This window comes from Armigeres subalbatus, chromosome 1 (assembly GCF_024139115.2).
Source record: "Armigeres subalbatus isolate Guangzhou_Male chromosome 1, GZ_Asu_2, whole genome shotgun sequence".
Classification (NCBI taxonomy): Eukaryota; Metazoa; Arthropoda; class Insecta; order Diptera; family Culicidae; genus Armigeres; species Armigeres subalbatus.
Genome location: NC_085139.1, coordinates 122477392 through 122765749, shown reverse-complemented (window position 1 = coordinate 122765749; position 288358 = coordinate 122477392). Strand labels below are relative to the sequence as shown.

Genomic DNA, 288358 nt, shown 5'->3' with positions numbered 1-288358 from the left:
TGGATGGTCAATATGCCCAGTAATCATATTCCAGCCACCTTTAGTCGAAAAATGTTTTAGGTGCTTCGAATTTGGTCACAAGTCATGGGAGTGCAAGGGGCCGTACCAAAGTAACCTGTGTCGTCGGTTGTGGAGAAGAGGGACATTTTGCGCAGGCCTGCGATAAAGCACCAAGGTGCCTTATCTGCGCTAGTAGGAAGCAAGCCCGTAACAATGTTATGGGTGGAACTACTTATCCCTTCGGTGGTGGCAATAAGAAATCGCCGTGCAGGTAGCACAGCTGAATCTGAACCATTGTGCTACTGCCCAGCAGCTGCTGTGGCAGTCGGTCTCTGAGTCAGAGACCGACGTCGCTATTCTTGCAGATCCGTACCGTGTCCCTGCCAATAACGGAAACTGGGTCGCGGACGACTCCAAGATGGCGGCGATCTGCACAACGGGCCGGTTTCCGGTCCAAGAGGTCGTACACACACCTACCGAAGGTGTTGCCATAGCTAAGATCAACGGGGTGTTCTATTGTAGCTGCTATGCCCCACCACGGTGGCCAATAGAGCAATTCACCCAAATGGTCGACAGGCTATCGTCCGACCTTGTAGGCCGGAAACCGGTTGTCATCGCGGGTGACTTCAATGCTTGGGCAGTGGAGTGGGGTAGCCGCTGTACCAACCAGAGAGGTCAGGCTTTGCTAGAGGCTCTAGCAAAGCTGGAGGTAGGATTGGTCAATGACGGCTCAGCCAGCACATTCCGCAGTAATGGGGTCGAGTCGTTCATTGACGTTACGTTCTGTAGCCCCAGCCTAGCCGGGGGACTGAACTGGAGGGTCGACGAAGGCTACACCCACAGCGACCACCTAGCCATCCGCTACGTGATCAGCTGTGGTGTGCAGCAGTCGAGGTTGAGAAATCCCCGTCAGGTCCGTGGGTGGAAGGCCCAAAGCTTCGACAGCGAAGTATTCACCGCGGCGCTGGGACTGGAGGGTACACCGACAGTCTTACAGGGGACGCACTGACAGCTGTCCTGTCACGTGCATGCGATGCCAGTATGCAGAGGAGGGCACCACCGAGGAACGGTAGACCTCCAGCATACTGGTGGAGTGCAGCAATCGCAGACCTTCGGTCAACCTGCCTTAGGGCTAGGCGAAGGATGCAGAGAGCTCGCTCTGAGCAGTTGAGGGATGAACGCCGCTTGACGTTCAAAGCTGCGAAGTTGGCCCTTAACAAGGCCATCAGTAGCAGTAAGAGGAAGTGTTTTGACAACCTATGCCTGAACGCCAATGCTAATCCCTGGGGCGATGCCTGCAGGATAGTAATGGCGAAGACCAGAGGGCTGGCGCCTCCCGAACGGTCGCCGGAAAGGTTGAATCGCATTATCGAGGTTCTCTTCCCGTCCCATGCCACAAGCCCTTGGCCACAACCAGCACCGCAGAACGCGAGTGCTGAAGTGGCTGAAGTGGCAGCGGTGACGAACGAAGAGTTGCTTGCGGTGGCCCGAACCCTTGACACGAACAAAGCTCCGGGGCCCGACGGAGTTCCAAACCTCGCTCTGAAGGCAGCGATCATGGCTAACCCGGACATGTTCAGGACAGCCATGCAGAGATGCCTTGACGACGAGCGCAGTTTCCCCGATAGGTGGAAGAGACAGAAGCTGGTGCTGTTGCCGAAGCCCGGGAAACCATCAGGTGATCCATCGGCGTACAGACCAATCTGCCTACTGGACACCACGGGGAAGTTGCTTGAGAGGATCATCCTCAACAGGCTGCCCCGTACACCGAAGGTACGAACGGCCTGTCAAGCCATCAGTTTGGGTTTCGTAAGAGCAGGTCCACGGTGGATGCTATCAACTCGATTGTAAAAACTGCGGAAGTAGCGATACAACGCAAGTGGAGGGTAACTCGATTCTGTGCGATAGTGACGCTCGACGTCAAGAACGCATTCAACAGCGCAAGCTGGGATGCCATCGCGCTCTCGTTACTCCGGTTGGGCATTCCGGTGGGCCTGTACAACATTTTGGAAAGCTATTTCCAGAATCGCGTACTCTTATACGAGACCGATGAAGGGGAGGGTAGTGCTTCTATCACCGCAGGAGTCCCTCAGGGATCTATCCTGGGCCCGGTGCTATGGAACACTATGTACGATAGTGTTTTAAGACTGAAGTTCCCCCAGGTGTTAAGATCGTTGGCTTCGCCGACGACATAACGCTGGAGGTTTACGGAGAGTCGATTGAGGAAGTGGAACTTACGGCGGCCCACGCGATCGCTGTAGTGGAGGAATGGATGAGCTCAAGGCAGCTGGGGCTAGCTCATCACAAAACAGAGTTGGTTGTTGTTAACAACCGTAAGTCAGTACAGGAGGCGGTGGTTCGCGTGGGAGACTGTGAGATCATTTCAAGCGGGAGGTGAAGCTCCTCGGGGTGCTGATCGACGATAGACTGAACTTCGGCAGTCACGTAGATTACGCCTGCAGGAGAGCTTCGACAGCTATTGCGGCATTATCCAGGATGATGTCCAATAGCTCGGGAGTGCCGCTCCAGCAGACGCAGGTTATTAGCTGGGGTTGCAGTATCTATCCTCAGATACGGCGGTCCAGCTTGGGCCTCGGCGCTTAGCGTCGAACGTAACCTGCAGAAGCTGGAGAGTGTACACAGGCTAGCGTGTCTCAGAGTGATAAGTGCCTACCGCACGGTATCACGGGATGCCGCTTGTGTGATTGCGTGTATGTTACCCATCGGACTAGTCATACGGGAAGACGAGGAGAGTTTCGACATGCGCGGAACCAGAGGAGCCCGTAAAGCCATTAGAGTCACTTCGACTATCAAGTGGCAACGGGACTGGGATAACTCTTCTAAGGGTAGGTGGACCCATCGGCTGATACCTGACGTATCAAGATGGGTTAATAGGAGGCATGGGGAAGTTCACTTCCATCTGACACAGTTCCTGTCAGGCCATGGCTGCTTTAGGTGGTACCTACATAGGTTTGGGCATGCGGACTCTCCCGTCTGCCCGGACTGCCAGGGTCGACGAAACTGCCGAGCACGTACTATTCGTATGTCCTCGTTTCGTCGATGTTAGAAGCGGAATGCTAGAGGTGTGCGGAGGGACACTACTCCGGATAATCTTATCCAGAGGATGTGTCAAGAGGTTGATAAGTGGTACGCGGTCTCGGCCGCTACCACTCAGATTGCCAGCATCTTGCAGCGCAATTGGCGCGCCGAGCAGCAGTCGGATAGCGCCGACTAGTGGGTAGCTAGTCTCGAGGGTGAGGTACCAGCGGGTAGTTGGTTAAGTAGTAGCGGAACTAGTGGGTAGCTAGTTATGAGGTAGAGGAACTAGTGGGTAGCTAGTTGTGATTTGAAGCTAGTGGGTAGCTAGTATGTGGGCGTGCGTAGTAGCACGGACCCCTCCCAGAAGTAATGCCTAAAAAGCTGTTCCGGGGAGACTCAGGGTCTGTGAACAGGGTGGTTTTAGCGGGTCGGCAATAGCTAAACCCCGTTCGCCGGTAGCCCACCGGTGTCTGGATGCAGATTCCCACCCTACTGGAAAAAAAAAAAAAAAAAAAGAGGCACTCCCAACGGAAGAGCAGCTAGACGCAGCTTCTCTTGAAGATGGCTGGAGAGATATTCGATCCGCCATTGGAAGCACTGCAACCGCAAAACGACTGGTATGACGGCGAATGTGAGCAGTTAGTTGAGAAGAAGAATGCAGCATGGGCGAGATTGCTGCAACACCGCACGGGGGCGGACGAGGCACGATACAAATGGGCGCGGATCAGACAAAACTCGATTTTTCGGAGAAAAAGCGCCAGCAGGAAGATCGAGACCGTGAAGAGACGGAAGAACTGTACCGCGCTAATAACGCACGAAAGTTCTACGAGAAGTTAAACCGTTCACGTAAGGGCCACTCACCATAGTCCGATATGTGTACGGACATAAACGGGAACCTTCTTACGAACGAGCGTGAGGTGATCCGAAGCTGGCGGCAGAACTACGAAGAGCACCTGAATGGCGATGTGGCAGACAACGGTGCCGGTATGGTAACAAACCCAGCAGCACGCGCAATCACATTGCTGAACGCCGCCTACAAGGTACTCTCCCAAATTTTATGCCACTGACTAACATCAATTGCAAGAGAGTTCGTGGGGCAGTACCAGGCGGGATTTATGGGTGAACGCTCCACCACAGGTCATGCCGTACGTCAGGTATTGCAGAAATGCCGCGAAAACAACTTGCCCACAAATCATTTATTTATCGACTTCAAAGCAGCGTATGATACAATCGGGACCAGCTATGGCAACTAATGCACGAAAACGGATTTCCGGACAAACTGATACGGTTGATCAAGGCGACAATGGATCGGGTGATGTGCGTAGTTCGAGTTTCAGGGGCATTCTCGACTCCCTTCGAAACTCGCAGAGGGTTACGGCAAGGTGATGGTCTTTCGTGTCTGCTATTCAACATCGCTTTGGAGGGAGTAATACGAAGGGCAGGGATGGACACGAGTGGTATGATTTTCACGACGTCCTTTCAGTTATTTGGTTTCGCCGACGACATTGATATTATGGAACGTAACTTTGAGAGGATGGAGGAAGCCTACATCAGACTTAAAAGCGAAGCTAAACGGATTGGACTAGTCATCAATACGTCGAAGACGAAGTACATGATACGAAGAGGCTTAGAGGACAACGTAAGCCACCCACCACGAGTTGGTATTGGTGGTGACGAAATTGTGGTGGTTGAAAAATTCGTGTACTTGGGCTCACTGGTGACCTCCGATAACGATACCAGCAGAGAAATTCGGAGACGCATCATGGCAGGAAATCGAACGTACTTTGGACTCCGCAAAACGCCTCGATCGAATAGAGTTCGCCGCCATACCAAACTGACTATCTACAAAACGCTTATTAGACCGGTAGTCCTCTACGCACGCGCACTGAGAGTTTTCGAAAGGAAAGTGCTGCGTGCCATTTATGGTGGGGTACATATGGCGGACGGTACGTAGAGGAGGCTAATGAACCACGAGTTGCATGAGCTGTTGGTAGAACCATCCATCGTTCACACAGCGAAAATCGGAAGACTGCGGTGGGCCGGGCACGTAGCCAAAATGTCGGACAGTAATCCGGTGAAAATGGATCTCGACAACGATCCGACAGGAACAAGAAGGCGAAGTGCTCAGCGGGAAAGCTGGATCGATCAGGTGAAGGACGACTTGCGGACCATCCGTAGACTTTGTGGTTGGCGACGTGTAGCCATGGACCGAGCCGAATGGAGAATACTTATATACCGCACAGGCAAAAATCTTTGGTGAGTGCATCAATGTTCAGAGCATTGCTTATCGCCTCCTCGATGGAATGTAGTTGCTGGTCAATGATCTCCAGCGTCTCGGGGTGCGCCTCATAGTTGATGTTTTCATCAACGCACTGTTGGAACCGATTCCAGGTGGTAAGGTGGCAGTTGCGTCGGGTGCCAAATGGGTTCTTGGTACACCACCGGCTGGGTACAGTTGTTGTCCATGTTGATGAGGTAGATGTCGAGGATTGTTTGAGCCCCAGATCGGCTCAGCCGGCTGGGAGCATCCGGACTCAATATGGTGTCTTGTTGAAGGATGGTGGCTATTTGATTCAACCTGATAATGTACCGTCCACGCTGCCGGATTAGCTTAATGATATCTTATCTCAGAGCCACAGCGAAACCATCACGTAAGCTTGCTTGTCTGGGTGTAAACAGTTACATCAGGCTTGAGGTGTATCTCGGTTATGGTTATAAGGGCTATGTCTTTTCGTTAAAGAAGTCTCTCAGTACAATGCATTGCTTCTGTTCTTGATTGAACAAGCGTTCCAATTAAAGATAAAATCCTTCAGGAACCTTCAGGGCCCACATTTAGAAAGAAATTTCATTGTTCGAAATGGAAATTACAGCAGGTACGAAAGACCATCACCTTGCCGTAACCCTCTACGCGTTTAAAAGTGACTCGAGAATGCCTCTGAAACTACGCACATAATCCGATCCTTCGTCGCCTTGATCAACCGCAACATATTAACCGAAAATCCGTATTCGTCCATCAGCTGCCATAGCTGGTTTCGATCGATTGTATAATATGTGGCTTTGATGTTGATGAATGAATGATGTGCTGGCACGTTGTATTCGCGGCGTTTTTGTAATATTTGGCGTCAGTGGCGCCGGGAATGGGTGGGACAGGTAGGACATGTCCTACGCATAAATTTTCCTGGATGGGACAGTCAAAGTATTATCCTACCCATGATTCTGGTAAGAACACATGAAGTCATTGGATGGCAAGAATTTGTGTGTGTGTACAGAAGATGATTTTAAAGTTAATCCGAGTCCAAACAATATGATTACATAGATGTTTCTGGGATCCTAAATCAATAGACTACTGATTGTTTGATTGGACTTCAGGCACCTTAAAATCCTTAAAGCGCTCAAAGATGTCTATGTTTTACAGAGAAGTTGTTGAAATCTGCAAATGCAAATGCACGATTGAGTGGATTATTCAAAGCCCACAGAAAAAACCTTCTTCAAACCTTCAAAAAGGTCTATTGAAACCTAAGGAACCAGAAACATACCGAAGACCGCTCTTAAAGGGTTCTGAGCTCTGAAAACAGAGATTCTTCGAGACGAGCTAGCCTCGGGCTGAAAGTCTCGGTAATGAAGAATAAAAAAAAAGATTCTTTGACAATCATGCGAATTTTGGTAGTTTGATTTGGATCGCTAAACCCTGGAGGTAATATGAAATCCTAGCAGTTAGAAATAATTGATTGAAACCACTGATTTTTTTTTATATTTATGTAACCGGTGAATTCTTCTGGAAGCTTGTAAATATATTCGATAATCGATAATGGAAAAGCAATATTTCTCCTAAAAGCCGAGGAAATTTTATCAAATTATATAAATATTCAGGCCGCAAGAACTTTTCAAGTTCTGATTATTTTTAGAATTGATTATATTGCAAGCTTAACTTTTCCATTTTGAAATGGATTTCATATCATCATGGTACAGTTTTGCTTTCAGCGGCAGTATAGGTAAAATTTGGATCGATTTCTCAACACCAGAACTGTTGCCCAAATCGGAGCAGGAGATCATGGGTTCGATCCCAGGCTCGGCCTTCCTATTCGGTATCCCTTAGTTCTTTCTGTGTTTCACGTTCTACCAAAACGATTCCTACTGTTATTTCACACTAACAGTTCCATAACTTCTCGTGGCACCGATGGAAGGGCGTAGAGTTATCTGCTCCTTTCTTAAGTATCGGTGTCCCAACTAACCATTCTTTTCCTTCCAGCATTCACAAAAACGGGGCCAGGACAGATCTCGACTGTCACTTGGCACTCTTGCTTCCAGTGATCAGTCCAAAATTATTATTTGTGTTAACGGATGTAAGTGACACAATAGTCTTGTACGGCCTGCGAATCGCTTAATGCTACTGTTAATACCGGAACTGTTTCTCAAATTGGCATTTCCTATTCGTCCTACCCTCGACTCGGAACGTGGATGCGCCTCTGTTTGGCGTACGGCGAACACTTGGTCCAGTACTTGTAGTTTCCATGATGGTAATATGGAAGCGAAAACAGAGGCATTTCCATTTTTAAGAGACCAAATGCAAATGTTGTCCAATTGGAAGTATTAATAATAACATTATTGAAGCAGATACAGCTTGTTTACAATACTTTATAGCACTGTCATGAAATAAAAGCCCGTACAAATTTTGCGAAATGCTTTTCATTGTTTATGTTTTCTATGAGATCGGGAGAGAGTTAAATGTAAATATCGCTTTACTTCCCCCAATGAGAATCTCAGTACTGGATGGGACTCACGACACCTTTCATCCACTCCTGCAGCAGAACCTACTTCTCCCAAACCTTGGTAATACTGCAGCACTTGAGCCAATGCTTCATCACCTTATTTGAACAGCTCTCCTGATAGTTGGCCAACCCCAGGGGCTCGTGAAATAATAGCTGAATGACATGTACATACGCATACACACGGACAGACAGATATTTGCTAAGTTCGTCGAGCTGAGTCGATTTATATGTCTCTCTGAGCAGTCTAGAAAAATATCGTTTTTGAAGTGAAATTATAGCCTTTTTTTTCAATTTTGTTGTAAGAAAAAGTCAAAAAGACTTTGTTATTAAAGAGTCCACAACACGCAAGATGGTCAAGCTCGATTTTAGATTTTTTTTTGTTCATCCAAGATAGAATTCTTTTTAACAATCCTTAACAAGAATTAACTGTTGCATTACTTGCAAGGAATATAACCGGCTCTTTTTATGACATGATCAAACGTGTAAATGATGAAGCACGACGATTGAGCACAATAACTTATTTAAGAAACTTTGAATCCCAAAAAAGAATTTAAACAAAGAAAACTCACAGCTATATTAACAATCAAATGAACAGGAAACGAAAAATTGATAAAAAATAAACTATTAAAACAAATTGAACAAGAAATTTTCACGGAATTTCGTTCTGCTTTAAAATTGAGCTACATGTGATTCGTTCACGTGGTAGCATACAATATTGATCCATTATTCAAGTACCCTTCACGCTGGCCGTTGGCCAAATGAAACAAACAGATCGCCAAAACCGAAAACCCCATGTAGACGAAACAAACAGATCCAAAGTCAGAGAGCTTAAAATGAGTGCAAAACCGATTTTAAGAAAAGCATCCTCGTTTAAATTTTGTTACCCAATGTGTGTTTGAATCAGATAAACAAGGCGCGCACAGATAGATGGTTGGTTGCTTCTTCTACCAGGCAAACAAAGGTCGTTATTTCTGAGGCGTTAAGCAGAACAAAAATCCGTCGGCAGTCGTTACCCTTGAGAGTACGTTTCACAAATCCGTCAACAGAGCCTTGGCGGTTGTTGATTACTCGAACTAGTAGTAAAGATCCTGTGAGCGGTAACACTGCTGAGCCGTACCATTTTAAGGCTTATTTTGTTACCCCGTTGAATTTAATCAATGATCTATGGTTTGGCTTCTCGTATGGGACAAGTGGATACAAGGTACGCAATAAATTTACATAAAGTTACATATGTGTCTTCTCCGCTATCTCGACTCTTTGGTTTTTGCCATTATTCGATTTTGCCAATCTTAATTTTGTCCACCTTGAGTGTGGATTCTGACAGACTAAAATAAAAAAAAACTGTCTAGGCCTATTGCGTCAGATTTGGGCATTTAAATATATTCACGAAAATTTGGAAAAATGCCTATCAATTATGGGAATGGGAACATGGAAGAGTCTAAGTGGTTTAAGGTGAATATATAACAAAGTTACAAGTTGTTTATCTTGGCAGCGTTTGTTTTTATTCGGTTTTGGTTTTTGGTTTTTAAGTGGATGTCTGGAAAACATTACACGTGGGTAGTGGTCCTTGAACATTGAACAATCATTGAGTAGTTTTCAAGATTTGGGCATTTAATTATGTGTGCGAGTGACGAGTTTTATATTCACCATGGCGTTAATTATATTTATTCACCTTAACAAATAAAATCAGCACAGTTGGCAACAAAACAACAAAATCATGGAAGTCATATGCGGGAATAAAGCTTAGCTTAGGAGCCCAGGCAGTAACAGCCAGGCCTCTATTTTCCAGACATCGGCGAATGCAAATCTTGGTTGGAATTTTTCAGCTGAAATAACGGCTGGATAGACATTTGATTATGACAGCTCCTTTGAGGGTCTTTGCTTCTTTGATCACATGTTTTTTGTGGCAGCAACGATATGTCTTTTTGTCTTCTGCTACTGATTTGCCAGCACCGCATTCCCGAGAAAATTCTTCCTGCACCATGTATTAAAACTTCTGAACTTCTAGAATATCTGTTTACAACGAAAGATGCATGAATAGCTGTCTTATTTGTCTTCTTTGCCTTCTTTGTCTTCTTTGTCTTCTTTGTCTTCTTTGTCTTCTTTGTCTTCTTTGTCTTCTTTGTCTTCTTTGTCTTCTTTGTCTTCTTTGTCTTCTTTGTCTTCTTTGTCTTCTTTGTCTTCTTTGTCTTCTTTGTCTTCTTTGTCTTCTTTGTCTTCTTTGTCTTCTTTGTCTTCTTTGTCTTCTTTGTCTTCTTTGTCTTCTTTGTCTTCTTTGTCTTCTTTGTCTTCTTTGTCTTCTTTGTCTTCTTTGTCTTCTTTGTCTTCTTTGTCTTCTTTGTCTTCTTTGTCTTCTTTGTCTTCTTTGTCTTCTTTGTCTTCTTTGTCTTCTTTGTCTTCTTTGTCTTCTTTGCCTTCTTTGTCTTCTTTGTCTTCTTTGTCTTCTTTGTCTTCTTTGTCTTCTTTGTCTTCTTTGTCTTCTTTGTCTTCTTTGTCTTCTTTGTCTTCTTTGTCTTCTTTGTCTTCTTTATCTTCTTTGTCTTCTTTGTCTTCTTTGTCTTCTTTGTCTTCTTTGTCTTCTTTGTCTTCTTTGTCTTCTTTGTCTTCTTTGTCTTCTTTGTCTTCTTTGTCTTCTTTGTCTTCTTTGTCTTCTTTGTCTTCTTTGTCTTCTTTGTCTTCTTTGTCTTCTTTGTCTTCTTTGTCTTCTTTGTCTTCTTTGTCTTCTTTGTCTTCTTTGTCTTCTTTGTCTTCTTTGTCTTCTTTGTCTTCTTTGTCTTCTTTGTCTTCTTTGTCTTCTTTGTCTTCTTTGTCTTTTCTTTTTTGATGATCCTAGATCCCTTTTTTCTAAACAAGTTTCATATCTTATGTTCATAAAACTTTTAAATTACCTTAACATATTGTAAGAAATTACGACGAAGGGCCGTTTGGTCATTCGGCCGAAAGCCATTTTGCAGAAAACTGTTGAACAAATCATTAGGCAGGAAATTAGTCTGCCGAATTGGACACTACCTACTGCCGACGTGATTATGAATATTTTTCACATTTTCCTGACTATTTAAGCAGTGTTGGTGTAAACCAAATTAATGCAACGGAGATTTTGGCAGCTCTACAGAATTTAGATGTCTCAAAAGGATCCGGACCAGATGGAATTCCACCTATGTTTTTGAAAAAGTTGGCAAGCGAATTTACGACACCTTTATTTTGGTTATTCAAGTTATCTTTAGAAACCAGTAGCTTTCCAAAAGAATGGAAGAAGTCTTTTCTAATACCAATTTTTAAATCAGGGAAAAAATCTGATATTAGAAATTATCGTGGAGTGGCCATTATTTCATGTATTCCTAAACTTTTTGAATCAATCATCAATAGAAGGATGTTCAACCAAATAAAACATATAATAACAGATGCACAACACGGGTTCTTTAAAGGACGTTCGACTACAACCAATCTTTTAGAATTTGTAAATTACTCATTGAATGCTATGGACAAAGGTAGTCATGTTGAGGCGCTTTACACAGACTTTAGCAAAGCATTTGATAGACTCGATATTCCTATGATGATTTTCAAGCTTGAGAAATTGGGAATTGAGATGAGACTCCTTAAATGGATTAAATCGTATTTAACTGACCGCCAACAAATAGTACGATTTGAAGGACAACATTCGCTTCCGGTCAATGTAACATCTGGGGTTCCCCAAGGCTGGCATTTATGACCTATTCTAATCATATTGTTTGTAAACGATATATCACTCATTCTTAAGCATCTTAAAATCCTTATTTATGCGGACGATATGAAACTATTTATGGAAATCAAAATACTGTTGACAATGACATCTACTTGAACGAAATACGCATATTTGATAACTGGTGTAACAAAAGCTTACTACAACTTAATGTCAAGAAATGTAATTTGATCACTTTCAGTAGAAAACGGAGCACACCATCGATAACTGTAACTCTAGGAAATCAACCAGTACAAAAATGTGAAAGGGTTAGAGATTTGGGTGTAATCTTAGATGCTAAGCTAACCTTTACTGACCACTACAACACTATTATCCATAGAGCAACAAATATGCTCAGTTTTATTAAAAGATTTAGTTATAACTTTCAAGATCCTTATACAATTAAAACTTTGTACGTTGCGTATGTCAGATCAATTATAGAATATTGTAGCATTGTATGGTCTCCGTATATGAAATCACATGATGATCGAATAGAATCAATTCAAAAGCAATTCCTTTTATATGCCTTACGCAAATTAGGTGGACAACATTCCCACTTCCGTCGTACGAGGCGCGATGTATGCTTATAGATATCCAATCATTAAAAAGCGTCGTGAATTTGCCATGATCTCATTTGTGAATGATATTGTTTCGCACCGCATTGATTCCACCAAACTATTGTCTTGTTTAAATTTTTACACTCCTACTCGGCAATTGAGAAATCGAAACTTGTTTGCCACCTGTCATCATCGAACAAATTATGCAAAATTTAGTCCAATGAATCAAATGATGTCTGTTTACAATCAGTATTGTGAAGCAATTGATTTAGCCATGCCTCGTATGAGCCTAAGAAAATATTTTAGGAACATTAGTTACAATAGAACATAGTTATAAGTTTTTTAATGTAGTCTACATTATGTTTGACGAAATAAATAAATGTAATTTTCCCAACTGATCATTTGACCAAATGTGTCGTTTTGCTGAACAAGTCATTTGGCCGAAACAAACATATAGCCGAACAGATCATATGGCCATTAATGTAAATTGACCGAACGAACCAAACGAACGTAAAATGGTCGAAAATGTCGTTTGGCCGAGTGAAAGTAAATGTGACAAGTACGTAAGACATAAGTAGTACAGCTTAGAGATCCACGAATTGTCATCACATTGAATAAAATATTACAGACAATATTTCTCATATTGTGAAAAAGATTAGTTTCGATGAGCACGACAATACGAGTGAAGAACTTTGAAAGCATTTACTAAAAATGCATCATTGTTGATATCTTTCTTTTTATCATCCCGAATTATTACAAAGCTTTGTCTACTTGGATGGAGCGAAGTTTGTGTTCCTTGCCAGATTTTTTAACTCAGATGTTTGCAATATTGTGTTATTGGTAAACATTTTCATTCGTTCCTGATAATAAACTGGATTCCACATTATCCGAGAAAAACAACTTTGAAATGATGCAACGCAAATGGTCGGGACGTTTTGGAATGGGTCCCGGACATTTGGCTGCTAATTAAATCATTTCTGATCTCACTTTACCAGTTCGTTTGTTGTTGCGAACAGCTCAAAAATGTTAAAATCAAATAACTGGTTAGCGAATATCAAATGCACTGGTTCTAACGAAACTTGTGCTGCATGCAAAGCGCGGAATTATTTGATTATTTCTTCGTTCTCATTTTCGTTCTAATGTGCATCACATGCTGTTTTTTTGTATAAACGAAGATAAATTATTATCAATTCAGCGGTTATTAAAAAAAAGTTGATATATTTTTATGGCGCTGTTTTCCAACTCTCACTTAAGTTAAATAGTAAAATGTGCAGCTACAAAGTAAAGATAGATCACACAAGGTTATAGGTTTTTGACCCAGGGAACTTTCAAATGGGAATTTGCCTGAACTTCCATGGGCATTGAGTATTTGGTATACAAATGCATAAATGGAATTTGGCTTGAAAATAGTGAACAAGTGCTTACTTCGTAAGTTGCAATGTGACAGAAGAAATAACCCCTTTGTGGGCATGCATTTTTATGGTTTTCGAAACCATCTAAGTCTGACATATATTGGTTCCTTCCTTTCGTTGAAAATTCCACAACCGGATTCCATACTGCCCATTTTCGGTTTTCGTGTGTGACAAATAACCGGTTTCCCTTCCGTTATTGACCTTTACCTATACTAACTAGTTGCGATTTAGATTTAATCCGGAATTCACATTTGCCATGAATTCCATAAGTGAAGTTGATGGATAAATGAAAACTGAGAACAATAGTTGATGTAACAAAAAAATATCAATTTATTCCGTAGAAATAAATAAACCAACTTGTATTGAATTGGGCGAAACCGTGGTATATGAGCCAAATATTACAATGATCCTACGATCACTTATCGTGCTATCCTGAGATAATTACATTAGTCATGAACAAGTAGGGCCAATACGTGGCCGTTATGTTAGTACAATTATAAACGAGGTTCTATGAAATTTGAATTCATATTTCCAAAGATCAACAACGACGGATTTCATCATAGCAAAACTCTGACAATCATGTAATATTCGAAATGATATAACGGAGATCACTGCAGATTGCCGAGTCATCCCATTTGAATGTGACGTGAAATTTTCCGTCGAAAATTTTGTGATACCCTATAAAATCAGATTCACGATAGTCGGATACTATGCCATTTTGTCATTTTTACAGTCATCAAACTTGTTTTTCATCATGATACATGCGGTTCCACACGTGCTGGGTGCGACGAAAAAGGTTTCACCGGGTAAAGAGCCATACCTGTTAACGTTTACGGGGGAGGATAGGGTTAAAAGATATTTCACATTTCATCAACGGAATCCATCGTATTGCAAAAATCACACAAATTAACTTAGGCTCTATTAGTAATCCACTTCTTCTTCTTCAATGGCTCTACATTCCAACCGGAACTTGGCCTGCTTTTGAACATAGTATTCTATTAACATTTCCTCAGTTATTAATTGGAAGTTTTTCTATACCCGCCATTGCACGAGTATGTATCTTGTGTGGCAAGTACAATGGATACTAGGGTGGCTCAAAAAACACTTTTTCAAATTTTTTGATGGGCCGCCCTCCTATTCGGTTCTATTGGAGGCCCTGATGCTCTGGACAAAATTTCAGCCAAATCGGTCAACGTTTGGGCGGTGCTAAACTCGTTGGAAGTTTATATGGAAAAATGTATGCAGAAACATCCAAAAACAGTGATTTGCAGTTGGACGGCACAATTTACGATCAAGAACCATGATACTTATTCAGTTCTTGTAAAATTAAATACAGAATGTTATGCTGAAAACCGCGAGCCAGAGCATCAGGGCATCAAATAGAACCGAATAACAGGGCGGCCCATCAAAAAAAAATTGAAAAAAGTTTTTCCCATACTAATTTGAGCCACCCTAATGGATACGCTATGCCCAGGGTGTCGAGAAAGTTTCCAACCCGAAAATGTCCTAGACCGGACTGAGAATCGAACTCGCCATCTCCGTATTGACAATCGCAGACTTCTATCGACTGTCCTTCAATGCAGACATACTTGTTTTCCCTGAAGAAAAGCCGTATGGTTATTCTACAAACTATATATGATGAATGGGAACTTTATTTGATTGGGTTTATTTAATTTCTTATATTTGGTTTATGGTCAGGTATTGACTATAATTAGCCCTTAGTGCAACGACTATAAAATTTTGATAATTCTAGTTTCCTGCTAATGTGGAAGTTCAGCAGGATTATTCCATGGTAGCCGTCTTAGTGTATATTTGATAAATTTTCATTGAACTGCCTTTATTCTAGGATTCCAATTCACCATATAGTGTCTCCAGACTACAGATGCATATTCGAGTATGGTAGAGGAAATGCATAAAATGCGCCGGTTGGTTAAAATGCGTCGTCGCCATCCCGTTTTCTCGGTTTATAACCCATTTTTTTTTTCTAAAATCGTGGCTGGAACCAATAACAATGTGAAAAAACTAAGACAATTTAAAATAAAATTTAACAATGCCATCCCGTTTACGTCCTCAATGCTTTTTATTAAGATACATAAAATATTTTCTCCTTTTTACTATCGGTCTATGACATTGACTACCTTCCCAAGCAGCACAACTTGTTTCACTACTGAACATTTCACTGTGTTGCATCTATTTGGAAAGAAACAATCTTTGCGTATGTGCCATAAAATATAACTCTCTTGCAATCTAAAAAGCGCAAGAGGTGGAGCCTACGGAAACATCCTTCGACTGCAGTGAAATTGCAATAATGTTGAAAAACACTAAAGCGGAAAAAAAAATAAAAATATAAAACTGGATCCGATTTATGGATCTTGTGATTGATAATCCTTCACTCTACCACAGCACCATTCAACATTTCGAAAGGACTGTTTGTTGACTCACCATAAAAACCATACGATTATAAAGTTTTGTACTCGGGTTTTCTGTTACTTGATTGCACCATCACAGGAAAAAAAACTGTGAGTTGTCAAAACGTTGAACGATGCTAAATTAAACATGAAGACACACTCAACTTATCTGCAATTCAATTTAAACAAACAAATAAATTTTGAAAGACGCATTGAAGTTACATGGTAAAAAATATGCAACTTGATGATTTTGTTTCGTGTTTGCAACATAAAGTGCAGTATTCTTTGGTTGTTTGTTTCCAAATGTCAAACACGTACTGCATTGCAATATTAATGAAACATTGATCATAACTCGAACCTTTTTGACATCTTGATGCAACTTTTTCGTTATTTGATGTTTTTCCAATGCCTTTAATGAAAATGAATAGAAACAAGGTGCTTTTTGGAAGATGTTGCCTGTACTATTTGGGTTGATGGAAATGACTGACACTAATCTTGTGCAGAAGAGCATGATAATTTTAGTGAAAATATTTCGATTATCATTTTTGGTTGACGCATATTGCCCAGCATCGTTCATTTTGAACGGAAAAACACAATCGTTTTCTTGCAATATCGATGATTTTTAAAGAAAATTTTCAAACTATATAATAACTGATATGTTAGACTATTAGGTGTCAGCCCATTTGATCGAATATCGTTTGGCCGAACAGGTCGATTGGCCGAATGCCGTTTGGCTGAATATTAACTAATTGACCTCAATGAAGAGTGAGAAATGAGAAGTGAGTAAAGAGAAGTAGGAAAAGAGAATTGAGAAGTGAAAAGTGGAAAAAGAAAAGTGAACTGAAAACTGAGAACTGAGTATAGAGAGCTTCTACCTTCTTTTTCCGCTCCTCTTCATTATTCTTTCTCTTTTTTTCTTTCACCCTTCTTCCTTCGTCGCTATTCGTTCTTCTTTCTCTCTTCTTATATCTTCCTTTTTCTTTTTTTTCCTTCTTCTTCCTCCTCCCTTCGCAATTTTTCCTATTTCCTTCTTCTTTTTTCCTTCTGCCTTCTTCCTTTTTCCTTTTTCATTTTTTCTTCTTCCTTCTGCCCTCTTCCTTCTTTCATCTTTCTTCTTCTTTCCTTTCTCTTCGTGCTTTCTTCTTTTTTCCTTTTTCATTCTTCCTTCTTTTTTTCCTTTTTCCTTCCCAAGCAGCACAATCGAAGCAAATTTGGTTGCCGCAACTTGATTGTGACTGAATCTGGTCACATAGTAGTTGCAGTAATATATGTGAAACATGTGTGTTGCTCGGGTTCTTCCTTCTTCCTCTTTCCTTCTTTGTTTTTCCTTCTTCCTTTTTCATGCTTCCTTCTTTCCTTTTGCTTATTCCTTCTTATTTCTTCCTTCTTCCTTCTACCATTTTCATTCTTTCTTCTTAATTCTTTCTTTCTTCTTTCTTCCTTCTTCCTTTTATTTCTATTTTCCTCCATCTTTCTTTCTTTATCCTTCTTCCATTTTCTCTTCTTCCTTTTTCTTTCTTCTTCCTTGAATCTTTCTTCTATCTTCTTCCTCCCTCTTTCTCCTTTGTTTATTCTTCATTCAGAGATGAGCTTGCTTCGTAATGCCAAAAAAACAACCTTTTAGGGGCCTCAACAAACTGTCGGGCCGGGACCCCTTCCTACTGAATTCCGCCCAGAGTGCTGAGCACGTTGCCTTCCAGCTGCGGCCGGGAAATGGAACATGTGATTTAATTGATGTGAGTGTGAGGATCCTGGCTTTATGGCAGTCGTCCGGTAATTCAAAGTCGTATAAATAACTCGTAATAAACTTCCAAGGTCCTGTTGCTTATTGTGGAAACGTTACTCCATAAGCTTTATAGATCTCAAAGTTTATACCCACAGCTTTTGAAAAGGTCTTAGGTTCATACGCGATATTTTTAAAAGGTGTCCGGCCATTTGGCCGAATGTCTTTTGGCTGGATGCCGTTTGGCCGAACGTCATCTGGCCGAATGCCGTTTGACCGAATGGTTAAATAAATTGACCTCAGCTTACGACTTAGGAAAAGAAAAGTGAGAAGTAAAAAGTGGAAAGAACAAAGTGAACTGAGACCTAAGAATAGAGAATTTTTTCCTTCGTCCCTCTTTATCCTTCTTTCTCGTTTATTCTTTCATCCTTCGTGCCTCTTCGTTCTTCTTTTTCTCTGCTTCTTTCCTCCTTCTTACTTCTCCTTTATTTTTTCATCCTCCTTTATCCTCCTCCCTTCTTCATTTTTCCTTCTTTTTTTCTTTTTCTTTTTCTTTTCTCTTGTACCTTCTTCCTTCTTCTTTCTTCCTTCCTTATTTCTTCTTCCTCCTGCCATCTTCCTTCTTTCTTCTTTCTTCCTTCTTCATTCTTCCTAGTTTACATTTGTCTTCTTCTTCCCTCTTCCTTCTTTCTTTATTCTTCATTCATATGATCTTGCTTCGTAATGCTCCTTACTTTTTTCTGGCTTCTCCCTTCTTTCCTCTTTCTTATTACCACTATCTTGTTTCTTCTTCCCTTTTCCTTTTTCCATTTTCCTTCTTTCTTCTTTGTTTATTCTTCATTCAGAGATGATCTTGCTTCGTAATGCTTCTTCTTTCTTCCTTTTCCGTTATTCCTGTTTTCTTTCGTCCTTCTTTTTGCCTTTCGCTTATACTAAGTATACGTAAAGGCTATAGGATCACTCTAAAACCGAACTTTTAATAGATGGTTCGGAGACCCATAGTGTTATATACCAATCGACTTAGCTCGACGAATTTAGGTGATGTCTGTATGTGTGTGTGTGTGTGTGTGTGTGTGTGTGTGTGTGTGTGTGTGTGTGTGTGTGTGTGTACAAAAAAATGTGAGACAAACTTTTTTGTACTTAGCCTCATCCGATTTGCTTGCAACAGGTTGCATCTGACGCGGAATCCTTCCTAATTTTTCGCTATTGAAAATTGGCCCAAAAGGCCATTGCGTTCCGGAGATATTAAAAAACATTGATTTTTACCCCACTTTTCCCAAGAAAAATTTCAAAATCGAAAAAAAAAATTGTTTTCAAAGGCTGCTGCAATGCATTTAAATAAACGCAAATGAATGTGATTTGATGGTAATAGGTGAATCTATCACCCAAAAGTGCAATTTTGACCTCTCTTACGTGCTTTTCTTGTTACCATTATGTATTTTCTTGTTTTATAATTTACGAGAAAGGCACCATCACCGCTAGGTGGATTATTATGGGTTTTTCTTCTTTCTTCCTTCTATATTCTTCCTTCTTCCTTCTTTCCTCTTTCGTATGTCTCTTTCTTATTTATCCTTCCTTCTTTCTTATTTCTTCTTCCTACTTTCCTTTTCCTTATTCTTTCTGCTTCCTTCTACATACTTTCTTCCTTCTTACTTCTTCCTTCTTCCTTTTTTTCTCGTCCTTCTTCTTTTTTCCTTCTTCTTATCCCTTCTTCTTACTTGATTCTTTCGTTGTTTCTTCTTTATTCAGAAATGTTCTTGCTTCGTAAAGCTAGCTACTCGCTATCTCACTTATCACTTCTCATCTATCACATCTTACTTCTTACCGATAACTTAACACTACCCATTTCTCATTTGTCACTTTTTACTTCATGCTTCCCACTACAAACACTTCTTCTCACTACTCACCTCACACACATAATAAGGAAACGTGTTTCAACAATTCCGCCAAACGACATTCAGCCAAATTACCCTAAATCGGCTATTGATAATTTACTTACTCACTTACTCATACCTCCACTGGTGCAAAAGGCTGACTTAAAAGATTTCTATCCTGAGCGATGTCCTCCTATAGCTTTAACCTGTTGCCAGGTTAAATTTCGGTCGACTTCTTTCATTTCTTTTCTAAGGCTTCACTGACATGAGCCTCTGGGTCTGCCTCTCTTGCGATGTCCCGCTGGGTTCCAGTCTAATGCTTGTTCACTTTACAGATTTCGTTTCCGCTCCCATGTAAGGTGTGGCCGACCTAGCCCCACTTCCGATTCCGAATTTCTGTTGCTACGGGCCCCTGGTGACAACGACGATGGAGCTCATTGTTTGAGATCCAGTTGTTAGACCACCATGCACGAATTATGCACCGATTCAGTTTTGTTGATGATGATAAATAAACCTGTCGAAAAGGAGAGCTCGGTCAGGTCGTTGACCTCACTCTGCATATCAGAGCGCCGATGAGCAAGAAGTGCAACGTTATCAGCCAATTCGAAGTCGTTTAGATGCTTCATGGTTATATTTTGCCATAGCAGTCCACGGTTTAGTTCATGGTCAACTGCACCTACCAGAATCTCTTCGACAGCTATGAGGTACAGTAGTGGTGATATAAGGCTTGATCGCGACAAAATCTAGACACATAACTTTGAGAATAAAAATAAACTGCTGTTGGTTTATTTCGGTACGTTTCTCACTTCAAATGGCTTCATTGCTTATCGATGCTTCGATGTATGCACGAAACTTGGTGACATTTGAATTTTCTAAGAAATAATACGTGCCAAAAGATCTGGAATCCTCAGTAGAATTTGTTTAGAGCTCTTATCCTTCTGGTGGCTCATAAAATCCGTTTTTGTTCCACTCTCTGGCGTTTCAAATATTGTCAAACAAGCATCGACAAATTTTAAAACGCTTTGAGCAGTGTTCACATGAAAACAAAATGTTTTTAGTCAGTTTCTGGATCGAGAGACCAAAATTTCAATTGCGACTGCACACAACTCTTTCCGAACCTGCAATTGCTTTGACCCCATTATTCACTATGTACTTGTAACACTTATAAAAAATATATTTTCAGAAAGTGCAGACATACATTCATCAATCTACGAAATATTTCATTCATTGATGAGCTATTTCAAAAGTTATACGTGTTTAAATGTGTCCACGTGTTGTCGCGTACAAACCTTAATACATCCTTGCCTCAATTTAACGACTACCCGGATGGAGTAAGACAGGGGTCAGATACCTACCACCCTTGTTTATTTTTTTTATTTTTGGGGTTTCGTCGCCAGGAGATCCTGAGTCCGTCTTCTCAGAAAATTTTCGTGCGTTATTAGGGGAGGAGGTTCGGTTGTGGGCACCGTTCGGTTATGGGCACCCCTATGTATCTTTTGACAGATAAGAGATGCTCTCATTCTGACAACCGTCATTTGTTTGCTATAATAGCATGATGTTTTGTGCTCAATATCAAACCGGATGGGCATCTCTACTTTGAACTAGAAACAAATAAATTTTTCGTACAAGAAAAACAACACGAAAGTTTTTTTTTGCCTTTTTCAAAGTGTCATAAATTAAAGGATTTAATTCAAAAAGTGAGTTCTAATGCGTATTTACACAGTAAATTTAATCTATTTTGAGGCCCAATGTCGATTGCCATCAAAATTTTAGCGCGAATTTGTTTTTCTTCTCGTTCCAAAAAGGCTGCGAAATTCGGTTGTGGGCACCTTTATTGGTTCGGTTATGGGCACCCTCATTTTATTGATAAATCATCCAATATCGTTTTACTTGTCCCTTAACTTATTTTTAATAACGTTTTAAGGCAGTTTTTATAATAAGTTTGACATAATTGTTCGAAATAATGAGTTTATTTAATATTTTTGTTCTTTTGGCATGTCTAGTCATTATACACACACTTTTTGGAACAAAGCGTTGACCGATTTGCTTGCAACAAGTTGCATTCGACGTTTCCTATTGAAAATTGGTCAGATCGGACTATGGGATCAAAATTTATGGCCAAAATATTATTTTTTGAAATGAACGAGAAAGGCACTATTGCCGCTAGGGTGATTAATCAGGATTTTTTTTGACTGTGAGGCATACCAATAAAACGTAAATCAATGAAAAATTAAAACCCATTTACCTAAAGTGCTATTTTGGACCTTTCTTATGTGATTTTTTTCAATATCCTCCTTAATGCACCGAGGGAGGCATCATCACTGCTAGGTGAATTGATTTGAGTTTTTTTTAGCGTCTCCTGGCTTTTAGAATGAATAAACTATTCCTTGTCTTTAAATCTGGGTGGTTTTTATTCATGCTTCTTTATTCTTCTTTATTCTTTCGAACCACGAAATGAAAATGTCCAAAAATGTCAAATTTTCTAAATTGTCAATATTTTTTTTCTAAATCGATGAAATCATATTAATTTCTTTGCTAGTAGTAAGGTTATAAGTTTAGCTTTCGATTGCTATGCAAATGTCGACATAAGATCAACCAGGGCCAAAGTTATGGATCAAACACAAAAGGGTGCCCACAACCGAACCTCCTCCCCTACTATTGCTCCGTCTCTTCACGGTTTCTATCTTGTATCGGCCTCTTTCGCCTTCATGTGGTGTTGCAGTAAGGGCTGACGTTCGTGATGTCGGAGAAGAATTTACCGTCGATTTGGTTGCCCGTTTTTTGATTGGGTGATTTCCATGTGACCTTGTCGCTTCAATACGGTATGCAGACTATCCGGTCCGATGATCAGTCTATACATTGGCTGCCACCCAATCACGTGTTGGCAAATCTTGCCCAGCACTATGAAGCCGGTTCCCAGCTCATTGGTGATGCACAGCTTTGGCAAAATATAGCCGGTTTTCCGCACTTTCTGTCCTGTCCAGAAAATTTCCTGCAGCGCTACGACGTCGAAGTTGCGGGAATGTAATTCATGGCAGTTCCATGTTCCAAGTTTAAAATCATGATCCTTTGTTCGTCGCCAAAGTCCTTGCCGCTTGTGTCGAGTCGTATTATCTTCTATGTCGCTCGTAAAGACGGCTTATTGGGCCTGCGCAAAGCTCCTGTCTCGTCGGAGGGCCATCGTGGCAGGTCTGTTAAGTGTCTTACCTAACATCAGGACTTGGACTTGTGCACTTTGAGCGGCACACGGCACATGGTGGAGCCTGCTTGCGGATACATTCAGCTTTTCATATAAGTTTAACAGAGCCCAATGTCAAACCCTACCATCATAGGCAGGCACCACAATTCGCGATTGTCCTGGGGAGGGATCGCCAAGCCACTACCAGGCTCAGTTAACCAGGTAGAGCAATTAAACTCACCTTCCGGACATTTTGGAGAACCTAGAATATCTGCGTTGGATTTATTTGAATGGCGAGGTATTCTATACGGCTCAAGGGACTTATATGGATCAGCTGGGTTGCTATTGAATTGATTCCAGGCATAATTGACCATGTAGACCAATTACAAACTGGTATTTTTATCAATTTTGAAAATTCGCAGTTTCATCGCAAAATATTTGGAAACACAAAGGTCCCCGCGAGCAGTTTAGAGAAATGAATAGAAAGGTTACATTTTTTTAATTCTGCTTGACCCTCACTTCCCCTATCAAAAGATGATGACTCCTGAGAGTAAACAACTGTATTAAATTCATCGCCAATTATTATACTGGCGAAATGAATTCTACAGAATTATTATCATAGAACTATCAAACAAACAATTGAATATGTTAAAAAATATATTGTAACCTGCATCCTGACAAAACCCACTTGAGTGTTGCATAATAAATTCCATCTAATTTGAATTGATTAGCCAAACGTAAAATTCGAATACGCCCTAATACTTGTTTCACAGTTTGTTGCCGGGTGTGCACAGTTCGTCCACCGATGACAAGCGTGTTGTCCTCCCCGGTCGCGTGAATTAGATTTGTGATTTTCTAATAACGAAGTCGAAGATAGCCTTCGTTTTGAATGTTTGTCCGAGATGGTCTCCGAACTTTGTTTACCTGGTCCCGCCAGGAAATTATGTTTAGTCATGTAAAAACAAGAAAATATCAAATTTATGGAATAATTTCCTCGCATATTGGTGTTTACCTAACCATTTATTAAACACCGTTTATACATCCAGATTAAATGCGCGAGCAAGGCTGCTCGACCCATCGAGCAGGGTTGCTCGATGGCCCAAGGCTGCTCGATCCATCGAGCAAGATTGCTCGAAAGCCCAAGCAAGCGAAATTGCTGATAGGGCATCTTGATATACAAAATGTGCCGCTGAATGAAAAACAAATCCACCCGCCGCCGCTTCCATCATCCAGGTGCCTACGAATTATCACAAACACCTGCATGAAACAATGACTCGTTTTCATATTCAAATATATCGTTTTCATATTTATTTCGGAAAATACACTATCCGACAATATTAGTGGGAAATATGAGGAAAATTAGCAAATATTCAAACACTTTTTTCTCAAAACCCCTGGCCTAGCCAAACATAAGACACCCGTAGGCACCATCATTGGGGTGTCTTTTGCTGCCTCTGTGAATTCCAGGAGGCTGTTTTTCCAAAAATTTAACTTTTTAATAGTTCGAGCAAAGACGATTTCAGTGGAAATCATGAGGAAAAATAGCAAAAATTCAAACACTTTTTTCTCAAAACCCCTGGCCTAGCTAAACATATGACACCCGTAGGCACCATCAATGGGGTGTCCTTTGCTGCCTCTGTGAATTCCAGGAGGGTGTTTTTCCAAAAATTGAACTTTTTAATAGTTCGAGCAAAGACGATTTCAGTGGAAAATATGAGGGAAAATAGCAAATATTCAAACACTTTTTTCTCAAAACCCCTGGCCTAGCCAAACATATGACACCCGTAGGCACCATCAATGGGGTGTCCTTTGCTGCCTCTGTGAATTCCAGGAGGGTGATTTTCCAAAAATTGAACTTTTTAATAGTTCGAGCAAAGACGATTTCAGTGGAAAATATGAGGGAAAATAGCAAATTTCCAAACACTTTTTTCTCAAAACCCCTGGCCTAGCCAAACATATGACACCCGTAGGCACCATCATTGGGGTGTCCTTTGCTGCCTCTGTGAATTCCAGGAGGGTGTTTTTTTAAAATTTGAACTTTTCAATAGTTCGAGCACTGACGATTTCAGTGGAAATCATGAGGAAAAATAGCATATATGTAAACACTTTTTTCTCAAAACCCCTGGCCTAGCCAAACATATGACACCCGTAGGCACCATCATTGGGGTGTCCTTTGCTGCCTCTGTGAATTCCAGGAGGGTGTTTTTCCAAAAATTTAACTTTTCAATAGTTCGAGCACTGACGATTTCAGTGGAAATCATGAGGAAAAATAACAAAAATTCAAACACTTTTTTCTCAAAACCCCTGGCCTAGCCAAACATATGACACCCGTAGGCACCATCATTGGGGTGTCCTTTGCTGCCTCTGTGAATTCCAGAAGGGTGCTTTTCCAAAAATTGAACTTTTCAATAGTTCGAGCAAAGACGATTTCAGTGGAAATCATGAGGAAAAATAGCATATATGTAAACACTTTTTTCTCAAAACCCCTGGCCTAGCCAAACATATGACACCCGTAGGCACCATCATTGGGGTGTCCTTTGCTGCCTCTGTGAATTCCAGAAGGGTGTTTTTCCAAAAATTGAACTTTTCAATAGTTCGAGCAAAGACGATTTCAGTGGAAAATATGAGGGAAAATAGCAAATATTCAAACACTTTTTTCTCAAAACCCTGGCCTAGCCAAACATATGACACACGTAGGCACCATCATTGGGGTGTCCTTTGCTGCCTCTGTGAATTCCAGGATTATGTTTTTCCAAAATTGAACTTTTCAATAGTTCGAGCAAAGACGATTTCAGTGGAAAATATGAGGGAAAATAGCAAATATTCAAACACTTTTTTCTCAAAACCCCTGGCCTAGCCAAACATATGACACCCGTAGGCACCATCATTGGGGTGTCCTTTGCTGCCTCTGTGAATTCCAGAAGGGTGCTTTTCCAAAAATTGAACTTTTCAATAGTTCGAGCAAAGACGATTTCAGTGGAAATCATGAGGAAAAATAGCATATATGTAAACACTTTTTTCTCAAAACCCCTGGCCTAGCCAAACATATGACACCCGTAGGCACCATCATTGCGGTGTCCTTTGCTGCCTCTGTGAATTCCAGGAGGGTGTTTTTCCAAAAATTGAACTTTTTAATAGTTCGAGCACTGACGATTTCAGTGGAAAATATGAGGGAAAATAGCAAATATTCAAACACTTTTTTCTCAAAACCCCTGGCCTAGCCAAACATATGACACCCGTAGGCACCATCATTGGGGTGTCCTTTGCTGCCTCTGTGAATTCCAGGAGGGTGTTTTTTTAAAAATTGAACTTTTTAATAGTTCGAGCACTGACGATTTCAGTGGAAATCATGAGGAAAAATAGCAAATATTCAAACACTTTTTTCTCAAAACCCGTGGCCTAGCCAAACATATTACACCCGTAGGCACCATCATTGGGGTGTCCTTTGCTACCTGTGTGAATTCCAGGAGGGTGTTTTTCCAAAAATTGAACTTTTTAATAGTTCGAGCACTGACGATTTCAGTGTAAATCATGAGGAAAAATAGCAAATATTCAAACACTTTTTTCTCAAAACCCCTGGCCTAGCCAAACATATGACACCCGTAGGCACCATCATTGGGGTGTCCTTTGCTGCCTCTGTGAATTCCAGGAGGGTGTTTTTCCAAAAATTGAACTTTTTAATAGTTCGAGCAAAGACGATTTCAGTGGAAAATATGAGGAAAATTAGCAAATATTCAAACACTTTTTACTCAAAACCCCTGGCCTAGCCAAACATATGACACCCGTAGGCACCATCATTGGGGTGTCCTTTGCTGCCTCTGTGAATTCCAGGAGGGTGTTTTTCCAAAAATTGAACTTTTTAATAGTTCGAGCAAAGACGATTTCAGTGGAAAATATGAGGGAAATTAGCAAATATTCAAACACTTTTTTCTCAAAACCCCTGGCCTAGCCAAACATATGACACCCGTAGGCACCATCATTGGAGTGTCCTTTGCTGCCTCTGTGAATTCTAGGAGGGTGTTTTTCCAAAAATTGAACTTTTCAATAGTTCGAGCAAAGACGATTTCAGTGGAAAATATGAGGGAAAATAGCAAATTTCCAAACACTTTTTTCTCAAAACCCCTGGCCTAGCCAAACATATGACACCCGTAGGCACCATCATTGGGGTGTCCTTTGCTGCCTCTGTGAATTCCAGGAGGGTGTTTTTTTAAAATTTGAACTTTTCAATAGTTCGAGCACTGACGATTTCAGTGGAAATCATGAGGAAAAATAGCATATATGTAAACACTTTTTTCTCAAAACCCCTGGCCTAGCCAAACATATGACACCCGTAGGCACCATCATTGGGGTGTCCTTTGCTGCCTCTGTGAATTCCAGGAGGGTGTTTTTCCAAAAATTTAACTTTTCAATAGTTCGAGCACTGACGATTTCAGTGGAAATCATGAGGAAAAATAGCAAAAATTCAAACACTTTTTTCTCAAAACCCCTGGCCTAGCCAAACATATGACACCCGTAGGCACCATCATTGGGGTGTCCTTTGCTGCCTCTGTGAATTCCAGAAGGGTGTTTTTCCAAAAATTGAACTTTTCAATAGTTCGAGCAAAGACGATTTCAGTGGAAATCATGAGGAAAAATAGCATATATGTAAACACTTTTTTCTCAAAACCCCTGGCCTAGCCAAACATATGACACCCGTAGGCACCATCATTGGGGTGTCCTTTGCTGCCTCTGTGAATTCCAGAAGGGTGTTTTTCCAAAAATTGAACTTTTCAATAGTTCGAGCAAAGACGATTTCAGTGGAAAATATGAGGGAAAATAGCAAATATTCAAACACTTTTTTCTCAAAACCCCTGGCCTAGCCAAACATATGACACACGTAGGCACCATCATTGGGGTGTCCTTTGCTGCCTCTGTGAATTCCAGGATTATGTTTTTCCAAAAATTGAACTTTTCAATAGTTCGAGCAAAGACGATTTCAGTGGAAAATATGAGGGAAAATAGCAAATATTCAAACACTTTTTTCTCAAAACCCCTGGCCTAGCCAAACATATGACACCCGTAGGCACCATCATTGGGGTGTCCTTTGCTGCCTCTGTGAATTCCAGAAGGGTGCTTTTCCAAAAATTGAACTTTTCAATAGTTCGAGCAAAGACGATTTCAGTGGAAATCATGAGGAAAAATAGCATATATGTAAACACTTTTTTCTCAAAACCCCTGGCCTAGCCAAACATATGACACCCGTAGGCACCATCATTGGGGTGTCCTTTGCTGCCTCTGTGAATTCCAGGAGGGTGTTTTTCCAAAAATTGAACTTTTTAATAGTTCGAGCACTGACGATTTCAGTGGAAAATATGAGGGAAAATAGCAAATATTCAAACACTTTTTTCTCAAAACCCCTGGCCTAGCCAAACATATGACACCCGTAGGCACCATCATTGGGGTGTCCTTTGCTGCCTCTGTGAATTCCAGGAGGGTGTTTTTTTAAAAATTGAACTTTTCAATAGTTCGAGCACTGACGATTTCAGTGGAAATCATGAGGAAAAATAGCAAATATTCAAACACTTTTTTCTCAAAACCCCTGGCCTAGCCAAACATATTACACCCGTAGGCACCATCATTGGGGTGTCCTTTGCTTCCTCTGTGAATTCCAGGAGGGTGTTTTTCCAAAAATTGAACTTTTTAATAGTTCGAGCACTGACGATTTCAGTGTAAATCATGAGGAAAAATAGCAAATATTCAAACACTTTTTTCTCAAAACCCCTGGCCTAGCCAAACATATGACACCCGTAGGCACCATCATTGGGGTGTCCTTTGCTACCTCTGTGAATTCCAGGAGGGTGTTTTTCCAAAAATTGAACTTTTTAATAGTTCGAGCAAAGACGATTTCAGTGGAAAATATGAGGGAAAATAGCAAATATTCAAACACTTTTTTCTCAAAACCCCTGGCCTAGCCAAACATATGACACCCGTAGGCACCATCATTGGGGTGTCCTTTGCTGCCTCTGTGAATTCCAGGAGGGTGTTTTTCCAAAAATTGAACTTTTTAATAGTTCGAGCAAAGACGATTTCAGTGGAAAATATGAGGGAAATTAGCAAATATTCAAACACTTTTTTCTCAAAACCCCTGGCCTAGCCAAACATATGACACCCGTAGGCACCATCATTGGAGTGTCCTTTGCTGCCTCTGTGAATTCTAGGAGGGTGTTTTTCCAAAAATTGAACTTTTCAATAGTTCGAGCAAAGACGATTTCAGTGGAAAATATGAGGGAAAATAGCAAATATTCAAACACTTTTTTCTCAAAACCCCTGGCCTAGCCAAACATATGACACCCGTAGGCACCATCATTGGGGTGTCCTTTGCTGCCTCTGTGAATTCCAGGAGGGTGTTTTTCCAAAAATTGAACTTTTTAATAGTTCGAGCACTGACGATTTCAGTGGAAATCATGAGGAAAAATAGCAAAAATTCAAACACTTTTTTCTCAAAACCCCTGGCCTAGCCAAACATATGACACCCGTAGGCGCCATCATTGGGGTGTCCTTTGCTGCCTCTGTGAATTTCAGAAGGGTGTTTTTCCAAAAATTGAACTTTTCAATAGTTCGAGCAAAGACGATTTCAGTGGAAAATATGAGGGAAAATAGCAAAAATTCAAACACTTTTTTCTCAAAACCCCTGGCCTAGCCAAACATATGACACCCGTAGGCACCATCATTGGGGTGTCCTTTGCTGCCTCTGTGAATTCCAGAAGGGTGTTTTTCCAAAAATTGAACTTTTCAATAGTTCGAGCAAAGACGATTTCAGTGGAAAATATGAGGAAAATTAGCATATATGTAAACACTTTTTTCTCAAAACCCCTGGCCTAGCCAAACATATGACACCCGTAGGCACCATCATTGGGGTGTCCTTTGCTGCCTCTGTGAATTCCAGGAGGGTGTTTTTCCAAAAATTGAACTTTTCAATAGTTCGAGCAAAGACGATTTCGATGGAAAATATGAGGAAAATTAGCATATATGTAAACACTTTTTTCTCAAAACCCCTGGCCTAGCCAAACATATGACACCCGTAGGCACCATCATTGGGGTGTCCTTTGCTGCCTCTGTGAATTCCAGGAGGGTGTTTTTCCAAAAATTGAACTTTTCAATAGTTCGAGCAAAGACGATTTCGATGGAAAATATGAGGAAAATTAGCATATATGTAAATACTTTTTTCTCAAAAAATATGTTGGCCTAGCCAAACATATGACACCCGTAGGCACCATCATTGGGTGTCCTTTGCTGCCTCTGTGAATTCCAGGAGGGTGTTTTTCCAAAAATTGAACTTTTCAATAGTTCGAGCAAAGACGATTTCGATGGAAAATATGAGGAAAATTAGCATATATGTAAACACTTTTTTCTCAAAACCCCTGGCCTAGCCAAACATATGACACCCGTAGGCACCATCATTGGGGTGTCCTTTGCTGCCTCTGTGAATTCCAGGAGGGTGTTTTTCCAAAAAATTGAACTTTTCAATAGTTCGAGCAAAGACGATTTCAGTGGAAAATATGAGGGAAAATAGCAAATATTCAAACACTGTTTCTCAAAACCCTGGCCTAGCCAAACATATGACACCCTGTAGGCACCATCATTGGGGTGTCCTTTGCTGCCGCTGTGAATTGCAGGAGGGTGTTTTTCCAAGAATTGAACTTTTGAATAGTTCGAGCACTGACGATTTCAGTGTAAATCATGAGGAAAAATAGCAAATATTCAAACACTTTTTTCTCAAAACCCCTGGCCTAGCCAAACATATGACACCCGTAGGCACCATCATTGGGGTGTCCTTTGCTACCTCTGTGAATTCCAGGAGGGTGTTTTTCCAAAAATTGATCTTTTTAATAGTTCGAGCAAAGACGATTTCAGTGTAAATCATGAGGAAAAATAGCAAATATTCAAACACTTTTTTCTCAAAACCCCTGGCCTAGCCAAACATATGACACCCGTAGGCACCATCATTGGGGTGTCCTTTGCTACCTCTGTGAATTCCAGGAGGGTGTTTTTCCAAAAATTGAACTTTTTAATAGTTCGAGCAAAGACGATTTCAGTGGAAAATATGAGGGAAAATAGCAAATATTCAAACACTTTTTTCTCAAAACCCCTGGCCTAGCCAAACATATGACACCCGTAGGCACCATCATTGGGGTGTCCTTTGCTGCCTCTGTGAATTCCAGGAGGGTGTTTTTTTAAAAATTGAACTTTTTAATAGTTCGAGCACTGACGATTTCAGTGTAAATCATGAGGAAAAATAGCAAATATTCAAACACTTTTTTCTCAAAACCCCTGGCCTAGCCAAACATATGACACCCGTAGGCACCATCATTGGGGTGTCCTTTGCTACCTCTGTGAATTCCAGGAGGGTGTTTTTCCAAAAATTGAACTTTTTAATAGTTCGAGCAAAGACGATTTCAGTGGAAAATATGAGGGAAAATAGCAAATATTCAAACACTTTTTTCTCAAAACCCCTGGCCTAGCCAAACATATTACACCCGTAGGCACCATCATTGGGGTGTCCTTTGCTGCCTCTGTGAATTCCAGGAGGGTGTTTTTCCAAAAATTGAACTTTTTAATAGTTCGAGCACTGACGATTTCAGTGTAAATCATGAGGAAAAATAGCAAATATTCAAACACTTTTTTCTCAAAACCCCTGGCCTAGCCAAACATATGACACCCGTAGGCACCATCATTGGGGTGTCCTTTGCTGCCTCTGTGAATTCCAGGAGGGTGTTTTTCCAAAAATTGAACTTTTCAATAGTTCGAGCAAAGACGATTTCAGTGGAAAATATGAGGAAAATTAGCAAATATTTAAACACTTTTTCTCAAAACCCTGGCCTAGCCAAACATATGACACCTGTAGGCACCATCATTGGGGTGTCCTTTGCTGCCTCTGTGAATTCCAGGAGGGTGTTTTTCCAAAATTGAACTTTTCAATAGTTCGAGCAAAGACGATTTCGATGGAAAATATGAGGAAAATTAGCATATATGTAAACACTTCTTTCTCAAAACCCCTGGCCTAGCCAAACATATGACACCCGTAGGCACCATCATTGGGGTGTCCTTTGCTGCCTCTGTGAATTCCAGGAGGGTGGTTTTCCAAAAATTGAACTTTCAATAGTTCGAGCAAAGACGATTTCGATGGAAAATATGAGGAAAATTAGCATATATGTAAACACTTCTTTCTCAAAACCCCTGGCCTAGCCAAACATATGACACCCGTAGGCACCATCATTGGGGTGTCCTTTGCTGCCTCTGTGAATTCCAGGAGGGTGTTTTTCCAAAATTGAACTTTTCAATAGTTCGAGCAAAGACGATTTCAGTGGAAAATATGAGGAAAATAGCAAATATTCAAACACTTTTTCTCAAAACCCCTGGCCTAGCCAAACATATGACACCTGTAGGCACCATCATTGGGGTGTCCTTTGCTGCCTCTGTGAATTCCAGGAGGGTGTTTTTCCAAAATTGAACTTTTCAATAGTTCGAGCAAAGACGATTTCAGTGGAAAATATGAGGAAAATTAGCAAATATTCAAACACTTTTTTCTCAAAACCCCTGGCCTAGCCAAACATATGACACCCGTAGGCACCATCATTGGGGTGTCCTTTGCTGCCTCTGTGAATTCCAGGAGGGTGTTTTTCCAAAAATTGAACTTTTCAATAGTTCGAGCACTGACGATTTCAGTGTAAATCATGAGGAAAAATAGCAAATATTCAAACACTTTTTTCTCAAAACCCCTGGCCTAGCCAAACATATGACACCCGTAGGCACCATCATTGGGGTGTCCTTTGCTACCTCTGTGAATTCCAGGAGGGTGTTTTTCCAAAAATTGAACTTTTTAATAGTTCGAGCAAAGACGATTTCAGTGGAAAATATGAGGGAAAATAGCAAATATTCAAACACTTTTTTCTCAAAACCCCTGGCCTAGCCAAACATATGACACCCGTAGGCACCATCATTGGGGTGTCCTTTGCTGCCTCTGTGAATTCCAGGAGGGTGTTTTTCCAAAAATTGAACTTTTCAATAGTTCGAGCAAAGGCGATTTCAGTGGAAAATATGAGGAAAATTAGCAAATATTTAAACACTTTTTTCTCAAAACCCCTGGCCTAGCCAAACATATGACACCCGTAGGCACCATCATTGGGGTGTCCTTTGCTGCCTCTGTGAATTCCAGGAGGGTGTTTTTCCAAAAATTGAACTTTTCAATAGTTCGAGCAAAGACGATTTCAGTGGAAATCATGAGGAAAATTAGCAAATATTTAAACACTTTTTTCTCAAAACCCCTGGCCTAGCCAAACATGTGACACCCGTAGGCACCATCATTGGGGTGTCCTTTGCTGCCTCTGTGAATTCCAGGAGGGTGTTTTTCCAAAAATTGAACTTTTCAATAGTTCGAGCACTGACGATTTCAGTGGAAAATATGAGGAAAATTAGCTAATATTTAAACACTTTTTTCTCAAAACCCCTGGCCTAGCCAAACCAAACATATGACACCCGTAGGCACCATCATTGGGGTGTCCTTTGCTGCCTCTGTGAATTCCAGGAGGGTGTTTTTCCAAAAATTGAACTTTTCAATAGTTCGAGCAAAGACGATTTCAGTGGAAAATATGAGGAAAATTAGCAAATATTTAAACACTTTTTTCTCAAAACCCCTGGCCTAGCCAAACATATGACACCCATAGGCACCATCATTGGGGTGTCCTTTGCTGCCTCTGTGAGTTCCAGGAGGGTGTTTTTCCAAAAATTGAACTTTTCAATAGTTCGAGCAAAGGCGATTTCAGTGGAAAATATGAGGAAAATTAGCAAATATTTAAACACTTTTTTCTCAAAACCCCTGGCCTAGCCAAACATATGACACCCTTAGGCACCATTATTGGGGTGTCCTTTGCTGCCTCTGTGAATTCCAGGAGGGTGTTTTTCCAAAAATTGAACTTTTCAATAGTTCGAGCAAAGGCGATTTCAGTGGAAAATATGAGGAAAATTAGCAAATATTTAAACACTTTTTTCTCAAAACCCCTGGCCTAGCCAAACATGTGACACCCGTAGGCACCATCATTGGGGTGTCCTTTGCTGCCTCTGTGAATTCCAGGAGGGTGTTTTTCCAAAAATTGAACTTTTCTATAGTTCGAGCACTGACGATTTCAGTGGAAATCATGAGGAAAAATAGCAAAAATTTAAACACTTTTTTCTCAAAACTCCTGGCCTAGCCAAACATATGACACCCGTAGGCACCATCATTGGGGTGTCCTTTGCTGCCTCTGTGAATTCCAGGAGGGTGTTTTTCCAAAAATTGAACTTTTCAATAGTTCGAGCACTGACGATTTCAGTGGAAAATATGAGAAAAATTAGCAAATATTCAAACACTTTTTTCACAAAACCCCTGGCCTAGCCAAACAAATAACACCCGTAGGCACCATCATTGGGGTGTCCTTTGCTGCCTCTGTGAATTCCAGGAGGGTGTTTTTCCAAAAATTGAACTTTTCAATAGTTCGAGCACTGACGATTTCAGTGGAAAATATGAGGAAAATTAGCAAATATTCAAACACTTTTTTCATAAAACCCCTGGCCTAGCCAAACATATGACACCCGTAGGCACCATCATTGGGGTGTCCTTTGCTGCCTCTGTGAATTCCAGGAGGGTGTTTTTCCAAAAATTGAACTTTTCAATAGTTCGAGCAAAGACGATTTCAGTGGAAATCATGAGGAAAAATAGCAAAAATTTAAACACTTTTTTCTCAAAACTCCTGGCCTAGCCAAACATATGACACCCGTAGGCACCATCATTGGGGTGTCCTTTGCTGCCTCTGTGAATTCCAGGAGGGTGTTTTTCCAAAAATTGAACTTTTCAATAGTTCGAGCACTGACGATTTCAGTGGAAATCATGAGGAAAATTAGCAAATATTCAAACACTTTTTTCTCAAAACTCCTGGCCTAGCCAAACATATGACACCCGTAGGCACCATCATTGGGGTGTCCTTTGCTGCCTCTGTGAATTCCAGGAGGGTGTTTTTCCAAAAATTGAACTTTTCAATAGTTCGAGCAAAGGCGATTTCAGTGGAAAATATGAGGAAAATTAGCAAATATTCAAACACTTTTTTCTCAAAACCCCTGGCCTAGCCAAACATATGACACCCGTAGGCACCATCATTGGGGTGTCCTTTGCTGCCTCTGTGAATTCCAGGAGGGTGTTTTTCCAAAAATTGAACTTTTCAATAGTTCGGGAACTGACGATTTCAGTGGAAATCATGAGGAAAATTAGCAAATATTCAAACATTTTTTCTCAAAACTCCTGGCCTAGCCAAACATATGACACCCGTAGGCACCATCATTGGGGTGTCCTTTGCTGCCTCTGTGAATTCCAGGAGGGTGTTTTTCCAAAAATTGAACTTTTCAATAGTTCGAGCACTGACGATTTCAGTGGAAATCATGAGGAAAATTAGCAAATATTCAAACACTTTTTTCTCAAAACTCCTGGCCTAGCCAAACATATGACACCCGTAGGCACCATCATTGGGGTGTCCTTTGCTGCCTCTGTGAATTCCAGGAGGGTGTTTTTCCAAAAATTGAACTTTTCAATAGTTCGGGAACTGACGATTTCAGTGGAAATCATGAGGAAAATTAGCAAATATTCAAACACTTTTTTCTCAAAACCCCTGGCCTAGCCAAACATATGACACCCTTAGGCACCATTATTGGGGTGTCCTTTGCTGCCTCTGTGAATTCCAGGAGGGTGTTTTTCCAAAAATTGAACTTTTCAATAGTTCGAGCAAAGGCGATTTCAGTGGAAAATATGAGGAAAATTAGCAAATATTTAAACACTTTTTTCTCAAAACCCCTGGCCTTGCCAAACATATGACACCCGTAGGCACCATCATTGGGGTGTCCTTTGCTGCCTCTGTGAATTCCAGGAGGGTGTTTTTCCAAAAATTGAACTTTTCAATAGTTCGAGCAAAGGCGATTTCAGTGGAAAATATGAGGAAAATTAGCAAATATTTAAACACTTTTTTCTCAAAACCCCTGGCCTAGCCAAACATATGACAACCTTAGGCACCATTATTGGGGTGTCCTTTGCTGCCTCTGTGAGTTCCAGGAGGGTGTTTTTCCAAAAATTGAACTTTTCAATAGTTCGAGCAAAGGCGATTTCAGTGGAAAATATGAGAAAAATTAGCAAATATTTAAACACTTTTTTCTCAAAACCCCTGGCCTAGCCAAACATATGACACCCTTAGGCACCATTATTGGGGTGTCCTTTGCTGCCTCTGTGAATTCCAGGAGGGTGTTTTTCCAAAAATTGAACTTTTCAATAGTTCGAGCAAAGGCGATTTCAGTGGAAAATATGAGGAAAATTAGCAAATATTTAAACACTTTTTTCTCAAAACCCCTGGCCTAGCCAAACATATGACACCCGTAGGCACCATCATTGGGGTGTCCTTTGCTGCCTCTGTGAATTCCAGGAGGGTGTTTTTCCAAAAATTGAACTTTTCAATAGTTCCAGCACTGACGATTTCAGTGGAAAATATGAGGAAAATTAGCAAATATTCAAACACTTTTTTCATAAAACCCCTGGCCTAGCCAAACATATGACACCCGTAGGCACCATCATTGGGGTGTCCTTTGCTGCCTCTGTGAATTCCAGGAGGGCGTCTTTCCAAAGATTGAACTTTTCAATAGTTCGAGCACAGACGATTTCAGTGGAAAATATGAGGAAAATTAGCAAATATTCAAACACTTTTTTCTCAAAACCCCTGGCCTAGCCAAACATATGACACCCGTAGGCACCATCATTGGGGTGTCCTTTGCTGCCTCTGTGAATTCCAGGAGGGTGTTTTTCCACAAAGTGAACTTTTCAATAGTTCCAGCACTGACGATTTCAGTGGAAAATATGAGGAAAATTAGCAAATATTCAAACACTTTTTCTCAAAACCCTGGCCTAGCCAAACATATGACACCCGTAGGCACCATCATTGGGGTGTCCTTTGCTGCCTCTGTGAATTCCAGGAGGGTGTTTTTCCAAAAATTGAACTTTTCAATAGTTCGAGCAAAGACGATTTCAGTGGAAAATATGAGGAAAATTAGCAAATATTCAAACACTTTTTTCTCAAAACCCCTGGCCTAGCCAAACATATGACACCCGTAGGCACCATCATTGGGGTGTCCTTTGCTGCCTCTGTGAGTTCCAGGAGGGTGATTTTCCAAAAATTGAACTTTTCAACAGTTTATAAGGTCAGTGCAAAATTCGATACATTGAGTTTGTCTGAAACCGCAGAATAGAAATAGTTTGCTAGCGCAATTCAGCGGCACCATGTAGCAACATTTCATGAACATCAAATTGCATATATTTAGGCTTTAACGTAAATGACTTTGCACAACACGATTTTCCGAATTTTCATCATTACACTGAAAGAAAGGACATGGTAACGCTAACCATATCAAGGGTAAAATTAAAAACATTTTACCACTTGATTTTGGCAGAACGCAAAACACATTTGAAACCACTGCGTTTGTTGGTATTCTTGTTTGGGTATGTTCACAAATTACGTAACGCAAAAATCTGAGTTTTTGACCCCCTCCCTCCCCATTTGTAACAAAAAGTAACATTTATGGTACCCGCTCCCTCCCCCATATAACGCGTAACTAAGAAAATTGTAAAGCCATTTTTTTCTTTCTCTGGCGCATGTGGGTTTTGGTATTTATTGAACACTGTTAGAATAGGAACGGCACATGATTAAAACCAGGATATCAAGAATGCAGCTAGTAAAAACGAGAATAGAATTTGCGACCATGACATTCAAATTTTAGTTGGGCGGGACTGTTCTGTCGAAAAATACAATACACTGGATTCTGTTTTTAAACGATTTACATTTTCTCAATTTCTCACTCATCCTAAATGTTTAACGTATATTAATTATCATGTGATTTTTCTTTGATTTATTCTGGATTTTTTGAAACATGTTGCGAAGATTTTGGAGGTAAGTTGAAGTCACACGATCAAAAATACGAGCGAAAAAAAATCGTGTAAAAACAAAATCCTGTGTATTCGCTTGGTGTTTTTACGCATAACTGTCCCGCTATGTGCTATTTCGGTAATGACTAAATCGATAAAGATAGACAAATAATTTTCAAATTAAACTGTTTATGTGGTTAAAGTGGTTGAGCTAAAATGCAATTGCTTAGAATGAAAACTGTCTGGGTTGCCTCTATTAAATTTGGCTTGGTTTGGAAAATCTAATCATGAAATACAATACCAATAAAAGAGTCATTCCATAAAATAATAAAATCTGTAGAAATCGTGAATATTTATCGTGAGTCCAGCTGTTCCGTCGCCACCTCGAAGGCCGAAAGCCCATCGCGTTTGCGGTTCGTCGCCTCCACAAGCCATGGGCCGTCCATAACCTCTACCGGCGTAGCCGGGGAGAAGGTTAAATGACCCACGCTGGCGCTGCGCACCGAGCTGCCGACTATTGCCCCTGACCTCCTAGGCGGAGACCTGAACAACCCAGCTCTTGCGAAGGGGTTGTTACCTACACTACTATCACTAATTGAAGAAGAATTGACTTGGATTTCCATTTTGATCCCACGAGTTGCTCGGGAAAAGAGGTCCACCACGCCAGAGCCCAGCATGACGCGGTAAGGGACAACTACTGTGGAGGGTGCCCAGGTACCCCACAGGCTCTGTTAAAGGCCTAGCTAATTATTTCACACCCCCTGGCCACGCATCCCCTCGGCACGGGTCGCTTAACGCCTTGGGATTAGGGGTTAGAGACGATGATCCCCTTGGTCGCACTCACTCACTCTAGCAGATGTCACAAAGACAACAGTGCCCAGGCTGCACTACCAGCTAAGTACAAAACCCTTAGCTGGCGGTCGATTGTCATCGGAAGATCCGTGGAAGCGTGAGATTGGAACTTGTGAGGACCTGAGCTGTGTAGGGCGCTCCTTCCCAGATGTCAGCTCACCATTTCGCAGCCCGTGTGTGTGTATGTGTGTGCGCAAAATAATCTCACCCATTTTTCAGGCACTTATCCTTGACCGATTTACTCGCAACAAGTTGCATTCGACGCGGAATATTGTTGCGTATTGAAAATTGGCCCAATTGGATAATGGGCTTCGGAATTATGGCCAAAATATATTTTTTCATAAGAAAAATTCTCACTCACTTTTTGTCACTTACTCTTAGCTGATTTACTCACAACAGGTTTCATTCGACGTAGAATCTTGTCCAGTGGTTCCGTATTGAAAATTGGACAGATCGGACTATAAGTTTCGAAATTATGGCCAAAATTCATTTTTTTACATAAGAAACACATACAAAATTCTCACTAATTTTTCAGGCACTTATCTTTAACGAATTTACTCACAACTCACAATTCGACGCGGAATCTTGTACCATTATTTCGCATTGAAAATTGGGGGAATCGGACTATGGGATTCGGAGTTATGGCCAAAATACATTTTTTACAAAAAAAAATTTCACTCATTTTTAGGCACTTACCCTCAGCCGATTTGCTCGCAAGTTGCATTCGATGCAGAATCCGGTCCCATTGTTTCCTGTTGAAAATTGGCCGGATCGGACTATGGGTTCAGAAGTTATGGCCAAAATACTTTTTTTTAACAAAAAGTGCGTAGAAATTACTCACTCGAAAAAAACGAGAAAGGCACCATCACCGCTAGGTGGATTAGTCTGGGTTTTATTTTCTTTATGGAAATTTTCTTATTTTTTTATTGCTCTTTATCCAGCTTTCCACGCTCACCATAATGGCGGATGCTATAATAAGTTTGACAAGAACTGTTTCCCGACACTGAACTGAAATTTTCGTCTCAGGAAACCCTAATTTTGCCGATTTTTCCCGTTACCAACGATACACAATTATTTGTTTATTTTTCCATCAACAAAAGCATTTGCGCAAGGCTCCAAATCTTATATTTTTTAATTACTATGCTTCCTAACTCTCCTACTTTTGCAGGTATTATTGGATAATGAAATATGCGAGGAAATATACATACAATTCCAGATTCCATTGGTTTTAATTTAGCATCAATTCTAACATGGCCTTATAGTTTGAGAAGCATGTGACCAACAGCAGTATACATATTTTGTTCAGTAACTGTGTCCGTTATGTCACACAAAATAAGTTGGGCATAAAATACGTATAAAGCAGTGCTTCATGAAGTCTGGTAAAAGCGATTTAGGGTCTTTGAAACCAGCATTTTTAAACAATCGATAATCTAGCTGTGCCGTTGCATGCACTTGCAAAGTAGAAGTTATTTGGGGTAAAGAAACAAATATAGTATTGTGATACTATTCGAATGAGGAGTAAAACATTGAATGTTTCAGTTTAAATTGTCGGTATCAAGAATTTAAGTGAGAGTTGTCCTGAATCGATGACTTTCATGTTACTTTACTTGTGCTGCATGACAAAAAATTGCAAAAGAAAAAGTATTGGATTGAAGTTTTGTTTTTTTTTTTTACATTTGAATAGAACTTCTGACAATTTAATAAGGTGCTACGATCCTACGCAGCTCAACTCCCCGGGATCATATTATTGCGGATGCGTGGCGGGTGATGCGATGCGTGTTGTGTTAGCTAGCACTATAAGTTTTTCGCAATTAATATACCATTCCTTTTTTAAATGACATCATCACATTAAATCACATCATTTTAAATTACATCATATCTTGATACATATGTTTCAGACAAGAGTTCTACGGTCCTAGGCTATGGGAGGTAACATCCAGATCCACACGGTTTTACGCGAAACCGGCGTCTACGCTTTTTTTAAACATAGGATTACATTCTAAAAATTGTAAATCTCTGGCAAAATGTTCGAGAATACGAAAATCTATATATATAAAAACCAATCTATGTATGTATGTTCGCTAACTACTTCTGAACCACTAGGCCGAATCCACCCAAATTTGGTACACACGTTCTCTATCCTCAGGGGAAGTTAACAAAGGGGGTGGGAGGGTCATTTAGGAAAGGGGAGGGTTGTGTTTAGAAAACGAACAATTATGTGTAACTTTCATCTCCCAGGACCGATTTCAACCAAATTTTGTACACATATTCACTATAAGGAAACAATCATATGAGAGATTTTGGGAAAGGGGAGGGTCTGGAGGGAGGTATTGTTCAGAAAACGGGTAATTTAGAGTAAATTCTGAACCCTGCACTGATTTCAACCAAATGTGATACACACATTCTCTACCCTAAAGAAAAGATAACAAATGGGGTGGGGCGGTCATTTGTAAAAAGAGGGAGGGTATGGGGGAGGGTTGTCTTTATAAAACGAGCAATTCAGTGTTACTCCCAACTTCCAGTACCCATATCAACCAAATATTGTACACATATTCACTAAGAGAAGTCGATCACATGGAAGTGTAATTTGGGAAAGAGGGGAGGGGTCTGGGGGGAGGGGTCTGGGGGGAGGGGTATTGTTCAGAAAACAGGCAATTCAGTGTTTCTTTTGAACCCCTGGACCGCTTTCATCCAAATTTGGTACACACATTCTCTATCCTAAGAAGAAAATAACAAAGGGGTGGGATGATCATTGGGAAAAGGGGAGGGTAAGGGGGAAGGGTTGTCTTTAGAAAAAGAGCAATTCAGTGTAACACCCAACTCCCAGGACCAATTTCAGCCAAATTTGGTGCACACATTTTCTATTCTAAGGAGAAGATAACAAAGAAGGTGGGGGGGACATTTTGGAAAAGGGAAAGGTGTGGGGGAAGGGGTTGTCTTTAAAAATGAGCAATTCAGTGTAACTCCCAGGATAAATTCCAACCAGATTTGGTACACTTATTCTCTATTTTGGAAGATGTTTATTGAAAAGGTAGGGCCAAACAAAGATATAAAAATATATTGATACAAAGGTTCAATTCTATGAGCGGTAGATCTACCTCTGTGGGTTTCGTGCTACAGCATTGGACATTTTAATTCTATAATTTACTTTTCAGTCCCTAGCAAAGCCGGATACATATAGCTATTAGCTATCTATATATCTCGGATACTTATTCAACGTATGTGACGTATGTGATTTTGTAAACAAAAATTTAAACGTTGATTTCTGCAATCTGATAGCACTCCCACGCAAACTATCGCCACATACAGGTAGGGGAGGTTTCGGCTACATGTTCGTTGTATTGGTTTGCGTGGGAGTGTCATCATATTTGACAAATCGACGTATGCATCTTTGTTTACAAAATCACATACGTCGTTTTGAATAAGTTGCCGAGATATATAAAACTCAATGTTTGTATGTTTGTGTGTGTGCTCCAGCCTAACTTCTGAACCCATTATTGTATTGTTTAGTTATCGATCAATTCAACCATTTATCGAAATCATGGTTTGCCCAACGTAAAAAGCAATGATTAATGTGTTTCCTTCTGGATGGTGAATGTGATCCCTTCTTTCAAAATAGACGTTTGATCGGAATAAGGCATCGGTGGATGTTTGTCCTTCTTTAGAAATAGACGTTTGCCCGGAATATGGCGATTATGGGTTCGCTCCCTTTTCCAAAATCAGTCAATGTTTTCAAATGAAATCTGCCTTCTTTTGATCAAATGATGAAGTATCGATAAGATAACGCAATTATCCTGTTGACCAATTGGTTTATTCATTTTCCGATTGTGAAAAAAAAAACTGCGAATCAAACTGGCAATTCCGAGCAAGGCCGGGTACATAAAGCTAGTTTAAAATAAACGCTATTCCAAATTGATATTGGTGGAAAGCTTCAGTATCTCATTGGTTTCGAGAAGACCGATAAGACTTCTTCGCGAACCTTCTAGCGAGGGATTCCGCTACCCTTAGTCATGTTTTATGGAAATTGATGGAACCGTTAAATTACAAAACTCTTCATTCATGACTGTTTACTCCGGGATCATTTTATCATATCTGAAATAGGAAAAACATTAGAAAATGTTTGCACGATTATTAATAAGAAATTTAGAAGTCTTGCGTGAATTTGATTGTTGATAAAATAATAAACAATGCTATAGGTGTCATTGGTAACGAGAACAATCAGCGTTTGCTTGGTTTGCTTAGATTGGAATTTCAGTTCAGTGTCGGGAAACAGTTCTTGTCAAAACTTTTATAGCATCCGCCATTATGGTGAGCGTGGAAAGCTGGATTGATCATTTTGCGGAAAAATTTTATTTTTTTATTGTAAAAATATATTTATTTGGTGGAAAATTTTGTAATTTTTTATTGCTAATATTGATTTATTTATGGAAATTTTGTTTTTTTTTCTTCGTGGAAAATTTTAATTTCTTTATGGAAAATTCTTCTTTTATAATTGCAAATTTTTGCTTTTCAAAGTGCTTATTTATTTTTGTTTTGTGGAAAATTCTTAATTGTTTATGGAATTTTTGTTTTATTTGTGGAAATTTTAAATTTATTTATTGGCTTATACCCTGATTTCTTCATTGACAATTTTCATTTTTTATGGGAATTTTCTAATGTTTTAGGGGGAGTTTTTATTTTAGTCTGTCTTAGATCAATCCTTTTAGGTTTCTACAATAATTTTTCCCGCAGATTTCTATTAATCCATTTAAACGAATAAAACGTTATAACGCCCTAAAATTTGATTATATTTTTATAGAACTAGTAATCAGACATATCAGACAGTATTGCAAAAAAAATTACCTGAATGATATGCTCTCACCAGAATAATGGGTAACACAATGCCTTGACTGTCCCACCCAGGAAAATTCGTGCGTAGGACATGTCCTACTTGTCCTACCCACTCCCGGCGGCACTGAACAGAATTAAGAAAATAGCGTAGGGGTTAGAAATTGTCAATTTCTATCATTCCCAAAGAAATTGAATGAAAAAATAAATTGAAAATTTCACTTATCTGCTCTTTCCGGTGTTATTCATAGAGGAGATCTTCCGTCATACTACGGCGCGCTTTATGCTTGAACCGCATCGTTGCCCGTCGGCAGAATTATAGGAAAACGTCGCACTAGGATCATCCATCGGCTCTTTTATGTCGTCGATCCTTCCGTTCTATTTTCTTGTTGATTTGAACACTTTCTCTCCAGCAACTAAACTCCAGGTCTTCATATTTGATAAATCTATCGACTGACTTCACAGGGGACGGCTTAATCAGCAGATGGATTCAAATAAAGTTGTGCTTTACCAGCTCTCAATGGCATTGGAAAGTTTAGAAAAATACGACGGGGCGAAAATTCCTTTGCCTTCCTAGTAAAGAACCATCGGAAGAAAACCTTCTGATACACGGAGGCATCAAAGAGTACCCCAATCGATATGTACTAAAATAACAAAAAATCTTACAAACGGATCATATCATGCACTTATTATGCATTTCGCAATCGAAACAAGAATCAGCCAAGCCATTTACATTTGGGCCTCAATATATGCAATTTGATATTCATGATATGTTGCTACATCGTGCCGCTGAATTGCGCTAGCAAACTTTTTCTATTCTGCGGTTTCAGACAAACTCAATGTATCGAATTTTGCACTGACCTTATAAACTGATGAAAAGTTCAATTTTTGGAAAAACACCCTCCTGGAATTCACAGAGGCAGCAAACGACACTCCAATGATGGTGCCTACGGGTGTCATATGTTTGGCTAGACCAGGGGTTTTGAGAAAAAAGTGTTTAAATATTTGCTAATTTTCCTCATATTTTCCACTGAAATCGCCTTTGCTCGAACTATTGAAAAGTTCAATTTTTGGAAAAACACCCTCCTGGAACTCACAGAGGCAGCAAAGGACACCCCAATGATGGTGCCTATGGGTGTCATATGTTTGGCTAGGCCAGGGGTTTTGAGAAAAAAGTGTTTAAATATTTGCTAATTTTCTTCATATTTTCCACTGAAATCGCCTTTGCTCGAACTATTGAAAAGTTCAATTTTTGGAAAAACACCCTCCTGGAATTCACAGAGGCAGCAAAGGACACCCCAATAATGGTGCCTACGGGTGTCATATGTTTGGCTAGGCCAGGGGTTTTGAGAAAAAAGTGTTTAAATATTTGCTAATTTTCCTCATATTTTCCACTGAAATCGCCTTTGCTCGAACTATTGAAAAGTTCAATTTTTGGAAAAACACCCTCCTGGAATTCACAGAGGCAGCAAAGGACACCCCAATGATGGTGCCTACGGGTGTCATATGTTTGGCTAGGCCAGGGGTTTTGAGAAAAAAGTGTTTAAATTTTTGCTATTTTTCCTCATGATTTCCACTGAAATCGCCTTTGCTCGAACTATTGAAAAGTTCAATTTTTGGAAAAACACCCTCCTGGAATTCACAGAGGCAGCAAAGGACACCCCAATGATGGTGCCTACGGGTGTCATATGTTTGGCTAGGCCAGGAGTTTTGAGAAAAAAGTGTTTAAATATTTGCTAATTTTCCTCATATTTTCCACTGAAATCGCCTTTGCTCGAACTATTGAAAAGTTCAATTTTTGGAAAAACACCCTCCTGGAATTCACAGAGGCAGCAAAGGACACCCCAATGATGGTGCCTACGGGTGTCATATGTTTGGCTAGGCCAGGGGTTTTGAGAAAAAAGTGTTTAAATATTTGCTAATTTTTCTCATATTTTCCACTGAAATCGTCAGTTCTCGAACTATTAAAAAGTTCAATTTTTGGAAAAACACCCTCCTGGAATTCACAGAGGCAGCAGAGGACACCCCAATGATGGTGCCTATGGGTGTCATATGTTTGGCTAGGCCAGGGGTTTTGAGAAAAAAGTGTTTAAATATTTGCTAATTTTCCTCATATTTTCCACTGAAATCGCCTTTGCTCGAACTATTGAAAAGTTCAATTTTTGGAAAAACACCCTCCTGGAACTCACAGAGGCAGCAAAGGACACCCCAATGATGGTGCCTACGGGTGTCATATGTTTGGCTAGGCCAGGGGTTTTGAGAAAAAAGTGTTTAAATATTTGCTAATTTTCCTCATATTTTCCACTGAAATCGCCTTTGCTCGAACTATTGAAAAGTTCAATTTTTGGAAAAACACCCTCCTGGAACTCACAGAGGCAGCAAAGGACACCCCAATGATGGTGCCTACGGGTGTCATATGTTTGGCTAGGCCAGGGGTTTTGAGAAAAAAGTGTTTAAATATTTGCTAATTTTCCTCATATTTTCCACTGAAATCGCCTTTGCTCGAACTATTGAAAAGTTCAATTTTGGAAAAACACCTCCTGGAACTCACAGAGGCAGCAAAGGACACCCCAATGATGGTGCCTACGGGTGTCATATGTTTGGCTAGGCCAGGGGTTTTGAGAAAAAAGTGTTTAAATATTTTCTAATTTTCCTCATATTTTCCACTGAAATCGCCTTTGCGCGACCGCGTGAAAAGTGAAATTCTTGCAAACCCTCCCCGCCGGACTTCTGAGAGGCAGCAAAGGACACCCCAATGATGGTGCCTACGGGTGTCATATGTTTGGCTAGGCCAGAGGTTTTGAGAAAAAGTGTTTAAATATTTGCTAATTTTCCTCATATTTTCCACTGAAATCGCCTTTGCTCGAACTATTGAAAAGTTCAATTTTTGGAAAAACACCTCCTGGAATTCACAGAGGCAGCAAAGGACACCCCAATGATGGTGCCTACAGGTGTCATATGTTTGGCTAGGCCAGGGTTTTGAGAAAAAGTGTTTAAATATTTGCTAATTTTCCTCATATTTTCCACTGAAATCGCCTTTGCTCGAACTATTGAAAAGTTCAATTTTGGAAAAACACCTCCTGGAATTCTCAGAGGCAGCAAAGGACACCCCAATGATGGTGCCTACAGGTGTCATATGTTTGGCTAGGCCAGGGTTTTGAGAAAAAGTGTTTAAATATTTGCTAATTTTCCTCATATTTTCCATTGAAATCGCCTTTGCTCGAACTATTGAAAAGATCAATTTTTGGAAAAACACCCTCCTGGAACTCACAGAGGCAGCAAAGGACACCCCAATGATGGTGCCTACGGGTGTCATATGTTTGGATAGGCCAGGGGTTTTGAGAAAAAAGTGTTTAAATATTTGCTAATTTTCCTCATATTTTCCATTGAAATCGCCTTTGCTCGAACTATTGAAAAGATCAATTTTTGGAAAAACACCCTCCTGGAACTCACAGAGGCAGCAAAGGACACCCCAATGATGGTGCCTATGGGTGTCATATGTTTGGCTAGGCCAGGGGTTTTGAGAAAAAAGTGTTTAAATATTTGCTAATTTTCCTCATATTTTCCACTGAAATCGCCTTTGCTCGAACTATTGAAAAGTTCAATTTTTGGAAAAACACCCTCCTGGAACTCACAGAGGCAGCAAAGGACACCCCAATGATGGTGCCTACGGGTGTCATATGTTTGGCTAGGCCAGGGGTTTTGAGAAAAAAGTGTTTAAATATTTGCTAATTTTCCTCATATTTTCCACTGAAATCGCCTTTGCTCGAACTATTGAAAAGTTCAATTTTTGGAAAAACACCCTCCTGGAATTCTCAGAGGCAGCAAAGGACACCCCAATGATGGTGCCTACGGGTGTCATATGTTTGGCTAGGCCAGAGGTTTTGAGAAAAAAGTGTTTAAATATTTGCTAATTTTCCTCATATTTTCCACTGAAATCGCCTTTGCTCGAACTATTGAAAAGTTCAATTTTTGGAAAAACACCCTCCTGGAATTCACAGAGGCAGCAAAGGACACCCCAATGATGGTGCCTACGGGTGTCATATGTTTGGCTAGGCCAGGGGTTTTGAGAAAAAAGTGTTTAAATATTTGCTAATTTTCCTCATATTTTCCACTGAAATCGCCTTTGCTCGAACTATTGAAAAGTTCAATTTTTGGAAAAACACCCTCCTGGAATTCTCAGAGGCAGCAAAGGACACCCCAATGATGGTGCCTACGGGTGTCATATGTTTGGCTAGGCCAGGGGTTTTGAGAAAAAAGTGTTTAAATATTTGCTAATTTTCCTCATATTTTCCATTGAAATCGCCTTTGCTCGAACTATTGAAAAGATCAATTTTTGGAAAAACACCCTCCTGGAACTCACAGAGGCAGCAAAGGACACCCCAATGATGGTGCCTACGGGTGTCATATGTTTGGATAGGCCAGGGGTTTTGAGAAAAAAGTGTTTAAATATTTGCTAATTTTCCTCATATTTTCCACTGAAATCGCCTTTGCTCGAACTATTGAAAAGTTCAATTTTTGGAAAAACACCCTCCTGGAATTCTCAGAGGCAGCAAAGGACACCCCAATGATGGTGCCTACGGGTGTCATATGTTTGACTAGGCCAGGGGTTTTGAGAAAAAAGTGTTTAAATATTTGCTAATTTTCCTCATATTTTCCATTGAAATCGCCTTTGCTCGAACTATTGAAAAGATCAATTTTTGGAAAAACACCCTCCTGGAACTCACAGAGGCAGCAAAGGACACCCCAATGATGGTGCCTACGGGTGTCATATGTTTGGCTAGGCCAGGGGTTTTGAGAAAAAAGTGTTTAAATATTTGCTAATTTTCCTCATATTTTCCACTGAAATCGCCTTTGCTCGAACTATTGAAAAGTTCAATTTTTGGAAAAACACCCTCCTGGAATTCTCAGAGGCAGCAAAAGACACCCCAATGATGGTGCCTACGGGTGTCATATGTTTGGCTAGGCCAGGGGTTTTGAGAAAAAAGTGTTTGAATATTTGCTAATTTTCCTCATATTTTCCACTGAAATCGCCTTTGCTCGAACTATTGAAAAGTTCAATTTTTGGAAAAACACCCTCCTAGAACTCACAGAGGCAGCAAAGGACACCCCAATGATGGTGCCTACGGGTGTCATATGTGTGGCTAGGCCAAGAAATTTAATAAGGAAGTTACTTTTTTATTCAAAAATTTTCTCGCATTGGAGCATATAAAATCAGAGCATATAAAATCAGCTTTAACTGTTTTCCGCCATACAAATGATCGGTGGTTCGTGGCTCGTTTACATATACATATATTGAACTCGGACAGTACACTGTTTGAGAATACTAACACGACATTAGCATAATGTAAACAGGTATTTTCACCTGCTAATAACCGTCAACATTACTCTAATTTCACACTTATATTGTCGGATAATGCATTGTCCATATGAAAACGATCCATTGTTGCATGCTTATGTTTGCGCATATTCGTTGGCATCGAGATGCTCGCAGCGGCGGCGGGTGGATTTGTTTTTCATTCAGCGGCACATTTTGTATAACAAGATGCCCTATCAGCGACTTCGCTTGCTTGGGCTTTCGAGCAATCTTGCTCGATGGATCGAGCAGCCTTGCTCGCGCATTTAATTGCGATCGTTTATACCAGGTTGTTTCGTAACCAAGGTGACCATTTTCGCATTAATTTTCCTAACCGTTGTAATTCATTTTGGGGATTTATTAGTCCTTATAAGATTCCACATGGAACGTACATCTATTTACGTAACTTTTCCATGCTAAATCTCAAATGACAACTTCATTGCCAAATTACAACTAGCTCAAAATGTGGGAAGGTTTTATGTTTCAGTAGAGAATAGAGAACCGAAAATGTGTATCACTCTAATAATATGCATCAGCACATCTGTTACAAATCCTAATCGACGAGATCTTGGTAGGTGTGATTGACCGTGAACCTGACCGTCGCCGGCTGTGGTTGGAGCATATTATCATGAAACTTCGAATCAGCTGGAGCACCCATATGTGAAGTATGCTAGCTGATATTCACGGTAGTGGTAGATCTTGCCATCAATGTCAACGAGACCAAATCGTTGGGCGTAAACACGGAAACGCTTCCAACTTACATTTAGCATAGAAAATCTCAGAATTTCAAATTAGTCCAAATTGTTAATTCTGGTGATTTATTCATGAGTTGCCGCTCTACGGCACCGGAAATAATTATAACGCTAGCTCTGATTTTCGAAATGGTCATGTTTGAGGTCAAAATATCGATTCCTAGTGATAAGATTATTTGTATGCATGTTGACCAGAATGGCGCGTTTCAGATGAAAATAATTGTAAATCCACAACTTTTATATGATGCTTTACATTTGCACTTTACAGCCACATGTGTAGTGGCTTAACATTTTTTCGAATAATTTTCCATCAATGGAAAAAGAAAGATATTGCATTTTCGCTACTCTCGTTTCATTCGAAACCAATTGAACCGTTTGTTTGAGAAACTGCATAAAATGGTTTTAAAACGATTTTATGGGCCTTCAAACTTCTGAGGTCGGCGTGGGGCATTACGCCCATGCTCATTTCGTATGACCGAAACAGCTGAAACATTCGGTTAATTGCCTTAATGTAGGCAATTAAAATGAAAATCAGTACGATAAGCACATGCGCGTTTTAACCCATCCACATCTCACCCCGCATGGTTTCAAAATCATTTTTTTCCGGGTGTTTTTAAAAAATCAAATTTCTGTGCAATTAAATGGACAATTAGATATCTGTTATCGGTAGTCAGTCGCAGATATGCTGTTCTTCAGTATGCGCTGATGAAAACTGGCTGAAATGGTGGTTTTCATTGATAAAAATGGCATTTTCCTTAACGTGGGCGTCCTACCCCCAGTTCCCCTAAAAGTCGTGGAGCTTTATAATTGTTTTCATTTGAAACGAGCGAAACAAAAAAGTATACTTATATATTTCATTGATGGGAAGTTCTGGAAAAAAGTAACACCTTTCCACTTGCTTGAAGCCTTATGTTTTGCAAATTATGGAATAACTAAATTATAACTAACTAATCTAATTTATTTTAATTATGACCATTTTGCATAAAATTAATATCCGTTTGTAATTTAGCCGGTAAATCACTTGTCGTATTGGGGTTGTGGGTATGATTCTTGACGACAAGTCGAGTCAAGTACAAGACAATGAAGACGGCCTTATTGTTGAGGTCGAAATACGTATCTATGAAAAAAGGTATAATCAAATGGCGGAATAAAATGGAATTGTACGAACCCGTCTTATGACAGGTAAAGACATTCCACAAAAAGCTCAAAATAATTTTCTTAGCATTCCAATTGTACCGGGGTCCGCTTTTGGATAGTTCAACGTTGCATAAGTAGGCGCCCAAGTAGCACACGCAACATCTTCCAAAAAGCACCTTGTTTCTATTCAGTTTCATTAAAGGCATTAAAAAAACATTAAAGCACGAAAAAGTTGCATCAAGATGTCAAAAACGTTCGAGTTGTGATCAATGTTTCATTAACATTGCAATGCAGTACGTGTTTGACATTTGGAAACACACAACCAAAGAATACTGCACTTTATGTTGCAAACACGAAACAAAATCATCAAGTTGCACATTTTTCACCATGAGACTTCAATGCGTCTTTCAAAATTTATTTGTTTGTTTAAATTAAGTTGCAGATAAGTTGTCAAACGTTTTGAAAACTCACATTTTTCTCCGGTGATGGTGCAATCAAGTGACAGAAACCCCCAGTACAAATCTTCATAGTCGTATGGTTGTTATGGTGAGTCAACATGCAGTCCCTTCGAAGTGTTATAAGGTGCTGTGGTAGAGTGAAGGACTATCAATCACAAGATCTATAAATCGGATCCAGTTTTATATTTTTATTTTTTTTTCCGCTTTAGTATTTTGTAACATTATTGCAATTTTACTGCAATCGAAGGATGTTTCCGTAGACTCCACCTCTTGCGCTTTTTAGATTGCAAGAGAGTTATATTTGATGGCACATACGCAAAGATTGTTTCTTTCCGAATAGTTGCAACGCAGTGAAATGTTCAGTAGTGAAACAAATTGTGCTGCTTGGGGCATAACCGGTATGAGACACGGACACCGATCAAAAAACACAAAACTTTTCCTGACACATGTTATACAAACAGATTCATATCATAGATGCACATTGAATATTGTGCACAAGAATTCGGACTGGGATTCCAGAGAACACTTTCCCAATTTGCAACGACGGAAAACAGCGGAACGCCGGGTTAACTGAAAACAATGTGCGCAACGATGTCAGAAACACAACCGCAAACCTCGCCTACTCTGCTAAAACTCCTTAAAGTAGAGTGGGGCAAGAGTACAAATCGATCTCTGCATATCAAATCAATGTCGATGATTCATATACTCTTCCCATATGTTACCCAGCGGCAAAATTGAAATTATTGAGATTCGTTTTAGTAGAACCCTTATTGCAAGACACGTAAAAAACGCAGTCTTACCCCACCGGTAGGGTAAGAATGCGAATCGGGTGGGGTAAGAGTACCCATTTATCCAATCATGTGCTTTGAGTATATGTATATTAACACAAAAAAGAGTTAATAACATTTAATTGATGCTAAATGAACATATATTAGAGAATGTTTAAAGATTACGTAACTCTTAAAGGGGGAGGGGGTCCTAGAAATGTGAACTTTCATACGAAAAACTTTTGTTTTTTTTTATATAAAAAACCACAGTACAAAAAACTACAGAGGTAAAAATATATATCAGGTAACGCGTGGCGTAATCAAAGGAATTTTCCTTAAAGAAAGTCCACCAAGTCACGTAACTTAAAATTTGGCCATTTCATCACCCCTCCCCCTATCTTACATTTTTGTATGAATCCTCTAAAAATTATATGGATCGTCATACATCTCGCAACCCCTCCCAGATAAGCGTTGCGTAATTTATGGATGTTTCTTTTGAATAAATTAAATTATCATTTAGATGAAATTGTGTTTTCATACTATTGTTTAGGTGTACAATAAGTCGTAATACAATTTCATTATTTTGCTTCAGTGCTTTGTTCGCTACGTCCTTTCTAACACCAAATTACTTCAACTTATCCTTAAAACTTGTGATAATTTTCGATTTCTGTCCCTTTTTGCTTAGTTGTGGATCTTTACGCTTTGGAAGTAGTCTTATTTCGGCCGGAGATACGGGTTTGACATCAGAACTTGAAGATTCACATGCGTACTCTTGCCCCACCCATTCCAACGCACTTTTACCCCACAGTCCCAAAACTTATCCAACTAATGGTTTTGCCTTCTTAGAAAACCAACCGGATTGGTGTTCTTCACCATAAAGTACTCTATACAATAGATTATCGAACTGGTACAATGTTCACCTGATTGAACGTATATATGGTAATGAAATACTGGTTACGGAAACACACATATCTCCATATGTCCCTTGTTGGTTATTCAAATCGTTCACAATTACACATGATAACAGTTGGGCAGAATTCCTGTCAAACTGATGCAGTGCTGCTAGTTTATATTTTTTTTAACTTCAAAAAATAGAAAACGTACTCCTACCCCACGCTCACTTTTGCTCCACTCTACTACTATCCGAATACAACGAAATTGATCGTCTATTTTTATAGTTATTAAAATTCTATTATCTATTAAATTTCACTTCTTGCGCTTTTCGCTTTTTAGTTGTGGCGATCTATATAACTAAGTCCAATTGTCGGCAGCAACTACCGCCAAAGGACATCACTGCAATCGTTGTGGTGGAGAAAGGTTCCAAATTCCTTTGAGCAAACCCGATTATGTGATGGTAATCTAAAAGCTAAACATAATTTTATTAGCTTCAAATTATTCTGGCGACCCTATATTTTTCTTACATTTTTTGGTGAACACTTTGGAATGAGGTGTCCTATCACCCTTACGGAACTGGTTATTTCTGCACTACGTAGGGGAATTGTGGGTAAAACCGACACTGCGGGTAAAACCGACACCACTTAAAATCTATGATTTCAAGTGATTATCGGATAGAATTTCAACACACTTTGAATAAACGTTTGATTTCTTGTATTTCTAGTCATTTCGTAACTGGCGGAGATGTGTACGAGTCATAATAAACAGACAATGAGCATTAATCACCATTGAGGAGATAAGTTATGTAAAATTTTGGCATCGGTGTATAAGCTTTTTCGACAAAAAAAATGTTAATTTTCAGTATTTAATTCATCTCTGACCCATAATGGAACATCATTTTGTGTATGTTGTGGAAAAATAGTTATCTTTTTTAATTATAAACATCCACATGTATCTCATCATTATTATGTTATCTGTTGGGGTAAATTCGACACCTGCCATCGAATCACGAAATACCTCTGTTTTATTAGACTTATCATTCGCATAATATCATTCATGTATTGGAAAACGAGGCCCGAGGAGTATAACTTAATCATAGACCACCATAGACTGATTACATACCATATCATCATTGGGCGTGACAATAGGTCTAGTGGGTAATATTGGGTCATCAAGGAAAGCAGGTCGGATACCAATAGCGCTCAAAGAAGAACCGTATTTTTAGAATGATATGGAAATGCTAATATCATCTTCCAAACTTGGACGTACATGTTCATGATAGCATTAGAGGCGAAAGTATAGAATTGATAGTTCCGTTAGGATACGGCAGGCATGAAGAATGTTTTTATAGAAGTCGATTTGAAAGCGAGCGGAGGGCAATATTTGTGATGGCATATATCGCACGACCTTCCTTCTGCCAAGCTCCCGTATGAAGGGGGAGGGAAGAATATCAGTGTGGAAGCTGATATATCTCTCTGATATATTTTTAGGCTTATATTGCTCTTAGATATATTCAACCCGTTTTCTAGTGTTGTTCTTTCGTGATCCATTTTCACCCCTGTAAACATGTAGCTTGTCACGGAACTGGTTATTTTTATTTCTTGTCATAACTGCACCATACGCATTTATTTTAAATCGCCGTTATAAACAACTTTTTAAAATAAGTAAAATTTAAATGTAGGTCAATATTTACAGTAGTTAGTAAATTTGTTACTAACATACTTATACTCTATATATTTTTTACTCGACCTGCTAAAGAAACTAAATAAAGTATGATATTTGGTGATGATTTTAAATATAAATTTTGTTCAACCATCGTTTATGAGTGATCCCCAAACATGAATTTCATACACAAAAATTAAAATAAATGTTGTTAAACATTTTCTATTATGTTGTAACATCATTTAGAATTGTTATGATGTTCAAATCCATAAAGACTTGATGTGTCGGTTTTGCCCTCATGGGGTGTCGATCTTACCTGCACCCCAGCTGTTTGGGATGGAAGATGGACTGTTCGCGTTTTCATCATAAATCAAATTCTATCAATAAATATTGGCCTGAGACCACATGGACTTATGCATGAAGAGCCAAAGTATGTTTGTATGAAATTTCTAGACCGGAAAATTGCTTCATAGATTGGGAAACTGTAAAGTTGCTTAAGGTGTCGGTTTTACAAACTTTTCCCCTACTCATACTATGGGTTTAATCACAGATAACAAATGTTGAGGCTAGCATCCCATACGTGTGTAAACATCCGCAACCGTTAATTCAAATGTATTTTAAATTGGGACCGTGTTTGGCAATCGATTGGAGATGGCGCAAGAATCATTGTTATTGAAAACGCAGCCCGATTGCGGCTGTCAAATGCATTGGCTGCGTTCGACGGTTGTAATTCAGCTGCATCCTTATGTACTGCTGCAATCAGTTGAGTAGATGGCAGTAGTGGGCCAACGTATATCAATTCAAAAATTTAAACAGGATTTTCAATAAAATTTGTTCTAGCTTCAATGTCTGTTATCTGTGGTTTAATGTAAATAAGTTCACTAATGCTCTTTTAAATTCAGGGAAATACTCACAATTCAGTACAATACTTTCTGCTAATCTACGAGCTATTAGCTATATCAATCGGGTCTAAATCTAGATCAGCAAATAATTTAGGTTATTTTTAGCTGCTATCAGAGATTGCAGAAATCTCTCTCAACAGATAACGAACAGCAATAAAAGATAGGCAAAAACCTTTTCGAATGGTTACAAGCCATGAAAACAAAACTGTTGCACTTGTATACAAGTAGGAAAAGTACAGGGTAGTCCGTCATGCACTATGACGTCGTATCACCATAATAGAACCCTACATCTCACCCTTCTTATAAAACAAAGCTTAATTACAAATTATTTTGAATTAAATCTGAAAGTAATAGATAGTTGAAAGATGCTTTCGTCGATATATACTACATGCATTTAGGCTGTTCTGCAGAGTTAGTTACTTACGGCCTTATTTCCACCAATTATTCATTTTACAAAACCTGTGTTAACTGTACGACGAACATTCTGCAGTGATTTCCATATCATGTGCCTATTTTCTATTCATATTTTATATGGACCATCTGTCCCGAAAACCTATCAACATATTCCATCTTCCACCTGTTCACGGTAATCATTGGGACTAGTGGCGCTTCTTCCGTTTTCGCTTGTTTTTGACATATTCCAGTACCACCACATGGTAGCTTCTTGTCCACACGTGAAATTTTCTCTGAACATTTTTTTATATGCAATGAATTCCTTTATACTGTTCTTACATCTATAAGGCCTTCAATATGCTTGTCAAAATTTTTTTTTTTGTAAAAAATCGCTTATCCTTGAGGCTAAATTTCTTTCCTATCTTCAAACTATTGCATTTTCCTTTCAGGAATCAAAGGATTTTCGAATCAAAGGATCAAAATCCGTACAGCTATTATTTAACTAAATATTTAAATTGAAGCAGTCTGATTGACTAAACTAACACTGTAAATAGTTCGATACGCACCTTGAGAAGCGATCCCTTTAATTTATATTCCGCTTATCTTATGTAATGATTCGCAATTAGCAATTAAAACACAGTTACTTTTGGTGCAATTATGCTCTACCCGAAAACAAAGTGGCGGCAAAAGCTCCGCGTTTGGTGGGTGGCAATTTGTTTTTGATTTTTGCTGTTTTAATTTCAAAGCCTTCTTTCCATTTTTCTCCCCTAGAAGCTTACTGCCAAGTATCTGAACAGGATAAGATAAATTATTTCTACATTAATTACCTTTAACACCCTTTAATTCATTGATATCTCATGAGGTGGACGGATTTAGGTGCTGTACGGATTTCGGTCCCGCACGGTATTCAACTGTCCGAATACGGTACCAATGTTTGTGAGTGATTACATCATCATTTCCTCCGCCTTCCCCTACATTGACTTGCATTCTTACGTGGCAGGCGCCAGTATGACGTAACAAATGAGATTACCAGTACTTGTACATTGAAGGTGAGTGCTAGTCCCAAGCAAGCATCTGTTGGTTTTCTGTGCAAGAACAGCTGAGGGGTCATAATGGAGTAGCAACTACGGGCAGTCAATCAAGCTCAAGCTCAAGCTCATTACAAATATTGTGGACTCCAAAGCGAATCGATTAGGGAAAAAAATCTTGCAAATCGGTCAACCCGTTTGTGAGTTAAATCGTCAGGAAGGAAATCTCAACTAATTTTTATTTAAATAGATGAATCAACTTGCACAATACCTGTTTGTGATTTTATTCGCTGGACATTTGTCGCCATTGGAGCTGCTCAGAAGCAAATAATTGAGAGTAAGGGCTTCCTAAGTTCTTCAACAGGGTGCTGATAGAGCCCTCTGAAGTTTGGAGGACAAATACCAATCCGGTAGTACGATTTATCAGAACTGCCAGTCAATGCGTTGCGATTGCTCTAAATAGCAATAATGCTACAACTTGACAAAGCTATATAAAATGGGGCATACATCACAATAGATCTAACAAAACAAATACAAAATACAGGGGAACCGTCGACAAACAGGATAGGTTTGATAACTATACACTGATTCCAGCACCCGAACTCACAAGATCACCGCTTTTAACTCCAGGCGAGGGTTCGATAGTACCTTGATAGGTGCCCCCTGATTTTTCGAGCAGATCAGTGCTACATGATGTAGTGGATTCTCCGTTTCGAGGCGGTAATATGCAACGGAGGCGTAGGCGGAATCACTAGCGTCGACGAGCGCATGGCGTTCTACTCCGTAAAAGTTGGTGGGAAACGGAGCACGAAAATAGCCGCGAGCAATCCGCCGAGGGTCCAATTGCGGCAAATAGTTGGTCCATAGACCCCAACGGGAGTAGAGATGCCCGCCAATTTGTTCATCCCAACCGATTCCAGATGCCCAAATGTCCTGTACAAATACCTTACCGTGGACTAAGAAGAAAGACAGGAATCACTAGGGATCAAAAAGGCTATCACCACTTTCAGGGCTTCGTTGGGATGTGATCTTCATCGAGAATAGTATAGCGTATAGCGTAACTGTACGTGAAGACATTTTCGGCTGTTATCCACTTCATCCCGAGCACTGATTCGATATTTTCTGCATGCATAAGAGCAAAATCTTTGGATGAATCTGGTTAGATCTCCCCAGTTTTCCTCAGTACTTCGTCTTCATTCGACAGAAAGTTGCGTATTTCGAATCCGCCACCAAAGAGGACAAGATTTCGTTTAACACCTGTTTAGCTTCTATTGCCATGAAGCTGTCCAGGTAGTCGTCCACATAGTGGTGCTTGATGATTGCCACCGACGCGAGGGTACTGTGGCGCGTACTGCTGGGCGACGCGGGGAATGCTTGCTAGTGCTAGTTTCCTTGACGACGACGTGAATATTGTTGGAAGCGCTCACGAATGGTAGCCTATCACACGGCCTGACACTGGACATAATTCGTTAAGCATGGATTTGGCTCCGGAATGTTATTTGAAGCCATTGCATTGGTGGGACGTATGGGATGAAAATGTGTTGCAGCTGATTGAACTTAAGGTATGGATGCTTTTGAGATACTTGCCCTGTTGATAGGAATTTTGATCATTATTGGCTTGATATTCTTCGGGACCAGAGAAACCAATTCAGCCGGGAGATCAGGGCTGTGCACCATCACCATCAACACCTTTTAACACCCTGATATAGACACGCTTATTCTTCTGCATTCCACACTCTGTTTATTGTGACATGCCTATTGAAATGATCGGATTTGCTTCTTCCATCATTCTCCAAAATATAAAAGAGTGGCACGATACGGACCATCATTTCACTTGCCTTCGAAAAGATACTCATTACCATCAATTTGCAGTTGTATTGCCATTGGGCAGTGCACACATATAAAGCTGATCTTGAGAAAATTAATGCAAAGCATAGAACACAATATCTTGTGCAGCGGGGATACACATTTTCGCATGTTCTTCATCAGCACGAGCGTCGTTCCATTTGGTTGTCTTGGACGCTCTTGGTGCAATGATGGTTAGCTATACAGAAAGAGTATCATTTTAAGTTTTCTATGAATGTACAAAGAGTATCCTGACATTGCACATTCCTACGGGAGATTGTTCCGATTACCCAGTGTTTCCCCACCGGTCTTCTCATGGCCAGAAAGTGCCGCTAACCAGTCCGAGACCTTTTCTTCTATCCAACTCTTTCACACTACCACGTTCGGAAATCTTTAACATCAACTAATTTTTCTTCTCGAACGGCTCTCTACGAATCGTTTGCTGTTTTATTAGACGCGCTTTATCTGTTTCTAGTTTGTGCTGTCGAAGGAATGATTCTTCATCCTCCAGCTTTCGTTCCTCCTTCAATTGGCATTCTTTTCTTCCAAGTTTCGTTCAGCTTACTCCTGTTCAAGCTTCCTGAGGGCTTTTTCTTCATCCAGCTCCATCTGCTTTAGCGTCGCTTCATCCTCGTTCAGGGCCACTTGATCTCTAACGGCTGACGATCGACTACCCCCAGTTCGGATCGACGCTTGCTTTCCGGCAGAATTCGTGTCTGGTTTGCACTCCGGCGCCTTACCTGGCAGTACTCATTTTGTTTGAGACCGCAATCGTGAAGAGCAGAATTGTCTTAGTTGCTATTCCACTGGATTTTGTTTTTACACGATTTACATTTTCTCAATTTTCCACTCATCCTAAATGTTTAACGCATATTAATTATCATGTGATTTTTCTTCGATTTATTCTGGATTTTTTGAAACATGTTGCGAAGAGTTTGGTGGTAAATTGAAGTCAAACAATCAAAAATACGAGCGAAAAAAAATCGTGTAAAAACAAAATCCTGTGTATAACCATTGTAACACATTTTATATACAATTAATCAAGTTGCACAAAACTTTTTTTTATTATTAGAACTTAAGTCACTAAGACTATCCCATTCGTCGTCATCTGTCTTCGCGCTACTGGTCAGTAGATCACTGTATTGGTCAAATATTGAGTGACCATATCATAGCGGTGACCACAGCTCAAATTTGTCACAGACAAGAGGTGACGTGACAGCAATTAAACGCCATTATTGCTATTAAATTTTCTGTCGCTTGGAAGAAAATTGGTCTCAAATCATACAGAATTTTGAGACCGTCGTAGACTCGTCAAATTGTCTTGCAAGTTCCGGGCTGATAAGTGTGTGTTGATTTGAGAGATTGTTTTCCAATGTGCAATCTCTAACAGCAACCAATTTGTCCGATCTTCGCGTTGAAATTTCACTTTGTGCAGACCGACGTCTACTCGATGAATTTTTAATAAGATGCTTTTTTTAGAACAGATTTTCAGAATCGCTATTGGTGCTGGTGCGGAACCGCAACAGATCCTGTAATCAATTCTTTCTTCACACAAAACACAGGCCCTGAAATTGATTTTTTTTTTCACAATGCGCCTTTCTAATCACAAAAAAAAAGTTTGTTCGAACCTTGCGTTGAAGTTTTACTTTGGGATTCTGCTGTCTGCGACTAGATCAGCGGTTCTCAACCTTTTTCTTGAGAGGTACCCCTTCGAATAAAGCATTAATTGAGGTACCCCCTCTTGAAAGTAGGCTTCCAAGCCTCCTGAAAGAATAATTCCTAGCCCTTTGAAGGGAGACTTCCGGACCTCTTGAAAGGACCTTCTGAATCTCTCGAAAGTAGGCTTCCGCGCCTCTTGATGAGAGTCTTCTGTGCCTCTTATAGAGAGGCTTTGCATATTGAAATGACGCTTCTGAGCCTATTGAAAGTAAGTTTCCAAAAATCTTGAAGATAGAATTCCGAGCTTCTTGAAGCAAGGCTTCTGTTCCTCTTGAAAGGAATTTTCCGAGCCTTTTGAAAGGAACCTTTTGAGCCACTCGAAAGGTGACTTCCGAGCTTTTTGGAAGGAGGCTTCCGGGCCTCTTGAAAGAAGGCTTCCGGACCTCTTGAAAGTAGGCTTCTGGGCCTCTTAAAACGAGGCTTCCGAACCACTTCCAGGCTTCCGGGCATCTTGATAAGAGGTTTCTGAACCTCTTGTAGAGAGACTTCCTAGCCTCTTCAATGGTGGCTCTCGAGCCACTTAAGAAAGAGGTTTCCTTTGCATCTTGAAAGAACGCTTCTGAGCCTCTAAAAAATACGCTACCAAACCTCTTGAAAGTAGAATTCCGAGCATTTTGAAGGGAGGCTTCCAAACCTCTTGAAAGCATGCTTCCGAGCCTCTGGGAAGGAACTTTCCGAGCCTTTTGAAAAGAGCCTTCCGAGCATCTTGAAAGGAGCCTTTCGAGCTTTTTAAAAGAAAGCTTTCGGCTCTCTTAAAAGGATGCCTCCAAGCCACTTGGAACAAGGCTTCCGTACCATTTGAAAGAAGGCTTCCGCCGGGCCGCTTGCAAGAAGGCTTCCAGGCCTCTTGAAAGGAAGCTTCCAGGCCCTTTTGAAAGGAAGCTTCCAGGCCTCTTGAAAGAAGGTTTCCAGGCCTCTTGAAAGGAGGCTTCCAGGCCTCTTGACATGAGGCTTCCAGGCCTCTTGGAAGGAGGCTTCCACGCCTCTTGAAAGAGGGCTTCCAGGCCACTTGAAAGGAGGCTTCCAGGCCTCTTGAAAGGAGGCTTCCAGGCCTCTTGAAAGGAGGCTTCCAGGCCTCTTGAAAGGAGGCTTCCAGGCCTCTTGAAAGGAGGCTTCCAGGCCTCTTGAAAGGAGGCTTCCAGGCCTCTTGAAAGGAGGCTTCCAGGCCTCTTGAAAGGAGGCTTCCAGGCCTCTTGAAAGGAGGCTTCCAGGCCTCTTGAAAGGAGGCTTCCAGGCCTCTTGAAAGGAGGCTTCCAGGCCTCTTGAAAGGAGGCTTCCAGGCCTCTTGAAAGGAGGCTTCCAGGCCTCTTGAAAGGAGGCTTCCAGGCCTCTTGAAAGGAGGCTTCCAGGCCTCTTGAAAGGAGGCTTCCAGGCCTCTTGAAAGGAGGCTTCCAGGCCTCTTGAAAGGAGGCTTCCAGGCCTCTTGAAAGGAGGCTTCCAGGCCTCTTGAAAGGAGGCTTCCAGGAGGGCTCTTGAACTGAGAATTCCGGGCCTCTTGAAAGGAGGCTTCCAGGCCTCTTGAAAGGAGGCTTCCAGGCCTCTTGAAAGGAGGCTTCCAGGCCTCTTGAAAGGAGGCTTCCAGGCCTCTTGAAAGGAGGCTTCCAGGCCTCTTGAAAGGAGGCTTCCAGGCCTCTTGAAAGGAGGCTTCCAGGCCTCTTGAAAGGAGGCTTCCAGGCCTCTTGGAAGGAGGCTTCCAGGCCTCTTGAAAGGAGGCTTCCAGGCCTCTTGAAAGGAGGCTTCCAGGCCTCTTGAAAGGAGGCTTCCAGGCCTCTTGAAAGGAGGCTTCCAGGCCTCTTGAAAGGAGGCTTCCAGGCCTCTTGAAAGGAGGCTTCCAGGCCTCTTGAAAGGAGGCTTCCAGGCCTCTTGAAAGGAGGCTTCCAGGCCTCTTGAAAGGAGGCTTCCAGGCCTCTTGAAAGGAGGCTTCCAGGCCTCTTGAAAGGAGGCTTCCAGGCCTCTTGAAAGGAGGCTTCCAGGCTTCTTGAAAGGAGGCTTCCAGGCCTCTTGAAAGAAGGCTTCCAGGCCAAGCTTTCGAGCCTTTTGAAAAAAAGCTTCTAAAAATTCGCTTTAGAGCTGCTTGGGAAAAGGCTGTGCTGGTTGTGGAAGGCAGGATTCTATTGGATTTACTCATAGATCATTAATTAACGGCTACGCAGTCTCATATGATTAAAACGAGTTGTTATCCGTCCGACGTTTCGACACGGGATTAGTGTCCCGTGTCGAAAGGTCGGACGAATAAAAACTCGTTTCAATCATATGAGACTGCGTAACCGTTAATTAACGATCTATGATTAAACCCCACAGTCGTTTCCCAAAAAATTGGATTTACTAATTACTAATTATTGGAACAAAAAAAAAATACACGGTTAGCAAAACTTTACCTATAAATTTCGATTGGAATTGCTATTCGTCCGCCATTATTAATTTTTGTTCGAGGTACCCCCTAGGGCCAGTGTAGGTACCCCCAGGGGTACATGTACCCCAGGTTGAGAACCGCTGCACTAGATGATTAACTTTCTACTGGGACTGCAGCTACCGGCGTCATCGTTGCGACCAGGTTGCGATAGATGAGTGCTGCTCTCAGCGAAGGTCTGTCGCCGCTGCTGCTGGTCGACCATGCTCGATCCAAACCCGCAATTTGTTTGATTGTGATATCCTTGCTTGCGATGCATGTACTGGATTGGTTGATTTACCTATTTCGAAGCTTTTTATCAATTATCGATAATTAATAGTTGACATCAATATTTTCAAAACAATTCTAAGAAGCATTGACTTCCTGGATCGAATAGTTAAAGAAAATGAAAATACATTGAGAATCGACTGAGATGTTACGTTAAAAGTGTATCATAATTTCGTGACGGTTTCCGATTTTCGCAATCGTAGTGTACTCCGGTATAGAAAACACAGACGTTGTCCTACGTCAAAACGGTCTAAATGATTCTACACATGATGTCAGAAAGTCCACAAACCAAGAACGATTTGAAAATTTTGGATAGTCCACATACAATGTGAAAAAATCAAGTTTATGGAATTTTTGATTGATTACCCTTGAAAAGTAGGAGTAACTTATACTAAATTATTGAAATGTTGTTATCATTTAGTATAAGTTACTACTACCAACGTTATAGCTCCGTTATAAGTTAAATTCAAACACCGACCTGTTAAGCAGAGTTGTAGAAAAACCTTCGCACTAGAAGTCGACTATACAACACATTTTGAAATTTAACCTCTGGAATGAGTTATTGAGAAACTACTAAGTGATCGAACGCAGATTACTAAATGATCGATAACATCCTTGATTGACATAGCTACTGCATGTCACGGTGAGCCATTCACGCAAAGATAGTTTTTGTTAATATGTAGTTCCAGAGAACAAACCATTGAAAAGGGAAAAGCAAACCATTGAAGCTAATTGATGTACCGAACAACTGTTGTACAACCAGAACTACGGGAAATAAAATTTAATGAAATTTCAGCAAAAAATATGCGCCCATTCAGGTGGGTATGTAGTCACCGTGCTAGCTGCACTAATGGGTTCTGAATGACTTGGTTGAAATGCAGACGTCAATTGCTTATGCGTTTTTATCGGACATTATTGACAAGCCGGGTTACAACTCGGGAAAAGGTTCTTTTTCTAAACATGGGCTCAGTTGGAACGTGGCTTTCGGTAGCAGTGTATCACGTACGACCGGCGCAATTTGCTGGAAACGACCTGTGAACGGTGATTGGGAGCGTAAGTTAGAAGTTTGGATAGTGCGTGGGTGATAGTAATTTTCATTGACTAATGGCTGTGATTACAATGTTACTGAAGCAAGTGAAAATAAGTGATTGTGGTGAGTGTTTATCGAGTAAAATGGAAGCTGTAATTAGTAAACGACAGAATATTATCGAAGATGTCAACAATAACGAGCTAGATTTGAGCGATGATAAATCAATGTCCGAGCAGGAAGTGACTAAATATTTAGAGCATTACAATGAGTGGAAACAAACGGAATGGGGCTGTCGGTTGACGAGCATTCTTCGTGATTATTTTGGCTTCGAATTCGACGCCGAAATCAAGTGGTATAATGTGATAACAATTTCGATGTTCCACCTTTTGGCGCTGTTTTCGGTGCTGAGATACTTCAAGTATGCAACGATTATCACTGTACTATGGGGTAAGTAAAACAAGTACTTGAATGAACTGAACACGTGCTAGCCGTAAATATTAACTCACCTAGCATTACATTACATGCATCGGACAGAAGCTACTCGTTTATATTTAAAGCAAAATGCTTTAATCTAATAAGAATTACAAGAATTTTTCTCTAAAACTCACAGTTTAACCTATTATAATATTAGATGATTTGTTATTCTCGTGATACTCTACAGACAGAGTTCACGATGGATTTTCATACACAGAAAAAAATTATGAAAATTAATAAGCGCGTAAAAAATAAAGACGCGGAAAATTACACTTTTCTGGGCGTACATGGTTCTTTTCCAACAAGTTCGCCCTAAATGTATGTAATTTCAATAGCATTATGTCAATTGCTATAGCATAAATCATATGAAAAGTGGCATAATGCAATAGAAATTGCATACATTCAGGCGATAATATCGTTTAAATTTACACTCTCTTTTGCATTCCCTTTATGTGCATTACTTTCGTGTAAATTTCAACAACTTTTTCTATCTGTGTAATGTAAATCCGGGATGATTTCTTGAAGAAATTAGTGAAGTAATCTCTGGTTTGAACAATAAGAAATGTTTAGTTAATTTCAAAAGTTTTCTTAAAAGAGCATCTCAATAAATTTCAGAAAAAATTCTAGAAGTAGAAGTTTCCCAGAGGTGAGCCAGTCAAGGGATGAAAGCCTCTTAAATAAAGACAATAATAATAGTAGAAGTAAGTCCATTAGAAGTTCATAAAGATTTTCCAAAAAAATCTTATTGATTTTCCAAACAAACTTCAAATGGTCGGGGCTCAGCCAAATCGCACCAAGCGCCAATGGAAAATTGCACAAATTTTCTTGTAGCAGATCCAATTGAAAACAAATCGTATCAGATATCCTTCTACCCTATAATTGAGGATATCCAACAGCAAATACACTAATGAATTGATTTGAATTGAATTACATTCGGTTTTCATTCTACGAACAAAATATCAAAAGTCAGTCAAAAATGTGCCTGGTAGGGTTTCGACCAAATGATATTCTCAAATTGTTTATTGTCATGTATTTAAAAGTTTTTTTTAAATTTTTGCCCGTGCATAGCAAGAGATCAGTGGTCTATCTGTTATTAGAGTGTTTTTTTAAGAGTCCCTCCGTGGCGGTGCAGTAAGACGCGCGGCTACAAAGCAAAACCATGCTGAGGGTGGCTGGGTTCGATTACCGGTGACGGTATAGGCAATTTTCCGATTGGAAATTGTCTCGACCAGTGTTGTACAATGTCATTTGCATTTGTTTGTATAATTTTCCCAGAACTTTTTTCAGAAGTTAGCTATCAATTCATGATGCATGACGAACTTATAGCGCTTAAATGTGGCTACAACTTTGTCTAACAAGACATTGGTGTAAATATGTAATCTGAGGCGTGGGAGGCAAAATGTCATTCAAATGACATTATGTCAAATGACACGTGACATTTTGGAGAGTTTTCACTCTCCAGCCTCAGATGTTATATTTAGAGCAATGTACCTTTGGACAAAATTATAGCCCTACTCAAGCGTTATGAGTACATAAAAAGTTATGGAATAAATTTGGTTTCTAAAGAAAGTTATGAACAATTTAGTGAAATGACATGCAGATGACATTTTACAAGCCTGGTCTCGACTTCCCTGGTCATAAAAGTATCATCATGTTAGCCTCATGATATACGAATGCAAAAATGGTAACTTGGCTTAGAAACCTTGCAGTTAATAACTGTGGAAGTGCTTAATGAATACTAAGCTGCGAGGCGGCTCTGTCCCAGTGTGGTGATGTAATGCCAATAAGAAGAAGAATCCTTCAAATACATTTTCCAAGACGTTTTTCGCACTGTTCCATGCTATTTGCAATTGTGGTCATCCAATGATATCGATAACTCTTTTTTTAAGTATATAACTTAATCGGATATGAGAATAAATACTGCATTATTACAAATATACTCTATTACCAATATAGTCCACTCTGGCTGATTCCAAGAGACAAGGCAGTAGGGCCAAGGTGTCACAAAAAGCAAGCAGTGTATTGCCGTTCTACGCATACTTGTGCCAAATAAAAAAAAAGCAACTGAGGAAAACCCGTTTGAAACAAAACTACAATTTTCGCTCCGGACCTCATAAGAGTAGATACTTTAAGAAGTTTACATCACTAAGCTTTCAGGAGAGCTACATGGCTACATTCTTATGATCTCATTCAAGGTTTTAGTTCATAAAAATTATTTGCGACTTTATTTATTCGCAGCTACCTTCCCGAGTATTCAAGCGACGGCCAGTTCAATTCTCATAGGGCGGTGCGTCGATTCTATTTTGACGGCGGCGCACAGGTCTAGTAGGAAAAAGGAATGTAGAAGAAGGGAGATAGAAGAATAAAAAAGGATTATAGATGACAGAAGAAGGAACAAGAAGTAAAAGGGAAAAAGTTTTTTCCACCTTTTGTCCTTTTCAATCATTTGTACCTTGGACCTTTTGTTCCTAATCCGTTTTTGACAGCAGACCTCAAAGGACTATCGGTAGATGAAATGTCAGATGGCTACGTCGATGCAGTGGTCGTTTATTAAAGCAGCGAACTCTTCATGTTTGTTCTTGTCAGAACAAGCTTTCCATTTCTTTATGCAGATAAAATCTCCACGACGATGACGATGATGATACTACCATCTATCGTAGCAAGGCACCTGCCGATAGCAATGGCCATATCTGGAAAACGATTTGATCATGATTATACTACTGTTTGTATTTCATCAAACTCCTGTATGAAGGGCCAAAATGGGTGGGGTGGTTCCATAAGCAAAGACACTTATGCGAATCCACGGGATGAATAGAGAATCTCCTTCCAGAAGAAACTTTGTACATACAATATTATAATCTAGCCCTCGTTTCCCAGATTGACCCAATAGATGGGGAGAAGAGCCCGCCCTCTACACACGAGATGTTAACAATAGGAAGTTGGCGATTCCACTCTTCCTATCCAAATCGCTTCAATCGGGTGCCCTGATGGTTTTTGTAAGGTATTTAATCATATAGTTTCAATATAATTAGGTAAGTATATAATGGAATTTTCTCACCAAGTTCCAATTCGCATGTCCTGGATGAGGGAGGACCTTTCCTCAACACCAGCTAGTTTTAAATTCATGCTCTCTTCCTAGTTGGAAAACCAATCGTTGGTCAAAAAATGTCCTGGTTTACATCGGGGAATATTCTTGTTCAAAAATCGAAAAATAGAGTTCTTGATTTCTGAAAAGATGAAATGAAAAGACGGATGGCAGTATCATACATGAACATAACATGAACGTTTTGATTAAAATTAATATGTATTCTGTTTTTTTTTTGTAATGTCCAGGAATTGGGAGAGTTATTAAGTTACAACGATTTCCAAAATGAATCCTAGTGTTGATTACCTATATAGATTGATCTGTATGATGTGACTCTTGTTTTCATGGTCAGATGGTATGGAAGGAAGGTATTTCAAACCCAATATGTACTTCAATTTTATCAATTTCAATAATAAGATAACACATTACTTCTTCGAATAAAAAAAATGAAGAAGATGTTTATTGATTTTTTTGTAAAAATCATATTTTTTTGTTTTTGGAGCGATGCAATAGAATACATCAATAAAAAAATTGATGCCATTAATTTCATATTTGCATTTTGTTTAGAAAAGAATGCAAGTAAAAACAGAATGCAAAAAATACACGGACAGAAAATGTTTAACATTGAACCAAAAAATCTGATTGTTGTTTTCAAATCGTCACGTTTTTTTAGAAATTATGAAATTATGTTTTAGGCAGATTTTCTGAGATACTATCAATAACAAATTATTTTTATTTCAACAATATTAAAATACACACATTTGAAAACAACCTCAGTAGGTTTTTGTGAACAAAATAAATTAATAGTATAAAATTTTCAAATTACAAAAGTCATTTGTAACTTAACTCGCTGGGTTTGATGCTCGATCCAGGAAATGTTTGGGTTGACGATTTTCTTGACTTCCCTGGACATCATCGTGTTATGATTGACGAATGCAAACATGGTAATTTGGCTTAGAAACCTCGCAATAAATAAATGTAGAAATGCTGAATGAACTTGCAAGGCAGCCATGTCCCAGTGGAGAATGTAATGCCGATAGGAAAAAGTAAAATATATGTTAATATAATGAAACAATGCCAGGATTTTGGAAAACTAAACCTTTCCCTCTGAGCATCAAGTTGAGCATGGCCTCTTTTATAATATTTTTTCCGAAAGACAAATATTTTTTTAATAAAACCAAACATTTGAAAATTCTACTAATTTAATTCTACTAATCATAATAGAGATAATACCAACATCTTCAATAAAAACAAAAATGTTTGAACGAGTAAAGCGAAAAAAAAGAAACTTGTTAGCAAGGAATCGTCTTGCAGAAGGATCAGCATTATAGATAAATTTTTAAGATGATTAATATTACAATCCAATTTTACTCAATTTAATTTACTTTATATATAACTAGACGAACCCGCCCGATCTCGCTCGTAGGTGCCTAACTGTCAATCAAACAATCGATTGTAGCGTCGCACTCTATATTGAGTAAATCTTACAAATCGGTCAGCCAATAGAGGTAATAAACTTAATAAGTTTATTACCTCTATTGCTCAGCCCGTTCGTGAGCCCGTTCCCTCAAAGGGAATGCAAACTCATTTTTATATATAGAGATAACCTTTCAATAAGACAGTTGATGCTTATTTTGACTAATCTTTTTTTTTATGGAATGTCTAAAAAAAACATATTTCTGCGACAAGTAAAATCATATAAATGTTTATTACAGTTATTTGAAACGACCACCATTCATTGAAGTCAACATTTTATTACACACTAGCAGACATGACGAATTCATTTCGCCTAAAATTGATTAGTTCTAGAGTTATGCAGAAATATCTGTTTTATTTGTATGGGAGCCCTCCTTTCCAGAAAGGGGAGGGGTCTCGACGCATCCAAAGAACCTTCTATTCTGTTCAAATCGATCGAATCACAAGAAGCGAAAGCTTAGTTTGTTACATCGATTTAAATTTTTTGTTATTCTTGTTGTTTCCTTCGTTTTCTTGATGAAATACTCTTCAATGTGTGCAATAAATCTGGAGTCTAAAAATTGGACTTCAATATACATATTGACATATGCTAATCAATACTCATCGATGTGGAATAGCCAAGGAAATAGCTCTGTCTTTTCATAAATATTGGAAGCTATAGTTTTGTTTCAACTAACCATAAAAAGCAAGATATCCATACCTTAGGAATATTGAACTTTTAAAGGTTTCATACGAAAGTTCATTAAAAAACGTTTCAATTTTTGAAAATTAATTAAGCTATTACTAAACTAGAGTACGAGAAAGGCAAAAGAATTCATTCAATCTATTTGAATTTCCCAAATTCCATTAACCAAAATCAATAAATTAATTTTTTATGTGCTCATTAAAACGCCGCTCTCGGCAAAAATCTTATTACACAATTACAAATGGTTTGCAAGTTAAGATTGAAATAGGTGGAATAAGCGACCATGAAGAAAAATGTCATTCGCGATTTAATAAATGAACTAATGAACCAATGACACCGTCACCGAGGCAAGTGATAAATAATATTATACAAATTGCTAATTTGATTCAAATGGATACGGAGTATTTGCCGACAGGGGTTCAATTCCGGACAAACCCAAAATTATCTATGCTAAATAACGGTCCGTAAACGTAAATTAAAGTTTAGGTTATATCCGGATATTTGAAAAATAAATAAAATTATACTTAATAATTTTCGATCTCAAGATGTCCAAATTTTGAAACCTCGTTCAAATGTTTTGAATATTTCCTCTGCTTGAATGTACTGGTTGAAGACAGAACTATCCGTGGAGCCTTCGGTTACTCCTGTGGAACCAGCCCTGATGACTTATTTTGAGTACTTCCACTGCATTACAGGTTCGGCCTTGGGTTCGGCTACTATTGGTGCACGACGGAAATAGCGAGAGTAACAACTGGAGGGCTATGGCAACATATAATCATAGAACGACGAGGCAGCTTATGGGTTTCTGCTTTCTTTTTAGAACTGGAGCATTTCGGATATAGGGGTTTGAATTTTGTTTATGCAGATAAAATCTCCAAGGCCCATATTTAGCAAGTGCAAGGTTTCGAAAGCCGGAATTCCAAATAATAGGCTCCTCTTTTTGGGACATGCTCGGTTGCGATCTTCAGGGTTGCTTCCACATTGGTGTGGATGCAATCGTTTGATGCGTGATCCTCTGTGCTTTCCCACAACGGGCTTTCGCGACAAAACCACTGTTATTATCGTTACACTGGTACCGCTTTTTTGGCCGGTACCGCTTGACAATGATGTCGGAGAGAGATCCTGTCATAAGTAGGTTTGCCATGATGACGTAGCCTTCCCCAGGCTGCACGAAAAATAGGTTGATGGGAACATGGTAGACCTTTAGTTTTAGTCGTATACATTGTACAGCGTCGTTGTAGCCAGCGATTCCCTCGCGTTTTCGGAAAGCAACGCAAAACTGTAATTTTTATTATTTCATGAACGCATTGGCGCAGCACATTTTGTAAGGATGATTGATTTTTGTATGAACTGTAACGTTTGGTCTGACCCGCTCCGAAAACAAATGTAAACAAAATGCAATACGGTTGGAACAGTGCCCGATATAGCCATTTCTGAATATCAGACGACGTATGCTTAAGACGTGACTTTTAAGTGCAGTAGAGAATCGCCCTTCACATTCTCTCCTAGCAGAAGCTATATGGAACATTGCACCGGGTCTGGCGAGCTCGCCGGCTGCGGTTCACGCCTTCTCGTACCGGCCGGATCGGAAGCGAACACCATCTTTGCAGGGTTGCTGTCCGGCATTCTTGAAACATGTCCTGCTCATCGTACCCTTCCGGCTTTAGCTACCTTCTGGATAACTGGGTTTGCCGTAGAGCTGGGCGATCTCGTGGTTCATTCTTCGACGCCACATACCGTCTTCTTGCACACCGCCAAAAATGGTCCAAAGCACCCGTCTCTCGAATACTCCGAGTGCTTGCAAGTCCTTCTCGAGCATTGTCCATGTTTCATGTCCGTAGAGGACAACCGGTCTTATTAGCGTTTTATACATGACACATTTGGTGCGGTGGCGAATCTTTTCTGACCGCAGTTTCTTCTGGAGCCCGTAATATGCCCAACTTCCACAGATGATGCGCCTTCGTATTTCACGACTAACATTGTTATCAGCCGTTAGCAAGGATCCGAGGTAGACGAATTCCTCGACCACCTCGAAGGTATTCCCGTCTATCGTAACACTGCTTCCCAGGCGGGCCCTGTAGCGCTCGGTTCCACCCACAAGCATATACTTTGTCTTTGACGCATTCACCACCAGTCCAACTTTTGTTGCTTCACGTTTCAGGCGGGTGTACAGTTCTGCCACCTTTGCAAATGTTCGGCCCACAATGTCCATGTCATCCGCGAAGCAAATAAATTGACTGGATCTGTTGAAAATCGTACCCCGGCTGTTACACCCGGCTCTCCGCATGACACCTTCTAGCGCAATGTTGAACAACAGGCACGAAAGTCCATCACCTTGTCTTAGTCCCCAGCGAGATTCGAACGAACTGGAGTGTTCGCCCGAGATCTTCACACAGTTTTGCACACCATCCACCGTTGCTTTGATCAGTCTGGTAAGCTTCCCAGGGAAGCTGTTCTCGTCCATAATTTTCCATAGCTCTACGCGGTCTATACTGTCGTATGCCGCCTTGAAATCAACGAACTGATGGTGCGTTGGGACCTGGTATTCACCGCATTTTTGAAGGATTTGCCGTACAGTAAAGCTCTGGTCCGTTGTCGAGCGGCCGTCAACGAAGCCGGCTTGATAACTTCCCACAAACTCGTTAACTAATGGTGACAGATGCCGGAAGATGATCTGGGATATCACTTTGTAGGCGGCATTAAGGATGGTGATCGCTCGAAAGTTCTCACACTCCAGTTTGTCGCCTTTCTTGTAGATGGGGCATATAACCCCTTCCTTCCACTCCTCCGGTAGCTGTTCGGTTTCCCAGATTCTGACTATCAGTTTGTGCAGGCAAGTGGCCAGCTTTTCCGGGCCCATCTTGATGAGCTCAGCTCCGATACCATCCTTAGCAGCTGCTTTATTGGTCTTTAGCTGTTGAATGGCATCCTTAACTTCCCTCAAGGTGGGGGCTGGTTGGCTTCCATCGTCCGCTGAACTGACGTAGTCATCTCCTCTGCTGCCATGACTTTCACTGCCTGTACTTTCAGCGCCATTCAAATGTTCCTCGTAGTGCTGCTTGCACCTTTCGATCACCACACGTTTGTCCGTCAAGATGCTCCCATCCTTATCCCGGCACATTTCGGCTTGCGGCACGAAGCCTTTGCGGGATGCGTTGAGCTTCTGATAGAACTTGCGTGTACCTTGAGAACGGCACAGCTGTTCCATCTCCTCGCACTCCGCTTCTTCCAGGCGGCGTGCGCCCGCGCTGCGTCCTTCTCCTCCAGAATCTGTCTGCACTCTTCGTCGAACCAATCGTTCCGTCGACTTCGTCCCACATACCAGACGTTGTTCTCCGCTGCGTCGGTAATGGCTGCCTTGACTGTATTCCAGCAGTCCTCAAGAGGGGCCCCATCGAGCTCACCCTCTTCCGGCAACGCTGCCTCGAGATGCTGCGCGTATGCAGTGGCGACATCAGGTTGCTTCAGTCGCTCTAGGTCGTACCGCGGCGGTCGTCGGTACCGAACATTGTTGATGATGGATAGTTTTGGGCGCAGTTTAACCATCACCAGATAGTGGTCAGAGTCGATGTTAGCGCCACGATATGTCCTGACGTCGATAATGTCGGAGAAGTGCCGTCCATCAATCAGAACGTGGTCGATTTGTGATTCTGTCTGCAGTGGTTATCTCCAGGTGTACCGATACCGGAGGCTGTGTTGGAAGTAGGTGCTGCGAATGGCCATATTCTTGGAGGCGGCGAAATCGTAGGCCGTTTTCGTTCGTCAGCCGGTGAGCGCTGAACTTTCCAATAGTCGGTCTAAACTCCTCCTCTTGGCCAACCTGAGCGTGCAAATCTCCTATGATGATTTTGACGTCGTGGCTTGGACAGCTGTCGTACTCACGTTCCAGCTGCGCGTAGAATGCGTCCTTATCATCATCAGTGCTTCCGGAGTGTGGGGTATGGACGTTGATTATGCTGAAGTTGAAGAACCGGCCTTTGATCCTCAACCTGCACATTCTTTCATTGATCGGCCACCACCCGATCACGCGCCTTTGCATATCGCTCATCACTATGAAAGCTGTTCCCAGCTCGTGTGTGTTGCCGCAGCTCTGGTAGATGGTATGATTACCTGCGACAGGATAATCTACGATGAATTACATCCCCGCAACTTCGATGTCGTAGCGCTGCAGGAAATCTGCTGGAGAGGACAGAAAGTGTGGAAAAGCGGGCATCGAGCGGCTACCTTCTACCAAAGCTGTGGCACCACCAACGAGCTGGGAACCGGCTTCATAGGGCTGGGAAGGATGCGCCAACACGTGATTGGGTGGCAGCCAATCAACGCAAGGATGGGCAAGCTGAGGATAAAAGGCCGTTTCTTCAACTATAGCATCATCAACGTGCACTGCCCACACGAAGGGAGATCCGACGACGAGAAAGAAGCGTTCTATGCGCAGCTGGAGCAGACATACGATGGATGCCCACTGCGGGACGTCAAAATCGTCATCGGTGACATGAACGCTCAGGTAGGAAGGGAGGAAATGTATAGTCTGCATACCGTATCGAACGACAACGGCCAACGATGCATAAACTTTGCAGCCTCCCGCGGAATGGTAGTCCGAAGCACTTTCTTCCTCCGCAAGAATATCTACAGGGCACATGGAAATCACCTAATCAAGTAACGGAAAATCAAATCGACCACGTTCTAATCGACGGAAAATTCTTCTCCGACATCACGAACGTACGCACTTACCGCAATGCGCTGCGCTCAAAACTCTCGACGGTGATCAACACGCGCCGGAGTCGTCCGCCGCGGCTAAACATTGGGCGACTAGCCCAAGACTACGCGCAGCAACTGGAAGTGGCACTCCCAACGGAAGAGCAGCTAGGCGCAGCATCTCTTGAAGATGGCTGGAGAGATATTCGATCCGCCATTGGAAGCACCGCAACCGCTGCACTAGGCACGGTGGCTCCGGATCAGAGAAACGACTGGTATGACGGCGAATGTGAGCAGTTAGTTGAGGAGAAGAATGCAGCATGGGCGAAATTGCTGCAACACCGCACGAGGGCGAACGAGGCACGATTCAAACGGGCGCGGAACAGACAAAACTCGATTTTCCGGAGGAAAAAGCGCCAGCAGGAAGATCGAGATCGTGAAGAGACGGAGGAACTGTACCGCGCTAATAACGCACGAAAGTTCTATGAGAAGTTGAACCGTTCACGTAAGAGCCACGTGTCACAGCCCAATATGTGTAAGAACATAAACGGGAACCTTCTTACGAACGAGCGTGAGGTGATCCAAAGGTGGCGGCAGCACTACGAAGAGCACCTGAATGGCGATATGGCAGACAACGGTGGCGGTATGGTAATGAACCTAGGAGCACGCGTGCAGGACATGCGACTTCCGGCTCTGAATCTCCAGGAATTCCAGGAGAAGATTGGCCGGCTGAAAAACAACAAAGCCCCTGGAGTGGTCCAACTACCAGGAGAGCTGTTTAAACACGGTGGTGAAGCACTGGCTACCCTAGCAGCACAATTCACGTTGATTTGGTTGAAATAACTCATATATGACCAAATTTAGTTGTATATGAGTATAATAGACTGATTTACAACATGTGTGTTGCTCGGGTAGAGCGCTGCACTGGGTGATTACCAAGGTTTGGGAGGATGAGGTTCTGCCGCAGGAGTGGATGGAAGGTGTCGTGTGTCCCATCTACAAAAAGGGCGATAAGCTGGATTGTAGCAACTACCGCGCAATCACATTGCTGAACGCCGCCTACAAGGTACTCTCCCAAATTTTATGCCGCCGACTAACACCAATTGCAAGAGAATTCGTGGGGCAGTACCAGGCGGGATTTATGGGTGAACGCTCAACCACAGACCAGGTGTTCGCCATACGTCAGGTATTGCAGAAATGCCGCGAATACAACGTGCCCACACATCATCTTTTTATCGACTTCAAAGCCGCATATGAAACAATCCATCGGGACCAGCTATGGCAAATAATGCACGAAAACGGATTTCCGGATAAACTGATGCGGTTGATCAAGGCGACGATGGATCGGGTGATGTGCATAGCTCGAGTTTCAGGGGCACTCTCGAGTCCCTTCGAAACGCGTAGAGGATTACGGCAAGGTGATGGTCTTCCGTGTCTGCTATTCAACATCGCTTTGGAAGGAGTAATACGAAGGGCAGGAATTGACACGAGTGGTACGATTTTCATGAAGTCCTTCCAGTTATTTGGTTTCACCGACGACATTGATATCATGGCACGTAACTTTGAGAGGATGGAGGAAGCCTACATCAGACTGAAAAGCGAAGCAAAATGGATTGGACTAGCCATCAACACGTCGAGACGAATTACATGATAGGAAGAGGCTCAAGAGAGGTCAATGTAAGCCACCCACCACGAGTTTCTATCGGTGGTGACGAAATCGAGGTGGTTGAAGAATTCGTGTACTTGGGCTCACTGGTGACCGCCGATAACGATACCAGCAGAGAAATTCGGAGGCTCATAGTGGCTGAAAATCGTACGTACTTTGGACTCCGCAAGACGCTCCGATCGAATAGTAGAGTTCGCCGCCGTACCAAACTGACTATCTACAAAACGCTTATAAGACCGGTAGTTCTCTACGGACACGAGACCTGGACGATTCTCGTGGAGGACCAACGCGCACTGGGAGTTTTTGAAAGGAAAGTGTTGCGTACCATCTATGGTGGGGTGCAGATGGCGGAGGTTACGTGGAGGAGGCGAATGAACCACGAGTTGCATCAGCTGTTGGGAGAACCATCCATCGTTCACACCGCGAAAATCGGAAGACTGCGGTGGGCTGGGCACGTAGCCAGAATGTTGGACAGTAATCCGGTGAAAATGGTTCTCGACAACGATCCGACTGGAACAAGAAGGCGAAGTGCACAGCGGGCAAGGTGGATCGATCAGGTGGAGGACGATTTGCGGACCCTCCGCAGATTGCGTGGTTGGCGAAGTGCAACCATGGACCGAGCTGAATGGAGAAGACTTTTATGTGCAGCTCAGGCCACTCCGGCCTTAGTCTGATATTAAAAAACAAACTCGTCTTATGACAAATGAAGACATTCCACTAAAAAAGCTCAAAATAATTTTCTTAAATTTTCTCAGTTATTAATTGTAAACTTTTCTATGCCCGCCATTGCATGAGTAATGCTCAACTTCTTCACCTCCGCTTAGTGCTTAAACCAAGTTTAAGCGTATGGATTTGGCCCTAAGTATCTTATGTGGTAAGAACAATAAATACATTATGCCCAGGGAGAAAGTTCCCTACCCGAAAATATCCCAGAGCGGACCGAGAATCTAACACACCATCTTCGGGTTGGCAATCTTACGCTTTTTCTCGACAGGCTTACTGGAGACCCAGTCCCGTACGCACAAGTGATAAATCAAGATGCCACAAAATTGCAAGTAGCAAAACCAAGCAAGAGCCAAAAACAATTCCGGATAAGCAGCTGGAACTGTAGAAACAAATCTCAGTAAATTTTAAAGCTGAACTTCGGCAAAAAAAATTGTTTATTGCTGATTATCAGCAAAATATTTTCCGAGCCTTGGCAACAGAAACGCCACTTTACTGAAATCTAGGCAAAAATCATGATTGGGGCTGTCCATAAACCACGTAGACTCTTGAGGGGGAGGGAGGGGTTTCGAAAAAGTCTACGTTAGTTTTTTTTTTAACAATTTGTACAGAAGCTATGTGCAAAGTTCACTAATTTAACGGTATTGATTATCATTTCGCACGTTCTATCTAATCAACCGCAGTAAAGGAGCTTTACGAACGATAACGAATGATGGAAAGCAATAAACAATGCTACCTGGTACTACAGTACCTAGCCCGAAAACAATCCTGCTACTACACATCCGCGCGCGACTAGAGCAAAATAACAACAGAATGCGAATTCTTTGGAATGATTGTTGGAAAATCTTAGGAATTTCTAAAGAAACTGTTGAAGATTTCCACGAGAAATTATTTGAATTTCCTACCAAAAACTCTTTGAGTTTCCGCAAAAAAAATGCCATTTTTGTATAAAAGCTTTTGTAATTATCATGAAAAATTATTCGAAATTTTTACGAGAAATTCACCAAAATTTCAACTGAAAATTCTCTAAAATTTCCACCGCAAATTATTCGGAAAAGTCTTTGGAATGTGTAAAGGATCCTCTAATGGAAAAAATCCTCAGGAAATTGCTCCAAATCTGCAAGCAATTAGGAAACCATTTCAAAATTCCACGGGAAATATTTCGGAATGTCCATTTAAACTTAGAATTACATCGTGAAATTCATTCTAAATTTTCACGGAAATTCTGAAAATTCTACGGTTTTTTACAAATTTGAACCGACGTGAAGAATTGTAGGTCAGATGAGTGACAGATTTTAAGCAGTGGCGCGTCGATGCACAAGTGTCGGCAGTGGTGGTGCACACCTCTAGGAGGAATCGAATTCAACAGAAATTGAATTAAATGACTTGGAGGTTATGTTTCATGAGCAGTGGACAGAGGATTAAATTTGATTCCGATTTAAATTGACCAAACACATATGATATTTTGTAAAATTTGGAAAAGTCTACGTAGACTTCAAGGGGGTTGGGGAGGGGTTTCGGAAAAGTCTACGAAAGTCTACTAGGGAGGAGGGAGGGGTTTGAAAATGAAATGTGAAATTTCAGTCTACGTTTTTTGTGGACAGCCCCTTTGCTGAGACTCTGCGGTGTCCACATTGGGAAAATAAACGAAACATGCTGAGATCTCGGCGAAAAAAAATTAAATGTGAAAGTTTCTGCGTTCTTTTAGTGCTCGCGAAATAACACAAAAAAAAATGCTTTCGTCAATTTTAATTACTAGTCTCAAGAATTAACACAAAATAAACGATGTTTTGGAGAAATAAAATTAGAAAGATAGCTAAAAATAGCACGAAACTAAGCAGTGATACTATTCATCGAAGCAGTTGTTTTCACCGATGGGACGTTTATACCCCAGGTCCAAAACATGATAACATGTTATCAATTGTCTTACCATATGACGAAACTTAAATGAGAATATCATTTTCGAAAAAGTATTTCTTAACTGTCCTTCATGGCCCTGCATTCCCAATGGAGCTATAAAAAGCTTATTAGACCGATTGTCCTCCTTATGGCCATGAAACTTGAGGTTTCTAACGGAAGGTGCAGTGTAGCAAATAAAGTGGAGTGCAACCTATCGTTTATTAGTTTCTGAAGCGTGCACTAATTCAATGTCGTGAAACCACTGATCTGTTAAGATGTATAAAATCCCATTGAATTCACCATGGAAGGGGTTTTTATATCTACTCATCTTTAATTAAAAACTGATACATATTGCACTTTCTAGCTACATATTTGTATTTCAATGGAGCACTCGCAAAACACATTAAATTTGCACTATTGCCCAAAGCTCAATATTCATGACATCACACAAGTCGTTATTCAATCTATTGTTACCAGCGAGACCCACTGAGTTACAGTGCAAATTGAATGGTTATATGAATTATAATCAAAACATGCAGAAAATGAGTGAGGCTGAGCATTGCTCTCCAATACAAATGGAAATGTCTATACTGTGCCTGCTGCATTATTGCTAAAACGCCAGAAGTCATTCACGATCCACGAAAGCTAATTCCTGTTTTTTGCCAGAATCCAGTTCGGTGAGCCAAGTTCATCCACAAATCGCAACAACTTTCATGAACTCCTACAGGGCCTTATAACATAACAATAATAATAAAGGAAAGCTTCGCACGGTCTAGCCCCCTCCCAAAATGCGACACACAGAATCATGAACAGACGCCTTGGTAGTGTGAAGTCCAGATATGTAAGTTCCGATGAATGAAAGAGTGATGGTAGCTGAACTTGGTTGATTTATCTGGCACATTGCTTAGTGTGCCTTCGCAGCACTAATACCTGTCCCTGATGCGATACCTACTAGAAGGAAGACTCATATAGAGTCAAGGCTTAGTAGATGCTGATATTCCGAGACGACGACGACGACGACGACAACGGCGACGACGCCACTGCAAGAACCGGAGCGATTGCTATCGATCATACCCATCATCGCCTTCGCCGTTAGAGTGATAGAGGGGGATGGGAAAATTTTTGCTTCAATAGAAACTACAGACAGAGGGAGCGCGCGTACGCGCTGGATGGACTAAAAACCATTTTTTGAAAAGGCGCATGATAGGAAGGAGTAAGTGCGCCAAGACGTAACCGTTGAGTGCGCGCGCGAAGCCCAGCCGGAGATCAGCATCTCAATATTTGGACCCAGCATTGCGTCAGTGGAATCGGAGTCGGTCGGTCACGTGTGCAAAATACGGTGATTAACGATTACTGCGGCGAACGAATTTTCAGTTGTCGTCGTGGGACTGAAGAGTTAATGAAGTGCCGAAACCCTCCCAAAGGATATAAAGAAGTGAAAATTACAGATTGTGTTATTTCGAATCAGGTGAAAATATGTTCTCATAGTTAAGTTGGTGAATCAAAAATATATTCTGTTGAATAGTTTGTGTCGATGAATTTTGTGCAAAAATCGAAGAATTGAAAATGTCGGCAACAATGGCCAGTAGTTGCCAGCTCTTGAGTGGTAATTCCGTTAAGGATTTGAACGGTACTAGCAAGGGCCGTGGAAAAGGAGTGTCCGTCATAAACGATGCAAACAATAATGAAACGGTCCTGGGGGACGATCATACCATCTCCGAGAAGGATGTCAACGCCTATCTGCAGCACTACAACAAGTGGAAGCAGTCAGTGTTGGGTCACCGGTTGACGGCGATCCTGCGAGATTATTTTGGTTACGAGTTCGATGCAGAGATCAAGTGGAACAATGTATTCATGATTGGTCTGTTCCACTTGATTGCGATCGTTTCCTTCACCCAATTGGTTTTGGTGGCGACGCCGATTTCATATCTATGGGGTGAGTAGGCTCATCAATTCAACTCTTGAATTAATATTCTGCTTATCGGTTGTATACGGTGGTGACTTGAAATATTTATTGCTTGAATGAAATACTGTGAACTGGTGAACTGGATAAATGAAATACTGTAAACTGGATAACCTTTCATGGAACAAGTCGTATACAAATAACGGCTTATAATATAACTGATTTATTAGTTTAACACTCTGATATACATTTTCTTTGAAACAAAGAAACACATTCACCGGTTCTCTCAGCTATCTTTGTTTTGATTGTGGTTAATATGTGAAAATGCAGTGAAATGATTAGAGCAAGGGGATAAACTTTTATTTATAAACTCAAATTGGTGACAAAATTTATGTGAAGAGAGTTTGTTTAATGTCAACTTTAAGGTAGAGGAATCAAATAGATTAATTTAACTCGCCTTCTAGACTTGTTGAAATAGATAAAAGTAAAAAAAAATATACCTATTTTTTTTTAAACTTGGAAATGATTGTTTCAAGAGATTCAAAAAAATATAAAAGATATATCGGAAAACGAACAGTTTTGCAAAGTTTTGATAAAAAATATTGTAAGATTTCCACAGAATGGATGTACAGTAATATCCTAATTTTATCACCCCCTGGTGAGTTTTGAGGTAATAAAATAGGAAATGTGACAAAATCAATTATTTTATTTGTTTCATAAATATGGATCAATTTATGCCTTGAGATGGCAAAATATGTGAATGGAACCCATAATTTCTTGTCGAAAAGGGTTACAACATTCTTGAAAGGTACTCAGAAATGATTCATAATAAATCACACGCAGTGAAAGATATTTCATGAAAATCATTGTTCTTTTCGGTATTATTTATAAAAATAAAAAGAACAATTCAATTCTTCAAAAAAAAAATTTAAGTGAAAAAATCTGGTTGAAAACGTGATAAAATCGTGGGTGAACAAAAAACGGGTCAATGCTGTATTAAAATCATCCGAAAGTGTATATGCCAAATATTTAGACAATTGCTGTAAGATTATTATGCAGAAATGTATTAAAATCTGCCATCCGTGTGTGTTATCGTTGTGTGATGTTATCAGATGCTGTGAATAGTAAAGGTTCTGGATTTTAAAAACTTTTTTTTTGTTCAAATAGTCTTGGAGTGCCATAATATAAGTTACAGATGTCTGTCTTAAAAGTGCTTGAATATGTAATTTTTTCTGTTCGGGTTTGTCACTGCGATCAGTTATTAAATCTATTGTAGCATTACCCGTATCCTTATTGTACAATGGGGCGAACACAATGCTGCTATGCTAATGCTTACTATTGAGAAACAATGCAGTATCGGTTTCGATACAGTTATTGTTTTGTTTTCTGAAGAGCATCAAGACAAGGTCCCGCTATTTAGACCCTTCACAGAGAGCAATCGCATTGAAGGCGCGCCCCTTATCATTAGGAAATCAATCCTTTCTGCAGAAAACAGAACAGTAAAACTGTTATTTGGCCGTGCATCGGAGCACTGCCACATCCTTGTCATACATTTCAAGCTAAAGAGTTTGTTCAGTAACAAGAATTTTCATGTGTTTTCTCAATACCATTGTTAACGATACAAGAATCGTAACAAGAATTTTCGTGTGTCTTATCACTACCATTGTTACTTATTTAAAAAAAAAGTTTTTCTTATGTATGGCGACGATTGGTACACGCACCCTATTATGATGCTAACACGATGATACTTTTATGCCCAAGGAAGTCAAGACAATTTCCAAACCGAACATTTTCTAGACTAGCACCAGGCATCGAACCCAGTATATAAACCCCAAACTCGATTTGTTTTGTCTAGCAATAAGTTTAGCCAAGTACGATGGGCACCGAGGTTTCCTAACTAATTGCTTGAAAAGCTGCTTACACTGCATATAGTTTAGTAAACGAATTTCTATAACTCATATACGACCATATTCAGTCATATATGAGTTACTGCAACCAAATTGGTCTAGATACCTAGAAATAACCCTAATAAAATACATTTATGTATACGTTTAAAAGGTAGAACATCCAGCTCTAATGCCAATTAGATCGTCTGTTGCAGGGTTGAAAATAACTTCACCATTGGTTGAATCACCAACACTCTTTGTTTTTTCAAGCTCATTCTACGACCGTACGGTCCTCGAGGCAACTACATCGTTAAGTCGGCTGCTACTTGATCTTGCTACACATACACAAGCTCCACCTTTTTGCTACATACTTCGTGGTATTTCACATATACAAGTTTAGAATGCTTAGTCTCTGGATTTTTAGCACGAACAACCAATTTTGATTATTCTTTATGACATATTTAACGGAATCTTGCTTTCATGCTGACCAACAAACGACTAAGCCATGGTATGGTACCACATTGATACTTTTATGCCCAGGGAAATCGAGACAATTTTCAATCCGGGAATTGAACCCAGCCACCCTCAGTATGATCTTGCTTTGTAGCCGCGCGTCTTACCGTTAGGCTAAGGGCCCTCATTCATCATCGCTTCTGTTGTTTACTTGCTGATAGCCAAGCCGCATGTCCATACCAGAAATTAGTTCATTGCAGACGTAATAGGTGGTATCAAAAGATGTTTTAGTTACAAGATAAAGATTGTCGCTACGGCTCCCTTTGTTCTGCTGCCCGAAACATGTTGGGTACCGAACTGTCAAATCGTATGAATTTTTCCTTCATTTACGTTTAGCACCCTCTTCTCGCCAGCAAAAGATGTTCCGAACAGCGACGACAGCGACAATCTTTATCTTGCAACTAAAATATCTTCATTAGGCCAAAAGTCATTAAGCGCAATGGATATCAGGCCGAATAGTTATAAGGACAAATAATCAATAGGCCAAATGGTCAGTAAGCTAAATGAGAAGTGTGCAGTGAATACCCGAGCAGCACAAGTCGGACAAAAATAGTTGCATCAACTTGTTTGTGACTAAATCTGATCACATATGACTTTCAGTAACCTTTATGGAATATGTGTGCTGCTAGGGTAATAAGTTCATTCTTTTATTTCCTCCTCTTTCCTTCTACCTTTGCCTTCTGCTGCCTTCTTTCTTCTGTTTTTCTACTCCGGTTTTTCTTCTTTCCTTCTGCTTTCATGCTCTTTTCTTCTTCTTTCATCCTTCTTCCGTCTCTTTTATCCATCTTTTTTTGTGCTTCCATATTCTTTCTTCCTATTCCCTTCTCCCTTGTTCCTGCTTCCCTCGTCTTTCTCCATTGTCCTTTCTTCATTTTTCTTCTTCCCTTTTTCATTTTTTTCTTCTTTCGTTTTCCTTCCACCCTCTGCTTACTTGCTTCTTATTTTTCACTTCCCCCCTTTCACTTTCCACTTCCTATTACGCATTTTGCACTTCTCATTCCTCACTGTGAAAAGTGATAAATATGGAGTGAAAAGCGGGCCAAAAAAAGTGTGGAGTAAGAAAGAAGTTTGACGTCCCACTTCTTACTCTTCACTCCTTACCCAAGTAACATTTTGAGTTTTATCATACTCTATTAGCAGTTTTGGAGAGTAAATTTTCAAGACTAGCAATAAAACTCAAATCTACATGACAACCTCTTGATGACCGCTACAAGATTATGTTATGACTAAGTGGACCACTCTTGAGATCGTCTTCAAAACAAGTTTAAGGTTATTCATAAGAGTTCCATAAAACCGCTGTCAAAAAAGAGAATTTCTTTTACGTGAAGTTTTTTCTTATTGTTTTGAAGAAAAAGGATAATCATAGAAATGGAAGAATGAAATTAAAAACAACATCACGGGCATGGATGAAAATAATATTCAATTATTGGAAATTGGATGCCCAGAATTCGTTCGCATGCTTGCAAATTTTTCTGCGCGTTGGAATTTCTGGTGAAAACAGGTAAGAAAATCAGTTTTTTCAAGTGCGCCGTCGTAACACTGTGATTTACGCCAATTAATTAGTGTAGATAATAAATTAATATGCTGCCTTTTCCTCTGGTGGCATTCCGATTTGCAAGGAAACGTGCTTCAAATTTTGAAAATCATCTTGGAATGCAGCGATTATTACTAATTGTCATTAATAATAATCGCTGCATTTCAAGAGATTTTGCAAAAGATTTACGCCGATATAAAATTATTTTTTCCTACCAGCATGGCTGCTACTACACTATGGGCAATTTTGACGGCCAAAATAACATTTTACATAACTTTCAAATACAATAAGTATTTTACTGAAAGTTGCTGCAATCGATTCCTTACGATTAGTTTTTTCATGATCGTTCTATATTCGCTTGAGTTTTATTATTATATGTGCAGCTCAAAACCGAATTTTTGAACTCACGACAATCAATCTTTCTCCTATTAGTCGCAAGAAAAGATATTTTAGTTACTAGATAAAGATTGTCGCTTCGGTTCCCTTTGTTCTGCTGTCCGGAACATGTTGGGTACCAAGCTGTCAAATCGTATGGATTTTCCTTCTTTGACATTTAGCTCCCCTATCCTCGCCAGCAAAAAAAGGTTCCGGACAGCGAACACAGCGACAATCTTTATCTAGTAACTAAAATATCTTTTGTCGCAAGTTTCATCACTGCGCATCTGGTGCGCTGTATAGCGCATCTGGTTGTGAATAATGTGCACCAGTTGCGCAATGATACGCTATAAGTTAAACGCGAATAAAATCGGTTTTCGCGACTTCGAAATTCAATTTTCAACTGGAATCATAATATCTGTTTCATTTTCAGAAGTGGAATTTGACAACAAAATCTTAAATATGCGAATGCTTTAGTTAGGAAAATTTATGTGTTTTTTATGTTCTTTGTTTAAAATATTTGGGGAACATGGAACAGAAACATCTGTTTTTAGCCATTCGATTGACCATAGTTCACCAAGATCAACATAAACCTTATGTTCTTATACAATACCATTATAAACCTAATTAAAACTACTAAGTTTTATTTAGGTCACAGATAACAGACATTGAAGCTAGAACAAATTTTATTGAAAATCCTGTGTAAACCTTTGAATTAATATACGTTGGCCCACTACTGCCATCTACTCAACTGATTGCGGCAGTACCTAAGGATGCAGCTGAATTACAACCGTCGAACGCAGCCAATGCATTTGACAGCCGCAATCGGGCTGCGTTTTCAATAACAATGATCCTTGCGCCATCTCCAATCAATTGCCAAACGCGGTCCCAATTTAAAATACATTTGAATTAACGGTTGCGGATGTTTACACACGTATGGGATGTCAGCCTCAACATCTGTTATCTGTGTTTAGGTTATGCGTAAGACCAAAATATTTGGCTTCACGGATACAAATTTCATCCATTTGCTTCAAAAATATACATGTTTACTTCCAAAATGGTAAAATGTTTGAATCAAACATATTTATTTTTAAAACCAAATTAAATCCCTGTTTGTTTTATACGTACACTAGTGGGCAGCCCCTCGCTCGCTCTTGCAAAAGTAAACAAACACTCGAGTTCGGATCGGATCCGATCGGAGGTCAAGAGAGGAGCAGGAGCAAGCGTGGAATAATATGTTCTCTTGCTTCCAAATTGATGATAAGGATGTTTTTCAGGTACAGAAAGGTAAGTAAATGAAAAATGAACGATTGGAATTGTGAAATCTGGTAGTCAAATGCTTCCAGAATATGGAAATAGTAGAGTTGATAAGAAAATATTATGAATGGCCGAACCAAAACAATAATATCCATGTTTGCTTCAAACATTTAGCTGGTTGAAACAACTAAAAACGCACATTTGATTCAAAAGAAAGTTTTCGTTCGCTTCAAATGCAACAATATGTTTGATCCAAACATATTTATTTTTGATGCCAGAGCAAACTGAATCATTGTTTGGATTTACCTAGAATATGTTTGTTTTTAACGTAGTTTTTTCTGCGTGTTTATGACAGTTTTCAAAATTGGTTTTATCCAGCTTTCCACGCTCGCCATAAAGGTAGCCTCACACCTCGGGAATTTGGTCCACGGATTTTTTCCCCATGCATTTTTGCCATATGCGATGTTTTTGGAATTCGGACACGGAAAATCAAAATCCCGGCCCCATTTAAAATGCACGGGGTTCAAAATCCGGCGGAAAATTTTCCCGAGGTGTAAGGTAGCCTTAATGGCGGCTGCTATAAATAAATCTGACAGTTACTGCTTCCGACGCTGACCTGTAATCGACGCTGGTCGTATCTATGCAACCATTTTCACATTGTTTATTTATTGTTATTGAAAAAGGCAAGGCTTGAAGATTATGGAAAAAAAATGTTGTAACAAGATTTAATATTTGAAAACTAATTCCAACTGTGCCAAAAATATAATATACATTTTTGTTTTAGGTTGAAGCTCGAGTTGAAGTAATTTTGCGATTCAACCGTTATTCCAATACGCATGGTGTGGCCCCTGTTAATGTGAAATTTTATGTTATCATACGACGGCTCCAAACTCAGACATGTCTAAATGCAGCACAGCATGTCACAAAACAGCACCAATTAATTAAATTAAATAGAATACTATAAATCCCATTTCGATCTACGGACAGTAAATTGTAACAAAATCAGGAATAAAATATAATAACTAATGAATACTTTCTTTAGCCATATTGACTAGCTTACGAATTTCTAAGAGCTATATACATGCTTAATCTGAGAATTAAGAAATGATTATTGTAAAAGAAGTCATATGCGCGATTAAGTTTAAGTAAGTTTAGTAAGTTGATAATGAAATACAAGGCATAGCCTGGCTTGATGAATTTTCATTGGGTTGATTGGCTCCCGTGAGATCGAACAGCTTTTCTTCTGAAGTGTTGGTAGTATAGTATATTCGGGTGGTTTAGCTGTATCACTGACTATGTACTCGCATGTTCTATGAACACGGAACCACGATATCAAAAGTTAATGGTTATTAAACACCTTAGGTCGAATACTGGTGATGAGCTCATAACACAATGAATGTGCATTGGTGGTCAGCGTAGGAAACATAACTAAATAGCATCAAGACAAATAACGAATGCTTAAACATATTGAAATTATATTCTCATTAAACATTAATACTGATGGCACTGCTCTGTGACATTACCGGGTTAGGAATCATTATATAGTAAATCTCCACATCTACAGGAATCATACAGCGCGTACTTGAATTGTTGTTGTATGGGGGAACCACTTCAACCTAAAACGGTAAATGCTGATCATATATTTGCAAAACAATAAATGAATTAGTTTTTAATTATCAAAAGCTTGTTGGAAAAACTTCTTTTTTCGATTCTCGCCTTTTATGATAACAGTAAATAAACAATGTGAAAATGGTTGCTGAGATACAACCAGCGTCGATTACAGGTCAGCGTCGGAAGCAGTTACTGTCAGATTTATTTATAGCAGTCGCCATTATGGCGAGCGTGGAAAGCTGGAATAGAGTCCTCAAGATAATCATTAGGCCCCTGATAAGCTCATAAAGCATTTGACATTTGTGGTTTTATTGAACGTTTTATTATGATTTTGAAGATAGCTACAAGTCTTCCAATAAGGCTAATCTCGCGGTATTGATCAAAGCAGCGATAAAGCCGTTAAAAAACTTAAATAAATCTATGAAGTCTTGAAATTGTTACTTGGGTATCTAACGCTTTAGATTTCTTACTTCTCATTCCTCACTTCCCACTATGAAAAGGGAGAAGTGAGAAGTGTTAAGTCAAATGATATTTTCCATCAAATGACAATGACCTTTTGTGTCAAACGGCCCCTTCGGCCAAATGACCCTGCCATACGAATTTGGATAGATGACTTTTGTTTGACAAATGGCTTTCTGCCGAATAACTGTCGACTAAACGATCTTTCCCCATTTTTACTAAATTGAATTTGGCTGAACAGAGAAGGCAAATTTTATAACGAAATACATTAGCATTCAAACACATTCCAGGAGCACATGTATACTTGTACCCAGTGATCACAATCTATCATGTAATATCTAACTAAAAAAACCCAGAATAGTCCACCTAGCGATGATGAAGTCTTTCTCTTTTGTTATAAAAAAAAATAGTATTTTGGTCATTACTTCTGGGCTCATAGTCCGATATGGCCAATTTCCAATAGGAAACAATTGGACAGGATTCTGCGTCGAATGCAACTTGTTGCGAGCAAATCGGTTAAGGATAAGTGCCTGAAAATGAGTGAGAATTTTTCTCGTTGGAAAGTGTGTTTTGGCCATAGCTGCCCAACTGGCCAATTTCCAATACGGAACAGGATTCCGCGTTGAATGCAACATGTTGCAAGCAAATCGGTTAAGGATAAGTGCCTTAAAAAAGGAGTGAGATTATTTTGCGCACACACATACATGCACACATACACACACATATACAGTCAAACCTCCATGAGTCGATATTGAAGAGACCATCGACTCATGGAAATATCGAGATGAGGAATATAAAGTCATTGGGAAGCTGTTTGAAGGGACCATCACAGTAACCCAGAAAATATGTTTTAATATGGAATAATTTGCTTCCATGAGTCGATATCGAGTCGTAGAACATCGACTCATGGAGGTTTGACTGTACACACACAGATCAAGCAAAAAAGCCTGCTTCGAGGGCCTGTGTCAAAATGCCAACGCGAATCCATGGGGTGACGCCTATAGGGTCGTAATGGCCAAGACACGTGGGGCGATGGCCCCTACAGAGCGGTCTCCAGAGATGCTGGAGAGGATCATCGCGGGGCTCTTCCCACGTTATGACCCAAGTCCCTGGCCTCAATTTGTGGAACTGCCAGGGGCCAGGGTGGCCGACGAGGGAAGAGTAACTGTGGCGGAACTTGCGGGGATTGCACAGTCCCTTAGTGTAGGTAAGGCGCCAGGACCGGATGGTTTTCCAAACCTATGCATCAAAGCGGCCATTGCTGAGGCTCCCGAGATGTTCAGATCTGTCATGCAGAGATGCCTGGACGAGGGAGTCTTCCCTGAAGCATGGAAAAGGCAGAGCTTGGTCCTATTGCCAAAGGCGGGAAAACCACCGGGGGACCCGTCGGCATATAGACCAATATGCCGACGGGTCCCCCGGTGGTTTTTAATAATTTTCAATCCGAATATAATTCAATAATAATAAGATAATAATTCAATAATAATAATATAATTCAATAATTTTCAATCCGAAAATTGCCTAGACCGGCACCGGGGATCGAACACAGCCCCCCTCAGCATGGTCTTGCTTTGTAGCCGCGCGTCTTACCGCACGGCTAAGGTGGGCCCCATAACGCTAATGCTAACTCATCCCCAAAAAAAAAGCTATGAACATAAGCTTAGAAATAAGCCCAATTCGACATTAGGGTGGCTCAAATTAGTATGGGAAAAACTTTTTCCAATTTTTTTGATGGGCCGCCCTCTTATTCGATTCTATTTGATGCCCTGATGCTCTGGACAAAATTTCAGCCAAATCGGTCAACGTTTGGGCGGTGCTAAACTCGTTGGAAGTTTATATGCAAAAATGTATGCAGAAACATCCAAAAACAGTGAATTGCAGTTGGACGACACATTTTACGATGAAGAACTATGATACTCATTCAAATCACGGAGAATTTAATACAGAATGTTATGCTGAAAACCGCGAGAAGATTAGAGTTTACCCGGCTAAATTATTAGCATTTCTGTGAAGTGGGGTTTGAGCAAATTTCGTTTCTTTTACCTTTGAAAAGAAATAAATTCACCCCTACAACACTGCAGTAAAATGGTAATATCTTTGCGTAATAAACTCTAATCTTCTCGCGGTTTTCAGCATAACATTCTGTATTTAATTCTACAAGAACTGAATGAGTATCATGGTTCTTGATCGTAAATTGTGTTGTCCAACTGCAAACCACTGTTTTTGGATGTTTCTGCATACATTTTTCCATATAAACTTCCAACGAGTTTAGCACCGCCCAAACGTTGACCGATTTGGCTGAAATTTTGTCCAGAGCATCAGGGCATCAAATAGAACCGAATAAAAGGGCGGCCCATCAAAAAATTTGAAAAAATGTTTTTTGAGCCTCCCTATTCGACATGCGTGCGATTGCGTGCTCATAGTTAAAAATCAGGTTGAACAATATTATATTTTCGCCATACATTTTACAAAATTAACTTTGATTTGCTTTTGGCTCGACATGATGCACAAAGTGGAGCTTTGATCCAATCTTCATTAAATATTTAGGAAAGACATTTGAAATAGCATAGAATATTCCAAAAATGATTTCAAAGCTTAACACTCAGCACTTTGATTAGCCTAGGCATCACTGTGCGCCGAGGGGACGCCACTCACAACAAGAAGAGCCATAGATGAAGCTTCTTTGACTTCCTTGATTTTCGCGATTAGAAGGTTTTTTTTGGTTTGCGATGAAAATACCTGCGATTAATTGCGACGAAAGCGTGATAACGATGCGATAGACAGCACGAAACATGGCAGCATGGAACTGCTTGACAGCATGGAAATGCTTGAAATTTTCGACAACAAGAACTGACAAAAATGATATGACATTTCTCGCTATGATATGACATATTTCACTATCTACAGAAGATCGAAGATTCTGAGAGTGACGTCCAACTCACAGACTGCTTTTTCTGTAAGCCATCGATTCTTTCTATTGGCTGCATCATTTTGAGCTAGAGTTGGTTCCATTGTGTTCTCCACAATGGAATTCTTAAATCTTCAGAACCATTTTTTCGACAAAACTCTTGCATCTCTGTTGAAACATACTCACATGTAACTCGACATATCAGACAGCGGAGATATTTTCAGCTTCATCCGACGAATAGCTGGCACTTTACTCCATTCAGCATCGTCGACCAACCGAAAGTAGGAAGGCACAGGCTTTCCACCTGTTCAAAGATACAAAACTGTAAAACTATGATGTTACACTCGGGTTGCTATTTACGTAGATTTTGCCTTTCGTGTATACTAAATATAAAACAACCATTTTTTAGTTTCCCGGGGACCCTTAGTGTTATATACCAGTCGACTCAGCTCGATTAATTGAGGTGATGTCTGTGTGTATGTATGTATGTGAAAAAAAACTTACTCATTTTTTTTGGCACTTATCCTTAACCGATTTACTTGTAATTTTCAGGTTTTATTAGACAAAGAATCCTATCCCACTCCTTCATATTAAAAATATTTAAAAAAAATAATCAAGGCTTTTTACAAAAAAATGAAATTAACATATTTTTACGCGAATTTCGGGATTTACACGGAGAGTCGTGTATAAAGGATGACTCTGAAATCAATGTAGAGCACATCGTTCGTAATCACTTCTCCGAGTCGAGCCTCTCGGAGGCAATATATCAATAATAAAGTTATCAGGTCAAAGCCATGCTGCGGTAATTGTAACGATACGAACGATTTCTCACGTTTTATTTGGAGTAATAAAGGAGAATTCCAACATTTGAGCACGGAAGAGTTCAACGCAGGAAATTCAAGCAAGGCTCTTAAAAATATTAATTTAAAAACATTTCTATTTAAGCTATGGATTCCGTACCACAACTAGCCGTCATATTTATCGACCGTACCTATCTTGAGAATTTTTAGGATCAAATATCACTGTGATGGCACATGCGAAAAACAGAAGATGTTTATAGATGTTGGGACCCTCCTTAGCCGTGCGGTAAGATGCGCGGCTACAAAGCAAGACCATGCTGAGGGTGGCTGGGTTCGATTCCCGGTGCCGGTCTAGATAATTTTCGGCTTGGAAATTGTCTCGACTTCCCTGGGCATACAAGTATGATCTTGCTAGCCTCATGATATACGAATGCAGAAATGGTAGCTTGGCTTAGAAACCTCGCAGTTAATAACTGTGGAAGTGCTTAATGAACACTAAGCTGCTAGGCGGCAATGTCCCAGTGGGGGATGTAATGCTAACGAAGAAGAAGAAGAAGTTTACAGATGTACAAATTAGTGAAAAAAAATCCATGGATATCGGTGTGATTCAAACTTACAACTACTAGTAAGTAGTGATGAGTTCTAGTGCACCCAGACACGGGTATTCCTTGTGGTGAATTATACTTATTTTTTCATTTGATAACATGTACTGTGCGCATAGGACGAGCTGGGTGGTCTTAACGGGTTCAATCCCAGGCTCGTCTCTATTGATAAAATGTTGCATAGACTACATCACATTCCAATGTGCGTCCTCGATCTATGCTTTTGTTTAACTGCCCTACCCAATTAACGCAACTTCCTTTCCGTGGCATTGTGGGGATGCATAGGTATTCTTGGTCTCTAGTAGCATCAATAGCTACACACTAACTTTTCCCTACTTCCTCAACTGACTGTAAGGAATAGATGATAAACCCCATCCACTATTCACTTGGATCGTAGTGCAATTTACACCAGTTCTGATCAATCACGGAGTAACAGCCATTGACATGTACAGTCAGTCTAAGACTAGCTAAAGCTGATAACATGCACTGAGCACATGTGCAGTCGACTCATTGAACAACATGATTAGTTGTACGCACAAACGTCCAGGCATCTGATTGTGGTATCAATTAAAAGTTAATCTACACACCGGAAAAACACATTTTTTACGGTTGTTTAATGAAATTGAATTCTGACGCGAATCACCCCAATAATGGCACAATTCGTTTCGATCAAAATTGGAGGAAAACTGAAACAGCCGAAAAAGCTCAATCAACGCACCTTGCTTCACCAATCAGTGACATAACATATCTCTTCACTCTCAACAAATTAATCACTCTTTGCAGCGAAAACACCATCAAACGGGGCTCGGCAGATACGTTGTGGCATGATGTTCGTACGATTGGGTAACCAAATTTGATTTCACCATTTAATGAGTCGAGCAATTACAATTAACGACACATTTTTTCTCTGTACGATTTTGTTCAATGATGTTCGTTGCTCGCGGTAAGGCCTGGGTCGATCAATTGGTCATAATAAATCCTGAAGCGAACCCTTCGAAGATTAGATTTGACATTCAATTTCAACTGTGAATGAAGAATCCACCTTAGGGTGATGGTGTCTTTCTCTTTTGGCGGAGCCAGAAATGGAGAACCACACGATGCAATCACAACTTTCAGCATTGTCAACGCGGGTAGATCTAGCAGCCTAAATTGGACCTACTCGTAACTTGTAAGTCGAGTCAAGTACGAGACACTGAAGATGACTTTACAGAGGTCGAAATACATTACAATGTGATGTAATTAAATGGAATAGTACTAAAATCGTCTTATAACAGGTAGAAAAATTGTGTTGTTCTAGATTAGGCATCTCTTTCATATTAAAAACAAAGAAATTGAACCATTTTATCCCGTGTAATAACGGAAAGTATTTACAATTGGCTGCCCCGACCAACAATCCAAATTAAGTGCATCGAACTTACATAATTGAGTTATTTGAACATCATTTTGGGTAGATGACACGAATAACAATAATGATATGTATATGGGATAAATTTCCAAGACTGCTGCATCATTCGATTTTAAATGTCTAAGGGCCAATTTCTTCACCTCCGCTTAGTGCTTAAATCAGGTTTAAACGTATGGGTAAGCACCGCTTAAGAGTTAAGCGGAGGTGAAGAAAACGGCCCTAAGAGCCAAAATAAATCCTCAAGAGCATTCGAAATCGAGAAATGCCAAAGTCAAACAAAAAATAGTGCATTCCAAAGTCAAACTTATTGCCAATTGTCAGTTTTACGCAAAATGAAATAATCCAATCAGATGCATGCATGGTTTGCTCATTAGCTCCACTCGGTTCCATGCTTATTAACACAGCTGTTGCATTTCGCTTGGTATTCGATGCAGGTTTGGATTGAATAAATAAAGAAGGGCGGAATGTGAAAAAAAAATGTGCTCTATTCAATTTACTCGTAAGCCAGTTTTCGACCAACCGACAAATTGCTCACCCAGATTCGTTTGTGGCACTTTTTCGTCTACGTAATTTATTGAACACAGAAAGGAAAAAGATACATGCATATTCTTGCCTTTCTCGTGCACTCGTACATAACTGCGCTATATTCGCTTCGAAAACAGCCTTTTTTATAGGAGGTTCAGACTAATAGAGTTATTTTATGGTGTACACTTGCTCTATGTACCCGATTTTGTCCGGAACTTCCAGTTTGATTTGCAGGTCCTGTTACATTCGGTAAATGATGAACCTGACCAACAGAGTCATTAGGTTTTGTTATTGATACGTTTGATTTTGATATATCATCATTTGATGAAAAGAGAAAAAAATAGGTTTCAAATTATCGAATGATTAAAAGAAGGCAATTATCGTCAGGAAGTTGATTAGATCATTTCTGTTTAAAAAAAAATGTTTCGGGAAAGTTTAATGATATGAGTTTTGCGAAAAATGATTCACGTGTCTTGGAGGGACTCGAACCCTAATCTAGAGGTAGGATGTTGAGGGTTCGAGTCCCTTAAGAAACGTGGATTCTTTTTTCGCAAAATTCATATAATTCATATTCATATCCATTTTGAAACATGTGCTGTGCACAGTTTGCATTTTCCACTAGCATACCCGTCGAACTTAGTCTCGCCCAAAATAATTAACAAGCACAATTTTTTTTTTGTGTTCATACTTTAGATAATCGGATTCAGACGGACAAAAATTCATGTTTATGTTCTGGACATTTGTTTTATGTATTGAATTGGTGCCTTCGTGCATATAAAAAATGGTATTTCGGCCATGTCACAGCAGATGTTTCGAAATGATATGAAATTTGCGGACAATTTACAAAACGAAACAATGAGATAGGTTTCCCCGCAACCGATTTAAAACTTGTTGCGAGCAAACCGGTGAAGTGCCTAAAGACTAGTTCACAGTTCGGAATTTGGTCCCCCATGCATTTTCATAACTTTTCACAAAACAATCTGAAAATCAAAAAAAATCTAAACATCTAGAATCAAAAAACCAAAAAATCTCAAAATCTAGAAATCTAAAAATTTAAAAACCTAAACATCAAAAAATCTAAAAATTTGGAAATAAAAATTACTAAAATTTAATAGTTTGAAGGTTTACAAAATCTAAACCACAAAAAACCAAAACTAAAAATCAAAAAATCTTTATATCTGAAAATCTAAAAATCTTTAAATCTTTGAATCTGAAAATCTAAAAATCTAAAAATCTAAAAATCATAAAATCTAAAAATCTAAAAATCTAAAAATCTAAAAATCAAAAAATCTAAAATTCTAAATTTCTAAAAATTCGAAAATCTAAAAAGCTAAAAATTCAAAAATTTAAAAATCTTAAAATATGAAAATATAAAAGTCTAAAATCTCAAAATACAAAAATCTGAAAATAAAAATTTAAAAGTCTTAAGTCTAAAAATCTAAAAGCCAAAAATTGAAAAAGAAAAAAATCAAAAATATGTAATTCCAAAAATCATATTTTTAGATAATAATATGATGATATGATATGATTTTTAATAATATGAAAAAAAATATAAAAAAAATCTGAAAATTGAAAACCTTAAAATCTGAAAAATCCTTAAATCTGAACATCTAAAACCAAAAATCCAAAAACATAAAAATCTAAAAATTTTAAACATGCAAAAACCAAGAATCCTTAAATTTTAAAATCATAAAATTTAAAATTCCCAAAATTTATAAATCAGATTTTTTTTAGATTGAAAAAATCGTGGTAAAAGACTATTTTTTTCCACTAACTTCCTCTAATTAATTTTTTTGCATCAAAAAGATTCACATTTCGTTTTCTACTTGAAAACTATCGACTACAAAACACTAGAGAAGTTTTCAAGTAGAAAACGAAATGCGTATCTGTTTGATACATAAAAATTGATTAGTGGTAGTAAATGGGAGAATCTTCTATCCGTGTAACATTTCCCCTGAGACGCTCGCAAATAATTAATCATGAAAAATCGTAAAATCTATAAATATTGAAATACCAAAATTTTTAAATTGTGAAATAAAAAATGCTAATATTTAATAGTTTGGAGATCTAAAAATTTTTTATGTTCAGAAAAACAAAAATTAAAATATCGAAAAAACCATAAATCAAAAAATCTTTAAATCAAAAACCAAGAAATTAAAAAACCAAAAAACATAGAAAAAAAACATCTAAAAATCTAAAACTTGCAAAAACAAAAAATCTCAAAATTGATTTTTTTTTGAAAAGTTTAAAATTAAAAATTAAAAAAACAAATTCAAATTGAAAAATCTAAATGCACAGAAGTTTAAGAGTTTTAAGACCAAAATAAATTTTAGAATTTTAAAATCATCTCTATTTCTAAAACTCAAACTTTTTGAATATTTAAATTTCAAGACTCGTGAGCCTTATTTACCTACAACGTCTCCGCCATCAAAAATAAATCTTAATGTTTTAAAATGTTAAAATTTAAAAATTCATAAATATTCAAATTTTTAAATTTTTGAATTTTTAAATTTTAAAATTTTTAAATTTTTAAATTTTAAATTTTAAATTTTAAATTTTTTAAATTTTTAAATTTTTAAATTTTTAAATTTTAAAATTTTTAAATTTTTAAATTTTTAAATTTTTAAATTTTTAAATTTTTAAATTTTTAAATTTTTAAATTTTTAAATTTTTAAATTTTAAATTTTAAAATTTTAAATTTTTAAATTTTTAAATTTTAAATACTTAAATTTTTAAATTTTAAAATTTTTAAATTTTTTATTTTTCTAATTTTTATTTTCAAATTTTTAAACTAAATTTTTTTAAAATTTTTAAGCTTTCAAATTTTTAAATTTTTGAATCCTTAAATTTTAAAATTTTTAAGTTTTTAAATTTCTAAATTTTTAAATTTTCAAATTTTTCAATTTTTGATTTTTTAAATTTTAAATTTTAAATTTTAAATTTTAAATTTTTAAATTTTCAAAAATTTTAAATTTTTAAATTTTTAAATTTTTAAATTGTTAAATTTTTAAATTTTTAAATTTTTAAATTTTTAAATTTTTAAATTTTTTAATTTTTAAATTTTTAAATATTTAAATATTTAAATATTTAAATTTTTTAATTTTTAAATCTTTATCTAAATTTTTAAATTTTTTAATTTTTGAATTTTTAGTTTTTGAATTTTTAAACTTTTAAATTTTTAAATTTTTAAATTTTTAAATTTTTAAATTTTTAAATTTTTAAATTTTTAAATTTTTAAATTTTTAAATTTTTAAATTTTAAAATTTTAAAATTTTTAAATTGTTAAATTTTTAAATTTTTAAATTTTTAAATTTTTAAATTTTTTAATTTTTAAATATTTAAATATTTAAATATTTAAATTTTTTAATTTTTAAATCTTTATCTAAATTTTTAAATTTTTAAATTTTTGAATTTTTAGTTTTTGAATTTTTAAACTTTTAAATCTTGAAATTTTTAAATTTTAAATTTTAAATTTTTAAATTTTAAATTTTTAAATTTTTAAATTTTAAATTTTTAAATTTTTAAATTTTTAAATTTTTAAATTTTTAAATTTTTAAATTTTTAAGTTTTTAAATTTTTAAATTTTTAAACTTTTAAATTTTTAAATTTTTAAATTTTTAAATTTTTATATTTTTAAATTTTTAAATTTTTAAATTTTTAAATTTTTAAATTTTTAAATTTTGAAATTTTGAAATTTTGAAATTTTGAAATTTTGAAATTTTGAAGTTTTGAAATTTTGAAATTTTGAAATTTTGAAATTTTAAAATTTTGAAATTTTGAAATTTTGAAATTTTGGAATTTTGGAATTTTTAAATTTTTAAATTTTTAAATTTTTAAATTTTTAAATTTTTAAATTTTTTAAATTTTTAAATTTCTAAATTTTTAAATTTTTAAATCTTTAAATCTTTAAATTAAATTTTTAAATTTTTAAATCTTGAAATTTTGGATTTTTAATTTTTTTTAATTTTTCTATTATTTATTTTGGCGTTGTTCGCTTGAGCTCGATAGCAATAATCCAACGAACTATTTTCAATCGACCTGTTTTTTTTCCGAGTCACAAAACTAGTCTGCTGGAGTAGATTAACAATTAAACAAACGTTTCAACTTATATTCTATACAACGATGTTTAGTAAAAACGCTGCTCAGAACTTGACAAACTTATCATCCGGAGACGAGCCAGCCTAGGGCTGAAAGTCTCCTTGATAAAGACAAAAAAAAACTTGACAAACAGAAAACTAACCTGTCGTTCAGAACTGTCAGTTGATTAAGGATGATTAAGTAATACCGTCATCGGGGATGACAATGAGTCAAACAGGGGTAAAAATGAGCCACTCTTTCGATTACTTACAATTCTTGTAGAATAGATTGAAGTTAGCTGTGGTCATAAAAACTAATTGCTTATAAGAGACCTTTTCGAACGATGTCGGAGAGAGCGATGGCCTAGACCCATATTGTCACCCCCGAAGGCAGTACTTCAGTATGTAACACATTTTGAAAATGACATATTTGACTTATAAACAGTATCATCTATTCTATATAAAACAAAAGCCTTATTCTACCCATTGGAGTTGGTGCAATTTCAAAGGAAATCTTTAGCTGCAGGATTGCGGTAGAATGATCCTATGAAATACGAATGTATAAGCCCGATTTAAACTTCATGAGCATTACAATTGTGTTCTCACGTGCAAAATTCACAACGATGCCTCTATGGATTGGGAATCTTATTTTTTATAGTGCATGCCAAATGTGTACCAAAACAGTAAAAAATATGCTATTCTGCTTACATGAAAACATAAAAAGCTAAAAACTTGACTAGCCCGAAAGAAGTAAACAATCCACTAAAAACTGATTCGTTACCAGGCTTCCAATCTACAGTACCTACACCAGATATCATATGAAGCTGCAGGCTGTTCTGAACAAAATCCTCCACCTGCTCATAAAACCCCCGCGGATTATGCACGTCCGGACGTCTGGTAGAATCGAAAATCTTCTAAGGCCAAAAACAAGTTTAGGGTACGTTACGCAGTGTCGAAGCACCAGGTGGATCGAGATTTGGTAATTAGGTAATAAAATTCAAGGTTAACCAACCGAAACTTCCTGGAGATAAGATATAGATTTTTGGGTAACCTAGAATTTTTAATAGAACAAACATAGCTAGTGTGTACTTTTGAGGCTGAGGTGCCATCACGGCCAACCACTTAGGATGTGTGGATGGTTGTAGCACAAACTAATTTGAAAATCGAGACGAGCCAGCCTCGGACTGAAAGTCTCGTTAATAAGGACTAAAAAAAATGAAAATAAACGTGCGCAAGAATTTAACTTATTTAAAATTAATGAAACAGTTCCAGTTCGAGTTTATTAGTTAACATTTTACTTTGCTATACCTTACGTCACGCGAACAAGTCGTATTACTGCTGCGAATAATCAATTTGTGCCTATGTTTTTTCTAGGGTGCATTAATTCTTTGTATAAGAAGTGGTGGCTATGCGCACGGTTGCATGTGGATATATTGTTGATGTTAAAGAAGGCTATTTCGTCCGGTTACTGGTCTGCATTTTTCCTTCCTTTGTTTTCCGAACAGTCAAATAATCGACGACCATGCTCTCGTCCCGTTTTGGACATCCGTCGTAGCTCGCCAACCTGCGCTTCTTATAGATAATGCCCTTAGTTGTTGCATTGATTGATTGACACACCCAATAGCGCATTGGCTTATCTGGCTATGAAGGCAGTTTCCGGCTCGTTAGTGGTGTCGGAGTAGACTGACAACATTTGTTCATAAAATTCTGGTGCATCCACCAAGTAGTAATAACTGCCTTTCTCGTAGTTGGCCTAGGATCAGTGTAGAATTAATCAAACTGGGTAGAATGATAGAAATTATCATTGATTGAAACTGGGCTCTCAGATGTTCTTATGACAAGTTTGTTTCTTAAGTGATGTTATAGTCCTTCGATTCAACTTTTGTAAAATGTTGTAAAATGCAACATGTGACGTCATTATTGAACGACCCCATGTATTTACGCTAACTTGTGCTCACTAGTTGTGATATACATAGCTTTTGCTAGTTTTTTATTTTTCTTCTTCCTGGTGGGCGACCTTTATTAAGCATCCAGTTTTAACAAGACAATTTCTATGTAAAGTATACAGCTCGTCCATAATATACATGACACTTCAAGGGCGTCTTCGAGAATCTTGAAAAGTTATACAGAAGTTCCAGATGTTTCTTTAAGTAAGCGTGACAAAGGAGTTAAATGATGTAATTTATTAATATTCCGATGATAAGAGTCATGCCCAGACTGTAATTTGATATTTTTACAATGAAAACAACGCAGTTTTTTATTTTTGTATCTTTGAGTCATGTATTTTAACTTCACATTAATGAGTAAATCCAACATAGATTCACAGTTTAGTATATGTAGTTTCTCACCACAAACTGCAAAACCGGATTGAATGCGGATGGTATTTTCCACAGTGTTCAAGCCTAGTATAGATGAAGCACTCACCAAACTAAAATGACATATCCATTCCAATCGGTCTAGTTACTTAACTGTAGATGACAAAATAATTATTACCTGTTCTATAATTAATATTTCCTGTATCGATCTTCGAAGTTTTATTGATCAATATTATTTCACATTTTTCATTTTTTCATAACAGCGAACACTTATGTTTTTCTTCACTCAGACCAGTGAACAGATCAACTTACTTGGTGCTTGTGTGAACACAGCATAAGGTTCACCTTTTGGACTTTATCTAAAAGCTGGTTGCTGGAAAAATGAATGTTCGCATTCAGCAAATCCCATAAACGAGTGTTGAGAAGAGGCAGCTGAACACAAGACGTTTGAGATCAGCCCACTACTGACTGGAAGGCAGGCAGCCAAGTTTTTGTGCAATCAAGCACCAAAATCAAGCCGGTGTTTTGATTGTGAGCCAATCTTGTTATGTAGCTACTCGTTTCTTTTGTTTTTCGTTGTTGCTTATTTTCCAAAGCTCTTTGATTTTTTTTTGTATTGGAATCAAAAATGGTCGAATATAAGCCGTAATTTAAGTATTGCCCTTTGAGTGATTTTGTCTCCAAATGACATTTTTTATAGCCACCCAGCTGTCGGTGGGAACCTCCGAGCGGTGAACTCCATTGAAGTTCGCTCTTTCTGTTTCGATTGAGATGAACTCCAGCATCGGTAAGCTTCCAAGAAGTCGAAAATAGGAAGGAGTGTGAGCAGCAAGTTGGAACCGATTCGAGCGCGTGAAACCAAGACAAAGATTTCTGATTTGATTTTAGGACCCAGCAGCATTACGACAGTGGAATTTGAATCGGTCGGACACGTTCGCGCATTTTGGGATGAAAACTGCGAAGAACAGGTTCTAGTGAACAACGTGTGACAAATGTGGAAGCCATTGTTCAAGATCAATTTTAAATACACTGTGAGCGTGATGGTTGTAGTTCTGTGTCACTCGTAGCTTTAAAATTCGAAGATTGGGATTATCCATCTGTTCAGTGATAAATTATTTAAAATTATCTGAAATGACGACGAAATTTGCAAAAGCTTTCCAATTCTTGGGTGGTAATTCGACTCAAGCTATGCAAAAATCCGGTAAACATTACCGTGGAGCAGTTAAATGCATCAGTGATCCAAACAACAACGAAACGGTGCTGGGTGATGATCAAACGATCACTGAGAAAGACATCAACGCATATTTGAGGCATTACAACAAATGGAAGCAATCAGTTCTGGGTCATCGCTTAACGTCGATCCTACGCGATTACTTTGGTTACGAGTTTGACGCCGAGATCAAATGGAACAATGTGCTGATGATAGGCTTATTTCACTTGATTGCGCTCATTGCCTTTGTAGTCAACATCGTGGATGCAACGCCAGCCACCTTTGCCTGGGGTGAGTAAACATAAAGTTTGGCAGTTCACAGATACGACGCTCGTTTATAAACTAGCGAACCATACAGCAACGTGTCCAAAATGGATTAACGTTAGCCAGTGCAACAAATGCTGCGCGTGGTTCACCAACCGTGAAGCAAAGCCAAATATTGTTGGTATTGCCTTGATTTATTTCGAAAAAAAAAACACTTAATTAGGACGCCAAATGCTTGTGTCCAACAAAGTATCAAGTTCGTTCAATACAACCCAATGTATTTTTTGTGGGGTAATTCAAATGTGACAAACATGATTGCATCGAATCTGGTTTCTTTGCGAAGGTTAATATCGTTGAAAAATAGTTCCTTTCTATTCCGTTTTTTATAATCTGTAAAACAATTGAATTTAATTATTTCAATTTTTAAATTCTGTGCTTACAAAACTTTCAATTCAAATGTCGCTTATCATTATTTTGATGGAAATAGTGTTTTACATTTTGGGTACAATCAATTGCAGTAAACATTCTTGTGAAAACTATGTACTAGAGCACTATTAGAAAAGTAATTATGAATTATTTCTCTCATTTTCACTGCAGCTTGGCTATAACTGTTGGAGTGCAAATAGAAATCGAGCATTGCAATATTTCAAAATCCAACTAGGCAAAACATTCTTCTTTAAACTTTTGATACTTCTCACACAAAATACTTGGTCTTAATTCGCCATACGTCGTGTTGTGCTTGTTCTTCCACTTATACCACACTACTCAACTCGACTGAAAATATGTCATAAGAAGTAGAAAATCCGAAATAAATCTTAATTTGATTCAGTTCAAAATCATTAACCTAGAAATTATTCAAAATTTGTCAATTTTAATTGATCTTATTCGTTTTATTGGCAGCTATGAGTATATCATAAATAAATCCAGTTGCCAACAGTTATTGCTGTAATTAAACTGAAAAAATAATCAGTTACTTGGGGACTTCCGATCTGTTGTATACTCAATCATAGGTAATTTAATTCAACGGCAATTCAGTCTCATTTTCACACGGATACTGCACTTAGCTATTATAAATTTATACTCGGAGTATATTAGAGGGCTGTAAAATTGCACAGATGAAAATATGCATCGCAATTTTCTTTTTAATCGTGTGAAATCATGCTTTCCTAAATAAAAATGCACTGCTTCTCGTTGTTTGGTTCGTACAGTTACAATTAATTGCCTTATTCGGCAACTCAGCCGTACGAAAACCATTTTTTTTGTTAAATATCTTGGCTGTGCATATGTACAGCACATGTTTCGAAATGAACAAATTGATATGAAATTTGCGAAAAAGAATCCACGTGTCTTGGAGGGACTCGAACCCTCAACCTCCTACTCTCTGTACAGTTATTTTTTTAATTTCGTTTTGTTTCTGGATTATTTTTGTTGCACAATGGTGATAGCTTAAGGTCATTTTTTAATTTTAAATAAGGCCGTTACAAATATTTAATTAACTTTTTGTCCTACTGGTCTCCGAAAGGTCAAGGAGATAATACAAAATAAATATTAAAATGAAAAAAAAAACAAAAAAAACTCCTCGGATTTGTTAAAGAATATTTTGAAAATCCTCAAAACTATACGAATTTTATTTTGTTGCCCCCTCAAAATATTATTTGTTGGCAAAAAAATCCGAGGGGGGGAGGGGTGGAGACAAAATAGATTTTAAATATTTGTTTCGGCCTAAATTACACTCGTAAAGATGTATTTGATTGCTTTGAATTCATCATTAACTGGCGTTTTAATAAACTTATGGTTTTTTTATAAACATATCTTTAACATGACTGAGTTTACCAAATAAATAGAATGAAATATTACTTCCCAGGTAACCAGTAAGCATTATATAAAGCATTTAAGTGGCATTATATGCGCCTTTAGTGCAAAGCATTAAATGCCAATAAGCTCTATAGTCGCCTTTAATGCTATTTTAATGCAGGTTTGGCCCAATATATGGCTGCTTAAATGCTCAATCCTATTTTATCGATAAAATAGATTTTTTTCTGAGTAGCATTCATTCAGCATCCGAAATGCTGAATAAATGCTTAATTTTAAAAACAAGAAAAAAGGTTTTTTAATGGCATTTTTTCTAATTCTTTCTTAACATAGTTTTTTTTTCATATTATATCGTTATTGTATTTTCATATTTGAAGTGGAACCTAATTTTTTACTTTCTTCGCGCAAGATTCGAACTCGCGCTCTTGCCACCCGACGCTGTAGTTGTCATCGCCCTTACCAGCTGGCCTATAAGAGAGAGGTGGTAGTGGGAATAATTTTGCCCAACATAAACATTAGGGTAGCGGTACCAATAGTGGAGGTATTAGTAGATCCACAAAAGAAATTATTTTTTAAAAATAGCTAATTACGGGATATTTACTGCTTTAATATCTTAGTCAATAGATAAACTAATAAATTTGCTAACAAAAATGAGATAGATGTTATTTAATATCAACAATTACCAAATATTGCTTGCACCACTATGGGTACACTGTTCCTTTAGTGGCGGTAAAAAATAATTTTGGTTCCTATAGTGGTGCTATCCATTGGTTTCTTATGAGATTCGCCACTATTGGTACAGTTGCACCACTATAGGTGCAAGGGAGTCAATTTTGTTAAGGAAAATCATTGTTTTCAATAGTTTTTCAAGCGAAATCTTAAGGTAAGTTGCATTTAACAAGAAATTTAAAGCAAGGCGCATCAACTACCTCCACTAAGGGTACGGTTACCCTACGCCCCTTCAGAAACATTGAAACTTAATCTAACTCATCTCAGAATGCAACCGTCACAAACGTCATACCCAATTGCAATGAAACAGCTACAGTAGTGCTGCTTCAATGCATCCATCGAAAATAGTGCAATGGAGTAATAAAATGTAGCTAAACTATGTAATTAGTGATAGGGTTAGGTTAACGACAAGTACTCCTGTCAATGTTCGTAATGGGAAAAACATTCTGCTCGTACCGATTTCTATTCTTAAATGTAAGTTCATTGGACAAATAGTCCCCGCTTTATGATTCCCTATTGGAAAAAGTTTGACGTATGAACACTACAGGCCTTAAAGTGGCACTAATGTACCTGTTCCATTGCAATGCATTGCACTTAACGAAAAACAACATTGTGCATTCAAAATGCTATTATAAGACTATGCCTCTCATGATTGCTTTGAGAATGCTTATTTAGAACAGTCAGGTTTTCGAAATGCTTATTTACGGCATGGAGCATATGCAATGCCAGTATAAAAGATTCCTTTCCTGCTGCTTAGAGCGAATGCGAAAAAAAGCCAATCAAATTCGTGTTAGTGCCCAAGATACATAATAGGAACGCATGTACTAGTTGAGGCACTATTCTTCATTTTGGTTCCTACTATGGAAAATCACATAGCTTTCTAATGGGATTGGCCACAATAGGGCCACTAGTGCGAAAGACGCCAAAAACTAAGCAACATCAATTTTTACAATTATGTTTTGTTTGTTTTGGAGGAGATTAAAGGTGTTATCGTGTCATATGAATATGGTTCACTGATCGGAATATATTTTGTGGTCATATGAAGTGCCACCTAATTTATATTGCACTAGTGCGACAACTGGTGCTATAACCACGACTGGTACATCCACTCTAATTTATTTTGGGCGAGACAAAGTTCTAGAACTAGAACTCAACGTCAAACTAATTCAATGCTATATCAAAATTTGAATGTTTTTACAGGAACCTTCTTAAATTTTCGATTGCCACGTTGTACAATCATGAGATCAATTATTAAGAATTGCTCATATGGAGGAAGCAAAGACAAATCTTATTCATCAATCACACAGTTCTAGTAACAATTATGCAATTGACCATTGTGCCAGACGTTCATTATGCCAAACGGCCGTTATACTAAACGGGGAACAATTATCGTCAATGCATGCGAGTCGTAAGTAAACCTGTTAGAACTCTGAAACTTACATTTTATGCACTGTTTGTTTTAAGTATTTTTTCCTGTGTGCGGAAAAGAGATTTCCTTTCAGTAATCGAATGTCTTTTTCTTATAACCAGGGAATTTGAAAAAAACCTTTCCCGAAAATTGACTATACCCTACCCTCTCTAAAGTCATCTTCTTCAAACATACTACGCACTTAGTGCTATGTTAAAACGATTCTTTTTCCTTGTTTTGACTTTTGTTTACGGTTGACCATCGATTTTCAACTGTTTCACCTAAGCCTCTCGTAGGCTCTTTTTAGCGCAGGAAAACTGTTTCAAACCCGCGAAAACGTGAACTAAGGTTCATTACGAATTTATATCGGGAATAAATCACTGTTTGAAATTAAACCGCCCGGATATGATTTTGCTGAAGAAGTGAAAGTGCCCCAAGGGTCGGTTCTGGCAGTGACTGTCATTCTTATTGCGATTAATGGGGTATTCGTCGTACTACCGGCAAATGTATGTACCGTCGTGCGGGGCTTCTTTTGACAAATCGGGGGCTACTTTGGACATTTTGTAACAAGAATTATAACGTGAATTACTATCAAATTTCCATTATCATTATTCAGGTGTATTGTGGATAGTTGGATTGCAACTTTCTGTTTGAAGTTTTGTATTTATTTCGTTTAAATTTTTCAGAAAATAAAAAATACAAGGTAGCCCCCGTAGTCAAAAGAAGCCCCGCACGACGGTATTCCTGTTTGTTTACGCTGACTACATTCTCCTTGTCGTCGTTGGTAGGACACCTAGACAAACTAGGGTAAAAACACAGGCTGCGCTAAGTGCTATCCACCGGTGGACCTCATCGTAGGCTTTTCTTTGAACTAGCGGGATCACTAATAAAGCTCGGGCTTGAAGCCATACCCAACCGGAAATTATCTGAGTCCTAGGTGTGGACATCGATTGGAAGCTCACTTTCATGCCTCACTTTGGGCGGTAAAGATGGCTTGTAAAACGCGCTCAAACCTGATGAAACCCCTTTCAAAGAAACGTATGGCAGTATGGCAGAAAGGGCCATAAGGCCGAACATGTTATTTAGCTTAAGGATTTTTTTTTCCATATGAGCTGTTCTGCAAATGACATTTTTGACCGTCCGTTTAGCCAAATGACCCTTTGTGCCAAGCAACCATTTCGGTCAAACGGCATTCTAGGTCAAATGACCGACTCGACCTAACGTCGGGATGGGCCATTTGGCGGAAAGTGACAAGACCTAAAGCTGTTCAGCCGATCAAACCATTAGAACGAAAATGTCATTTGGCCGAAAATGAAGTTTGGCTGCAAATGCTGTTTGGCCGAAATGGTCGTTTGGCAAGACAATGCTTTTTGACCGAAAATGGAGTTTAGCCGAACAGTCGACAGTTTTGATCGTATTTCCCGTTCAGCAAATAACATTTTCGGCTGTATGTATGGAAATGGTTGTCAGTTGTCCTTTCTGCCAACAACCAAAATGCCCTGTTTGACCAAGCGACCTGGACGAACTAACGTTAATAAATTCATAGAAAAAAAGGTTCAGACGAATGTCTCCCTTTCGTCCAAATGACATTATCCGCCAAACCGTTTCTAACCTTATAGGGTAAGACGGTATAATATGCCCCCCCTAAGGCAAAACCTTGATAACTTTTTACTTTTCATCGCAATTTATGCAAACTTTGTGTTATTTGGTAGTGCAAGAAGTCGCAAATGCATTGCCCGTGAGTAGTCATATAAAAATATTACAGATAACACGAAATAATGCTTTTTTGAAAAGTCGTGAAAAAATGGATTTCTAAAAGTGCCTGGGCAATACGCCCCACCTTAGCCAAAAGACGTTCCAAAGCCCTTCATTAGTATTTTATCAATCCCATAATAAAAAGGTTACAAATCCTTATGTGCTTGACATTAAAAAACCAACATAAGTCCATTTAATCAGGTTTTATTTACATTTCAATAATTTCCATATAATTTGAAAGCAACTGCTGCGAGCTCGCCGCGCTTGTGTCCAGTTGGTAAGGGCATATCGTCCTGCCTACCCTGGGGCGTTTTGGCCAGTAATACATATTTTCAAAAATCGTCACGTTTTTTAAGATGGAAGCAATTTTATATCATATTAACCACTAAGAAAAGTTATTTTGTTGCCCAACTGAGTGTTCCCGTGCAAGTTTTGCGGACAGTATGCTAGCGTCGCTCCAAAATGTTGAGCAAACAAACATGAAAAGTTACATCAAAACTGTCACTTTTCGTATTTTGCTATTATTTTCATTATGTACTACAAAAATACTTCCACATTCACATAGTACGATGGTTTTACAAATATTTATAGGTACCAACTGATTTTGACCCTTAGTTAGTTATAGTTTTCTAGAAATCAAAGAGGGGCGTTTTGGCCAGGTGGGGCGCATTATACCGTCTTACCCTAAACGTTTCGCTAAAACAATCAATTCGACAAAATGGAATTCGGCTGGAGTACCTTCGGCTTAACGTGTTATACGGTCAAGTATCATTCGGCCAAATGGCTTTATTCCAAATGACTTTTGGCCAAACAACCCTTCCCCTTCTTAAAAATTTTCATGGAAATATAAAGAAATCGCCTAGAAGTCCAGAAAAATTTCCCGGTGAAATTCCGAACAGCAACATTTATTAGTGCTCGGATCTTTGAAAATCGTCGTTTATTTTATTTCGGCTTATTTTCCTACTTATTCTCTCGCTTACCAAACCCATCCCATAAGTTCGAATGTTCGATATAAATCTTCATATTTAGCGCTTCTTACCAAAATTATGCCACCAGACGGCTTGCTCACTTTTGGTTATTACGCGAAGTAGTCGAAAACAACAACAAAAATTATGCACCATTTTTTATTTGAGCCATCAAAAGCTTCGGGCGAAATGGACTTCTTATTCGACAAATGTTCCTAATCTGAGATCTGGTGGTAGATGCTTTTTCAGTCTCTAGAAATGTTAGTGCGTGATTCACTTTATTGTTTTCTGGAAAAGCCGTAAAGTAGGCAATGATAATGTGCTGCTTCAAATGAAAATCTTATGCTGTATTTTGGCAACAAGTGCTTCAAATATTGTCCAAAAAGTTTTCCCTAATCGTGGTGCTTTTCTAATGAAAATTGCGAATTTATTATAAATGCTAAAATATTGTAACTATTATCCGTTCATCTACCTATGTGAAAATAGGTAAGTCTATTCAGAAAACTACTTTTTTGTACAAAAAAACTCTTGCACAGCCTGCCTGCCTAACTAGCTGCTAAAAACTAAGTCGAAGTGATTTTTCACACAAGTTCAGGAAGGTTTAGGAACAACCGCACCTTAGGGAACGCCGCAATCTCCCCATAAGAATCGAGTATACTGGTAGCAAAAGTGCGGTGCATTGTTCCCCAAGGGAAATATGCTGAATACCGTTTTGACTCAAATCCGAACATGACTCATATTCCTCGCTTTTAAATAGCCATTTCGGCTTCATTCGTTTTATTTTCCATAGATCTTGAATGAGTTTGTAATCTTGATCGTCAGTACGGGAAATCGATGAAAGATCCAGTTCAAGGTCCCTAAAATGCCAGTGTTCGGAATATGAGTCATGTTTGGGATTTGAGTCAAAATGGTACACTTTTTAAAGAAACAGTGGTAAATATCTCGCTACAAAACGATATTGACTAATTTGGGTGATAACCCAACGTTATATCCAAGGCTAACGTTACCTCCCGTGACCCTTCTTCTGCTTCTTAGGCATTATATCTCCCACTGGGATATTACCGCACCGCAGCTTAGTGTTCATTAAGCGCTTGTACAGTTTATTAACTGCGAGGTTTCTAAGCCAAGTTACCATTTTTGCATTTGTATATCATGAGGCTAACACGAATAGGAATCCAGCCACTCTCAACATGGTCTCGCATTGTAGCCGCGCATCTTATCGCACGACTTAGAATGGCTCCCCTTATCCTACCTTTTCGAAATAAGCGTAATTTAGACTGGAGATTCGAAGGGCTTATTATGTTTTTTACTCAAATAATTTAAAGTTATAACTCATGGTAGGGTGTTTTTTTTTTAGTAATTTGAATAAAAGACAATGACGCCCATTGGAAAAAAAACATTGAAATGTATTCTTTCTTGAAAATTCGATACAATCAAGATTCATAGAGACAATTCGTCACAATCAAAATTCATAGCTGTCATTATGCAAATTAATCTACATGACGAAAATTTACACGAGCTTATACCGGTGTTAATATTCTTGAGTAAAAGGTGTAGACATATTTTGCATAAACGTTGTTTGCGAGCTATACGCAAAGCACTAACAAACAAACATAATTCTCGACACATTTCGCGCAAAAAAAAACATCTCTGGCTTTTGACATCAACGTCATTAACTAAAATCATAGCTAAAAGTCATCTGCTGTTAACACCATGTTTGGACAAACAATCCAGGAAGCAATAGTGAACCAACAAAAAGCGATCGTTGAATATTTGAACAATGAAAAATCTCTGACTGTTTGTCTGTTTTGCGAGTGCACTAAAGTGTCGTAAATTTAGTTTGTATACGGTTAAATCAATCGATCCAAAATTAACATTCGTTTAACTGAATTTAAACCGTTGGAAGAATTTCAGTAGTTTTCATTTGATACCGGTGAAAAAAAAGTACTTAAGGACAAGCCTTCCGCAATTCAAAATAAATTTCACTCACGTTTTCAATGGCACCCACTCAAGACGGAAACAACGCACAACTATGTTTTTATTTCACGCATGCTGCGACGCATGCTGGCACGGCAAATGCTGGGTAAAGCGTACCATTGGTACTTCGCGTACCTGAAGGAATAAAATAGACCCCATCTCGCGGTCCTTAGCCTCTTACCCAGCAACTCCTATCTCTACCTCCCCGCGGTGCTGGCCGGGATACGAGCAACCTTAGGGAAGATCGGGTAACCAACCCCGGTGGGAACTATGGTCGTATGCTGACAGGGAAGGGGGGTTTGCTCCTCTCCGGAGGTGCAAATCTTATTGAGCGTCTGTTCTCCATGTCAGGATCGGCTCACAACAGCGTCTGTTCCCCATGTTAGGGGCGGCTGATCATCGTCCGAGTGCCAGCGAGGGACTCTAAAGTGAAACTGTGCACCATGGTCCACCGGAAATAAGGAGGAATGGTCCTCCGGAAATTTAGGGGTTTGGTGTCAGGCCCTGCAAGCCAGCCTTTAAAAATCATAAGCAACGAACAATCAACAAGAGAGTACGGACCGGAACCATCGGCGAAGACCACTGCGACGAAAAGGGACTAGCGATTGGAAACTCGGTTCGTGGAACTGCAAATCTCTCAACTTCATCGGGAGCACACGCATACTCGCCGATGTGCTCAAGGACCGTGGATTCGGCATCGTAGCGCTGCAGGAGGTTTGTTGGAAGGGATCAATGGTGCGAACGTTTAGAGGTAATCATACCATCTACCAGAGCTGCGGCAGCACACACGAGCTGGGAACAGCTTTCATAGTGATGGGCGACATGCAAAGGCGCGTGATCGGGTGGTGGCCGATCAACGAGAGAATGTGCAGGTTGAGGATCAAAGGCCGGTTCTTCAACTTCAGCATAATCAACGTCCATAGCCCACACTCCGGAAGCACTGATGATGATAAGGACGCATTCTACGCGCAGCTGGAACGTGAGTACGATAGCTGCCCAAGCCACGACGTCAAGATCATCATAGGAGATTTGAACGCGCAGGTTGGCCAAGAGGAGGAGTTTAGACCGACTATTGGAAAGTTCAGCGCTCACCGGCTGACGAACGAAAACGGCCTACGACTAATTGATTTCGCCGCCTCCAAGAATATGGCCATTCGCAGCACCTACTTCCAACACAGCCTCCCGTATCGGTACACCTGGAGATCGCCACTGCAGACAGAATCACAAATCGACCACGTTCTGATTGATGGACGGCACTTCTCCGACATTATCGACGTCAGGACATATCGTGGCGCTAACATCGACTCTGACCACTATCTGGTGATGGTTAAACTGCGCCCAAAACTATCCGTCATCAACAATGTTCGGTACCGACGACCGCCGCGGTACGACCTAGAGCGACTGAAGCAACCTGATGTCGCCACTGCATACGCGCAGCATCTCGAGGCAGCGTTGCCGGAAGAGGGTGAGCTCGATGGGGCCCCTCTTGAGGACTGCTGGAATACAGTCAAAGCAGCCATTAACGACGCAGCGGAGAACAACGTCGGGTATATGGGTCGAAGTCGACGGAACGATTGGTTCGACGAAGAGTGCAGACAGATTCTGGAGGAGAAGGACGCAGCGCGGGCGGTCGCGCTGCAGCAAGGTACCCGGCAGAACGTGGAACGTTATAGACGGAAGCGGAAACAGCAGACCAGCCCTGCCGTCCTGTTTAGTCACGCTTAGTCGACAACCAAGAAGCTTTCCCCTAAAGCAAAAATTTATTTTGGTCTATTTTAGCTCATTAAAACTCAGATTCGCCTATATGGGTCTCAGTATGATAGTTACTATCAACTGTGTGTACAAAAAATAGTAAACCAATCGGTTTTAAATGTCCCACCCCCTTCCCCCTCCCATGGCTGCCTCTTGGATTCGAACCAAGAGCATCAACAAAACCGCCAGAATGATGCGTGTACGCTATCCACTCTTTTACGGTTACTGTGTAAATTATTGCTGTTATTAAATGATGCCTCTCTTGTCTGAAAAGTCAAGAAGTCGGTGAGCACTACTTCTGCGCTCTCCACCCTCATTCGTGCTAATTGTTTCGGGAAGTGAGCTACAATGGTTTAAAGAGAGCGAGTTCGCGATGTTGCAGTTCACAGCTCGTCACTCACGCGATGCAAAGTTTATAGTAAGAGCTTGTATGTACAAGTTATTTTTCTGGTCTAAAAATATAAAAATGAGTTTGCTTTCCTTTGAGGCAATATAACTCCCGAACGGATGGACTTCTCACGTATCGGTTCGGATTGGCGATTTGGCATTGCAAGAAAAAAAAGAAGCAGAATTCGAAAAATAAGCACGGGAAATGAAAAAAAAAAGACTCCTCCACATTTCTAGAGGTAATTTATTTAAAAACGGTTGTCAGTACGAGGTTATTGTTATTATTATTATGTATTTATGACACTTTACCATTTTCATGACATTCGTGTCGGGAGTACGAGGTTGGAAATATTTAATACTGTGAATAAAACGAAAAATCAAAACCAAAATTTTGAAATCTAAATTATTCGTCTATTACGCAGTGCAAGAGAATTTCAACACCGCGGTGATAACCGTTTTTAATTAAATTACTTCTAGAATTTTTGAGAAGGGTTTGAAAATTTTCCTCCTATCTTTTCCCGTGCAGCGTGCTAGTTTTTTGAATGCGCGACATTCTGCTTCTTCTTTTTGTTGCAACGCCAAATCGCCAATTGAGATCTTCTGTGTTTATATCTTTTAAAAGATGTAAAATTTTGCCTGGAAAGTTGGAGGATTATCAGAATACACCCAGTTTTTTTTTACACGGTTCGGTTTTGGTCGTTTAAAACCTTCAGCGTCAATAATGAAGCAATGAGTTATTCCCGCGAAAAAAATTACTAAAAATCAAAGAAAATTAATTAATTTCTCGGTTGAGAACTTAATGAACTCCATTCGCGTAAAAAAAAACTGGGTGTACAACGTTTTCATGTGTTCTGAAAAAAACCATCAAGCCTGAATTAAAATCCATCTAGAGTGCGGTGCTGCAATCAACTTGCAGTTAGAAAGTTAAATCTTAGTTCTCAAATAATACATTTAATACTGTGTTCGCACCAGTGGCGTAGCCAGAAAATTGGTCTGGGGGGAGGGGTGGTGTTGGCGTTCCGAGCAATAACACTCCTCCGACGGAGATAGGTTTTACTTACACGAACGACCAAGCCTCGAAAAACGGAACGCTATTTTTTAAATCCCTATATCTCAGCCGTCAGTAAACCGATTTGAACAATTTTGGAACTCACAAAGTTTCCCGTCCTTCAAGATTTGTCTGAGACGTTGGGACCTCCTATGGGACCTATCGGGGCGTTTCGGGACCTCAAAACGTCGGAGCAAGTCGTGATTTTCAAACAAATTGCGTGGTTGGTGCTCACCAGCTCGATGTTCATGGTGATATAAGTATGATATTTTGGAATCCGTAATATTTAGAAAGTTACAGTCTTCCACAAATTTGTTCAAGAGGTCAATACGAAACTGTAGCAGATTATATTATTCCGGAACTCATCCGCTTGGCGGCACTAGTGTATATAATATTCGTTGGGTTGGATATTTAAGTTTGAGTTTTGCACTGACGATTGCTACAAATAAAACAATTTTGCTCCCCAAGATGCAGATGCTATCGAAATGCTAATAGAACACCAAGTTGAAATCATCCCAAGTTAAAGTTAGAATCTAGAGACATAGAAGAAGAATATAAGATGAGCTGAGTTAGTACTATTCTATTCAATTTATTTTATTGAATATATTCTCGGCGTAGCACCAAATTAGAATTCGGAAGTCGGGAATTTTGAACCGATTTTTTCCGAAGTGTTATCTGTCAAACTAATTGATGCGTTGTTTAGCGCATCTTTACAGGCAACTTCCCAAGTTGGGTAAGTTGACTGTATCTGGAGAAAAATCCTACTTCGGTATAAAAAGCGTTCTAAATTTATTCCGCATATTTTTCATTGTCGGAAAAATATAATTGCAAGGTTCCAGTCAAAAAGTGAAATTTTATGTGAAATATTATTAATACTGATCCAAATATTTCCTATTAGACCTTGCATGATCGATTACATTAAAGGCGATTACACGGCAGGTACTTCCGTCCATGGTTGTAGGGGCTAAAACCAGCGAAAGCAGCGTCCATTTGGTAGACCTATAGCAGAACGTTTTTCCTAAGCTTACGATTTGATACGGATGAGTTTGGCGAAAAAGTGTTTCTTTTATTGGATTTGGAGACGAAATAAACCTACCTTAAACTTACTTAATAAAGTTTTTTATTTTTGTTGTCACAAAAAACTACTTGGATATCTGCAGTTTCTCATTCTCATTCTTGAAACCTTAAAAAATGTATTAAAAATTTCCTGCTGTTCAATAAGCTACATATGTACAAACTTCGTATGTACAAAGCCGAGTGCAGGGTTTTGCTTATTTGCTATAGTTGTGTATAGTAAGAAATAAAAAGAAGGTGGTAGGGCACAACAACTCTACCTACTTGTTTTTAAAGTACGAAGTAAAAAAATGGTTCACGGGACAATATTGAGTTTTCTACAGTTCAACAATTAGATAACGTTTTTCTTATCTTCTACATATTATGAGCTGCTAACTTCATTATAATTCTCATTATTCTTAACAAATAGATGTTCTAATAGTAGTTTGTGCAACAAGTTGCAGAAAGATGATTTTTCTGCACGATTGGATAAGTACACTATGACTGCTGAAAAAATCGAGTTTTGCAACAAGTTACACACGCTATTTTTTGCAATGACGAAAATAGTAGTTTGTGCAACAAGTTGCAAAAAGAGTCGTACGTTTATCTAACGAGGCTTGCCGAGTTGGATAAATACTACGAGTGCTGAAAAAATCGAGTTTTGCAACAAGCTGCACACGCTTTTTTCAATGACGAAAAATGGACTTTAATATGACAAATCTGTACCATAATTATACTTGTACTTGTCTAATCCTTCCAGAGTTTACTGCACATGAACATTCTTGCCAATAAATTATGTTGCTGCAGAGATTCTTTGTTGCCGTGCCCCATTGCAAAATTTGATAAACCGTGAAGCGATAAATGTACTTGCTTTTGGAAATTTTTGATGTCATGTCCATCAAACTATTTCATTTATTACGCGACGCTGAGAATACACTATTTGAACACTTACCTAAGCTCATTCAGCAAAATGTAGTCATGTAACTACTGTTCTGATGTTTGCTTTTCATTATAGCATACAAATGAGTGTTATAATGAATATTATGCAATCCATTTGAGTTGCATAATGTTCATTAAAGCACCCATTTCGTTAGTATGGAAAAGTAGGCCGTTTTATCACTCAAAGACGAACTGTGGGGGCAGCAGGGACCATGTCCAAGGGCTTGACGACCCCTCCCCAGCTGTCAGTCAGGGAGAACTGCCTAGGGCGTGGTGGGATTTAGCAGTGGGCTCTGCTAAAATCCCTCCCAAAAAACCACAAGTGCCCGTAAGCGGACTCTATCAAAGCGACTGTGTGCCGCTTCAAAAGCACAAGCCCAGGGAGGGAGTGCCAACTGGCATGTGGAGTGTCCCTACTTCGGTAGGGTAGTGCGTGAGCTGCTTTGGCAGGGAGTGAGTGATCTGTTTGTGCTGAGGCAGGAGTGTCATAGCGAGTCGCCGCCGCTATGGCAGCCTCGAAGCGCAGCAGAAGTCTGAGTATGGACTGCACATGCTAAGGTAAGAGTGTCGTAGCGTTGCTACCGCTATCGACACCTCGAGGCATGGCAGTGGAGTGTTAGAATAAGTTGTGGAGTGTACCTACTCCGGTAGGGTAGCGCGTGAGCTGCTTCGGCAGGGAGTGAGTGATCTGGTTGTGCTGAGGCAGGAGTGTCATAGCGTGTCTCCGCCGCTATTGTCACCCCAAAGCGCAGCAGAAGTCTGAGTATGGACTGCACATGCTGAGGCAGGAGTCGAGGTATCCCATCGACACCTCGAGGCATTGCAGTGGAGTGTTAGAGTGAGCACCCGAAAAAGGGTCACATGGAGCGAATGGTCTTTGGAGAAGCTGCTTCGGCGGCAGGGTAGCAGTGGGTTGTACCCACACACCTACAGTAGTGCACATGTGGTGCATGGGGAGTGTCCCTGCTTCGGCAGGGTAGCGTATGGTCTGCTTCGGCAGTGGTGTGATTGATCTGCTCGTGCTGAGGCAGAGTGTCGTAGCGCAATATCTGTAGGCCCAGGCAGTTACCGCTATTGACACCTCGAGGCATGGCAGCGGAGCGTCCGGGAGAGCATCCAAGTAAGACTCAAATGGAGTGAATGGGGTGCGAGCACCCAAGTCAGTCTCGCGTGGGACGAGTGCCTGTGTGAGCGATAATGAGTGAGTACGCTTAGTACTGCCGTCCCCCAGAAGTAGTACTGCGAGGTAGTTCCTGGGGAAACGATGGTGGAGCCAAGGAGTTTAGTCGGTATTACCGGTATGGTCGAGTCCGACACTCCAGTACACTTCCGTGTGGTAGTTTGGCAACTACAATGCACGTGTACTGGGTTAGTGTGTAAATGCATTCTCCCTTGTAAAAAAAAAAAAAGACGAACTGTAAATCAAATATTATGATCAGGAATTGCAAAAAAAACGCCTTCCGACGTTACTAATCATATTATCGGGCCAAACCAGACGGCCAATTGAGTACTCGCGATGCGACGCGAGTCGCGACAATTCGAATAGTCAATAGTAGTGCACGTATAGATTCACTATCATGTGCACTAATTTTAATGACTTGCGACGTCTCATAACTGCGGATATTTCAATTTTGCAAAACAAATTCCCCATTTTTTTCCATACACATAATATATCACTTCCACTCTGCGAAATCCATATATTCGCATTCATTTACTCCTTAGCAAAACGAAGTGCACTTATAAACTCAAAAAGCCCCAATTCACCAAAAAAAGCCCACCACACGACCGAAACTGCCCAGACGAGAAAACTTTCTGAACCGAATTGGGAATCGAACCCAGCCTCCTTCATCACGGTCTTGCATCAGAAGACTACCCAAGCAACCAAAAGTTCACATTTTACTTAAATTTGTTCCTAACCGAACCAATTTATTAGTTCACTCTTAGTTCACAGTTCCAAGCACCTTAACAGAACTTCAAAGTTCACTTTTGCGCTCCAGCAATAAAAAAATGACTTAAAATGCAAGCTGATTAAGCCAAAACATCCCATCTTATCCGTACTTTTCGTTGCTTGGGTAAAAGTTTCAGGAAATGTTTTATTTTTCGAAAACACCGAACACTTTTATTTTTACCGTTTCTATGAAAGTATCTTAAATTTTACTTCATTTTCGTAACCCATCTGTGTTCTAATTAAAGTTGAAGTCAGCTCACTTTAATATTAAGATGGTTAGGAAGGTTGAAAATTGATAAGTCGATGTACATAAATTTGTCAGAAAACCGTTTTTTTTTGTATATTCAATGAATGTTTGATAAAATTCAAGTGAAAATCGATTAACCACTTTTACATTTGAGCTTACCGGTAAATTAAAGAAAACTAGGGGGTACCTCAAGCTGTGCCAAGGTAAGAGAAGGGTTAGTTTGATTAAATTATACATACCTAAAAAATACGAGTAGGAGGGATGCTGTCTAAATTTGTAAAAACATTCAATACCTAATAGGGGAACAGACGGCTTTGGCAGGTTTTGTTCTATTATTGGCAGGGAGGTTTTTGTCGACCGAATCTTATGAAATTTGGCCACAATATTCTTTGATATGCAAAGAATGTTTGGGCCAAATTTGAGCATAATCAGTCATAAAAAAACCCCCCTGACAATAATAGAACAAAACCTGCCAAAGCCGTCATTACCCCTATATGAACAGCCCCAAATGAGAGTCGAGTTTGATAGGATTGATACGAATAGTAATATTCCGCTCGAGTTTATAACTGTTTTCATTACGTTACGAAATGCTCTTATCCTCTGAAAATTAGTTTTTTTTTCAAGGGCCTAGAACAAATAAACGTGAATTTATTCCAAAAAGTTATAAGTGAAAAACAAAAAAAGCATTGTTGAAATAGAAACGAATCGAAGTGACGAACGTCACAGACATGGTACTTTACATTATGTAACATCTCACATGGAAAATGAGATTGATCCACCTAGTGTTTCTAGTGCCCTTTTCGAACTTTATAAAATATTATGTAAAGAACGATTTTCGATATTTTTGATGCCTAAGGTAAACAATAAGAGGTGTTTTGGTCATTTTTACGATCGTCAGGTTATGCCTGTAGGTGTGTAAGTGGGTGTGTTTACAAAAATGTGAGACATACTTTTTGGAATTAAGCCCTATCTCATTTGCTCGCAACAAGATCCATTCGACGCGAAACGCGGCCTAGTTTTTCGTTATTGAAAATTGACCCGATCGGCCATCCGGATATATTTAAAAGCAATTTTTCGGCCAAGGAAAACAAAAAATTAAAATCGATCATTTTAATTTCATAAATTGATGTCATGCATTAGAACGAACGCAAATAGATGTGAATTGATGGAAGTAGTGGAAGCTATCCTTCTACAGTGATATTTCGGCCTTTCTGAGGCCTAATTTTTTTTTTAAACGTGCGAGGAAGGCATTATCAACGCTATGTGGATTTTTCTGTTTATATATATATATATATATATATATATATATATATATATATATATATATATATATATATATATATATATATATATATATATATATATATAAAGGAATTTATCCGCTATACAGTGTTGACCCGATTTTGTCACTCCCCGATTTTGTCTACCCCCGATAATATAATACCACAAACACCATTGATTATCATGAAATAACTTTCACCGCCTGTAGTTTATTACGAACAACTTCTGAGTACCTGGGAAATATTCTGTAAGCAATTTCGACAAGAAATATCGGGTACCGTTCACGCATTTAGCCACCTTGGTGAGCATGCATGCATTGTCATGCTCGTGTTGTACCTATTATATCGTGTTTTTTTTTTTTTTTTTTTTTTTACAAGGGAGAATGCATTTACACCCTAACCCAGTACACGTGCATTGTAGTTGCCAAACTACCACACGGAAGTGTACTGGAGTGTCGGACTCGACCATACCGGTAATACCGACTAAACTCCCTTGGGCTCCACCATCGTTTCCCCCAGGAACTACCTCGCAGTACTACTTCTGGGGGGACGGCAGTACTAAGCGTACTCGCTCATTATCGCTCACACAGGCACTCGTCCCACGCGAGACTGACTTGGGTGCTCGCTCTATCGCACCCTCAAACACACCCTACATACTCTGTTGCACCTCTGTCATGCCGTGCAGGTCTAACTTGTGTGCCCACCCTTCTCATGCCATGTGGGTCTAACTTGTATGCCCACCCAAACCCTTGATTCATGCTCATACGCTCCATGCTTGCACACACATTAACGCTCCTATGGGTCTGACTTGTGTGCCCACCCTTCTCATGCCGTGCGGGACTAATTCTATGCCCACCTTTATCGTACCATGTGAGACTGCTCACCTCTTTCATTCAGTTCGCGCTGACGCATACTACTCGAGTCATTCGACCTAACACTCCCTCTGGCATCCCTTGTGGGACTCTTCGCTTAGGTTCCCACTTCTGACATACCATGTGAGTCTGACTCACCTCATTCATGCCATATGAGACTAGCTCAACACGACTCAACTCATTCCTTTCGTACCATGTGAGACTGACTTGGATGCTCCACCACACTCCTCTGCCACGCCACGGGGTATCAGTAGTCGTAGGAACCAACATTCCTGCGCTACTCCCAGCGCGGCGTGTGCAGTCCATACATACACCTATTCATTCACCCTTCTGCCATGCTTCGAGGTGACGATCTCGGTTGCCACCCGCTGCGCCATTACCTCTGCATGGGCAGACCATTCACACACTTCTTCGCGTTCGGCCCTTTCGCTCTAACTTACCAATCATAAGTTAGTCATGCTTGTCGATTGTTGCTCGGCGCGCCAGATTCTCTGCAAGCTGCAGGCAATCTGAGTGGTTGCAGTCGAGACTGCGTTCCACTTCTCCACCGCTTGACACATCCTTTGGACAAGATTATCCGGAGTTGTGTCCCGGCCGCAAACGTCTAGCATTGCTCTTCTTTCGACGTCGAAACGAGGACATACGAACAGTATGTGCTCTGCAGTTTCGTCAACACCTGGGCAGTCAGGGCAGACGGGGACCTCCGCGTGTCCAAACCTGTGGTGGTACTGTCGGAAACAGCCATGGCCTGACAGGAATTGTGTCAGATGGAAGTGAACCTCCCCATGGGGTCTCCCCACCCAGCTTGATATTTTAGGAATCAGCCGGTGGGTCCACCTACCTTTCGAGGAGTTATCCCACTCGCGCTGCCATCTGGCAACCGAAGTCACCCTGGTACGCTCGCGGGCTCCTCTGGTGCCACGTAGGTCAAAACACTCCTCGTCCTCCCGGATGACCAGCCCGACTGGCATCATACTCGCTATCACGCAGGATGCGTCGCGCGATACCGTGCGGTAGGCCGATATCACCCTGAGACACATCAAGCGGTAGGTGCTCTCCAGTTTCTGCAGGTAACTGGTTACCCCCAGTGCTTTTGCCCAGGACGGGCCGCCGTACCTAAGAATAGATGCGGCAACGCCTGCCAGTAGCCTACGTCTACTGGCGCACACCTTGGAGCTGTTGGACATCATCCTCGATAATGCCGCCACAGCAGTCGAAGCCTTCTTGCACGCATATTCGACATGGCTACCGAAGGTAAGCTTGTCGTCTATGATGACCCCAAGAATCTTCAGACTCCGCTTTGAAGTGATCGCGACGTCTCCCACGTGTACAACTGCATGTTGTGCCGACTTACGGTTGCTGACGATAACCACCTCCGTCTTATGTTGAGCGAGCTCAAGGCCTCTCGCACTCATCCAGTCCGCCACAGTGCTGATCGCGTGTTCTGCGGTTAGCTCTACTTCGGGGATTGACTCCCCGTAGACCTCTAGGGTTACATCGTCAGCAAAGCCGACGATCTTCACACCAGGAGGAAACTTTAGCTTCAGAACCCCGTCATACATCAGGTTCCATAGTACCGGACCCAGGATTGACCCTTGCGGGACTCCTGCGGTAATAGGAACACTTTTCTGACCGGCATCGGTCTCGTATAGCAGCACACGGTTCTGGAAGTAGCATTCCAAGATCCGGTACAGTCCCACCGGCAGGCTAAGCCGGTGTAACGAGAGCGCGATGGCATCCCAGCTTGCGCTGTTGAATGCGTTCTTCACGTCCAGTGTCACCAACGCACAGTATCGAATTCCTCGCCTTTTCCGTTGGATCGCTACCTCTGCAGTCTTGAGGACTGAATTGATAGCGTCCACCGTGGACTTACCCTTCCGAAAACCAAACTGGTTACTCGACAGGCCATCCGTACCCTCTGCATACGGGGTGAGCCTGTTGAGGATGATCCTCTCGAGCAGTTTACCCGTCGTGTCGATCAGGCAAATTGGTCTGTACGCCGATGGGTCACCCGGAGGCTTCCGGCCTTCGGCAGCAGTACCAACTTCTGCCTTTTCCATCTCTCAGGGAAACAACACTCATCCAGGCATCTCTGCATAGCTAGCCTGAACATGTTCGGGTTCGCTATGATCGCTGCCTTAAGTGCACTGTTTGGAACTCCATCGGGGCCTGGAGCTTTGTTCATCGCAAGGGTGTTGGCCACTGCGAGTAACTCTTCGTTCGTCACCGGAGCCACCATTTCGGCCACACTCCCAGCGCCTTGCAGCGCAGGAGGAGGCCAGGGACTTGTGGCTCGGGACGGGAAGAGTACTTCGATAATCCTCGCCAACCGGTCCGGTGACCGTTCGGGGGTGAAGAGCCACCTTTGGTCTTGGCCATCACGATCCTATAGGCGTCACCCCACGGATTCGCATTGGCACCCTCGCACAGGTTGTCGAAGCACGCTCTCTTGCTGCTCTTGATGGCCTTGTTAAGGGCCAGTCTCGCAGCTTGAAACACTTCCCGGCGGACCGCTCTTTCCTCCTCGGTGCGGGCTCGTTGCGTCCTACGTCTAGCCTTGAGGCAGGCTGATCGTAGGGCTGCAATTTCGGCACTCCACCAGTATACCGGGCGTCTGCCATTTCTTGGCAGGGCTTTCCTCGGCATAGTAGCGTCGCACGCGCGTGATAGGACAGCTATCAGCGCATCCCCGCTTAGACTGTCGGTGTTGGCCTCCAGTCCCAGGGCCGCGGTGAAAACTTCGCTGTCGAAGTGAGTGGTCTTCCACCCACGGACCTGACAGGGATCCCCCGCCACCTATTATATCGTGTAGACGTGTAGAATCGCCCAAGAATCAAAATAAGGATCAGAAAATCAATATTGAATATATTAAGACATTATTATAATAAAGAATGACTCACGCCAACTTTACGCAGATAAGCGGTACCGTGCCACTGCAGTTCCAGAATTCCAACGGTGCCGTCATGCTGCCACACCGCCGCCGTTGACAACACGTCTCAGACAAGTTGACGGGTCAAGCGATAGTGTATGTATTCCGAAAGACAAAATAGATAATTTTGACTCTTTTGCTCGTTCCAACACACAGGTTATTTCTTTTTTTATTTTATTTTTTCATATTTTTACACATATTGGCTGCTAAACAAAATAGAAATCACTCTTATATACTTTCGGATTTTCTTCATTGAACTGGGGTGCCAGACGATAGAACGTTTCTGGTGAGCACATCAGAAATAACGCTTTTGCGCTTTGATTTTCGCTCTTTGAGAATTTTTCAAATCGGCGTGCTACTTTTTAGCTCTTCGTGATCTTCTTTATCGAATTGACGTGCCTAACACACGTCGATAGCACTATTTTGGAAAACACATAAGAAACTACTCTTCGGCATTATTCGAAACTGGTATGCCAATCACCAACACATTTAATCGATCTGCTTCGTTAATCATACTTGTTCACACACACATACAGCAAAACAATATCTGCTAAACAAAACATTAATAACTGTTTCTCGTTTTGCGACACTCCCGAAAGAATCTGCCTCTAAATAGATGCCACACTCAGGAATCAAATTGCTACTATGCAAAGCCGAAATAACTTTCTCGCACTTCCGTATCTTCTTGATCAAACTGGATCGAAAAATAACTTTTTCTACTTTCCGATATTCTCCAACAGACCAATACAAATTTATGTCATGTACTTCGCTTAAATGCGTTTCAAACATGGATAGTATATGAAAAAAAGAAATAGAACAGAAATGCCAAATATATGTCTGTACTTTTTCAAATTATAGGTTTATGCAGTCATTCGTTGTCTTCGACAACAAATAAAGTTGGAAAGAGACAAATAAAATTGCATTTTTTATATTGTTAAACAAAATTGGAGTTTTATGGAAAAAGAGGTAAACATTATGGAAGAATTGAAGGCTTGTAAAACGTGTGCGATAAAGGATCGGATTAAGCCCCAAACAGCAATAAACTGTTTCCGCAAATTGAGGTTGCCTTTTCTAAAGTTCTTAAAGGTCACTCCTGACAGAATCCAAGATTAAAAGTGCTCGCGTTTTCAGGGGCACACCACTCGATTCAGAGACGACGCACAACTGTCATTTTGTTGATTTAGCTTTGCTGCGTCGCAGCATGCGTGAAATAATAAAAATGACAGTTGTGCGTTGCTTCCGTATCGAGTGGTGTTCCCCGAAAACGCGAGCACTTTAATCTTGGATTCCGTCAGGAGTGACCTTAACTATGTTGATTTCCGACGAAACAGAAATATTTAAACAGCGCAAGATTTTCTGTGTTTATCCCAGGATGCTGCAGTTCGGACGTAGAACATGCAATTGTAAGTTCTTTCCTTCTTACTAGTCGTACACTACCAAAAATCCACACATTTTTATTGGCAAAAATCCATAGACTTAAGTTATGATGTATATAAGCGCACACATAATCGTACTTCAAGCAAACCACTTATAATATATATATATATATATATATATATATATAGAAATAAAATTTATGTGTGGTCACGAATAAGCAATAATTTGATTTATGTGTTGATCCATTATTTTAGGGTTGCGCTATTGCAAAACTTTATAATCGCGACACATATACTATATATAGTTATTTTTAGCAGTGTAATACACACTTCTTCTTCTTCGTTGGCATTACATCCCCCACTGGGACATTGCCGCCTCGCAGCTTAGTGTTCATTAAGCACTTCCACAGTTATTAACTGCGAGGTTTCTAAGCCAAGTTACCATTATCGCATTCGTATATCATATGGCTAACACGATGATACTTTTATGCCCAGGGAAGTCGAGACAATTTCTAATCCGAAAATTGCCTAGACCGGTACCGGGAATCGAACCCAGCCACCCTCAGCATGGTCTTGCTTTGTAGCCGCGCATCTTACCGCACGGCTAAGGAGGGCCGCCACACACTACTTATGCTCAATTCTGTATATATTATCTATGGATCAGGTGCATTCTTCGGTAACTACACTGGATTTTGTTTTTACGCGATTTACATTTTCTCAATTTTCCACTCATCCTAAATGTTTAACGTATATTAATTACCATGTGATTTTTCTTTGATTTATTCTGGAATTTTTGAAACATGTTGCGAAGAGTTTGGTGGCAAATTGAAGTCACACGATCAAAAATACGAGCGAAAAAAAATCGTGTAAAAACAAAATCCTGTGTACTTTTGAATAGCGACTTTCTCCATCAGCTAAAGGAACCAACTTTCTCGAGGCAACTGAAACAATTGTCTCCAAAAGTAAAAGGACAAATCAATATGTCGTAGAAAAATGGATTCAATCTCAATATTAAAAATAAACTAAAGTTTCGTAAATAAGTGTAAGCCTTAGTTAAAAACAATCAAAATATAGTTATCATTGCTTTCTGCTCCTATAGGATTTGTATTGAAAACTAAGTACAATACTAATACATAATTTTAAACACTTTATTATGAAAATGGTGTGTAGGTCTTATCGTATCATATATGATCTGCACATATGTTGCAACAGCCAAACTGCCCATGATAGCATATTAGTAACATTTGCATTTTGTTTGATTTTCCAAATCGTTTGTTAATCCTTCCATAAACTCCGCCATTTCCAGCTTACCACAGATTAGCAAGAAGGTAAAGCCTATTTTACTGTTGTGGGATTAGATGCAGTAAATTGAGCTTTCAGAACGATTCACAAGCTTTTCACAAAATGAACAAAAATGTGAGTGTTACAAATAGGTCATTCAATATGGCGTATAATGTTTTTGTTTTAATTTCGTTTTATTCATGAAAATAAAACTTCGGAAGTATCGACTAGCTATTTTTCGACATAAAGAAGCCATACAAACACAAAAGGCTCGATGTACCTCAACCAATTGCAAGTTTTCGGCAGGAAAAGTTAATTGCCGATAATTAGCACTAACTGTGTACGAACCAATCACCCAAAATGAGATCTGAATTCGGGTATACGACCCATAAACTGGGTACCAAAAACCCATTGTATCGCGGATGACAGGCGTTTCACCCTCCTGAAATATGCGATCATGGGCAGCAAAGTTACTGGTCGAAATATATGTGCGAAAATAATAGAAATGATGTGCACTTCACTCTGAGTGTATCTAATTGACCTTCCAGCGACGATGAGAAAAACTTACATGAAGGCTCTATAAACCGTAATCAATCCGATAATGGCGATGATTTTATTCGAATCCGCACTAATACTAAAAAAGTTTTGAACTAAATTCAATATTTTAGGGCTATTTACGGACTTACCTCCATCATAATTTATTTATTGGAAAAAATAATTGCTGTTTGTCGGATGGAACAAAAAACCAAAAATAAATATTTAAACATGTTCTGTAAGCTTCTATTACATTCTAAGTGGTGTATAAAAAAATAAACCGATAAATAACCATATAATTGATACACCGTGAACATGTGTTTGTGTTATGATATAAAATAAACAATTCGTTAAGTCTGGCAACATTATGCATCAGCTGGCATATTTTTAACACCCCATTTCCACCCACCCCAGTTGTAAACAAAATTTATGTATCGCTGCTGCACTTTTCCGTACCAATTTCATCACTATTACAAACAAGTGATACATTCATTAATTTTCAAAACATTGTGATGGAGTCTTAAGCCTGAAGCATACCCGGTGGCTTCCGCAAACGACCGTCATCCGAAGCGATTCGCACTACAAATAACACCAAATGTTTTTAAATTGTTGATCCCGCGACGAAGAGAAAACTTTACACAATATTTACGAAACGCACCGCACTAACGAATTGTTTTTCTTGCTGTCCGGAGCAGAAAAATCAACTTTCGCCCGCAGTATTCAAACCCGTACTGACGGGCGAAACAAAACACGCACTAGGGTAGTTGTACCAGTAACAGCATTAGTGACTGTTTAGTACATATGATAGAACGGAATATGCGTTATCTAATCCATATGTCAGCTATAAGTCTTTCTTCCCTAACTTTAACCATTAGCAAAATCTATAGATTATACCAAAAACCTTAGATTATGTCACAAAATGTTGAATCCTATACGGAATCGATATTATATTGATTCGTGTTCCAAAAACTAACTAAAGCTAATAAAAATGTTGAATCCTTGAAGCTGCATAAGATGGCAGTACCTTTAATAGTGATGTACCAGTAATGCTTCTTCATCTTCTTCTTCTTCATCATTGGCATTACATCCCCCACTGGGACATTGCCGCCTCGCAGCTTAGTGTTCAATAAGCACTACCACAGTTATTAACTGCGAGGTTTCTAAGCCATGTTACCATTTCTGCATTCGTATATCATTAAGCTAACACGATGATAGTTTTTCGCCCAATGAAGTCGAGATAATTTCCAATCCGAAAATTGTCTAGACCGGCACCGGGAATCGAACCCAGCCACCCTCAGCATGGTCTTGCTTTGTAGCCGCGCATCTTACCGCGCGGCTAAGGAAGGCCAAGTAACAGTCATGCAGTGATATCATAAATTTACGTCATGAATATTGTTCTGTAGCAAAATGCTTACCGCAGAGCTTACTATATCCAACACTTGAGTACGAGCGCTCTTGTATTTTGTACAACACCACAACTGCGATAAAGTGTGTGAAACACTTTTTGCAGTGGAGATCAACGGCAGCAATATCTCCATCACTTAATATTTGAGTGCAAATCAGTTGTGTAACTTTTTGTTCAAGGAACATGGTACACCTGTGACATAATTTTCTAGTGTTACAGTTATGCGGTCACTATGCTCGATGCTACAAAACAACTTGGTAGTTTTTTTTCGGGATTTTTAGAACTAACTTTCAGATTTCACCAATTTAGATGAAAGAACTAACAATTTGAAGACAATTTATGAGCCAAGTAATTTCGAATAGAAAAAATATATACATGTATTATTTAAAAAATATTTTTATTGAAAAATAGGGAAGGAAGGCTTTTAACCAAGCTTTCGATTCAATCAACGCCATTCATTGTTTTACATCCAAAAACAAATGGATGAGTAGCAATTTGGCATGTGTCTCTTTTCCCCACAAGTCAGTGAAAAAAAAACGACGAAATTGGTGCCTCATTAGTTTAATAAAATGGTTTTAATTTATCACGTATGTCATTACCAGGTAGGTATCATTACTGGTACACCGACCCTAACGACTCTATGAACCCACCTACAGTAAAACTGACATGACATGACGTCTTTCCAAACCAAGCGAAAGAGCGCCCGTCGCCGCCATCGCGGCACTAGAGAGTGAGTGCAGCCTACCATCGACGCAAGACACAACGCTATAACACGCCGAATGTGTGAGTGCAAGAGAGCTCTGCCGCTGAACAGTGGAGAGCGTAGGTAATCACTATCATTGTCATCATCATTAGCAACACGCGTTGCGCCTCGAAAACACCACGTGCTCCTTGCCATCGTTAGAACCCATGGCTTAGAGATACATATTTAATGAATTGAAAGTCGCTCGAATTGAACTTTTCAAGGCGTTGTTTTTTAACTCACCTAAATTAACAGCAAGATGAACAATGTTCTATTAGACAGCGCAATTTCTGCAAATTGATATTCCTTTTCTTCTTCTATTTACGAGGAAAAATGTTATGATGAAACTGGAATACTTAGAAGATCAATGCTTAATCTTTTCAGTGAAATGGTTTTTCGTACAATTTGCATGATTTTTTTTTCAATTTTGATCATCTATTATATGTACCTATATATAAAAAACAAAGTTGGTATTTGTACGACCGCACATCACTCAAGAATAGACAGCCCAATTTTTTGCAAATTTTTATTCCTTTTCTTCTTCTATCTACGATGAAGTTGAAAACAATTGAAAATCAAAATCCAATCTCTCCGATGAAATGGTTTGTCGTGCCTTTTTTATACTAATTTCAAATCATGTCATCTAAATTGACATTATCATCAGATAACGGAAAGATTGATTTGTGCTAATTTTGGTTTGGCTACTAATAATTTAGAAAGTGTTATGATAAAAATGTCGAAAAAAATAAAAAATGTTCTGAATAACTGGTTTATTTTTTTATTATATAGTGTACGTAAAAATTTTTTCAGAAAATTGATTAGTTTTGGGCGAGACAAAGTTCGCCGGGTCAGCTAGTAATCTAATATTTCATCCAAGTCATACGAGAGCAATGAAAATTAAGGTTCAAATTCAAATGCCATTTTCTCAATCGTACTTTTTTTTTAATTTGGTACAAGCATGCATAGAACGGCAGTACAGTTCTATCGCCTTTTCAAATGTCCATATTATTTCAAAGGCCCCGTAGGTCTGTCATGAGTACTTTGCATCAAACCTTAGAACCAGCATTTGGGCGCAATCCTTAATGCAAACATTTTTATATTCAGTTAGTAACTACAAATCAATTCTTTTTAGAGTCGCTGTAATCAAGCAGGTATCTCAAACAACCACAACGATATATTGTTGCATGATTGAGTGTTTGGTTTTCACTTGTCATAAGACGAGTTTGTACAATTCCATTGAAATTCCACCACTTAATTGTATCTTGACAGATACGTATTTCGACCTCAACAGTAAGGCCGTCTTCAGTGTCTCGTACTTGACTCGACTGTTTGGTTTTGATAAAATATCGAGAAAAAAAGTGTGCATAAAAATTGCCTCACCATAACAAAAGGGTGGTAGAGAATCAACACTGTTGTTTACACTTAGAACCAAATCCAGATGATGCTCATGTCGGAGTAGAACTTCACAGCTCCCCCTTTTTCCCCTGGATTATTGGCGAAACAAACAAATAGACTGGATCTGTTGAAAATCGCTCCCGGCTGCTACACCCGGCTCTCCGCCTGACACATTCTAACGTAATTTTTAATAACATGCACATAAGCCTAGGATAGGACAGCTATCAGCGCATCCCCGCTTAGACTGTCGGTGTTGGCCTCCAGTCCCAGGGCCGCGGTGAAAACTTCGCTGTCGAAGTGAGTGGTCTTCCACCCACGGACCTGACAGGGATCCCCCGCCACCTATTATATCGTGTAGACGTGTAGAATCGCCCAAGAATCAAAATAAGGATCAGAAAATCAATATTGAATATATTAAGACATTATTATAATAAAGAATGACTCACGCCAACTTTACGCAGATAAGCGGTACCGTGCCACTGCAGTTCCAGAATTCCAACGGTGCCGTCATGCTGCCACACCGCCGCCGTTGACAACACGTCTCAGACAAGTTGACGGGTCAAGCGATAGTGTATGTATTCCGAAAGACAAAATAGATAATTTTGACTCTTTTGCTCGTTCCAACACACAGGTTATTTCTTTTTTTTTATTTTTTTTTCATATTTTTTACACATATTGGCTGCTAAACAAAATAGAAATCACTCTTATATACTTTCGGATTTTCTTCATTGAACTGGGGTGCCAGACGATAGAACGTTTCTGGTGAGCACATCAGAAATAACGCTTTTGCGCTTTGATTTTCGCTCTTTGAGAATTTTTCAAATCGGCGTGCTACTTTTTAGCTCTTCGTGATCTTCTTTATCGAATTGACGTGCCTAACACACGTCGATAGCACTATTTTGGAAAACACATAAGAAACTACTCTTCGGCATTATTCGAAACTGGTATGCCAATCACCAACACATTTAATCGATCTGCTTCGTTAATCATACTTGTTCACACACACATACAGCAAAACAATATCTGCTAAACAAAACATTAATAACTGTTTCTCGTTTTGCGACACTCCCGAAAGAATCTGCCTCTAAATAGATGCCACACTCAGGAATCAAATTGCTACTATGCAAAGCCGAAATAACTTTCTCGCACTTCCGTATCTTCTTGATCAAACTGGATCGAAAAATAACTTTTTCTTCTTTCCGATATTCTCCAACAGACCAATACAAATTTATGTCATGTACTTCGCTTAAATGCGTTTCAAACATGGATACTATATGAAAAAAAGAAATAGAACAGAAATGACAAATATATGTCTGTACTTTTTCAAATTATAGGTTTATGCAGTCATTCGTTGTCTTCGACAACAAATAAAGTTGGAAAGAGACAAATAAAATTGCATTTTTTATATTGTTAAACAAAATTGGAGTTTTATGGAAAAAGAGGTAAACATTATGGAAGAATTGAAGGCTTGTAAAACGTGTGCGATAAAGGATCGGATTAAGCCCCAAACAGCAATAAACTGTTTCTGCAAATTGAGGTTGCCTTTTTCTAAAGTTCTTAAGGTCACTCCTGACAGAATCCAAGATTAAAAGTGCTCGCGTTTTCGGGGGCACACCACTCGATTCAGAGACGGCGCACAACTGTCATTTTTGTTGATTTAGCTTTGCTGCGTCGCAGCATGCGTGAAATAATAAAAATGACAGTTGTGCGTTGCTTCCGTATCGAGTGGTGTTCCCCCGAAAACGCGAGCACTTTTAATCTTGGATTCCGTCAGGAGTGACCTTAACTATGTTGATTTCCGACGAAACAGAAATATTTAAACAGCGCAAGATTTTCTGTGTTTATCCCAGGATGCTGCAGTTCGGACGTAGAACATGCAATTGTAAGTTCTTTCCTTCTTACTAGTCGTACACTACCAAAAATCCACACATTCTTATTGGCAAAAATCCATAGACTTAAGTTATGATGTATATAAGCGCACACATAATCGTACTTCAAGCAAACCACTTATAATATATATATATATATATATATATATATATAGAAATAAAATTTATGTGTGGTCACGAATAAGCAATAATTTGATTTATGTGTTGATCCATTATTTTAGGGTTGCGCTATTGCAAAACTTTATAATCGCGACACATATACTATATATAGTTATTTTAAGCAGTGTAATACACACTTCTTCTTCTTCGTTGGCATTACATCCCCCACTGGGACATTGCCGCCTCGCAGCTTAGTGTTCATTAAGCACTTCCACAGTTATTAACTGCGAGGTTTCTAAGCCAAGTTACCATTATCGCATTCGTATATCATATGGCTAACACGATGATACTTTTATGCCCAGGGAAGTCGAGACAATTTCTAATCCGAAAATTGCCTAGACCGGTACCGGGAATCGAACCCAGCCACCCTCAGCATGGTCTTGCTTTGTAGCCGCGCATCTTACCGCACGGCTAAGGAGGCCGCCACACACTACTTATGCTCAATTCTGTATATATTATCTATGGATCAGGTGCATTCTTCGGTAACTACACTGGATTTTGTTTTTACGCGATTTACATTTTCTCAATTTTCCACTCATCCTAAATGTTTAACGTATATTAATTACCATGTGATTTTTCTTTGATTTATTCTGGAATTTTTGAAACATGTTGCGAAGAGTTTGGTGGCAAATTGAAGTCACACGATCAAAAATACGAGCGAAAAAAAATCGTGTAAAAACAAAATCCTGTGTACTTTTGAATAGCGACTTTCTCCATCAGCTAAAGGAACCAACTTTCTCGAGGCAACTGAAACAATTGTCTCCAAAAGTAAAAGGACAAATCAATATGTCGTAGAAAATGGATTCAATCTCAATATTAAAAATAAACTAAAGTTTCGTAAATAAGTGTAAGCCTTAGTTAAAAACAATCAAAATATAGTTATCATTGCTTTCTGCTCCTATAGGATTTGTATTGAAAACTAAGTACAATACTAATACATAATTTTAAACACTTTATTATGAAAATGGTGTGTAGGTCTTATCGTATCATATATGATCTGCACATATGTTGCAACAATAAACTGCCCATGATAGCATATTAGTAACATTTGCATTTTGTTTGATTTTCCAAATCGTTTGTTAATCCTTCCATAAACTCCGCCATTTCCAGCTTACCACAGATTAGCAAGAAGGTAAAGCCTATTTTACTGTTGTGGGATTAGATGCAGTAAATTGAGCTTTCAGAACGATTCACAAGCTTTTCACAAAATGAACAAAAATGTGAGTGTTACAAATAGGTCATTCAATATGGCGTATAATGTTTTTGTTTTAATTTCGTTTTATTCATGAAAATAAAACTTCGGAAGTATCGACTAGCTATTTTTCGACATAAAGAAGCCATACAAACACAAAAGGCTCGATGTACCTCAACCAATTGCAAGTTTTCGGCAAGAAAAGTTAATTGCCGATAATTAGCACTAACTGTGTACGAACCAATCACCCAAAATGAGATCTGAATTCGGGTATACGACCCATAAACTGGGTACCAAAAACCCATTGTATCGCGGATGTCAGGCGTTTCACCCTCCTGAAATATGCGATCATGGGCAGCAAAGTTACTGGTCGAAATATATGTGCGAAAATAATAGAAATGATGTGCACTTCACTCTGAGTGTATCTAATTGACCTTCCAGCGACGATGAGAAAAACTTACATGAAGGCTCTATAAACCGTAATCAATCCGATAATGGCGATGATTTTATTCGAATCCGCACTAATACTAAAAAAGTTTTGAACTAAATTCAATATTTTAGGGCTATTTACGGACTTACCTCCATCATAATTTATTTATTGGAAAAAATAATTGCTGTTTGTCGGATGGAACAAAAAACCAAAAATAAATATTTAAACATGTTCTGTAAGCTTCTATTACATTCTAAGTGGTGTATAAAAAAATAAACCGATAAATAACCATATAATTGATACACCGTGAACATGTGTTTGTGTTATGATATAAAATAAACAATTCGTTAAGTCTGGCAACATTATGCATCAGCTGGCATATTTTTAACACCCCATTTCCACCCACCCCAGTTGTAAACAAAATTTATGTATCGCTGCTGCACTTTTCCGTACCAATTTCATCACTATTACAAACAAGTGATACATTCATTAATATTCAAAACATTGTGATGGAGTCTTAAGCCTGAAGCATACCCGGTGGCTTCCGCAAACGACCGTCATCCGAAGCGATTCGCACTACAAATAACACCAAATGTTTTTAAATTGTTGATCCCGCGACGAAGAGAAAACTTTACACAATATTTACGAAACGCACCGCACTAACGAATTGTTTTTCTTGCTGTCCGGAGCAGAAAAATCAACTTTCGCCCGCAGTATTCAAACCCGTACTGACGGGCGAAACAAAACACGCACTAGGGTAGTTGTACCAGTAACAGCATTAGTGACTGTTTAGTACATATGATAGAACGGAATATGCGTTATCTAATCCATATGTCAGCTATAAGTCTTTCTTCCCTAACTTTAACCATTAGCAAAATCTATAGATTATACCAAAAACCTTAGATTATGTCACAAAATGTTGAATCCTATACGGAATCGATATTATATTGATTCGTGTTCCAAAAACTAACTAAAGCTAATGAAAATGTTGAATCCTTGAAGCTGCATAAGATGGCAGTACCTTTAATAGTGATGTACCAGTAATGCTTCTTCATCTTCTTCTTCTTCATCATTGGCATTACATCCCCCACTGGGACATTGCCGCCTCGCAGCTTAGTGTTCAATAAGCACTACCACAGTTATTAACTGCGAGGTTTCTAAGCCATGTTACCATTTCTGCATTCGTATATCATTAAGCTAACACGATGATAGTTTTTCGCCCAATGAAGTCGAGATAATTTCCAATCCGAAAATTGTCTAGACCGGCACCGGGAATCGAACCCAGCCACCCTCAGCATGGTCTTGCTTTGTAGCCGCGCATCTTACCGCACGGCTAAGGAAAACCAAGCAACAGTCATGCAGTGATATCATAAATTTACGTCATGAATATTGTTCTGTAGCAAAATGCTTACCGCAGAGCTTACTATATCCAACACTTGAGTACGAGCGCTCTTGTATTTTGTACAACACCACAACTGCGATAAAGTGTGTGAAACACTTTTTGCAGTGGAGATCAACGGCAGCAATATCTCCATCACTTAATATTTGAGTGCAAATCAGTTGTGTAACTTTTTGTTCAAGGAACATGGTACACCTGTGACATAATTTTCTAGTGTTACAGTTATGCGGTCACTATGCTCGATGCTACAAAACAACTTGGTAGTTTTTTTTCGGGATTTTTAGAACTAACTTTCAGGTTTCACCAATTTAGATGAAAGAAATAACAATTTGAAGACAATTTATGAGCCAAGTAATTTCGAATAGAAAAAATATATACATGTATTATTTAAAAATATTTTATTGAAAAATAGGGAAGGAAGGCTTTTAACCAAGCTTTCGATTCAATCAACGCCATTCATTGTTTTACATCCAAAAACAAATGGATGAGTAGCAATTTGGCATGTGTCTCTTTTCCCCACAAGTCAATGAAAAAAAAACGACGAAATTGGTGCCTCATTAGTTTAATAAAATGGTTTTAATTTATCACGTATGTCATTACCAGGTAGGTATCATTACTGGTACACCGACCCTAACGACTCTATGAACCCACCTACAGTAAAACTGACATGACATGACGTCTTTCCAAACCAAGCGAAAGAGCGCCCGTCGCCGCCATCGCGGCACTAGAGAGTGAGTGCAGCCTACCATCGACGCAAGACACAACGCTATAACACGCCGAATGTGTGAGTGCAAGAGAGCTCTGCCGCTGAACAGTGGAGAGCGTAGGTAATCACTATCATTGTCATCATCATTAGCAACACGCGTTGCGCCTCGAAAACACCACGTGCTCCTTGCCATCGTTAGAACCCATGGCTTAGAGATACATATTTAATGAATTGAAAGTCGCTCGAATTGAACTTTTCAAGGCGTTGTTTTTAACTCACCTAAATTAACAGCAAGATGAACAATGTTCTATTAGACAGCGCAATTTCTGCAAATTGATATTCCTTTTCTTCTTCTATTTACGAGGAAAAATGTTATGATGAAACTGGAATACTTAGAAGATCAATGCTTAATCTTTTCAGTGAAATGGTTTTTCGTACAATTTGCATGATTTTTTTTTCAATTTTGATCATCTATTATATGTACCTATATATAAAAAACAAAGTTGGTATTTGTACGACCGCACATCACTCAAGAATAGACAGCCCAATTTTTTGCAAATTTTTATTCCTTTTCTTCTTCTATCTACGATGAAGTTGAAAACAATTGAAAATCAAAATCCAATCTCTCCGATGAAATGGTTTGTCGTGCCTTTTTTTATACTAATTTCAAATCATGTCATCTAAATTGACATTATCATCAGATAACGGAAAGATTGATTTGTGCTAATTTTGGTTTGGCTACTAATAATTTAGAAAGTGTTATGATAAAAATGTCGAAAAAAATAAAAAATGTTCTGAATAACTGGTTTATTTTTTAATTATATAGTGTACGTAAAATTTTTTTCAGAAAATTGATTAGTTTTGGGCGAGACAAAGTTCGCCGGGTCAGCTAGTAATCTAATATTTCATCCAAGTCATACGAGAGCAATGAAAATTAAGGTTCAAATTCAAATGCCATTTTCTCAATCGTACTTTTTTTTTAATTTGGTACAAGCATGCATAGAGCGGCAGTACAGTTCTATCGCCTTTTCAAATGTCCATATTATTTCAAAGGCCCCGTAGGTCTGTCATGAGTACTTTGCATCAAACCATAGAACCAGCATTTGGGCGCAATCCTTAATGCAAACATTTTTATATTCAGTTAGTAACTACAAATCAATTCTTTTTAGAGTCTCTGTAATCAAGCAGGTATCTCAAACAACCACAACGATATATTGTTGCATGATTGAGTGTTTGGTTTTCACTTGTCATAAGACGAGTTTGTACAATTCCATTGAAAATCCACCACTTAATTGTATCTTGACAGATACGTATTTCGACCTCAACAGTAAGGCCGTCTTCAGTGTCTCGTACTTGACTCGACTGTTTGGTTTTGATAAAATATCGAGAAAAAAAGTGTGCATAAAAATTGCCTCACCATAACAAAAGGGTGGTAGAGAATCAACACTGTTGTTTACACTTAGAACCAAATCCAGATGATGCTCATGTCGGAGTAGAACTTCACAGCTCCCCCTTTTTCCCCTGGATTATTAGCGAAACAAACAAATAGACTGGATCTGTTGAAAATCGCTCCCGGCTGCTACACCCGGCTCTCCGCCTGACACATTCTAACGTAATTTTTAATAACATGCACATAAGCCTATCACCTTATCGTAGTCTCCGGTGGGATTCGAAAGACCTTGGAGTGTTCGCCAGAAATTTTTATACATTTTTGCATACCATAAATCGTTGTTTTTATCAATCTTGCAAGCTTCACAGGAAATCAATAAACAGATGATAAGTTGGATCCTGATTTTCACGGCATTTTTAAAATAATTTTTCATATAGTAAAGATTTGGTCTTGATAAAATACCAAGAACTCATTCCATATTAAAGAAAAATGACTAAAGATGATCTGGAATATCACTTTGCAGGCGGCATGTAGGCTGTTGGGTCTTAAATTTTCTTAAAGTTTGTTAGGTTTCCAACATCCACTGAACTGGCATAGTCGCCTTCTCCACTGCCTTGACTCTCACCGCTTGTGCTCTCAGTGGGATGTAAGGTGATTATACAATGAAGCCACAAATCGGCCATCTTGGAGACCACGTGCTTTTTACATTCACTTTTTAAGAGCATGAGCTGAGAGAACTATAACAGCCAGAGTGGGGGAAACAATGGTAGATCATTTGCTCACTTATGCTGAGCAATCGACTTTAATTTCAGCTTTATACAAACATTATTACGTCGGATTTGGGCTTTTGGAAAGGGGAGTGAATTTTTATTTCACCACAGGATTAATTGTATAATCATATAGTATTCCTCGAAGTGGTGCTTCCTTCTTCCTATCACCACACGAAGCGGTATGCGTTGAGCTTCTGATAGAACTTAGGAGTTTCTTGAGATTTCCTCGCACTTGGCTTCTTCCAGGAAGAAGCGACTCTGCTGTCTTCGTTTTCGTCTATAGCAATAGCGTTCCACAATGTCCCTGGTCCCTTTGTTGCAGCGAGACCGACCACACTGCGTCCTTCTTCTCCAAAATCTATCTGCACTCTCGTCGAACCACCGTCGACTTCGTCCCACATACCCAATATTGTTCTCCGCCAAATGTACTCAAGAAAGCCCCATCGAGCTACCCTCCTACCGCGACGCTGCTTTAAGGTGATTATACAATCAAGCCAAGTGGTGAATTTCTAATTCACCACTCGGTTTCTACTCATGTTATGAAAAGTTCAAGTCCAGCGTAATCTTTTTCGTACAATGCTGAAATTAAAGTCGATTGTTTAGCATGAGTACGCAAACGATCTACGGATGTTTCATCTCCATGGGCGTTGTGGTTCTCTCAATTCGTGCTCTTGAAAAATCACTAGAAAAAGCACGTGGTTTCCAAGATGGCCGATTTGTGGCTTTGTTGTATAACCACCTTAAGATGCTGCACATACAATGGAGACATCAGGTTGCTTCAGTCACTCTAGGTTGTACCGAGGCGTCCGTCGGTACCAAACAATGTTAATGACGAATGGCTATGCTTGCAATTTAACCATCACCAGACAGTCGATGTTAGTGCCACGATAGATCCTGAGGTCGATAATGTCTGATAAGTCCCATCCATCAATCAATTTATTATTTTGTCTGCAGTGTTGACCCCCCAAGTATACCGATATTGATTGGTGTGCTGAAAGTAGGTGCTAAAAATCGCCATATTATTGAAGGCCACGTAATTAATTAGCCATAGTCCGCTTTCCTTCGTCAACCAGTGGGCGCTGAACTTACCTAAATTACCGCAACTGAATCAATGTGTATTGTGCTGATAGGGTAAATTCCTTCTCCTGACTAACCTGAGCAGAGCATTTACATGACATATGGTTATTTTGACGTAATGGCTTGGGCAGCTTTTGAATTCACGTTTGAGCTGCGCGTATAATGCGTCCTCATAATCTTCAGTGCTTCCGGAGTGTGGGCTATGGACGTTGATTATGCTAAAGTTGAAGAACCGGCTTATGATCCTCAACCTCTCAATGATCGGTTACCACCCGATCACGCGCTTTTGGATATCGCCCACCACATTGAAAACTGTTTCCAGCTCGCGTGTGTTGCCGCAGCTCTGGTAGATGGCGATTACCTCTAATCATTCCATTGATCCCTTCCACACCTCCTGGAACGCTACGATGCCGAATCCGCGGTCTTTCAGCACATCGACGTGTATGCGTGTGCTTCCGATGAAGCTGAGATTCTCAGTTTCACGAACCGAGCTTCCAGTCCCTAGTCCTACAGAAATTCTTAGTTTTCGAATATGCGCCCTCAAAATAGCCTTATTGTATAAGCGCCCCCTTCAAAAATAGGCGACCAAGTACCCCATATTTTACGACGACAGGGCTGCAGCAGACCCGCCTTTTTCAGGAGAAGAAACGCCACCTGGAAGAAGCGGAGTGCGAGGAGATGGAACAGCTGTGCCGTTCTCAAGATACACGCAAGTTCTATCAGAAGCTCAACGCATCCCGCAAAGGCTTCGTGCCGCGAGCCGAAATGTGCCGTGATAAGGATGGGAGCATCTTGACGGACGAACGTGTGGTGATCGAAAGGTGGAAGCAGCACTACGAGGAACATCTGAATGGCGCTGAGAGTACAGGCAATGAAAGTCAAGGCAGCGGAGGAGATGACTACGTCAGTTCAGCGGACGATGGAAGCCAACCAGCCCCCACCTTGAGGGAAGTTAAGGATGCCATTCAACAGCTAAAGACCAATAAAGCAGCTGGTAAGGATGGTATCGGGCTGAAGCTCATCAAGATGGGCCCGGAAAAGCTGGCCACTTGCCTGCACAAACTGATAGTCAGAATCTGGGAAAACGAACAGCTACCGGAGGAGTGGAAGGAAGGGGTTATATGCCCCATCTACAAGAAAGGCGACAAACTGGAGTGTGAGAACTTTCGAGCGATCACCATCCTTAATGCAGCCTACAAAGTGATATCCCAGATCATCTTCCGTCGTCTGTCACCATTTGTGAACGAGTTCGTATGAAGTTATCAAGCCGGCTTCGTTGACGGCCGCTCGACAACGGACCAGATCTTTACTGTACAGCAAATCCTTCAAAAATGCCGTGAATACCAGGTCCCAACGCACCATCTGTTCGTTGATTTCAAGGCGGCATACGACAGTATAGACCGCGTAGAGCTATGGAAAATTATGGACGAGAACAGCTTCCCTGGAAAGCTTACCAGACTGATCAAAGCAACGGTGGATGGTGTGCAAAACTGTGTGAAGATCTCGGGCGAACACTCCAGTTCGTTCGAATCGCGCCGGGGACTAAGACAAGGTGATGGACTTTCGTGATGGACTTTCGTGCCTGTTGTTCAACATTGCGCTAGAAGGTGTCATGCGGAGAGCCGGGTGTAACAGCCGGGGTACGATTTTCAACAGATCCAGTCAATTTATTTGTTTCGCGGATGACATGGACATTGTCGGCCGAACATTTGCAAAGGTGGCCGAACTGTACACCCGCCTGAAACGTGAAGCAACAAAAGTTGGACTGGTGGTGAATGCGTCAAAGACAAAGTACATGCTTGTGGGTGGAACCGAGCGCGACAGGGTCCGCCTGGGAAGCAGTGTTACGATAGACGGGGATACCTTCGAGGTGGTCGAGGAATTCGTTTACCTCGGATCCTTGCTAACGGCTGACAACAATGTTAGTCGTGAAATACGAAGGCGCATCATCTATGGAAGTCGGGCCTACTACCGGCTCCAGAAGAAACTGCGGTCGAAAAAGATTCGCCACCGCACCAAATGTGTCATGTACAAGACGTTAATAAGACCGGTAGTCCTCTACGGACATGAAACATGGACAATGCTCGAGGAGGACTTGCAAGCACTCGGGTATTCGAGAGACGGGTGCTTAGGACCATCTTTGGCGGTGTACAAGAAGACGTTGTGTGGCGGCGAAGAATGAACCATGAGCTCGCCCAGCTCTACGGCGAACCCAGTATCCAGAAGGTAGCTAAAGCCGGAAGGGTACGATGGGCCGGGCATGTTGCAAGAATGCCGGACAGCAACCCTGCAAAGATGGTGTTCGCTTCCGATCCGGCAGGTACGAGACGACGTGGAGCGCAGCGAGCGAGATGGGCAGACCAGGTGCAGAACGACTTGGCGAGCGTGGGACGTATTCGAGGATGGAGAGATGCGGCCTCGAACCGTGTATTGTGGCGTCAAATTGTTGATTCAGTGTTATCTGTATAGATGTAGACTAAATAAATGAAATGAAATGAATGCTGCGACGCAGCAAAGTTGGAATAATAAAAATGACAGTTGTGCGTTCCGTTTCGCTTCCGTTTTGAGTGGGGTGCCCATGAAAATGCGAGTGAAATTTGTTGATGATTACGGGGGGCTTGTCCTTAAATACTTTACACCCAATATTACACGTTTGGTATTCATTAATTCTAATTTAACCTGAACTTTCACAGCTTTTTAAATATCACATGAATTTTCTTTGATTTTTTGTGAATTTTTTCGTGGAATTGACTCACAGTTTCATTGACGCTAAAGTAAGCATATGCGGTATTTCGAAAAAAAAAATCGTTTGAGGTGGTCCGAATCGAAATTCCGCCGAATTTCGCGAAATATGAACATGGCGAAATCTGATTTCTTGATTTCGTTTCGTTTCGTAAAATTACAGAAATTTCGCTAGACAAAACCAACTTTTAACGAAATTTAACGGAATTCCGCGGAATTTCGAAACAAATTTGAACTTAATTATTATAAAAAATTTTGGCTGCGCCGCTGAACATCATAAAGCTGTTTTCAAAACTTTATGTTATACAAATTTTTATATTAATGCTTACTACATAATCCCGTTCTGAGTTGACAAATACGTATTCTGGGCAATTGTTTAAATCATTATATATTAGTTTTCGAAGTCTAGATAAATTCTGATAACCACTAAATTCATCAAATTGTCAACAGCAGAGCCGTTTGGTAAATAGTTTTACAGATTTTTCGTGCATTTGACATTTGAACAAAGGAAAATATCACAGAAAATCGGTGAAATAACTACCGAACAGTTCTGTTGTTGGGATATCGGTGAATATCAACGAAATTCACGGTGTCTTCGGCAAAAGGACTTTATTCAAAATGCCTGTCTTTCACGATGTTCATGGAATATGCACTGAAAAAAACTGAAAATTTACCCATGATATGAGAAAGGAGAGTTCAAATTTTCGCGAAGTGGGTATTTCAATGATACTGATTTTTATGAAATAACATTTTCCCACAGAGCACCGTGAATTCACTGAAATCTGTGAACTGATTTAAGTGTGTGGTAGTTCTGATTTCTAGGTCTATATAATATCATCAAATATTAGCAGTTTAACTTATTATTAGTTTAAATAAGAAACTAATAATAAGATTAAGAAACCACAAATATCCTTTAGTCCGCATGAAGTCTTGTCTGCGAGGGGTCCTGTACTCCCCGAAAGATTATTCGACGATCATACGATTTCCTGGTAGTGGATGCTTATCGGTCTATAGAAATTACTAAAAATGTAAGAGATAGAAGGGACAGAAGATTGAATGAACAAAACATCGTTTTGATTAAAAGAGCAACTAGCAACTGCTAGTACATCATGCTTATTGAAGAAGCAATATTTGTTCTGAAAATCGATGAAAATTTCACAAATTATGTGAAGATTATGTCTGGAATGTTAGGAAGTTCAAATTTTTTATTTTTACAATTTTATATGTAATATGTGCATCGATTTCTCAACACCAGAACTGTAGCGAAAACTGACATTTTTCCTATTTGTCCTACCCATAGCTTGGAACGTGGATGCGCCTCTGAATGAGTATCCCACTAAATGAAAATAAAATCTATTAATTCATTTCCTCGTTTTGAGTTAGCTCAATACCATAAAATTAAGCTGATAGGACAATATGCAGAATGCTTCAGAATAATTACATAATTCTTAAGTGAAATAAGGATTTTAACAAAATTTGAATCCGAACACACAAAACAAAATCCCACAGTTTCCATATTTTTATATACTTACTGATATAATACGGAGCTGATATAAAATTGATCAGATTTGGGAACACACACTTTACGATGAATTTCTTTGAAAGCGGCATTAATGCTGGGGAATTACCTTATCGCCAACGGGAACGCGGCAATGTATCACATACTGGTTCTTTTGTTACTATAACTCTATTGGTCGCAAAGCAGTTATTTGACTTCGAAAAAATGGAATCAGAATTACGTTCATAATGTAAAACCAATTTAATAAAAATTCCGCGGAAAAAAATTTAGTTTCGTTCCGTAAAATTTCGAATTATATTGACCTCGATTTCGTATCGTTTCGAAGTCTCGAAAGTAAATGTATATTTCGTTTCGATTCGTTTCCAAACAACATAGACCAATCAATCCAATTAATTAAGACGCTAAAGGTCTTAATCGACTAAAACCTACCCGCGTAAAAAAGAACTGTTAGGACCAAATAAAATAGATTCGTATCACATTTTACATTCATGTGATTCGACCTATTATATCAACTCATTCAACCTAAATTTATAGATCTTTCAATATGTTTTTGTTTCATATATTTGTAATTAATAATACACAACATACACTCGACCTTATTGTAACTTACACTTTTTTGTCTTTTTCCTTGAATTAGCTAGTTCTAAATATCCTTACTATACTTATTAACTGCACGAGAACCAAAAATTAAAATGCTGTTCAACCACGAAAAACAACCGTTTTTAAATTTAATCGTTAAGTCGCTCTCCAAGTCCTTGAGAGATTAAGTTTTGTATGTTCCGTAATAACTAGTAAATAAGCCACTGAACCTATTTGCTCATTAAAACAGTAAAACGCAGGAAAATACTGCAGAACAGGTTGTGTAACCAAAAATGAAAGGTATTCATGATTCTTCTGAAACAGATCAATTCAGCTAGAGGGTTCATGAATGATTTAATCGTAAATAAAAATCCTGGAAAAGCTTGGAAACATTATTGTTCAATAAGTTTGTTGCACAATTTACTTTCATTTTCTTTTGATTGAATCGTTTTCTATTTTTGACTGCTTTCTCTATAGTATCACATATAGTTTTAGTGTTGTGATAAAAGTTTTATCTCTCTATGTTAAAACAGTATTTCAGCCATATCTCCAATAAGCAACGATTGATATGGCCTCTCCTCGTAATAAACACTTCAATACGAAAAATTATATGCATAAAAACATTCGAAGCACTTTTATTTAAACCTTTCCTTTCCATGGTAGTTGTAGAGCTTCTCAAATTTTGCACCTTCCAACATTCTTCAAATTGCTTTAACAGCATAAAGCAATATTTGTCACTAGTTTCATTATCGATTTAGTGTAAAAATAGTGAAACTATCAAAAAAATCAATTAACTATTAATTTACAATCAAAACTTTTTTCGTTAATGTCAGCCATGCCAAATAAATTTTGTTCTAGCATTTTCATCAAAGGTGATTCCTTTCTATAGAAATCTGTGAAAAAAGTCGTGGGAAGAGAGGGTTAATTGAACCTGTGTGTTACCTCACTGGTATGCTGAATCTAAACGTACCATCCACTAAATAATTCCACTTTCCGAACGAGTTTTATTTTGACTGGTTAATTGACGGTGAAATTTCAATTATTTGGTTCACAACTTTTGTTGCGATACGGCACGTTGCTACTAATTTCCATCCGTCGCAGCTATTTTTGTAATAGAAACAAGTTCCGAGCTATCATTTGAACTAATAATGCCCTTGGGGAAAGGAGGTAGGTCTGTTTGGTCACGTCGTCCACCGGTTTTTTTTTTCTACGTAAACCTCAACTCAATTCCAGTCCTAAAGATAAATGTGACTACATGGCTAACGAGCAACCAGGCAGCACTTGTGACTATGGTTTAGACACTGGCATCAGTGACTTCTACAGCACATTCGTCATTTCGTAACACTACTGACCTCCATCAGCGGCGTCGTACCCTTGAGAGTCATACTCCCTTTTGTCTGGACAAGACACAGAAGAACAACTTTCATTTTCGTAAGGTATGGAGACTGCCTGAAATTGCATTCAGCGTTAACCGGTTTACTCCCAATTCAGACACCGAATCTGATTGACGAGCCCAAAAGCCAACTTAAGACATTGAGAGCAGTGGTCTAAAGCGCACTGATGGTGCCGGGTGGTGAACCGTGTTATGTAATTTTTTTTAACAGAGGTAAACAAAAATAATTAAATACACAATTTAATTAGAAGCTTAGAAACTAGTTCTAAATGCACAATTGATTTTTTGAATAAATATTGTTTGTTAGGAAGCCTCGTTTGGCTTTTGACATTACGGAAACACTAATTCTTGTCTTTGTACAATTAGGTCGAAAATATTGAAATGATAAGACATTTTTGGATTTTAAAATTATCAGTTTGGTTATCAATTATCGCATAGAAAGGAAATGATAGACAACTACAGAAAATAACTCACGTAAAAGACTTTTTGATGGAAATGGAAGCACATGTTATGTGTAGGATTTTTATTCGTATCTTTGTTATTATGGCTTTAAGTCCAGTTACGCATGGCCGCCACGATGTGTAGGAAATATGACATGACACAGCATTAAAAAATACAACATTCACCTGTTGAGATCAGGAAAAGCTCCAAATTGAAAGGGTGCATTTTCAGTCATCCTCCCCTGGCCTTACGATCTGCGATGCGTTTTACTATGTAGGTTTTACTGCCTGTTGTGATGTGACATCATTAACGCCGCGCGTAAGGGGTCGCAAAGTGAATTCGGTGGACTCATATTTAATTCAACGAATAGAGAAACTAAGCGGCTCCGTTTCGAAAGTCCGCAGCTGAAGGTTATCTCAGCTATCGAACTATTGGATCATCAATGGTTACGGATGAGGAATATTTTGAGAGGGCCCAAATGTCCGATGAACCTACGCTTGGGCACGTACTCCACCGTTGTCGTTCAAATCGTGATCTTCTGTATTTAATTATCTCGTGATTCATAGTGTGGTGGTGAGAAGTTTTAGTTTATAGTGCTTATAGGGGTTTATCCATGATATAGAATGTGGTTCAGGATGTACGTGTGCATATGTAAATAAATGTTCCTAGAATTTAGGAGAGGAATAAAATAGAACCAGTTCTTGATTAACGTTATAGTCTGTAAATGAACAACGTGATAGCTCATGTGCAGCTAATCAACCTGTGCATACAATTAATACTCAGCATATTCATTTGAAAGATGTTAAATTAGAGTTCATTTATGGACAAATTATTGTCAAAAATATTGTTCACTAATTGTGCACTAATTAGTTCAATTACTGACCGCACTAAGGAGAACAAAAAATCCGTGATCTCGAAACCGTTCTGTTTTAAGCAAACACGTTCGATCGCGCACTTAATTATTTGAATAAACTTACCGCACAAAGCAGAACAAAAATCCGTGACCTCGAGATCGTTCTACTTTTAAACGAACACTAATTTGAAAACACTTTTACCTTCATGGTATTGCGACGAAGATAAAAACTAACACAATGCAGGTCCGGTGGCTTCTGCATACTGCTTCTACGACCGAACCGACTCGCACTTATGAACTCTATCAACTATTATTTATCACCTGGATTGTCCCAATCTCGCATAATGTAAACTCGGTAACTTTTGCATGCCGAAACTTCAATCGAATCGACGCTCACTTTACCAATTATTACCAAGTCAGAAATAATTTCAGACAACATAACAAACAACAAACTAATTCTCCTAAATATGAATCAGTGTGTGCATGTGTCCGAAATTTGGTTCTCAGACAAGCCGATTAATAGCAGTTCTGGATTCTAGAGGCCAAGAAGTAAACCGGAAATCGAATGCTGTGGCCGCAACGCTTCGTATTCAATTGTATTTGAATGAATATGGATAGAAATTTGCGTGTATACCGTTCATTTATCTAAGAAAGTCATAAAGTATTTAAAGTATGCATTTTTACGGTACGTTGAACAGCAAGGGATCTAGACATTTTCATACGTTTTCTCGCACTTTTTTAACTCGATGATAGTTGCATTTGTTAGTAGGTCGCCATCCAATGATTTTGATTTATAGACATTATCGGAAATGAGAAAAAAAAAATGCTGCAAAACTGTGAGTACATAATTCTAGCAACTTTTTTTTTCAAATGGGCGTAATTGATTCTGACATTTTTGGAATGATGATTGCGCTCTTAATTCTAATTATTTTGGTCAACTAATGCGTTGCGTTGCGTTACGTTGCAACGGAGTACCTCGCAGATTGCATACTGACAGCTGTCATGTAAGTTCTTCAACTTTCTTACCCCAACTGCTTATGGATTACTATTTGGGATCCTATCTGAAATGATAAAGCCTGAAAGCCACCATTGCCGGTCACGCCCATGTTCTCCGCCACTAAGGAAGGGAAGGAAAATAATGATATGACAACTACCTAAAGAGAGGCCAGCGACTCACCAACGCCTCAATAGATGTCAAGGAATTGGATGGTTAGTAGGGAATAAACTTTAGGAATATCATCATAAGCAAATGATACTATGAGTTCGAACAAACGATGGGAGTGACAATGCTAAGAAGTTTATGTCAATCAATTGTTGATTTCCTTGGGATAGGGCAAAGCTATTAAACTTGCCCTGGCTAATTAGCATGGGTCCAAGCGCCATTGTTCGCTCTTTGAAACGAGAAAGAAATTAAATATATTAAATGCCCCTTCCCGCTTTTTGTTTCGCAAGTAAGCAAATAATTTTGAATATGAATTGTCATATGTCACTCAATAATATCTAATATTATTTTCGAACATATTTTGAGAGTGTCGTGTTTATAATGAGGTACAAGTACAATACAAGGTACAACTTATTCAGTTAGAAAGCGGCAACGTATTTGAGCATGGGAATAGAAGGTGCTGTTTAATTAGTTCTTTTATCACATTAATTAGAACAGAAAAAATACATTTCATAGCATCTTTTTGAACATTAAACTTAAAACAATATCAATTCTGAAAAAAAAAACTTTAGATTTAGAATTTTGCCTATATTGCATGAGACTATCGAAATGCAGTACAGTGGTCGTTCGCTAATTGGGGCACGACCTCACCCCAACTAGCGAATGCCGTTCGCTAATTGGGGCGGTTTGACAAGCGTCAATGTTGTTTACTTTTTGCATTGAACAAAAGAAAATTTTACGCGCCAGAAAATATCGATCCCGCCAAACACGGAAACAAAACGTCAACGCGTTTTTGACATCACATTCTGACGTTTAGCTGCTTTTTAATTGGGTTTCGCCCCAATTAGCGAACCCCCAAATAAAAAGCGCCCCAACTAGAAAAACCCCAATTAGCGAACGTTCACTGTATTTTATGAGACGACAATTAAAGCACAAACAAACAGAATTGTATTTGTGATAGGGGAAGTGCACCGGTTTTGGCCAACTTAGTGCCTAATTTGGCCAACCCTGAAAAATACATATTTTTGCAAAATAACCAATCAGTTTAAAGCAGCGTTGAATCGTGAGGGATATATCTCTTGTTGGAACTAATAAAACCCTCGCGAATTGCTTTATTTTTGGAGTTATTCGAAAAATTGGCCAAATTAGGAACATAGCCAAAACCGGTACAGTTCCCCTACTCGATTATGCTAAATAGGTGCTATATATCTACAAGTAAGCACAACAGATTATTAAAAAGAAGATCGAAAAAAGGAAAACTATTTGAAGCAACTGAGGATCCTATGAGAAAACTGTCAAAATGCACGCAAACGTATCCATGTGTTTGGCCCATTATCGATGCATAAAACTCTTGAAAGAAACTGTCCTTGATGAAAATTTTTATCTGTTTTTTCGACTGCTTGACACCAAAAATTATATGAAACTGGAGGCTTCATTCCTGTGCAGACTATTCACAGGATGACTGACCTTAAAATATTAGGTTTACCAGCCATATTTTAATTTCACCGACTGAATAGAATTTATTGAAATTTACTAAGACAATAGATTTTTCACTAAAAAACAAAAATATCTGCTAGTTAAAATAAGCTCGTTTCCAAGCAATGCTTTTTCTGGGCACTATAACAGAGTATTCCTGACAAATTGATCCTGTCGATCCATAGGGATCGCATAGTAAGGAACGGGAATCTTCATCCATTATGCACACTTAACACATAACCATACATCATTCTCTTCTCAGGGTTTCTGGATAAAAATACGGAGAAAAACCGTTTCCGAAACCAAAATTTGCATTCGTGGAAACAGTTGGGAAAAATCAACTATCCATCATTATATTAGCTAAAAGTTTTCAGATTTTCTTTCACTTTACCTGACGGATTGCGGAAAAAAGCTGAACAAAATAAAAATAAATTCGACCGAACGCGTTGCCGACTGTGATGGAAGTCCAACGGACACGAATTGGAACATGGAACGTTTTAACCCTTGTTTTAACCTTAGCCCAGCAGGGTAAATTGGCACAACTTGCCAATGAGGCACGCCGCATGAAGCTTGAGATCCTGGGACTGAGTGAAGTCCGTTGGCCAAACTTTGGAAAACACAGAACGCCGTCGGGCCAAGTTCTGCTCTACTCTATACCACCCACCGAGGAGATTTACTACTGGGGGGTGGTACGAGCACGTGGCTGTCTTTCTCGTCAATGACTGGATGACGGCAATTTAAGCCTTAACGTAGGGAATAAACATAGTGCCGATATCGTGTCTGATCATCACTTCCTCATCGGCGAAATACGCCTGGCATTGCACGGATTCGTCGGCAGGAGGAAAGACTTGTCATAAGACGAGTTTGAACAATCTCATTTAATTCCACCACATAATTGTACCCTGACAGATAAAGTCGAGTCAAGTACGAGACACTGAAGACGATCTTACTGTTGAGGTCGAAATACGTATCTGTCAAGGAACAATTAAGTGGTGGAATTAAATAGGATTGTACAAACTCGTCTTATGACAAGTGAAGACATTCCACTGAAAAGCTCAAAATTTTTTTTTTTAACAAAGAGGAGGAAAGAGTTGGACGACGGTTCAACACACGCCGGCTGGAGGATGCCACGGTGAAACGGTCCTTCGTTGAGGAACTGGAGACACGTGCTGCAGATATTCCGGAAGGTGGCAGCGTGGAAGACTAGTGGACCGCCCTCAAGAATGCCTTCATCGCCACCAGCGAGAATAATCTGGGCGAACTGCGCACTCAGAGAAAAAAATGGATCATCGATGAGACCTGGAGGAAGATAGAGGAACGGAGAGAAGCCAAAGACGTGATAGAGCGACCAAAAACCAGAGGAGCCAAAGTCTTAGCCCCTCAACGATACTCGGCTAAGAAGAAGGAAGTAAAACGCTCATGTCGACGAGAGAGCCGCAGCAACCAGGGACGTTCGCCTCCTCTACGATATCTCACGACGCTTAAGGACACTCCTCACGGAATCTAATTTTCAAAGTACTCGCATTTTCATGGGCACAGCATTCGGTACGGAAGCAACGCACAACTGTCATTTCTATTTTTTCAGCAGCATGCGTGAAATAATAAAAATGACAGTTGTGCGTTACTTCCGTATCGAGTGGTGTGCCCTTGAAAACGCGAGTAGTTTGAAATTTGGATTCCGTGAGGAGTGCTCTCAAGCGGGGCAACGATAAATGCAGCGATTCCTGTGAAAGACGCGAATGATCAGTTATTGACCGACCCAGCTGAAACGCTGGTTCGAGCACTTCGAACAACTTTTTCAAGTGCCAGCCAGGCTCCCACCACCAGCCACCACCACCTCCGGATCCGACGTATAACACGCGTCAATACCGAAGCTCCATCACTGCTAGAGACTCAAACAGCCGTCCAAAGCATGAAATCGAATAAAGCCCCAGGGGTCGATCGCATATCAGCCGAGATGCTCAAAGCTGACCCCATGACATCCGCTTAACTACTTTGCATCGTTAATTTCGTGATATCTGGGACACCGCAACTTTCCCGGTCCCGGTCCCAAAAAGGGTGACCTGACTGTATGCGATAACTGGCGAGGCATTATGTTGCTGTGCACCGTTCTCAAAATTCTATGCAAAATTATCCTAGCCCGGATTCAGGAGAAGATCGATGCGACTCTCCGGCGGCAGCAGGCAAGATTCCGTGCCGAAAGATCCTGTGTGGAGCATATTGTCACGCTCCGTATCATTCTGGAGCAGGTCAACGAATTCCAAGAGTCCCTTTACTTGATATTCATTGACTACGAAAAAGCTTTCGAGAATATGTGGGGCGCCCTGAGGCGCAAGGGGGTTCCTGACAAAATCATCATCCTCATCGAGGCACAGTACGAGGCCTTCTCATGTAGAGTACTGTATAATGGAGTGTTGTCCGACCCTATCCGGGTCGTAGCTGGTGTGAGGCAAGGATTATTTATTCTATCACCGTTACTGTTCCTCATCGTAATCGACAAGATTCTGGTAGATGCGATTGACCGTAAACCAAACCACGGGCTGCTATGGCAGCCTATAACCATGGAGCTCCTAAACGACTTGGAATTGGCTGATGACGTTGCACTCCTCGCTCGACGGCGCTCTGATATACAGAGTAAGCTCAACGACCTTGCCGAGCGCTCCTCCTCGGCAGGTTTGATCATCAACGTCAACAAAACCAAATCGTTGGATGTAAACACGGTAACCCCTTCCAGTTTCACAGCAGTCGGGCCATCAGTGGATAATGTTGAAAGCTTCCAATATCTTATAAGTAGAAATAGAAATTACAAATTTTCAATAAAAAAATAGGGAAATTGCCAATGAAGAAATCAGGATATGAGTACTTGATACTTGATACTTGATGGGCTACAGCTCTTCGATGAACCTACGCCGAATGGAGTATCCTTCTCCACTGGATTCGATCCTGGGCCAATCGCTTCCAGTCGCCCTGAACATTGAGCGCCCTCAGGTCCTCTTCAACTGCAAAAAGCCATCGTGTACGAGGCCTTCCACGAAGCCTGCGGCCTCTTCCGGGTTCTCTACTAAATACTATCTTCGCTTGACGTCCTTCCGGCATACGAACAACGTGACCAGCCAACCGTAGTCTGCCGTGTTGTATAAGCTTAATAATATCCAGCCCTTTATACACCTGGTACAATTCGTGATTCATGCGACGCCGCCAGATGCCGTTCTCCTGTTTACCGCCGAGTATTGTCCACAGCACCTTACGCTCAAACACTTCGAGAGCTCTCCGATCAGCCTTCTTTAACGTCCATGTCTCTTCTACCACTTCAAATTTTTCACCATCCAGCACTATTTCACTACCACCACCACTAATGAACCCACGTTGATTGCCAGCGACCATGTACTTCGTTTTGCTGGTATTGATCGTGAGTCCAATCCTCGCTGTCTCCCTCTTAAAAGGCGCAAAAGCCTCTTCCACGGCACGGCGGTCAATTCCGATAATATCGATATCGTCCGCAAATCCCAGGAGCATATGCGATTTTGTGATAATGGTACCGCTTCTTTGCACACCAGCTCTCCTAATCGTTCCCTCTAGCGCTATATTGAACAGTAGATTCGAGAGTGCATCACCCTGCTTTAATCCATCTAAGGTAACAAATGACGTCGATATTTCATCCGCAACCCTTACACTTGATTTCGATACGTCCAACGTTATACGAATCAGCCGTATCAGTTTCGCCGGAAAACCATGTTCAAGCATAATTTGCCATAATTCATTCCGTTTCACTGAATCGTACGCCGCCTTGAAATCAATAAACAGATGATGTGTCTGCAAGTTGTACTCCCGGAATTTATCAAGGATTTGTCTCAGGGTAAACATTTGATCCGTCGTTGATCGGCCCTCACGAAAACCTGCTTGGTATTCGCCGACGAAGGACTCTTCAAGCGGTCTCAATCTGTTGAACAGAACACGGGACATAATTTTGTACGCCGAATTAAGGAGGGTTATTCCTCGGTAATTGGCGCACTCCAGTCTGTGCCCTTTCTTAAAGAGAGGAAAAATGAGGCCGTCCAACCAGCTAGCTGGCATTTCCTCGTCTTCCCATATTTTCGACATAATATGGTGCAGAACTTAATACAGCTGCTCACTGCCATGTTTGAGAAGTTCAGCCGGGAGCTGGTCCTTCCCCGCAGCCTTATTGTTTTTCAGCTCTTTGACAGCTTTTTTAACCTCATCTAGTGTAGGTGACTCCACAGCTTGTCCATCGTCGCTAATATTTATTCTGTTCACCGATGCACCGTCACTTCCTCCATTCAACAAAGTCTCGAAGTGTTGCTTCCACCTGGCAGCCACTTCAGTTTTATCTGTCAGCAAATTCCCTTATTGGTCGTTGCACATGACGGGAGATGGCGCTGTCTTTCTCCGCACGCCATTGACAGACTCATAAAACCTCCGCATATCGTTCTGCTCCATTTTTTCCTGCGCCTCACTAATAACTTGTTCTTCGTACTCTTTTTTCTTCCTGCGGTGGATTCGTTTTTCGGCTGCTCTTGCTTCCTTGTACCGATCTCTATTCGATCGGGTACCCGACACCAACATCCGGCTTCTGGCAACGTTCTTCTCGTCTGTCACTCTCTGACACTCCACATCGAACCAACCCGTCCTGGGTCGCCTCTGTGCAGTGTCTACCACTTCTCGTGCTGTTGTGCTCACCGCTCCATGGATCGACTCCCATAGATCGTTGATGTTGTCGCTAACGTTGATTGCACTTATCCGTTCGTCGAGCTTCTGGCGGTACTCAGCCGATACTCCTTCCGCCGACAATCGCTGGATATTGTCACGCATCGTTCGCTGTGATCTTTCGTTCGATACAGTTGACAACCGTGATCGAATTTTACTGACAACGAGGTAGTGATCAGAGTCAATGTTCGGACCTCTGAATGTCCGCACATCGATAACATCCGAGAAATGGCGCCCATCCACCAGAACATGGTCTATCTGGTTGCAAGTTTCACCATTTGGGTGTCTCCAGGTGTGCTTTCGGATGTTCTTTCGTGCAAAGTAGGTGCTACTGATGGCCATCCCTCTGGCAGCAGCAAAATTTACTAGCCGTAGGCCGTTGTCATTGGTAGCGGAGTGAAGGCTCTCCCTACCGATTATGAGACGGAAAAAGTCCTCTCTACCGACCTGAGCGTTAGCGTCTCCGATAACAATTTTCACGTCATGCTTTGGGCACTCTCCATAGGCTTTATCAAGACATTCATAAAACGTGTCCTTCACGTCGTCGGATTTATCGTTTGTCGGTGCGTAAACGTTGATTAGGCTGTAATTGAAGAATTTGCCCCGTATCCTCAACACAAAGATTCGTCCGCTAATGGGTTTCCACCGCATCACTCGCTTCATCTGCTTGCCCATCACTACGAAACCAACTCCATGCTCTGCTTTTTCACCGCTGCTGTGATAGATGTTATTAGGCTGACCATACGTACCGTATTTAACGGGACAGTCCCGTTTTTTAGACCTTTTTGTTATGTCCCGTCGTAATCTGAAAAATCCTCAATTTGTCCCGTATTTTCATTGATTCTACGTTGATCACAGACAGAAAGTTTTTTTTTTCGTTATTATTTACAGCCCTCGGCTAGCTCATCTCTCAACAACGAAAGTGAGCAAAACACATAAAAAAGTGTTAGATGTTATGTTATTAATGTTGCTTTTAAAGGAATGCTATCTATGCCGTTTTGTATTTTCCATAGATCGACTTTTCTTAAGATTTTCAACAGTTAATGACAACAGGTGCTTTTCCGGGAGATTTTTAACACAATCAATGATTTTTTCTGCTTTTTCCGGAGGCAATTTGGCCAACAGAGTTCAGTGCGTGATCTCTCTTGTTTCGGACAGCAGAACGATTGCGTGGTCGGACGAAATATTGTGTTCTGCATTGCGCGGCCGGTAATTAAATTAATCAGTTCAGTGCGTGATCTCTCTTGTTTAGAAGCGGGCTTTGTAGTCATATGGCTATTGGTTCTGCCTCATACGCAGGAGGTCGTGGATGCAATCCCAGGTCCGTTCCATTCTCCTACTTTGTCTCTTTCTCTTTATTTCTCATATTCTAGCAATCGCTAGAATTGGAAATGGACTTCCATACCGTTTCCATTACTATTCCTATACCTTCAACTTGAGTATTCTAACAGTAATCTGCTAGAATTGGAAATGAACTATAGAGCTCGTTTCCTACATCCAATTAGAAATACCATCAGTTACCTTCTCCTATCTATTACATTGGCAGCTCGTTAACCAAGACGGACCTCTGCCTCTCCAACCTAACCCAGAAATTCCAACAAATTCCGCATGAACTCGTGGCAAGTGCAGAGGTATATTCGGCTTGCAGTGGGCGAATGATTGTATCATCATTTCCTCCCCCTTCCCTACATTGACTTGCATTCTGACGTGGCAGGCGCCAGTATGACCTAACAAATGAGATCACCAGTACTTGTACATTGAAGATGTGTGCTAGTCCCAAGCAAACATCTGTTGGTTCCCTGTGCAAGAACAGCTGATCTGGTCATAATGGAGTAGCAACTACGAGCAGTCAATCAAGCTCAAGCTCAAGCTTATTCCGGAGGCAATTTGGCCAACAACTTAGTAATTTAGTAAACATGTATTTCCTTTAAATCATGGCACGCCTCAACGTCAATAAAATGAAGCGCAGGGACAGACATTCTTATTTTCAGATTAAGCTTATTTTACATTATTCTGTTTTGAATCTTCCGAAGTAGGTACTGTTGTTCAACCATTAATTGATTCTTTTCGAATCATTCAAAGTCCTTCTGAAAATTCTAATTATTTTGAAATCATCCACTGTAAAAAACGATGGCTTGAAAAAAATTTATAATAAATCAACTGAACAAAATCGAGTTTAAGGCAGTTTCAAACCAAGGGAAAATTTGGTCGGCTTTAAGGCTAGATCTAAGGTCCCCACGTACTTTAACGCTAGTTAACACATCAGGAAGTTGTCTGCAAATTTCGCTGTCTGCTTCCCATTGAAGAGTGAAATATTTGTAGTTTAGTATTTTTCCACAACTAACTTAATACAAAAGAAAGTTATGGTGCTGAATGATTCACTCTAAAATATTTCTAATTTCTTACAAGGAAAATGAAAATTAAGCCCATATATTTTGAAATTTCCACAGCTCTTGAATTTTATCACAAGGTTTTGTCCCGTTTTTTATCACAAGGGCATGTCCCGTTTTGCAAGCGCGTTTGTCCCGTTTTTTCACCGAAATGATCTGGTCAGCCTAGATGTTATACTTGAATGCAGTATTGGTCGTGGGGTCCACGGCTCGGAATTCACGTTCTCCGGATCTAGGCCATCGGACTTCTTGAATAGCAGCCACGTTCACTCCAACCTTCTGCAGTTCACGAGCCAGAAGGCTCACTCTTCCAGGTTCATTTAGGGTCCTGACATTCCAGGTACCGAGTTTCCAATCATAGTCCTTATTTCGTTGCCGGGTCGGTTGCCAAAAATAACGTTCTCTTGTTCTTCTATCTCCATTTTTCGTGGTATTTGAGAGGCTTCAGTAAGCTACCTTACCGGGGTCGCGTTACCTACATCGCGATGATGGGGCTGCCACCTTAGGTATAGCTGACGCGATACAGCATTTCGTTAGTCAGCCGCTGGGTACCAGGCAGACGCTGTTTGAGCCGCACCTCCTGGTGAACAGACGCTCGAGGCGTACCTTCTCACTCTAGCTGATGTCAGAAGGACAACAGTGCCCAGGCTGCACTACCAGCTAAGTACACAACCCTTAGCTGGCGGTCTTTTGTCATCGGACGACCCGTGGAAGCGTGAGATAGGGACTTGTGGGGACCAGAGCTCTGTTGGGCGCTCCTTCCTTGATGTCAACCCACCATTTTGCAGCCCAATAAATAAATATGAAATTTGCACAAATAATGCAAAATAGTCCATAAACAATTAAGAGTTTTCCACAAAACTAAAATAAATTTGCACATAAACGCAAAAACTACAATAATAAAAGAAGAATTTTTCATAAAAAAAAAAACAAAATATTCCACAGAAAAATACAAAATGTCCATAAATAAATCAATATTAGCAATAAACAATTACAAAATGTTCCACAAAACAAATAATTTTTATTCAGAAAAAAATTAAACTTTCCACGAAAAAATCAATAGATAGGCTGACCAGATCATTTCGGTGAAAAAACGGGACAAACGCGCTTGCAAAATAGGACATGTCCTTGTGACAAAAAACGGGACAAAACTTTGTGATAAAATTCAAGAGCTGTGGAAATTTCAAAATATATGGGCTTAATTTTCATTTTCCTTGTAAGAAATTAGAAATATTTTAGAGTGAATCATTCAGCACCATAACTTTCTTTTGTATTAAGTTAGTTGTGGAAAAATACAAATATTTCACTCTTCAATGGGAAGCAGACAGCGAAATTTGCAGACAACTTCCTGATGTGTTAACTAGCGTTAAAGTACGTGGGGACCTTAGATCTAGCCTTAAAGCCGACCAAATTTTCCCTTGGTTTGAAACTGCCTTAAACTCGATTTTGTTCAGTTGATTTATTATAAATTCTTTTCAAGCCATCGTTTTTTACAGTGGATGATTTCAAAATAATTAGAATTTTCAGAAGGACTTTGAATGATTCGAAAAGAATCAATTAATGATTGAACAACAGTAGCTACTTCGGAAGATTCAAAACAGAATAATGTAAAATAAGCTTAATCTGAAAATAAGAATGTCTGTCCCTGCGCTTCATTTTATTGACGTTGAGGCGTGCCCTGATTTGAAAGGAAATACTTGTTTACTAAATTACTAAGTTGTTGGCCAAATTGCCTCCGGAATAAGCTTGAGCTTGAGCTTGAGCTTGTAGTTGCTACTCCATTATGACCAGATCAGCTGTTCTTGCACAGGGAACCAACAGATGTTTGCTTGGGACTAGCACACATCTTCAATGTACAAGTACTGGTGATCTCATTTGTTAGGTCATACTGGCGCCTGCCACGTCAGAATGCAAGTCAATGTAGGGAAGGGGGAGGAAATGATGATACAATCATTCGCCCACTGCAAGCCGAATATACCTCTGCACTTGCGACGAGTTCATGCGGAATTTGTTGGAATTTCTGGGTTAGGTTGGAGAGGCAGAGGTCCGTCTTGGTTAACGAGCTGCCAATGTAATAGATAGGAGAAGGTAACTGATGGAATTTCTAATTGGATGTAAGAAACGAGCTCTATAGTTCATTTCCAATTCTAGCAGATTACTGTTAGAATACTCAAGTTGAAGGTATAGGAATAGTAATGGAAACGGTATGGAAGTCCATTTCCAGTTCTAGCGATTGCTAGAATATGAGAAATAAAGAGAAAGAGACAAAGTAGGAGAATGGAACGGACCTGGGATTGCATCCACGACCTCCTGCGTATGAGGCAGAACCAGTAGCCATATGACTACAAAGCCCGCTTCTAAACAAGAGAGATCACGCACTGAACTGATTAATTTTATTACCGGCCGCGCAATGCAGAACACAATATTTCGTCCGACCACGCAATCGTTCTGCTGTCCGAAACAAGAGAGATCACGCACTGAACTCTGTTGGCCAAATTGCCTCCGGAAAAAGCAGAAAAAATCATTGATTGTGTTAAAAATCTCCCGGAAAAGCACCTGTTGTCATTAACTGTTGAAAATCTTAAGAAAAGTCGATCTATGGAAAATACAAAACGGCATAGATAGCATTCCTTTAAAAGCAACACTAATAACATAACATCTAACACTTTTTTATGGGTTTTGCTCACTTTCGTTGTTGAGAGATGAGCCAGCCGAGGGCTGTAAATAATAACGAAAAAAAAAACTTTCTGTCTGTGATCAACGTAGAATCAATGAAAATACGGGACAAATTGAGGATTTTTCAGATTACGACGGGACATAACAAAAAGGTCTAAACAACGGGACTGTCCCGTTAAATACGGTACGTATAATCAGCCTATCAATAGAGAGCAATTAAAAAATATGAAAATTTCCATAAAGAAATTAAAAAAAAGGCAGTCAAACTGAGTATTGTTCCATAGATAAGCCCTTTTTAAAAGCGTTCAAAGTTCGTGGAAAATTTTATCAAGTGATAAACATGTTTAATTTTTGTTGAATATTTTGTGGAAATTTTTAAATTGTTTGTAGAAAAAAAATATTTTGAGGAAAGTTTTGTAATTGTTTATTGCTAATTGATTTTGATTTCTTTATAGAAAATTCTTCTTTTCTAATTGCAATTTCTGCTTTTAAAAGTGCTAATATTTTTGTTTTGTGGAAAATTCTTTATTGTTTATGGAAATTTTTGCATTATTTGTGGAAATTTTATATTTATTTATTGCTCATACCCTGATTTCTTTATTGGCAATTTCCCATTTTGTTATGGAAAATTACTAATTCTTCATAAATATTTTATTTTGCTGCCAGACCATATGTGTTGCTGTGCTAATAACGTAGATTGTGTAAAAACAACACTACAGCAACTTTGGAAACACCCACGACTATCGGAACTTTTACCCTATATTATTATTAACGCACACACTTAAATCATTTCACAGATTTCGGTGAATTTTGCTTCAATTCACCGAAATCTCAACAGCAGATTTGTTCCGTAATTATTTCACCGATTTCTGCGATATTTTCCTTTGTTCAACTATCAAAACTACCAAAAAATCTGTAAAATTTTTACCGAACAGTTCTGCTGTTGAGATTTCGGTGAACTTTCACAGAAATCTGCGATTTATTTTAAGTGTGCATTTAGTAAAGATTGTCTCATATTTCATTAAATTATTTCAGAGCCTACCACCCAACAACTTATTGGCAAATGAGTTTAGGACAATCCTCACGGAATCGTTTTCAAGGGCACCCCATTCAAAACGGAAGCCACGCACAACTCTCATTTTTATTATTCCAGCTTTGCTGCATCGCAGCATGCGTGTAAAAATAAAAATTACAGTTGTGCGTGGCTTCCGTTTTGAATAAAGTGCCCTTGAAAACGCGTAATTCTGACTAAATAATCAGTTTGATCCCTTAGTCTGCAAAAGAACACTTTAAACGCAAATTGGGACATCTAATCTAAAATGTGTGATTGGATTTAGGTGTAAATATCATATGCAGCATAAAGATATTGCGTCGAATGATGTTTTGTCGAGTTATGTGATAAGTCACGATATTTCTTTCAATTGGCACTTGGTTGAAAGGGCATTTGTTCGAAGTAGCATTTGATCGGAAAACCATTTTGCGAAACAGAGATGCAGTATAGCGAACCTTAGGACACTTTAATTCGGTTCGTAATAGACCAGATCAAGCGGAAACCTATTTGTGTTGTTGTTGATTATTGGAACAAAGTAGCATGGGTCTTTTCACGAGACGTTTAAAAACAGCTGATATTACCGTCAATTGACAGTTCTTCTATGAAAGTGACAGCTTCGGGGTTGCGGGCCTGTTCAGCGGTTGTAAGCAAGTGCAGTCTCGGCAGTGTCACATGAAAAGGCCTATTGATGAAGTTGCCTTCTTTCACTTATTCTTCTTATTTATATTCCTATCTCTATGTATAGTCTTATCAAAGCCCAGGGATCAAAGGGATCAAAGCCCACCGAAGGGGAGGTTACCCTCCAATACCTTTTCCTAACTAAATCTATCACATGTTGTACATATGCATAATCGAGTTTCAAACATAGTAACACATTTGTTGGTTTAATTGCAGTAACAATCATTAACTATTTTACGCTCTCAGCGTTTTTTTTGGCAGGTTACCCCAAATTTTCATAAATTTCTCGGGAGCCTTGTCCATTTCCAAAACGATGCTCACTGTACATAAAACTAAAGAAATTTTGTAATCGGTTGCAGAAAATAGAATCTGATTCCAATGCAAGACTGCTGAGCACCATCATTTTGAAAATTTTGTTCACTATGTAAGTGCTGTATTTCTTCCCATTGTTTCGGTCACCTTCTAGTCGTCGCTTCCTCTGGGCGATCAAGATAGCTCATACACTGAAGTTGGAAATGGGATTCCCTTTGTTTCCAAAGGCTCAACAAATAAAAACGTAAAACAGAACCAGAGACCCTCAAAATCTAGAAAACTGCCTCAAGGTGGCCTCAATTTAACATGGCCAAATCAAAATCGGGTGGAAATACTTAAAAAAAGTTCAACTTTTGTGTTTTTAAATCAAGACGAACGAGAGTTTCCTCCACTTCCGGGAACATCCAAAATCCCAGATATACCAAGTTTTCTGATTTCTCAGCCAAATAGAGAGTATCCCAAGTAACATTTCAAGTTTTGATATTGATATTGATTGACATCATATTTTGTGTTCAATATAATCTCAACAGCAGAGCCTAATATCAACTTTCTCTCATTTTGTTAACCGACTGCTCGGGACACGACTTTGCAAAGAAAGTGTGTTCGGATTCAGTGGTTCCAGTGGAGCAAATATCACAGTCACGAGGTACTTTTGCTGACAGGGATGATATGGATCACCCATTTTCAATGATCGAATTTTCGCTTGCTCTCCGCTCATGAAACAAATCAGCTCCAGGCTACAAGAATGGATAGAGTCAGGCTCAATTTGCTCAAAAGACTCATGTTTGAGTGATAAAAGTCTTATGTCAAATTGCTCATTAAGGCAGCTTGCAGATGCCGATTTACAAGGACCGTGGCAAGATCCACTGGGTGATTTGTCTACTTGGTCTTTGAATTCTGGTTCGGAGCACATTGTGTATCTGAAAAAAAAAACGCAACTTCCTTAAAAATGCAAGCAACGAATCAATTTCATGCGAACAATAAATGGATTATGGTGGGGAGAGCACCTCGAAGAACTTATCATATTGTACTGAACAACCATTCTGTCGGTTCTCGAATACGGTAGTTCTTGCTGCCAGTCCGCTGTTAAAACACAAGTTTCGTCCAAAGGTTCAACGCATTTTGTTCGGTCTGCTAGTTCGGTCAATGAAACCAGTTAAGCACTCAGCGTATCTTATGAATGGGATACGATCATTCAGTCTTTTTTTGTGTACAATCACCATGGCTTTTGTCCCTATTCATTGGTCGATTTCAGGAAATGAGAAAGCGGACTCTTTTGCTAAAGTGGGCGCTCACCTTCGATGATTTTTTTTTTTATTAGTTCGTAAGGAAACCTTGATCAGCTGGCAACAAAACTGGACAAATAGGAGAGATGGATAGATAGCTGTATTCGCCAACAGGTATAGAAAGACATGGTTAAAAAAATTGAGTAGTGGACGAGACTTCATTCCAACCATGTATTGTCTAACGTCCAATCAGTACTCTTTAAATGCACATCTTTTCTGAGTACGGCTCTAAGAAGGCAATCTCTGTGTTCGTGGCGCAGATTATTTGGAGATCATGTCGTGAATGCGTGCGAGGAAAATCGTGATCTTCGCTAACTGAACATCTCCAGGCCCGAGGAAAGATCCATAGCCTTTTGGGAAAGTATTGACGGGTGTTGATCTTGAATACATGATGTTGGACTGTAATCATTGTCCACCCATCTCTTTCGATATCGTAATCCCTTAAGAATGTCTTCCTCTCGTTGCTGTCTCCCAAGAAATATTCGTGTGTCCCGTTATAGATGAGAAGCATCGCCAATAATGTCAACTAGGCGAACATCAGCATTGTAATTAATTAAGTAACATAAATTCCCTTCTTTCCCTACCGTATTATTGTATTTCCTAACCTCAACCGAACCGCGAGTCCATCCCCAAAACTAACAATATTGTATCAAAATCATGAAAAACTGTATTACAAAATCTGATTCCGTCTTCGTAACGCTTCACCGCGAATGACCATTTCAAAATAAACTACAGATTTAAAAAATATAAACACCGCTGGTTCCAAGAGGAAATCTTGCGAAGTTCCTCGAGACAAGACTTCCTGGTCTGAAGTGGAGCCGTTGCCGCTGTAGAAACGTTTCCACTTCTGGGGTAGTTTTATCACGCGTTCGTACTATGTTCACACGCTGTTGTTAATTTTAGCGTTTCGATGAAAAGGTCTTTGAACAAAATTGATGTTATTTGCTTCCGAACAGTTTTGTATTTCCTGCATCCTGCAATTTGCTACCGGTTAGTTTGGTGGTCAATCACTCGGTCATTCTCCGGTTCATATTTCATATTTCCAACCAGCCGAAAAGGTGCTACCGATAAAAGACTAGTGTCCTTTTGGACAGTACATGCTGGAATGTTCTTCATTGGCAAGACCTACATTTAACTTTACCAAGACCTCTAGTAAACTTAAACCCCATGAGTTGGTGAGACGGCCGCCCACGTGGACTTATTTTCGTCCGATTTGCGTGTCCATCATCCACTAAATCTTCTTCTTCTTCTTATTGGTATTACATCCCTCACTGGGACAGAGCCGCCTCGCAGCTTAGTGTTCATTGAGCACTTCCACAGTTATTAACTGCGAGGTTTCTAAGCCAGGATACCATTTTTGCATTCGTATATCATAAGGCTAGCACGATGATACTTTTATGCCCAGGGAAGTCGAGACAATTTCCATTCCGAAAATTGCCTAGACCGGCACCGGGAATCGCACCCAGCCACCCTCAGCATGGTCTTCGCGCGTTTTACCGCACGGCTAAACGTTTTACTCTTATTAGGACCCTAACTAAGTCGTGCAATATGAACAACCATCAACGAACAAACGAATCGGCAATTAATATCTTTTGCTTCTCAAACTAATGAACGAAGTAAAAGGGTTTTTGCTCAAGTTCATGAATAACAAACTAAACAATTGGTCTTCCAAACTCAAATTGATCTTCCATAACTCAGCGGCACTCAGCTACAAATACTATGGGTTCAAATCCCGTTTAAGGAAATAATGCATTTATTTTCTCAATCCACTCTAGGCATAGAGTACTTGTACTATGAATGAGTGTAAATGGATAAAAAGTACAGTTAATAACTCTGTAAGCATGGTTCCGGTTATATGATTTGATACAGTTCCAGTAAAAGAAGAATAATGTAGAGAATGACGTTTTTCAACACTATTCCAATTGGCGGTGAATGTTGAATGGCCAAAAACAACATTAACACGAGTTAATCCCGTTCGAACAACTGAGTATCGAGTTTTGTTGTACGCTTAAATTTAACTACCGTACGTCGACTACAAGCCAGTCTGCAAAAATGATTTTATGAATCCGGAACTAAATTAAACTGGTTGCCGTACATATTATTTCGAATAATCAGCAATACATAACTCGATCATTGACCACCGTAGCTCACAAGCGCAATTTGTTCTTGCACACTATACTGCAATTCTCGAAACATGATCTCGACTTCAAAGAATCTTGTCTGCTCCATGACCATGAAAAGTCACAGCTACCTATCCTGTTTGTTGCCCTCAAATTACTAATCGATGATTGCGATTGTTCTCTTCCGTAACAGGTTTCTTCGTTGGGGGATGCGCCGGATTCGGCGTTACAGGCGGTGTCCACAGGTTGTGGTGCCATAAAGCCTACAAAGCCAAGCTCCCGTTGCGAATTATTCTAATGTGTTGCTACTCGATCGCCGGTCAGAACACCATCTACGATTGGGTACGCGATCATCGTATCCATCATAAGTACTCGGAGACGGACGGCGATCCACACAACTCCAACCGCGGTTTCCTCTACGCACACGTCGGATGGCTTATGCTGCGGAAGCACCCTGAATGCATCAAAAAGGGCCGACTCATCGACATGAGTGACATCACCAGCGATCCGGTAGTCCAGTTCCATCACAAGTGAGTAACGCGCGCATGGAATCAATCAAGTTTTAAAGTTGTATTCGCCGAGACCGCAGATATTATCAGCATGCACTCTTCAAGGCAAAAAGTAGAAAACCGCACGCACCACTTCCCGGTGCTAATAAGAGTTGACTGACTCATATCGAGCCGCGTTGTTGGGCTCTAACAACATTAGCGCCTTCATGGAAGAATTAATGTGGGAACATTCGAAGCTGTCATTCAAATGCCCTTGACAATAGCAATGAAAATTGGTTCCATCTCAACATCCATAAACAAAAGCCAGCAGCATTTTACAGGGTGGTGATGGGGAGGCGGTGCTTTGCGTGAAGATATTTCGAATCAGGATGTGTCGCCTAATTAGTTTTTCAAAGACTGATAGGGTAAATGATGTATCTTGGACAAGCGCAGGACATTCATTAGATAATACATCGAGATTGAATAGTATAAAACAATTGAAAACCACTAGGTTCATTCAAATACATAACCTATGATTAGTCTTGTGTCTCCATTGCCCAATTTTTGAGTAAATTACGTTTACTAGGTGTAAACTATGATATACTGCGAACTGAAATATTTTCTTTTTGGACATCAAATATATAATTTCGACATGGAAAATGCATATATTTTGGACAGAGTCATTTTCTCCTAATTTAAAAATGGCCTCCTACAGATCTCAATGGTATGACCTACCTACACGTATCCACATTCATTCAAATGCATTTATTTGCTTAACTGACATAGATTAAACCAGAAATTAACATTGTTTCGCAATCTTATCGATATCATTGAAAACAGCCTGAAAGTTGGCAATTAATGGTTCATTCATGTACTGTACATGGGGTGACCAATAAATGTCTGATGCATAAAAACATAACTTCATTTTGGTCACTCCTTTTTCATCCGTCTCAAGTTCATGTTAAGCGATTGGAATATGTTAGTATCTCAATTACAATTAAACTTTGGCCGCATGACCTCAAGATTGCTGTTTGAACCAATTTAAACGTGTTTCAGGTGCATGTTACGAAGAGTCTTATAATACATGTTCTCCTGCATACTGGCATCCAGCAGGCACTTTGGTAGAAAGCTTTACATTTTAGATAATTTTAAAGATAAATAATAGTTGATTTGTGAATTCTCATCAGAAGCCGCTAGAGTTAAGGTAAAAGTATGCAATGATCATACTTTCGATAAAAATTTTCCTACACATTATCTAAAATTGATCGAAGAAGCTCAGGCTTGTCCAAAATATGTACATGCCCAAAATATATCATTTACCCTAGTATGCATGTATGTATGCATGTTTTATATAGTCGGTATGGTTTGTGTGATCAATTTCGTGTAAGATCGTTTGGCATAACTACTTCTTGATTACAGTGCCTTCCGTTTTTTTGCTACAGATAATAATATTTTTTTAATTGCTATAAACAAAACGCAAAAAACAGAACAATCCACCTAGCGGGGATGATGCCTTTCTCGTTTATAATAAAATGTATCAAGTTCATAAGGAAGAACAGAACAGCACAAATAAAGGGCAATCAATGGCTTAGTGCTGAAAAATGTACATTCGGTACATTGTTCCGGGCACAAGTTTGTGATTATAATATAGACTTCCAAAATTCATTCTAGGGGTAGTCACAATTTGGATATGATGAAAATCGGGTCACTCCTGTATCTAGTACATATTCGTTTATGGAATGGTGCTATGGCAATCACATTTGCAAAATATTGAAATTAATTATTTTTGATATATTTATATATATTTAATTTATTTTTGATATATTTCAGCGGTTCTCAACCTGGGGTACATGTACCCATGGGGGTACCTTTGCTGGCCCTAGGGGGTACCTCGAACAAAAAATCTTAATGGCGGGCGAATTACAATTCCAATCGAAATTTATTTATAAAGTTTTGATAATTGTGTATTTTTTTTTATTTCAAAACTTCGTTTTGTATACATCATGTAGACAATTTAATCAGATGAATTAACAATACAATAAATAGCGATAAATCCAATATAATCACGCTCTCTACAACCAGTACAGCCTTTTTCCAAGCAGCTCGAAGGCCTTTTTACAAGAGGTTCGGAGGACACCTTTCGAGATGTTCAGATGCTTTTTTTTCAAAAAGTTCGGAAGCTTGGAAGCAGGGTTGTACTGAATCATTCTCACACGATAATGAATGGTATTATCATTTGATAACTTCCCAGGTGTGAAAAGTAGGCGAGTTGACTTCGGGGAAAACTTTTCAAATTTTGGAACCAATTGATAATAAACGCAAAATTATCAGTTCAATCAAAGCCTATTTCCGGGGATTAAACCACCCGACTTGCACATTAATTTACAATGTTGTGAAAACTCATATGTGAATATGTACGTTATGTGGAAGATATTGATTTGGAAAATGTATTGGAGGTAACCACTTTCCCTGCGATGGGACTCGAACCCATGACCCTACAGTAGGGATGGCACACCACAAAATATAAAATATAAAATTGATTTAATATCTGATTAGTTCTCGAATTTTGCAGAAACTTCAGTTTTATTTGCAAGGAAGCCTCCCTTTCCAGAAGGGGGAGGGGCTCCGAACCAGAAACATATCTTTCCTTCCAAAATCTCCACATGCCAGATATGGTTCCATTTGCTTGATTAATTCTGGAGTTATGAAGAAATTACTTTGGATTTTCTTACGAAATTAATGTTTGATTTGTTTGGGAACCCCCCTTTCCAAAGCGGGGAGGGATATCGAACCATCTTAAGAACCTTCCCCGGCTCCAAAAACCTCTGCATACAAATTTCGCAGATCGATTCAGCAGTTTCCGAGTCTATAAGGTTCAGACAGACAGAAATTCATTTTTATGTATATAGTTTTTATATGAAAGCTTTATTTATTGAGTTATGTTATGAGTAAATATTTTAGTATTATTAATAATTTATTATAATTTAAATTAAATCGTTTCAAAAGATTTTTGTGTCTTATCAACCTTCAACACCTAGTATGATGCCAACTACTCGATTTCATAGAAACGATTACTTTGGATTTTCTTAATATTTTGGAAAGAAATGTTTTGCAAACTTGAACTCGTGGACGTACGGTTTGCGGCGCCTGTCGTCTGAAGCTGTTTGTTTTTTCAATTCTCAAGTGCTTCAGGCGTTTTCCTAATTGATTTTACAGATCAGGCGTTGATTTTACGGATTTTTTTCTAACTTTACAGATCTATTTTACGCATTTTCTGATGTACTGATGTTCAGATCCTGGAATAGTCATGACCTAAACTCTTCAGAATATTTTGACATATCCTTAATTCCGTATATCAAACTAGTTTTCTATTTCTATTATATTCTCCAGACCCTTAAGGTTTAAAATGCTTTTAGGATTCTGGGATTTTCTACGGATTCCATAGGCTCTCGAATTCACTGTCCCGCATGGTACGAGACGTCTGGTCACATTAGGAATGAGGACAGGCCACATTTACGATCCTCAGTTTTAAATGAATCATAAGAAATCTATGTAAAAAAGCTTACTTCACTTTTGTGAATCTCACTAATAAAATACCGCATTTAGCACAAATAAGTGTTGAGCGGCAGAAAATGAATAATTGGTATTTTTTATTTGAATTAAATACTTAGAAGATTATGACGAAGAAAATAAGAATGTTTCTTTTGAGGTTTAATCAATTTGAAAGATTTTAAATCGGGTACTCGATTGATTCAAGTACTTCAATTCGATACTTACTTGTTATCGGGTATCAAAGTATCGATTCCAAAAATACTTGGTATCGAATCAAAAGTATCGAGTATTTACTCGTATTTACCAGTATCGATTCATCCCTACCCTACTGTACGCTAGACTGGTGCTTTAACCAATTAAGCTACGAAGGACCTCCGTCGGCCTTCGCAGTCTAGCGGCATAGTCAAATCACTCGCAATCCATTTTCAAGCCAACACTTCCACATGTGTATAGTACACGTTCGCAATAGAGGAGCGTGAGTATTTAGAATGTCTGGCAGCTGTACACATTCTTATCAATTGATAATTTGGATATGTTGTCGCGTAAGAGTGTTGTTCATTCTCGATTATATGAAAATTTGATTTTTTCCATCCCTGCTTGGAAGCCTCCTTTCAAGAGGCCTGGAAGCCTCCTTTCAAGAGGCCGGGAAGCCTCCTTTCAGGAGGCCTGGAAGCCTCTTTTCAAGAGGCCTGGAAGCCTCCTTTCAAGAGGCCTGGAAGCCTCCTTTCAAGAGGCCTGGAAGCCTCCTTTCAAGAGGCCTGGAAGCCTCCTTTCAAGAGGCCTGGAAGCCTCCTTTCAAGAGGCCTGGAAGCCTCCTTTCAAGAGGCCTGGAAGCCTCCTTTCAAGAGGCCTGGAAGCCTCCTTTCAAGAGGCCTGGAAGCCTCCTTTCAAGAGGCCTGGAAGCCTCCTTTCAAGAGGCCTGGAAGCTTCCTTTCAAGAGGCCTGGAAGCCTCCTTTCAAGAGGCCTGGAAGCCTCCTTTCAAAAGGTCTGGAAGCCTCCTTTCAAGAGGCCTGGAAGCCTCCTTTCAAGAGGCCTGGAAGCCTCCTTTCAAGAGGCCTGGAAGCCTCCTTTCAAGAGGCCTGGAAGCCTCCTTTCAAGAGGCCTGGAAGCCTCCTTTCAAGAGGCCTGGAAGCCTCCTTTCAAGAGGCCTGGAAGCCTCCTTTCAAGAGGCCTGGAAGCCTCCTTTCAAGAGGCCTGGAAGCCTCCTTTCAAGAGGCCTGGAAGCCTCCTTTCAAGAGGCCTGGAAGCCTCCTTTCAAGAGGCCTGGAAGCCTCCTTTCAAGAGGCCTGGAAGCCTCATTCCAAGAGGTCTGGAAGCCTCCTTTCAAGAGGCCTGGAAGCCTCCTTTCAAGAGGCCTGGAAGCCTCCTTTCAAGAGGCCTGGAAGCCTCCTTTCAAGAGGCCTGGAAGCCCCCTTTCAAGAGGCCTGGAAGCCCCCTTTCAAGAGGCCTGGAAGCCTCCTTTCAAGAGGCCTGGAAGCCTCCTTTCAAGAGGCCTGGAAGCCTCCTTTCAAGAGGCCTGGAAGCCTCCTTTCAAGAGGCCTGGAAGCCTCCTTTCAAGAGGCCTGGAAGCCTCTTTTCAAGAAGCCTGGAAGCCTCCTTTCAAGAGGCCTGGAAGCCTCCTTTCAAGAGGCCTGGAAGACTCCTTTCAAGAGGCCTGGAAGACCCTTTTTTTTCTTCCTAAACAATGGAGGGGGAATCTGCTCAACAGACATCCTGGGTTGTCCAGGAAGTGCGGGGTTAGGGATCACCTCCAACAGCAAACGAGGGAGGCAGGACTACATCCCCGATCCGCTAAACCGTTTCCATTGCCGCCAAGCCCATAGTCCCTTCGGTACAACCAGAAAGTAATGCTTCGAAGGGGGGCCAGTGCACAACGCACCCTCGAGGTTAGCTGCGTGTCCTTGCAGCATCGAACATCGTAACTCGCTTTTTTAGAAGAACACCATGGTATCGTGTCAGCGCGTTGCCGGCTTTCCAGGTGGCCTTACCACGCCCTATGTCCTCGGGAGGTGGGAAGGGTCGACTTCGCGCCTGCTTCCCTCTGCACGACTGGTATCAAGAATGATGATGTCGCGTGCACCCCAAATTGACCTTTCTGCGATAAGGCCTATTCGCCAGCACACAGAGGGACTTGCCAACGTGGTGCCTACGCCTGCCCCAGCCTTGACGAGGACCCCTTTCCGTCCTCGGGCTCGGAACCCGCCCGGTTGACCGACGCCGCGAAAGCGACAATACCATGTTGTTCTTCGCGCAGCCACTTGTTCGATAAAAGGATCGAGTTCGACCACAGAGCATGACCACCGGTATGACCCATGAAGCCGACTCCGATCCCTTGGACCACCTCTTATTTGCGCCTGAACTAGCCATTCTTGAGTCCACGCGCCACCTTCTGTGTAGCTTCGAGGCGATTTGGGCGATAGCTGATAAAACGGCGTTCCAGCCAACTTCATCTTTACACATCCTCCGAACTAGGTTGTCCGGAGTAGTGTCCAGACCACATGTGGCAAGCATGTGGTCACGCATTGCGCGAAAACGTGAGCACACGAACAACACGTGTTCCGCCGTTTCCTCTAAACCTGCGCACACCAAACACTCGGGCGAGGCCGAGCAAGCAAGCTGCGTTACCTGCACTGTGATTTTGCAGCACGCTTAAACGCCGGGCACATCGAACTCCCCATGGGGTGCTTGCTGTTCACAGCTTTTCTGGAACAAATCAAACAGTTGGGAGGGTTCGTGCAGCATTGTGCCTTATGTCCCTCCAATCCGCAGCGTCGGCAGAGATTGCTTCTGTAAGGGCCTTTGCAGTCCCATTGCTTGTGCCCCGGTTCCAGGCACTTTAAGCAAACTTCGGGTTGCTCGTATATGCCCACAGGGCATACCGACCATCCCACCTTGACGCTCCCTAAGTTGACTACCTTGGAGGCGTCCGCTGCAGATAGAAGAAACCAATGCTACCTGCGTCCCTGCCGGACCTTTCCGTAGCCGAACGGCTGCGGTGGGCGTCTCCACTTCACACTGTCGCCGCAGTGCCGTGACGAGCTCTTCGACTTCGGTGATCTCGTCCAGGTCTTTAACCCTTAGATTCACCTCCGTCGTAAGTGCCCTCACCTTGACCGTCTCGCCTAGGACTTCCTCCGCAAACTTCTTGTAGGCGGCGCCCTTTTGCGAGACACCCCGCTTCAGCTCGAGGATCATCTCGCTCATCCGGGTACGTCTTATTCGACGTACGTCGGCGCCGAGTTCACCGTGCTTGACATCACTCCTCATCGCCTTCAAGACGTCCGAGTACTTAGCCTCGTCCGCCGTGATGACTAGGGCATCGCCCCTGGAGCGATTGGTGCCTACCCTAGACTTCTTGCTACCCTCATTCGCCTGGGCCTTCTTTTCGGCCCTTGACGTCTTCGGTTTCCTCTTGTTTTTGACCAGGGTCCAGGAGGCGTCATCCCCCTCTATTTCCCTGGTCTGGTGCGGCTGATAGCTCTCAGCCTGCCGTAACCCCTTACCACCGTCTTTCCTGGGTGGACGGACCTTTCCAGGTCCTTCCTTCCCCGGTTTTGGAGGTACCTGGCCAAGGTTCGGCTTCCCAGCCCCACTACCCTTGTTCGGGGTAGTAACCCTCCGCGTTTTGGAGCGGCCCCCAGGGAGCTCATCCCCTGGAGACTGTCTCCCCCGTTTTTGTGTCTGCTCCGTTGGAGCAGTCACCCCCGACGTACCCGCAAATACTTGAGCCTCAGTCTGGGTAGACTTTGGTACCACCGTCTTCGCTGGCACGCCTTCGGTCGATTCGACCTTGCCCCAGTCCGCGAATCCTTGGGCCTCAGTCTGGGTAGACCTCGACTCCACGGATCTCACGGGTTTACACTTGGCCGTCCCGACCGCCCTCTCCAGCTTGGCGTCCAGCATCGACTTTCGAAGTTTCTGCAAGCTCCTCTTGAGGTCCTTACTGATATTATGCTTAAATGACGCAAAGTCGATGATGGCGTCCAGCTGCTCCGTCGTCACCTCGAAGGCCGAAAGCCCATCGCGTTTGCGGTTAATCGCCTCCACAAGCCATGGGCCGTCAATAACCCCTACCGGCGTTTTTTTAGCCGAGATGAAGGTTAAGCGACCCACGCTGGCGCTGCGCACTGAGCTGCCGACTATTGCCTCTGGCCTCCTAGGCGGAGACCTGAACAAGCCACCTCTTGCAAAGGGGTTGTCGCCTACACTACTACCACTAATTGAAGAATTGACTTGGTTTTCCATTTTGGTCACACGAGTTGCTCGGGAAAAGAGGTTCACCACGCCAGAGCCGATCATGACGCGGTAAGGGAAAATTATTGTGGAGGGTGCCCAGGTACCCCACAGGCTCCGTTAAAGGCCTAGCATATTATTTCACCCCCCTGGTCATGCATCCCCTCGGCATGGGTCGCTTGACGCCTTGGGATTAGGGGTTAGGGACGATGGTTTCGGTCCAACCCGCAGTGGCAAAGGGGAGGGGTCGTCAAGCCCTTGGACAAAGTTCCTGCTGCCCCACTGGAAGACTCCTTTCAAGAGACCCGAATGTCTAGTTTAATAGGCCCGGAAGCCTACTTTCAAGAGGCTCAGAATGCTCCTTTCAAGAGGCTCGATTATTTAAATAGTAGCTTACTCGGATACGTACATTTTCTTCAAAAGAACATTTATAATGTTAACATTTGTTTTATCTAGCTACTGCCGGGATTTGAATGAATTCCTGAAGGAATTTACGGAAGATTTCGTGGAAGAAAAATTTGGAGAATTGTAGAATTTCCGGGGTAATTTCTTAATGATATTCTGAGGGAATAAAAGAATCTTCAAGGGATTCCTGGGTGAGTACTTTAAGAAATTTTGGGTAAATTTCATTACTAGGTAAACAAGTTATTTCAAGTTTTTGATGGGCTTGCCTCTTATTTCGTTCTATTTAACGCTCTGATGCTATGGACAAAATTTCACCAAGAAAAACATCTAAAAATAGTTTAGAGCCACCTCGTTGTATATTTTTTCACGTTGATTTTTTTTCCGCGATGAAGAGCATGAAATAGAGAGTCGTGATTTTTCATTAAGCAGAGCGATCGGCCGGTCGTCGAAATTTAGTTTTACTTTATGCGGAAAGCAAAACGATCGGCTGGTCACCGAAATTTTGTTCTGCGTTTTGCGAGTGCGTTAATCAATCAGAAGGCGAAAATTTGTTTCTTGTGCAGTCCTGTTTCTCCAGTAAGCAGAGCGATCGGCCGGTCATAGAAATTTTGTTCTACATTGTGCGGGTGAGTAAATTCAGTAAAATCAGAAAGTGAACATTTGATTCGCATCCGGTTGTATAGTGTGGTCGATAATTAGAATAATTAGCGTTCGTTCGATTGTTTTTGCTTTAATTCAAACTACACGCTATACACGGCCGACCGTTTATCCACAATCCCTACCCTGTATATCCAACATCCAAGTGATTTCTCGCTTAACTTTTCAAAAGGACCTAAATATATTTTTTCTCATGATTTGATAATTTGAATAGTGCAATCAACAGGGGCCCTCCTTAGCCGTGCGGTAAGACGCGCGGCTACAAAGCAAGACCATGCTGAGGGTGGCTGGGTTCGATTCCCGGTGCCGGTCTAGGCAATTTTCGGATTGGAAATTGTCTCGACTTCCCTGTGCATAAAAGTATCATCGTGCTAGCCTCATGATATACGAATGCAAAAATGGTAACCTGGCTTAGAAACCTCGCAGTTAATAACTGTGGAAGTGCTTAATGAACACTAAGCTGCGAGGCGGCTCTGTCCCAGTGTGTGGATGTAATGCCAATAAGAAGAAGAAGAAGAAGAAGAAGAATCAACAGACCAATATGAAAGCTTTTGATTGCAGTACTAAAATTAATTCATGAAAAAAAATGTTACTTAGGTCTTTTTGAAAAGTTGAGCGAGATTTCTCGTGGAAATGCAGATGACTCGCCGGCTTCTATCAAAGTGAGTATCACGTCAACAATTTCCTACCTATTCCTTAATTGATCAGCATTCGGATACGGTCAGTGCCGGTATTGCTTATTTTTGGGTCACCAATTCTTACACATTGAAGATGATGTTAGTCGCAAATTTCATCTGTTGGTTCTCTGTGTAATTACAGCTGACCTGCCAATAACAAGCAAATAAGTCGTTTTATTTGTTTTTCATTTCATAATCTATTCGGTACGTTATTTACGTATTGAGCAACGGGAAAAGGAGGATAATCGGAATCGCAGGAAGAAAAATGATAGCAATATTAAATCCAAAAGCGGACGTAGTTATTGGCTTCCTTTCGATACACACCTCAATGGAAGAAAATATAACTTGAACTGGAGAGGAGGAAATACATATAGCATTTTCACTGTTTTTCATACAAAATGGCCATGTTTGAGGATCAATATCCATATAAAAGTGGTGTAGGTTATAATTATGTTGTGCTGGTCATAAAGCCATAAGCAACTAAACTGCATACAAATAACATTCATTGGGTAAAAAATTCTAAAAATTTCGAGTTCTTGACGAATTTTATGATAAGTTCTTAGGGAGTTTTTTTCGGGAGAGGAAGAATTACAGGAGTAATTCCCAGAGGATTTTTCCAAGCAACTACGGATGGAATTTTTGGAAGTGTATCCGTGAAAATTTCTCACGGAATTCCCAGGGGATCTTTTGAAGGAATTCGCAGAGACATTTGTAGAGTAACACCTAATGAAATTTAAAAAGGGATGCCGTGAGGATCTTTAGGTGGCATTCCTAGAACTTCCGGATAAATCCCTGGAGTATCTTCCGGTGGAATTCTGGGAGCAATTCCTGGAAGAACTTCCAGAGGAATTTCTGGAGAAGCTTCGGAGGAATTCTTTGAGGAACTTCTAGAGAAATTCCTGGAGATACCTTTTCGTGGTGTATTACGGAGTAGTCTAGTAGTCTAGTTCTTACTATTCATGTTACTACTTATATGTAACTACTATAATTTGCTTTTAGATGACCGACCTATTCCACCTTTCTAGATGGAGTCAATGGATTTATATATTTATTCAGACTAAGGCCGAAGTGGCCTGTGCGGTATATAAGAGTCTTCTCCATTCGGCTCGGTCCATGGCTACACGTCGCCAACCACGCAGTCTACGGAGGGTCCGCAAGTCATCTTCCACCTGATCGATCCACCTTGCCCGCTGCGCACCTCGCCTTCTTGTACCCGTCGGATCGTTGTCGAGAACCATTTTCACCGGGTTATTGTCCGACATTCTGGCTACGTGCCTGGCCCACCGCAGTCGTCCGATTTTAGCGGTGTGCACGATGGATGGTTCTCCCAACAGCTGATGCAACTCGTGGTTCATTCTCCTCCTCCACATACCGTCCGCCATCTGCACCCCACCATAGATGGTACGCAGCACTTTCCTTTCGAAAACTCTGAGTTGGTCCTCCACGAGCATTGGTTGGTCCTCCACGAGCATCGTCCAGGTCTCGTGTCCGTAGAGGACTACCGGTCTAATGAGCGTTTTTTAGATTGTCAGTTTGGTACGGAGGCGAACTCTATTCGATCGGAGCGTCTTGCGGATTCCAAAGTATGTACGATTTCCAGCCACTATACGTCTCCGAATTTCTCTGCTGGTATCATTTTCGGCAGTCACCAGTAAGCCCAAGTACACAAATTCTTCTACCACCTCGATTTCGTCACCACCGATGCCAACTCGCGGTGGGTGGCTCACATTATCTTCTCATTATCATGAACTTCGTCTTCTACGTGTCGATGACTAGTCCGATCCGCTTAGCTTCCCTATTCAGTCTGATGTAAGCTTCCTCCATCTTCTCAAAGTTACGTGCCATAATATCTATGTCGTCGGCGAAGCCAAATAGCTGGACGGACTTATTGAAAATTGTACCGCTCGTGTTAATCCCTGCTCTTCGTATTACCCCTTCCAAAGCGATGTTGAATAGCAAACACGAAAGACCATCACCTTGCCGTAACCCTCTGCGGGTTTCGAAGGGACTCGAGAATGCCCCTGAAACTCGAACTACGCACATCACCCGACCCATCGTCGCTTTGATCAACCGTGTCAGTTTATCCGGAAATCCGTGTTCGTGCATTAGCTGCCAAAGCTAGTCCCGATCGATTGTATCATATGCGGCTTTGAAGTCGATGAATAGATGATGTGTGGGCACGTTGTATTCGCGGCACTTCTGCAGTACTTGGCGAATGGCGAACACCTGGTCCGTGGTGGAGCGTTCGCCCATAAAACCCGCCTGGTACTGCCCCACGAACTCCCTTGCAATTTGTGCTAGTCGACGGCATAAAATTTGGGAGAGTACCTTGTAGGCGGCGTTCAGCAATGTGATTGCGCGGTAGTTGCTACAATCCAGCTTATCGCCCTTTTTGTAGATGGGACACACGACACCTTCCATCCATTCCTGCGGCAAAACTTCCTCCTCCCAAATCTTGGTAATGACCCAGTGCAGCGCTCTAGCCAGTGCCTCACCACCGTGTTTAAATAGCTCTCCTGGTAGTTGGCCAACCCCAGGGGCTTTGTTGTTTTTCAGCCGGCCAATCTCCTCCTGGATTTCCTGGAGATCCGGAGCCGGTAGAATTATGTCCTGCGCGCGTTCCCCCAGGTCCATCACCATACCGCCATCTTCGTCTGCCACATCGCCATTCAGGTGCTCTTCGTAGTGCTGCCGCCACCTTTGGATCACCTCATGCTCGTTCGTAAGCAGGTTCCCGTTTATGTCCTTACACATATCAGGCTGTGGCACGTGGCCCTTACGTGAACGGCTCAACTCCTCATAGAACTTTCGTGTGTTATTAGCGCGGTACAGTTGTTCCGTCTCTTCACGGTCTCGATCTTCCTGCTGACGCTTTTTCCTCCGGAAAATCGAGTTTTGTCTGTTCCGCGCCTGTTTATATCGTGCCTCGTTCGCCCTCGTGCTGTGTTGCAGCAATCTCGCCCATGCTGCATTCTCCTCTTCTACTAACTGCTCACATTCGCCGTCATACCAGTCGTTTCTCTGATCCGGGGGCACCGTGCCAAGTGCAACGGTAGCGATGCCAGCCATCTTCAAGAGACGCTGCGCTTAGCTACTCTTCCGTTGGGAGTGTCACTTCCAGCTGCTGCGCGTATTCTTGGGCTAGTCTACCGTCTTGTAGGCGCCCAATATTAAGGCGCGGCGTCCGACTTCGACGCGTGCTGTACATCGTCGAGAGTTTTGAGCGCAGGCATAATGCAACGAGTTAGTGGTCGGATTCAATATTCGCACTGCGGTAAGTGCGGACGTTCGTGATGTCGGAGAAGAATTTACCGTCGATTAGAACGTGGTCGATTTGGTTTTCCGTCTCTTGGTTGAGTGATCTCCATGTGGCCTTGTGGATATTTTTGCGGGGAAAGAAGGTGCTTCGGACTACCATTCCGCGGGAGGCTTCGAAGTTTATGCATCGTTGGCCGTTGTCATTCGTTACAGTGTGCAGACTATCCGGTCCGATGACCGATCTATACATTTCCTCCCTTCCTACCTGAGCGTTCATGTCACCGATGACGATTTTGACGTCCCCAAGTGGGCATCCATCGTATGTCTGCTCCATCTGTGCCTAGAACGCTTCTTTCTCGTCGTCGGGTCTCCCTTCGTGTGGGCAGTGCACATTGATGATGCTATAGTTGAAGAAACGGCCTTTAATCCTCAGCTTGCAAATCCTTGCGTTGATTGGCTGCCACCCAATCACGCGTTGGCGCATCTTACCCAGCACTATGAAGCCGGTTCCCAGCTCGTTGGTGGTGCCACAGACAGCTTTGGTAGAAGGTAGCCGCCCGATGCCCGCTTTTCCACACTTTCTGTCCTGTCCAGCAAATCTCCTGCAGCGCCATGACGTCGAAGTTGCGGGGATATAATTCATCGTAGATTGTCCTGTCGCAACCTGCGAAACCTAGCGACTTGTAGTTCCATGTTCAAAGCTTCCAATCGTGATCCTTTATTCGTCGCCTAGGTCTTTGCCATTTATATCGAGTCGCATTATCTCTTATATTGTTCGTAATTATTGGTTTTCCAGGCGGCTTATTGGGCCTGCGCAAACCTCCTGTCTCGCCGGAGGGCCATCGTGTCAGGGCTGTTTAGCGTCCCACCTAACATCAGGACTTGGGCTTGTGCGCTTTGAGCGGCACACGGTCGCTTTGGCGGAGCCTACTTGCGGATACATGCAGCTTTTTATAGAGGTTTAACAGGGCCCACTGTCAAACCCCACCACATCCTAGGCAGGCGCCACAACTCGCAGATGGCCTAAATTCTCAAAAATTATTTGGAAATTGTGGATCGGATTATTTACATTTTTGGAAACTATCATTGCACCAATTATTGACCAAATTTCAGAGATCCCTGTTGCTCTAATGATCCATTCAGAAAATCTCCTTGTAGCTCGAAAATGATCTTTAAGACTGCATTTCCGATTACAAAAAACTTGACACTTATAAGAGACATTCAATGGGAGAAATTATGAAACTGTTGAATATACGATGGACAGTGATAATGTACCTTGTTAAAATGACTACCTTAGTTATCATTTCACAAGACTCTCGTAGGCTAGCAAAATGTATTTGCGATACATACACCCAACCGGCGGTTGATAGATTTTCTAACAATTCTGTATAAGAATCTAACAAAACCTGTATAATAACTGGGCATATGCGAAATTGTTAGATTCTTATACAAAAAATGTAAGCTCTCAACCAAATATTGTTAGAAAAGCTTACAAAATTGTTGGATTTTTATACAATACTTGTATAAGAATCTAACAATTTCGCATATGCCCAGTTCTTATACAGGTTTTGGTAGATTCTTATACAGATTTGTTAGAAAATCTAACATCCGCCGGTTGGGTGTACTGCAAGTGCCTTCAAAGCATTCAACGACTCACTTCACCACGTGGCCCTCTTGCTTCCTAACACTCAAATTAGAAAAAAATGCTTATATGCAGTTTATCATACCTCTTCTGTGTTACGTCTTGTAAAAGCTGATCACATTTGAAATATGATTCACACTCATCAACATTAATTTGAAACAGATAAGATGCTGATGGAACAATGCCAGCCTCGTAACGACTGCTCATTATAAATTTAAATCCCACCATCATACCACAACCATGGAGCCTCTTTTCGTGTCGTCACACCGTCGTGGAAAACGTGTCAAAACTGTAAGCTGTATTTTGCCAAAAACGAAATTTGCACTTTCACGCAAGGCGGCATTCAAGCTTGCGCGATTTAATTGCGAACCGTTCAGTAGTGCGAAGAAGTTGACCGCGACCTCAGCGGAGGTAGATGACAACATTTTCGCCACGTGCTTCCAACCGGTTGATTCGCTCTAGAAGGAAATGAAACTTACGTGAGTTTAGGGAAAAGGTGAAACGAAACTGCAGAGCTAACGAAATACGAGAAAAAACACCTACTTTTATTTATTTGTTCACTTATTATATAAAATCGGCAAAAATTATTTCATTCAAGATTGATTTACCGATTGAAATAAATTTGAGCATTATTCATTTCATTCGAAATGCAGACGGTATTTGCTCTATCATCGTTGGACGGTAACAACTGGAAAATAGAGAAAATTATCATTATATGAGTACATTAAACTAAAATTATGAATCGATATATTTAATTAATATACCAGCGGGTAATTATTCCGTATTTCCAACGCACAGATCTTTCAAAAAGCTCCTAATGACAAGTCTCAATATTTCGAGCATGTGGCAACAGTGTCACCTCAACGAAGCTTCTATACAAACACCTTTAATCATGATATAGAAATCGTCGATATGTATAAATACGAAACTCGATCAAACTGCCGAAAATAGCATTGAAGTTTAGAGCCAAAAATTGTACACAATGTTGAACACGATATTGCTATCAGTTTATCAGCCGGTTGTCAAGAAGTTCATGATTCACTATCAGTTGGACAGAGAGCTAGCTATCCGTTATGTTTCATGGCCGTGAGCAAGTGGTGGGCTAATCAAATAACCATTTATAAATCAATTTGTCATTCATGGGAAAATAGGAAGGAATCTTATTGTTTTTCTTGATCGTGTCTAACGGAGCATTTTTACAAATAATAAATAAATTTTAGCTTAATTATGGATCTTAAAATTATTCTTTATAGGGGTTACCAAATTATTGTATGGATTTATGGTAACGTTTTACGAAACAATCTAGTGTTATATAAGGATCGCTTTCTATTTTTTATGGATCATTCTTTATTGTTTATCTTCAAAAGTATGCTGCCAATAATCTCATATTTGTAACACTCGCATTTTTGTTCATTTTGTAAAAAGCCTAACAGTAAACGCCCATAACAGTAAAATAGTTTTTACTATCTTGCTTATCAGTGGTAAGCTGGAAATGATTGAGTTTGTGGTAAGGATTGACAAACGATTTGATTTACAAAATCAACCAAAATGTAAATGTTACAAATACGCGATCATGGGCAGTATGTTTTTCCGTAAAACATACAGTGACGGAAAAAAGTATTCACAGTTAAAAGGTTCGTTCATGAACAAACCCACGAGATCTCACTTTTTTTTTTCACCAAAACATATATTTTCCTTTCGACTGACAGAGATTGTACCATAATTTTGGGTAGGGATTGAAGCTATATACATAAAAAAGAATTTCTGTCTGTCTGACCCTTATAGACTGGGAAACTACTGAACCGATCGGCGTAAAAATTTGTACATAGGGGTTTCTCGGACCGGGGAAGGTTCTTAAGATGATTCAAGACCCCTCCCTACACTGGAAAGAAAGAATAAATCAATTTTAGGCGAAACGAAGTTCGTCGGGTCATAGATATTGAAATACATAGATATTTAAAACGATAACTGTGCTCAATCAGTAATTCACAGAATTGTCGGTGGAAATACTTACCGAAATATTTACCGAACAAACCGAAAGGTTTGAGTCATATACCCTATATGTTTGAGTTTATAAAAAAAAGTATTCGCGGATAAGTTTATTACTCCAGAAAATGTAGAACATCATCCTTCAAGTAATTGAATATGCCGACTTTTATGTATATTTGAATGATGTGTATTTTATTTAATTCGTCCATAAGAGCCACATTGATGATCGTTGTCGTGGTGACTAAAACAATCGTTGTAAAGTAAGGGAGGCCACTTGTCATTTTTCAACGGTTCTGAAACATTACACATACAAAAAATTTCTTTTGAAGAACATAAACATCCCTTTTTCTTCTTCTTCTTCTTCTTATTGGCATTACATCCTCACACTGGGACAGAGCCGCCTCACAGCTTAGTGTTCATTAAGCACTTCCACAGTTATTAACTGCGAGGTTTCTAAGCCAAGTTACCATTTTTGCATTCGTATATCATGAGGCTAGCACGATGATACTTTTAAGCCCAAGGAAGTCGAGACAATTTCCAATCCGAAAATTGTCTAGACCGGCACCGGGAATCGAACCCAGCCACCCTCAGCATGGTCTTGCTTTGTAGCCGCGCGTCTTACCGCACGCGTCTTACCGGCCCTTTTTCTACCTCGGCAATTTCAACGACAAAACCATCACTTCATTTTTTGAAAGTTTTCCGGTTAACAATTAGTTTATTCTTTAATAGCATTGATGGTTTTATGTTGCATCTAGAACGAAACAGGGCTTATAATGAACAACAATTGAAAACACAAAAATGTTATTTGGTTTGATGCAGATTTCGCATTTCAATAAGAATTTTCTCAGGAGCTCTAGAGAAAATATGTTTCAAAATTAAAGAAACTTAATTCTACCGCGATATTTCGGGAGGAACATTTTCGGATAACTCCTCAGGAACTTTAGTTATGAAGAAATCAGTAAAACTAATCTTTCTATTTCGATTCTAACAAAAAACAATGAAGACTTTGAGAAATTCGCGTACAAATTTCGGCGGAAATTCTTGAAGAGATGACTGCAGAAATTCGTCCTTGAATTTTTGAAATAATTCCCGCTAAATATTCCACAAGAAGTCACAAAAAAACATGCTGGACATCCCAAAGCGATTTCCACAGGATTCAGGGAGAAATTAAATTTCCGAATCAATTAAAAAAATCAGAACTATTTTACAAAATGAACTAAAGGAGAAAAGGTTCAGAAAGTTGAGATCAAATTATTAGAAAGTTGTGATCAAAAATTATTTACAACGTACCACATGGACTCAAGAACAAACCTCCCGGATTCCAAAACTAAATTCAATCGCGCACCACTCAATACGGAAGCAACGCACAACTGTCATTTTCATTATTCCAGCTTTGCTGCGTCGCAGCATGCGTGAAATAATAAAAATGCCAGTTGTGCGTTGCTTCCATTTTGAATAATGTGTCCTTGAAAAGGCGTGTGCATTTAGTTTTGGATTCCGCAAGGATTGTCCTTAACCCCATCGAATATTTGTGGGATGTTCTGAAGAAATGGATCGTAAACATGAAATCCGGAAAACAACAGTTGAAAGTGGCTCTAAGGGCTGAATGGAATAAAATATCAACCAAATATTCATGAAAGTTGGCGCAATCAATTTCCAATTATTTCTAGGATGTTGTTAATGCCAAAGAACTGCATACGGAATACTAAAAACTAGTTTATGGAACATTTTCTGAGCATGAGCATGATTGACCGCCCACGGTTACTACTCCGTTATTGCCAGGTAAGCTGTAATTACACAGAGATCCAACAGATGAAGTTTGGGACTAATATCATCTTCAATGTGTAAAAACTGGTGACCCAAAAATAAGCAATACCAGCGCCGGCCATGTCCGAAAGCAGGTCAGTTGAGGAATAGGTAGGAAATTGTTGACGTGATACTAGCTTTGATAGAAGCCGACGAGTCATCTGCACTTCCACGAGAAATCACTGGGATATCGGATATATGGGGTAGGAAGTGTGGTAAGCTTCGTTTTGGTAAACGGTCTGCCGTGTATAGCGTGTAGTTTGAATTAAAACAAAAACAATCGAACAAACGCTAATTATTTTGATTATCGACCGCACTACACAACTGGATGCGAACTAAATTTTCACTTTCTGATTAACTTACTCACCCGCACAAAGCAAAACTAAATTTCTACGACCGGCCGATCGCTCTGCTTACTGGAGAATCACGACTGAACAAGAAACAAATTTACACTTTTTGATTCATTTACTCACCCGCACATTGCAGAAAAAAAAATCGGTGATTAGCCGATCGTTTTGCTTTCCGCTCAAAGCAAAACTAAATTTCGACGACAGTCCAATCGCTCTGCTTACTGGAGAAACACGACTGGCTGAATTTAAAATTATCAATTTTCGGTATGTTTACGGCCGGGACGACATAGAGGTTTCAATGATGGGCCTCAAGAAAAGTTATAACATTTTATAGGTTCATTTCTGTCATCTAATTTGTTAGCCGTAAAGTTATTTTTATATTGCAGTACTCACTAAAAATCATGTATAAAATATGTTCATCACATTTTCGTTCCATTTAAGGTTCACTGGAGGTAGAAAAGTAAAATTCGATAGTTCATGTTTAAATTTGTGTAAAATCAGTTTGAATGATCAACATGTAATCATTCAATATGGACTTATAAAAAATATAAAAAAAAACAGTCAATTTTGTACCAACTGTGAGGTAATTCATACCCTCTTGAGCGCTTGAAATCTATGAAATTAGATCCTGACCTGACCTAAGTGGAAAACCCAAGTTAGTTTGACCTTCAATTGTGATGAGTGGTGACATATAACTTAAATCAAAATAGTAATTTTTAGAAGAAACTTTTGTTCGATAATTTCATTGCATTAACGGAAATATATCACACGGAATTCTTGGAATAGCTAGGAAGGGCCGTTTTTCTTTCTCAAACACTAAGTACACGTAAAGTTTATATTTTCGCCTCAAAGATGATTTTTTATAGGAGGAGTGCAACATACAGTGTTATAAACTAATCGACTAGGTTGAATGAATTGCGATGATGTGGGTTTTTTTTTCTTTTTTTTTCTCTCTCTAAGCTATGGAGGGGGAATCTGCTCAACAGATATCCTGGGTTGTCTAGGAAGTGCGGGGTTAGGGATCACCTCCAACAGCAAACGAGGGAGGCAGGACTACATCCCCGATCCGCTAAACCGTTTCCATTGCCGCCAAGCCCATAGTCTCTTCGGTACAACCAGAAAATAATGCTTCAAAGGGGGGCAGTGCACAACGCATCCTCGAGGTTAGCTGCGTGTCCTTGCAGCACCGAACATCGTGACTCGCGTTTTTAGAAGAACACCATGGTGTCGTGCAAGCGCATTGCCGGCTTTCCAGGTGGCCTTACCACGCCCTATGTCCTCTTATTCGACATACGTCGGCGCCGAGTTCACCGAGCTTGACGTCACTCCTCATCACCTTCAAGAATTCCGAGTACTTAGCCTCGCCCGTTTTGATTACTAGGGCATCGCCCCTGGTGCGATTGGCGCCTACCCTAGACTTCTTGCTACCCTCATTCGCCTGGGCCTGCTTTTCGGCCCTTGACGTCTTCGGTTTCCTCTTGTTCTTGACCAGGGTCCAGGAGGCGTCATCCCCCTCTATTTCCCTGGTCTGGTGCGGCTGAGAGCTCTCAGCCTGCCGTAACCCCTTTCCACCGTCTTTCCTGGGTGGACGGACCTTTCCAGGTCCTTCCTCCCCCGGTTTTGGAGGTACCTGGCCGGGGTTCAGCTTCCCAGCCCCCTTAGCATTGTTCGGGGTAGTAACCCTCCGCGTTTTGGAGCGGCCCCCGGGGAGCTCATCACCTGCAGACTGTCTCCCCAGTTTTTGTGTCACCCCCGACGTGCCGGCGAATACTTGAGCCTCAGTCTGGGTAGACTTTGGCACCCCCGTCTTCGCTGGCACGCCCTCAGTAGATTCGACCTTGCCCGAGTCCGCGAATCCTTGGGTCTCAGTCTGGGTAGACCCCGACTCCACGGATTTCACGGGTTTACACTTGGCCGTCCCAACCGCCCTCTCCAGCTTGTCGACCAACATCGACTTTCGAAGTTTCAGCAAGCTCCTCTTGAGGTCCTTACTGATATTATGCTTCGATGACGCAAAGTCGATGATGGCGTCCAGCTGTTCCGTCGCCACCTCGAAGGCCGGTTCATCGCCTCCACAAGCCATGGGCCGTCCATAACCTCTACCGGCGTAGCCTGGGAGAAGGTTAAGTGACCCACGCTGGCGCTGCGCACCGAGCTGCTGACTATTGCCTCTGGCCTCCTAGACGGAGACCTGAACAACCCACCTCTTGCGAAGGGGTTGTCGCCTACACTACTACCACTAATTGAAGAATTGACTTGGTTTTCCATTTTCCATTTCCGTGGTCCCACGAGTTGCACGGGAAAAGAGGTCCACCACGCCAGAGCCCAGCATGACGCGGTAAGGGACAATTACTGTGGAGGGTGTCCAGGTACCCCACAGGCTCCGTTAAAGGCCTAGCTTATTATTTCACCCCCCTGGCCATGCATTCCCTCGGCACGGGTCGCTTGACGCCTTGGGATTAGGGGTTAGGGACGATGGTCCCGGTCTAACTCGCAGTGGCCATGGGGAGGGGTCGTCAAGCCCTTGGACAAAGTCCCTGCTGCCCCCGCGATGATGTCTGTGTGTGCGTGCTTGTATGTATGTGTGTGTGTGCAAAACACCTACAAAATAATCACTTATTTTCAAGCACTTGTCCTTAACCACTTTGTTCGCAAAAAATTGCATTCAACGGCGAAACTTGTTAGGGACCGTACACTAATATACCCATTTCCCAAGGTCCAAATCTGTTTTAATTATGTTCGTACAGTGCTGAAACATAAGTCGATTGTTTAACACAATTAAACAAGCGATCTACCAATGTTTCACCCCTATGTGTGTTATGGTTTTTCCAATTCATGCTCTTGAAAATCACTATAAGAAGCACGTGGCTTCCAAAATGGCCGATTTGTGGCTTTTTTGTTTACTGCTATCGAAATTATCCCCAGAGGGAGGAAACAAAAATTGCGTGATCAGAACATTGCTCACCTCCCCCGCAGTGTTTGATACCAGAACTAAGTGTAAATTCTTTAAATTTGCTTTCCTAGTACAAACCTCTACGAATTGAATATGATTAGTTTAATTGTCTTATAATGGTCACCTATGAATCAAATTCTCGGTAAAAGGGACAATTTGTGCAAATAAGCATTGATTTTATTAATGCAAAAATTTACTTCTGGAGAACATATAAGGGAGCATTCATAAATTACGTAACGCTTAGAGGGGGAGGGGGGTTGCCCAAGTGTGATAATCCAAACAAAAAAATTATATGATACATTCAAAAAGTGTGACATAGGGAGGAGGGAAGTTGGAAATTGTCAATTTTTGAGTTACGTAATTAATGGATCTTCCCAAATGACAGTTCAAGTGTGTATAACATTACAGCACAATGTCATGGTTTTTAAAGTATGTATGTACAATTACAATTTTTCGAATCGAATTTTACACTTACCCCCTTCTTCCACTTCCTCCAGTATACCTTAATACTCCCACTTAAAAACTACATATAAAATAATTACTCATTTAGTTTGGCTTAAACTCTGCAGTGTACAGCCGAATATTGATAAGATATTTTTTATTGAGTGACCAACCAACCATGTGACCGTTGTGACCCGTTCATCTAAGTATTATGTGATATGTTTGTTTGTCTATGCAATAATTTTCTCCACCTTTCCCATTTCAAACGGTCACCAAATTGCCGAAAAAAGCTTCAAAGTTTAGTGCCGAAATTGTATACAAGATTCAACACAATATTTTCAAGAGCCTCGTCATTCTCAAGCTTTTTTTTTTCTTCTTTATTAAAGAGGCTTTCAGCTCTTCGCTGGTTCACCTCTGATCTTTCTTAAGCTTCTTAAGAATGCTAGCTAGCATGCTTTACCACCGAAATTTAATGATTATTGCTTTTATTGCTAAATGGTCGAAACTAATTTATGAGTGGCTAATGATGCTCTATATTTAGCGGGAAGTAACTTCCATAGTAAGCTGATTTTGATTGAATGACGTCTTTAGTGTATTCAAACTAAGATCGGAGTGAGCAGTCCTTGTCTCGATTCTGCTATATCCATAGCTGTTAGACGCGTCGCCAACCACCCAGTTTTGGAGAAGATTGGTACGCACTTGATTCTCCCTTTTATATCGAGAGCTAAAATAGTTTTGTTCTAGCATATTTGTTTACAATTACCTTTACATAAATTACTCTAGTGTAATGGCACATGTTTTGATTGATGATACTTTTCAATTGTATCGAGTAGCCAAATTGGTCTATATGCTGAAGGATCTCCCGGTGATTTCCCAGGCTTAGGCAATAGCACCAACTTCAACCGTTTCCAACGATCTGGTCAGGGGCCTTATTGCGCATCCTCTTTCGACATTTCTTTCGTATGACAGTTTTTTTCAGTTTCAACAAAAAAAAATCGTACGGCTGGGTTGCCGAATAATATGCAATTAATCACTACACTGCCAAATGTTACGTCCAATGCGTTAAACTACAACATACATGTTTTCAATTTTTCTGTTAAAGAGGTCGATGTGTACTGCTTGCTAACACCTGTTTTGGAAAATGGCGTATACATCACTTTTCCAGATTGCTGCAGTTCACAATCACTTTAGCTTTTGCACTTCATCCGGCACGATAAAAGAAGTGCCTTGGTAGTATATATTCTAGTAGATTGATAGATGGTTTGACTATCTTTTAATATATGTAATTACCTACAAGCCTTTCCTATAAATTATCTACATTATCTGCGTGGTATTGCTAGTTGAGTTCCTCATCTTAATGCAATTGATTCATTTGTTTGAGAAAATACATAAGTCCATTTCTCACAACTCCTAGAAAACGCAAAAAACTATTATCGAACGAATTGGCAATTAATCATTCTGAATCAAAACTGAACTCCCGACGGTACTTACAGTTCGGAAACTGCAATCAATGCTCCATAACTGCACGTCAAAGTTAAAATTCCTATATAGTTTCTCAAAAAATAAGAAATTATCGGAAGATTTTCGCAGAAACTTTTTTGTCAGAATACGTAGTTTTGGACGAGGTTTCGGAATATATGAAAATCTCATTTCAATCATAAATGTCACATATGCAGTTTCTCAAGCAAACTGATCAATTGTAAACTAACCAGCTAACCAGGAAGTCGTAAAAATAAGAAAAAAAAGTTGCCTCACAATTATTCTGCGATTCATCTCAGACTCACTCAATGAGTAGAATGGAGAACGTTAAAGGATCTTATTGTTGTCTACCTTTGTACACAATGCACCTTAACCATCTTGCATGATTGCACTTTAAGTTATTTAGACAAGTTTTTTTTTCTCTTCTTTATCTTTATCATGTTAAATGTTGAATTAATGCGTCAAACCATCCCACGAACATGTTTTTCATGGCCAATCATCATCAGCTACTGAACCGACGAATCAACTATCTATTGTACATACATACCTTAACGTTCACCCTTTTTCAATTGTCTTCTCCCACAGGCATTTTGTCCTGATGAAGATCCTGTTCTGCTTCGTGCTGCCAACCTTCATCCCGTGGTACTTTTTCGGCGAAACATTCTCGATGGCCTTTTTCAGCCAGTGCTTCGTCCGATACGTGCTCAGCTTGAACTTCACATGGCTAGTCAATAGCGCCGCGCACATTTACGGCAATCGGCCCTACGATCAGTAAGTACTTACTTTCGATTTTATGTTTTTGTATTTTGTGTTCTTTAAATGCTTAACACAGTGCGTAATCAGTGACTAATTAAACATTAATTATCCCAATCTTAACAGGCGCATCCGACCGGTGGAAAACAAGGCCGTTTCCATTGTGGCGATGGGCGAAGGGTGGCACAACTATCATCACGTGTTTCCATGGGACTACAAGGCAGCCGAGCTGGGCGCTTATTCCGTTAATGTGACCACCTTCTGGTTGGACATGTTTGCCAAAATCGGATGGGCGTACGATTTGAAGGAACCATCAAAGGAACTGGTCCGCAGGACGATTGAAAAATATGGTAACATTTTCAAGACAATATTTTTCTCTTTCTAATATTTAAATTCAATACTTATTCATTTATTTTTTTTACCATGTTGATATATATAAACATGGGTTTGCATTTCCTGGCAATATAACTTCTTCGAATTTGAAACATAACTAATGCCGCATTTTATACATATTCACCCAACAGGCGACGGAACGCATCTGACGATTTCGATTAGTGACCACGTCGAAGTGCCTGATCCAGAGGAATCCAAGTCGCAGAAGTCGCAGTAATCAGTAAGGGAGAAGGAAGGAAGAAAGGAAGGAGCATCTCCTGCCTTCAAGTCTTGAATGTGATCGACCGATCGACGATGTTTTCAGTTCTTGGGGTCGGCTATGCTGTACCAAATTTCATATGAAGCAGGATGGAATCACTGAGAAGGGTCTCGTCGAATACAAATCTTATTTAACTTAAACTGTATAGTACTTTTCTACGTTATTAAATAATGAAAATATCTTAGACCTTCGATTTTTATTCCGGCGTAAGCCGTAGTAGAGTTGATTGAAAACAAATCCCATCGTGTGAAATTAATGTCGCTATTTAGTATTAGAGGCTATACGATTCTTATTTCCTGTGTCAGGCTCAGTCATATCTAGGTGAGGAAAAAATTGATAGAATTAGGCTTTTTTCAGCACAAGTTATCTGCCTATGTGACATACATCGGTATTTATGTAATGTTTTGAGGCAATAAATAGTAATGGAAGTACATAACTAATCATTTTTACCGAAAGCAGCATTAGTCCACCTACATCTTTTACTTTGCTGTCCTCTATTATTCTCTTATATCCGTTATATCCTTCTGGTTTTTAAAATTCTGTAGCTTAGCTTAGTAAGACTTACTGGTTGCTACTCAGTGATTGCGTAAATTGCACTACGAACGATCCAAGTGAATAGAGGTTGGGATTTACCACCTAGCCACGAAGTACATGTTCTAGCAGCTCACAAATATAGATCAATAACGGCGACAAGCCAAGTCCTTACAGTCAGTTTGGGGAAAAAAGGAATGTTAGTGTGTAGTTATTGTTGCTACTAGAGACCGAGGATACCTCTGCATCAAGACAATACCACGGAAAGGAAGTTTTGTTGATTAGGTAGGGTGAATAAACTGAAGCATGGTTCAAGAATTCACCAAGAAAAGTGATCTAGTCTATGATACATTTTTAAAAGAAACGAACCTGGGATTGAACCCACGACCTCCTGCTTATAAGGCAGAAGCGGTAGTCACTAGACCACCGAGCTCGTGTTTTCTGGTTTGAAATTTCTGTACGATGTTTACTAAATATCGGATCGTTTCAATAGATTTTCACCATATTTCAGAGGAAGTTTACGATTGAGCAATTGGTATGGTAAGTATGCGCTGACGTACATATTCTGTACATGATATCCCCGATAATTGTTGAACTGATTTTAATTTTCTTTGCCATTTTGGATACCACCTTGTGATGTGTTTCAATTTTGCGGTCAGTGCTGATCTAAGTGCGAATAATTAATTTACAATTTATTTATGATTTTTTTTGTATTTTATATTGTGTTATTAATATTTTACAAGGCACAATTGGTAAATGAGCGCATGAGGAAATGGACATAACCCTTGAAAATGCCACCTCATGTTCTAACTTGACTTAGCAGCCAGTTTTATTAGGGCCGATACAAATATTAAAAAAAAAGTCTCCCAGCCCCCTCGGATTTTTGTTTACTCTAAATAATAATGTGATGGTCAACAACAAAATTTTCCGAAAATGTTGTGGGTCTTCATAACATTCTTTAACAAAACCGAGGAGTTCTGTTTAATTTAAAAAAAATAATACTTATTTTTTATTATCCTTCGCCCTCATTATTAGACGTCTCACTACTCACTTCGCACTTTAACCTTTCCACAGTGAGAAGTTAGAAATGAACACTTATCATAATATCTATTGAAACGCTATGAAATGCCCAAACGCTCAATTAATTCTTGACCAATTAAAATATTCTTTACAACCTCTGATCACAAAGATTCTATACATTAACTGCAAATCTATACATTAACTCAGCGGTTCTCAACCTGGGGTACATGTACCCCTGAGGGTACCTGCGCTGGCTCCAGGGGGTACCTCGGACAAGAATGCGTAATGGCGGATGTATTCTAATTCCAATAAAAACTTATTAATGAAGTTTTAGTAATTTCAAGAAGCTCGGGAGTCTTTTTTCATGAGACTCGGAAGCCTCCTGCCAAGAGGCTTGGAAGCCTCCTTCCAAGAGGCTCGGAAGCCTCTTGCCAAGAGGTTCTGATGCCTCCTTTCAAGAGGTTCGGAAGCCTCCTTTCAAGAGGTTCGGAAGCCTCCTTTCAAGAGGTTCGGAAGCCTCCTTTCAAGAGGTTCGGAAGCCTCCTTTCAAGAGGCTCGGAAGCCTCCTTTCAAGAGGCTCGGAAGCCTCCTTTCAAGAGGCTCGGAAGCCTCCTTTCAAGAGGCTCGGAAGCCTCCTTTTAAGAGGCTCGGAAGCCTCCTTTCAAGAGGCTCGGAAGCCTCCTTTCAAGAGGTTCGGAAGCCTCCTTTCAAGAGGCTAGGAAGCCTCCTTTCAAGAGGCTAGGAAGCCTCCTTTCAAGAGGCTAGGAAGCCTCCTTTCAAGAGGCTCGGAAGCCTACTTTCAAGAGGCTCGGAAGCCTCCTTTCAAGAGGCTCGGAAGCCTCCTTTCAAGAGGCTAGGAAGCCTCCTTTCAAAGGGCTCGGAAGCCTCCTTTCAAGAGACTCGGAAGCCTCTTTTCAAGAGGCTCGAAAGCCTCCTTCCAAGAGGCTCGGAAACCTCCTTCCAAGAGGCTCGGAAGCCTCCTTCCAAGAGGCTCGGAAGCCTCCTTCCAAGAGGCTCGGAAGCCTCCTTCCAAGAGGCTCGGAAGCCTCCTTCCATAAGGCTCGGAAGCCTCCTTCCAAGAGGCTCGGAAGCCTCCTTCCAAGAGGCTCGGAAGCCTCCTTCCAAGAGGCCTCAGAGCCTCCTTCCAAGAGGCTCGGAAGCCTCCTTCCAAGAGGCTCGGAAGCCTCCTTCTAAGAGGCTCGGAAGTCTCCTTCCAAGAGGCTCGAAAGCCTCCTTCCAAGAGGCTCGGAAGCCTCTTTTCAAGGGACTCGGAAACCTCCTTTCAAGAGGCTCGGAAGCCTCCTTCCAAGAGGCTCATAAGTGTCCTTCCAAGAGGCTCGTAAGCCTCCTTCTAAGAGGCTCGGAAGCTTCCTTCCAAGAGGCTTGAAAGCCTCCTTCCAAGAGGCTCGGAAGCCTCCTTCCAAGAGGCTCGAAAGCCTCCTTCCAAGAGGCTCGGAAGCCTTCTTTCAAGAAGTTCGGGTACCTCGTTCAGAAGCCTCAGACATCGGTTCAAATGCATCCTTTCAAGATTAATTGAGGGGGTCAAACGCAAATAAGTATAAGTGACAAAAAAATAGTTTTGAGATAAATGGGTGCAAAGTTTTTCATTATTTTTTCGCTTCTTACAAATTGCATGGAAGTTTTTAAAAATTACTAATTTTTAGTGAATGGGGCCCTCCTTAGCCGTGCGATAAGACGCGCGGCTACAAAGCAAGACCATGCTGAGGGTGGCTGGGTTCGATTCCCGGTGCTGGTCTAGACAGTTTTCGGATTTGAAATTGCCTTGACTTCCCTGGGCATAAAAGTATCATCGCGTTAGCCTCATGTTATACGAATGCAAAAAAGGGTAACTTGGCTTAGAAACCTCGCAGTTAATAACTGTGGAAGTGCTTAATGAACACTATGCTGTGAGGCGGCTCTTCCCCAGAGTGGGGATTTAATACAAATAAGAAGAAGAAGAAGAAGAATTTTCAGTGAAAATTCACATTTTATATAAACATCGTCCAAACTATATCAACATATTGCCGCAAAAAGCTCGAGGACCAAAGTATTTTTACTGTACTCAACTCAATTTTGACCAAAACGTCACTTACACCCCTCTGCTTCAGACCCCCTCAATTTGAACTGCAAACTTTCACGGAATAATAAAATAACGCTTAATTTCGCGGAAGAACGGCGATAAAAATAAGGGGTACCTCAATGAATGCAAAAGTACGAAGGGGTACCTCCCAAGAAAAAGGTTGAGAACCGCTGCATTAACTGATACACAAGAAAAAATCAGATCAGTTTTCTTTATTAGGATTCTTTAAACAATTTTCACTATTAAACCTATATATCAAATAGTTTTGTTGGAAACATAGTAGAACATGAAATGACAAATATGGCATCTTACTACTTTTCCATACTACAAAAAATCAAGTATACGTTTTCATCAAGGTATGATATATGTTGAAAATATAACAGCCCACCTTCGAAATATTTTGTTCTGTTTTGTGTGGTTAAATAAATTAATTAGCAAATCAAATATTAGTGCGCGTCCGATCGTGTTTCCTCTAATAAGCAGAACAATCGCGCGATCATTGTTATTTTTGGCTCTGCGTTATGCGGGTAATTAAATTAATTAACAAATAAAAAATAAGTGCGTGTTCTATCGTGTTTTTATTAGTACGCAAAGCGATCGCGCAATCATCGAAATATTTAGTTCTGCTAAGTGCGGTCGATGAGTCGAATAACTAGTGCGCGTTCGACTGCGTTCTTATTTAAACATCATCAAAGTACACGCTACACACGGCAAACCGTTTACCAAAACGAACCCTGCTACACTACCTACCCCATATATCCAACATCCCAGTGATTTCTCGTGGAAGTGCAGATGACTCGTCGGCTTCCATTAAAGCGAGTATCACGTCATCATTTTCCTACCTATTCCCCAATTGACCTGCATTCGGACACGGCCGGCGCTGGTATTGCTTGATTTTGGGTCACCAGTTTTTACACATTGAGGAAGATGTTAGTCCCAAACATCATCTATTGGTTCTCTGTGTAATGACAGCTGACCTGGCAATAACGGAGTAGCAACCGTGGGCGGTCAATCATGCTCATGCTCATGCTCATGCTCCACAGTGAGAAGTTAGAAATGAGTAGTGCAAAGTGAGAAGTGAAACGTTGTTACCGTATTTCTAAATATCAGAATAATAAGCATTCATCGAGCCTATACTGTAAAATAAAATACAATTTAGTAATGAATTAGTAAAAAGTATAATTCTGCGAGTAGATTTAAATTTCCCGAAAAAAAAAACTCTGTTATTGAAACACCGTTTGTACTGAGCTACCGAAATGAAAATAAGAGTAAATGAGTTACCAAAGGGGATAACTGGATCCGGGAGAGAGAAGGATGGAGAAGCAATAGAGAAGGAAGGAGATGAATGGGAGTGGAAGCTGCTAGGGATTTGGGATAGTTGCGCTTGCTTACGTAAGTCAAGATACGACCCTGCCACCTCTCTCCATCATCTCCTGAAGGGCCCCACCGTCATCAGCGCTGCATCGAAACACATTTCCCCTCCAAAAACTAGAATAAAAATCTCATATGTTAAGTAAAATCTCTCTCTCTTCTCAAATTAGAATTTCATAGAAAATCAGTGGAAAATCAGTAACTATAGATTAAATGGGTAAGTGATTGCTTTAACAGTCTTCCCGAGATCGGTGGCCGACCCTGAGTAATTATATTGATACGAGCTAGCCAATATAGACTTACGGACGTCACCAAAGGTTTCCTTTCAACGTCATACTTCTCTCACTGTAAAAATGGAGAAATGCGAAGTGAGAAGTGAGAAATTGTTGGTGAAAGGTGAAACAAGAAGCCTCTCAAAGTTAGAATTGAGAAGCATCACTCTCGCTCCTCTTTTCTCACTTCTCACAATTCCCAGTGACCCTTTTTGCCAAACAACCTACACACTTAACTCATTTCACCGTATTCGGTAAATTTTACCGAAATCTCAACAGCAGAACTATTCGGTAAGTTATTTTACAGATTTTTTGTAACTTTTTCCATAGCTCAACTGTCAAAATCACCGAAAATCAGTTAAATTATTTACCGAACAGTTCTGCTGTTGAGATTTCGGTAAAATTTTACCGAATTCGGCGATTTATTTTAAGTGTGTAGTCGGCCAAAATAAATTTTCGAAAAATGACCTATTCGGCCAAATAACTTTCTACATAATGGTCTCTTCGGCCAAATAGTATATTCGGCCAAACAATTTTCGGCTGAATGGTTTTCGGTCCAATGCTCCTTCGCTCTTGGGGGTCTCCAGTAGCATTGCGAGCAAAGGTGTAGGATTGTCAATCAGGAGATAGCGTGTTCGATTCTCGGTCCGGTCTAGGATGTTTTCGGGTTGGAAACGTTCTCGACACCCTGAGCATAGTGTATCCATTGTACTTGCCACACAAGATACATATTCATGCAATGGCGGGCATAGAAAAGCTTTCAATTAATAACTGAGGTAATGCTAATAGAAAAAGTTGAAATGCAGGCCAAATTCCAGTTGGAATTTAGAGCCATTGAAGAAGAAGAAGAAGAAGAAGAAGAAGAAGAAGAAGAAGGCCCTTCGCTCTCTCATAACAATTATTGTAGAGAAGTCAAAAATACTTGGAAATTTATTCATTTTAACGCACATCTTCGAGGAGTTGCTCCATCATTGTATTTGTATATATTATGTATATTTTTCAGTTAAGACCGGTTGTCCTCTACGGACATGAAACATGGACAATGCTCGAGGAGGACTTGCAAGCTTTTGGAGTATTCGAGAGACGGGTGCTTAGGACCATCTTTGGCGGTGTGCAAGAAGACAGTGTGTGGCGGCGAAGAATGAACCACGAACTCGCCCAGCTCTACGGCGAACCCAGTATCCAGAAGGTAGCTAAAGCCGGAAGAGAACGATGGGCAGGACATGTTGCAAGAATGCCGGACAGCAACCCTGCAAAGATGGTGTTCGCTTCCGATCCGGCAGGTACGAGACTGCGTGGAGCATAGCGAGCAAGGTGGGCACTTGGCCAGACCAGGTGCAAAACGACTTGGCAAGCGTGAGGCGCATTCGAGGATGGAGAGATGCGGCCTCGAACCGCGTATTGTGGCGTCAAATTGTTGATTCAGTGTTATCTATTTAGATGTAAGCTAAATAAATGAATTCTCGAGCCAGATAGAAAAGCTTTTGAGCTGGTTATAAAGTATTATTTCTTACACGCCGTGGGCCACAACAAATGGAGCCAAGGGCCTCAAGATTGCTCAAGAATCTTCTTCTTATTGGCATTACATCCCTACACTGGGACAGAGCCGCATCGCAGCTTAGTGTTCATTAGGCACTTCCACAGTTATTAACTGCGAGGATTCTAAAGCCAGGTTACCATTTTTGCATTCGTATATCATGAGGCTAGCACGATGATATTTTTATGCCCAGGGAAGTCGAGACAATTTCCAATCCGAAAATTGTCTAGATCGGCACCGGGAATCGAACCCAGCCACCCTCAGCATGGTCTTTTTTTTTTTTTTTTTTTCCTGTTCGGGTGAGCCACTGCGACCAGTTATTAGATCTATTGTAGCATTCCCCGTATCCTTAGTGTTTAAGTGCATGTCGAATTACTCCATTACTATTGAGAAGCAATGAAGTATCGGTTTCGATACAGTTTTTGTTTTGTTTTCCCAAGAGTACATGACACGGTCCCGCTATTTAGACCCTTCACAGAGAGCAATCTCATTGAAGGCGCGCCCCTTATCAAATCTTTCCTTGAGAAAACAGAACAGTAATACTGTTAATTGGCCATGCATCGGAGCCCTAGCCACATCCTTGTCTTGCTTCTAGAATATCACCAGTAAAGCTACAAACCCGGGATTTAGCTCTATCTACAAGACCATTTCAATCTAGAGAAGTTGTTCAGTAACAAGAATTTCCGCGTGTTCTTCGAACTATCATTGTTTACCAGTTTATGAAGAGTTAGTACATCCATAGAAAAAATCGAACTTTTCCAAGCAGTTAGTTCAGCCTAGGTTTATGGGCCCTGGTTTTATAACTAATTGCTAGAAAATCTGTTTCCGCTGCATACAATTTAGCCTCAAACGAGAGGAATTTGAGTCTTTCAACCATGTGCAGGGTAGAGTTAATTTTGTTATAATTCAAAAACTGCAATTGGTAGAGAGGACTAAATACGATAAATCCTAGAAATACCACAACTTATTGCCCTAGCTTGAAAAATGGATTAAGCTAGGGCTCGGTTTGGTAGATCTTACACCGTAAAACACTACGTAAAAGTGATCTACCAGCTTTACGGGAACAGCATGGTCTTGCTTTGTAGCCGCGCGTCTTACCGCACGGCTAAGGAGGGCCCCGTCAAATATTGTATACATTTAGGCTATATACCATGTGGAATCACGCTAATAATGGCGTTCCATTTATGTGCATGATTTTTAGCGTTAATTTCTATCTGTGTGGATATTTTAACCTTCCTAGTGCATTAAAAAAAAGTTACACATTGTGCATTAGCGGGTCAAAAATGACCCCAAGTTGAATTCGCTCCCAAAAGTTCATTTTCGAACCGATTCTCAATCTTTTGGAACCAAATTGAAGGTATGGATTCCACGGATGTCGTTACGGACAGATTTTTGCACTTTGGCCATTCTGGTTCCCAGGAATCGATGTTGAAGGAACATAGATTTTTAGGCCAATTTTTGGCCTGATTTCTTGCCTTTCGAAGGTTAATTTGGTTTAATTTGCGTAGCAATAATTCTAATAGAATGTAGCCATTGTCCATTTCCATGGATCAACACATTCCTGATTATTACGTGGTCCGGTGTCCCTCCGGAAAATCCGGAACATCCGTAGAAGTGGTCAATTCATTGCACTCATCCTAGAAGAGCGCGGTTTTTTTCCAAAGCTTTTAATTATCGAACGCTGAGTAACAAATGATTGTGGTAACCCATTTTGATGGACCTGCGTGGCCACCGGAGGTCCTCCAGAGGATCCGGAACATTCGGTGAAGTGGTCAATTCATGGAACTCATCCTAGAAGAATGCAGTTTTCACAAAACTTTGTATTATCGTAATTTGAGTAACAAATGATTGTGGTAACCCATTTTGGTGGAACTGCGTGGCCACCGGAGTCCTCCGGAAGATCCGGAACGTCCGTAAAAATGGTCAATTAATAAAACTTATCATATAAGAGCGCGGTTTTTTCCAAAGCTTTTCATTGTCGAACTACGAGTAACAAATGATTGTGGTGACCCATTTTGATGGATCTGTGTGGCCGAAGGTCCTTCAGAAGATCCGGAACGTCCGTAAAAGTGGTCAATTTATGAAATACATCATAGAAGAGCGCGGTTTTTTCCAAAGCTTTTCCTTATAGTACTTTGAGTAGCAAATGATTGTGGTGACCTATTTTGGTGGATCTGGGTGGCCAGAACGTCCGTAAAAATTGTCAATTCATGAAACTTATCATAAAAGAGCACGTTTTTTTTCTAAAGCTTTTCATTATCGAACTTTTAAAAAAATCTTTCTATTATCGAACTCTGAGCAAGACACGAAGGAATGTCGTGACCCTTGACGGAAGATACGGAACATCGGTTAAAGTGGTTAATTGATGTAATACATACTAGAAAAGCTTATTTTTTTAAATTTCCTTGTCGTACTCTGAACATGAAATTATTGCCGTGACCTTTTCTCACGGATGTGAGTAGCAACCAAAGGCCCTCCGGAATATCCGTATCACACGTAAAAGAGATCAATTCATAAAACCCACCTTAGAAAAACACGCCATATAATCCATAGAAGAAGAAGATGAAGCACACTATTCTTCTAAGCCTTTTTATTTTCCTAATTTTAGAAACAAATGATCGTAACCAATTCGCATGGATTGCCCACTGTATGTCTTCAGGTACATTCAGATCATCCGTAAAATCGGTCAATTCATGAAACTTGTCATAGTTTTCCAATTTTCATATCCTGAGTAATGGATGATCGTTGTAACCCATTCTCAGGAAAGTGTGTAGTCACCAATGAAACTCCGCAAGATCAAAAAATCTGTAATTATAGTCAATTCATAAAAATTAGGATGACATTATTTTTTTTGAAAGGACAATTACATTAACCCAGAAAATATTTTCAAGTATGGCATAATTTACTTTGGTTGAATCTTTTGACAACTTTTGGTCAAAAATTTCTGGCAAGATGATGGATCATAAAAAAACCTATCTTATAATTTTAAATTTTTATTAACAGGGGGTTTATAATGGCAGCAAAGAGGTTCAACTATAAAAAGAACACCTAACATTTTCTTAAATTTTTAGGGTGACAATATCAGGTCAAAAACGTGATAAAATCGGGTCGTGGTGAGATGGACCATGATTGGTCCCAGCCGTCTGTCAACAGACATCACAAAGAAAAAAAAAATAGGGTCGAAAACGAGAGAAATCGAGGGTAGACAAAATCGCGAAGTGACAAAACTGAGTTGATACAGTTTTATTAGGCTAACATGATGAAACTTTTCTGGATCTTCTGGAGGAACTCCGGTGGCCACTCAGGTCCATCACACTGGGTCACCATAATCATTTGTTACTCAGTGTTCGGTAATAAAAAGCTTTGGAAAAAAGTACTATAAGTACTATGAGGAAATGCTTTGGAAAAACCGCACCCTTGTATGATAAGTTTCATGAAATGGCCATTTTTACGGACGTTCCGAATCTACTGGAGCACCTCCGGTGGCCGCCCAGGTCCACCAAAATAGGTCCCCGCAATCATTTGTTACTCAAAGTACTATGAGGAAAAGCTTTGGAAAAAACCGCACCCTTTTATGATAAGTTTCATGAAATGGCCATTTTTACGGACGTTCCGGTGGCCACCCAGGTTCACCAAAGTGGGTCACCACAATCATTTGTTACTCAAAGTACGATAATGGAAAGCTTTGGAAAAAACGCGCACTTCTAGCATGAGTTCCATGAATTGACAATTTTTACGGACGTTCCGGATTTTCTGGAGCACCTCCGGTGGCCGCCCAGGTCCACCAATATAGGTCCCCGCAATCATTTGTTACTCAAAGTACTATGAGGAAATGCTTTGGAAAAACCGCACCCTTGTATGATAAGTTTCATGAAATGGCCATTTTTACGGACGTTCCGAATCTACTGGAGGGCCTCCGGTGGCCACCCAGGTCCACCAAAATGGGTCACCTCAATCATTTGTTACTCTAAGTACGATAATGAAAAGATTTGGGAAAAACGCGCACTTCTAGGATGAGTTCCATGAATTGACAATTTTTACGGACGTTCTACTGGAGCACTTCCGGTGGCCACCCAGGTCCACCAAAATGTGTCACCACAATCATTTGTTACTCAAAGTACTATGAGGAAAAGCTTTGGAAAAAACCGCACCCTTTTATGATAAGTTTCATGAATTGGTCATTTTTACGGACGTTCCAGATCTACTGGAGCACCTCCGGTGGCCACCCAGGTCCACCAGGATGGGTCACCACAATCATTTGTTACTCAAAGTACGATAATGAAAAGCTTTGGGAAGAAAAAACGCGCACTTCTAGGGTGAGTTCCATGAAGTGACCATTTTTACGGATGCTCCAGATCTTCTGGAGGAACTCCGGTGGCCACTCAGGTCTATCACAATGGGTCACCATAATCATTTGTTCCTCAGCGTTCGATAATGAAAAACTTTGGAGAAAACCGCACCCTTTTATGATAAGTTTAAAAAATTGACCACTTTTACGGACTTTCGGAGGCCACACAGGTCTTCTGGAGGACTTTCGGAGGCCACACAGGTCCATCAAAATGGGTCACCACAATAATTTGTTACTCAGCGTTCGATAATGGAAAGCTTTGGAAAAAACCGCGCTCTTCTAGGATGATTTCAATGAATTGACCACTTCTTCGGATGTTCCGGATCTTCCGGAGGGACACCGGACCGTGTAATAATCAGGAATGTGTTGATCCATGGAAATTGACAATGGCTACATTCTATTAGAATTATTGCTACGCAAATTAACCCAAATTAAAATTCGAAAGGCAAGAAATCAGGCCAAAAATTGGCCTAAAAACCTATGTTCCTTCAACATCGATTCCTGGGAACCAGAATGGCCAAAGTGCAAAAATCTGTCCGTAACGACATCCGTGGAATACATACCTTCAATTTGGTTCCAAAAGATTGAGAATCGGTTCGAAAATGAACTTTTGGGAGCGAATTCAATTTGGGGTCATTTTTGACCCGCTAATGCACAATGTGTCACTTTTTTTGTTGTGGCGTTCCTAGAGGTCGCTGACAGCTGGTTATCACCCCTAAATTTTCATTTCCAAAAGTTAGGAAAAGTCAGAAAATTTCAACGCCCTATCTCATTTGATTACAAAGCTACAACGTTTTTAAATCATCTCTGGGCCAAAATAGACCCCAATGCACTAGGAAGGTTAAGCACGACGCATCAGGGTTGTAAATTTTCGGCAGCACTGGATGAAGGTGATGTTTTTTTTATATCATGTTTTTATTTTCTTCCTGCTTTGAAATCAACCTCACATTCCCGGAGAGGCAGAAAAGTAAACAACAGAACTCACATCACCCACTGCGCCGCGAAGATGAAATCTACCACAGCAAAATGTACACATTCACCCAGCAAATTGAAAAAATTCACCACGCGTTTAAATGGGCCACTCACAGTCATATGGTAAGGAGCGAACTGAACAGCATGTCAGAGTGACTTGTGAGTGGCTGAATGCGAAATTGAAAGGTCGGTGTTGGAAATGATTTTTCGGCTGCACCCAGTCGCACTCACCACGGCGGCGAAGAAGGCGACTGCAGATTATACTGAGATCCATGTTTTTCACTGCATTGACTGTGAAATATTTCTACCCTGCGACGCATCAACCGAAACCATCGCAAATAGCATATTTACGAGAAATCCCATTTAAACCCCACTACCTCCACTATTGGTGCTACCTCCACTAAGGGTGCTAAGTGCTTTGTGCTAGTCGCGGTATATTATTAGTGAAATTTACAAAAGTGAACTAAGCTTTATTTCATAGTTTTCTAATGATTCACTTAAAATTGAGAATAGTTAATGTGGCCTATCCTCAATCCTACAGTGATCAGGCGTCTCATATTATGCGGGACAGCCCCAGACAGTGAATTTGAAAGACTATGGATTCCATAAAAAATTTAAAAGCATTTGAATAACCTTAAGGGTCTGGAGAATATGGGAATATTGAAAATTAGCTTCACCTTTAGAGGTGAGCCAGCCAAGGAAGGGCTAAAAACCTCTCAAACAAGCTTCACCTCCCAAGTAACATTTTAAGTTTTATAACGCTCTTGAAGACCATAATTTAATCTAGGAGAGTGTTATAAAACTTGTATAAAACCAAAATGTTACTAGGGCGTATCCATCCAATGTTTTTTCCAGACTGAACACTTACAGGACAACGGGAAAATACCTAATAGAACAGTGAAAAATGTGTTGCTTATCGAAGAATTTCCACGACTGACGCGGGAATCGAACCCTAAGCTCATAATACAGAACATTACATACACTTACTATGCCATACGCTCAAATGACCAGCGCTACAAACCGCACGGCCACGAGATCAGGATTGTAGAACATTTCTTTTAAAAAAATTAGGGAAATATAAAGTAATCGTTTCTATGAAATCGAGTAGTTGACATCATACTGGGTCACAACACTCTTTTGAAACGATTTGATTAAAATTTTGATACATTATTATTAATACTAAAAAAAATTACTCATAACATATGACTCAATAAATAAAGCTATCAAAATAAGTAATGTATAAAGTATCCCGGATTGATCCAAGAAAAAATGGTAACTTTACTCAATCCTATATCGCTTTGAAATTTCCTCAAACTCGATAGTAATATTTGCAACTGAGTTGCAAAAATCCCATCCCATTGAAGAAGCGTAAGAGAGATTCAATCTTTAGGAACATGAAATAAAAATACCTTAAAAATATATTTGATGATCAAAAGATACAATTGGTTTACATATTAAATGATTCACGTGAATAAAGTTTAAATAAAGTAATTAAATTATCGAAGAACAAATAGTAATAAAATGTGCTTAATTCTTAAGTGTTCCATCCATTGACAACAAATAATGAATAACTACTCGATAGTGACAAAACAATCGTTTTTGAATTTTACTTCAAATATATGAGTACTCATATGATACGAGTAGGTATAGATACTTTTAATTCGATACTACTAAAGTATCGATAAGGTACACCGGGGCAAGTTGAAATGCGGGGTAAGTTGAAACGGAAGCTGTAATTAAGATGGGAAATGAATGCTCTGATTATTTTTTTCAACAAACTACTCCCCTAGACGCATCTTCTGACTGCCATGCCCGGAAGATTGCAGCTTTCAAAACCAATTCCTGCTATTGTTTATTTTTCGCCATTTGTAAAATCCAAACGAAATATTTGACATGCCAATGAAACAGGTCTCAAACGATGTTTGGAAGAGTTTTTTCATAAAATGTTCATGGTAGATAATCATTCAATATTGAATAAGCATAATGAATATGAAAAATTGATGAAATACCCGTTTTAATTTTTGTATCTTGGTTGTTTGATATTGCTCCGCATGTTTAACTCATCGGGGCAAATAGAAATGCGTGGTGCGGGGCAAGTTGAAACAACGATTCAAAACGTCACCCTCGCAATTAAAAGTAATTTTTTTCCAGATGAAAGACCATGATGAAGGTCCGTAAATACATACATTTGGAAAACATAAATTTATAAATTCATGCAAACTTCTGGGAATAACTGTAATAAATCTCCGCTCATTTCGTCATGAATGCAACCCTCCTACAATCTTCACTAGAATGAAAAGGGATCCTGTTTAAAATGCATTTTTGAGATTCTTAATCTACTGAGCACTGACTCTCAGAAAAATAAAACATAGAGTATGTAAACATTTCGTTAACTCCACCTTTCGCTTTCCCAGCTGCCTATTTCTCCAATCGAAGAGCTTATGAGAGATCTGCTGGCTGATTAATTAATGTGTATTTATGAAGAAGCCACAACCGGATGATTCAAGTGCACAATATACAAGTGAAGCAAATAATGAACCATCCTGAATAGTAATCCGAGTGGTTACCAGTAGTAGAAAATCAATTTGATAAATTTTCAGCAAAGTGCGTTCTCCAGAATTTAGTCTCTGAAAATTCTTGTGACTTTGTTGGGCACTGCCCATATTCGCATATGAGTCCCTCGTCATTTTCTCCGCCTTGCGTAATTTGTCGTTGAATTTTTCAAACTTGTTTTATATGTAGACAAAAATAATAAATTTTCAAAAAATGCTGTCTTTTTAAATAGTATTCTTTATTTGTATATATTGCTGTGGACAATTAAATGGACCATACTTAAGTTTATTTTTTGTGTAAAAGAGTATCAAAATCTGGAATGCGATTTTTATGCGAGTAAATATCAAGATGAGACAACAAAAGTGGGATTTGTTTTAAATTTCTAGAACAAAGCCTATTATTTTATCAGTTTTTCTTAAACAGGAGACAATCTTAAGCTCATTCCTGAAAGAAAATCAAAATCGTCGAAAACTTACATGGGACCCTTATGTGAATCCTGGCAGTCACCTTTACAACTACATAAATTTTGTTATTAATACGGCAAAATTAGCTTATGTCTGTATATAATGCAGTGTTTCAACTTGCCCCGATACGCGGGGCAAGTTGAAACGATGCATATAAAAAAATAATTCAAATACCTATACAAAATATTTATAAAAAAGTTAGTTAAGGTTGCTTATTTTTTATGCATAATCTTTGGCCTGAACTAGCAAACACCGCAAACGGAATCAAAAAATATCAAAGGGTGATTTTTTTACAGCACTTCGAATTTCAACTTTGAAAAAACCGTTTCAACTTGCCCCGGTGTACCTTACCTCAGCGGTATCGTTTCATCCCTAAGGACATGATGTCACAATTCAATCGAGACAACCTTGTTATTATTCAGTGAGTAGCTCTGACGAGTTGATCGCCAGTGTAACCAAATTAATTTGGTACAGAATCTTCCAAACAATATGTTTCAAAACTCGATGTTCCTATCCTATTATTTATGTAAGAGCAGCGAAAGATTCAAACACAAAAGATTTCGCTTTAAAAAAATATGACTGCTAGATAAAAAATGAATATAATGCTTAAAATCAACAGTTATAAATCTTTGCAGACCTTGAGAATAATATGTAAGCATTTGGCTGTTAAATATCATCTAATTTTATTCCAACAAACACGAACGCAGACATTTACGTTTATTGCTAAGTATAAACTTATAAAACCAGAATCACGTTCAAACTAATAACAAACTCCCCTACGGAAAACGTGCTACACCGGCACGATTGTGACAGAGAATCGGTTCTATTGTGAAGCGTTTGCATAATCTGAATCTGCGGGGTCTGGAAAATGTGAGAAAATTTTGGATTTCCATGATATACGGAAACAAAAATATATAAAAGCAAAAGTTTAGAGATATCAGAGAATGTTCCAAATCAATCTGAATCTGCAAAGATCTAAAAATCTATAAATCAGGAAAACTGCTGAAACTTTATCATCTCCACTTACTGTTTTCAAACAACGGTTGTTTAAACTGAATACTTTCAAAAGACAACGGAAAACGGACAATATTCAGAAGGCTAGTGAGGAATATTTCGCTTATCGAAGAATTTCCACCACTATAGCACAAATCGACCAATCGCCTGATAATACATTACATATTACATACACAACTCAGTCAACCTAAATAAAAATAGAGCATACCAAAGCGATGAGATCTACAAACTATTTTTCTTCACTGAACAATATTATTTGAATCGACGTCTCTCATGAATTACGTTTTATACTCGAACACTTTCAACAAAACATTGAAGACATTTTCAAGTGGAAAGCTAAATGCGTTTCTGTTAAAGATACAGAATTGTATTGCGTGGTGAGATTTAGTAAAAGAAATAATATGTATAAAATGTATAATACAGTTTGAATATCTTTATTCAGCAATTTTTTTTATGATATAAAAATTGGAACTGATAAAAATTCATTTCGAAATTCCGTTTAATTTTGTTAAAAGAATGATTTTTCTGTAGAGATTTTAAAAAAAAATTTAGGCAGTTTCAAACATTACGAATTATTATTGTATTTTGTCGTCTGGAAATTGTGGAAAGAGTTTCTTCAGAAATCTCTTGAAAAATTCATCCAGAAATGACAACGGAAAATTCTACAGACTTTTTTTTTGTAAATACTTCAAGAAATTCTTTCGTCAATTCATTCAGAAACTCTTTCAGGAATACAATCAGAAGTACTTTCAAAATTTTCCCCAGGAGTTCCACTAGAAATTCCTCTAGGAATTTATTCTGAAACTGCTCCAAAAATTTCCTTCAAAAATTGCTTTTGAATTTTGAATAAAAAACATAAGGAATTTATTTGGAATTTTTACGTTAAGGGTTTCTTTCTGAAATTCCTCCGGAAATTTCTTCAGAAATTATTTCCATTGGAAATTATATCTTCGAGAATTCTCTAGTTCTAAATTTTCTCTAGGAATTCTTCCGAAAATTCTATGACAAAATTCTACTAATTTCCGAATAAATTCCTAAAGAAATTTCCGAATAAATTCCAAAAGGAATTTCAGAAAAAAATCAGAAGACATTTCTAACATTTTTTACTTTCTTCAGTAATTGCTTCGAAAATTCTCTCAGGAATTCCTTTAAATATCCCTTCAAGAATTTCATCTTAAATTATTCAGAGAATCCCTTTATAAGCAACTTTAGACATTCTTTCGTGGATACCTTCAATAATTCCAATGCTTGTGTGGCAATTGTTTTAGGATATTTTAGTCAAATCGGCTGCTCAGTCTTTGATTTAGATAAACAAATATGTTACTTAACTTTTGAGGGTTACTAATTGAAAATTCAGGAGAGGGACGTGATCAAAGCAAAAATAGCGCCACTGCCAGCAAGTGCATAGATTTACAAAATAAATCATATGACACATTATGTGTAAGGTACACTGGGGGAAGTGGTAAAAGGGGGTAAGTGTACAAATCGACTCGAAAAATTGGAATTGTACATACTTTACAGTTTTTAACACATCATAGCATTATGCATTGCTAAACTTTGATGCTAATACTATGTTAAAATTTGTATAACACATACACTAACACGGTTAACGCTTGAACTGTAATTTTAGGTTTCGCGAAAAATTGATATTTGCATTCATAAAATCAATTCTTATTTGCACCAATTGTTCTTTTTTCAAGTGAATTTATATCACAGGAGACCAGGATAATACAATTAAACTAATCCCATTCAATTGGTTGTGGTTTGTACCAAGAAAGCAAATAATTCAAAGATTTTACACTTACCCCAGGTATCAAACACTGCGGGGGAAGTGGATAATGTTCTAATTACGCAATTTGTTTCTTCCCTCCAGGGTTTATTTCGATAGCTGTGAATCTTAATATGTTCCTTCTTTGTTATCATTGTGATTCCAGTGGTGATTGGACTCATATAAATGAGAAAATGCCTGATTAATCCACCTATCGGTACTGATGCCTTTCACATGTTTTACATATGAAAAAAAAATATATAAGAAAGTTAAAAATAGCACTGATAGGTAAATATATTGTATAATTCACATTAATTTTTATTCATAACAAGTTTCGCCATTGAATGCAATTTTTTTGCGAACAAATTGGTTAAGGACAAGTGCTTAAGAATAGCTGATAATTTTGTACGTGATTTGCGAACACACATACATGCAAATACGCACATACAGACATCATATCAATTCGTTAAACTAAGTTGATTAGTTTATAACCCTGTAAGTCCCATTTTTCCTTTAAAAAGTTCATTTCTGGGGCGAACATATAGACTTTACGTACACTTAGCGTTCTAGAAGGCAAAACCAGCCCTCCCCTAGCTATTACGAGAATTCCTTGAGGATCTATCCGTTAATGTAATAAAATTATTCCACAAAAGATACTCAGAACAATTGTCGTATTAATTTTAGTTATATGTAACGACTCATCACTATTGAAGGTCAAGGCAACATGGGTTTTCCACTTACCCCATCCCACTAGGGTAAGTGGAAAAACAACTCCTAATTTTAAAATCTAATTCCATAAATTTCAGGCGACCAAAATGGTATGAATTACCGCACAGTTGGTGCAAAATTGACTGTTTTTGATAGCCCATTTTGATTGAACGCATTTAAATCATTTAAACCGGTTTTACACTAATTCAAACATGCACTATCGATTTTTCCTTTTCCACTTCCCCCAGTGTACCTTACATTATTTGTTTAACTGTAACTTAAAAACAATAGACAAAAAACGACATATTTTCCCCCTGAGGAAGAAACAATCCCCGTGTCGAAACGTCGGGATAATAGCAAACTCGGTTCATTACATTATAACTAAAAAGCCGATTTTTACTTTTTACTGATTTAAGAAAATTATTGAGCTCTTTTAGTGGAATGTGTTCCCTTGTAATAAGACGAGTTTAATCCTATACCTTTTAATTCCACCATGTTGTAATCAATACCGATTCGTATTTAGACTTCAACTGTAAGGCAGTGTAACGTGGTGGAATTAAACGGAATAGAACTAAACTAGGGGCCCTCCTTAGCAGTGAGGTAAGACGCGCGGCTACAAAGCAAAACCATGCTGAGGGTGGCTGGGTTCGATTCCCGGTGCCGGTCTAGACAATGTTCGGTTTGGAAATTGTCTCGACTTCCCTGGTCATAGAAGTATCATCGTGTTAGCCTCATGATACACGAATGCAGAAATGGTATCTTGGCTTAGAAACCTCGCAGTTAATAACTGTGGAAGTGCTTAATGAACACTAAGCTGCGAGGCGGCAATGTCCCAGTGGGGGATGTAATGCCAATGAAGATGAAGATGAGTACTGAACTCGTCTTATGCCAGGTACTAAAATTTAATAATTCCGCGAGGAATTCCTTTGGAATTCTTTCAGAAATTCCTTCAAAAAATATTTCTGATGAAATTTTTGAAGGAAATTCTAAATGAATTTCCGGAGGAATTTAGGTCGTAGGAATTAATTTATTAAAAAAATGAAATAATTTTCCATCTGCACTCACTGAATAAATTTTATTTGATTGTTAAAAATTGTTAAACATAAAAGAGTAGTTTTTTTGTCAACAAACAATATTTTCGCCGAGGTTCCAACAGCCGAGATATTGTAATTTTTTTCTTTGTCGAAGTTGCGTTAATATTTTTCCGATATTCGACAAAATTGATTTTTTATCGAGGTATGTTCTGATACCGTTTTGTAAAAGTGGAAAGACTCACTTCGGCTCAGTGGTGTAACAACGAAGAGCGAATGTTCGGAATCTATATTTTTATTTTCTATAATTGGATCAATTAGGAGTGAAATAAATGGTGGAAAAATATTGCGTATTGTGCGAAATACATGAGAGACTTTTTAAAAATTATCAATTATAAACCTACGGCTTCCAAACAGTATACATTCTTAGTTTTCTGTGCAGGGAACTCCGGGAATCGGGTCCACAGGCCCAAATAGTGATTTACCCTACATTATGTGGAAGATAATGATTTGAAAAATGTATTGGAGGTAACCACTTTCCGTTCGATGGGACTCGAACCCACGACCCTCAGTTCACTAGACTGGAGCTTTAATTCAATTGATAGATACAATCATTTAAATAAAACCATCAGGCGCTCGTCTGAAAGATCTGTTTTCAAATGGAACAATTTATTCATTGAAATATGTTTATTTATCTGTTGAAAGTTTACAAGACTGAAAATTTGTTTAGTCCCCGTAATATAAATCAAAATGGTAATTCGCTCAAACTAGACCAGAAGACTGTTCGCATGTTTAAAGAAAATGTTGAGGGCGTGATTCAAAATAATTGATTTAAGCATCTTTCTTCTAATGGAATAAAATCTCCAAAAGTCGTCTTTTACCAGGCAGAATAGCTTCTCTTCTTCTTCTTCTTCTTCTTCTTCTTGTTCTTCTTCTTATTATTATTGTTATTATTGTTATTTTTCTTCTTCTTCTTTTTCATCTTCGATGGCTCCACATTCCAACTAGATCCTGACCTGCTTTTCAACTTAGTATACTATTATCATTTCCTTTTTTTTATCTTTATTATCGAGACTTTCAGCCCGAGGCTATCATTTTCTCAGTTATTAATTGAAAGCTTTTCTATGCCCGCCATTGCATGAGTATGTATATGGTGTATACACAAGGAAGTATAATAGGAAGTACAATGGATACACTATTCCCAGGGTGTCGAGAATGTTATTGGAGAAAAGCTACTGGAGACAGGCAGAATAGCACCATTATGGAAAAGTAGTATACATAAGAACTCATCAGGACACGGTGGCTTTCTTACTTACAGAGCGGGTACTAATACTTCGACAATCGATGCTTATTGCATGGCGAACGTATTGCAGAAGGGGTGAAATACTTTTCGAACTTAACGGAAAATGTCTTTAGAAGTTTCAACACATCTTCGATCATATAAGGACCATTAGGTCGGGCTCATAGTTTAATTTTACAAGCTATTTTTAAATAATATTTTACGACAAAATATAAGTAACGATTATAAATTAATCCTGTATATTTTCTTTCATTTCCCGGGATCCGAGAAAATAGTGAAAGTAGATTCCCGGAAAAATTAGAAGCCCTATTTTTATGTGTAATCTTTAGTTCAAACTAGTATACACTGCAAATAAATTAAAAATTTACCAAAGTGTTATTTTTTTACAGCACTTCAAAGTTCAATTTTAAAAAACCGTTTCAACTTGCCCCGCTGTACCTTAATCGAGTACGATGACAGAAAATTAGGAGAAAATGGCAAAAATATCAATTTTGTTCTATCTCCAACAGTGCGGCCTCTTTGATGTCCGCCGAATAGCAAGTTGTCATTGGAAGTGCCACGGTAGCGGCCCACAGTGGGACCAATTCCCAAAAAGACGGTCAAAAATGTTAGAAGTGAATAAAATTGTCTAGCAGGCCACATATTATGATATTTCATTGAATGGATGGTTCATTTTCTCAACATCACCGACCCGTAAGCTAGAGATCCACTACCAGAACGAGAGGTGGGGCACCAGTCGTCGCAAGCACGCTAACGTTCTCAAAAACAACGTGCTTGCACCAAGTGGTGCCTCATCAGGCGCCGCCAGTGTAGAGTTCTATTTCTATGAGCACTTTCACAGGTATTAACTGCTACCTTTAATAACCAATTTCTGCCGCCTCACTGCAGTGTTAACGGAAAAAATGTATTCCATTATTAGAAATTGTAAACATAAAGAATGGATTTTGTTTCGTCCCTACACAAAGTAAAGATGTAGAGGCGCAAATCGTTTCTTGATATTAGGTTTCATGTGAAAAACTTATGATCTTTTTACAGAGTAAGTATGGAAAATTAGACGTAGGGGTCAAATAAAATACTCTTCCTGCATTGCGACTAAACATGACATGACTTGATAGTTTGTCCTACTTCCTTTAACAATATTTTCAAAATCTCAGAGTGCAAGTGCCTGAAAAAACTCATGATCACGTAGAATTTCCTTAATTAAAGTATGCGTGAGACAGGAACTAATGGTACTAGGGAGCCGTACACATATTACGTATGCCCTTATGGGGAGGAGGTCTGTCGTTCTACCTATAAATAAAAAATCATTTGTATGTAAGAAATCTTACATGAAGGGAGGGATGTTGATAAAACCAGAAATAACGCTTACGTAATAAGTGTACGACCCCTAGACAATTTTCAGCTGATGTCGCACCATTGTATTGAGGCAAATGAGAAGTAGAAGGAGAAGAGAAAACATATTGTGCGTTGCTTTTTATCAAAATTGATTGACAAGACCGAAACGACCACTGTCAGTAAAACCGAAATAACTGATCGGGCGGAGGGTGGCGGAACCTAATTTCTACAGGATTGGATTCCTGACAAAAAAAATGAAACTACAGTGTGAATTTCATTGATGGGTACCGATGGGTACCTTTTTGAATTTCACAATGAAGACAGCAAGAAGATAATACAATTATAATTTTATACATAATAAAGACCGAGTACTTTCTGCGCGACCAAAAAAAAAAAATTAACGAACGTATATGCCTGGCTTTACTAGTTTTTGGACTACACTTTGTGATGGTGCCAAATATAATAGGTTTTGGTGATGTATACGGCGTGGCCAACATAATGTAGCGGTAAGATAAATGTTACAAGATTTAACAGAATTAAAAATCGACAACATGCTCAACTTGTATTGACTGTAAAGGTAAGATCCACCCGAATAAAATGACTCAAATCTATGTTTACATCATCGTCAAGAAGCAGTTGTTTCTCTGCACTCGCCAACGTCGGACGCGTCGGATACAACAGAAATCGGTAGATACTGTTGATACAGTTGTAGTGCCATCATAGGTAGTTTTGTTTGACTCGTTTGTTCACACCATTCGCATATAATAATTGCTCTCTGAAATGGCTTGTGGAGCAATTGTTAGCACAGTAAAATTTAGATTTCCACCAGGATGCCCTCGTCCGTCTTGGACAGAAATTGCCAGTTTTCTAAAAATGTTGGACACTGACTCGTCGAAAATGGAAACCGTATATAAAATGGGATTCGACAGAAGTTTGAGCATCAAGTACACGTCGGAAAGTGCAATGCAAGACACCCTTAGGCGGAATCCGGAGGTTATAAAGTTTCACTACTCTAATGGAGAAACAGTGGATTTACGCATGTCAAACGCAGGGATAGTCATCGACTATGTGCGAATATTTGATATTCCACCTGAGGTTCCTGATGATGAGTTATCATCGGTGTTTGGCAAGTTCGGAAAGGTTCATAGGATTACTCGCGAAAAATTCCCGTCAAAGCTTGGCCTTGACCACTTGTTCACCGGCATACGAGGAGTTCACATGGAAATCGAGAAGGATATCCCCCCATCGTTAGAGATCTCGAAATGGAAAGCAAAGGTGTATTATAGCGGACTCAAGGAGAAATGCTTTCTCTGCCAAGCAGAAGGCCACCGACAAAACGTTTGCCCGAAGGCAAGACAAGTGAATCGACCTAAAGGAAAAACGTCTACATATGCTGGGGTAGTGGAATCTGGAGTAACTGAACAGATAGACGAGTTAGAAGAAGAAATTATTGAAATACTGGAAGAAGAGTATCGAGAGAGTAAGGATGAATCCGGAGAAGAGGAAAAAACACAGACAGCAAACGTAGCGGAACATTCGAATCAAACTACAATTATGGACGAGGAACATTTACAGCAAATCGATGAAGCAGCAGAACAGTTAGGATTAGAAAATTTCAGAGAAAACATAGAAAAATTGTCAAAAATGATAGATGAATACCCCAAAAGTCAGGCGAGTGTAAGAAGAGCTCAATTTGCTTCATCTGGCTCCATGGAGTTAAGGCCTAAGAAATCTGCTCGAAAGAGTTCAAAATGATATTGTCAACCAACCATAGGTTAAGTTTTCGGCTCTGTTATGCCTCATGGCGGGTCGAGCCTTCCAAATAAACAGAATTAAAAAAAAAAAAATCATCGTCAAGTATTCTACTAGCACCCCATGACTGGAGTTATCAATTTGGATCATTTTGAAAAAATGGTTTTTGACCGTCTTTTTGAAGATTGGTCCTTCTGTGGCGGCGCCATCCATTGATATTTGATGAGGCACCACTTGGTGCAAGCACGTTGTCGTTGAGAACGTTAGCGCGCTTGCGACGACCTGACCTGCCTCACCTGTCGCTCCAGTAGTGGAACTCTTGCCTACGGGTCGGTGATACCGAGAAGATGAATCATCCATTCAATGAAATATCATAATATGTGGCCTGCTGGACCATTTTATTCACTTATAACATTTTTGACCGTCTTTTTTGAAATTGGTCCCACTGTGCGCCGCCAGTGTAGAGTTCTATTTCAATGAGCACATTCACAGGTATTAACTGATACCTTCAGTTACCAATTTCTGCCGCCTCACTGTAGTGCTAGCGAAAAATGTATTCCATTATTATACACGAAAAAAAAATCTTCATAATGAATGTATTCAGCAAAACACATATATTTTTGCCATTGCGGTTTCGTAATGAAACATATATCCTATTGGAGTAAATACTATGCAGCATTGCATAAGAAAATCATAACATGAAACTTATACATTTCATGTCAAATGTGCATATAAGGGTAGCATGATTAGGGTAGCCAAATATCCCGTAATAGTTAAATGTATGATCGTCATTAGAAAACAATAACAAAATTATTAGGTAATTAAATTAGTTTTATGTCAGGCAATTACCCCGTTGTTTTCTTTTATTTTCAAGTCAGTCGAAATTTTGAAGAACTTCAATTACGATTCTTATCAAAAGTATAAGTTTATCCTTATACATTTTTGCCATTCACAAAATGCAATATATGAACACGCTAAATACATTGTATGCAAATATGACATGAAGATTATTTACAGTGAAATGAAATGTATGTTTCTGTACATAATGAAGAATATAAATCATATGAAATAAAAAAAAATTCTGTTTTCTACGTGTAGAAATTGTAAACATATAGAATGGGTTTTATTTCGTCCCTAAACAAAGTAAAGCTGTAGAATCGCAAATCGTTTCTTGATATTACGGTTCATGTGAAAAACTCATGATCTTTTTACAGAGTAAGTTTGGGAAATTAGAAGTAGGGGATGTAAAAAAATACTCTTCCTCCATTGCGAATAAACATGATATGACTTGATAGTTTGTCATACTTTCATTAACAATAATTTCAAAATCTCAGAGCGCAAGTGCTTGTAAAAACTCATGATAACGTGGAATTTCCCTAATAAAAGTATGCGTAAGACAAGAACAAATGGTGCTAGAGGGCCGTACACATATTACGTATGCCCTTATCGGGGGAGGGGGCATCAATCGTTTTACTTATAAATAAAAACATTTGTATGTAAGAAATCTTACATGAAGGGAAGGGGGGTTGGATGTTGAAAAACCCAGAAGTAACGCTTACGTAATAAGTATACGACCCCTAGACAATTTTCAGCTGATGTCACCATCGTATTGGGGCAAATGAGAAGTAGAAGAAGCAGTGAAAACATATTGTGCGTGGCTGTATTTATCAAAATTGATTGGCCAGACCGAAATGACCACCGTCAGTAAAACCGAAATAACTGAGCGGGCTGAAGGTGGCGGAACCTAATGTCTGCAGGATTGGATTCCTGAAATAAAAAATGAAGCTACAGTGTGAATTTCATTGATGGATACCGATGGGTACCTTTTGAATTTCACAATGAAGACAGCAAAAAGATAATTCAATAATAATTTTATACATAATAAAGACCAAGTACTTTCTGCGCGATCAAAAATAATTTACGAACGTATATGCGTGGCTATATTAGTCTATATTAATTTTAGGACTATACTTTGTAATGGTGCCAAATATAATAGGCTTGGGCGATGTATACGTTGTGGCCAACATATTGGAGCAGTTAGATAAATGTTACAAGATTTAACAGAATTAAAAATCGACAACATGCTCAACTTGTATTGACTGTAAAGGTAAGATCCATTCGATTAAAATGACTCAAAACTGTGTTTACATCATCGTCAAGTATTCTACTAACAACCCGTGACCCAAGTTATTAATTTGGATCACTTTGAAAAAGTGGCTTTTGACCGTCTTTCTGAAGATTGGTCCTACTGTGTGACGCAGTAAAGCCTACATATAAAAATGACAGTTATGCGTTGCTTCCGTATTGAGTGCAGGGATTGAACTTATCATTTCATTATCATTTAGTATTCAGCCAATAACTCATTCCAGAGGCGGAATTCCGAAAAGTGTTGTATGGCGGACTTCTAGCGCTGATTCCCCTTTACAACTTTGTCTAAGGGTACATTGCTCTATGTCTAATATTAACAGCGTGAAACGCTAGGATCATTCAATATACTAAATGATAATAAGTGTTATTATCATTTAGTATTTCAAATGATACTAGCGTTTCCCGCGGTGAATATTAGACATAGAGCAATGTACCCTTAGACAAAGTTGTAAAGGGGAATCAGCGCTAGAAGTCCGCCATACAACACTTTTCGGAATTCCGCCTCTGGAATGAGTTATTGGCTGAATACTAAATGATAATGAAATGATAAGGTCAATCTCTGATTGAGTGTTGTGCCCTTGAAAACGCGAGTACATTTAGTTTTGGATTCCGTGTGTATTGTCCTTAAAGTACCTATACAACAAGGCTTCGAAATTATCACTCATATGAACAAAACCCCAGGATTGATCGTAATAGTGGAGTGCGATTTTTCCATGTTCTTCTGTAAGCAAGTATTCTCTCAAAAAATGTTTTTTTTTTTCGGATATAACGACAGACGATAAGTTCGTGATCGCCGGCTGATCGGATAATTTAATTTTGCGCATCCAAATTCTCCTTCTCGTCACCTCTCCGAGAAGGGTTAATTCAATTTCATATATTTGGTTTATGGCCAGGCAGGGCCGGATTTAGCCGGAAGGGGGCCCCGGGGCCGACAGCTTGTGGGGGCCCAAAATGTACGTAAAATGTTGGTTTTGGCAGAGTCTATTATATAGAACGATCTTCTTGTTATTCTGTTTGCAACTTTGATTTTTGTTCAACCCTTAAAGTGACTTCACGGGAGTGTTCACTGCCAAAGCTTTCTAATTCGATAACCAAGTCACCCACAGAGTGCAAACACGTGAGTTTCTTGTTGCTACTTTATTGGGGGGTGTATTGATGTTTTTTCAAGCTGTTTCTAGAACAAATTTAATACATTTCAATTCATGCGTTTTAATTCGCCATAACAATCATTAGGCGATAACAATACTTCCGCCTTACCAACAAGCATTTCTCGCTTAACTTTTCAAAATGACCTAATTAAATTTTTTTTCATGATTTAATCTGAATAGCGCAATCAACAGAAAAACATGAAAGGTTTTGATTGCAGTACTCAAATTAATTCATGAAAAAAATGTTACTTAGGTCCTTTTGAAAAGTTAAGCGAGATTTGTTTACTTTGCTCGATAGGTAGACGTAGGGATCCTATATTAAGAGATGTGCGAATACTTTTCCAGACGATTTAGCAACGCTGTTACTTTTGTAAACAAACGCTGCCAGCACTTGCCGGCGCAAAATGTTGGAGCTCAAACATGACTTTGCGCATAATGGCATTTTCAGATTTCGTTATCTAACGCCCAACAGTGCATTATCACTGAAATAAAAAGTGCAATACAAATGAACAAAGTACCATGCATAAACTAGACTACTTGAACTTGCCAATGTAAGACAAATTGTTTATTCGACAAAACTTTTCGTAAAATCTTTATCATTACAATCGCAATACCTTTCAATCCGCAAAAATAACAATGTTCATTTGGCTCAGATTCTGACAGCTCTCAAAGCTCGATTGGCTCAAGATGGCCGCTTTCGCATATCTCTGAATGTTGGATCCCTAGGTAGACGGTTTGACAGTTCAATAGGTAGATTTGGCCAGGGATGCCAGATTTGAAGACATGTCTTCAATTTTAAGACATTTGAATCTCTATGAAGACATTTATTTCATGAAGACATTTTGAAGACTTTTCAAAATATTTGAAGACTCACCTTCTTATTTAAAGATACTTGAAGACAATCAATAAGCCAGCTAATAGAAAATATAATTTGATTACTAACTTATAAATTTTGCGACTTCTAAATGCAAATAATATAAATATTACAAAAGTTATACATAATAGAATAATGTTTCGGGCTTAAAATTTCAAACGTAAAAACACATTTACACTAGCCGGTTGACATTTTTTAGTTATGTGCTGGTTAAAAAATTCCCGATGGCAGCATTCGTTTAAATTTCCCTTGGTAGAATGCCGTTTTCAAAGTGTTTGGCTAAAAGGTATTTCGATCATTGTATCAGAACGTAATGACCGATCTAATTTATTTCAAACGGCATAAAAAAATAGAATTCTATTATGACTTTTTTGGTCGAAACCAATTTTTTAAAATTTCTTTATAATTCATCTGATCTTTTCGGTATTTCCAAAATACCCGTCGAGAATGAGAATAAATTTTGAAGAACTCGATGAATTTTCCGTTGATTTTAGAAATAATTTTCAGTGAAAATTCGTTTTAAAAAATTAATTCGTGTAAAATAAGGAGAATTAACCATGAACATTTTGAAGAATTTTTCATGAAAATTCAAGAGAATTGGAATTGAAAATTCTTCTTAAATTATCTTGGAAATTTATAACAATTTCAGTATGGCCAAATAAAGGATTCCCCAAAATTGAAACAGAAAATTCATCTTTATTTCCACAAGCAAATTTCTAAGTTCTTGCGGGAAAATCATCTGAACTCCCACAAAAAAATCATTTTCATTTCCACAAGAAATTTGTCTTGAATTCTCGTGGGATGTACTCTGGATTTGTATTGGAAATTTTTGGGATGTCTCTTCGGATTTTCCATGTACCACAATTTACGGAAAGTTCAAAATTTCCACAGGAAATTATTTTCAATTTTCTCAGAAAATTTTCTTTAGTTTCCATGGAAAATTCTTACGAATGTCGACAAGAAATTGAAATTGTTCTGGTTTTAAATACATATTTCTCAGAATAGTCACGGTAAATTATTTTCAATTTATACAGGAAAACATTTTGAAAAAAAAAATTATAGAGGAATTTCATAAACAAATCCGCCAGGGTTTTTATTGAAGAAACTTGTTACACTTTCTTGTTGAATTCTTCCTTGAATTCCTATGGTATTTTTTCAAAAAATATCTTTGGGCACTCTTCCAGTAGTTTAACTGGGAATCCCTCTATGAATTTCTCCAGTAAACCCATCTCTGGAATTATTTTTGAAATTCCCATTGAAGTTCCTCCAGGAATTCGTCCACCAATTCCCTCAGATTTTTAAGAAAATTTCTCCAGAATTTTCTTTTAAAGTACATCTAGGAACTCCTCCATAAGTTCGTCCAGAAATTTCTCCGTAGGATCCTTCAAGAATTCCTTCAGAAATTCCTTAGTTTGTTTCTTTCACGACATTCTCCAGTAGTTCTTCCAGGAATTCCTCTCGAAGCTCCTGCAGGCATTCGTTCGGAATTTCCCAAGAATCCTTTCGAATCTCCAAGAATCCCTTCGGAAGTTTCTCCAGGAATTCCTCTTGATGATGTTCCAAGAATGTTGCCGAAAGATTCTCCAATAATACCTCTGGAATTTCTCTGTTATTTCCTCCAGGAATTCTTTCGGAAATTCCTGCAGCAATACCTCAGGAAGTTCCTCCAAAAAGTTATCCAGAAGTTTCTTTTGAAGTTTCTTCAGAAATTTCTTCAGGAACTACACTGCAAACTCTTTCAGTAATTGCTCAGGAAAACCCTCCAGGAATTCTTCCTGAAAATCCTTCAGAAAATCCCTCAGGAATTCCTCCTGTAATTCCTCTGCATTTCCATTAGCTTTTCACCCGGAAGCTCCTCCAGAAATTTATCTGGAAATTCCTTCAGAAAATCTTTTGGATGTTCCAACAGCACACGGTGTACACACAATAGTCTTTCATTATACGTATTACAGCCAATCAAAAAAAAAAAATGTTCTAGACCCCCCGATAGAACATTTTAATTTTATCATGAGATGAAAGAGGAAAGTGTAAGCTTTCATCTGGTGGGTGTTTTACCGATACTGATTTTTTGAAAATAATGTTGCTCTACCAGATACACCGTGAGCAATTCCTCCGGAAATTCCTTCAGAAGTGCCATTAGGAAGTCTCCGAAAAATTCATCAGGAATTTATTCTGAAGTTTCTCCAGAAATTCTTCCGGAAAATTCTTCAAAAAATCTTGTGGACGCGGTTTTGGTACATAAGATTTGTGGGGGCCCGGGGCCACGCCCCCCATCGTAAATCCGGCCCTGCGGCCAGGTATTGAATATAATTACTATACTCCTTTGTACCACGACCCTAGTACGGTAGACATGTGCTTTACCTACTAAGCAATGAAGGATATTGAATATAAAAGATACAGTTGATCCTGCTGGTTTTCTTATAATTTTCCTACATAAGCCGATTAGTTGAAATATTTCAAGATTGCCATTGCGTTCACAGCTTATGATGTTAATGGAGTGTCTGACCGAAAACTTTGGTGTCTTCGCTTATGACAATAAAGGCTGAATCACTGCTAGTTGAATTAATCATGAATTTCAATTAAAACTCTGTATCTCCAGAATTGGCTCCGATTCTCATCTGTTTTAATGAATGTCGAGGTCTGACTAATTAATTGATTGGAAGGTTTAATTGCATTTTCATTATCGTAACCTGAGGCGATTGGGGTTCCCCCAATAAAGTGTTTTGTATTGAAACTGGATGTTTTGGGGATGTTTTCCTACCGCTTTGTCTGTCTATCAGTACATCGATTGAAGTCCAGTATTTACATACACACTAAATTATCGCCTGATGGTTGATGGTTTTGATCATGATCAGCTAATGGTGAATCGAACTATTATTAATTTTCTAACTTTAAGATAAGCAATATCTAGGTGAATTTATTGTGTTTTTCGTATTATGCTTTTAAAACCTTGATTGATCCACCTAGCGCTGTCAGTGTTTTTTTCGCGTGATATAAAATGTAAATTGCATATAAAAACGTCGAAAATAGCACAGTTGGGTACAAAGGCCAATTATTCACATTAGGTTTACTAATTTTAGGAACCTCCGTCGAACGCAATTTGCTGATAGCAAATCGGATGAAACTTCCAAAAATGTGATAAATATACACGTTTTAAAATTAAACAAAAATGTGTGATCCCATAGTCCGATTAGGTCAATATTCTATAGGAAACAAAAGAACAGAATTTCCCGTCCCGCCTGAAAAATGGACGAGTCATTTTGTATACATACCTACATACGCATTAGGGTGCCAATGGAATGTATGGGAAAAAATTGTCATCGAATTTCAAAAAAACGACATTGCTCACAAGTTTCATTACCCCAAAATATGACCCCATGCAAAATTTGAGCTCAATCGGACATGATTTATGGGTGCCTAAAATTCATCAAAGTTTTGCAATTTTTACCCATGAACATTTTTCCAAAAATCCTAAAATTAAAAAAAAATGAAATTACATCTGATCTTGACGTTTCATGCATATTCAAATCATTTGGCACCAAAACAAAAATTCAATTTTCGACTTTTCCTTTGGTCCCTCCTTGGGAAAATTTTCATGGGTAAAAATTTCAAAACTTTGATGAATTTTAGGCACCCATGTCCAATTGAGCTCAAATTTTGCATGGGGTCATATTTTGGGGTAATGAAACTTGTGAGCAATGTCGTTTTTTGAAATTCGAAAATGTTATTTTCATTGGCACAACATGTCATACACATAAGGGGCCGTACACATATTACGTAAGCACTTATATGGGAAGTGGGGGTTGGTCAATATCTTACGCTCCATATAAATAAAAATTCATTTGTATGAAAAAAAATCTTACATGGGGGGAGGGGGTCTCGAAAAAACCCAGAAAAATTGCTTACGTAATAAGTGTACGACCCCTAAACACTCTCATACATAAGCAAAGACATCATCTCAGTACATCCAACTTAGGCGATTGATATACAACACTACGGGTGTTGTCTAGGTCGAAGGTCTAAGGGCCTTCTGTGACAAGTTTTTGAAGCGAACATAAAGCCTTTCGGCACACTTAGTGCCTGAGAAAGGCAAAAAATAAAATAAATTTAAACAAAACGGTAATGCGCACGAAATTGATCTTAAAGATAATACTTAGCAAATTTGAATAAATTTATAAAGGTATGTAACAGAAAATGCTCTGTTCCTAACCATTGTGTAGAATTCAAACAAATTTAAATAGTCGTCACATATAGATTCGTAACCACTTAACCCGAAACGACTTTGACTGCAATAAACGATACAACAGAGCGGTGCAGCAGAGTAACACCAGTTAATGGATAGGTAACGAACCCTTCTTTCCGCAGCAACGACCTAATTGCGCCTAGCCAAACCTCCGAAATAAAACAAAAGCACCGTCTGATAGATAAAACGACCATAACAATTTACATCAGAGGAACTACAACTGGTCGCCGAAATTTCGTCAACGATGGTGTCTTTGCAGTTTTATGTGTCTTTATTCCCATCTACTAGTTTCCGAGCTTGGCTCAAGCGTGAGACCTTCCACCCAAATGTCTTATATACAATTGGCAAACCCTCGCGGCGGCCACCCCGTGAATCATCGCCGTCTGCAAGCGACTAACTGTTGGTACCAAATCGCATCTCTTAGCATGGTTTAGTAAATCGCTCTGGTCAGAAGTATCCAATGGATTCATTTCAGTGGTTTTCAGCGATCGCCGAAAGGTGAATCGTATATTCAAGATTTCGCAAATAGTAAAAAAAAATCAGGACAATATGCAAAAGTTAGAAACCGGATTTTTTTTGAGTATTTTGCCAAATCGAATCGATTGAAGTATCATCGGTTAACATTTGTCACAGAGCGTGAGTTGTGAATGGACGTGAAAATTTCGGCGGAAAACTGCGAATCAAATTCTTGAAACCGAGATCCAATATGACGGTTGCTAGGGACAGGGTTGTTCTGGAATCGGATGATAACTTGTGCGCGACGAAGAAAGTTATCAGCGATGCTAATAATAACGACGTATCTATGAACGATGACAAAAGTGTAAGTGACAATGAGCTTGATCGGTATATCGACCATTATAACCAGTGGAAGCAGTCGGCAGCAGGAAAATGGTTGCAGGAGAAGGTCGAACGAGCCTTGGGAACCAAATTCGATGCTGAAATCAAATGGAAGAACGTGGCCATGATCGGCGGATTACATTTCGTTACAGTTGCATTGTTCTTCGTGTACGTATGGGACTCAACGATCGTCACATGGCTTTGGGGTAAGTGGATTCTAATTTGTTATATGTGTCGGCTTCCTTGTATAGTAAGGTTGTGCAAAAAAGCTACATATATTTACTTTCACTGCGGAAACGAACTCCCAATAAAAGCATATAAAAGTGAAAATTAATATATCATTTAGATCAGTTCAATATATCAAGGTAGTGTCGGTAAGTGTTTGTATGTATGTCAGTTTGTATTTCTGCAAGAACAGAACTCGCTGAAAATTTATTTTCATAGTCTCAATAAATTTTAGCGAAACAAGTTGAATTCCGCAAGAAAAGTCGCCGCATTATTTGTTACCGCCGCCAGGGTTAACAATGACTGTAGAGCGTGAGAAAAAATCAAGCTCTCGTGCATAGTATGGAGGTCAAAAAACCGTATGTAATATAGTTTTCTTATTATGAAGTAGGTACATCAAATCCGTGATAGAACGGTCAAATATAAGAAAATTATAAGCTGAAAACGGCTCTGATGGCCAAAGATATTGTACCAATCGACAAATGAGCAGATTTAACCATGGTAAGATATTTGAGTTAATCTGGACCCGAAACGAAGCCCCGAAGTAGAATAACTTTTTAACTGGTCGGTCTTGATTTCCAATGTTTTATGAAAACAACCCAACAAAAACGTTACGAATAAGATGTTAGGGTCATATTTACCTAAAAATGTAAGTGATTGTAGAATATTCGAATTATAAACGAAAGCTCAGATATCTTTTGAAAGATAAACTCATCAATTTTCTGTCTATGTGGCGACTCTCACGGGAAAAAGCTTATGCTCCATATATATGATTTTTAACGGCAAGATTCTCATAAAACCGAATTGTATGGATCATTTTTGTATGGACGCCGGCATTTTCGTTTTAACAAGGCTCTTTATTCGTCATTTTTTTTATGAAACAAATTGTTATGCGCTTAGAAACGGCTGTCCACTACATTGGTCACTTTTAGAACCTATAAAGTGCTATCAGGAACCTGTAGAAGGAGACATTTCCTTTTTTACACCAAAATATGCCGTGCAGAATCCCTTTTTTATGTTTTTGCATCATGTAGATATTTGTGGGCTTCAAATCAATTGGCGCCCGATTGAAATTACCTCGACGGAGGTAAATGAGGACATTTTTTTCACACCAAATATTTAAGATCTACCACTTGATAGTACCTTGACAGTTACATATTTACAGTAAGATCGTCTTCGGTGTCTCGTACTCTAGTAAGTCGAGTCAAGTATGAGACACCGCTCAACAAACACAAGATCGTATATCATATCGAATAAGTGTACAAAGTGGAGGCCATATACGTACATTCTGCATGCAGTCATATGGAGGAATGCGCCTATATCGCCTCCACCCTGTATACTTATTCGCTAGCATATGCGAGTTTGTGTTGGCTGGGCGAAGACGACCTTACTGTTGGTCGAAATACGTATCTGTCAAGGTACAATCAAGTAGTTTAATTAAATGGGATAGTACAAACTCGTCTTATGACAAGTTAAGTAATTATTAATTAAGTAATTTTTTTTTTGTGTCCTTCAGAAACGTCCTAAACAGTGGATCAACGTTCAGGAACATACTTTACTTACTTATGGTCCTGTACACCTCTAGTGGAGCAAAGGACCGACATGATTGTTCAGGAACATAGTTTTCCACGAAATAGAAAATGTCAAGAAGTTTCAAGCCCTAAAAGTGAAATCAGCAGTGATTTAAATTGTTCGGGGCTGTCATTTTGAATATGAATCTCCAACATTCATTTTCCTAGCAGCTGTTCTAGATTCATTTTTTACACCAGTTAACTGTCAAAAACTTAAAACTGATATAACGCTCAGTTCTGTTTTCTGCAGATTTGAACAACGAATGAATCACGAGATTCAAATATTTTTCAATTGTTTTGGAGTATGAATGTATCATTTTATCTACGGATCAATCCACTTTGCAATTAGGGCGCCTTTTTTGGCAGCAAGCTTTAAATAGAACACTGCTGGACACACAAGCGAGTTTGTTCTTTTTTGCTCCAGATTTGAACTAGAACAGTGGTCGAACGTGTAGCCATAATCGAAAAGGATCTGTACTTCAAATCCAGCGAACGTTTGCCATAGAAGCTATCCGATCACAATCTGAAGCATCCGTGTGCAGTGCAGTCATGAAAAATACACCAGCCTTAATTAAGTATTACATAACTTTACTTTCCACAAAAAAAAAGATCTAAACGTAACTTGAGAATATTAAAAAGGAAAAAGTTTTCAAACAAAAAAAATAAATACGTTCATCAATGGCAAAGCCTTTTTTTGGGGATAAAAATGTTTAAATCGGTCCAAAGACAGCTGGGATATTGCTGTAACATTTTTATGTAACGCAGACAAACACGCACACACATACATGTTCTCAGCCGAGCCTCGGATAAAAAGTCGATTTTCAAGTGATCTCAATACCCGTCTTAGGGCGCAAGAAAGGTAAAAAGGGATATTTTTTGGAAAATATTTAATTTTCAATGAAAATACACAAAGGCTGTGTGGATTTGATTTGCAACTAAGGGAGCTTTGATCAAATATAAATTAAGGAGATATTTGTGCTGAGTCTTATGCCCGTATTTCAGAGATATCTCCGGAACCAAGCTTCGGAATTCTCACTCATATGAATAAGACCTGCGATTAATCTATTAAGCGGAGTGGGATTTTTCATGTTCCCCTGTGAGGAAGTATTCTCACACAACATTTTTATCCGGATAGAAAGGCGGGTGGATAAATGCGTGAACGCCGGCTCGCCGGATACTCCACAAAATTTCCTCCTCGTCGCCTCTGCAAATAAATTTTACAAGCATATATACAAAGACCGCGATGGGATTCGAACCCAAAACAAGTCTAAAACGCTTAGAATGCCCACTATAACCACGCCACCACATGAATTGATTGAAAGCGAAAAACTGCTGTATTGTGCCTTCTACTTATCGTGGCGCATCGCCAGATTCAATCAGTTTGGAGACGCAAAGTAAGCAGCATTTGATTTTCGCGAAACATGGGAATAAGGATAACAATTTTTCGCACCATCGCTTGTGCCGGAGTTTATCGCACTGCAGTTTATCCGAATAAAATGGATGGTGGAGAGAACTGTTGTCGCGTGAGTGTGTGAGAAATCCGAACCCTATCCGGAACCCAATGATCGATTCTGGAATCTTCGGAGCCGATACCGATTGCGAAAAGAAGTCAATGCCTTCAATTCCAATGTTATAGCTCCCGTGCCCAAAAGAGTTCAAATCGAACCATAGATGGCTGATATATTGATAAGGCAATATTCTCTTAGTTTTCAAAAAAATGTCTCATGTTCGAACCTTATAGATATTTCTGAAACCGAACATCGGATTGCAAAAAATAGGGGTTCAATGCCAAGCCTTTGCTTTCGTTTAAAGACAAAATTGTGCCGGACGTAATCACGTGCTCTATTGACAACGGCGGGAAGTACACTAAGGACCTTAAGAAGTTCGTGCTGACTTTTTGCAACATGGTTGTAGAGGTAAAGCAGGAGTGGATGTCCTTGCTGCAGGCAAAAAAACGGATTGAAATATCCGCCAACTTACCGAGGAGAAAGAGTTGACAGTGAGCCAAGCAATGGCAAGGAGGCCGAATCGAACATGCAGAACTCCACAGACGCGTGGCTGTCACTGGAGTAACTCGGTATGGCCGGTATGGCAACCGACTTGGAGGGAGCTAGTGCCAAGTCGGTATTGCATGAGATGAAGGCTACTAAGATCTGCCGGAGTTGGAGTAGGTCGCCGAGCCTAAGGAACGACAGAAACCGAAGTTCGCCGGGAGGAAGCAAAAAACTGCAAGAGTTGTGGCAGAGGAGACGAAAGCGCCGGTGGCTATGAAGGGGAGTGCCCGTAGAAGAAAGGGCACACCTTCCAATGGTCGGCAGCAGGCATTGAAAGCGTGAGTGAAGTGAACGAGCATTGATCTAACTGAATCATAGCATCCTATGCCAGTGAGTGAACAGCCTTGCTCAGATGGATACCAAACAATGATTATGAGCGATCGTTGCTGCGTTAACAACGAGCAACAGAGTTCGCCAAGCCAAACTTGGGATGGTATCCAGGGAAGCTACGATTGGAGCATCTGTGTTACGCTCGCTCTACTAGAATAAAACCAAAACACATCAGGTGTTCTGCTTTATTTACTCTGCTTTCAAATAGCTGGAATGGAGGAGAGAAAGTATCAAAGCCTCCCATGCAGTGTATCAGAGTTCCATTCTTATAGCGGACTTAATTTTTCTAATGTCTGAAAAGATTTTTCTAACAGCGTGTGGTAACAACACTCATTGTTAGGTTACCAAGTGATTTGCCTCACTCAGTTGTCTCCCATTGGTGAGCGATGAAGATCTTCAAACATTGAATCAACGAACGCCAAATTTCAACGATCTAGAAAGCATCAGCGATTAGGCTGCAGTAGAGCATCAAGTTGGCACGAATTTAGCCGATTTTTACTCATGATCTGATTTTTTCAATGCAGACTCGGCAGTCTACTGGAAGGACAGAGGCGAAGCAATTATCGTCAAGGCTGATGGTAAGAGCTATGCTGTCGTCCTGAGGGCTTTGCTCAAGCTTTGCTTTGAAAAGCTCACTGGCTTAGGGGATTATGTCAACTGCATCCGTAGAACGCATAAGGGCGAGATGATCCTCGTCCTGATGCGAGATGCTGTGCGGAAGAGTTTTTTTTTTCTTCAGCAAGGGTAAACGGAAATCTGCAAACAGACACCTGAGGAGGTTAGCTCAGGTAGTGTGGGGTGGGAGCAACCGACCAACTAAAACCAAAACCCTTTCACCAGTCCGTATCTCCCGGCCCGCAATTAAGCAATACATCAGGGGAGAACTATTGAGAACGCTCACGCCTATGCTAACGCACTCGACGTTATAACGCAACATCGACTTCAAGGGTGGTAATCTCTCCACCGTCGATCGCAAGCTATGATAGTGACCTATCGGTCTGTATCATAAACTCGCGTAGGAGACGAGCACCCAACAAACGTGAACCGCAATGACCTCCATATCTACATACGGAGGTCCCCGCACGGTGTTCACTGCATCACAGTAGTCTCTACTGCAGCTGCTGGTTTTGTTCAAGACGCCACAAGCGCTGTAGTTTCGACATAATCTGTTGAGACCGCATTCCATACAACATCTTCCCGACACATCCTCTCAACGTATCCATGCCGCTGACAAGCAGCATGGCATTGTGTTCAACATCGAATCGCGGGCATGCAAACTGGGCTGATAACAGGGCATTGCCCGAGTCGATATCCTTTGAAGCTGTTAGATGATGTATGTCGCTTCTGTGGCATACATGTAAAAGATTTGTCCGGCATTTTTAGGAAGAGATTTCAGTTCATCAACAGGGGCCTAATAGAGTTCTCTGAAGTTTGGAGAACAAATTTCAATCCAGTAGTACGATTCATCAGAACCATGATACCGAATTGGGAAAAGGCTGCCAGTCAAGGCAATGCGATTGCTCTAAATAGCTATATAAAATAGGGCATATATCACAATAGATCTAACAAACCAGTCCACAACCATCTGAGATCTTGATGTGACATTATTTTGCCAATGTTGTGAACAAAATACGTCTAATGCTTTATGTTCGTATTTCAAAGACATCTCCGGAACCCTATATCTAATTGTGTGTGTGTGTTTCATCCTCTATCCCTCACCCAGCTGGGGGAGTTGATCAAGTAGTACTACGAATAATTTGATCAAATCTCATGGTCCGTAATGGTGCCCTTTTTGTTACGAAGCCTAGTACTGCAAAAAGGATTCACTTCTGAAGCAAGAGAGATTTCTTCAGAAAGTGTAGGGAATGGGATGTACTAGTTATTCATAACAGATACAGCAAAACTTCACAAGGACGCCCTTATTCGCACTAACTACTCAGGGAATAGAAGGTCGAGAAGAGCCACCGTTGCTAACTAAAGCGTAAACCGGATACCTGGGACTCCCACAATATCCGCGGCAATAGCAGCAAACGATGCCCTGTACGTATTTAGTGTTCAGTTTTATAAATTTATATATTGGTGAAGCAATTAGAGAAGGAAAAGTAGATAACTGGAACGTGCTCACCAATTAATTTCGTCCAGAGTTTTGCATTCATGATCCTCCTTTGCTTTCATTTAACGTGGTCGCAAAGCCCAACAGTTAGTCTTTGTTCCAACTGTGGCTGATTTGGCGGTTGTGAAAGTTAGTACCCGTGGAAGTTCCGGTTGCTGTTACTATCATGGCTGCTGCTGCAATGATATTGATTCTAGTCGTTTTCACGATTGAGTCAATATCTTCGAACATTTGAAAATAAGAAGCGTTCAAATATTGAAAATTAGAATTCTTGAATCCTGAAAAGATTAAACGAAAAGAATACGGCAGTATCAAATGTTACAATATGAGTGCTTTTGTTTGAAAATCAATATGTTCTATGGTTTTCTTCATTATCGCCGGATTATTATGATTAAGTTGAACTAATTTATAGTTTATTTCATCTAAACTTTAAATCTAACCATTTTTGGAAAGAAGCAATGGCAATATATATAATGGTAGAACATTTAAATTTAAGTCTTTATAAAGTAAATAGAAAACTAATGATGGTTCAAATCCTTCAATTTTTATAGAATGAGAGCCAAAAAATTAGACATTTATCAATTAAATTTTACAGAAAATTTTAATCTGTAGAGCAGGAATAATATATCTTAGGACAAGAAAACTAAAGACCTTTTTTAACGACTTAGTTATCTAAACTAAATATTGTTTTTGAGAGCTATAGTCTACTATTCCCCAAGGCCCATTATGATTTTCTGATCTCGCGACAGTTTTGCCTATCGTTCGGCCGATTTCCTTCCGAAAGAAATGACAAATTGTGCTAATTTTATCAAGAATCTCCGGAACCCTATATCTAATTGCACAAAAATTGATCAATGGATTCAATGGCAAAGCCATAGCTTTCGTTTAAAAATGAAAACGTGCAAATCCCACCACAGACGGATGAGATCTTTATGTGACATTATTTTATTAGTTTTCTAAAAATGCACCTAATATTCGTATTTCACGAATATCTCTGAAACTAAAGATCTAATTCCCAAAAAATAACAACCAACCAAAGTCATAGCTTTCGTTTAAATATTTAAAGAACGTTGTATTTGCATATTTCATTTTGTTTCGACATGAGAAAGTATGATATCACATACCCTAAGAACTTGAAAAGTTGATGTACCAATGTGTCTCCGACTATGATTAACAAACAAAAAATAGTCTTGCTTAATGGTTAATTAATTCGATGAGGATAATCAAATTGATTTTCAACCCTTTATCGCCGACACATTTTGCAAGTACTTATGGAACACGAGTACTCTATTCATGAAATAACATCGGCAAGAATCGAAAGATAGAAAGTTAAACAATTGTTTGAAGAAAAATCACGTTAATAAAGATTAAAAAAAAATTGTTTGAAGTACAACACGAAGAAAAAATTGCGATAAAGTTAACTTACAATAATCATCACTTATAGCGAATTTAATAATTGCCAATGACGTGAAATTTCAGCATGAAGTACAGTGCGTTGAATATTTGGCAATCCGGGCAAAAATCATAAGTGGATGATGTTTTAGGCTTTTTTTCATATATATAACATAGGAGAGCTTTACCCAAATCATGACCGATGATATTAGCATAAATGTCCATACGGGTAATAGCAAAAGTGTCTAAAACGTAAATTCATAAATAATTATAATAATTGTGAAAAAATTATAACAAAAATGAGTCTCTACTTGCCTCTAAAGGAATTTGGCAAACTTTGATCGAATTATACGTGTTTGAGTAAGTTACAAAATTATAAGTTAAAAGTCCGCACTTACATATACCTACGCGCTCACTCTTCTGCCATGCCTCGGGGTGATGATCGTGGTTGCCACCGTTGCCACCCGCTACGACACCCTTAGCACAGTATGTGCAGACCACTCCCTCACTTTCCCGCGCTCAGCCATTTTCGCTCTAACTAGCCAATCACAAGTTAGTTCATGTTCATGTTAGAACTTTATGCATTACTGTTTTTATCTTGAAACGAAATATAATATTTATAGACCATAAATGTGTCCCCAATCTATCGACATAGATATTCTATATCCTATCTTTACAGATTCCGTATAAACTCCCTTGCAATATATGGCCGACCCATTTCCATCCACGTTTCGAACATCTATTGTTATCGGTATTTGACGGCTTTTATGTTGCTCGGCACACGATATCCAGCTGTAGGGCCGTTCGTATTATAAATTTTAGACATCATCTGCGTTATCTTTGCCTAAACACAATACGTTTCACGATAGAGTAGTACATTCGTCTCCAAATATTTCGAAAACTCGCGAAGGTAGCCCCAGCCTTCATGGCTCTTGGTTTGATCACTTGTCATAAGACGAGTTTGTACAATCCCATTTATTTCCACCACTTAATTGTATCTTGACAGATACGTATTTCGACCTCAACAGTAAGGTCGTCTTCAGTGTCTCGTATTTGACTCGACTTCACGAACGAGTCAAGTACGAGACACTGAAGACGACCTTACTGTTGAGGTCGAAATACGTATCTGTCAAGATACAATTAAGTGATGGAATTAAATGAGATTGTACAAACTCATCTTATGACAAGTGAAGACATTCTACTAAAAAGCTCAAAATAATTTTCTTAACTTGGTTCTATGTCAATCCCAATTTCGTAATCTGATGATATTAGACTGTCAAGATATTGAAGTCCTCCGATCGTTCGGCTACTCCAAAATTTGGGGAGCTTTTCCCGTTGACACTCAACCAGCTGGTCCTGCGGGCGTTGAAGGTGGTCCCGCCGCGGGAAGCATAAGGTCAGCTCATTAAGCACACACGAACGACCATCGCAGTACTAATATGGCGTTTCGTGTTCATTAGCCAAATCAGAGTCGTCTAGATATGCCACAACAATAATCTGGCAAAGCAGCTCAAGGTATGGTACACGGTCAATCGCACCCACCAAGATCTTTTCGATTACGCTGAGAAGTAACAGTGCAGATGAAATGCATCTTTGCCTCACATTAGCGACTACCCAGATGAGGTCAGACAAAACTCTGACCCTATTTGAAAACCCCTTGCATCCCTGAGCGCCAAACAGATTTATATGATTCAGACAGCCATCACAGACAGCATAGGGTCTCCTCCACCAACTTCCAATCGACCTTGGGGGCGCCTCGGATGGCTGCTTTTTGAAGAACGCTGGTTGAGACTTGAAGAAGCTGTCCGAAGTGATCGAACCAACATTTCAGCTTTCCAAGTTAGTGAGTTTATTGAGGCGATAATTTTCGGTTGTTGCAGTCATTTTTTCTTCATCGGCCAGGATGTCCACCCACGCTAGCTTGTCCTATCTGCAGCAACGCCCCACTCCCACTTACAGAGATACATACCGTAGACGGAACTCGTACTTTACTCCTCTGATTCTTCCCGTTCCTCATCCTTTGATTCTATACGCTTCTAATCTCTAGTCGGGTTACATCTGTGATCCATTCTATTCGCTGGGTGCGCAGCTCATCCAAGTTGATCCCACCGGATTCGATGAAATCATTCTTCGCCGCCCACTTCTATTTTACGCTGCCACCTTCCAGAACATCCACTACCTGAGTTTTATATTCTTCAACGAACGATCTCTTCACAGCTGGGTCTTCTAGTCGGTCTATGGTGAATCGACACTCGAGTGTGCGTGGTCGCATCTTGCCAATTATAAGATGATAGTCAAACGCGATGTCACCGCTGCGTTTATTACGAACTTAAGAAGGCACCGTCTCCATTTTCAGCTGATCTATTTCCATAGAAGCCAAATACTAGTCCTGACAAGTAAAAGCGGCTCTAGATAAGTAAGTCAAACGCTGTTGGCTGCATACGGGAGAAGTGGGCGCGGTTTGACTCCCCGTCAACGATGATAGGAAAGCCGCAACAACCGGCGATAATCGCCTTCTCTACGATATTTCACGACGCCTGATTGGAGTAAGGACATATCCGTGGGTGCCAGAGAAAGACAAGACATGTCAGTCACTCACCAATCCAACTGATCAGCTGAAACATTGGTTCGATCACTAAGACCACTTTTGACGACTTATCCTAATTCAGATATAGGGAAAGGTTGACAATTCTCCGACGGCAGCAGACAAGATTCCGCCCGGATGATCATGTGAGAACCATACTGCCATGCTTTGCACCATCCTGGAGCAGGTCAATGAATTTCAAGAGTCCCTCCATTTGGTACTGATTGACCACGAAAAAGTCTTCGATCGTCTGAATCACGAAAAATTAAGGGGTGTCCCTAGAAGCAAGAGAGGTCTAGACAAAATCCTGAGTCCAGCACAATGTAATCGCTAAAGTGAGGCAAGGCTGGATGTATTAAATATATCTCTGTTGATATTTCCCATAGAATTCGACGAAATCATGGGCCGCTCTTGCAGCCCACCACCATAGAGCAATCATACTACCTCAACCCAGATGACGCTACTGCAGTACTAACGCAACAGTGGAGTAAATTCTATGACCTGGTTGAACGCTCCCCTCATCAACATCAACAACACCGAATCATTGGATGTGAACAACTCCAACTCCACGGTAGCCGGGAAAACAGTGGAGAAGGTTGAAAACTAAAGCCAGTCAACGTTGGGTGGCAGTCTAGGCAATGCACCAAACCCCGAATACTCAACTCTTCCGTGGAATCTGTAATGTTATACGCCAGTAATACTTGGTACGCATTAGCAGATATCTCTTAGATTTGCAAGTATTCATCAACCGACATCAATGTTTTACAACTCGGACCTGGTGGTCTCACAACTGGATTCTGAATGTTGAGTCCCATCGACGATGCCATCGAAATCCGATATCAACAGCAACTCCACAGTGTGGACTCCAGTGGACGTAGGCCTTCCATACACTACGTAAGAGCGGAGACGAAATTTGCAAGCAAGCGCTGAAATCTGGCAGGACATCGCAGCAGGGGCAGACCTAGGATCCCCTGATGACAAAACCCTAACAGAGAAATAAATGAAGCCAATAGGAATCAGGGCCCAATTCAAGGATAGAGATCTTTTACGTTGGCTCTATATCCCCCAAAAAGTGCTCAGAACACGAGAGCAAGTGTGTGATGATTGGATCCCAGTTTATAAATACCACATGTATATAGAGCTGAGAGGGAAACCAATTTGCCATATAGCCCATGTATTGTGTAACTCTGTTAGCTATTTTTACAAAGCAATAGAGATTTATTTTGAGACTGTTTGGAAGAATATATTACTTTTCATAAATCAATTGGAACTGTAACTCTCGAAAAGCAAGGTTATTTTCAGTGTATCGTACCATTGCTTGGAGTAAGGTAAATGAAAATCTGCAACCATATACCTGACAAGACATCTCAGATCGTGTGGGGGTCGGGAAGCGCTCAGACAGCAATCGCCGTCCATGAACCGAAATGACCTCCTTACGACCATGTTTCTTGTATGGGTGAGTTTAGCGTCCATTGCATCATCTACGGGTTTATTCGAGGTCGCTATAAAGTAGCATGGCATTCCAATAATTTTAGGATCGTGGGCATGCTGATATGGCGTGCTCCGCCGATTCCACTTCAGACGTCACCTAAGTATTTTATAGTCCGGGAAGTCTGCAATTCCGAGCCTATGCAAGAACGTCATGAAACAGCCATGTCAAACAACACATATGTGATTTCAGAAGTACATCTGAGATCATTGCCCCTATTGATTGAACCAGTTTGAGTTTCATACTTGCCTTAAACAAAAGCTTTTAATTCTACCAGTGCTTTGGTGTTATGGATTCAACAGTTTACTTAGAGCATTTTCCTAAAAAGAAAAACAACAAATTCTACAAAAATAAGTCGCAGTGTTTTTTTTTAATTATATAAAGTTTGTACCAAATTTACTACTGGATAACTCTGTTACTAATATTTATATTCTTTGCTTTCTCTGAACATTATTTGCTATCATTTCCCATCAAAATTTAAAATTTTACATGGAATAATTGCATTTTGGACTTTTTTTTGTTTCCTTGTTATTTTTTTTATCCCCCCCCCCCTCGTACATTCCAAGAGCTATCAGACATAAAATAAATTTAATATTTGTATCGGCCTAATTACTTTTTCCGAGTCATGCTTTCCTAATTGGGTTTGTTATGTATGTAAAGTATTTACTGTGAAATGGTACTTACTTGCAGTTTACTAACTGTTCTAGAACGTTATTTAAGGCATATTTTTTATTAAATATTCATCATCCGGTTGCCGAGAACAGCATGCATCTACCTACTCACGGTTAATTTCTTGCCATTAAGGTCACTCCTGACGGAATCCCAGTTTAAAAGTGCTCGCGTTTTCGGGGGCACACCACTCGATACGGAAGCAACGCACAACTGTCATTTTTGTTGATTTAGCTTTGCTGCGTCGCAGCATGCGTGAAATAATAAAAATAACAGTTGTGCGTTGCTTCCGTATCGAGTGGTGTGCCCCCGAAAACGCGAGCACTTTTAAACTTGGATTCCGTCAGGAGTGACCTTAAGGTGATTATACAATATAGCCACAAATCGGCCATCTTGGAAACCACGTGCTTTTTTCAATGTTTTTTCAAGAGCACGAGTTGAGAGAACTGTTACGCACATAGCGATGATACAGTGGTAGAATAATTTGCTTACTTCAACAATCGACTCATGTTTCAGCACTGTACGAATATTATTACGTCACATTTGGGCTTTTGGAAATAAATCAGCCTAAATAATGGTAGCGAAGTCCTTCGTAATATATCTTCGTTAAAAATTTGTTCCCGGAAATGATTCCAATCATGGCACAGTACTCTCTGCTTATTTCAATACAATATCTATCTGTATAAAAAAAAAACTTACATTTATTGTATTCAAACCTTGCCGAATTGTATATGCCAAGATACTCGCTTATAGAATAAAATTACGATAATCCGCTTATAGAATAAAAATTGAATATTATGTAATATAGGCATATCCGTAAAGACTATGTTTGTCAGATGAATGAAATTACAAATAAATAAACAATAATTGTAATATTTGCCTTTTGGGTGTATTAACATTGTTTCCTTCTGTTCTTTATTGCTGGTGTTGAACCCGATGTTTCTGCGTGAAAGTTCAGTAATGATCTGATCCGCCAGCTGAATTATTTGAAACAAATTCAAAATCGAAAAAAAAATATTTTTTTTAACTGCTGTAATGCATTTAAATGAACGCAAAAAAAATGTGAATTGATGGAAACAACTGAATCCACCTCCCTAAAGTGCAATTTTGACCCCACCTCTTATGTGCTTTTCTTGTTACTCTTATGTGTTTTCTTATTTTATAATACACGAGAAATCTAGGTGGATTATACATCACCACTAGGTGGATTATTCTGATTTTATGAATGCGTTGCAATTAAAATGTCAATTTTACCAAAACCTTTTGATAAACTTTGATAAATTTATTGTATATCATCATTTTTTCAGTATTCGCAATAAGGTACCAGTCAAAACGATTAATGCAAGAGATGGCGTTTTTTCTATGGTAGTAAAATCGAAATTTCATCACTATTAGACTACTAATCAGTGCAAACTAAGTGCAGGAGACAATCTTTTCACCTCATACTTCATTCCTTATCACTACTTTCTTCAAAAACACCACCATTTTCCATAAATTTGCAAAATACTTGATTTTCCCATACATTTTATCGATTTCCAACTACCATTCTTCCATGAGCTCATGGTGGAAAATGTTAAAATCTCAGAACATAGAGTAGCAGGCTTAACAACACAGATAGAAACGCCGGTATCGCCACTCAGTGACGAGTACCGTAAACATGGTGCACGGAAGGTTGCTGTCTACACTTTTTACGGCTGCTGCACCCTGGAAGTAAATGTCATCGAAGTAAACAGTCGGTCCCTTATTGAACTGTGGTAGAACTTCTAGAAATATGAAAGTTGCTTGAAAGGTTCGCAGTGAATTTGTTTGAAACTTTAATGTTTGAAGTGGCCAGGAAATAACTGAGGTACTTTTATTCAGGCTTGTAGCTGTTTAAGAGAACCTTTGAAACTTCCTTTGAACATGAAGTTGCTTATAATTCGCATTGGAACTTTTGAGATCCAGAAGGAGTTTTATGGCTATTTAGCCTCTTAAACAGCTAGCTAGTACTGTCAAAACTTCATGTAAACTCTCAGAAACCTGGGGTGGCATTGCGCATCTCGATTCGAACGTAATTCTATCGAGTCGAACATGTTAGGTATTACGGCTTTCGATTCGATCTCGAAAACGACTCATCGTTCGAGTATGCTCGAGGAGGTACAAGAATAACGAGATGTTTTGGCATTATGGATACTCGATAGCACACTGGAAAACGACTCAAGTCGAATGAAAAACACTCGTCACCTTTATAGCTTTCGAATGTTGTTCGAGAGCGATTTCTTGCTGAAAGTTTTAATTATATTTGTTATTATTTCTCTACGGGAAGAGAATAAATGGTTCATTATTGTATCTTGAAGGAAAGAATGTTATTAGTATACCTACTTTCATTGTTTCCAGATAATATGCAATCTCTAATTTTCCCGAAATCCGCGTAAAAACGACTTCAACTAAAATCTTTTTTGTTTCTGTAGTTTTCACGTATTTCTTGACGATTTTGATAAACCGCGTGAAAAATCGATGGGGAAAATCTACGTAAAAATAGTTGAGTTAAATAAAAATAAGAAGGGTAAAACACGCAAGAGATAACCCAAGTGCATTTAACTAAATCACATGGATACATCAATATAATTTATCATCGAATCCTTCTTTAGCTCAAAATTGGATCTGTGGCATACATTCTAATAAACATTAAACATAAAATTTGTGTCGTAACAATATCTCAATTTACAAAACATATCGTATCCGCGTAATGTTCTAATCGGTTACAACTGCTCAATAAATAATATTCCTTTTATAGTCATTGAGCACAATTTGCTTGTTTATAAATTAACTGCCAATTCATGCCCTGAAGGATGCCTTTCCAACAGGCAACATGCTACACGCAGATTAAATTACTCTTGTTCTCTCTGTTTACTCACATTCGCCATGCGCTGAAGGTTGTCTCTCCAGCGGGCGGCATACTAAACACGGAGACAGCTATCTCTTATTCTCTCTGTTTACATTTCGTTTGACAGAACATACTCGATTGAGCTAGTACAGCACCATTCGAAATCTTGTACTGCGACTGAATGAAGTCGAACGAAATACATAATGCCGCAATTTTTTCGAAACGAATGCAAAAACGTACGAATCGAGTGATTCGATTCGAGATGCACAATGCCACCCCTGATTTTTTGTTATGCAACAACAATCTTTCGGTTACTTGGGTTTGCTTTTTTAAATTGTTTGTAGGGTAATTGTTCCGACCATCAACCAACTCATTCTACGATTAGATTTCATTGACCCAACGAAGCTCAGTAGTTCCTTCGAACCAATTTTGTCGCACCGGATTTGAATTTTTTTAGACGAAAAATTCCGTGGGTTAATTCAATGGTTCTATTATCAGCTAAAAATCATCGGCTCATATCGTTAAATAAGGCAAACATATGTGTCTTTTTGTCTTAGTCTTAGTTATTTATTTTTTCTTTTATTTATTTATTTTATTGTTACCTTCATCTGACTTATAGTCTTAATGAAGTTTACTAATATATAGCTATTGACACATATGTTTACAAAATAGCCACAGAAATTTACCAAACAGTCAATTACTATAAAAAATTAAATCTCCATTTACATTCTACAACAGCTATTGTTTTCCTCGCGACTGGACGTTAAGGTGAATTTCGTGGTGAGTCCAAAAATGGCAGCCTCAATGTGGCCGTTCTAGCCCTCACCTAGCGTCTTTGCACGCACAAATGTATATACAATTCTGGAACATCTGGAAACTATTTTTCGTGTATGCTGCAAGTGAGCGAAGGTGAAAAACTACATTTCGCCTTTGTCTGTCGTTTACTTTTCGATTATGTTTACCCCTGAAAGTGCTGTGTACTTTTTGAATTGGATTCCAACGCGATTCAGCTTAACTTGTTAGCAAATCTAGAAGCACCCTCATCAAACTCGAAAAACCTAAATGCATCAGTGAAGCGCGATTATGGCTTTGCCTTATATGATCAAACAATTTTTAAAAGCTGACCATAATGGCTATTACGAGGTTCGAGATACAGGAAATTTCTGCGTCGTAGAGATCGTTCTGGATCTTAAATATACAATTCAACAAGAGTAGCAAGGTCCGCCGGTCAGTATTTATGCAAAACAAAGGCTGCTTGTATCGTGGTCCTTCTTTTCTCCAATGTTTCAAATCCGGGCAGCATGCAGCAATGTTCATATGGAGGTAGAATTTACGTCACGGCAGATTTCGCAGAGCTATGCGAACGAATTTGCGTTGAGCTGCCTCGATCCGTTCGATCCAGCTGCTAAAAAGAGGACACCAGACCAGCAATGCTGATTCCAAAATTGATCGTACCAACGCACAGTACAAAACTTTGAGTCTCGAAAACCAATAAAAGAAATACTTTTTTCCAAACTCATCCCTACCAAATCGTAAGCTCTGGAGAAACGTTCTGTTATAGTGCAGTTTTAGGTCTAGCAAATGGGCGTTGGTTTAGACTCTACGACGATGGACGGGAATACCTTTAGTGTCCCTATCAATAAATTAGTAACCGGTGTAATCACAACAATTTGTTTGCGTGTAGCTAAAGTCCAAGAGATATAATCATAATATCCAGTTATATGCATATTCACTAATACTTGATTTTGGGAAGGTTTAATTAAAAACGAAAAATGTCAAAGTCCGTTCCGCTTTAAAACGTTTGCTGCATTATTGAACGGAAATAAAAAAGAATAAGAACAAAAGCTTTCGCTTTTTCATATGCCGTCGAGATCATTCCCGATAGAAACCGAAACTAACTTTCTAGTCTTATTTATCTCAAGTGTTTTTATTTTCATTTTCAAGATTCGTTGACTTTTCATCAAAAAATATTGTATATCCGGTACAAAGTTAGACAACATTTTCTACCGAAAATGAATTTTTCTCAAGATATTGGGAAAATTCCCAACTTCGGAAATAGTGCGCTGGTTTCCAATAAAGATGAGCACAGCGCATCCATTAGTTTAACGAGTTTAACAGATAAAATTTCGAAAGAAAGTTCGGTTCGGAAGTCCCTACTTCTGAATTCTAATTTAGTGCTACGCCGAAAATAAATGTAAGAGATTAAAACCGTTGGTCGTTTATCCGGATGCGATTTTTTTACAAGAGTTACAAATACGGTCTTTGGTCAAAAGATGTTAAAGGATGTACCGTAAACTCTTTATCGTAACGACAGCACAGAACCAAAAAGAGTGCGCACTATCGGTTCACAAAATTGGGTTCCGAGGCTTATTAGCCTAAACATTGTGATGGCCGTTTAGATTGCGTTACACAATGTGTATCTCTTGTTTAACAGTTTCTGTCAGAATTCTGGAAGTCATATGACGATCTATTTCACTTATATGAAGTTCTTAAAAAATGCACACAGAAGTACATACACGTTTCCAAACTTGCAGACATGACCTCGAAGCGTTGAGTGAAACCGGTAGGTGTGGTACAATCTATCCATATTTTATTTTTGGAACCAACAAATGGCCTTTCGGTACGCCAAGGTCTTTGACGTCCGCAAAAAGTTGAAATCCTTGCGAAACCATTTTTTGGACTCAGAATGCAAATTATGGTGAAGGTTTTTTGTCTCGTGTGCCATAACGAGCAGCACTATGGGTTTTGCCATGCAAATTCATATTTGCAGCCGGCATTTTCGGCAAAAACAAGTTTGAAGATTAGATGCACCCGTAAAACAGGTTTAACGTGAATCGCTAGAGAGCGATCGCTGTCTTTTGCAGATGGGGTCTAATAAAATCAAAAGTTCAAGAAAAACATATTGGCAACAAATTTAGCAACAAAGCGGAAAAATATAGACCTGTGATCACAATAGTGGCCACTAATTATGCATGAGGTTATGCAATCAGTAGACGAAGGATGACACACTTTGTTCGGAAATGGAATGTGGTCGATTATTTTAGCAAGCCCGCAAAAATTTTGTAATAATTCGCAAGGTTGAGACTGATTTAGGGTACAACACATAACTTATTAGGTAAATACATTATGTGTTACTAAAATGTACGTGATTTGTGTTTTGATCTGCGCAACGCAGCCAAATGATGGATACTGCAGATAAGAGTCTTGTTAACACTAGATGTTGGTGAAGTTTTCAAAATGCAATTATTAAAACGTTTTTTTTAATAATCTTACTTGAAAGTATATTGAAATAACGTTATACAAAAGAAAAATTTGAAATACATTTTTTATTTGGGAGATAAGCTGGTTTTGTTACAATGATATTACATTTAATTTACTACTTGCGTAAAATAATTAACAATATTTGAACTATTCTCTGGATAGGAATCGTGGTTGGAGGCTTGACCGGTTTTGGTGTCACCGGCGGAGCGCATCGGCTGTGGACACATCGGGCATACAAAGCCAAACTTCCGCTGCGCATCATCCTGATGTGTTGCTACTGCATGGCCGGTCAGAACAGTTTGTACGACTGGGTCCGGGATCATCGAATCCATCATAAGTACTCCGAAACCGATGCCGATCCGCACAACTCGAACCGAGGCTTTTTCTACGCACACGTTGGATGGCTGATGCTGAGAAAGCACCCTGAGTGCATTAAAAAGGGTCGTCTGATCGACATGAGCGACTTAATGGCTGATCCGGTTATCCGGTTTCATCAAAAGTACTTCATTGTACTGAAGATTTTGTTTACCTTCATCATTCCATCGATGATTCCGTGGTATTTCTTTGGCGAGGACTTTGTGCTATCATTTCTGGCGAACTGTCTACTGCGAAACACGATGACTTTGAACTTTACTTGGCTAGTGAATAGCGCGGCGCATATCTACGGAAATAGGCCCTACGACAAGTAATTTTTTCAACCCCACTTGTTCAAATAATTTTAGTAACGGTCTTTTTATTCCCGTTCGCATAGACGCATTCAACCAGTGGAAAACAGAGTCGTTTCATTCTTCTCCCTTGGCGAAGGTTGGCACAACTACCATCATGTATTCCCCTGGGACTACAAAGCTGCTGAATTGGGCAGCTATTTGACCAACATGACCACGTTCTGGTTGGATCTTTACGCCAAGATTGGATGGGCGTACGATATGAAGGAACCATCCAAAGATTTGGTTCGACGGATGATTAATAAGTATGGTAAGTTACTGGTTATACACGTTGCTGGAAACGCTTGATAACTTTTATTGATATTTTTCAGGTGACGGAACTCATATCACGACGCCCATTGCTGCATTACATGAAGCTGAGGAACCAAATATCTCAAAATCTCTTTAAATCCAATCTGCAGATTTATCCTATTCTGTGCCTCCCTACATTTTCCCAGTAATAATGATAATCTACTAACGTTTACGTTCAAATTTGTTCCAGCCAAGCACGTCAATTTGTATATTGTAGGGAAGGCAAGATTTAAAAAATCAGTTGTTTGATTCAAGATACGCGACCTTATCAAGGAGGACATATTTGTATGAATCGTATTGATTGCATATGGTTCTAAAAAATCTTCAACCGAACCCCACCTTCCTGTCAATTACCTTGCCTTTTGACACATACATTTTTGTTTAAATGGCTTTTCAATCCTTTTTTTTTTGTCTTTATTAGGGAGACTTTCAGCCCGAGGCTGGCTCGTCTCCGCTTTTCAATCCTTCGTTTATCTTTTAGTAAAAATCTATTTCATTATCAATTATTATTTTATATATTATTTATATTTACATTTAACCAACAAATCACTTGCAGTTTGTTTTTCGTAACAGAAACTGTAACTTAAAACAAAAACATTATGCAATTTAAAACCGTTACCTTGTGCTAGAATCATGTGCGAAATAAGGAATTTGCTCAAATACAAGATGCCAGTACATTGATAGTCTCAGTTGTTTAAATTAAAAATCATGCGTTATGATGAACATGACAAGGAGAAGGTGGGCATAAAACATTGGTTGGGGTTTGGTGGAAATTCATGATTACCATGTCTACTTATGCTCTCAATAATAAATAACTTATCTTAGACTGACTGCACATATCTGAAATGACTACTCCGTGATTGATTGTCACTGTGAAAGTTTCATTGACTGAAGATTCACGAAAGAAAAATAAATGTTTCTAGATACAAATACCAACAAAAAGAAAATTTATAATTTGATAGGCATCATTGAAACTGGATTCACTCTGTTAAGTCATATTTGGCCATCAGGGCTTTTTATACATAAATGTGACCTAGCCACTAAGAATCTACGCTTAAAAATTATGTAGAATTTGGTCATAATTATAACGCTTGACTGTCATTGTTAGTCAAAAATTTAGCAGATCCGAGGAATGCTAAGTATGGTAAATTTAAGAATGGAATCAAGTGGAAAAATTTATCTTAACAAAGTGTAATACGAAAGAATGTTTTGTAATAAATATTTAAAGTACTACCATAATTCCCACCATCTAGACTATTATTTCCGTGAAAATGCAATCCTTCGCCTGCCTTTAGTATTTTAAACGACGATAAACATATCCCTTCTGTTAACAATCATTGTCCCTCACGACAAGGGTCTCTCTTTCGTTTCGTTCGAAGTTACGGTCTCAAGTGAGATCGGTGACGCCAGGTATTAGCCTGATGATATCAGTGTCCGATCTTTTGTACCTAATAACAAAAATGGAGCAGCCACTCGCCTGTATCGAGTCACCGAATCACAAGCTCTACGGAAACCTCTAAACCACCCATCACAGTCGAGCCCTTCCCGTCAACAACCTGCACCCGTCCTGGTCCTGCTTATGGTGTCGATGTTGCAGTTCTACACATCCGCCCAGAAGCTTCATGAAAGACTGCTGCTTTACTACCAAAATGTAGGCCTTGCAGAGTCTGATCAGTGCTTAGATATCATCGTTTTCTTTGAAATTTTACGCTATGGTTATCAAATAATTTTCGATCGACTTATTATTGCTATCCTTAAAATGTTATTTATTTCCTGCATTTATATGTCAACCTTTCAGCATACTTCTTCTTCTTCTCTTTTTCTAGGGCTCCACATTCCAACCCAAACTTGGCCTGCTTTTCACCTTAGTATTCAATTAGCATTTCCTCCTCGATTATTAATGACCACTATACTACCGTAATCAGAAAAAGTGACGTACACGCCAAATTACAACATGCATGTTTTCCAATTTTCTGTTAAAGAGCTCGACGAGTAGTACAACTTGCTAACACCATTTTCGAAAAATGGCGTATACGTCACTTTATCACATTACGGGTATGGCCAGGGCGTCGAGAATGTTCAAAAACGTCCTAGACAGGACCGAGAATCAAACTCGTCATCTCCGAATAAATTAACGAGGAACACCATTTGCAATCAGCCCTCCCGTTCTACTTAGTCATGCTTGGTCGACAACTAAGAAGCTTTGCCCAAAAAAAATTAGTTTGTTTTGGCTATATGCGTGAATATGAGCGTGTATGTATATGTACAAAAAATAATGCGCCGTACGGCTGATTGCGCCCACATGGGTCTCAATTGTGTACTGTTGTTTACTATCAACTCTTTTAAAGCCAACATTTTGCGCTCCCGCAGGTGCAGATTTGCTATCCCAGTCTCATTTACATCACATAAAAAAATGTATATTTTGGGATACTTGGGTCATTTGTAATGTTCAAGTCGTCAAATGGATCTGTTGTTGGTTGGTTTATAGGATTTTGTAGGCCAATGTTTGTCTGATAGGCTAACTTGCGAACAGCATATGTACATTAGTTGGGTAGAGCATCGAGCGAAAACGATAACTTAACTGTTTTGAGGATTGTACGGCAATTCACTGGATGTAACATTGCCCCGAATGCTTCTCTCTTCTTTTTGAGTACGGTACAAAGCGGTACGGATATCCAGTTAGCCACGCGAGCAAAGGCGTAGGATTGCCAAACCGGAGGTTGCGAATTTGATTCTCGGTTCGGTCTAGGATGCTTTCGGGTGGGAAGCATTTTCGGTTCCTTGAGCACAGTGTATCCATTGTACTGCCACTTCAAATATTCATATTCAAGATAGTCAGGCACAATTATTAACTGTGGAAATGCTAATAGAATGCTAAGTCTGCCCGGTATAATACGAAGGGAGAAGATAATGCCTTCTTTAGATGATAGCATCTCCCGGTATTAAGGGAAAGGCTGTGATAATGCCTTCTTCAAATGAACACATTTTCCCAACATAAGGCAAAGAGGGTAGATGGGCCCTTTTTTAGAAGAACTCGTTTGTCTGGAATAAAGTGAAAGAACGAGACAATGTCTTCTATAAATCACGTCTTTAAATGATCGTCTCTCCGGTACAAGGCGTCAGGAATAGATGTTGGATTATTTAAAAAAAACATCTTTCCATACAATAAGGCCAGGAGTTGAGATAATTCGTTCACTAAAGTAGCGTGCTTGCCAGGTCACAGTAATTATTATTAGAAGTAGTTAAGACAGAATTAATAATTGAATGTTAAATTCTGAAACAGAATGTGTACCAGATCATAATTTTAAATTTCTGTGATGTAAATGATAAAATCATTGAAATTCTAAATCAATATATTTTAATTTCACATAATTTATCAGTGGTTCATATGATATAAAATTGTTTCCATCTTCAAAAATGAAACGTTTTTCGAAAATATGTTTCACTGGTCAAAACGCCCCAGTGTAGACAGGACTATATGCCCTTACCAACTGGACACAAGCGCGCCGAGCTGGCAGCAGTTGCTTCCAAATTATATGGAAACTATTCAAACCTGCTTAAATGAACTTATGTTGGTTTTTTAATGTCAAGCACATAAGGATTTGTAACCTTTTTATTATGGGATTGATAAAATACTAATGGAGGGCTATGGTTAAGGTGGGGTGTATTGCCCAAGCACTTTTTGAAATCAATTTTTTTTTTACGATTTTTCAAAAAGCTTTATCACATGTTATCTGTAATATTTTTATATGACTACTCACGGGAAATGCATTTGTGACTTCCTGGAGTACCAATGCTGCGACCACTGGCAGCACGGCCGATATCCCTCCGGCAATCCGGCTCTCTCAGCAAAGGGATACCGTCAACGTCAACCGTCAACTTCGACAGTTATGTGAACCGAATGTCATGGAATTTTAAGGTCACTTCTGACGGGATCCAAGTTTAAAAGTGCTCGCGTTTTCGGGGGCACACCACTCGATACGGAAACAACGCACAACTGTCATTTTTATTATTTCACACATGCTACGACGCAGCAAAGCTAAATCAACAAAAATGAGAGTTGTGCGCCGCCTCTGAATCGTGTGATGTGCCCTCGAAAACGCGAGCACTTTGGAACTTGGATTCCGTCAGAAGTGACCTTAACGAGACGTTTAAAAAGAGCTGATTTCATCGTCAATTGACAGTTCTTCTATGAAAGTGACAGCTTCGGACTTGCAGGCCTGTTCAGCGGTTGTAAACAAGTGCAGTCTCGGCAGTGTCACATGAAAAGACCTATAGGCCTTTTCACGAGACGTTTGAAAACAGCTGATTTAACCGTGAATTGAAAGTTCTTATATGAAAGTGACAGCGTCGGATTTAAACGGTTTGCTCAGCGGTTGTAAACAAGTGCAGTCTCGGCAGTGTTACATGAAAAGGCCTATAGCGTAAACAGATGATAACAAAGTGATGCTTTGAGAACGTGGCTCCTATATGAATATTGTAGTTTTGTAAATTGAATTCATAAACGTAATAATATTATTTTTCACTGGTATCTCGCTTCTGAACATGATCTACTTTCCTGTGAGCACTACTGTGAGTTTATATGCATTTAGCTTATATCGATAATCAAATGATCTACTGTTTCCTTAAGGTAACCTAGAAGCTGGAGATCGACATCCCAGAATTTAAAGAAGTGAAACATATATTTTTGGTCAGGTTCAGGTATTCTTGCTACTGGCACTGTAAGTAGGGTTTGTTCTATACATACTCGCAATTCAGTGTTTCTCATAACTATGTTGTAAATAGATCTAGTACATTACCTTGCTGAAAAAAAATCAGCTTGACTTGAATACGTAGAGGCGCCCGAATGTGAGTAGATTTAATCTGAGAACCCGAATATTCATCTAATAAAATTCATCTATAGCTTTAGGATACGCAACCAAGAAATATCTGCGTTTCTGTAAGGAGGTCCGAAAGACATAAGTCCAACAACCAAATAACACAAAGTTTGTATAAATTGCGTTGAAAAGTAAAAATTTATCAAGGAGTTGCTTTAGGGGGGCATATTATACCGCCCCCATATTATTATATTAAACACAAAAAATTGTTGTACGGAAATGTATAAAACTTTTTTCGTTTGTTTGAGAAACTACTTTTGTACACGCACTTATATAAACAATTCTAGACCAACATTTGAAAAGGACGTAACAGCCAAAATGTATTCCTTCTGGATCTTCGTCTATTAATATATATATAGTAAAGGAGGGCGCTGTTGTAAGAAAAAACAGTAAACTTCATCCAGTCTAGTGAGATCAATGTTTTTCTGAATCGTTTTATTACTGGAGAAGGGTCGTTTGGCCGAAACCCATTTGGCCGAATCCCACTAGGCCGAACAAACCATTAGGCCGAAAGTTGTTTGCCCGAAAAGGTTATTTGGCCGGAAGAGTCATTTGTCCGAAAGGGTCATTTGGCTGAAAGGGTCATTTGGCCGAAAGGGTCGTTTGGCCGAAAGGGTCATTTGGCCGAAAAGGTTATTTGGCCCAATAGGACATTTGGCCGAATAGAACATTTGACCGAATAGGACATTTGGCCCTATAGGACATTTGGTACAATAGGACATTTGGCCCAATAGGACATCAATAGGACATTTGGCCCAATAGGACGTTTGGCCCAATAGGACATTTGGCCCAATAGGACACTTCACACTACTCACTTTTCACAGTGAGAAGTGAGAAATGAGGAGTGATAAATGAGACGTCTCTCTTCTCACTCCTGATTTATCACTTATTTCTGTAAAAAGTGAGAAACGCGAAGTGAGTAGTGAGACGTCTCACTACCCACTTCGCACTACTCATTTTTTACAGTGAAGATAATGGTGAGACATCTCACTTCTCACTCTTCATTTTTCTCTTCTCACTGTAGAAAGTTAGAAGCGCGAAGTGAATAGTAAAACGCTCTACTACTCATTTCGCGCTTCTCACTTTTTACAGCGGGAAATAAGAAATGAGGAATGAGGAGTAAGACGTCTCACTTCTCACTCCTCATTTCTTACTTCTAACTGTGAGACGTATCACTATAAAGTGATAAGTGAGAAATGCGGAATGAGAATTGAGACGTCTCTCTTCTCATTCTTAATGTCTTACTTTTCAAATCTCGGATAGGCCAAATGACTTATTCGGCCAAATGTGTTATTCTGCCAAATGACCATTTCAGCCAAATTAAGCTTTCGGCCAAATGACCCTTTCGGCCAAACGACCCTTTCGGCCTAATGACCATTTCGGCCAATTGACCCTTTCGGCCAAATGACTCTTTCGGTCAAACGAGCCTTTCGGCCAAATGATTTTCGGCCTAATGGTCTGTTCGGCCTAATGGTCTGTTCGGCCAAATGGTATATTCGGCCAAACAACTTTCGGCCTAGTGGCATTCGGCCAAACAACCCTTCTCAAAATTCAATATCTCAAGAATCCACTGTGCTACAATCCATATTTTTATATCAAAAGACATATTTTTCAATAAGGAATTTGATACTACGTCGTTTGTTCACGACACGCATCTATTTCTGGCAGTTTTGGCCAAAAAAACGGTGTTCTACCCTATTTTTACTAATTGTATATCTTTTATTGGTTTATTTGACATAGTTAATCTTTATCAATTTTCAATGAGTAATTCTCGCTGAAACCGGGCCACTATTTGCATGAGGTTCATAAAAAATGCCTAAATTTATATTCTTTCGAAAGCTTTCGGCGAGTATATAAAGAATCCGAGTTAAATTCTTCAGGAAGATGAACCCCTCGTTAGTTATACACGGAATCATTTTAATGGAACCCTCGATTTTTGTCAATTCCTGACTCACCAAAACTGTCATAACTCCAACATTTCTCAACCGATCATAGATATCAGCATATCGTTGGAAAGAGGAAGAGTGTATCCTCAATTTGAAATAATAAAAATATAAGCAGCCATATTGAATTTGGCCGCCATCTTGGATTTATTTTTGAAAACTCATTTTCCGCCAGGTTCGCAACCACCGATTTTAAATATTAATACATCGATGGGAAGCTTAGCTTATATTGTGCATTGTGTCCGGAAATCTCAGGTGTATGTTTTTTCTATCAAAAGTTATGTACGATTTACCAAATTATATTTTGAAGGGCCATCTGACCAGCGAACATTATTTTATGGTTAATATGGTACTACGACTTCAGTTCCTTGATTTCATACGCTATTCTAAGCCAAATATGTTTCAAAAATGAAAAGCATATCTACAACAGTATTTTATTTGAAGGGCTCAAAAGTTTTGAGCATAACGGAGCCGTATTCAAGTTATTGTATTAAATAATTCAAGAATTTTGGTATTGGTAAATCGTACATAACTTTTGATAGAAAAAACATACACCTGAGATTTTCGGACACAATACACAATATAAGCTAAGCTTTTCATCGATATATTAATATTTCTAATTGGTGGTTGCGAACCTGGCGGAAAAATTGCTTTCAAAAATAAATCCAAGATGGTGGCCAAATTCAATATGGCTGCTCATATTTTATTATTGCAAATTGAGGATACACCCTTCCTCTTTCCAACGATATGCTGATCTCTATGATCGGTTGAGAAATGTTGGAGTTATGACAGTTTTGGTGAGTGAAGAATTGACAAAAATCAAGGGGTCCATTAAAATGATTTCGTGTATAACTAGCGAGGGGTTCATCTTTCTGAAGAATTTAACTCGGATCCTTAATATATTCGCCGAAAGCTTTCGAAAGAATATAAATTTAGGCATTTTTAAGAACCTCGTGCAAATAGTGGCCCGGTTTCAGCGAGAATTACTCCAATCAAGAGGTTTCAATAGATAGCTGTTATGTCCCTTCATCATCCAGATGTATTAGTTTCAATTTGCACTTACTGCTCTTAGGGGCGAGCCGCGACGCAACTCACGTAAAATAATAACAATCATTATCGATAGGCTGTCGCAGCGCGCATGGGGGGCAGAAATAGATGCGTGCCGTGAACAAACGACGTGGTATCAAATTACTTATCGAAAAATCTTTTTTTTTATATAAAAACATGGATTATAGTCCAGTGGATTCCTGAGATATTGAATTTAATGCCTTTTTTCAGGAAAAAAAAACATTGTGCGCTGGGTGGACTAATCAGGGTTTTTTCTAGTTGCATTCCAAGCATCTCATTAGCTGAAACTTGCCCATTAACCCAAAAAGTATCAAAAACTCAACCGGTCAGCCCAGAATCACAATTCTTATGCTAAAATAAGCCCCATGTCAAATTTTCAGCTAATTCGGATAAAATTTCGAGGTGGCTCAAGTCGATTTAGTGTTTTTGGGCTGTTTTCAATTTTGTAAAAAATCTAACAAAAGATATAAACGCCAAAAATCATCGCAACAATCTCTATACGGAAGGTCTTGGTGTGCTCTACAAGTCTTGTGAACATTGCGATTCATTCCGTTCACGTTTTGAGCATGTTTAAGTGATTTTTGAGTATTTAAATGCATAAAAACACTGTTTCCCTTAAAAGCCGTCTACAAAATTCTTGAATTTATGACACATCAACGCTAATTTATTATATTATTAATCCTCTTTTATCCCTGGATATTTGAGTAATATAAATGCTTATGTGAGAAAAGCATACAGACATATGGTGAAATATATAAAATTTGAAAGTCAGGTGTTATAAGTATCAAATATCATTGGTTTAATTTATATTTTGTTTGAAGAAATCTTAACGTGCAAATTTATGACAAAGGTTTAGCTTCTGATTTTTAAGAATTTAACGGTAAATCGTATATTGACAATTATTTTATCGAAATGTCCAGGGAATAAAAGGGAATAACAATGTAATAACTTACCAATGATTTGAAAGAAAATTCAAGAACTTCGTAGAACAACGACTGTTTGGGTAAACAGTGTTTTATGCACTTAATAACTCGAAAATCACTTTAACATGGTCAAAACGTGAAAGGAATGAATCGCAATGTTCACAAGACTTGTAGAGCACACCAAAAGCTTCCGTATAGAGATTGTTGCGATGGTTTTCGGCATTTTTATTTCTTGTTAATTTTTTTACAAAATTGAAAATAGCCCAAAAACACTAATTTGACTTGAGCCACCTCGAAATTTCATCCGAATTAGCTGAAAATATGACAGGAGGCTTATTTTTGCATAAGAATTGTGATTCTTTGCTGACCGTACCCGTAACGCTGGGTAGACACCTTTACGTGGTGTGTTACGGGGTAAGATCTACCACGGTCACATTGCCAGCTACAGGCAAATCCTGACCCAACGAATACCTTCCCAAAATCCAACTCCGTGGTACTTATGAGGGTGTCGCTGAGGGAAGAACCTCTCTTTAAGTATCACATCAACATTTCCTTTCCCTCCCCTAGTTGCGGTACAGATGGGCGTAGTACGGAGTAGTAATCCTCACGCTTTTGTAATTTTTGTCTTAGATTGAAATCAAGGACTACACCTACCTTGATTTCTGATAGCAATCTGGACAGTAATTTCAAAAGAAACGTGAGTTTTACTCCACTTTCATTTTTTCATTAATTTGGAATTTGAATAATTTCTTATTTTCGTATATTTATTTCCTCAATTTTCCATATTTATATGTTCTATATTTAATTAATTTCATAATGTCATATTTTTATACTCCCATATTTTCAAATTTTGCTATTCTTTTATCTCCATATTTTTCTTTATGCTTTCATAATTTCATTATGTTGTATTTTTATGCTGCCATACACTGCTGATAAGGAACTATATTTTTGACTTAAATATTTTCATATTTCTATTTACATATTTTTCAAATATGTATTCATACAACCACGTTCTCATTTTATCATTTATTTTCCTATGTACATTTTTTTTTATCATTTTCCTATGTACAAATTTTTATATTTCCATTTCATCTTGTTTTCATATTTTCGTTTCTTCGTGCGTTCATATTTTTATATATGTTTATGTTTCCATTTATTTATATTTTCATATATCTTTATTTTCATATATTAATTTTTTTATATACATTTATATTTTCATACTTTCGTTTTCTCATATTTTCATTTTTATAGCATGTGAATATAATAGTGCGAAAGTGTGAAGTTATTTTCATATTTCACACTTTCTTATTCTCATGCTTTCACGTGTTATATTATCATAATTTTGCTTGTTTCAATGTTTACTTCTTATATTTCATATTTCAGTTATATAACATATTTCCATATATTCATGATTTATATTTTCATATATCCATATTGTTATATTTTGATATTTTTATTTACTATCATATCCATTATTATTTATATTTTCAAATGTTCATATTTATTTTTTAATATTTTCATATTCTCATATTTTCATATATACATATTTTAATCCCTTCACATTGTCATATTTTCTAATATCTATTTTTCCACATTTTCATTAAAATATTTATTAAAAATTTACTAAAAAAAATACGGGAAGATCGAGAGGGCATCATTTGCCTAAGACGTTATTATCTGACAAAATTTTAATACGTTCGATGATCAAACTTTAGAAAAACGGGAGGAGCTGACAAGATACAATGGAAAGGTAACATTTTCAATACAATAGAAGAAACATATTTATTTTAATATTTTTTACCATTTGTATTTTTATAATTTTTGACACACGGTGATCTAGTGACGCTGATTTCTTGAAGCTGAGGTCCTTCGGTCAGGGACACTGTAAAGGCTCTCCCAGACCTAAGCGAATCTATCGCCGCGACGGCGACAGCTAGTCGCCGCGATTCTATCGCTGGGTCGCTGCTGGCAATGTTCCATTTATCCTTCCATACCAGTAACGACAGAATCGCAGTCGCCAAGCGATAGAATCGCGTCGCGACGGTCGCGTCGCGTATGTTTGGGGGAGCCTTAAACTATTTTACAAATATGTAATCCCGATCTAAATATTTGTATTTCCTTTTCAGCTGAAACAAGTGTTGCTGGTGAAGTTTGTTTCACACCAAGGATCAATTTGCTCTCCTTTGATTTTCATAAATTTTAACGTTTTTTATACACTTATTCTTAATATTCCCATACATTTTCTCAAATTACCATGGAGCTCCATATATTTTAAATAATCTCGCATAAACATTTATAAACAATCATCTTGTCATAAACGATTTACCTAACCAAATGACAATAATCTTCACTTTCAGAAACATTGAGTGCTGACGTAGATTCTGAAGACGCATCACACTCTAATATTACAACAATTTATTATTTCAGAAATATGCTGCAGAATGCAAAATCAATGGAATTGTTTTGCCAAAATCCATTAATTCATATTACATTCAAGAACAAAACATCACATTTTACAATATCAATACCAATAAAAATATAATATTCAAGCTTTTTCGCCAAGAAAAGCACCCCTTAATAACCCATCCAAATTCCAACTCCAGATACCTATGAAGGTCGCGTGAGTTCTCCGCATCTTCTTAAGTAGATATCTAATCAACACTTCCCACCCAAATCCCCACTGATCGTAAGGACCTGGCCAGGTGTTGAACAAAGGGATCGTTGAATGAAAAACATGCCAAGCCCCAGGCTCGACAGCCAACCCAGGATAGTGTGCGGTCAGATATGCTATGCTATGCTATGCTAAGAATTGTGATTCTTTGCTGACCGGTTGCATTTTTGATACTTTTTGAAAACATGAAAAAATCATGAAACATTGCCCATCACTGTATTTTTTGCCTTTCTCTTACAACTAAGTTGTAGCGAAAGGCTATCATTTCACTCCGAAAACGAACTATTTATAGAAGCCTCTGAGACCCATAGTATTATATACCAATCGACTCAGCTTGACGAGCTGAGCACATGTCTGTCTGTCCGTGTGTATGTATGTGTGTATGTGTGTGTGTATGTGTGTGCGTATGTGTGTGCACAAAAGCTATAAAAAACATTAGACAACTTTTCGTATAGTAATCCTCAGCCGATTTTCTCGCAACAAGTTTCATTCGACAGGAGACAAAGCCTTGTTGATCACTATTGAATTTTATAACGAACGGTCATTGCGATAAAAAGTTATGAAGAAAATGGTACATCGGACCATAACAACCCCATATAAGGTTGGTGTCTCAGCTAAATGCGAGAAAGGCACCACTAACGCTAGGTGGATTAATCTGGGTTTTTTCATTTTCATTTTCAAACTTCTATCTCACTTCATTGCAAAACTACAACGTTTTAACAATCATTTCTAAGACAAAATAGACCCCTAGGAAGGTTGAGTTTGTTCTTAACCAAGAATACCTATAGGTATATGTACTATATACTGAAAACCGTTATTTTAATCCAATATATAAAAGCATCTGGCTGAATTATGTTAAAAAAAAAACAACAAATAAATTACCGAGTTAACACCAAAGTGGAACGAAAGGAAGGTGAAACGACGCGGCGCGACGCTTAATGATCTCCGCCAAACATTGCAAAGCATGAAACAGATGTACAGCAAAGCATCAAAGTCATATGTTATTAGTAGGTACTGAATCGCAGACACGGTGACTAACTCAACCTTTACCAATGATAACCAATTCAATCTGTCAGCTGCTTTTGCTTGCTGCTGCAATGTTAATATACCTGCAAGGTTATACATATTGTCCGGCCTTCATTACCGAAAACAAACAAACAGCGCCCTGGTCAAGTGCCTACTCTGGATACCCGGTTCGAAAGAGGTATGTGAGGTGAAATGCGTAAAGGCGAATCCGTCATAACAAATTGCCGATGTCGCTAACTGTTGGAGAGATGCCGAGCTAAATTTCACTCGCTCCAGAATGTAGAATAATTCAATAAAGGTATACGTTATCAAATTGCTTTTAATAAGGACCTACCACGTCCCCGTTACTATCAAACGGCCTGGGAACCTACAGTTAAAAAGCATTTGGCACCCGCCTTATGAGCTGTAGTTTGCTCTAGACCAACCACTTGGGGTCTAGGCTAACCCCCGTTCGCGGCAGCAAGAACTCCCCTGGTCAAAAACTATTTCAGACCACTATAATGGTGTCACGACCCCTCGGTCGGCGCAACTCACTAGGGCGCTCTCATATACGATCGAATCTATTTATTTATTTATTTTATTTCGTCAACCAACGTAGACTAGTACATATACATATACATGTTTGTTTTTGTAATGCTATAGTATAATTAAATAATAGGTTTTTTTTAGTAAAGTGATGTATAATTTTGATTTTGAGTTTATATTGCTGAATTTGTAATGTTTGTTCTTTGGAAATACTGTCTAATGTTATGCCGAGACATTGTTAAGTCAATAGTTTCGCAGTGTTGATTGTAAACGGCCATCATTCGGTTGAGAGGCCCAAATTTGGCGTAATTTGTTCGGCAGTGGTTGGTTAAAAATAATGTTCTATGTCGAAGTAGCCGAGAAGGTATGTAAAAGTTAAATTTCGATAAAATTTCAGTTGAATCAACACGTTGAGAAACTATATCGTTAACAAATGAAACCGTTGCACATTCTCGACGCTCTTTCAAAGTTTGTATATTTATAAGCATGCAACGTGCTTCATAAGATGGAAGAGGAAATGACGTCCAACCTAATTCTCTTTCGAAGTTCGAACCAGAAGGATGCCAAGTAGAATGACAAAGAGGAGAGAAAACGTGCAATACAAGCGAGTGAAAGTGACATGCAAAATTTTCTTAAAATTAGTGATTTTCTTAAGCTGAATATTAGTATTAAATGAAAATCTAACTTTAAGGTATCAGTTTCAAGCTACTAGTTTCAAATGAATTAAAACTAAATGAGTTTTTTTATACTTATCTACAGATAGTTCGACACAGTAGCATAATATAACCTTGAATTCTGATAGAAATAGAAACAAGACTACGGTCTGCTGAATTACATTGAGTAGGTGAATTTATAAACATTAGTGTACCATATTCTTACAAATGCTGTTTCTAGGTTCTTGTAGTAATATACAAACGTACAGAACACCTTTGAATTTGAATGGCAATAGAGAACTAAACGTAAGTTGAAATGAGCGCTAATGACATGCCAAGCCTAAAATGTATATATATATTTTTAGGAATTTTTTAACCGTTTTCAATAAACGCCGTTAGGGAATCGGAATACTCTTGTTGCCTTCTTCTTGTTGACAGGTGTCAACAAATTAAAAAATTCGTTTATCACCCGACTGTAAAATGCTTGGACGAACGCCGATTCAAACAAGATCGACGGCTGCTACCAAAGTTGACAAGCATGTGAATGAAGAGGGCGCTGTTAGACACAGTCGCCACTGCAAGGCATGTAGCAAGGAGGACAACACTCGAATGGTCCAGTGCGACAAGTGTGACGACTGGTACCACTTCGACTGTGTAGCTGTAAGTCATGACATAATACATCAAGATTGGCTCTGCATCTATTGTTCATTGCCTAAAGGAGCCAAGAAGAAGACAAACGTGTCGGTGTCACAAACATCTGTAAGCAAACCAGCAATAACGAATCTGTGTTAGAGCATGTCCCATCAAACATTATGTTTCCACCCCTCAGTGCCAATCTTGTCCCTCACACGTTTATCCCATTTAGTGCAGTTGGTGGTATTCCCTGTACATCGAATATGAATACACTCATGCCACCTACTACATTTGTGCAAACCCGTACGCTGCAAACATCATCGCCTCTTACGGTGTCATTCAGAATGGCTACCTTGCGGCTCACCAACACAATCTTACAATTACCCACCTTCTCACTCCGATTAGCACTAAGCAGCTTATTTCTGTTACACCTGATTATCCTTTCACAAGAAAAAGTATCAGAACTAAGTTAGAACCTAAACCTACTTATTGACAAAATAATCGAATCATTTAGTGCACATTTGGCGTCTATTCAATGAAAATAAAACCAAGTGAAAACATTTTCTCTTCCCACCGCCCATGCCAACGACGTCGTCGGTTGCTCGTCGTCGGCAGCGTCGTATACAAGCAGTCATTGATCATTCCCTATCGCAGCAGCCAGTGCTGTCAACATAAAATGCTGTGAAATCATAGTGAAAGTATGTAAAATATCGAAAAAATAATAAATCTCCTTCCAACCTGTTATCTACTAATGTCGTAATTATATCATTATTATTCTACTTTGGAACGTCTTGAAAAATGAAAGAGAAAACGCAGTAAATTAAAATTATGATATTTGTGTGTTTGAAGAGCTGGCAACAATGTCGCAAGATGTGAACATAAACAGCTAGCATAATGAAAACATAACACATAAATATCAACGTAAATCAAAGCAAATCTGTTGATTTTCGAACACATTTCGATAGTTTATGACATAGTTAAACCGTATTGAGTAATTCTGAGTGCAACACAGACTGAAATCGATCACATTAGTGCTGTCCAATGAGCAGCTCGAAGTAGCTCGAAGTTGTTCCCGTCCTGCTCGTTCTTTTTTGTCAACAAACGGGCATGAGCGTGACAGGAACAACTTCGAGTTACTTCGAGCTGCTCATTGGACAGCACTATTAATGCAATGTTTACGGTGATCGGATGTTAACAAAAAAGGGTTTATTTTTGTCTGCCTCAAGTTTGTCTGTGTCATGTTTATCACGACTACTATTATTGAGTTGATGATTTTTATGGTACAACTACAGAAAGATTGGAGTGCCACCGCAAGTCACCTTAATATGTTTCCCGTAACGTCAAGCCAGTGTGTAACAGTATCAACAAGTATCCACCAGCCAATTTCATCGATTAATGTACCCCTTGCGTCCAGTACCATAATACCCGCTGCTTTGCCATTAAGTAGACAAATTTCTAACAATCCACTACAAATGAGCGATACAATCTACTGATGGAAATTGCCAGTGAAACATCGTCAGTGGCTGACCTCGAAGAAGAAGAAGAAGCTGGCGAAAGGATAAACAACTGGATAAACGACGAGAGGAACATTGACCAAGTAGCTGTAAAACATCCGGCAGAACCCGCCATAGCAAACCCGACCATCTCAAGACAACGCAGTATCACACAACATAATCCAAGAACTATCAACAATATCTATCAAACTGAACCATCCATCCGATTGAATCGACCAATTGTTCCGGAGTTTAGACGGTTAAGGATTCGCGAAGAGGATTCATCAGCTCATATGGCAGAAGATTCTGCCAACAATTTAACACACAGTCAAGTTGTAGCACGTCAAGCTGTATCACGAGAACTTCCGGCATTCAGTGGAACACCCGAGGAGTGGCCTTTGTTTTTGTCTTCTTTCATGACCACCACCAACATGTGCGGATACACACCGGAGGAGAATCTGGTGCGTCTACAGAAATGCCTTAAGGGTAAGGCACACGAAGCAGTAAAATGTTTGCTGATGCATCCTTCTAATGTTTCTCAAATCATCTCGACACTAAAAATGCGATTCGGCAATCCAGAGGTCATCATACACAATTTGATGGCAAAATCAGCTCTACTCCCGCACCTAAAATCGATAAACTGGATACAATTATCGAGTATGCGCTAGCTGTGCAAAATTTGTGCGCGACCATTGAAGCTTGCCAGTTAGATGAATACACATATAACGTAGCCCTACTACGTGAATTGGTAGACAAACTTCCATCATCTATCAAATTCGATTGGGCAAGACACAGGCGGAACGTACCGTGCACTAATCTTTCCACGTTTTCTGTTTGGCTGTATGAATTCGCAGAGACAATTTGCCCGCTAGCTGCTCTGCCAAGCGAAACAAAAAGTTACCGAACTTCTAAAAACAACCCGGTTTTCGTAAACACTCATTCGGAAGATATTGACGAAATACAGTTGTCTCAACCATCGATTCCAGTTCCGCACAAACAATCACACATTTCCTGTTCGGTGTGCAAGGGAAGTTGCACCAGCGTCGAAAAATGTAGAAGTTTCGTAGAACTTAGCTACAATTCAAAATGGGCTACTCTCAAGGAATTAGGGCTATGTAGGAAATGCCTGAAAAAGCACAATGGACCATGCAGGTCTCAGCAAATATGCGGAAAAAATGGGTGTGAGTTCAAACACCATCGTCTCCTACACAACAGCCAACGGGATGTTATAATGGAACCTAGCACCATGAACGAATCTGATTGTGCGAACATGACAGGAGTGAATCCAAATATAACCGAAAGCGAATGCAACATCCATCATAAGGCCACTAATAAGGTGCTATTTCGCGTTGTTCCTGTGATATTATACGGACCGGAGAAGCGTTTGAATACGTTCGCTTTCCTTGACGATGGATCCTCCCTTTCGTTCATTGACGCTGCGCTGGCGACCGAGCTCAACATCGAAGGACGGCACGAGCCTTTGTGTCTCAAATGGACAGCGAATAAATGTCGGATGGAAAATGAATCAAGGAACATCTCCTTGCAAATTTCAGGCAATGAGGAGAATCATAAGATCTGCACCATTCGAGGAGTTCACACGGTATCAAGTCTGGAACTTTTCCATCAAACAGTCAACATGCAAGAATTAGAGGAGAAATATCAACATTTACGTGGAATTCCTATTGCCTCATACCAGGATGTGCAGCCACGCCTTCTTATAGGCATAAACAACGCGAATCTTAGTTATTCTATTAAAGGAAGAGAGGGACAGATGTATGAGCCTATTGCATCGAAAACACGACTAGGATGGGTGATTCATGGAGGATCAGAGGAAAATGATGCGTTTCTCGGATACCACAGTATAGATACATGCTCCTGTAATGGAGACTCTTCCTACAATTTAGGCCAAGCGATGCGGGAGTACTTCTCATTGGAGGGACTAGATATTTTGAAACCCGAAAAGCCATTATTATCAAAGGATAACGAGAGAGCGCTGCAGATTTTGTCAACGATAACCCAGACAAACACCGGGCATTACGAAACACCGCTTCTTTGGAAATATGATGATTTCCGTTTGCCGAACAGTAAACCTGTTGCACTAAAGCGTTATCACTGCCTAGAAACTAGAATGCGAAAAGATCCCGAATTAGCTGCTGAGGTACGAGCTAAGATAGACAACTTTCAACGAATGGGATATATAAGGAAGCTAACTGAAGGTGAAGAAAATGATATAAAAAAGCAACGTGTGTGGTACATTCCCATGTTTCCGGTATTCAACCCAAACAAACCGGGAAAGACACGTATCGTGTGGGATTGGGCTGCAAAAACAAATGGTATATCTCTGAACTCTATGTTGATGAAGGGGCCCGATCAAGTCGTCCCTTTGAACGAAGTTTTATATAAGTTCCGAGAAAATAAAGTAGGAATCAGCGGAGATATCAGAGAGATGTTTTTGCAGGTGTTGATTGCAAAAAAGGACCAATACTGCCAGCTGATTTTGTGGAAAGAAAATCAAACGGATGAATTGCCCAGCACCTTCGTCACCCAAGTGATGACCTTCGGAGCTTGTTGTTCACCAAGCTGTGCGCAATATATAAAGAACATGAATGCGGAGAAACATGCGGCAAAACATCCTAGAGCAGTAGAATCTATTGTAAACAGACATTATGTTGATGATATGCTGGATAGCGTGGAAACAGAGGAAGAAGCCATACAGCTCGCGAAAGAGGTTCGGTTTATTCACGCTCAAGCAGGGTTTGAAATCCGTAATTGGTTGTCTAACTCGTCAACCGTTCTCCACACGCTTAATCAAAGGGAAGCAGGCTTGAAGAGTCTGAATGTCGGTTCAGAATTGGGCACAGAAAAAGTGCTTGGGATGTGGTGGTGCACAAAGTCGGACAACTTCACCTACAAGCTATCATCTAAACATGCTGCTGAACTGCTGGCGGGCGAGCGTAAACCTACAAAAAGAGAAGTTCTGCGCACGCTAATGTCTATATTCGATCCTCTTGGTTTGTTATCAAACCTGCTCATCTTCCTCAAAGTTCTCATCCAAGAAATTTGGCGTGCTTCCATCGACTGGGATGATGAAATTCCCGACAATTTACAAGATAAGTGGGAATTATGGTTACGTATTCTCCCAAAAGTGGAAGACGTCAGCATCCCTCGATGTTACCGTTCATTGACCGTAATAGGTCCAAATACTCTTATTCAGATGCACACCTTTGTAGATGCCAGCGAGCTGGGATACGCTGCAGTGGTGTATCTCCGATTTCAACAAGGGAGTGTTGTTGAATGCTCTATAGTCGGAGCGAAATCACGTGTAGCCCCACTGAAATTTGTTTCCATACCAAGATTGGAGCTGCAGAGTGCTGTCATCGGTGCAAGGCTGGCCAATACAATATCTAAAGCATTATCTTTCCAAATCCACCAACATTTCTATTGGACCGATGCTCGCGACGTACTGTGCTGGCTGCGATCAGACCACCGCAGGTATTCGCCATTCGTAGGCTGGCGAGTAAGCGAGATATTAGAAACCACTGAAATACGCAATTGGAAGTGGATCAGCTCGAGGAATAACGTTGCTGATGAAGCGACAAAGTGGTCGCGAAATCCAAATCTCAACTGCAGCAGTCGATGGTTTAGAGGACCTGAGTTTTTGTGGCAGTCGAGCGACACTTGGCCTTTGGAGCCATTAATTTCTGACGGTACCAAAGAAGAACTTCGGGCAAGTCTGCTGTATCACGGAATAGCAATGGAATCACTTTTTCACGTGGAACGATTCTCATCTTGGAAACGTCTGTTACGAACAGCGGCAACAGTTATCAGATTTGTTACTATTCTACGGAGTAAAGTTAAAAGAGGCAAGCCGAAAACAGGACCCCTCTTTTCTGAAGATTTGCAACAAGCATCGATCCTATTATTCAGACAAGCGCAAAACACTTCGTATTCGGATGAAATATGTCTACTTGCACAAACAGAATCAGGAGGAAAAAATGTTCCAAAAACCAGTCCCATATTCAACTTAAACCCTTTTCTTGATAAGAACTTTGTAATGAGAATGCACGGCAGGATCGGAGCATGTGATCATGCGACAACAGATGCTCAAAATCCGATTATCCTTCCAAAAGATCACTACATCACAAAGCTAATAATAGAAGACTATCACCAGCGATATCATCATCAAAATCACGAAACCGTCCTTAACGAGCTTCGCCAAACATTCCGAATTCCGAAATTGCGAGGATTGTATAAGAAAATCAGAGTAAACTGCCAGGTATGCAAGAATCAACGGGCTTCTCCAAATCCTCCTCCAATGGCAGACTTACCAAATGCTAGGTTGGCGGCATTCGCAAGACCTTTTACATATATTGGTATTGACTATTTCGGACCGTTCAATGTGCTGGTGGGTCGAAGGCATGAGAAGCGTTGGGGAGTATTAATAACGTGTTTGACTGTGAAGGCAATACACCTAGAAATCGCACACTCGTTAAACGCAGATTCATGTATAATGGCACTGAGGAATTTCATGGCAAGACGGGGGGTGCCTATTCAAATCATTAGCGATAGAGGCACAAGTTTTATAGCGGCAAACAAAGAATTAGCGGAAGCTATCAAGGAACTGGACCAAGAAAAGATTATGCAGGAGATAATCAGCCAACAAACGGAGTGGAAGTTCCTACCACCAGCATCTCCACACATGAGAGGAGCCTGGGAGAGGCTCGTGCAAACAGTGAAGAAAAATCTGCAACGGATGAAACTACCACGATGTCCAACTGATGAAATGTTACGAAATTGTCTAATAAAAATCGAAAATGTAGTCAATTCTCGTCCCTTGACACACGTTCCGATTGATGATCCAGAGGCACCTGTCCTAACACCCAACCACTTTATTTTGGGCTCATCTAGTGGTCTTAAACCTGCTATTGGCTTGAGTGATGGCGAAGTAGTATTACGGCGAGCTTGGCGAGCGTCACAGGTAGAAGCCAACATATTTTGGCAACAATGGTTGCGTGACTATTTACCAGATATAACCAGGAGAACTAAGTGGTTCAACAACGTAAAGGCGATAGAGGAAAACGATATAGTGTTGATAGTAGATCCAGCACTTCCTCGTAACTGCTGGCCTAAGGGTCGTGTTATCGGAGTAAAACGCGGAAAGGACAATCAAGTAAGGTCAGCTGTAATTCAAACTTCGACCGGCATCTACGAGCGCCCTGCAACGAAGATCGCTGTACTAGATGTTCGTCGCGAAGAACAGGTAGGCCAGGTTTCTGGCTTACCCGGGGGGGATTGTCACGACCCCTCGGTCGGCGCAACTCACTAGGGCGCTCTCATACGATCGAATCATGGTTCTCTTTCGAAGTTCGAACCAGAAGGATGCCAAGTAGAATGACAAAGAGGAGAGAAAACGTGCGATACAAGCGAGTGAAAGTGACATGCAAAATTTTCTTAAAATTAGTGATTTTCTTAAGCTGAATATTAGTATTAAATGAAAATCTAACTTTAAGGTATCAGTTTCAAGCTACTAGTTTCAAATGAATTAAAACTAAATGAGTTTTTTTATACTTATCTACAGATAGTTCGACACAGTAGCATAATATAACCTTGAATTCTGATAGAAATAGAAACAAGACTACGGTCTGCTGAATTACATTGAGTAGGTGAATTTATAAACATTAGTGTACCATATTCTTACAAATGCTGTTTCTAGGTTCTTGTAGTAATATACAAACGTACAGAACACCTTTGAATTTGAATGGCAATAGAGAACTAAACGTAAGTTGAAATGAACGCTAATGACATGCCAAGCCTAAAATGTATATATATATTTTTAGGAATTTTTTAACCGTTTTCAATAAACGCCGTTAGGGAATCGGAATACTCTTGTTGCCTTCTTCTTGTTGACAGGTGTCAACAAATGGTTTAATCAATAATTGAGGTTGGATTTTTTTTTGGAATAGACTCGCAGGAAAGCAGGAAAAAAATATTATTTTCAAATTAATGTAGTTGTTATCTCCACTTATTTGTATTAATGTATCCATATATTTGTTATAAGGCTCATTAAAAGCTTACTTCCACCGGAGACGAGCCCACCTGGGGTTGAAAGTCTCCTTATAAAGATGAAAAAAGCTTACTTCCATATATCATATAATTTCAAATAGACCGTTGCCTTAAATTTTAAGGACAAGCCTCCCGAAATATAAAACTAAGCACACATGCATTTGGGGCCCTCCTTAGCCGTGCGGTAAGATGCGCGGCTACAAAGCAAGACCATGCTGAGGGTGGCTGGGTTCGATTCCCGGTGCCCGGTCTAGGCAATTTTCGGATTGGAAATTGTCTCGACTACCCTGGGCATACAAATATCATAGTGTTAGCCTCATGATATACGAATGCAGAAATGGTATCCTGGCTTAGAAACCTCGCAGTTAATAACTGCGGAAGTGCTTAATGAACACTAAGCTGCGAGGCGGCAATGTCCCAGTGTGGGGATGTAATGCCAATGAAGAAGAAGAAGAAGACACATGCATTTTCAAGGGCACAACATTCAAAACGGAAGCAATGCACATTTTTATTTTTTCATGCATGCTGCGACGCACTGAGGAGTATTTCAGCCCAAATCCTGGCCAAAAGTCAAAAACATTTTTTTTAGATATTCCCAAATTATTTTTCGTTTTTGTACTATCAAATAGTAATACTAACTTGCCATGGGAACTTTGGAACAATCTTGGTTGATTGTAAGCAATGCTGGCTGCCAAAACTTCACCATAATTTACATGCCAATTTAATCGCAATTGTCCATAAAAAAAAAGTTCACGTTTTATCGTGTTTTTCTGGATTTTTAATGATTTTCAAGATGAAAATCAATATAAGTACTAATAATGAGGATATGTAAAATGTTTTCAAGCATGATTTGATCTAAAATTGTTTTCAGGTGATCCTTAATGATAATATTAATTGGTAGCTTTTTTCTACCTTTTTTTTACAAAAATATGATTTACAAAACAAAACTTTTGATTGGGTTCCAAACCCGATCAAGCAACAAAATTGTCAGTGTCGAAAAGATTGAAGTTTTCTTAATAAGCTCCACGAAAAACATTTCACGCATCCTCACGCAATCGTGACTTGTTTTGATTTGAATTTAGTGAAGATTGATAGAAAAAGTTAGATTTTTCTAAATATTTAATTTAAGTATTTATGATTTTGAGCGACTAAGTTCACATAAATGATTGCTTCCAGAAGAGTTAGACTTTAATAAACGATCCATAAAAAGCATACGCATTTTTCGGATGTAAAAAGTTATTAAGCGGTTGATTTGCACCTAGAATTTATTTGATTTGCTCCAGTGTAATATCGATGCATTATCCAGGGACTTTAACATTATCCGATGATAAGTTTACATAGTCGAATTGAATAAACAAAGTACATCTTTCCGGAAAAGAGATTATCATAAAAATCATACTCAGAGGTAGGCACCCCTCGTCGCAAGCACGCTGTAGTTCTCAAAGGCAGCGTACTTGTGCCAAGTGGTGCTCTATCAAATAACAATAACTGACCCCGCCAGTGGTCATATATCACTGCTACATCAATACAAATAGCACAAAGACAAAAAAGAATACGCTTCACTGCTTATTGTATGCATTTAAAGAAGACAAATGATTGACATAGTTTTGGCCACGCTTTTACACTACGTACTCCTATGTGCGACGCAGCAAAGCTGGAATAATGAAAATGACAGTTGTTCGTTGCTTTCTTATTGAGTGTGCCTTCAAAACGCGAATGTATTTAATTTTGGATTCCGGCAAGCTTGTCAATCAAAGAAGCTTCTATAAAAGTGATTATCACTCATAAACTAAACTTTTGCCAGATCAGTCGAAACTTCAAATTCGGACATCTGACAAATCAATAAAAATCATGCTAGATTACATACGTACCTACATATAAATACTTGATGGTAACTGACAAGATACCTAGTTGTCAAGTTTCGCCTGAACTCAATAAAATCTACTTTTGGTATAGGTGCATAGTAACTGCAACATCAAGATTTTACTCTGCAGACCCACGTCAATGATCTGCCTGCAAAAGACTATTGCAACCGCTAGCGCTAGTACCCGTAAGCAGGCACAGCTGGCTCTGACATTTGTTGACCTCTCGTCATGACTTGCACTGATCTCTCGAAGTCAGCCATAAGTAGGTTAAGCAAACCGCTTGGAAATAAAAGCAAGAAAGAAAATATTGTCGACCTATTGGATTTCAATGTGCAGTCGTTGCATGTATTGTCCTATCGTTGGCCTAAACTGAAACGATGGGCAAATCTTAAGTAATGTCACTACTCTACGAATTTAACTGAATCGCATCCAGAAACGATAGACACACCCCGCTCCCAATTGTATCGTTTGCCTTCATAAACACCTTTCAATCAATTTGCCTCAATCTGTACGTACGAATTGAAGCATGAATGAATTGCCGCCGCATCGTTGTCTGATATTTCCCCGCTTCGATATTGATGAATCTGAACTGCATGGGGTACGAGGGGTGGCCAATAGAGGTGATCACCTCTAATTGCCATAATTTTACATAGAGGAAAACAGTCAACTGTTAGATGAAGAAACATGAACATTTTTGCAGAACTTTTGTCATTGGTATGCGAAACTATAAAGAGAAACAGCTCATCAATGCACAAGTTGAGCACATTTAAAAAAACGACTACCTATGTATTCAAATTATGTGAATTCGAATTAAATTTGGTAGTAAACAACATTTTACTCGTTAATTCCAATAAATTCATGCAATGGGTTTTTTCAGACGGACTGAAAATCTGCTTACCCAACGAATTTTAAAATTAAAGCGGGGCCCCTTCATTTATTTTAGATTTAAATTAATATTCCGTTCATAAGATTTGTGCATATTTACAGAACGTTCATATTGCCTAGGCCATTGGGCTAAATTTTACTCGTTCAACGTAATGATTCGAAATCTATGAAGGATTGCGAAATGGAATTTATTATTCTGATGTTTCATCACTGAAATATATGCTATTACTTACTCCATAGTACTACACCTATCCAAGATCAATCTTCTTGAAATACAGATTCCAGTAGTAGATGTGAACGATCTGTGACTATTCTAACGTCCCATTGAATGGGACTCCTCCCTACAGCAGCATCGAAAGAGGTAAAGACATGAATCAAACAACCTGACGATCGCCTCACGTACCTTCATACCGCGAGTAGCGCTCCGTGCGGTCTTATTAAACAATTTGACCGACTCACCGAGATTATGACCACTTCAATAGATGATGGTGATTACACACCAATTGAGCCGATTTACGGAATGAGTTGTTTTATTGTCTTTTTTTTTCTCCGTATACTCTTCGCATGTAAGGTGGCGAAATTTTTGCATTAAAATAAAAAGATCAATGGGTTGCTGCCTGTATTGAGTTGTTGAATGGCCATGACTGGCACTTGTAAAAGCGGATCGTTGACACAGATGCAAAATTGTTGAGGAAGAGCACCTCAATGGCGATTTGGCAGATAACGAGGGTAGTATGGGAACATGTGAATAGGACATATGCAATCCAACTCCAGATCTCCAGAAAGTCCACGAGAGGTTTGGACCGACTGAAAACATCAAAGCCCCTAGGGTTTATTAACAACCAAGAAAGCTAGAGAGCTAATTAATTAATCCGTAAAAGGCCGAGACAACACTCACTTCGTTCAAAGTGCTCGTTCTCAGTAATGCGCTGACCGATTTTCATGACCTAGGGCATTTCTCAAAGGGGATTAGTAGGGCTTTCTTTTGACCTTGGTACCTCCCCGCGTTCATAAAATTGAAAAATGTTCTTTTTCGTTATTTTTGCTATTATAGCCAAATTCCTTCAAATATCAAGCAGAAGTGAGTTTGAACGTTTCCATTTGGGGTTGACCAACTACCAGGAGAGCTATTTAAACACGGTGGTGAGGCACTGGCTAGAGCGCTGCACTGGGTCATTACCAAGATTTGGGATGAGGAAGTTTTGCCGCAGGAGTGGATGGAAGGTGTCGTGTGTCCCATCTACAAAAAGGGCGATAAGGTGTAGCAACTTGTAGCAACTACCGCGCAATCACATTGCTGAACGCCGCCTACAAGGTACTCTCCCAAATTTGATGCTGTCGACTAGCACCAACTGCAAGGGAGTTCGTGGGGCAGTACCAGGCGGGTTTTATGGGCGAACGCTCCACCACGGACCAGGTGTTCGCCATTCGCCAAGTACTGCAGAAATGCCGCGAATACAACGTGCCCACACATCATCTATTCATCGACTTCAAAGCCGGATATGATTCAATCGATCGGGACCAGCTATGGCGACTAATGCACGAACACGGATTTCCGGATAAACTGACTCGGTTGATCGAAGCGACGATGAATCGGGTGATGTGCGTAGTTCGAGTTTCAGGGGCATTCTCGAGTCCCTTCGAAACCCGCAGAGGGTTACGGCAAGGTGATGGTCTTTCGTGCCTGCTATTCAACATCGCTTTGGAAGGGGTAATACGAAGAGCAGGGATTAACACAAGTGGTACAATTTTCAATAAGTCCGTCCAGCTATTTGGCTTCGCCGACGACATAGATATTATGGCACGTAACATTGAGAAGATGGAGGAAGCCTACATCAGACTGAAGAGGGAAGCTAAGCGGATCGGACCAGTCATCAACACGTCGAAGACGAAGTACATGATAGGAAGAGGTTCAAGAGAAGACAATGTGAGCCACCCACCGCGAGTTTGCATCGGTGGTGACGAAATCGAGGTGGTAGAAGAATTTGTGTACTTGGGCTCACTGGTGACTGCCGAAAATGATACCAGCAGAGAAATTCGGAGACGCATAGTGGTTGAAAATCGTACGTACTTTGGACTCCGCAAGTCGCTCCGATCGAATAGAGTTCGCCGCCGTACCAAACTGACAATCTACAAAACGCTCATTAGACCGGTAGTCCTCTACGGACACGAGACCTGGACGATGCTCGTGGAGGACCAACGCGCACTTGGAGTTTTCGAAAGGAAATTGCTGCGTACCATCTATGGTGGGGTGCAGATGGCGGACGGTACGTGGAGGAGGCGAATGAACCACGAGTTGCATCAGCTGTTGGGAGAACCATCCATCGTTCACACCGCGAAAATCGGACGACTGCGGTGGGCCGGAGACTTGGGAGACAAAATGTCATTCAAATGAAATTATGTCAAATGACACGTGACATTTTGGAGAGTTTTCGTTCTCAAGCTTCAGATGTTATATTTACAGCAATGTACCTTTAGCCGAAAATATAAGACTATTCAAACATTATGAGTACATAAAAAATATGGAACAAATTTAGCTTATGAAAAAAGTGTTGAACAATTTGTGATATGCGGATGGCATTTCTAGCACTGTTTCTCATAGTGACATTTTGGAATTCACGAAAAATTCTTAAAGTGTATGTCACAAGGCATATGCAGTGAGGACTTCAAAAATGCTTTCGACATCTATTAACACTCTTTCCAACAGATGCTAAGATACCAGACATGATATGCGACACCAATCTTGCTGCATTTAACTCACCCATCCACGTTCTCGCAAAAGATCTACAGTCATGGAAAAGCATATGTTGTGTTTCAAACTGGGTCTCCCGTAGCTTTGCGAACCAAGGGGTAGGATGGCCAATCCAGAGATGGCCCCTACTGCCGTAATCTGACAAAGTGACGTATACGCTATTTTCCAAAAATGGTGTTAACGAGTAGTACTCATCGTACTCTTTAACAGAAAAATGGAAAACAAGTATGTTGTAAAATGGCGCATACGTCACTTTTTCAGATTACGGCAGCCTAGCAGCACAATCCAGACCGATTTGGTTGCAACAACTCAAATGTTACTAAATCAGGTTGCAAAAACTTTACTGCGACATGCCTGCTGCTCGAGGCGAGTTCGATTCTCGTCCCGATCTAGGATGTTTTTGGGTTGGCAACTTGCCACACAAGATATATACTCACTCATGCAATGCCGGGCATAGAAAAGCTTTCAATTTAAAACTGAGGAAATGCTAATAGAATACTAAGTTGAAAAGCAGACCAAGTTCTACTTGGAATGTAGAGCCATTGAAGGAGAAGAGGGGTTTCAAACTAAACTCAGCTCGTGCTGAGTTCAAAGATATCAGACGATACTGACATTCTGGAAGTCGCAAGACATTTTCAAGTTTAGGTCGCAAGATCTATCAAGAAAAAGCGCATGTCTTCTATCAAAAATCTTCCCAACAGTTCCCTAGATCTCTGTCAAGATGAAACAAATTTTCCGCATTTCAATATACCGAAGGCAATCCAAAACATTCATTAGCTCAGGTCATCAGACCTACAATCAAGTGGAAGCGTAAGACTCAAAACTAGCTCAGGTTATCCTGATTAGACCAAAGATACCAAATGATTCTTTTGAAAAAAAAATTGCGGGCCTGATAGTGGCGTTATTTTACAATTTGCGAAACGTACTAAACTTTAGGTCTCAAGACCTCCAAAATGGTCTCGCTATCAATCATAACACTTCCCAACACATTCTTAAATGCCTGACAAGATATGTGATACTTATCTTGCACATGCTACTTGCTTCATTTTAATACATAGAGGCCATCCAAACAATCCTTTAGTTTAGGTCATTAGATCTACTGATGATATGATAACCTGAACTCAATAATATTTTGGTTAATATTGGAGGCAGAGCTTCAAATATTCGATTATTTTTTATAAAGCCCATCGGCCTTCTTCGTCATTTCAATTGTAAACATATTCGGCTCTGAAACGTCAATTTTCAGAATGAATATGGTAAGGGTATGCGATAACACACTTTTTCGTAACGAAACGAAACGAAATAGCATAGATTTTATTTGTTATTTAGTGGGATACTCAATTATGTATCCACATCTGCCAGGCGTATACGCAGATAAAGAATTGTCATTATTAGACCAACATTTGAAAAGGGCGTAATAGCCAAAATTTATTCCTTCTGATTCTTCGTCTACTCATTTTGTTTATTTATTTACTTGTCTTCGAACTAATCGTACAGACAGATACTACTAGCCAATTATACTACTTTAATTATACACACACTTGGTCATATTATAATCAAAATAAACATACACTTCATTAAAACGTCGACAACAAATATCAAGCGGGTTATTTTGTGGTGAGCTGGAAGACGTAGGAAATCTGTATCGCAGGAACGTTGATGATGATAGCAGCGTCGGACAGTCAATGTTGTGGATCAGGATATCGAACAGAAATAACCGTTGGAAGAGGGTTCTCCTGCTAGCCAGAAATGACAAATGAAAAACTTCTGAGCATTTCGTTTTATAAATCCAAGCATTGCATACGCCTTGGTGGTGGTTATAGTTATGTGCATATTGAAGTTGAGCCTGGAATCTAGCTGGCCGCCAAGGTCCTTGACGGTGCTGACTCTTGTGATTCTGGCGGCAGACATATTATAATTGAAGACAGACGGACTTCTCGATCTACTGAACGATTACATATATAGCATACATTTGCTCACTAGAAGAATCCTGTGCACCTTTGTAAAATGCACAAAGATATGTATTTCAGATTGTATTTTACAGACTCATAGTCGTATATACAATCAGCTCGACGAACTGAGTTATTGTATGTGTGTCCTTGTATATGTGTTTGTGCATATGAGAACAGCTGCCTAGATCAGTATGAACTGAAAGCAATCATAAGTAAAGAACTTTCAGCAATTTTAATGATCTTTCAACCCGTTCTGGATTTTTTTTTACAAATTCCATGCGAAGATCTAGAAATGCCCACAACTCTGCAATGCTCCTCACATATTGTGCAAATAGTCAAAGAAGAGCTTAGTTTGGTTAACTGTGCAGTACACATCGTAATTGCTAATCATGATTCGTCGAGAAACAGCAAATATGCACAGCTCACTAAATAAATAATCTTCTTGGGATACAAAAAAGTTATTCTTATTGTATACTTGCTTCGCAGTTCCCAATATATGACCAATAACGATGCTGGTCACGTCTTTACAGTTAATTTAGGATTAGGAGAGGAAAATTAGTTTAACATTCATTGTTTTAAGAGACCAAATGCAAATGCAAATAGTCAAAAAAATATCACAACATCTAAATTTGAATCTTGGAAATACTGAAGACGTTTTATAGAAGAAAACTAAAACGTATTTGTCGACTCAGAATGGGGGTTATGTAGGTAGTAAGCGTTAATAGAACAATTAGCATAACCTAAAGCTTTGAAAACTTTTATGATTTCTCGCTTAACTTTTCAAAAGGACCTAAGTCACATTTTTTTCATGAATTAGTTTGAATAGCACAACCAACAGAACAATATGAAAGCTATCGATTGCAGTATTCAAATTAATTCATGAAAAAAATGTTACTTAGGTCCTTTTGAAAAGTTAAGCGAGATTTAGTTCAGCGGCCCAGCCAAAATTATTGATAATATAAAGTATGGTTTAAGTTTAAATTTGTTTCGAAATTCCGCGGAATTCCGTAAAATTTCGTTAAAAGCTAGTTTTTGCTAGCGAATTTTTTGCAATTTTACGAAACGAAACGAAATCAAGAAATCAGATTTCGCCAAGCTCAAATTCCGCGAAATTCCGCGGAATTTCGTTTCGAACCACCTGAAACGACATTTTTCGAAATACCGCATATGCTTAGAATATGGGTCAGTGAGTATTTATTTGAATTTCACAAATTATTAAATAATCGTAAAACTGAACACATGTTTGATGATTTAAATAAATACACGCATAGATCTAATCCCGTCGTTCAATTGAGGGTCATTTTTAGCGCCAAATGTCAGTATATTCTAATTATAGGCTAATTATGTTTTTTTCACACGCAGTTACCATACTCAGTGGTAATTAATTGAATGAATTTATGAAGAAGTAAACTGAGTAAGTCATTCTATGTTTTGAATAATCAAAACACGGTTGTCAAAAGTCGGATCGAATGCGCTTCATGAAAGTTAATATTTTAGGCTCTGATTGGAGGCATTCAAACACATAATAAGTCACCTCACAAAACAAGCCTCACATTGATGCAACACCTAACGAATTTCATGACCCTACGGTTTTTTTAACCTGGAGGACAGGTCTCACATAATCTGGCAGGTATTCAAGAATCACCACCAGGTACCACATATCTGGTCATGTATCTAAGCAACTGTTGAAAGAGTTTTGATGATATGACCTTACTGATACTATGACCTAAAGATCAGAACATTTTGCATGTTCCAGAACGACGCTATGAGTAAAGTCGTAATGTGCAGATCCACAGAAATCATATGATCCGCATAAACCATTTGATATCTTTGATTTGAGAAAAATAACCTGAGCTTAGTTTGAAACGCACATTACGCTTCTACATGATTGTAGATCTGATGACCTGAACTCAATAATATACTGGATGGTCTTGCATGCGCTGAATTGTAGGATAACGGATCTCAGAGTCTATTATATAGAGCAGCGATTCTCAACCTTTTTAATGAGAGGTACCCCTTCGAACTTTTGCATTAATTGAGGTACCCCCTATGTATTGCTGTAAAAGAAAATAAGCATAACTGAAAATGAACCTGAAAACTAACGGCATATAGCCCATAGTTTACTAACAACGTATATCCCTAACGGCTCTCCATGAAGTAGGCTGAAATGTTTGTTATTCCGTACAACTTTCGAATTTACATTAAGATTAATCATCAAGCTTCCTACAGGACTATTGGAGGCTTTTGAGCCCCGAACCAATTGAAAGTAGGCTTCTGCGCCTCTTGAAGGAAGGCTTCCGAGCCTCTTGAAGGAAGGTTTCCGAGCCCCTTGAAAGGAGGTTTCCGAGCCTCTTGAAATGAGGCTTCCGATTCACTTGAAAGAAAGTGACCGATCCACTTGAAATAAGGTTTCTGAGCTTTTGGAAAGGACGCTTCCGAACCTCTTGGAAGAAAGCTTCCGAGCATCTTCAAAGGAGCTTTCCGAGCCTCTTGGAAGGAGGAATGCGATCCTCTTTGAAGGAGGCATCCGTGCCTTTTGAAAAGATTCTTCCGAGCCTCTTGAAAGAAGCTTTCCGAGCCTTAAAAGAAGGCTCCAAAGCCTCTTGAAGAAGGCGGCCAGGTCACGAGGATTCCGGGCCTTATGGAAAATACTTCCGGGCTTCTGAAAGGAGGCATCCAGGTCACTTGAAGAAAGCTTCCGAACCTCTTGAAGCCTCTTGTCTCCTGAAGGAAGCCTTCCGAGCATCTTGAAAGAAGACTTTTTCCAAGCCTATTGAAAGGAGGCTTCCAAGCTTCTTAATACGAGGCTTCCAAACATCTTGATAGGAGGCGCCGGACCCCTTAAAACGAGGCTTCCGGGCATCTTGAAAGGAAGCTTTTGGGCCTCTTGAAGAAGGTTTCTGGGTATTTTGAAAGGAGATTTCCGGGACTCTTGAAAAGAGGCTTCCTGGCCTCTTGAAAGGATGTTTCCTGGCCTCTTTAATGAAGGTTTCCTGGCCTCTTGAAAAAAGGCTTCCTGGCCACTTGAACATAGGCTTCCTGGCATCTTGAATCGATGCTTCCTGGCCTCTTGAACGGAGGTTTCCGGGCCTCTTGAAAGTAGGCTTCCGGGCCTCTTGAAAGGATGCTTCCAGGCTTCTTTAAAGGAGGCTTCCGGGTCTCTTGAAAGGAGGCTTCCTGGCCTCTTGAATCGAGGCTTCCTGGCCTCTTGAAAAAGAGGTTTCCGGGCCTCTTGAAAGGAGGCTCTTAGAAGTAGTCTCACGAGCCCCTAAAGGAAGCCTTATGAGCCTTTTGAAAGGAACCTTCTGAGCCTCTTGAAAGAAGGCCTCTTAAAACGAGGCTTCTAGACCTCTTGAAATAAGTCGTCCAAGCCTCTTGAAAGGCCACCTTCGAGCAGCTTGTAAGAACGCTTCCGATGAAAAAGAAGAAGTAGCGTAGAAAGATGCTTCTTGCAACGAAAAAACCGAGCTTTTCGAAAAAAAAGGCCTTCATGGCTCTCAAACGAAGGCTTCCGAACCTTTAAATTCTAGATTTTAGTTAGGAAGCATTTGCTTAACATATTCTTTAACATTTTGTTGTTGTTTATTGTGGAGGTCATGCTTCAATTGGCTTTGATTTCCTGATCGCTATACATATTATGTACAAGACAATGTCCGCCATTACGCATTTTTGTTCGAGGTACCCCCTGCGGCTAGCAAAGGTACCCCCAGGGGTACATGTACCCCAGGTTAAGAACCGCTGACATAGAGTTACGCAAAGAGGATCTTCTTACACTTATTCTGAATAATGCTCTTGTTATTCTGTTGCCAACTTACACTTTTGTTCAACCCTTCAAGTGACTTCACGGGAGCGTTCACTTTTAAAGCTTTTTAATTCGATAACCTAGTCACCCACAAACAGGAACAAATTATGGTAAAATCCCAACTTTTGGTTGCTTGGGTAGTCCTTACAATCTAAACTTCATTTTGCGACTTTTAGAAAGCCGTTATGCGACATGCAGAATATTTTCGTAAAATCGTCTGATATCTTCGAAATTGTAGCATGGTATCCGCTTCTATATGGTTGTAGATCTGACGACCTGATCTCAAGAACGTTTTGGAAGGCCTTCGGTGTTGGAATACAGCAACATAACATATCTTTACAGAGATCTAAGGATTTATTGGGAAGAGTTCTGATAGATGCTATAAACCTTTTGAAGGTCGCTACCACATAGGCCTTTCGACCTATACTTTAGAACAATTCGCGAATTCTAGAATATCACTTGGTGACAAGCCAAATTTTTCCACATAAATCATCTGATAGCTTTGAACTGAGCAAATGACTTGAGCTTGGTTGTAAATAAACACGTATCACGCTTCTACATGATTGTAGATCTGAAATTTTAAACTCACCATTTCACTTATTGTGCCAGTGAATTTGAGTCTTACGCCTTTTATTACATTCACAATACGGTCTAATTTGTCTCTCACTTCGTAATTTGGAAAGCAGTTTTCTACAGTTTTTGGACGTGAAGTGAATTAATTGGTAGTCAGGAATGAAGAAAAATTTAAAACTCAGTAAATGAATAGGTTTTAGGAGTGATAAAATCAAGAAAACAGTGAGAAAAGAGTGAAGTGAAAAATCAAGTGGATGTGTAAAAAACGTAAAAAAGCAGTTTTCAGCGTTTTTCCAGCAATTCCTCAGTAATTGTTAGTTTAGATAAGTGAAAAATTAATATGAAAATGCAATGCAAACTGCATTAGTATTAGTGTGGATTCGATTAAAATCATCGTCATTATTGGATTGATTACGGTTTATAGAGCCTTAATGGCAGCATAAGAAACCAGAAGTATATTTACATGTAATGTAATTGTTGTGTTGTTATGGTTCAACCGACCTGGGATTATTTAATAACCATATCTTAAATATAACAGTATATCTTACATCGTAAGCATGATTCTGATCTGACTTTATAACATGCTATTTTACATGATGCGGAAAATCTCACCAATCAACTGTTGACATGTTAAATTATTCAAGAGCAAACAGAATTACGCTTACGGTCTCTTACGGTTTTGCGATTAATTCTAATTCTATTTGTTCTTGATGAAAAATCGATTAGTTTTTTTTTGCTAATAAACTGTCAATATATATCAACTATACATTCCATTTACTATTTCGCGAATCAAAAGCACTCAACAAGTTGCCAATTTCCGTTACATTTCCACTTGCCAATATTCGAGAAGACACATAAACCCGGCATATTAAGGAAAATGTCCTTCGCCAAAAATTATGGCACGAGCTTTGCGAACCTACACTATGCCTACTATATTGGAATGGAAGCGCTATTATGATTCTTGCATACCAGTAAAAGCTCATGCAAAGCCGAAAAGCTTTTTACTCACGATAAAAAGATACCTATCGAAAGCTTTATCTTGGTCGACAAAAAAGCTATTCCTCACAAAATGTCAGCAGTCCAAAGTACAGATTCTGTTGCTTGACGACATAACAATACAAAAAAAAGCTGTTTGTTTTCAAACTAAATCGTCTGCCCGGCAGTTCAAAGTCCATATTTTCCCTTTTTTGGCCACAACAAATCACATATAATGCCTAAACTATTGTGATGACAACTCTCATGTCAATATTTTAACTATAAGTTGAATCTTTTTGTAGTGTTATATTACATTTACATATACTACTACATGGGTCATGTCATATTTGTGTTTCATACTTGACTTGACTTGAACTGAAATAATTCATCGCTTTCTATACAATTTCTAATAAGACTTCGTTAGTTCATTGAGTTGGTAGATTTATCCAATTCTTACTTTTTATTATTAATGGTCCGAATGAACGGCTTTTGTACTTTAATTAGTTAATTCTAGCATTTGCGATAGTGTCGATTGTTAGTCTTAGCCGTCGATTGAATCCCGTAGCATCAGCATCGTATAATCTACATACGCTCATAAATGCACCGTGACTCACACATCCTGTTCAAGTGAAATCGTTGGATCTGCATTTAGCATGACGATTTAGTACTCAATAATTTAGAATAAATCTGTGTGCGTAAATGATTACCATCATATAAATAGTATGTACATTATCATTAAATAATACATATTATATTATCATCTTTGATTTATATGAATACCAAGCTATGTGTATAGGGATTTTATTATTTAGGAATTATCGTTGCTTGTACAATTGGAAACCGTGGTAGGTAATTATATTATTTTTTGTAGTCTCCATTTTATTGTGGCAACATTCCAAATTTTCAACCCTCGAATTTAAACAAAAAAATGGTATTGATATATTGGATATAAGGTTGACAACTGTAAATGAACAATCTCCAATACATTTTTAACAGTTTGCGGTACGGTTATTAGACAAATAACAATATGTTGAATGGGTTGTGAGGATATTTCACCATAAAAATCAGCCTTTTTTGCATGCAAAATTTGTGCTCAATAGTATGATGAAATGTTGACAAGTAATGCAGGGAATAAAGAACACTCTAAGGACAGCATGTTATATATTAGGTGCTATGGTTAAATCGACCGAAAATTGATTGATAACTGTAACGGAAAATGTGACACCTAATCTTATACTTATTATTATTATATTATTATTATTTATTATTATCATTATTATAGAGTTTTGGCACTTTCTCAGCAATCGTGCTGGGAATTTTCACCTACCCCGGGCAATCTGAATGCCAAAGGGGTTAGGCTCTGTGGATCTCATTCGCCGGTTGACTTAAAATCCTATAATAAACGTTTGCACCGGATGTATTAGTGATGGTGTTTAATGAGATAGTTCCAGCTCTCCTAAGGATCTCAGAAAATATTTCGGAACGATTCCAGTTGCTGAGATTACAACCGGAATTATACGCACGTCCTCCAGGTGCCACATCTGCTTCAACTCCTCCGCCAAGTTGTGATACTTCGTTATCTTGTTGGAGAATGTTGTTTTGACATTATGGTCTGGCGGTACAGCAATGTCGATGAGGTTACCCGCTTCATCCTTTTGTCGTAGACCACAATATCGGGCCGATTGGCAAAAATGAGGACATCCATTATGATCTCGCGATCCCAGTACAGCTTCACGAAACTATTTTTCAGAACCGGAACAGGCACATATTTGTAGTAGGTATAGGCGACAAACTGGTCAACCAAGTTGTGCTTTAAAGCAAGCTGTTAATGCACAATCTTGGCTACTTCGTTTTGACGACAGAGACAGGCTGAATCAACTAAGGCTGAACACCCGGCCCGGATACAATATGCTCGATTCTCTCTCCTACTGAATTGCACTTCCTGCAGCGGTCCTCCACGTTTTCGTGCAATATATAGTGCCGATAGTTCTTCGTCGCAATTACCCGGTCCTGGATGGCTACCATGAATCCTTCTGTTTCTGAGAAGAGTTCACCCCGCACCAGCCACTTATTCGATGCCGCTTTGTCAATATATTTCAGCTCCAGTTGATGGGGTGCGTCCCATGCTACTCCTTCTGCGTCCACGATGCGATCAATGATACTTTTATGCCCAGGGAAATCGTAGATGCGTGCCCAGCTTTGTAGTAGATGCGTGATCTTACCGCACGGCTAAGGGAGGTCGTACGAAGCAACTAACGTTGATAAAAATTCTTCTAGTGCTTCTGGGTAAATAAGAATCGCTTGACATATACGCCTTGGGCAAACAAACATGGACGGTTCACTGAAGCTTCATTTATGCTTATTTGAAATTTGAGTGAGTTCTTTCTAACAATACTTAGTGATGGTTCTTTCTAACAGTACTTACAAAATTCACTGAAATCGGATTAATACTAAACGCGTGTAAAAAATCACGTAAAAATATCTCGTGAAAAGAATTTCCTAAAATGAGCTTAGTTCCTGTAATTCGCGAAAAAATCACGAAGGTTGAAGAAATCCATTTGATGAAAAAACATGTAAAAAGCAGCTCTCGAGTCACAATAAGTAAAGAAATGGTGAATATCAGAAAAACAAAATCATTCAGTTTTGGCCACATTCCCTTTTGGCAATATAAATAATTCAAACGAGTTGCCAAAATCGAATGGGTTCTGTAATGTGTTACCACTTCATGATAAGGGTGCTAAACGCTTAAACAACACCCAATATTAAAAAGAAGGAGCAATATACTGTTCAATACAGAAATTCGACCAAACAAACTCTTCCCTTTAGCAAATTGAAATGAAACCAAAATGTGCATACAATTAATTTTCTACGCCAACCCTAGCTGAGCAAATCAGAGCTTACAATATTAATCTTCATGAAATAACTTGCGATTTTCGACTATCATCGTATGATTAATCACAAACAACATATAGGATGACTCAGTCAACCTATTTCTATATAGACTCGATTGATTGCCGCTGAGAATGGTTCTCGAGTACGAAAGAAACATAACCAAGCTTGATTTTATGAACAAATGTAGCTGAAAGTGCTGCACGGTTTAACATCGGGCACTGTTTCTACGTGTTTTATCAAGAGATTCATTTGGAAGTATGAGGGGCCGTCCAGAAACCATGGGGGAGGGAGGGATTTGTCAAATGACCACGATAAACCACATGGGTGAGGGGGGGTCTGACGGCCGAGCCACGTGATTTTTGCTATTTTTTATTATTTCAATATTCTAGAACAACATTTGAAATGGGCGTAACAGCCAAAATTTATTCCTTCTGATTATTTATCCACATATATAGCTATATATGTGGACAAAGAATCAGAAGGAATAATCACAGACAAACAGACGTAACACTATAGAAAAAACCATCGACCATGACTTTAACGAGCAATTTGAATTTGATTGATTGAGCGTTTCACAACTAGATGCGCTAGCGTCGGAATCCTTCGAGTTTGACATCTCACTCTAGCGCCTTCTGGTGACAATGTCATACGAAACTTTGTTTCGTGTATCATGCTCGCAAGATGGTGGTAGAGGAGTTGAGCGATGGATTTTTCAGAAAAATGTTCATGCTGTTACGTCTGTTTGTCTATGGAATAATGTTTGGCTGTTACGCCCTGTTCAGATGTTAGTCTAAATTTGATGACGCAAAAAGTTTTCAGCAAATCACATTGAGTACAATCCTCACGGAACCAATTGAGTTCTCCAACTCCAGAATCACCAACACTAATGTCACTGTGTAGAATGTATAAAATAAAAGTACCATCGTCGGGGGTGACAATGGGTCACATGGGTGACGGTTTCAAGTACTTAGAATGCTTGTAGAATAGATTGAATGTATCTGAGGGCAAGAAGACTAAAATATAAGAGACCATTTTGAACCATTTGACTATCCGACCTCCAGGCTGCCGGTGAGAGCGATGACCCATTCTCACCCACCAGATCCATTTGTAACGGTCTGCTACTTTCCGCACTATTTCATATTTCAAAGTAAAATATAATAATAATAAAATATATATAATTGTTTTAAGAACCATTTGTAATTAAGCTAGATGCACTAAAATAATTCACGGATTATTGATAGATGGCCAACAAAATGCATAATAGAAGTCAACTGTGGAAGTCGTCTAAAACTGATAAAAATATATTAGTAACCGCCAAAACGATGACGAAGGATTTAAAGACTTCTGAAATTGTCGTCATTTCCAATCTAAGTCGGTCGTAGAGTAGAAGTTAGTCCGGTGATCTCAGTTTTTATAAAGTTATAATTCAAGGTGAACATATTTGACATTTAAAATATATCTTAGCCTAAAAGTTCTTAAATAATTGTAGTCAAAATCTAAATTGACGTGAAAGTGAATGCTAAAGTGACTTTTTATTTTCATTACCACCAGGTGTTCTCCATCACTAAGGTCGAAACCTCTGCTCTAGTGAACTGTAATTTCAATTACAAAGGTAATACGGTGCATGAATTCATTTCTTAAATATATTATTCTAACACTATCTTTTGTTGGACCCCAGCGTCCAGCGGACGCCGTTTGTACGAGCTACAAGCTAGCCATCGCATTCCGCCATCTTGGCGCATTTAAGGCGCACGTGGTACCATACCGAAGAGGACCTCGCCACGGCCCGCCAGTGACTGGTAGACAAACGGGGACAGAGGAAGACCGGCCTGCCTGCGTCCGCTCGCGGATGATCGGGTAGAGTACCGAGAAAACCGACGCCCTCCCCCGCAACTTTATTTCGGCCTACCTTTGTAGCGAGGATCCCCGGTGACGCAACGGTTATAAGACGTCAGGACCTATCGACATCTAGTACGCTAGTTGTTGTGCTGCCAATTCATCGCACGGAAACGGTGCGTCCCGGTTGACGAACCGCAACGATCGAATTGAAAACCCCTGCGCAGGTATGTCCGTTCCATGGCCATGGTTAAACACACACGCACACCCTTTCCCTACACTTCACACTATCACGGAAACATGAATCAATATAAGCAAGAATGAATTCAACATAACTTACCGTTCATTACTTTTATTTCATACTCCAAGAGCCCTGCGGTTATTGTGTCCGCCCAGGAACTTCTTGCTGTCAGTTCACTTCGCTTTACGTTCACCTTGACTCAAGTACGTATACGTTGCGATCACTGCGGTCATTCTGCGAGTTTGCCTAGGTTCACTTCTATGTAGTTGCGACCATCTATTTACGTTAGCTCATAACAACCGTTGAAAATCCCTAGAGATTAGCACTCATACTTCAGACTAGTCGGGCAACGAGATTAAACACATGACCAGTGGTCTCTCGGAAACGAGAGTGGCGCATAAACCATTGCGTTAGCGGCTTTCTTACGGCAGGAAAGATTAGACGGTTACACATTGTCACCCCCGATGACGGTAGGTGGTAATCCAGACCTTACGAGAGGAGTACAGCGGATTCTCGCATACTTTTATTCATTTGGAGAACTCAATACGACAATTCTTTTGGAACCTTCTCGAAGTTCTAATCATCAATTATAAGATTTACAAAAAAGAACAAATGCTCTAAAAATGTGTAGAAAGCCTTTGCCAAAAAATAATATACAGGTTTCTAGTACAATCCCATATTAACCTTCCGGGACTACCGGGATTGTTGTAAAAAGTATGGAAAAAGCTCGCTATTCACTCACAAGACGAACGGTACTGCATGAGTGATCTAGAACCATGCGAGTCCCCGAAGGTTAAAAAACAGATCAACCACCTAGTTGATGGTGCCTTTCTCGCACATTGTTGGTTTTTACTTGAAAAGTTTAAAAAAAATGTACAGAGTGATTCAGAAGAATTTTGCATGTAAACTTCGTTGAAACGGAACAAAAAATACATACTGGTGGATTCAGTAGAATTTGTTTTGAAAATTATAAAGACTTTTCCGTGAAAATTTAAAAAAATCGGTTGAGATTTGCAGAGAAATTTTCAGAAAAATCTTCCGTGGTAATTCAAAAGAATTTTACAGGAAAATTAATACGGGATATTTCTGGATAAACTGAAAAGTTTTTCCTGGAACATTTTCAACAACAAATAAATTCAGGAACAGAAGAAAATATATAAGAAATTGGAAACGTTGTAAAATAGAATAGAAAACTAGATTTTAGGAAAGTGGATAATCGTGCGGAATGGCATACTATGAAGAAAATTAAAAAAAATAGAACAAAAACTGAGAACTATAAAAATTAAAGAAAATTATTTTTTAAATTAAAAGAAAGATTGGATAAGAATACTGATGTACAAAACAACTTCAAAAAAATCACGTGGTTTCTGTATCGGTTTCTCAGAAAATTGCTATTCTGTGGAATATACCGATAAATATATTCACTGACCCATATTCAATCAGAAATTGACAGTGTGTAGCCAACTATGAGCGTGTTCAAAAGTGAGCAAAATAAAATAGGAGAACTTCACAAAAAAGTATGTTAGCAGAACTAAAATAATAAAGAACCACAATAATAAAAAAACAACACGTGAAAAACGCGCAACTCCCGAAAACCTCCCAAACATCGGGTTTAATCTTGGGTTCAAACATGTACGCTTGCACACGAGAATGCACTATTTCGAGCACTTTGAAACTTGGATTCTGTCAGGAGTAACCTTAACGTTTCGCAACCTTGTTATAAATATCTGCAATAAGAGAATTTTACCAAACTTCAATGAATTTATGATTTAAAAAAATTGAAACATGTTGTGCACATTTTTTGCGCTTGCATAGCGAAGCGTTTATAGAGATGAAGTCTTGATTCATGCCTTTCATTCACGACGTCTTAGGTATGAATCTGGTCTGAGCGGAACGTTTTGTTCCATTTTCAAGGTTCTGAATTCTTCTTAAGCAATTCTTCTTAGGATTTCGGGATTCTGCACCCGCAAAAAAATGTTTAGCTTTTATTATAAGTATATATTTTTATTAACGAGACTTTCAGCCCAAAGACGGATCATCTCGCATGCACTCTTTAGCTCATATTTCTAAAAGTTTATGATTTGATTTTTCTGAAACGTTCATAATATATTAAATTTATTCTACTTACTTCGAGGTGGTACTTAATAGACATACCGAGAATCTGAAGCGAAGTTCTGGATTGCATAGAGATTTCTTTATTCCAGGGAGAGAGGAGTTTCGACATTTTTGAAGAACCTTATGATCAACGGAGCTTTAATTCTAGTTTCGTAATTTTTCAGATTGTAAAAATTGAAGATTTTGTCTTTTATGAGAGCCATGTAGTTTATAAGACTTTTATGCTTTAGGATTTATGTGGTCATTTCCGGCGTATTATTTATATGTACATGTAGCAATCTATATAATAAAAATGAAATGGTCTGTGTTCGTATCCGCATAACTCGAAAACGGCTGGACGGATTTTCTTCATTCCTTCAGCAGTTACGTTCGTTATAGTTTCCGACGGGTTTATATGATATTTCCCAATGTGAAAATCATAAGCAAAGTTGAGTAAATAGCAAAAAAATAAAACAAAGATTCGTATGAGAATTTCGCATAGGCAGTTCACAACACGCATCAACGCCTACTATGCAGGACAACGTCTGCCGGGTCAACTAGTATATCAACGGTTGGATGGATTTTCTTCATTCCTTCAGCAAGTATGTTGGTTATCGTTTCCGACGGGTTTATATGATATTTCCTCATGCGAAAACCACGGGAAAAGTTGAGGAAATAGTGAAAAACTAAAATCATGATTTGTATGGAAATTTCGCATGGAAGTTCACAACGCGCTTTATCGCCTACTATGCAGGACAACGTCTGCCGGGTCGACTAGTTATGAATAGAACCCCTACTTTCTACTAAAATTCCTATTAATTTGGGGTTTGGGTTTACAACCAGTTCTTTCCCCTCCTCCACTAAAAGTCTGTCTTTGAACTTTTTGGAATCAACACATAGATTCACGGCACGGTAAATGCTAGGTAAAGCGTACCATTTGTACTTCGCGTACCTGAAGGAATAAAATAGATCCCATCTTGCGGTCCTTAGCCTCTTACCCAGCAACTCCTATCCCTACCTCCCCGTGGTCCTGGCCGGGATACGAGCAACCTTAGGGAAGATCGGGTAAGCAACCCCGGTGGGAACTATGGTCGTATGCTGACAGGGAAGGGGGGGTTTGCTCCTCTCCGGAGGTGCAAATCTTACTGAGCGTCTGTCTACATGTCATGATCAGCTCACAACAGCGTCTGTTCTCCATGTTAGGGGCGGCTGATCATCGTCCGAGTGCCAGCGAGGGACTCTAAGTGAAACTGTGCACCATGGTCCACCTGAAATAAGGACGAATGGTCCTCGGGAAATTTAGGGGGTTTGGTGTCAGGCCCTGCAAGCCACCCTTAAAAAAAACTCACGGAACGAACAATCAACAAGAGAGTACGGACCAACCATCGGCGAAGACCACTGCGACGAAAAGGGACTAGCGATTGGAAACTCGGTTCGTGGAACTGCAAGTCTTTCAACTTCATCGGGAGCACACGCATACTCGCCGATGTGCTCAAGGACCGTGGAATCGGCATCGTAGCGCTGCAAGAGGTTTGTTGGAAGGGATCAATGGTGCGAACGTTAGGTACGAACGAAGAGGTAATCATACCATCTACCAGAGCTGCGGCAACACACACGAGCTGGGAACAGCTTTCATAGTGATGGGCGATATTCAGGCGCGTGATCGGGTGGTGGCCGATCAATGAAAGAATGTGCAGGTTGAGGATCAAAGGCCGGTTCTTCAACTTCAGCATAATCAACGTCCATAGCCCACACTCCGGAAGCACTGATGATGATAAGGACGCAATTGACGCGCAGCTGGAACGTGAGTACGACAGCTGCCCAAGCCACGACGTCAAAATTATCATAGGAGATTTGAACGCTCAGGTTGGCCAAGAGGAGGAGTTTAGACCGACTATTGGGAAATTCAGCGCTCACCGGCTGACGAACGAGAACGGCCTACGACTAATTGATTTCGCCGCCTTCAAGAATATGGCCATTCGCAGCACCTACATCGACGTCAGGACATATCGTGGCGGTAACATCGATTCTGATCACTATTGCTTTTTGCATTGAAACTTTTCGTTTCGTCACTGAAACCATTGACACTTGTCTTCAGCGACTGCTTCTGCGATACCAAGGAGCTAGACTTTACAAAGGTGGCGCAGATTAGCGCTGCGTGCCACTAGTTCTCCCTTTTACTCTCCCACTGATCTTATGCAACGCAAATAGTGACGTCACTATTTGCGTTACATAAGAACAGCGGGAGAGTGAAAGAGATAACTAGTGGCACGCAGCGCTGATCTGCGCCACCTTTGTAAAGTCTAGCTCCTTGCCGCGATACAGCATTTGCATATTTCATTCACTCATACATCTATATTGCTGTCAAAATGTGCATTTGACAACTAAATTTTCAGCCAAAAGCTCTATTTTTTGACACCGGTGCACTCACACAACTAATCGACATCAGTTGTCAAAAAATCAGGAGTACCAACTTGACCACTATCTCCTTGTCGCCGAGTCTGGCGCTGAGTGCTCGGCGCGGAAACCCAAAGGTGGGAATAAAATTTTGGGGCTTATGCGCAATATCTGGTGATGGTTAAACTGCGCCCAAAACTATCCGTCATCAACAATGTTCAGTACCAACGACCACCGTGGTACGACCTAGAGCGACTGAAGCAACCTGATGTTGCCACTGCATACGCGCAGTATCTCGAGACAGCGTTGCCGGAAGAGAGTGAGCTCGATGGGGCCCCTCTTGAGGACTGCGGGAATACAGTCAAAGCAGCCATCAACGACGCAGCGGAGAACAACGTCGGGTATATGGGACGAAGTCGACGGAACGATTGGTTCGACGAAGAGTGCAGACAGAGAAGGAGTGGAAGAGAAGGACGCAGCGCGGGCGGTCGCGCTGCAGCAAAGTACCCAGCAGAAGGTGGAACGTTATAGACGGAAGCGGAGACAGTAGACCCACTTTTTCAGGATAAGAAACGCCGCCTGGAAGAAGCGAAGTGCAAGGAGATGGAACAGCTGTGCCGTTCTCAAGAAACACGCAAGTTCTATCAGAAGCTCAACGCATCCCGCAAAGGCTTCGTGTGGCGAGCCGAAATGTTCCGGGATAAGGATGGGAGCATCTTGACGGAAGAACGTGTGATGATTGAAAGGTGGAAGCAGCACTACGAGGAACATTTGAATGGCGCTTAGAGCACAGGCAGTGAATGTCGAGGCAGCGGAGGAGATGACTACGTCAGTTCAGCGGACGATGGAAGCCAATCAGCCCCCACCTTGAGGGAAGTTAAGGATGCCATCCAACAGCTAAAGACCAATAAAGCAGCTGGTAAGGCCTGGATGAGCTAGCCACTTGCCTGCACAAATTGATAGTCAGAATCTGGGAAACTGAACAGCTACCGGAGAAGTGGAAGGAAGGGGTTATATGCCCCATCTACAAGAAAGGCGACAAGCTGGAGTGTGCGAACTTTCGAGCGATCACCATCCTTAATTCCGTCTACAAAGTGATATCCCAAATCATCTTCCGTCGTCTGTTACTATTAGTGAATGAGTTCGTGGGAAGTTATCAAGTCGGCTTCATTGACAGCCGCTCGACAACGGACCAGTGAATACCAGGTCTCAACGCACCATCTGTTCGTTGAATTCAAGGCGGCAGACAGACCGCGTAGAGCTATGGAAAATTATGGACGAGAACAGCTTCCCTGGGAAGCTTACCAGACTGATCAAAACAGTGGTGGATGGTGTGCAAAACTGTGTGAAGATTTCGGGCGAACACTCCAGTTCGTTCGAATCGCGCCGGGGACTAAGACAAGGTGAAGGACTTTCGTGCTTGTTGTTCAACATTGCGCTAGAAGGTATCATGCGGAGAGCAGGGTGTAA

General features: G+C 39.6%; 3 protein-coding genes across 5 annotated transcripts; all 3 read left to right on the top strand.

The window, feature by feature from the left end:
- The first annotated feature begins 63878 nt into the window (after positions 1–63878).
- Positions 63879–190057, top strand: LOC134205081 (acyl-CoA Delta-9 desaturase). 3 transcript variants are annotated; one of them, XM_062679984.1, is made up of 5 exons: positions 63879–64389; positions 164731–165067; positions 189054–189239; positions 189348–189571; positions 189746–190057. In XM_062679984.1, the coding sequence occupies exons 1-5, from the start codon at positions 64017–64019 to the stop codon at positions 189829–189831; spliced, it is 1206 nt and encodes a 401-aa protein (XP_062535968.1). In that variant the 5' UTR covers positions 63879–64016; the 3' UTR covers positions 189832–190057. The 3 variants fall into 3 exon arrangements, with proteins under 3 accessions (XP_062535968.1, XP_062535970.1, XP_062535969.1); XM_062679986.1 differs by lacking the exon at positions 63879–64389 and adding an exon at positions 79657–80581; XM_062679985.1 differs by lacking the exon at positions 63879–64389 and adding an exon at positions 101718–102315.
- A 32459-nt stretch (positions 190058–222516) lies between these two features.
- LOC134205985 (acyl-CoA Delta-9 desaturase-like) lies at positions 222517–243988 on the top strand. The gene is made up of 4 exons (XM_062681680.1): positions 222517–223385; positions 241896–242418; positions 242485–242708; positions 242770–243988. The coding sequence occupies exons 1-4, from the start codon at positions 223049–223051 to the stop codon at positions 242844–242846; spliced, it is 1161 nt and encodes a 386-aa protein (XP_062537664.1). The 5' UTR covers positions 222517–223048; the 3' UTR covers positions 242847–243988.
- Positions 243989–258560: 14572 nt separating this feature from the next.
- LOC134206495 (uncharacterized) lies at positions 258561–282181 on the top strand. The gene is made up of 3 exons (XM_062682223.1): positions 258561–259047; positions 259416–263821; positions 281999–282181. The coding sequence occupies exons 1-3, from the start codon at positions 258561–258563 to the stop codon at positions 282179–282181; spliced, it is 5076 nt and encodes a 1691-aa protein (XP_062538207.1).
- The last annotated feature ends 6177 nt before the right edge of the window (positions 282182–288358 follow it).

Excerpts from the sequence above, each read along its gene's own strand:
- LOC134205081 (XM_062679984.1), top strand. The coding sequence starts at position 64,017 with ATGGCTGTGATTACAATGTTACTGAAGCAAGTGAAAATAAGTGATTGT. Across the intron at positions 165,068-189,053 it reads GTAGTCCAGTTCCATCACAA|GCATTTTGTCCTGATGAAGA; the intron begins GTGAGTAACGCG and ends CTTCTCCCACAG. Across the intron at positions 189,240-189,347 it reads GGCAATCGGCCCTACGATCA|GCGCATCCGACCGGTGGAAA; the intron begins GTAAGTACTTAC and ends CAATCTTAACAG.
- LOC134205985 (XM_062681680.1), top strand. The coding sequence starts at position 223,049 with ATGACGGTTGCTAGGGACAGGGTTGTTCTGGAATCGGATGATAACTTG. Across the intron at positions 223,386-241,895 it reads GATCGTCACATGGCTTTGGG|GAATCGTGGTTGGAGGCTTG; the intron begins GTAAGTGGATTC and ends TTCTCTGGATAG. Across the intron at positions 242,709-242,769 it reads ACGGATGATTAATAAGTATG|GTGACGGAACTCATATCACG; the intron begins GTAAGTTACTGG and ends GATATTTTTCAG.
- LOC134206495 (XM_062682223.1), top strand. The coding sequence starts at position 258,561 with ATGGAAATTGCCAGTGAAACATCGTCAGTGGCTGACCTCGAAGAAGAA. Across the intron at positions 259,048-259,415 it reads TCTACAGAAATGCCTTAAGG|AGACAATTTGCCCGCTAGCT; the intron begins GTAAGGCACACG and ends ATGAATTCGCAG. Across the intron at positions 263,822-281,998 it reads ATGTTCGTCGCGAAGAACAG|CGTCCAGCGGACGCCGTTTG; the intron begins GTAGGCCAGGTT and ends GTTGGACCCCAG.